This window comes from Pan troglodytes, chromosome 1 (genome assembly GCF_028858775.2).
Source record: "Pan troglodytes isolate AG18354 chromosome 1, NHGRI_mPanTro3-v2.0_pri, whole genome shotgun sequence".
Lineage (NCBI taxonomy): Eukaryota > Metazoa > Chordata > Mammalia > Primates > Hominidae > Pan > Pan troglodytes.
The window spans coordinates 111,761,687-112,050,044 of record NC_072398.2 but is presented as its reverse complement, the minus strand read 5'-3'; the positions used below and the strand labels follow the sequence as shown (position 1 = coordinate 112,050,044).

Below are 288,358 nucleotides of genomic sequence, written 5' to 3'. Positions count from 1 at the left end.
TTGGATGATTTGAACAACCAAAAGTGCCTTCTTTGATGACCTTGATCACAGCAGCTTTACTGGTGTGGCAAGAATGAAATCAGATTCTAAGGATTAATAAGAGTAATTGCGAGGTGAGGTAGTGAAACACAATGGGTAGAAATGTTTTCTATCTATCTGACCAGAAGTTTGTGAAAAAAATAAAGCAAAAAATCTCCCCGGACCCCACAACTCAATCTAGATAGCATTCCACTTCTCTGCCTCTCTTCACATGAAGCAGTAGGCTGTGTTCGTAAGATGATGGAAATTGTTTTGTAGTGAAGAGGGGGAAAGACTAATGATGCAGGGAGGCAAGAGAATGAAAAAGAAGACTCCAAATGGTTCATGCCTGTGGGTTTCAGCTTGTGATCCCTTCTTGACCACCAGCCTATGGACTTTTGACTTGCTTAAACAGCCTCCACAATTGCATAAGCCAATGCCTTGTAATAAATCTCTTAAAATCCCTGGTTTGGCTTCTCCAATTGATCCCTAACTGATAACAGAATTTGGTCCCTGAAAAGTCCTTGAAAAGGCAATAAAGTTATGTACTGTCTTCTATGAAAGCAGAGAAGAGGGACACTTGCCTATAGAGGTGAATGAAGGCTTCTGAAATGTAGTTTTATTTAAACTAAGTCTTAAAGAATTATTAAAAATGAGTAAGACAAGGAAGGAAGAGAAGCAGTGGTGTGCTGGCAAAACAGCTCACTGGAAAAAATCAAACTTTATCTGTAGCATTTGATAATTTCCTGGTATATGTACTCCCACCATGCCCAATTTCAAGCTACCAGTGTAATGTCACAGAATATAGAGTTGGAAAAAGGTGTACACCATCAGCTTTCATAACTGGTATGAGTTTGCATCACTGATTAGAAGGGCGTAGGGGGAACATCATGTACAATAGAAAAGTAAACACCAAACTTCTTTCTTCCACAATATGCTTTATCATGGAGAGAAAAATCTAGTGGACACCCTTCTTCACCCAGTTGTCATTGCAGTAAAAAGCAAAACTCAGAAGCATGCCTGAGGTTTTTGACAACATGTAATAATGAGCACCATGATGATTAATTCAAACAAGAAACTCCTAGACATTTTCTTATAAAGGCAGATATTACTGTTTGGCTGGGGTCAATGACTAGCAAACTCACAGATGTGATTCAAACCTAGGCATCCTAGAGAGAATGCTATTTCAACTATAGAATGCTTCTTCCCTACTGTATCCTATTATAAGAACAAAGTCAAGAGACCAAAATATGTATCTGGAAAATTCTTACACACCCCATTAATCTGGAGTCAAATTTTTGAGCATCTCTGTAGTAAGATTAAAATGTCCACTTGGTGTCAGGGCACATTGAATGCCCTGGATTACAGTGGATCTGTAATCCCAGGACTTTGGGAGGTCAAGATGGGAGGATCTCTTGAGGCCAGGAGGCCCAGAGCAGCCTGGGCAACATAGCAAGACCCTTCTCTAAAAACAAAACAAAACAAAAAAAGTCAACTTAGTTTTGCAATAATTTAAAAGTCAGATTCTAACTCATACATCTATGGCTAATTGATTTTAGGCAAGGGTACCAAGACCATTCAATCAGGAAAGAATAGTCTCAACAAATGGTGCTAGGACAAATAGATCTCTACATGCAAAGGAATGAAGTTGGACCCCTACCTCACACCATATGAAAAAAGTAAACTCAAAATGTGTCAATGAGAACTAAAATCATAAAACTCTTAGAAGAAAACATAGGGGTAAATCTTCAAGAGTTTGGATATGGGAATGGTTTCTTAGATATGATATTAAAAGAGCACAAGTAATACAAAAATAGATAAACTAGACTTCATCAATATTAAAAACTTTTGTGCATCAAAAAACATTACCAAGAAAGTAGAAAGATAATCTACAATCTACAATCTACAAAATGGGAAAAACATATTTGCAAATAATATATTTATAAGGGTCTAATGTCCAGAATACACAAAGAACTCTTATAACTCAACAACAAAAAGACTAAATTTAAAAATGGGTAAAGGACTTGTACAGACATTTCTCCAAAGATATACAGATAACCAAAAGCACATGAAAAGATGCTCAACATCATTAGCCATTAGGGAAATGCAAATCAAAACAATAATGAAGTACCACTTCACACCCACTAGCATGACTATAAAAAAAACAGAAAATAAGTACTGGTTAGCATGTAGAAAAGTTATAAACCTCACGCACTCCTGGTGGGAATGTAAAATGGTTCAATGCAGTAGAAACAAGTTTCGTGACTACTCAAAAAGTTAAATATAGAATTTACCATATGATCAAGCAATTCCACTCCCAGGTCCATAACGAAAAGAATTTAAAACAGGTATTCAAAGAAACACATGTTCATAGCAGCACTATTTACTATTGCCAAAAGACAGAAACAATAAAATGCCCATCAAGAAATGAATGGAGGCTGTCATGGCAGCTCACACCTGTAATCCCAGCACTTTGGGAAGCCGAGGAAGGCAGATCACTTGAGGTCAGGAGTTCGAGACCAGCCTTGCCAACATGATGAAACCCTGTCTCTACTAAAAATACAAAAATTAGGTGGGCCTGGTGGTGCATTCCTGTAATTCCAGTTACTCAGGAGGCCAAGGCACAAGAATCGCTTGAACCTGGGAGGCAGAGGTTGCAGAGAGCCAAGATCGAGCTACTGCACTCCAGCCTGGGTTATAGAGTGAGACTCTATCTCAAAAAAAAAAAGAAGAAGAAGAAAAGAAATTAATGGATAAATAAACTGTGATATATACATCAAATGGAATATTACTCAGCCATAAAAAGAAATGAAGTACTGATACATGTGGATGAACCTCACAAACGTTACGTTGAGTGAAAAAAGCGAGAAACAAAAGGATACATATTATATTATTCTATTTGTATGAAATATCCAGAATAGGTAAATCTATAGAGACATAACACACATTGGTAGTTGCCAGGACTTGAGGATGGGGAGTACGCAGCTTATTGGGTATGGGCTTTCCTGTTGGGGTGATGAAATGTTTAGGACTACATGGAGATGGTAATTGCATGGTATGGTGAATGTACTAAATGCTACTGAATTGTTCACTTTGAAATGGTTAAATCTATGTCATATGACTCTCACCCGATTTTTTTTAAGCCAGGCCCTACAGATGGAACTCATATTATGCAACCAGACATAATATCTCCTAAAGTACTGATTTTCACTTTATGTTTAGATCAAGTGAATTCTATTTCATATTTTGGAGTTATTTCACTGAATTTAAAAACTAAACTAGATATAGCTTTCAATCCCCCAAAAAAGCAGTATAAATTATAGTTACAAGATAGATGGTTGAGTGGTTTTTTTCTCAATGGTTTAAAACATATTTAAGGTTCATAACAGGAAAGGTAAATCATATTTAATACAGCTGAATTATTTCTACATAATTGGCTTTTCATTTGTGTTCTGGTTTGGGACTGTTTATTCCAGTTTAGTAATTAACCATTATCATCCTCATTAATGAAACAGAAACCACCTCTTCTAATCATTTATGAAACACTTGCCACACAAAGTCTAAACAAAAAACAGGATCTGGGCAAAGTGACCACCCTTTAAAAGCTACTGCCACTAATTATAAGATTATTCAAGTTATTTTGTTGTTGTTTTCCATTTATTATGATAAAATCCTAGAGACCTACAGCATTTCTCTTGGCATAGCTCTTCTAGAATCTATCTGAATTATTTTTTACAAGGGTGATTATTTTAATAGTACTTTTATCCACTAATGTGAAAAGGTGAGTTTTCGGCTGCTTATTTATGTCTATTAAGTTAGTTTTTAAAGTTTCCTATTAATCAAGACACCCTTAGAGACTTTTTTTTTCTATTCTACTTAATTTTTAGTTGACTGAGTGAAAAGGCATGGGAGAGAGTTTAAGATACTTTTCTCAGTTTAAGATATATCTCTTGCAGCCGGGTGCAGTGGCTCACACTTGTAATCCTAGCACTTTGGGAGGCCGAGGTGGGCGGATCACTTGAGGCCAAAAGTTCAAGACTAGCCTGGCCAACATGGTAAAACCCCATCTCTACTAAAAATACAAAAATTAGCTGGGCACGGTGGTGGGTGCCTGCAATCCCAGCTACTAGGGAGGCTGAGGCGGGAGAATCACTTGAACTGGGGAGGCGGAGGTTGCAGCGAGCCGAGATGGCACCACAGTACTCCAGCCTGGGCAACAGAGAGAGATTCTGTCTCAAAAATAAATAAATAAATAAATAAGATATATTTCTTTCCACACTACTGTGCCAGACACATGAAGTCCCAGCTACTCAAGCAACTAAGGCAGGAGGATTGTTTGAGCCCAGGAGTTCTAGTCGAGCCTGAGCAACACAGAAAAACTCCTGTCTTAAAAAAAAAAACACATGGTGTAAGATGATACAAGCAAAATTACCAATTTGTGTACCCCAAAAAAAATTAGATTTAAATTTCAAATTTTAAAAGATTATTTACTGAGATTTAATGAGAATGCCAGAAAGTTTTAAATGGTTTATAGAAAAATATATTGCACTGTTGTAATTCTTTCTTTCCAAAGTTTCACATTTTATTGAGTTGAAAATATTATTAATTTAGGAAGATTAGGCAAAAAAACTAGAATGCTAATCAGAATATAAGGAATAATCATGGGATGCCAGCTTCATATACATATGATACCAGTGACTGGTCATCAATTGAATATGTTCTTTGAGCTGCTTTTCTAGCACTTTTCACAATTCACAGCTGCACTTTGCTAGCTAAAGGGATCAATTTGTAGCTGTGAAACAGGAAAAGGCTCTAATCTGTGATTGATGATCCAATTCATGATCTTTTTTTCATTATCATTCCATTAGACTCTTGGTCTGTGACTATCTTCTTTACTGTTGTGTCTCCAGGGCCATCACAGGGCCTGGCTCACAATAGGTACTCAATAAGTATTTATTGTATAAGTGAATAAATGATCAAGAATGAATGGCTATGTTAATCAACTGAGATGCGTCTAGGATTCAAGAAAGTCAGAATACTCAAGGCGTTCTTTATCTTACACCTTCTATTTTGAATTCAAGACTTATTCTCATTTTGTAGAAGAAAAACTGAGCACTAGTAGTTGACAATTTGTTTATGCATCTATTAGTACTTTATCTTGCTGGGCTGTAATTGCTTTCATTCATATGTATCTAACCAATTGATTGTGTATAGCTTACAAGCAGTGGTCATTTTTACTTTTATTTCTCTGGTACTTAATATGGTGACTTGCATGTAAGAGACACTTAATAGATGTTTATTGAGTCCAAGGTTGATACTTTTTCTAAAATATTCTCTTCATTTTATGTTGTTTCTAGTACTGTAGTGTAGTACAGACTTCAGAATTCAGAAATCCATAGAAAATGACAGAGGCATTTCTACCCAGGTATAACTTTAATATATTTTCTAAATCTTATTGATTAGCACTACATTTTAAAAATCATATTAATAAAATCACCAATGAATAAAATCTCATGACAATCTCTATTTCAAGGGCAGGAAAATTTTCTAAAGTGTTCTAGTTACAGTTTTCCTATCTAGATAATTTAGAAAACAATACTGCCCAATATATTTCCATAATACCAGTCAAAATCTTCTGGGGAAATAGTACTTTTTCTCCAAAGTGTCAAGGTATATGAGCACCTGTTAAGGATCTTATTCTGGGAAATGGGGAGTAGGGAGAAGGAACACCTGGTCAAACAGCCAGGTGAATCACCCTTGTATGAATTAAAGAACTGAACAATATAAAGGAGAACTTGTGGTTTCACCCTTTATGACCCTGACAACCTTTACCTGGAAATTTCACCATTGATTTTGGACTGTCAGATATTTTGTATAAATGCACTTTAAAATGTAGAATTAAAAACTCTAAGACTTTTTTTCATTATATCCCCCTTTCTTCAAACAATCATATGTTTGATATAATATTATAGAAATACACATCATATGTGGAGACTGTTTCATTGTCGTTGCCAGCCTGTTTTGTGTAATGGGGCACTGACAGAACAGCTTGGGCTCTAATTGTAAGGGTAAAAATTATTCACATTTTTGATGCAGTGTTTATGACTATTTGGCACTTCTCTTTATATTAGTTCTAGAATTAGAATGGGTATTTTAAAGACTATCTATGGAGAAGGATGGTTGCTCTTTCTTGTTTTTTAATTAAATCAAGTAATTCTTTGTTAGGAATTCTTCTGGGTCCTGCCAAAATAAAATTGTATCATTTTGACAAGATGCAGAAGTGGCACCGATAGTTATTAAAAGCACCAAAGCATTAACCTTTAACAACCTCATTTTTCACTTGGAATACACATTTAAGTATTTTATCAAGCTGAAATCAAACACTAAAAATAGAGTGAAAAATTGACCCATTCTCTTTAGCCTAAAAAGAATAAATGTGATCAAGAGTAAGGGCATTAGTATAAAGAGGGTGTTCATAGTTGTTTTAGTGTCAATTAATGTTATCCTATTCACTTATGGTTGGTGTAACTTAAGTGTCAGGGAATTATTTTAGAAATATTCACTACAATTATCAGTTAGTCGTCAGTATTTCAAGATTATAAAACACAAAAAATGAGCCAGGCATGGTAGCATGCACCTGTGGTCTCAGCTACTCAAGAAGCTGAAGTAGGAGGGTCACTTGAGCTTGGGAGGCAGAGGCTGCAGTGAGCTGAGATCACGCCACTGCACTCCAACCTAGGTAACAGAGTGGCACCCCCATCTCAAAAAAAAAAAAGAAAGAAAGAAAATAAGAACAAAGTTTAAAGAATTTGTAGTACCAATAACTGATTTATTATGCATTACATAAGAACTCTAGATTCACGAATTTTCAGATCAGAGTATTGAGATAGCAGACCCCCAATGACAAATTTAATTTAGTTCAATTTACACCTATTCACAACACACCTCAATAGTAGATTCTCAACAACTACTACTGACTACCCCAAACCTCTTGCCACATGACTACACCCCAGGCACTTCACTGGCCACTAAAGGAACACAGAGATGAATGCAACATAAGTCCTTTCCAAGTGGGAAGACATGTATACAAGGAATACTACACAGGATAGAACATGATAATATGCGTGAGCCACCACACTGGCCTGCAACATGATTTTGAATGTTGCTCCTGGTTGCACAAGTGTAACCTGATTCTCCAGTCTTCCTAATAACTCTGTAGGAAACCCAATATCCTTAAAATAAATAATCCTTCACTCAAATCCACCAGAATTTATTTCTACAGCTAGCAACAAAACAATGTTGGAAGATGCAGCAACTAATAATTAATAAGTACTTGGCTTTTCTTCTGTCATATTTCCACATGTTGACCCAGCCCAGAGTATTAAGCAGGACCCTCTATCACATATCACAGCAATGATCCCCAAACCTGGCTGGACATCAGAATCAAATTTGGGAGCTTTCAAATTCAAAATAAGAGTATTTGACCAAGGGGCCCAAAGAGCACCATTCATTCATTCTATTTATTGAGTTCCTGCTTATTTTTAGGCACTCTGCAGGTGCTAGGGATCAATGGTAAAAAAAAAAAAAAAAAAAATTGTTGTCTCTACTGGAAATGACTGCCTTGTGGGAAAAGAGAAAGTAATCTTCCAAGCACCTTGATGAATATGTAATTATAAATGAAATAAATATTTTTTAAAAACACAACTAAAAATAAATATTTTAAAAACACAACTTTGTGTTTTTTTAATTAACAATTTGTGTAATTTTAATTAATAATCAACCTCTAGATCCACAAGAAACATTTTTCTACAATTGATCTTCCTGATAATATGCTTATATTCATAAAAGTCTTTCTCCTACTTTCCAAAATAAATGCATACCTCTCATCCAACCCAAACCTTAACATGCTACTTTCCCCTAGGTTATGCCTCCAGAGTATCAGACAAGAGCATACCTGAAAATACTGATTTGGAAGAAATCTCCCTTAACAATGAACCAAAGCACCTAATCCATAGGGCTTTCTATCTTTTTTATAAGGCTTGGCATTAGAGATTGGGCATTTTGGTCCACATTGCACACGAATTCAGAACAGATAAAGCAAGCATATTTGTCAGGATTATTCTTTTCAATATAAATGGAATATTTTGTGGGACTCCCAAATTTTTTCAGATGCACTGACTAAAATCTGTAAATACATGGTGTGCTTTATTCAATTAGGCATTAAAACCAAATTTATCAAATCATATAATTAAATGTTTATTCCAGTTAGTCAATTCTCATCTTATAAAATGTTTATTTTCTACTTAATATTAACGAAAATTAAAATTATTTAAATGTTTGCTGAAAAATCATTGAGGACAACTTAAAAATTATCAATAGATGTCAGGTACAGTGGCTAATGCCTGTAATCCCAGCACTTTGGGAGGCTGGGGTAGAAGGTTCACTTGAGGTCAGCAGTTCAAGAACAGGCTGGTCAACATAGTGAGATCTCGTCTCTACAAGAAAAATTTAAAAATTAGCCAGACATGGTGGCATATGTCTATACTCTCAACTACTCAGAAAGTTGAGGAGGGAGGATCACTTGAGCCCAGGAGGTTGAGGCTGCAATGAGCTATAATCACACCACTGCACTCCAGCCTGGGCAACACAGCGAGGCCCTTTCTAAAAAAACTATATACACATACACACACACACACACACACACACACACGTATATATACATATATATATACATATATATACATATATACACATATATACACATATATACACATATATATGTAGATATGTGTTTTTTCAAGATTCTTGTAGAGAGTACACAAATACAAATGTGTAAGGAAGCGGTCATGCTCATCACTGAGTGTGAACAGTGACAGTAGTTTTATTTGACAAGCACTATTATTTAAAGTTTGTTTAATCTAAATGTCTTCAGGAAATGGGGATAGGGAGGAGCATGCTTTCTTGAATTCATCTTCACCACAGAGCCTGCCACTCCCTATTATTAGCACTTAGCTCAATAAACTTATTTATAATACCTGTATGCACCCCACCCCTCACCTTGGTCCTTTGAGTTTACAATTCCCATAAGGGAATAGTGTGCCTTTGTAATAATACAGGAAGGTAATTGTTGAGAGACAATTCTCCAAGTGTCTTACACATTTCTGCACTTACTTCCCTTTATTCATACTACCTTTTCAAAGATGTTTGAATAGCAAACAGCCCTCAAAGATGACATAGTGTCTCCCTCCATACCAAAAGGGAGACATGCTCACTAGCCTTAGGAAAAAGATTCAGGTTTCCTAAGCTCTGGATTTCTCTCCTGTCACAAACCCACTACATGTGCTTGTGTCACCTAGCCCCACTTTACATCATCCTCTGGTAATTATGGATTGGGGAACCAGTGCAAAAGTGCTGATACTCTGGCTATTGCTACTGTAGAGGGTGTAAACCAAAAGTATCTAAGATGGGTCTCAATCAATTTAGGAAGTTCATTTTGCCAAGGTTAAGGACACACCCATGACAGCCTCAGGAGATCCTAACGACATGTGCCCAAGATGGTCAGGGTACAGCTTGGTTTTATATTTTTTAGAAATGCATGAGACATCAATAAATACATGTAAGATGTACATTGGTTTGGTCCAGAAAGGTGGAACAACTAGAAGCAGGGGCTTCCAGGTCACGGGTAGATTTAAAGATTTTCTGATTGGTTGAAAGAGTTATTATCAATAGAAAGGAATGCCTGGGTTATGCTAAGGGGTTCTGAAAACCAAGGTTTATCATGCAGATGAGGCATCCAGATAGCAGGCTTCAAAGAGAATAAACTGTAAATGTTTCTTATCAAACTTAAAGAGTGTGTTCTATCAGTAATTTCAAAAGGGAAAGGGGTATAATGAGGCATGTCTGGCTCCCTGTTACAATCATGGCCTGAACTAGTTTTTCAGGTTAACTTTGGAATACCCTTGCTAAGAGGAGGGTCCATTCAGATGGTGGGGGGCTTAGAATTTTATTTTTGGTTTACAAGAGTAATACATTTCCCTTAGTCTCTGCTTCAAGAGTTTCAAATATGGTTCCCTCCAATCTTTTTAAGTGGTCTTTGTCCAGCCTCATGCAGTTTTCTCACCTGCTTGTGCTCGAGCAAGTACCCAAATATGAGTGTCTCCTTACAGTTTGTTGTCTAAGTATCTCCCTTGCCTCATCCTAAACCCAGCTCTGTCCATATCTCCAGAGTTCACTCTCTCTCACTCATTCTTGCTTTCTGTCTTGGTCTCACTGAAGCTTTTTCCTCTCTGGTACTCTGACTTGTGAACTCTGGGATGCCTGGGCCTCCCTCAGACCCCCAGTTTCTTCTCAACTCAGGGAGACCACCAGGCTCTGCCTGTGTAGCTCCTCTCCGTGCCGTGCCCGGAATCTCTCTCTAGGTTGTCAATTGGGCAATCACAGGCCTCACCTTGTTTGTTTCCCCTCTCAGGATCACTTTCCAGTGCTACCTGATACACACTGTCTTGAAAATCATTGTTGCACATATATTTTGTGCAATTTTTTAGTTGGTTCAAAACAATTAAGCAGGCAGGAGGATAAATCAAGTCCTGGTTACCCCATTTTGGCTGAAGTTTGGAAGCAGAAGTCTTATGTTTTGATGGCATGTTTTGCTGTCCTTTTCTCTCTCTCTCACTCTCTCTCTTTTTCTGAGACAGGGTCTCACTCTGTCACCTAGGCTGGAGTGCAGTGGCAAGATCATAGCTCTGCAGTAGCAAACTCCTAGACTCAAGTGATCCTCCCTTCTCAGTCTCCTGAGTAGCTGGGACTACAAGTACTCACCACTGCACCTGGCTTACTGTCCATTTTAAGGCACAAAAGATGTTTAGTGGATGTTGGTACTTGGGCTGTCCAAAGCATAAGGCTCTAACAGTCTCAGACAGATGAACTGCCTTTAAGAGGTGCGGTTGCTACATGGCACTTTGGGCAGAGACTTCCCAGGAATCTGGACGGATACCTGTACAGAGTAAGGTGATATCTGTGGTAATGCCTGAAGAGTATCAGAGCAGGACTCATGCTTCCAGTACTATGGTCAGTTTTTCTACTTCTGCCTCACCATAGGATTGTTTTCATTGAGGTTTTTTGTTTTTTTGTTTTTATTTGAGACAGAGTCTCATTCCGTTGCCAAGGCTGGAATGCAGCGGCACGATCTCAGCTCACTGCAAACTGCCTCCTGGGTTCAAGTGATTCTCATGACTCAGCCTCCTGAGTAGCTGGGACTACAGGCATGCACCACCATGCCCAGCTAATTTTTGTATTTTTAGTAGAGACAGGGTTTTGCCATGTTGGCCAGGCTGGTCTTGAACTCCTGACCTCAAGTAATCTGCCCACCTCGGCCTCCTAAAGTGCCAGGATTACAGGCATGAGCCACTGTACCCGACTGAGTCATTTCCTTTTTTTTTGAGATGGAGGCTCGCTCTGTCACCCAGGCTAGAGTGCAGTGGTGTGATCTCAGCTCACTGCAACCTCCACCTCCAGGGTTCTATCGATTGTCCTGCCTCAGCCTCCCGAGTCACTGACACTACAGGCATGCACCACCATGCCTGGGTAATTTTTGTAGTTTTCATAGAGACAGGGTTTCACCATGTTGGTCAGGCTGGTCTTGAACTCCTGACCATAGATGATCCACCCTGCCTCAGCCTCCCAAAGTGCTGAGATTACAGGCATGAGCCACTGCACCCAGCCATCATTTCTTAATAAACTGACACGTTCCACAGCTTAATTTTCTGTACTGTTTAATTTTGCAATCATCCCAAACAGACTGGTACAATCTATTTATGGTCCAGGCACTATAATTGTTTTTTTCTACATATTGCCTCTTTAGTTTTCACAAGCACCACATTACACAGGTACTGTGTTATTCTCATTTTACAGATGAGGAAACTGAGGCTCAGAAAAGTTAAATGACTTTTCCATCATCACATAGCTGGTAGGTGTGTATACAATTAAAATGTATACACTTCTAAGCTCATGTAATGGTTCAAGAAGAAATAAATTTACACGGGAGATAAACTGGACTATTCTTCTCAAAACACTGATCACAATATGTATGGCCAGATGACCACAGGAAAGAAAGGGGCCTAACATAGAAATTATAATCCTCATGTTCTAGGAGTAACCTGTTGGGACTTCTTGACTTGTCCTTGAACATGGCCCATCTCATACAAGAGACCATCAAAAGAACTGGCAGAGTGAGTGCTACCAGGGGCAGAACAATGGCATAAATGTAAGACTAGCATTTAGGTCTCATCTACTGGGACATGCAACCATCCGTCAGGGAGAAGACCATGAAAATGGGCAAAAAGGAGTAGCTAGAGACAGAATTCCATGTGTATCTTGCAAATCCCAAAAGGCCAAGAAACTGCCCCATTAATTTTTAGCTCAATAAACCAAGTCAAGTTTCATAAAGGTATTCAAAACTACTAACTGAGTTAGAGGGGTTTAAACCTAGAATGAATCTCTGTTCCATGAGAGTGATAGAGTTTCAGAGGATACTTGCTTATCCAAGATATGCTAGAAAAAGCATTTCTTCAATAACTAAACATAGGAAGATAAAAGATCTTTAGACTCTGTGAAGAAATTCTCTGAGAGAGATCGCACTGAAGTCCCAAGGAAACACAAACATAAATAATCTCAGTAAATGGCTCAGTTGTGTTGTCTACAGCTTCAGCATACATTGTATTTCTTTCTCCTAGATAATTCAGAATTTTTTTTTCTTTTTTGAGACAGAGTCTTGCTCTATCACCCAGCCTGGAGTGATCACAGCTAACTGCAGCCCTGACCTCTAGGTCTCAAGCAATCCTCATCTCAGCCTCTGGAGTAGCTGGGGACCACAGGTGTGTGCCACCACGCCCAGCTTTTTTTTTCCCCCTTAGAGATGGGGGTCTTCCTACCTTGCCCAGACTGGTCTCAAACTCCTAGTCTCAAGTGATCCCCCCACTTGGCCTCCCAAAGTGTTAGGATTACTGGCGTGTGCCACTACACCTGGCCTAAAATAATTGTTTAACAATTGAATTGAATTTCCACTACTCTTCCATTGATTATATTATATATTATTCCTTGAGTGAATTTTAAATGGCTAAGAAAATCTGATTAAATATTCCATATGTCAATGGTCATTTAAATTTCAATGAATATACTAAACAACAATAATGTTGAATGAAATTAGTAATACTTTAAACTTTTAATAAAACTGTGTAAATTAATTACTTAAATGGTTAATGTTCTGAAAGTAAAGCTTAATGGGACATTTTTAAAAAGTAAATACCAGGGGAATCTTCTGGCAGGAAATCAAGAATAAAATCAATTCAAAGAAGTTCTGTTATTTTAATATGAGTAATATTACTGATAAGATGGCATAACAACAGATTTTTATCATATAGTTTTTCAGGAATATCTGAACTGAAAATTTGAATCTCTTTTGGTCAAGGATGCCTTCTCTGTTTTAAATTCATACTAATTTAATAGTTGATTAGTATGAGTGAACTTACGATTATCACATTTGAAGAACATTTTAGAAAGTTTTAAAACACACCAATACCCTTTACTAGTAGTCATTTCATAAAATATTGTGAAGAATAAATGAGCAAATACCTGTAAATGCTTATCAGATGCCTAAGACATATAAAGTGTTCAATAAATGTTCATTATTGTTGTGATTGTTATTATTTAAGACATTTTTGTGCTTTTTGGTTGGAGATAGTAGGTTTAAGTTTTGTTACTACTTACTACTTTCATCTTATTTAACAAAGACGTGTCATCAAATCAAATTCACCAAAGAATCCCTATAGCACATTTTATGTTTTATTTTATTTCCTTATTTTACAGAGAGAGTCTTGCTGTGTCACCCAGGTAAGCGTGCAGTGGTGCAGTCATAGCTCACTGCAACCTGGACCTCCTAGCCTCAAGCAATCCTCCTGCCTCAGCCTTCCCAGTAGCTACCACACCACCATGCCCAGTTACTCTTATGTATAGTTTTTTGCAGAGGCAGGGCCTTTGCTATATTGCCCAGGCTGATCTCAAATTCCTGGCCTCAAGCAATTCTTCTGACTTGGCTTACAGAGGCATATTGGGATTACAGGCATGAGCCACTGCACCTCGCCTTACGGCATGTTTTACAGGGAAAAAAAATGTCTAGTGATACTTGAAAAATGTTCACATTGTTTAGAAATTACATTACAATTATAAACCTTTATTAAAAACATATGCAACCTTGCAAATGGAAAAGCAGAAGCCTTGGCATCAGTCCAGTAGAGAAATTTGACTATACCACCACTATAAACCCATCCAGGAGTAACAAAGCTAACGTATAACCTTGCCAGTACTTCTCACACATACACAAACCACTCACAAATTTTTAAAAAGAAACGAAAAAAAATAAAGTAAGCATGCTTATCTAACCCAACTTTCCAATTTATTAAAAATTGAAGCCACTCTCTTCCTGGGAATTGTGGTTTATATTGTGTACAGAATTTTAAGATTTAGTGTATCTCTGGCTTTTGCCTTCACTCTCTCTTCAAGTCACCTGTCTTCCACACTCATATTTACAGATGTTCTAAGGAATGCATCACATGTGACAACAAAAATGACAGTCAAAAATTATCTGGAATTCTTGTTGTTTAGCCTCGTCTATCTCACTAAAATAGTGATCTCTACTCGCTACCTTCTACTGCATGGGACTGCCTTTGTTAAGCACCAGTGCCACATCAGGTGGGTATCACCCTATCCACGAAATACCATATCCCTAGGTCCACTGCCACCTTCTTTGAGTGGGTACCATGACTAATTCCCAAAGGTCTCACTCTCTTCCACCTCTAGTACCACAATCTGCCTTTAAGAAGCTGAGCCATGCTACAGAAAATGTAAAATCATAGGGATTGTGCTATGACAAAAGTATAATTTCTAATTTTAGTTAGACCCTTAACACCCCTCATTAATCTTTAACCATTGTTACCTCTCCTTCTATAGCAGATTGCAAAAATGGCCATGCATTGCTCCCCCTCCCCCCTCCCCCTCCCCCTCCCCCTCCCTCTCCCTCTCCCCACGGTCTCCCTCTCCCTCTCCCCACGGTCTCCCTCTCCCTCTCTTTCCACAGTCTCCCTCTGATGCTGAGCCAAAGCTGGACTGTACTGCTGCCATCTCCGCTCACTGCAACCTCCCTGCCTGCTTCTCCTGCATCAGCCTGCCGAGTGCCTGCGATTGCAGGTGCGCGCCGCCACGCCTGACTGGTTTTTGTATTTTTTTGGTGGAGACGGGGTTTCGCTGTGTTGGCCGGGCTGGTCTCCAGCTCCTAACCGCGAGTGATCTGCCAGCGTCCACCTCCTGAGGTGCCGGGATTGCAGACGGAGTCTCATTCACTCAGTGCTCAATGTTTCCCAGGCTGGAGTGCAGTGGTGTGATCTCAGCTTGCTACAACCTCCACCTCCCAGCCGCCTGCCCTGGCCTCCCAAAGTGCCAAGATTGCAGCCTCTGCCCGGCCGCCACCCCATCTGGGAAGTGAGGAGCATCTCTGCCTGGCCGCCCATCGTCTGGGATGCGAGGAGCCCCTCTGCCCGGCTGCCCAGTCTGGGAAGTGAGGAGCGCCTCTTCCCGGCTGCCATCCTGTCTAGGAAGTGAGGACCGTCTCTGCCCTGCCACCCATCGTCTGAGATGTGGGGAGCGCCTCTGCCCCTCCACCTCGTCTGGGATGTGAGGAGCGCCTCTGCCCGGCCACCCCATCTGAGAAGTGAGGAGCCCCTCCACCCCGCAGCCGCCCGGTCTGAGAAGTGAGTAGCCCCTCCGCCCAGCAGCCGCCCTCTCTGGGAAGTGAGGAGCGTCTCCGCCTGGCAGCCTCCCCGTCCGGGAGGTGGGGGGCAGCCCCCGCCCGGCCAGCCGCCCCTTCCGGGAGGGAGGCAGAGGGGAGGGGGGGCAGCCCGCGCCCAGCCAGCCGCCCCGTCCAGGAGGGAGGCGGGGGGGCAGCCCCCGCCCGGCCAGCCTCCCCGTCCAGGAGGTGGGGGGCGCCTCTGCCCAGCCGCCCCTTCTGGGAAGTGAGGAGCCCCTCTGCCCGGCCACCACCCCATCTGGGAGGTGTACCCAACAACTCATTGAGAACGGACCATGATGACGATGGCGGTTTTGTCGAATATAAAAGGGGGAAATGTGGGGAAAAGATAGAGAAATCAGATTGTTGCTGTGTCTGTGTAGAAAGAAGTAGACATAGGAGACTCCATTTTGTTCTGTACTAAGAAAAATTCTTCTGCCTTGGGATGCTGTTGATCTATGACCTTACCCCCAACCCGGTGCTCTCTGAAACATGTGCTGTGTCCACTCAGGGTTAAATGGATTAAGGGCGGTGCAAGATGTGCTTTGTTAAACAGATGCTTGAAGGCAGCATGCTCGTTAAGAGTCATCACCACTCCCTAATCTCAAGTACCCAGGGACACAAACACTGCGGAAGGCTGCAGGGTCCTCTGCCTAGGAAAACCAGAGACCTTTGTTCACTTGTTTATCTGCTGACCTTCCCTCCACTATTGTCCTATGACCCTGCCAAATCCCCCTCTGCGAGAAACACCCAAGAGTGATCAATAAAAATAAAAAAAAAAGACCTTGGGAAATACAATTCTAAGTCTTAACATTTTGCATATGTTGTTAAATGTCCATGATTCATAGCAAATGAGATCTATTTACTGGGAGTAATCTTCCCGATATGGCCATCTAAACTTGGTTCTCCATCAGATATATTCTTGGGAAATTACAATTGTTTTTCCCAACAAGTAGACACTTGTTTACCTTCTAGGTTTGTGGAAGGCATGAAGTCCTTTAATAGTACCATTTTTTTTTCTTATTTAATATTTACTGTCATATATGTTTGCATGATTAAAAGGAGGCATTAAAAAAAAAATGGCCATGCATTCTTTCCCTGCCCTAAAGAAGTGGGATTTATTTCTCCACACCATGCTTCTTAAAGTAGGGGATTTGAAATAATAATAATAATAATAAATATTTCACTACTTTTTGAATGCAGGTTGACCACAGGATTTGCTTTGGCCAATGAAACATTTTGGCATACATGAGCAAGCAGAGATTTAAAAAACACTTGCATGTTGGAACTTAGAATGATCTCGTAATCCTGTAGCCATGTGAACAAGCCGGGGCTAGCCTGATACAGGATGAGAGACACATGATTCAGTCACCCTCATCACCACAGTTGACAGCCAGCCTACCACCAGACAGACATGTGAGTGAATCCTTCCAGGACCAACTAGACTCAGCCAACCAACAAATCACAAACCAGAATCAGATGAACCTGACCCAGACCAAAACTATCCAGCAGGTTCATGAACAAAATAAATGGTTTTTGTTTCAAGCCACTACGTTTTGGAGTAGTTTATTATGCAACAATAGATTAATGATACACCCTCTGACTCCCTTCAGTAATTATTCTAAACATTTGCATCATTCAGTGACTGCTCCTACTCTCATCCTTAGCACCTAACTTTATCTCCTTTTTTGATGGGTAAAACAGACACACTAAACTTCCCACACTTTCCTAACAGCACACTATAGCATAGTGGTAAAGAGAACCGCTTTTGAAGCCAGATTCCCTGCTCTTCTCTTGGCTCTGAGCACATAGAAGCTGTAAGACCTAGAGAAAATTACACAAACTTCACTGCATCTCATGTTTCTTCTCTGTAAAAGTAGGGATAATGATAATATCTACCTCATAGAGCTGTTGCGAGAATTATAAATGAAGAGTTTAGATCATTATATTGTATACAGTGAATGCTATGTAAACTATTATTTTTATTGTGCACTGGCCAGTGATCCAGAGCTTAATGTTTTTAACAGTTTTACTTACATACCATACTTACATGTAAGTAAATACTTATATATAATATATATGTTATATATATAAAATATATATATGTAAATAAATACTTATATATTCACATATTATGAAATTCACACATTTAAACTATATGTTTCAGACCAGACGCAGTGGCTCATGCCTGTAATCCCAGCAATTTGGGAGGCCGAAGCAAGTGGATCATCTGAGATCAGGAGTTCGAGACCAGCCTGGCTAACATGGTGAAATTTCATCTCTACTAAAAATACAAAAAATTAGCCAGGCATGGCAGCAAGTGCCTGTAGTCCCAGCTACTTGGGAGGCTGAGCCAGGAGAATTGCTTGAACCCGGGAGGTGGAGGTTGCAGTGAGCCAAGATCACACCACTGCACTCCAGCCTGGGCAACAGAGTGAGAGGATCTCAAAATATATATATAAATAAATAAAATAAAGTACATAATAAAATATACGTTTCAGTGTTTTTGAGTATATTCAGAGTTGTACAACCATCACCACTATCTAATTTTAGAGAATTTTTATCAACCCAAACACACCTTGATTTTGAGACCTGAAGTCCTAAGGTGGATCTGAGACAACTCCTTGGGAAAAGGCCAAGAATACAACAGGGAAGATCAAATATGAATGCTGGTCCGATGAACAAGAGCAGAACTGTAAACAAGAGATGAAGCCAAGAATCAGAGTCAGATGGTAATATGGTTAGATATATTTTAACTAATAGTGAAAAGTGGAAGAGGATAGGACACAAGCAGCATCAGACCGTCTACAGCTAACATTATCATGTATGCCAGACTGACTTAAAGATGTGGAATCAGGGGAAGCTCCTCACTCCCCACATTCAGGTCTGCCCTGCCAAGGCTGGCAAATCAAGGGTTTGCCCCAGATCTTTGCCCTCTAAAAGGTCCTAACATATCTTGGTATGCCTTAGTCACGTTTCTTTGGGTTACAAGTATAACCTTCAAACATCCCCCAAGTTCAGAATCAAGGGGATTGCTTTTCTCTTTAATGTTCTATTAACATAGTCTTTTTTGTTGTTGTTTTGTTTTTTGAGTCAGGGTGTCACTCTAACACCCAGGCTAGAGTGCAGTGGCATGATCATAGTTCACTGCAGCTTCAATTTCCTGGGCTCAAGCAATCCTCCCACCTCAGGCTCCCTAGTAGCTGGGACCACAAGCACACACCACCACACCCAGCTAATTGTTAAATATTTTGTAGAGACAGAGTCTCTCTATGTTGCCCAGGTTCTGTTAACACAGTCTAAGCCCTCATCTTATGTAACTTCGGGGAGTTTTGTCTACTCCCCAAGCATTTCTAAGATTCCCTGGGAAATGTTTACATCTTCCACAAACATATGCTTACTGTTTCCTGCCATCTCTTACTCCAGACTACTTCTTTGTTTCTCACAATATCTCTTCCTACTCTCTCAAAGTCATTTCTCCATCCTGCCAGAGGTATCCCCTTAATACCTTACCCCAAGTATAGACATAGACATCTCCCTAAAATCCCAAAGTGCAGGAAATGTTAGGCTATACTGTTATAAATTTAACTGCTGACTTCAAGATAAAAGAACTACAATAACACAGGAAAGATGATTATTTAAAACAAAACACAGCTATCATTACTCTAGAATCTACTGGCCATACTTGACCCCAGAGGGTTTCTCAGCAGTCATCTTTCCCTTTACCCTTCAGTTGGTCACAGAATTATAGAATACAGCTTCCCTCTCAAGGTCAGGACTACAGCAGCAGAAGTCCCTTCAATGCTGTCTTTTCCTCCCCAAACCGTAGTTTATCTTTCTCACAGACCCAGCCAGAGAAAAGTCTGTCCTTCTCTACCTATGGGCCACATTTCTTCCTTGAGGATGATTGACAGTGGGAACATGCATTGTATTCAGGAAAGCACTCCTATTTCCTGCCATGCAAAGCATGATATGGACCCTGGCTCCAGGAAGCCAATACATTATAGTTGACAGTACAGTTCCCAAAGTCTGATTTATTCAGCCTTAACTAGGACCATGTTGTTCACTGACTGTCCTGCTTAGGCACTGCTATGACAGACACAGTATAGTTCCTTTTCACACACTGTCCTCCAGGTTACAGTGAAAAGGACTTCAGATCTGCATGCTTCTCTTCTGGTCTGTTCTTCCAATCTCTTTTGAGGGATTTTTTTGTTTGTTCGTTTCTTTTTAGACAAAGTCCCATTCTGTCACCCAGGCTAGAGTACAGTGGTGCAATCTTGGCTCACTCCGCCTCCCAGATTCAAGCAATTCGCCTGCCTCAGCCTCCCAAGTAGCTGGGACTACAGATGTGCGCCACCACGCCCGGATAATTTTTGTATTTTTGGTAGAGATGGGGTTTTGCCATGTTGGCCAGGCTGGTCTTGAACTCCTGGCCTCAAGTGATCTACCTGCCTCACTCAGCCTCCCAAAGTGCTGAGATTACAGGCATGAGCCACTGCGCCTGTCCTGAGCAAATATTTAAACCAAAAATACACACAACTCCCAAAGAAAATAATGATTATAGGCTGTCATACAGCAGCCTAAGTCTGGAATTTGAAGAAAACAATCAACTTTGTAGGCAGCCAGTTCTGTAAAAGATGAAATTGCAGGCAAAAGATGCACATAATTCATACTACTAACCCAAACATGTATCTAAAATGGAGGCATATTAATTTGTTTTCTATCACTGTGTCAGGGCCCTCCCCAAAACATTAAATAGTATTATTCTTCACTCAATGATATGGTTTGGATTTGCGTCCCCGCCCAAATCTCATGTCAAATTGTAATCCCCAGTGTTGGAGGAGGAGCCTGGTGGGAGGTGACTATATCATGGGGGCAGATTTTCTCCTTGCTGTTCTCATGCTAGTGAGTGAGTTCTCACAAAATCTCATTGTTCAAAAGTGTGTGACACCTTCCCGTTCTCTCCCTTCCTCCTGCTCCAGCCATGAAAGACGTGCCTCCTTCCTCTTTGCCTTCTGCCATGATTGTAAGTTTCCTGAGGCCCCCCCCACCAGCCATGCTTCCTGTACAGCCAGCAGAACCGTGAGCCAATTAAACCTCTTCTCTTTATAAATTACCCAGTCTCAGGTAGTTCTTTATAGCAATGTGAGAACAGACTAATACACTCAACATCTCCAAGACTAAAACAGGTGACTAAAATACCTATATACAATTCCAAGCATCATTATTCAATATAGATATAACCTACAGTCCTTAAAATGACAATCTTTCTAGCTCAGGTGATTTGTCCATGTCTACTTTGACCAGCTGTGACCAGAGGACAGGATAATACAAGCTCACAGTCCCTTAAATATACTTCCAAAATCCAAAAATATATTAAAATTCAAAGCTTTTTTATAACTCATTTGGCAGCAAACTGATTACCTCACATTATATACAAAAATTAACTCAAAATGGATAAGAAGCCTAAATGTACAAACTAAAACTATAAGACTCTGAGAAAGTAACATTTAGCCTAGGGGTTTTCAAATGGGGGCTTGTTTGCCCACTACAAAATATTTGGTAATTTTGTGAGACATGTTTATTGTCATGGCTGGAAGAAAATGCCACTAGCATCTAGTGAGTAGAGGGTAGAGATGGTGTTAAACATCTTTAGATGCACAAAACAGACTCCACAACATGGAATTGTTAGGTCTAAAGTGTCAGTATTGCTGGGGTTGAGAAATTCTACTTTAATCTCTAATATTTCTTCATTCACTCCACTGGTTCTCATCTATTTTGCTCCAAATCTTTCACAAGCATGCTGAAAAATTTTGATCAATATGTAAAAATGTGTGCAGTGGAGTCACAAATTTACTTTTAGCACATAGATGTGCAAAGAAATTTTAGCTGATTTTCTATAACAAATTTGCTTTTTCTTGTGAGCCCCCATACCCACTCCATTAGGTGATACGGGGAAAAAACCCCTAGCTTTTAATTGAGTCTGATAAATTTGGTCTGGTTAAGTAATTGAACAGTCTCTTAAGGTGAATAGGATTCTTATGTATGATTTAGTCTTTCAGATTTCGCTCTCTTTTCCCTGCTTTAATCTGTGATGGAGTGTGGATGTTTGGTGTTGGGGGTGAAGAGTGCCCCTCTGTCTCAACCCAACCCTAGCCTTGTGGAGGTGTTGCTGGTCAGAATCCATTCCTGGGCTAGTTTGCTCCATCCTCTCTAGGCTCACTGAGGATCTGGCAAACCTCCCTCATCATACTGGCGATGGTGGTGGTAAAGATCTCATACCTCCCCAGAGCTGTACCACCCACGTTGTTCCATGTTTAGACAATGCTCCTTGGAGTCCTCAGCTCCAGGACCACTTTGGCACCTCCTGAAGTTGCAGTGAACTCCTCTGGTAAGATCCCTAGCCAAATTCTCAGCTACCATTCTCATGTCTGTAGAGCCTGTGAGACCCTCTGGGTGTCTACCATGTTGGTATCACCATTTTTCCTTTTATGTGGTGGCAGCAGCAGTGATGGTCATGGGGGTAGCTGGCAAGGAGTCTTTCTCTTTTAATTAAAATTAGACACAGATAGCAGACTTTTTGTTTAAAAAGAAATCTAGCTGAGTTGTTGGTTTTAGTTTTCCCCCCAGGTATGTGAAAGAAGCAGGAAGAGCCAACAGTCTTCTTTTGGTTTGAAAAGGAAATGCTATAATACCCTTTTTGAGTAACAATTATATCATTTTTACTTAGGCAAATATAATGTTATTATGATTAAGCAATCAATGAAAGATGTAGATGACTTTTAACCATTAAAAAACTTTATTTTTTAAGAGAAGTTTTAAGTTCACAGCAAAACTGAGAAAGAATAGAAAGTTCCCATATACTCCCTGTCATTTCATTTACAGAAATCAACCTTATATGTATATATTAGTTTCCTAGGATTCCTATAACAAATTACCACTGTGTGGCTTAAAACAACAGAAATTTATTCTCTCACAGTTATAGAGACCAAAAGTCTGAAATCAGGGTGTCAGCAGGGTTGGTTACTTCGGAGTTTCTGATGGAATTCATTCCATGCCTCTCTCCTAGCTTCTGATGGCTAGAGGAAATCCTTCACATTCTTTGGCTTATAGACACCACTCCAGTCTCTGCCTCCATCTTTACATGACATTCTCTCCTGTGTGTCCCTGTGTGTCTTCTTCTTTTGTTTCATAAGAACATCTGTCATTGGATTTACAGCCCACTCTAATCCAGGATGAGTTCATTTCGAGATCCCTTCCTTAATTATATCTTCAAAGACCTTTTTTCCAAATAAGGCCACATTCACAGGTACTAGGAGTTATAGCTTGGACACATCTTTTAGGGAAACACAATTCAATCTACTACAATGTGTATTTAAACCTTTCAGAAAATAGGGAACTCAATTAAAATATTATTACCAGGACAAGAAATTATCAAGACAACCAACCAGAATTACAGAATTTTAGATATTAAAGGTTACTTTCAGAGGCCGCAGCAACAATCTCTGAAGTCATAGTGTCTTACAAGACTCTTAATTAAAATTAATGTTTACAAGGAGAATTTTATGATACAAACTAGTATCTATTTACTGACCTTCTTGGAGAAGACTAAACATTTCTCCTTATCTTGTTAGTATTTCTTTCACCATAATTATGAAGGCCTTTGGTTTTTCAAGCCTAAGTCCTAGAAAACCAGCCATTAATTGGCATCAATATGGGAAAAAACCAGCTCTGAGAGCTCAAAACTGACCACATGGGAAAGGAGAAAGGAGTAAAATAGGATACTTAGTAAATGCAGTATGGGACATGAAATGCTTTCCATCTATGCTTCCCACCATAGATTATAAGTTTCTATAAAGATTTGCATTTTGAATTATTGAAAATTTTTTCCAGAGGTGGCATTAACAGGCATGGTATGGATGTGTGGACATGACTCAAAGGAGCTGTGTGAGTGGTACTGGCCAGATAAAGTACAGTAGCTCTGCCCTTGCCTCTGTTATTGGACCAATGGGCTCACCTTCTACTTGCAGAGCCCTGTACTCCCATACTTCTGCAGCATTTCTCATGTTCAGTGACAAAAGTAAGCCTGTTATCCTGTCTGTGTGGTATGGCTATAGCAATGGGCATGGTATTGGAAGAGGAATTTGCACTAAAATGTACAAGTCCCTCCCTCACTAGAGTTCAGGTGTGGCAGGAACACTGCCTTGTGGGTCAGATTTGGCATTTCAATCCTCAAAGGATCTCTGGGGAAAGGTATATACCCAAAAAGAAGCAGAAGTGGAATTGTAAATAGGGTAGTCTGAGAGTTGAGCATAAAGTTAGGGAGACCCACAATTGCTTTCTGGCCCAAAGAGCAAGAGCGAAATCATAAGGAGCAAATGTAGCCAAGAAACAGGAGACAGACGGAAATTAGACCAGAATGAAAATAATTCAGAACAAGTAAAAGCGGTCTTGGGTAATTTGTATAATTTCCACAAAACAACACTAAAGATTGGTTTATTGATGGGTGAGGTGGAAGTGTTGGATTATCTTGAAATGTAGAACTCCTTTCAACTTCATGCCTCCCCAGTTATACTTCTGTGTATCTACCCAGAAGAACTGAAGGCAGGGACTTAAAGAATATTTGTACACTCATGGTCATAGTGTGACTGGCTTAAGTCCTACTGCTCAGCACTCAGAGGCCAAATACAGGAGAAGCAAGATGTGGTGAAAGAAGAACAACTTTAGCATTAGCGACTAATGCTAGCAGTTGGGGAATGGCCAAAGGGCATTCTGATTACAAATCTGGTGCCCCAGGTGAGGAACTGTGTATTTTGATCGACTCAACCTGTACACTTGGTTTCCAATGAGTGGAGCAATTGGCTGTGGTGTGCACCAGGGCTTACCCACCCATGCTACTGGGCAGGACAGAGTCCACTTGCAAACTCCAGCTTCTCATGGCTAGCTGACCTCACAGCTGAGACCTTAGGGAATTCCCAGCAATTGCCAAGACTGCTTTTGTCTTGGGGATTTTCCCTTCTCTCCCCTTCATGTCTCCCCTACATGGACCTGGTATAGGTCATCTGTGGTGCTGTGTAGGCCTCTGTGACATCTGGACTGAATGCAGGTCACTCTGTGGTGCCACCTGGGTTTCACACAAGATCTCAGGACTTTTCTCCAGTCTTCCCTCTTTAGGATCAATTTGGAATGCTGGGTCTACATCAGATCTGTTTGTGTTTGTGTCTCTGTTTACTGTTACCCCTCCATCCCAGAGTACTTTAGCACAGTCTCTGTCCCACCCAATAAGACCAGTCTCATCTGCTTGTCAGAAGGCAGCAAGATAGGCTGCTCCCGTCCTCCTTGGGGAGAAACAGTTTTCAATCTCCTGGCCCCTGATATTGTCATCCTTTTGGGGAATCCAGAGTATTTCCTGTAACTGTGTCAAGCTTTGGGGAATGTAGTGGGGAAGCATGTGAACTTTTTCCTAGACTATCTGGGACTCCAGCTGGTTATATATTATTGCCAGTTTTTGTGCACATTTTTAACTAATGGGCAAATTATACTAAGGAAAATTCACAGTTCAAATGGTTAGCCTGCAACTATAAAGTTAAGAAGTCTTCTAAAGCTATCAATTTATTTTCTTTTCTGCCTACTTTGAACCTGTTATTAAGCTACTGGTGTTGAAATAAAACTTACTGTTTCAAGGTTACTTGGAGATTTCATTTTTCTTATACACATCAGCCAGTTCTGGCTAAAATGGAAACATTAGAAACTTATTTGAAACTGACAGAAAAAAAAGAGGTAAAAGATGTTTTTAAAATCAAAACTGCCATGAAAACTGCTTTACCCAAATTCTGGTCCACAGCTTTCCTTAGATTACCTATCAGGTTTTAGCCATGTGAACAGGTTCCAATTTCATCAGAAAAATAATTTGGATTCAGCTATCTTTTGTAAAGTGGTGAGTTTGTATTGCTATCTTAAGGCTAGAGTTCTGAGGTAAAAGCTATTGGGCCTTTGTGCATGTATGTATACATGTTTTGATAAGCTTATGGGTATGTACATGTATTATGTTATACGTTGTGTCTAGCATGCTACAAAACTGGCTTAAAAGTAAATGGGTACTCATAAATTAAGTCCAAATGCTTTTCAAATTTACATGAATCTTTGGTAAATAAAACTGGCTCTAAAATTATTGACAAAAATAGGCCAGGCATGGTGGCTCACATCCATAATCCCAACACTTTGAGAGGTCAAGGCAGGAAGATAGCTTAAGCCCAGGAGTTTAGACAAGGCTGAGCAATGTAGCAAGACCCAGTCTCTGCAAAAAATAGAAAAATTAGCCAGGTGTGGTGGCACATGCCTGTAGTCCCAGCTATTCGGGAGGCTGAACTGGAAGGATTACCTGAGCCTGGGGAGGTCAAGGCTGCAGTGAGTTGTGATTGCGCCACTGCACTCCATACTGAGCAACAGTGAGACTCTGTCTCAAAAAAAAAAATTGGTAAAAATAGAAATGTCATCAGAATTGTCAGCATACATTTTTGTCTGAGTTTATTGAACAAATGATTTTATATTTGTCTCTGTCTCTATATTAAGATGTCAGGGTTTGTCACAAAGGTTGTGAGACTATAAACCCAGCCAAAAACAGAATAATCTTTGTGTGATTTTTTTTGTCAAATAAGACTAATTTAATATTGTTGGTTCAATGAAAATAGCTGAATCTTCTGAGTTAACAGCAAAAGGCATTTAACTTTAAGGTTCTTACTTAAGTGTTCACCTGCTATTCCGACTTTAAAAATGATTAACTGGGAAATAAATTCAAATAATAATTAGTTTTGTGTAATATCTCGGTTTTCACAAGTAATCTAGAGAAACTGTTAAAATGAAAAAATTGAGTACATGTAAGTAAGATAAATGCTTATAAGTGGACTTTATGTATAATTTTAAATTTTTTAATTATTTTGAATTAAGTAATAAATTCTCATTTAATGTCTGGGTAATTTCCAATTAAGAAAAGGTTATGATATAGAAAAACATATTTCTAAAACTGTGGAATGGTTTCATCTATAAAATGCTAACATCCATCAGACAGTTCAGGGTTTTCTGCACTAAAATTTAAGGTTTCAAAGGATAAGTATTCTAGCTGATATACACTTCTGTAAGTTGTGTTCTTATTGAAAAAAATTGTGTCATTTGGAGGTTACTTGAAAGTTATTTATTGAAGAAGGTTAAAAAATCAGTAAGTAGGGGAGCGAGATGTGAAAAAAGTTATGGCATATTTTTGGTAAGGAATGCTATAAAGAAAAGAGAATAGTTTTTATGAAAAAGGATCTTGTATGGTAAATTTTTGTCCTAAAGCAAAATGACTGATTATTTAGGAAAGAGGACAAATTAGGAACCCCAAGCATGTCGTAGTTACGTGTAAGTTATGACAAGATTAGTGAAGGAGAATTTATCAAAGGAATTTTGTGTGTGATTAAGTTAGCTATAATTTTTTTTTTTTTTTTTTTTGAGACAGAGTCTGGCTCTGTCACCCAGGCTGGAGTGCAGTGGCACAATCTCGGCTCACTGCAAGCTCCACCTCCCAGGTACACGCCATTCTCCTGCCTCAACCTCCCGAGTAGCTGGGACTATAGGTGCCCGCCACCACACCCAGCTAATTTTTTGTATTTTTAGTAGAGACAGGGTTTCACCATGTTAGCCAGGATGGTCTCAATCTCCTGACCTTGTGATCCACCTGTCTCAGCCTCCCAAATTGCTGGGATTACAGGTGTGAGCCACCACACCCAGCCGAGTTAGCTATAATTTAAAAGGAAGTGTTTACAATAGTCTTTCTAAAGAATGATCCCCAGAGATTGGCAAGATGGCCAAATAGGAAGAGTTACAGTCTGTAGCTCCCAGCAACACCAACACGGAAGGCGGGAGATTTCTGCATTTCCAACTGAGGTATATTGTTTGTCTCATTGGGACTCGTTAGGCAGTGGGGACAGCCCACAGAAGGCGAGCAAAAGTAGGGTGGGGCATCACCCCACCGGGGAAGTGCAAGCAGCCAGGGGCCTCTCCCTCCCTGAGCCATGGGAAGCCGTGAGGGACTGTGCTATCTGGCTCAGATACTATGCTTTTCCTACGGTTTTTGCAATCCAATCCCCAGACCAGGAGATTCCCTCGTGTGCCTACACCACCAGGGCCCTGGGTTTCAAGCACAAAACTGGGCGGCTGTTTGGGCAGACACCGAGCTAGCTGCAGGAGTTTTTTTTTTCTTACCCCAGTGGTGCCTGGAACCCCAGCGAGACAGAACCGTTCACTCACCTGGAAAGAGGGCGGAAGCCAGGGAGCCAAGTGTTCTCACTCAGCGGGTCCCACTCCCACAGAGCCCAGCAAGCTAAGAACCACTGGCTTGGAATTCTCACTGCCAGTCCAGCAGTCTGATGTCAACCTGGGATGATCAAGCTTGGTGTAGGGGGGGGTGTCCACCATTACTGAGGCTTGAGTAGGCGGTTTTCCCCTGACAGTGCTAAGGAGGCCGGGAAGTTCAGATTGGGCCAAACGCACCACAGTGTGGCAAAGCGGCTGTGGCCAGACTGCCTCTCTAGATTCCTCCTCACTGGGCAGGGAATCTCTGAAAGAAAGGCAGCAGCCCCATCAGGGGCTTATAGATAAAACTCCCATCTCCCTGGGACAGAGCACCTGGGGGAAGGGGAGGCTGTGGGCACAGCTTCAGCAGACTTAAATATTCCTGCCTGCCAGCTCTGAAGAGTGCAGCAGATCCTGACAAGGAGCATTCTCCCAGCACAGCGCTTGAGCTCTGCTAAGGGACAGACTGCCTCCTCAAGTGGGTCCCTGACCCCCGTGCCTCCTGACTGGGAGAGACCTCCCAACAGGGGTTGACAGACACCTCATACAGGAGAGCTCCAGCTGGCATCAGGCCAGTGCCCCTCTGGGATGAAGCTGCCAGAAGAAGGAGAGGCAGCAACCTTTGCTGTTCTGCAGCCTCCGCTGGTGATACACAGGCAAACAGGGTCTGGAGTGGACCTCCAGCAAACTGCAGCAGACCTGCAGAAGAGGGGCCTATTAGTAGAAAAACTAACAAACAGAAAGCAACAACATCAACATCAACAAAAGGACCTCCACACAAATACCCCATCCAAAGGTCATCAGCCTCAAAGATCAAAGGTAGATAAATCCATGGAGATGAGGAAAAAACAGCGCAAAAATGCTTAAAATTCCAAAAAACAGAATGCCTCTTCTCCTCCAAAAGATTGCAACTCCTCTCCAGCAAGGGTGAAAAACTGGATGGAGAATGAGTTTGATGAATTGACAGAAGTAGGCTTTAGAAGGTGAGTAATAACTCCTCTGAGCTAAAGGAGCAAGTTCTAACCCAATGCAAGGAAACTCAGAACCTTGATAAAAGGTTATAGAAACTGCTAACTAGAATGACTAGTTTAGAGAAGAACATAAATGACCTGATGGAGCTGAAAAACACAGCACAAGAACTTTGCGAAGCATACACAAGTATCAATAGCCGAATCAATCAAGCAGAAGAAAGGATATCAGAGATTAAAGATCAGCTACTGAAATAAGGCTTGAAGACAAGATTAGAAAAAAAAAAAAGAAAGAAAAGGAACAAACAGCTGGGCGTGGTGGTTCACGCCTGTAATCCCAGTACTTTGGGAGGCCAAGGCAGGCGGATCACCTGAGGTCAGGAGTTTGAAACCAGCCTGACCAACATGGAGAAACCCCATATCTACTGAAAATACAAAAATTATCTGGGTGTGGTGGCACATGCCTGTAATCCCAGCTACTCAGGAGGCTGAGGCAGGAGAATTGCTTAAACCCAGGAGGCAGAGGTTGTGGTGAGCCAAGATCATGCCATTGCACTCCAGCTTGGGCAACAAGAGCGAAACTCCATCTCAAAAAAAAAAAAGAAAGAAAGAAAGAAAAGGAGCAAAGCCTCCAGGAAATATGGGACTAGGTGAAAAGACCAAACCTACGATTGATTGGGGTACCTGAAAGTGACGGGGAGAATAAAGCCAAGTTGGAAAACACACTTCAGGATATTATCCAGGAGAACTTCCCCAACCTAGCAAGACAGGCCAATATGCCGATTCAGGAAATACAGAGAACATCACTAAGATACTCCTTGAGAAGAGCAACTCCAAGACACATAATCGTCAGATTCTCCAAGGTTGAAATGAAGGAAAAAATGCTAAGAGCAGCCAGAAAGAAAGGTCAGGTTACCTACAAGGGGAAGCCAATCAGACTAATAGCAGATCTCTCGGCAGAAACCCTACAAGCCAGAAGAGAGTGGAGGCCAGTATTCAACATTCTTAAAGAAAAGAATTTTCAACCCAGAATTTCATATGCAGCCAAACTAAGCTTCATAAGCGAACGACAAATAAAATCCTTTACAGACAAGCAAATGCTGAGATTTTGTCACCATCAGGCCTGCTTACAAGAGCTCCTGAAGGAAGCACTAAATATGGAAAGGAAAAACTGGTACCAGCCACTGCAAAAACACACCAAAATATAAAGACCAACAACACCATCAAGAAACTACATCAACTAATGTGCAAAATAACCAGCCAGCATCATGATTATAGGATCAAATTCACACATAAAAATAATAACCTTTAATGTAAATGGGCTAAATGACCCAATTAAAAGACACAGACTGGAAAATTGGAATAAGAGTCAAGACCTATCTGTGCTGTATTCAGAAGACCCATCCCACGTGCAAAGACACACGTAGGCTCAAAATAAAGGGATGGAGGAATATTTACCAAGCAAATGGAAAGCAAAAAAAAGCAGGGGTTGCAATCCTAGTTTCTGATAAAGCAGACTTTAAACCAACAAAGATCAAAAAGACAAAGAAGGGCATTACATAATGGCAAACGGATCAACACAACAACAAGAGCTAACTATCCTAAATATATATGCACCCAATACAAGAACACCCAGATTCATAAAAACTAGTTCCTAAAGACCTACAAAGAGACTTAGACTCCCACACAATAATAGTGGGAGACTTTAACACCCCACTGTCAATATTAGATAGATCAATGACACAGAAAATTAACAAAGATATTCAGGACTTGAACTCAGCTCTAGACCAAGCGGACCTAATAAACATCTACAGAACTCTCCACCCACCCCAAAGCAACAGAATATACATTCTTCACAGCACCACATAGCGCATATTCTAAAATCGACCACATAATTGGGAGTAAAACACTCCTCAGCAAATGCAAAAGAATGGAAATCATGACAACAGACTCTCAGACCACAGTGCAATCAAACTAGAACTCAGGATTAAGAAACTCACTCAAAACTGCACAACTACATGGAAACTGAACAATCTGTTCCTGAATGACTAATAGGTAAATAACGAAATTAAGGCAGAAATAAGTTCTTTGAAACCAAGGAGAATAAAGAGACAACATGCCAGAATCTCTGGGACAGAGCTAAAGCAGTGTTTAGAGGGAAATTTATATCACTAATTGCCCATATCAGAAAGCGGAAAAGATCTAAAATCGACACCCTAACATCACAATTAAAAGAACTAGAGAAGCAAAAGCAAAGAAACTCAAAAACTAGCAGAAGACAAGAAATAGATCAGAGCAAAAAAGGAGATTGAGACAAAAAAAAAACCCCCCGTCAAAAAATCAATGAATCCAGGAGCTGGTTTTTTGAAAAGATTAACAAAATAGATAGACGGCTAGCAAGACTAATAAAGGAGAAAAGAGAGAAGAATCAAACAGATGTAATAAAAAATGATAAAGGGGATATCACCACTGATCCCACAAAAATACAAACTACCATCAGAGAATACTATAAACACCTCTTTGCACATAAACTAGAAAATCTAGAAGAAATGGATAAATTCCTGGACACATACAACCTCCCAAGACTAAACCAGGAAGAAGTTGAATCCCTGAATAGACCAATAACAAGTTCTGAAATTGAGGCAGTAATTAATAGCCTACCAACCAAAAAAAGTCCAGGACAAGGTGGATTCACAGCCGAATTCTACCAGAGGTACAAAAAGCAGCTGATACCATTCCTTCTGAAACTATTCCAAACAATAGAAAAAGAGGGACTCATCCCTAACTCATTTTATAAGGCCAGGATCATCCTGATACCAAAACATGGCAGAGACACAACACAAAAAAAGAAAATTTCAGGCCAATATCCCTGATGAACATCAATGTGATAATTCTCAATAAAATATTGGCAAACCAAATCCAGCAGCACATCAAAAAGCTTATCCACCACAACCAAGTCAGCTTCATCCCAGGAATGCAAGGCTGGTTCAACATACACAAATCAATAAACATAATCCATCACATAAACAGAACCATGTAAAAATGACATGATTATCTCAATAGATGCAGAAAAGGCCTTTGATGAAATTCAACATCCCTTCATGCTAAAAACTCTCAATAAGCTAGGTATTGATGGAATGTATCTCAAAATAATAAGAGCTATTTATGACAAACCCATACTCAATATCGTACTGAATGGGCAAAGCTGGAAGCATTCCCCTTGAAAACCGGCACAAGACAAGGATGCCCTCTCTCACTACTCCTATTCAACATAGTATTGGAAGTTCAGGCAAGGGCAATCAGGCAAAAGAAAGAATACAGGGTATTCAAATAGGAAGAGAGGAAGTCAAATTTTCTGTGTCTGCAAAAGACATGATTGTATATCTACAAAACCCTATCGTCTCAGCTCAAAAACTCTTCAAGCTTATAAGCAACTTCAGCAAAGTCTCAGGATACAAAATCAATATGCAAAAATCACAAGCATTTCTATATACCAATAATAGACAAGCAGAGAGCCAAATCATGAGTGAACTCTCATTAACAATAGCTACAAAAAGAATAAAATACCTAGAAATACAACTTACAAGGGACGTGAAGGACCTCTTCAAGGAGAACTACAAACCACTGCTCAAGGAAATAAGGGAGGACACAAACAAATAGGAAAAAAAAATTCCATGCTCATGGATAGGAAGAATTGGTATCATGAAAATGGCCATACTATCCAAAGTAATTTATAGATTCAGTGCTATTCCCATCAAGCTACCATTGACTTTCTTCACAGAACTAGAAAAAACTACTTTAGATTTCATATGGAACCAAAAAAGAGCCCATATAGCCAAGACAATCCTAAGCAAAAGAACAAAGCTGGAGGCATCACACTACCTGATTTCAAACTATACTACAAGGCTACAGTAACCAAAACAGCATGGTACTGATAGCAACACAGATATATAGACCAATGGAACAGAACAGAGGCCTCAGAAATAACACCACACATCTACAACCATCTGATCTTCGGCAAACCTGACAAAAACAAGCAACGGGGAAAGGATTCCCTACTTAATAAATGGTGATGGGAAAACTGGCTAGCCATATGCAGAAAACAGGAACTGGGCCCCTTCCTTATGCCTTAAACAAAAATTAACTCAAGGTGGATTAAAGACTTAAACATAAAACCTAAAACCATAAAAACCCTAGAAGAAAACCTAAGTAATATCATTCAGGACATAGGCATGGGCAAAGACTTCATGTCTAAAACACCAAAAGCAATTTCAGCCGAAGCCAAAATTGACAAATGGGATCTAATTAAACTAAGAGCTTCTGCTCAGCAAAAGAAACTATCATCAGTGTGAACAGGCAACCTACAGAATGGGAGAAAATTTTTGCAATCTATCCGTCTGACAAAGGGCTAATCTCCAGAATCTAAAAGGAACTTAAACAAATTTACAAGAAAAAAAACAACCCAATCAAAAAGTGGCAAAGGATATGAACAGACACTTCTCAAAAGAAGACATTTATACCTGGTGTGATGGCTTACGCCTATAATCCCAGCACTTTGGGAGGCTGAGGCGGACGGATCATGAGGTCAGGAGATCAAGACCATCCTGGCTAACACTGTGAAACCTCATCTCTACTAAAAATACAAAAAAAAAAAAAAAAATTAGCCAGGCGTGGTTGTGAGCGCCTGCAGTCCCAGCTACTCTGGAGGCTGAAGGAGGAGAATGGCGTGAACCCGGGAGGCGGAGCTTGCAGTGAGCCGAGATCGTACCACTGCTCTCCAGCCTGGGGGACAGTGCAAGACTCTCTCTCATAAAAAAAAAAAAAAAAAAAAAAGAAGACATTTATGGGGCCAACAAACATATAAAAAAAACCTCATCATTACTGGTCATTAGAGAAATGCAAATCAAAACCACAATCAGATACCATTTTATGCCAGTTAGAATGGCAATCATTAAAAACTCAGGAAACAACAGATGCTGGTGAGGATGTGAAGAAATAGGAACGCTTTTACACTGTTGGTGGGAGTGTAAATTAGTTCAACCATTGTGGAAGACAGTATGGCGATTCCTCAAGGATCTAGAACCAGAAATTCCATCTGACCCAGCAATCCCATTACTGGGTATATACCCAAAGGATTATAAATCATTCCAAAGGATTATAAATCATGTATAATGCAAAAAATACGTATGTTTATTGCAGCACTATTTACAATAGCACAAATTTGGAACCAACCCAAATGCCCATCAACGATAGACTGGATAAAGAAAATGTGGCATATATACACTATGGAATACTATGGAGCCATAAAAAAGAATGAGTTCAGCCGGGCACAGTGGCTCACGCCTATAATCCTAGGACTTTGGGAGGCTGAGGCGGGCAGATCACCTGAGGTTGGGAGTTTGAGACAAGCCTGACTAACATGGAGACACCCCGTCTCTACTAAAAATATAAAATTAGCCAGGGTTGGTGGCGCATGCCTGTAATCCCAAATACTTGGGAGGCTGAGGCAGGAGAATCGCTTGAACCTAGGAGACAGTGGTTGCGGTGAGCCGAGATCGCACCATTGCACTCCAGCCTGGATAACAAGAGTGAAACTCTGTCTCAAAAAGAAAAAAAAAAAAAGAATGAGTTCATGTCCTTTGCAGGGACATGGATGAACCTGGAAACCATCACCCTCAGCAAACTAACACAAGAACAGAAAACCAAACACCAAATGTTCTCACTCATAAGTGGGAGTTGAACGATAAGAACGCATGGACAAAGGGAGGGGAACATCTCACACCCGGGCCTGTTGGGGGGTCGGGGGCAGGGGGAGGGAGAGCATTAGGACAAATACCTAGTGCATGTGGGGCTTAAAACCTAGATGATGGGTTGATAGGTACAGCAAACCACCATGGCACATGTATACCTATGTAACAAACCTACATGTTCTGCACATGTATCCCAGAACTTAAAGTAAAATAAAAATAAAAATAATGAATGATTCCCTAGGTTTAAATAAGGTTTTCCTAAGGTGTTGGTTTACTCTTAATGAAATTAAAGGAAATTTTGCTTTTTAATTCTATCACCTATTTTTTTTTAAAACTTCTCAGATTCATATCTCAGAAGTTCAGCTTTTGTTGTGTCTGGCTGTTTTCAGTTTTTTCCTCCCTTTGAAAAGGACACTCTCCTTCAACTTTTTCCATCAGCTCCTCTAATTTTTTTTCCTCTGATTCTAACCGTTGGGGCCTGATGCTGAAATGTTTTATCTTAGAAGTCTATAAAAGCAGTGTTTTCCTCCAATATAACTTGATTCTGTACTCCCGGCTTTTCTTGATATGTGTGATTTTCGTTGTAATCAGGAAACTTCTCACGCAATTGCTCAGAGAGATGTATTCCCTTGTTATACTCATAATCATGAATACACTCTTCTTGTGTCTGATTAAATTCAAGCACTTTTTTCAAGTATGACTTTCAGGTTACCTACATGGTCTTTCCATAAGGAGAAGCAGTCACACAGCAGAAGGGGTTTTTTGCCTGTGTAGTAACTTGCTTAAGAAACAAGATTTTAATGTTTTATCAAATAATTCCCATGCTCTCTTTAATGGGTTTTTAATTGCCTAGAAAAACTGAGATTTAAAAGGGTTCAGGTTTTTATGTCCTGGTAACCTTCTCAATTGCCTTTAAAGTCTTTAATTATCAGTTTGGTTAAATGAGTAACTATTATTTTTACAATGAATATTATCTTGTTTTGATCAAATGTTTTGAGGCTTTTAAAATCTTTGACCAATGTCCTCAAAATCAAAATCGTAAATTAAGTCTCTGACTTATTGCTGGGGTTTATCGAAGCTATAAAAATTAATCACTGCAAGGTTGTAAAATATTTTTACAGCTTCCAGTCAGGTCATAGACTCCGGTATCACACCTCCAGCTCCTTGAAAAGGTCCTTATCAGGTGATATTAACTAATCCTTGTGCTTTTAAGTTATAGGGACTTACACATATCTCATCCAAAGAAGGCATCAACTCCTGCCAGTATCTGACACTAAACTGCAATTAACCAAAGACTCATCGTTAGACTCAGGCAAAGGCGACAAAGTAAACTGCTTTCATGAGACACAGGGACAGTCTTGTGTTCAAAAATATTAAGATTCATTTAACAATTCTGCCTCTATCTGAATTAATATAATTTATTCTGTGCCTTGATACTAAATAATTTAAGTGTTTAGCTACCTATGAACTTCTTTTCCTGTTATTCTCAAAACTAGGCAGGGTTTATGACCTTTGTGTTTGAAATGTTGTTAATTCTTTCTGTTTTGTTTTACCTACAAAAGTTGAAACTCTTCAATCCCGCCATGCCTAGAGACTATAACGTAATGTTGTAAGGGCCAGTATTGAGAGCTAAAATTAGTTCAGACCCTACAAATCAAGGATGACACACAGATGCCAAAACAGCTAAACAAAATGCTTGCATTTTGTATAGCTAATTGCAACAAGCCAAGATTACAGCAGCTCAATGCATAGAATTTATAGATAAGTCAATTTTGTAACCCTTGCCTTTTGGTTTTTGCCTCTTAACATTGCTTAAGAGGGGTTTTAAGGTTAATGAGTGCCTGCCCACCTCCTTCCCATCTGACCTAGAACGTTTAATTGGCTGTAACTCTTTTGACTCTAAGTCAGTTGGCCGCAGGAGGGACATGATGGATTCAGGGCAGGTAGCACACCACCCTGGCATTGATATGGGACAAAATTAAAGTCTGGACACTGATACTGTCTCTGGGATACCTTGACCAAAAAAAAAAAAAAGTGGAATGCTGTTTTGAAGGCATGAGCCTAGCCATTCCCCATCTGCGAGCATTTGATTAGTAAAGCTTTCACCACAGGTCACTTCTCATGTTTTTGGCCTCTAGGCAGCAAGCAGCCAGACGTGAGCCAGTTGCAATAGCAGCATTATTGACAATAGCAAAAGGTGGAAGCAACCCAACTGTCCATCCACGGATGAATGGATAAACAAAACGTGGTATATATATATTATTCAGCCTTAAAAAGGAAGGAAATTCTAACATATGCAACTATATGGATGAAACTCGTGGACATTACACTAAGTGAAATAAGGCAGTTATATAAATACAAATGCTGTATGATTTCACTCATGTCAGGTACCCAGAATAGTCAGATTTGTAGAGACACAAAGTAGAATGGTGGTTGCCAGGAGCTGGGGATAAGGAAGAATGAGGAATTATTGTATAGAGTACAGAACTTCAGTACTGCAAGATGAAAAAGTTCTAGAGATGGATGCTGATGGTGGCTGTATAACAATATGAATGTACAACTGAACTGTACACTTATAAATGGCTGAGATATTAAATTTTATGTGTATTTTGCCACAATTAAAAAAAAATTAAATGAAAGTAGGCCAGGCGCAGGGGCTCACACCTGTAATCCCAGCACTTTGGGAGGCCGAGGCGGGCAGATCACTTGAGGTCAGGAGTTCGAAACCGGCCAGGCCAACATGTGAAACCCCGTTTCTACTAAAAATAGAAAAATTAGCCGGCGTGGTGGCGCATGCCTGTAATCCCAGCTACTCGGGAGGCTGAGGCAGGAGAATCGCTTGAACCCTGGAGGCAGAGGTTGCAATGAGCCAAGATCGCGCCACTGCACTCCAGCCTGGACGACAAGAGCAAGATTCCGTCTCAAAAAAGAAAAAAATAATGAAAATAAAAAGAAACTAACTGTGACTGAAGAACAACCCACATCAATGAAAACCAGTAGGGAAAGGAGACCTTCCCACTGCCCAGCTAATCATAGCCTGACCACCAGGCTGTGGTAACTGGAAACCAACGGCGTGGCAAGTGTAGGTCTGGGGCTCCGCGCAAGGAAGGACTGCAAGGAAGCCGCAGGTTAAAGTGGGTCAACCCGCAAAATAGGCTGCCACTGCGCAGGCGCCTATTGCGCCTACCAAGACACCTTTTAAACGTGCCCGGAAATGACGCCTGTAATGCTGAGACAGACTCCCAGAAGATCTGAGCGAGTCGCGTAGCTGAGCCCGGCAGGGGCTGGGGTGGTGCTGCTGCTATGAGCTGCACCATCGAGAAGATCCTGACAGACGCCAAGACGCTGCTGGAGAGGCTGCGGGAGCACGATGCGGCCGCCGAGTCGCTGGTGGATCAGTCGGCAGCGCTGCACCGGCGGGTAGCAGCTATGCGGGAGGCGGGGACAGCGCTTCCGGACCAGGTCAGGCAGAGGGTAGGAGTCCAGTGCTCTCGGATTCTGGGCACTGAAGGGTGGAGAGCGAGGTAAAGTGGGAACTCGGCCTGGAATTTATTCCCGGTCTCAGAGGGCGGCGGTGAGACCATTTTCCTGGGTCGGGGCTGAGAATCCTGCCCTGGAGCCCTAACTTCTGCCTCTTCAGTTGCATCTGCCGCTGTTCTCTTTAAGGCATGCTTAGTCTGTCTCTATTTGTCCAGTATCAAGAGGATGCATCCGATATGAAGGACATGTCCAAATACAAACCTCACATTCTGCTGTCCCAAGAGAACACACAGATTAGAGACTTGCAACAGGAAAACAGAGGTTAGTCAGGCTTTTTCATATCTGGTAATAGTTTAAAGTTATTGCAAAATTGCCCTAAACATTTACAAAAGTGTACATATATTTCCAGGTCAGTACTTTTAGTAGGAGAGTCCTCCTGATCTGGCCCAGTAACAATAAAGTTTGTTAGATTACCCTTTTCAAGGTCATCTGACTAATATTGCAGCAGCTTACCAAAGAGGTGCTGTGTAGAGTTGGAATTATTGCATGGTTTATTTTTAAGCATCCTCAGATGTGTAACAAAAGAGTTCATAGCCTCATGGACTTAAAATTTAATGTTTAAGTATTAATATAAACACTGAAGGTAAGATTTAAGGTTTTGTTTATGTTCTTGTTTGTGCAAGGTGAAGCAGCAGAATTTTATTCTAAGGGTATATATTCTTAGGCTTGATTAGTACATTATTAATGATTGTGGTATTAATAGTTGTTTACCAGAGGGGTTTCACATATATCATTCTACTGTATTCTCATATCTTCATTTTTATCTATCACAATGCAGTTAAGAAATAGGCTCAGAAGAAGCTAAATGATTTACTTATGAGTATTAACCAAGCAAGTTACAGAACTGAACTCAAACACATGTCTTATGATGATACATCCATTGTTGTTTCTGCAAGACTTTGCTTCTCTACCTAGAAAGTTACCTTTCACATAGACTTTAACTGTTCAGTTTTGTGGACTTAAACATTGATTTACAACTTTAGATTCATATTATCTATATAGTGTTACAAAATTCCAACTGTTAAGACTTTGGATTTGGGAACTGTCTCTCAGACATCACTGCCAAGTTCTTTTATTTTTTGACAGAGCTGTGGATTTCCTTGGAGGAACACCAGGATGCTTTGGAACTCATCATGAGCAAATATCGGAAACAGATGTTACAGTTAATGGTTGCTAAAAAAGCGGTGGATGCTGAACCAGTCCTGAAAGCTCACCAGTCTCACTCTGCAGTAAGAAACTTTGAATAAATTCGAAGTGAACCAAATTGAAATCTTGAGATTGTTTTAGATTGTGTGCTTGTTTTTTTGCTTTGTGAGATAGGGTCTGGCTCTTGTCGACCAGGCCGTGGTGTAATGGCACGATCTCGGCTCACTGCAACCTCTGCCTCCTGAGCTCAAGCCATCGTCTCACCTCTGCCTCCGGAGCAGCTGGGACTACAGGTGCACACCACCACACCCTGTTAATTTTTGTGGGGTTTTTTGTTTGTTTGTTTGTTTGTTTGTTTTTTGGTAGAGATAACATTTCGCCATGTTGCCCAGGCTGGTCTGAAACTCCTGGGCTCAAGCGATCCACCCACGTTAGCCTTCCAAAGTGCTGGGATTATAGGCATGAACCACTGCGCCTGGCCATGTGTGCTTGTTTTTGAAGAAAAGTAAGCTCATTTTCCTTTCATGTTTATCACATTTGTTGTTTATTTTGCCATGGCTTTGTAAAGATATGAATAGAAAGAAGGAGGATGGGGCTGCTCAGATCCTTTTATTTGAGTGGGACTAAGGTTCCCCCTCCCTCACCAAGATCTCTTTTGAAAATGTTCATTAATTCTTAGCGCTCCCACCAAACATAATGCCAGTTAGTGTTGAAGCTGCCTGGTAAACACTTGGTTGGTTATTACTTATACATTTAACTTAAGCTCCTTGCTTGTAAGGCGCATGAATTCACATTTTATTCCTAACATAGTACCTGACATATAGCAGGCAGTCAGTAAACCTTTTATAAACTGAACCACATAGTATCATACTATGTTGTTAGGGGAGAGAAGTATGGTTTTTTAAAAAAACAAACATGGCATAGTTTCTGTTCTTTGCTAATTTGGGAGGCTCAGTAATTGTCCTTATGTTTGTAGGTGCTTCATGGTTGTCATTGTACATTCTTGTGTACTGTATCATTTAATTCTAGATGTATAGGGTTGGAGCCTACTACTTCTGTGAGATGTAGTGAAATATAAGCTTCATCTTAAATTCCATTGAATGCATTTTACTGACTTAAAAGTTTTAGGAAACAGATATTTTAAATATTTGAATGGCTTTCATCTGGAAGAGAAAAATAGATTTTCTTCTCGTATGGAGGAAAAAACTTGAACCTTGAAAGAGACAGAGTTTACTCAGATAGATAAACTTTCTAAGTGATATGTCCAAAGATGGAATAAAGCACCTTGGAATGTAGTAAGCTTCCTGCCAGTAAAAGTATTCAAATTTAAGTTAAACAGCCACTTAGAGATAGTATCCAACATCCAATGGGTAGTTAAACTACAATTGATTTTTTTTTTTCCATTTCAAATCTTTTTATTGGAGTGTGGACCTACTGGGGGATTGATGCACTGGACATAGATAATTTTCAGAAATGAAAATAACATTGCTTGCATCGAATCAGATTTCACCCACAAAAATGACTAAGGCCTTACCAGAGTTGGCATTGGATGAAACCTTATTCCTTTATGGAAAGGGAATCATGTAGCCTTCTATTTCTGAAATAGACTAAAGATTACTCATTTATTCTCTGCAATTACAGCCATCAGATCCTTTGAAATCTTGGAAGGCATGAGATGATGACATGAGTGTAACACAAATCCATATTGAAGAGTCCAGTATTTTAAAATTCCCCATGTTCACATACCAAAGGGTTACTTATGAGCTGATGCATATCACAGATAACCATATGATTATCAACTTGATGTCTGGGCAAAGAGCGAAAACAGAAAATGCATTCTACTCTTCACTTCTTGGTTTTAAATATAAGAAACATTATATATATTTTAAAAAACTGTATTCCTTAGTAGTGGTATTAATAGAACATATACAACTGGAATGAGGATCCCCTTAAGGAGGCCTTTTTTTTGTTTTTTAAATAAGTTCTAGGGTACATGTGCAAAACGTGCAGGTTTGTTAACATATGTATACATGTGCCATGATGGTGTGCTGTACCCATTAACTCGTCCTTTACATTAGGTATTCCTCCTAATGCTATCCGTCCCCACTCCCCCAACCCTATGACAGGTCCCGGTGTGTGATGTTCCCCACCCTGTGTCCAAGTGTTCTCATTGTTCAATTCCCACCTATGAGTGAGAACATGCGGTGTTTGGTTTTCTGTCTTTGTGATAGTTTGCTCAGAATGATGGTTTCCAGCTTCATCCATGTCCCTACAAAGGACATGAACTCATCCTTTTTTATGGCTGCATAGTATTCCATGGTGTATATGTGCCACATTTTCTTAATCCAGTCTATCATTGATGGACATTTGGGTTGGTTCCAAGTCTTTGCTATTGTGAATAGTGCTGCAATAAACATGTGTGCGTGTGTCTTTATAGTAGCATGATTTACAATCCTTTGGGTATATACCCAATAATGGGATTGCTGGGTCAAATGGTATTTCTAGTTCTAGATCCTTGAGGAATCACCACACTGTCTTCCACAATTGATTTTTTGAAAAAAAATAAAAATAAAAAAATTATCCGTGAATACAAGGTCACTTTACTATGGCTTCATGTCTGAGGACTAAAATTGTAGGGAAACTCCATTGTAACTTCTGTATCATAGATTAAATGAACTTTTAAAAATCGTAATGCACATGCTTTTACGTTCTTTATATCTACAGAACAGGTGATTTTTCCACCTTTGTTTCCTTAATATCTTCACAGGAAATTGAGAGTCAGATTGACAGAATCTGTGAAATGGGAGAAGTGATGAGGAAAGCAGTTCAGGTGGATGATGACCAGTTTTGTAAGATTCAGGAAAAATTAGCCCAATTAGAGGTAAGATTGTAGCTAATTTAGGTTCACAGTATTTCATAGTTTTCCGAGTCTGGAAGATATGCCATCACTATCCCATCACTGTAATATATTGATGTTTTCTGTGTGCTCATGATTTAAAATTAAAACTCCTCCTTCATACCCTTTTATACCCTTTTGAAGAAAGGAAATATAGTAAACAGCAATCAATGGAAATACCAACTATGTATTGGCAAGAACTTGAGGTATTATCATATGGGAATGTAGAGGGAGTGGAGGGGAGAAGTTATATGTGAGATAAAATCCTTCATCTGCCATAATAAGAAGTGAAGTAGATAATGTCTAAAATTGATGATCAGGAAATAGCAGTATAAGCATATTATTTAGAATTACAGAATTAAATACCAAAAGAAATAGATAAAAGTGTTAAAAGTGGTTGCATTTGGGGTACAAAGCCAAAGAACTGCTTGTATAAGCCTTGTAGTCTTGATTTCTTAAAAGCTATGTTTATGTCATATTTTGATTAGAATAGGAATATGTTACAAAAAAAGTTCGGGGTATTAGTGTGCTCATAAAATTGTTAAGGAAAAACATTTCAACTTTGAGAGGCTGAGGTGAGTGAATTGCTTGAGCCCAAGAGTTCAAGAGCAGCCTGGGCAACATGGCGGAACCCTGTCTTTACAAAAAAATACAGAAAATTAGCCAGGTGTGGTGGTGCACACCTGTAATCCCAGGTACTCAGAGGCTGAGGTGTGAGGATCACCTGAACCTGGGAAGTCAAGGCTGCAGTGAGCCACGATCATGCATGCCACTGCACTCCAACCGAGTGACAGAGTGAGACCCTGTCTCAAAAAAAAAAAAAAAAAAAAGCAAAGCATTTCAGTGAATGGTTTGAATGCTGCTTATTACAAGGTGCTGTCCTGGGGCCTTTGAGAAATACCAGAGAGAAAAAAACAGATACCTGCCCAGAGTCTAGTGGAAGGGATAACCCTAGTATTATATGACATTAAATAGTATGTAAATGCTAGGAGACAGATACAAATACCGAAGGAAGCACTTCATGTGGTAGAAGATTCGTCGACCACAGGCTCTAATCTCTTAGTTACTCTAGCTGGGACTTCCGCACATCTTGGTGAAGCTAAAAATGCTTTGGTTTACCAGAGTTTTCTGCAGAGGATAAGGATGAAGAGCAGAAGCTACCCTCTCTAGAAATCAAAGGTAGTGACAGGTCCCAAGTAGGAATTAGGAGCTAGTGAAATGATAGCATGACCTTCTATTTATCCCCGATTTACCTCACTTACGGAAACAGCCCTAAGGAAATGTGGGGCAAATTCTACCTTAATACTTCAAGTAGAAAATACATGACCACCAGATTCAGACCCCAGCAATACCACATCCAAGTTGTCTGAATTTGGACAACTGTTAGGAATTTTGTGAGCCAGAGTATCCTCATCTGAAATATATGGATGTAGGCAATGATACCTACCCTACAGATTATTGTGAGATAACATATACAGGGCACCCAAGTAGTACCCAGCTACATGCTCAATAAGTAATTTCTTTCCCCCTTTCCTTCCATTTCTCTAGAACTGTAAGATATCCAGGAGAGGAGATTAATCAGAGTGAAACGATTATTAGGAATTTTTTAAATAAAAGAAATAATAGTAAAACTGTGGGAACCAAGAAGAATATAACAGTGAATTCCTCAAATGGAGAGGACCTTGTTTTTTGTTTCTCCTTTGTAATCCTAACACTTGGTATGTAGAAATTACTCAGTAAATTACTACTGCAAAAGAGTATCATTGCCTACATCCTACATGTAAATGTTTGTTAAATGAATAAATAAGTAGTATTTAAGGAAATTCTCAACTAGTGGATTTTTTGTTTCCATAAATTTTTTAAAATTAAAATAATGTTTTCTGCTCCTGGCTGAAAATAATGTGTTGTTGTAATGCAGTTTGACAGTAAAAATACCAGAAATAAACATGCCTTTTTTTTTCCAGCTTGAAAATAAGGAACTTCGAGAATTATTGTCCATCAGCAGTGAGTCTCTTCAAGCCAGAAAGGAAAACTCAATGGACACTGCTTCCCAAGCCATCAAATAACTGAACTCTGAATGATGGCTGGAGATTGTCTATCAAGGAAGGAAGTTACTGTCTTCCCATTCAAGTACTGTCCATTAAGTGTCTTGCCTCAGATTTGATTTAATCTTAATTAAAGGTATCAGGTGGCAATTTAGAATTCCAGTCAATATTGGCTGTCCACAGTTCTCAGATGTGTTAATGTGAATACTACATGCTGAATTTCACCATTCCTTTCTCAAAGAGACTACTTTTCATTTCTGGGACCTTGATTTATATAAACTATGTTTTCAGTTCTTTGTTATTTTTCACATCTCTGAAACTTTGAGCATTTTTTATAAGCCAGCAATTTATTTTACATAGCATTGTAAAATACACTTCTAGGAAATTTTAGGAAAGATTAACTTTTTAAATCTATTTGGCATAAACCTTGATTTTTTTTTCCATTTGACAAAAATAATACAATTCCACAGAACTAGATCAGCAGATTCTCTGATTTGTAATGTCATTCACCTGTGACATTTTAAGTCTCTCTGGTGCTAAGAATTGGCACTTTATAGCCTGGTGCCTTTACTTTTAATTTGAGAGAACCTACTGCTAGTCCCAGGAAACACACTTGGAAATAAGTCAGCTATTTTTTTTGCCCAGTGATGCTATAGTTGTCATATTGTCCAAAGTTCATATTGTTCAAAGCTGAGGAGCTTATCCTGTGTATGTGAATGCACACATGTGCACTTAGTTCAAATACTAAAAGTAGCTTTTATTAAATATAATCAGCCAAAAACACACAAAAAATAAAAAATATATATATAAGTAGTCAGTTTTTCAATGTTATCCTACTAGTTCTACATTCTATTTTAATTTTTATACAATTTCCATTTTATAGTTAAGAACCATCACTTACTTGGATTGGATGTCTTTCATTCCTAGCACTAATAGTTGGCTTTCTTTTTTTTTGTTTACATAGAAGCAGGGTTTTTTTTATCTTTTTTCTTTTTTTTTGTTTAAGCTATATAAAAAGGTGAGGAAGCAGTTTTGTTACCTAATGAAAATTATTACACTCATAATGCTGTGTAGGCAACATTGAGATTCAAATGCCCAGTGGTCAACTGGGTTCACTCATCAACTCATTCCCGTCCCAGTTTACTCACATTTCAAATTTATAAATTTCTTCATGTTATACTATTCTATTTAGATTTGCCCAGAATTAGTTGAAATAATGCTAAACCTGTCAATATTTTCCAGTAACATTAAGCACCATACTGCATGGGAGAGACACAGTACTAAAAAGAGTTGTTAGTGCTTTATGTGAGTGATATTTCTTTCATAATGCTATAAAGAACTATAGTTAAAATAACAAAATATTTTAAAGATGTCCTAAAAGCATCTGATCCCAGTAATAACTAATGGATGTCATCTAGAGCAGTGGGTGTTAATGCATAGGTATATGTCATTTAAGAATTTTTCAAATTTATGTTTGATATCCTGCATAGAATTTGACAAAAAAACACTTCCAAGTGTGAGCATTTTTTATTTCATTTCCCAAGAGTAAGTAAGTAACTATTAGCCCAGCCATCTGCCTCAAAGTATACCTTAAGTGACCCCATAAATCCATTCAAGAGGCAGGTACTCTATACCATTTGGCAGCCACGGCCAAACCTACCATGGCCAGATTTCAGTGAAAATGATGAAGTAATCAAATCAAGGTATAATATGGTGTCCCTTTATCTGCTTTATGTTCCTTTAGAGCTGTTTATAAAGTTCTTTATATCTCAAGTGTTAGGATAAATCGACATACTAACTTTTCCCCCTGCGAAATTAAAAGCCTGAGGTACAAGTCTAAGAAGCTTTTAGTGCTCTACATCATATAAATTCTGGCTGGTGTTAATGCTATGAAGATAATGTGTAGTTAGAAAATTGAGTCGGGGAGGAATGCTCTTCATTTTAAGTGGATTTTAAAGTTTCTCCTTCAGTGGATGAAGAACTTGCCTGGTTTGCAAAAATCTTAGTTCAAAATTATATTTTCTAACAACAACTGCATTTTGAGAAGATAAGCTAATTTTACTCAGTAGTAAGTCAAATTAGGAAGTGCAGAGGGTTTTTTTACATATATATAGCAACCTTGTCAAGTGGTCCTCACAAGAGTCATAAATACTTTGTAATTAGCACAGTATATTCAGCAGTGTATAACTCTACAAATAGTACCTTATATTAGTGTAGTATTATGTCAATATCTTATGTATAATTCTTATATTAATACCTTATGCATAATTGGATTCAAACATTGAAGGTCTATTTTAGTGTTCTTCAAAATGTGCTTCCCTGACCTACTGAAATAGAAATTTGGTGATGAAGTTCAAGAATTTGTATTCTAATCATCTCAAACAATTCCTAAAGACACTAATTTTAAAATATCTAGTCTAGGCCCCATTGTGTAATAGTTAGCACTCTAAAAGATGAAAAAGAAAATAGTCTATGTGCCAACCACTTCATTAATACTTATGAATTTAAAAATGAAAAAGTCTGGTACAGGAGACAAGTATATATATAAAATTATAATGCAGTGTGATAAATCCATTATAGTATGTATAAGATACAGAAGAGGGACTTGAAACTTGAGAATTCAATAGAGATAATAAATGGGTAGGAGGGAAATAGAAAACTTTGGTGCCACAAAAGCAAAGTATGTATGGTATTGCCAATAATAGCTACCATCTATTGAGTGCTTTACTACCTGTCAGGTACTGTATTATATAAACTCCATTTTAACTGTACCTCATTTTGCAGATACTCAGGCACAAGGAGGTGGTTATTTGTCCAAACTGGAACCAAGATTCAAACCCAGACAGAGTCTTAAGCACATTTTTAATCACTAACTAACTTGAGATGCCTAAATGCCAAATACTGTTGGGAGTTCAAGTGGTTCTTGATTAGCAAAATCTATTTTTATTAGTGCAAAAGAAACACCACAGCTTATAAAGTATTATGAATTCAATAAATGGAGTCTTAACTAATGAGATATTATTTTCTAGAATGGTGTAGCTGAGAGTATGTGTGATTCAACTGAAAGGAATAATGTATAATCAGTGACTCTTACTATATACAGGAAAAGGTGCAGTTCTGTCTTTCAAATCTGCCTCCTTACCATATTGGCTTACATCCCTCATGCTGTTTTCTTGTGTTTGCTAGAAAGTTATTGCCAAGCCAAATGTCATGGCCATGTTGAAGGCAAGGAAGAAAAAATGGAAATGGCCTGTGCCAGCTATATATATCGCCTTTTATGAGGGAAAGCAAAGCTTTCTCAGAAATCCCAAATGGATTTCCCCTTGACTTAATTGCCTGACCAGTTAAATGGCCACTGGTACCTGCAAAGAAAGCAGGGTACATAGCTGTCCCAAATAAAATCAGTATTAGCAAGAAGAAAGAATATTGAGAAAGCAACTAACAGTGTCTGTGACTGTGACATGTCTGTGACTTTATATTGTCAAGTCCTTTCCCCTTGAATATAGTTTTGGAAGAATTAGCTGAAGGAGTGTGTTGATATTGAATGGCCAAGAGAATGGGCTGTAGCAGACATCTGTCATTTCTCTTTTGGCTGCCCAATATCCTAACTCCTGTGTTTAAGGAATCCCTCACCTAATGAGGCAGAGCATTTCTTCCTCCTAAAGAATTTGAAAGTACCAGGTAATGTTTTCTCAGCCTCCTTTTGCAGCTAAGGAAGAAACATCTGCCTTCAATTTTAAAATTAGTGATACAAAGAAGGAGGGAACCATGCAGATTGCTTTGAAGATGGTGATTAACAACACTACTGCATTCATCTCCACAGAGGTACAGCAAAAGTGATTTAGTTAGCGATAACCTCTAATTCTATTTTTTTATTTTTATTTTTTTGAGACAGTCTTGCTCTGTCAACCAGGCTGGAGTGCAGTAGCACTGTCTTAACTCACTGCAACCTCCACCTCCTGGGTTCAAGCGATTCTCCTGCCTCAGCCTCCCAAGTCGCTGGGATTACAAGTGCCCACCACCATGCACAGCTAATTTTTGTGTTTTTAGTAGATGGGGTTTCTCCATGTTGGCCAGGCTGGTCTCGAACTTATGACTTCAGGTGATCCGCCCGCCTTGGCCTCCCAAAGTGCTGGGATTATAGGCGTGAGCCACTGTGCCTGGCCTGTAACCTCTAATTCTTGTTTGCTGGCTGTCCTAGAGATCCTGAGAATTACTTTTAATAAAATCATGTTTTTGCTGTTATTAAAATTAACCTGAATTGCCTAAAACCAAGAACTCTGCTTGATAAAATAAGCATAGTTTTAGGAACAGCCATGCAGATATAAATTTTATCAACACTTTATATATAATTTGGGACTTATATTTAAATGTAATATTTGATGCTTATAAAAGGGTAAATGTGGAATGCAAATAAATTATCAAGCATAATAACTCATCACCTAACTTAAGAATAACATTATGAGTGCTTGTATTTTATCTATTTGAGCTCTTCTCCTATCTTTGCCCACCCCCCCGCTCTCTTTTTAATAGTTTTGTTCACATGTAGAAAGACCTAAAATACATATGTATCCCTAAAGTGACTTATTTTATAGTTTTCTTTCTTTTTGAACTTCAAAAAAATTGTATCATACTCTATGTAGTCTAAGGATTTGGGTTTTTTCACTCAACATGTCTCTAGAATTCACAAGTTTTATTGTTTTATAGCTGTCATTTTCATTGATGTATATTTCATTGTTGGGTTATACAACATATTGTTAAGGAATACATACATATATAATAAATTATACATTTTTTTAAAAATCCTTGCTAATATTTTACTTACTAATTTTTAATTCTCCCTTCCTCTGCCTCATTTATATTAAACACATTTAACTATAAGATGACATATTTCACATTCTGCAGTTATTTCACTGATAATATCTCATGGCAACTTTCAGAGTGAATTAAGGGGTATTATCTGCTAATATAGGAAAAAGCAGATAATGCTTTTTGTTTTGTCACTCCTGTAATGCTAAAGAGGAGGCAGAACCTTCAGAGTTTCAGTTAGCTACAACTTCACTCAAAATTTCATCTAGGCTCGTAGAAATATGTGTGGAACTAATTGATGAATGTTTGTATGTTACTGATTGTAACATTCATTTCTATTTCTTATTTTAACATCTTTGATATTGGGATATGTCTTACACAGGTACAGGTTCCGATGTGGTTGATTGTAAGCATATACAAAATTGGTTTGCACTTACGGTGGATGACTGGACAAAGGCAATCTGAATATTTCAGTCAAACTCAGGACCATGTGAAAAAAGAACATGGGTTTTGGCCATTTTCTGTACTTTCCATTGACACCTTTTTATCAAGAGTGTGCCACCACACAAATTTGGAGTATGGCTGGCTGTATTAGTTTTCTACTGCTATATAACAAATTACCACAAATAACAGTTTAGAGCAACATCCACGTATTATCTCACAGTTCTGTAGGTCTGAAGTCCATGCAGGGCTCAAATGGGTTCTCCTCTCTTGCACTCACAAGGCTAAAATCAAGGTGTCAGCTGAAGCCAGCATCCCATATGAGGCTCCAGTCTCTCTCCCACGTTCACGTAATTATTGACAAAATCCATTTCAGTACAGCTCTACAACTAGAAGACTCTCTTCAAGGGCAACAGGAAATATCTCTGACTTCTTGTCTCCCACCTCTAGACTCCTTTTTTTTTTTTTTTTTTTTTTGAGACGGAGTTTCGCTCCCGTTGTCCTGTTGCCCAGGCTGGAGTGCAATGGCTCGATCTCAGTTCACTGCAACCTCCACCTCCCGGGTTCAAGCAATTCTCCTGCCTTAGCCTCCCGAGTAGCTGGGATTACAGGCATGTGCCACCATGCCCGGCAAATAGACTCCCTTTTAAGAATACACCTAAGTCAGGTCCAACCAGAATATCTCCCTCTTGATTAACCCAACTGATTAGAGATCTTAATTATATCTGCAGTAATCCCTTTGCCATAAAAGAGATATAAGTGATACAGCTTCTCCTATCCACGTTTCACCTATGCTTAAGATGGGATGATACAAGACACGTACGATGCCAGTGGGAATCTTGGTGGCCAGCTTGGAATTCTACCTACTCCAGTGGCTTTTAGCAGCTCAGAATAAAATCCTGGAAACCATGAAGCACTCTTTGAGGAAATGCTACATTATCAGTGTTCTTGGTGGGCTCAAAATAATTCTGTGTGGGAAAACCTGGATATCTATGAACCAGAAAGATTCAGCAAGATGCACCAATGAATAGTGGGCTAAAATTTAAGCAAAAACAGGATATTTATATACGTTTGCGTTAGTTCCTAGAGTTGCCATTACAAATGAACTCAAACTGGGTGGCTTAAAACAAATTTATTCTTTCATAGTCCTGGAGACTAGAAGTCTCAGGGAGAATGTGTTCCATGCCCCTCTCCTAGCTTCTGGGGTTGCTGGCAATTCCTGTTCCCTGATTTCTAGATGTATCACTTCAATCTCTTGTCTTCATATGGCATTCTCCCTGCATGTCTCTAGTCAGTGTGTAAAATTCTCTCTTCTAAGGACACTACTCATTGGATTCAGGCCCACTCTAATCCAGTATGACTTTATCTTAACTTGATTACCTCCACAAAGGCCCTATTTCTAAATAAGGTCATATTCTAAGGTTATGGGTGGGAATGAATTTAGGGGGGACACTATTCAATTCAGTACATTACCAAAGCATTGCCCTGCCCCCAAATACTCACTAATTACAAAGGGAAAAGTAGTAATTTTACAATGGAGAATCCTGGCAGACATCAACTGATTAAGGTAAACATCATTAATAATACACTTCAATGGCTGGGCAAGGTGGCTCACACCTGTAATCCCAGCACTTTGGGAGGCCGAGGTGGGTGGATCACCTGAGGTCAGGAGTTCAAGACCAGCCTGGTCAACATGGTGAAACCCCGTCTCTACTAAAAATGGAAAAATTAGCCGGGCGTGGTGGTGGGCGCCTATAATCCCAGCTACTTGGGAAGCTGAGGTGGGAAGATTGCTTGAACCCAGGAGGTGGATGCTGCAGTGAGCCGAGATCATGCCACTGTACTCCAACCTGAGCGACAAGCGTGACCTCATCTCAATAATAATAATTGTAATAATACACTTCAACATTATATACCCCTGATATTGAGCAATGATAGGCACATAACCTCTGTAGTGTTCCAAATAATGTATAACCTCAATCTAATCAAGAGAAAACATCAGACAAAACCAAATTGAGGGAAATCTGCAAAATAGCTGACTGATACTGTTTTAAAGTATGTATATATAGAGAGAGAGAGTCAGTGTCTCACTCTGTTGCCCAGGCTCACTGCAACCTCTACCTCCTGAGTTCACTCCGCTCACTGCAACCTCTACCTCCTGAGTTCAAGCAATTCTCAAGCCTCAGCCTCCAGAGTAGCTGAGATTGCAGGGGCCTGCCACCACGCCCAGCTAATTTTTGTATTTTTACTAGAGACGGGGTTTCACCATGTTGGCCAGGCTGGTCTCAAACTCCTGACATCAAGTGATCCGCCTGTCTCGGCCTCCCAAAGTGCTGGGATTACAGCCATGATCCGTCACACCCAGCCTGTTTCAGTGTTAAAGTTGTAAAAGACAAAGACTAAAGAACTGTCATAGAAGGGAGACAAAGGAGACATAAAAACTAAATGCAGTGTGGGATCCTAGATTTGATCCTGGAGGAGAAAATGGACATTGTTGGAATAACTGGTGCAGCCCACATTAATTTTGTATTTCAAGTCATATTATCATGTCAAAGTTGATTTCCTAGTTTTGAAAATTGTTCTATAGTTATGTAAGGTTAAAATAGGAGAAGCAAGTACAGAGTTTATGGAAACTTTCTGTACTATTTTTCTACCTCTTCTGTAAGTGTAAAAATCTAAAAAAAAAAAAATTCATCCCCCTGATTTCTAATGAGGCTGGGTATAATTTCAAGTATTTGCCTATACAGGTTTAAAAAAAAAAATTGACCTTCAAGTATTTTCTCCATTTTGCTTTTCTTTCCTTTTGGCTTTTTCTTATTAATGTATTATATATTCATGATACCAATACATTTTTTATATAATGCAAATATACTAGTCTGTTGATTTTTTAAACTTTTTTATGTTGCCTCATGATGAATGGAATTTTTAAAATATGGTCAAATTTATTACTGAAAAGAAAGAGATTCAGAAGAGTTAGACTTTGTGAAGAAGTTTTAGGAATACCTTAACAAATTTATTTTGCCATTTTTTTTTTTTACTTCATATACACACAAAAGGGAGACATGATTTAAACCTATGTCTAGGCAGGGCACAGGTGGCTCATTCCTGTAATCCCAGTACTTTGGAAGGCTGAGGCAGGAGGACTGCTTGAGCCCAAGAGTTCAAGACCAGCCTGGGCATCGCAAAACCCCATTTCTACAAAAAAATACAAAAATTAGCCAGGCGTGGTGGTGCATGCCTATAGTCCCAGCTACTCTGGTGGCTGAGGCAGGAGGATTGCTTGAGCCTGGGAGATGGAGGCTGCAGTGAGCTGAGATCATGCCACTGCAATCCACCCTGGACAACAGACTGAGACCCTGTCTCCAAAAAAAAAAAAAAAGTTTAAAATAGCCCTTTCAATAAATATAAAAATTCTAAGTAGTGAAAGTTTTATTTCATAATTGTATTAGTCAGTTCTCGTGCTGCTATAAGGACATACCCGAGACTGGGTAATTTATAAAGAAAAGAAGTTTAATTGACTTTCAGTTCTGCAAGGCTGGGGAGGCCTCAGGAAACTTACAATCATTGCAGAAGGGGAAACAAACACGTCCTTCACATGGTAGCAAGGAGAATGAGTGCTGAGAAAAGGGGGAAAAGCCCCTTATAAAACCATCAGATAGGTTGGGAGTGGTGGCTCATGCCTGTAATCTCAGCACTTTGGGAGGACGAGGTGGGTGGATCACTTGAGGGCAGGAGTTCAAAACCAGCCTGATCAACATGGTGAAATCCCATGTCTAGTAAAAAAAAAAAAAAAAAAAAAAAAACTCAAAATTAGCTGGGCGTGGTGGTACACGCCTGTAATCCCAGCTATTTGGGAGGCTGAGGCAGGAGAATTGCTTGAACCCAGGAGGCCGAAGTTGCAGTGAGCTGAGATCGTGCCATTGCACTCTAGCCTGGGCAACAAGAGCAGAACTCCGTCTCAAAAATAAATAAATAAATAAATACAAATAAAACCATTAGATATTGTGAGAACTCACTCACTATCATGAGAACAGTGGCACAGGGGTAACAGCCCCCATGATTCAATTACCTCCCATCAGGTTCCTCCCAAGACATGTGGACATTATGGGAACTACAATTCCAAGTGAGATTTGGGTGAGGACACAGCCAAACCACATCACTCCGCCTATGGCCCCTCCCGAATCTCATATCCTTATATTTCAAAACATGATCTTGCCTTTCCAACAGTCCTCCAAAGTCTTAGCTCATTCCAGCATTAACCCAAAAGTCCAAGTCCAAAGTCTCATCTGAGACAAGGCAAGACCCTTCCCTTATGAGCCTATAAAATCAAAAGCAAGTTAGTTACTTCCTAGATACAATGGCGGTACAGGCACTGGGTAAATATACCCTTTCCAAATGGGAGAAATTGGCCAAAACGAAGGGGCAATAGTCCCCATGCAAGCCTAAAATCCATTACACCAGTCATCAAACCTTAAAGTTCCAAAATGATTTCCTTCGACTGACTTGATGTCTCATATCTAGGTCACATTGATGCAAGAGGTGGGCTCCCACAACCTTGGGCAGCTCCACCCCTGTGGCTTTGCAGGGTACAGCCCCCCTCCCAGCTGCTTTCACAGCTGGCGTTAGGTATCTGCAGCTTATCCAGGCATACGGTGCAAGCTGTCAGTGGATCTACCATTCTGGGGTTTGGAGGATGATGGCCCTCTTCTCACAGCTCCATTACGCAGTGTCCAGTGGGGACTCTGCGTGGGGGCTCCAACCCCACATTTCCCTTCTTCACTCCCCTAGCAGAGGTTCCCCATGAGGGCTCCACCTCTACAGCCAACTAATGCCTGGACATCAAGGCATTTCCGTACATCCCCTGAAATCAAGGCGGAGGTCCCCAAACCCCAATCCTTGACTTCTGCACACTCGCAGGCCCAACACCATGTGTTAGCTGCCAAGGCTTGGGGCTTGCACCCTCTGAAATAATGGCCTGAGCTGTACCTTGGCCCCTTTTAGCCACAGCTGGAGTTGAAGTAGCTGGGACTTAGGACACCGTGTCCCAAGGCTGCACATATCCCAAGGCTGCACAGAGCAGGGGGTCCTGGGCCTGGCTCAGGAAACTATTTTTCCTTCCTTGGCCTCCAGGCCTGTGATGGAAGGGGCTGCCATGAAGGTCTCTGACATGCCCTGGAGACATTTTCCCCATTGTCTGGATGATTAGCATTTGTCTCCTCATTACTTACGCAAGTTTCTACAGCCAGCTTGAATTTCTCCCCAGAAAATGGGTTTTTCTTTTCTACTGCATCATCAGGCTGCAAATTTTCTAAACTTTTATGCTCTGCTTCCCTTTTAAATATAAGTTCCAATTCCAAACCATATATTTGTGAATGCATAAAACTGAATGCTTTTAAGAGCACCCAAGCCACCTCTTCAATGCTTTGCCACTTAGAAACCTCTTCCATTAGATACCCTAAATTATCTCTCTTAAGTTCAAAGTTCCACAGATCTCTAGGGTAGGGGCAATATGCTGCCAATCTCTTTGCTAAAGCATAGCAAGAATCACCTTTATTCCAGTTCCCAACAAGTTCCTCATCTCCATCTGAGACCACTTCAGTCTGGACTTCATTGTCCATATTATTATCAGCATTTTAGTTCCAAACTTTCCCACATCTTCCTGTCTTCTGAGTCCCCAATTCTCTAGGAATTTCCAAACCTTCCCACATTTTCTTCTTCTGAGCCCTCAAAACTGTTCCAGACTCTACCTGTTACCAGTTCCAAAGTCGCTTTCACATTTTCGGGTATCCTTATAGCAGTGACCCACTAACTCCTGGTACCAATTTGTTGTATTAATTCATTCTCATACTGCTATAAGGACACACCCAAGACTGGGTAATTTATAAAGGAAAGAAGTTAAACTGACTCACAGTTCAGCTTGGCTGGGAAGGCCTCAGGGAACTTATGATCATGGTGGAAGGGGAAGCAAACATATCCTTCTTCACTTGGTGGCAGGAAGGAGAATGAGTGCTGAGCAAAGGGGGGAAAGCCCCTTATAAAACCATCAGATCTTATGGGAACTCACTATCACAAGAAAAGGAGCATGAGGGTAACTGCCCACATGATTCAATTACCACCCATTGGATCCCTCCCATGACATGTGGGGATTATTCGAACTACAATTCAAGATGAGATTTAGGAGAGGACACAACCAAACCATATCAATAATGAAAATGGCTACATATTTTCTTTTAGAGCTTTAGGGTTATTTTATTTATTTATTTATTTTTAAATTATACTTTAAGTTCTAGGGTACATGTGCACAACATGCAGGTTTGTCACATATGTATACATGTGCCATGTTGGTGTCCTGCACCCATTAACTCGTCATTTACACTAGGTATATCTCCTAATGCTATCCTTCCCCCCCTCCCCCATCCCATGACAGGCCCTGGTGTGTCATGTTCCCCTTTCTGTGTCCAAGTGTTCTCATTGTTCAATTCCCACCTATGAGTAAGAACATGCGGTGTTTGGTTTTCTGTCTTTGTGATAGTTTGCTCAGAATGATGGTTTCCAGCTTCATCCATGTCCCTACAAAGGACATTAACTCATCTTTTTTTATGGCTGCATAGTATTCCATGGTGTATATGTGCCACATTTTCTTAATCCAGTCTATCATTGATGGACATCTGGACTGGTTCCAAGTCTTTGCTATTGTGAATAGTGCTGCAATAAACATACGTGTGCATGTGTCTTCATAGCAATGGCTACATATTTTCTTATTAGTAATCCATAAATGATGACCTACCATACAACCACTACTGCCCTGGATTCAATAAAATAAGTGTAATTTACTCATTCAATGAATACTGTTTAAGTATTTACTGTATACGTAAGTCACTGTGCCAGGTTTTGGGGATACAATGATGAACTAGAGAATTGAAGCCTATGCTGTAGTTCAGAGGGATGAGCAATAAACAAATGGAAACTGATAGTTTAGTGGGTACTTCTACTTTAGAAAAGGCCTTTGTAAGGTGGTAACATTTGACCTGAAATCTGAATGATGAGAAAGTGCCCAAAGATTTGGGCTAGAACATTCCAGGCAGAGACAACAGTAAATTCATGGGCCTTGAAGTAGGAACAAACTTACAATATAGGAAGAACCAGTTAACCAGGGGTTAGAGAATTTGGTGGGGACCATATCATTCAGGGCCTTGAAGAGCACAGTAAAAGAGTTTGGATTTATGTTAAATACAGTTGGATTTCATCAGGATTCAGTTTAAGTTAAATTATAAATATTCTGTTGCTCTACCCTTCCCTCTATTAACTGACTCCCAGAGCTACAATGTTAGATGGTTACTTTTGGTGCAGCATTTTAGCATGTCCACATAATTATCCTATTAAGTGCAATTTTAACATTTTAAAGGGAAGCATTATATAAAGCTTTTGCATTCTTATTTAAATTCTAATATTTTATTACATTAGTGGTATTATGTTATTCTTATTTATATAATGCCCTTTAACTGTTTAGAGGCTGGTTAAAGAATAAAAAGTTTTGGGTTGTAGGCCTGTAGGACCAAATCTTAATTATTTACATTAATTCTTATGGAAATAATTCTTCTTTATGAATGTTTTTGCTCTAGAAGTATTATTTCTGTTCTGAAACCTTGGATGTGGACCTCTTTACCATGCACTATTATCATAATTTTATCTTATTTAATGAAATATTTTTTAAGACCTTGTCTCATTCTGTTGCCCAGGCTGAAGTGCAATAGCACGATTATGGCTCACTGCAGCCATGACCTCCCAGGCTTAAGCAGTCTTCCCACCTCAGCCTGCTGAGTAGCTGGGACCACACATGCATCACCACGCCTGGCTAATTTTCAATTTTTTTGTAAAGACGGGGTTTCACTACATTGCCCAGTCTGGTCCGGAACTCCTGAGCTCAAGCGATCCTCCCACCTTGGCTTCTAAAGTCTGGGATTACAGTTGTGAGCCACCGTGCCCAGCCTATCATAATTTTATAAAAGAAGATCCTCTTTAGTTTCCCTAATCAGGGAGGACATGTCAGAATAAAAACAACTCTTAAAATCTGGAATAAATTTAGCCTTATTTAATTTTTTTAAAAAAGCTCTATATTGACCTAATTTTTCTCATTCGACAGAGAAATGACAAAAATCTCACCCACCGCTGCTCAAGAAAACCTTACAAACTGTAAGAAATGCTTACTTTTGATTCTAAAGTAGACTTCAGAGATAATGTGCTTATTGATGATTGTAGAGGGAAAAAAAGCACACAATCATTATCAATTTCATTGTCTAAGTTTTTCAGAGTAGAAAACTAAATATGATGAATAACTAAAAATAATTTCTCAAATTTTTTTCTGATGGTTCCTTAACAGACTATCTTCCCAAAATCCATGTCACCCTGTTGCATAGGAGATGGTTTTCCAAAGTGATTTAACAAGTTTCTGATTTAATTAAAAAAAAAAACATAAAAAGATAACCACATTTTTTCAGTTTTTGATTTGACTTCAAAATTCATCTGAAAAAAAATCATTATGTAGTGATCTAATAATGAAACCTACCTCTGTTTGTGGGTTTTACTTGTAGAAACAGTAAATCATTTTAACTTGTGATTTATATCAAATTGCTCCACCTGTTACTTTCTTTAATGCATTAGAAGCTAAAATGTATATTTCTCGGTTTATACAGATTGCATTTTGTGTTAAATGTAAATTGATATTAATTTTGGAACAAGGAGGAATTTAAAGGAATTTAAAGGCAATTGGGATATATTCAGAATGATGATGATGAAATGATTATATAATTAAAGAAGGTTTTCAGAAGCTATGTGTAATGGTAGAAATCAAGGCTTTATCCTTCCTTATTAATAGTAATTGTATTGATATAATTTAGTAAGACTTTTTTTTTTACATTTCCTATTGCTGTGATATTTGAGAATGTATACTAAAAGTAGAATTACCTAATTACCTAATTAGTTTCACATGACCTCATATCTAGCACAAGAGCCTGGTACAGTTTCTCTATAACATTAGATTAGAATACACAGACCAGCTGTATTGCAGGAAGGGGAGATCTCGATTTAAGAACTGGGTGAATTAAACAAAACAGCTGGTTTGAAATATTTACATTCTGGGCCAGGCGTGGTGGCTCATGCCTGCAATCCCAGCACTTTGGTAGGCCGAGGTGGGCGGATCACCTGAGGTAAGGACCAGCCTGACCAACATGGAGAAACTCTGTCTCTACTAAAAATACAAAATTAGGTCGGGTGCAGTGGCTCACGCCTGTAATCCCAGCACTTTGGGAGGCTAAGGCGGGTGGATCACGACATCTGGAGTTCGAGACCAGCCTGGCCAACATGGTGAAACCCCGTCTCTACCAAAAATACAAAAATTAGCCGGGTGTGGTGGTGCACGCCTGTAATCCCACCTACTCAGGAGGCTGAGGCAGGAGAATTGCTTGAACCCGGGAGGCGGAGGTTGCAGTGAGCTGAGATCATGCCATTGCACTCCAGCCTAGGCAACACGAGTGAAACTCCATCTGAAAAAAAAAAAATTTACATTCTGTACTTTCCCAGAAATATATTCCAATTTCTAACAACTTATCATACTGTTGTCCAGTGCTGTTTATTCAACAAGCTTTTGAGAGTTGTTGAGAGCGGGCACTGTCAACAACCAGGGATGCAAAGATGAATTTCATAAGCTCTGTGCTAGAGTATTACTACCTAGTAAAAACTAATAATTACAATAGAGTGAGCTATGAAAGCATTGAAAATGAAGCAAATATTTGTGCTTAGGAAAGCGTGGGAAGGCATCAAAGAGAGCAAAAAGGCAGTTTTGAGGTGTTATACATGGGACTGGACACCAGCAACAAAGGTGGTGAGGAAATTTTTGAACAGAAATGGGACACGGCCTCCTCTTAGAATTCAAGAGGTTGAATTGAAGGTTGTCTTTCCTTCATTGCACTTATTCCAATGTGTATGTTTAGATTTGTTTTTGTGATCATCAATGATGCTAGACTAAAAGTTCCTTGAGGACAAGTCTATATCCGATTTTCTTTACAACTGTATACTTCCCAGTGATTACACATACAACATGTCAAATAAATGTGTTGTAAGCAAAAAGTGGGTAGGAGAGTTCTCAGAAGACTGGCTGCTCATTATTTATCCAATACTGTCAAGTGAGAGAGCCAGTGAATCTGTGAAAACAGAAGCATTGAATCTGGGAAAAGCATTCCTCTCACCAGAGGAGCATGCTCTACTGTCTAACGGGATAATCCATTGAACTTCCTGTGGTCATAATTACCCATTTTTCTCCTTCCTTCTCCCCTCATTGGATGAATCATCTCTTTGCTCTTATTTCAACCTTTTAATTACTGATTCACCCTCTTTGATTACCTGACACAACAGGAATATCTTTCGTAACTTGAAAGGTCAGTTGACTGAATTTGTTTCATTTTGTTTAGTGATTATGCAGCCTTGCTCACTCTTGTGCATCTGTTGCAATGTTTTTCGTGGAAAACAAAGGTCTCATTTAGATTTCTAAATTACCTTCCTACAAAGCTGACTCTATACTAATGAAATTCGTCTAAAACAGTAGACGTAAGAAGGAATGCTTGCACTATAAGAAGAAACGAGTGTGAGGCCCTTCCGGATTTTTGCTGGGAAAAGATAAATCATTTTTTATGACTCCTGAATATGCCCTCAGAATTCTTCGCCTTCAAGGTTTACCCCATTATTGTGGGCTAAAACGTATTCAAACGCTCAAAGACTAGAGACGCCTAAAGCCACCCGCCACCCCTAGTGTCCAGGAGGAGTCAGTAAACACCGAGATTGCTTCCCGCAGCACACCCAAGAAGGAATGTAATGTAATGCAGCCACCATGTTGGTTGTGGTTAAGTGCAGCAAACTGCTTGGCGTCACTTAGCCCTGCTGCGCAAGCGTATTGAGAGTACGCTTCACTCCGCCCCTTCTCGTGCACGCGCCCGGAGCCCGCAACTCTCGCGAGAGAAGCGAGATTTATTCCTACGTACCGGGCCGTGCTGCTTATGGCGGCGCTGGAGAGGGGGCGCTGAGCTGTTGGGGTGAGTACGACCTCAGGGTCCAACTGGGGGTAGCAGAAACCCAGGGGCAGGGCTGAGGATAAGACCAAGGCTAACGAGAAAGCCTTCTGAGTCAAGATGGGCACTCGTAGAGCTCTAGGTGGGGAAGAATGCACCCCGATTCACTGCACTGGGCTTTTTCATACGTCTCCCGTTCAACTGCCTGGGCCTCATGTCAGGTCGCAGAGCTGAAACAAGGAGTTGAGGCCAGCCGGCTGCGCGTGGTGGTAGTGGTGGTGGTGACTAAAGTGGGGGGAGGGAGCGAAAATGGAGGCTCCGACCGCAGCCAAGATGGAGGCAGAGGGTGCGGGGCTCGGGCGCGGAGGCTGCTGGGATCTGTAGTCTGGCTGCTTCCCCATCTGCGGCTTGGCTGGGGAAACGGGAACTACATGTCCCGGCGGGCGGGGCGAGGGGGTGGTGGCGCGGTCCTTTGTGTGAGGTTGGAAGAGCCTGAGACCGAGAAGAGGGGCCTACTTTGACTCTGGACCCTGTAGTTTCCTGGCCGTTACCTGCTTGGGAGTCTGACTACCAGTACCAGAGCGCAGTGCGGCAGTGGCGCCTTCTTTGTGTATAGACTGAGACCCTGCTCCATCTAGATATCTTAGGGGAAGTGTTTAAAGACACCTTTCCCCAGCCACATCTGGCACAGTAGTGTGGCGGAATTGACATCATTACTCCAGTCACCTAGAGCAGGGTCTCAGCACCCAACCTTCCCCTCATTGTCTCCCCTTCGGCGTCTTGAGAAAAGGAACCAGTCCCTAATCTTTTAGGCACGTGGCTCCCACCCCTCTATCTTGGGGAATGGGCGTGCGCCCTGAAAGCTCAGTAGTGTCCTCCCTTCCACCTCCTGTAGTTCTCATGGTGCCAGCGCCTGGCCCACCCACATTGTGCAATGAACGGCCTGGCTTCGTCATTCTATGTAGAATTTTTTAGAGTTCCCCCGTCGGAGACAGCTTCAAATTTTTGCCATGCTATTTTATCAATACGAAATCTTAGTGCCAAGGTTCTTTTGCTTTAAGGTTTTCCCTTAGAAACACCCAGATGGCGGCCGTCTTGCTTAACTCACAGGTGAAGCAGAGAACGCTCCCTGAAACAGGCTTGAATCTGCAAAGAATATCTGAACGTTGTTGGGCAAGTTAATTTTCGTGTTTTGCACCTTAAATGAGTAAAAGAATATGGCGCTCTTTAAACAGTTGGGAGACAGGGCGGAGAGGGAGAATGCTCAAAGGCACTGTGGTAGTTAAATCTTTTTGAGAGGCTTAAATTTTCATCAGGCTGGTATGAACTGGCAGTTCTCAGCCACTGCTACTAACCTACTTTTTTAGAATGTAGGTTTCAAATTATAGCCCATAGATATAAGCTACTCTATACTAAAATGCTGAGTAATTTTCACTTTGAGTAACTAAAGGCAAACATTCTTGATATTGCATTGAGGAGCACTATAATACATACCTTGGTTTTCTTTTGGTACTAACCAATAATGGATATCCTTGGTGTGGGCAAGGAGGGGCTTTATATACTTCAGTAGGGATATACCTGAGTCATAAAACTTAGATAAATATTTGGCCTTCTTTTTGTTTCGTTTTAGCCCTGGGACTAAAATAAAAGAGAAGGTAATAGTTTGGTTTTGCAGCTGTTCTGGATGTTTACCATCGAGATGATTATTTATAGCAGCTGAGTTGAAAACTAAAGTATTTGAGGCACAGAAGATAGGTTTTCTTTTTTTGTAAGTACTGACTTAAGTGTGACCTTTAGCGAGTGTGGGTGAAAATCTGGTAAAGTCCTAGCAAATCAAAATTGAAAGCGTGAAAGCTGACGTGCAGTCTGGCTTTACCCTCTACCCTTATTTTCCCTTCTCCCCACCTGAAGACACATCGTGTAGGGCCATCGATTTTTGTTTTAAACAAACAAAATGCTAAAATATCAAATTATGCTGGAGCATTCATAACATGAAATTTAGTGTTCCAGTGTTTTTTATTGTACAGTTCAGTGGCACTAAGTCTATTGAAACTGTTGTGAGAGCCATACTTTCGACAAGGTAGTTAAAACATGGAAATTTTGGACCGATGTTCTTTTGGACAGATTTTTGAGGAGTTGAATTTCAGGACTGTATTGCAAAATGAGATAAAAATCTGGATCTTGTTAAGTAAACACAAAGAATTGATGTGCCTTCTTCTTAGCTTTGTCTTTGCAGAAAACAGAAGAGGAAGCACTTTGAGATCTATTTTGTAAGCTTTAATAGCTAGACTATTGTAAGTGGTGAAACTACTATGGTGAGAGTGACTTGCTGTTAAATCCCTTCTGCCCAGTCAGGATTTTAAAAATTCCTTTGTTTTGATATTAGAATGTTTTCCACTTGCATGTGTGGGTACCTAGTTAAAAACAACACAAAACTTTTTAATATTTTAATGTCCTTTTATGCTGAGGTAAAACAGTGTGTGGCTGAAAATTATCAGTTTCCCCTATGTTGCACATGTAAGCTATCCGTTGATTTGCAGCTACAGCCGGTACATAACCAGTTATTTGCACTTCTTTTTTTCCAATTTATTAACAACAAGCTTCTATGCTAGATACTGCCTACTTTTATTAGTGAAAATCTTTGCTCAAGACCCTTACATTTACTTCCTGTTGCTAATTGGCACAATAGTGCTTTTTTAGACCCCTGCTCAGTTTATACCTACTCTGTGGAACATGGTAGCCGCCAGCCACGTGTGGCTGTTGTGCACTTGAAGTGTGACTAGTTTGAATTGAAATGTGCTGTGATTGTATAATAACATTGGATTTCAAGGAATGTAACTGTCAATTTTTTTACATTGATTGCCTGTAGAGAATAACATTTTGGATATAATTGATTAAATAAGACGTTTAATTAAAATTCCTTCTGTTTCTTTTGACTGTAATATGGTTACTAGAATTATAATTACACCGTATTTCTGTTGGACACTGCTGGTCTGTGGTGTTTTCTGATGTGTCTAGAGTGTTTCTTCAGCATCTTCCCACACTGCCATTTGTCCTGCTTAAAACTATTAGACTTCTGGGTGTATATATAAGCAGTTAAGTGATAGATAATTTTAAATATCTCAGTAGCTGTTTAGATAATTAATCCAGCACAGTTGTTACTACACAGATACAAAAAAATAGTTGTGTCAGTTTGATTTTTTATTTTTACTCAACAGGTGACTTAGGTTGGTTAATTATCTAGAGTTTATCGTTTACCTTAGATCCTAAAGTAAAAATGAATTAAGACCTATTAAGCACTTCAGTTATAAAATGTGGTGCTCAATGAAATGTCAGGCAATAGAGAAACTTTTCAGTCCTATGCTACCTATTTCGGTCTTTGTTTTTTCCTGCCTAAAAGAAGATACTGCCTAAAGGAAGTGGGTTAGGTGAGCAGACTTTTGTAGACTGGCTTAGCCTTTCATTAACTTTTCCCGAAGTGAGTGCTGCACATACTTTCAAAATAATAAACTAGGTAGTGTGATACATTTTAGATGGATTACTTACCACATAAATGTGTTAGTTTAACCTCTTCATTTAGTGCCGACTATGTCATGGCTTATGCTAGGCCTTTGAGGTAAAACAGCCGAGGAAGACATGAAATAAAACAGGTGGTGGCCAGGTGCAGTGGCTCACGCCTGTAATCCCAGCACTTTGGGGGGCTGAGGCAGGTGGGTCACTTGAGGTCAGGGGTTCAAGACCAGCCTGACCAACATGGCGAAACCCCATCTGTGCTAAAAATACAAAAATTAGCCAGCCAGGCCTGGTGGTACACGCCTGTAGTCCCAGCTACTGGGGAGGCTGAGGCAGGAGAATCGCTTGAACCCGGGAGGTGGAGATTGCAATGATTAAGTAATAATACTATTTCCATACTGAGCAAAGGGAAAAGGAGTTGATTACTTAGCACACAGTGTGATTCTCAGATACACATTTAAATTGTTCCCTAGTATTTTTATTGGTACCCTATGGTGGGTTTGTGGGGGCGATTGTTTTGAGTCAGCGTCTTACTCTGTTGCCCAGGCAAGAGTGCGGTGGCACAGTCATAGCTCACTGCAGCCTCAAACTCCTGGACTCAAGTGATCCTCCTGCCTCAGCTTCCCGAGTAGCTGGGACTACAGGTGCATGCCACCACACCCAGTGAATTTATTTTTTATTTCTAAAATTTTTTGTAGAGACAGCATCTCACCATGTTGCCCAGGCTGGTCTCAGACAATCCTCCCACCTCGGCCTGCCACAGTGCTGGGGATTACAAGCGAGAGCCACCACCCCAGCCCAATACCCAGTGTTTCATGCGACTTAAGTTTCAAGCTTTTAGGGGGATGGAGGAGATGCACTTGTGTTCCTAGGGTTAAGGCAAAAGAGGTGGTTAGTAGCACCAATTAATGTTAATCCGGGCATGAGTGGATAGCTATTTATATTAAAATGCCTGACCAGTACCTTTAAGTTCTTCAGTAAGTGTTAATTTAATTGAAAAACATTTAGTTAACTATAGAAGCTGTGAAGATGTTAATTCGGCCAGTAAATTATTCATGACTGTTGGTGGGTTCGTTTGAGCTTTAATAGCTCCTAATAGACCTCATTAGTGCCTAAGAATGGCCCTGCAATACTCCAGAGTTTCAGTTCAGAAATCTCTTTTTTTGTGTTACTGAATCTTGGACTTGACAGTTCTTAATGTGATATGACAACCTGGACTGGGTTAATCCAGTTCAAGTGTTTCAAGATAACTTGCTTTCTCCATGTTGAGTTCTTTGGGTTCATTAATACACCTAAAGCGTTAAGATAAAACCAATATACACAGTCTGTATTTTTTAAAGAAGAGATTATTTCTTGATTGGATAATTAAAACTTTATATAATTAAAGGTGGTATAACTGTTTACACTTGAATTGTGGCGTCCTTTTGCTTATTAAGGATTAACTACCTTTTTCCTTTGGTTGTGTATGGCAGCACTGGATTAGGTGCGAAAGGAGGCTGTGATAAAGAAATTTGAGTTTACCTCTCAGAAATTTGAAGTAGAATTGGAGGAACAAGATACATAAAAACATGAAGTAAACAAAGTACAGAAATTGCTTGGTATCACTTGCTGCAAATTGCTTGATGCAGGCAGTGGATGTTACTGCCCCATTCATTAGTAGGAATTAATGAATGAGTCTGCTGGAATGGTCAAGAAAGGCTTTTTTGTCACCTTGAAGATCACAACATAGTATTTTTTTGTGGGAAGACCCATATAAGCAAAGGTGGCTAGAATTCAGGAATCTCCCAAGAGTTGTGTTTAAGAATTAGGCGAGGTAATGGACTTCTGGTAGAACTGGAACACAGTAGAGAGTAAGGATGGAAGGTAGAATAGAGACACCTGGAATAGTAGTTCTTAATCCTGGCTGGAAGTCAGAAACACTTGGAGCAGGGGTTGGGGGGAGATAACAAGGCCTGGCACCTAACCTAGTGTAGTTAAATTTAGAATCTTTGTACAGGACTCAGGCTTTGATTTTGTTGGTTTTTGTTTGTTTGTTTGTTTAAGGTTGCTGGGGGTGGGTGGATAGCCAGGATTAAAAACTTCCCATCTAGAATGGTGGAAAAATAACTGAAGATGTTTGACAGGGGAGATGAGAAATGAAATTGGAGAGTTTTTGTTTTGTTTTGTTTTTTGAGACAAGGTTCTGATCTGTCTCCCAGGCTGTAGTGCTGTGTCACTATCTTGTTCTCTGCAGCCTTGACTTCCCAGTCCTAAGTAGCTGAGGCTCCAGGCGTATACCACCATGCCTGGCTAATTTTTTGTAGTTTTAGTAGAGATGGGGTTTCTCCACGTTGCCCAGGCTGGTCTGGAGCTCCTGGGCTCAAGCAGACCTCCTGCCAAGGCCTCCCAAAGTGCTGGGATTACAGGCGTGAGCCAACTCACCTGGCCAAAATTCAAGTTTTTGATAGTCTGGTGGTGGTATGTGACAGAAAATGGAAAGTGTGCACACTGGAAGTTGGCGGATATATTAGACACCTGAGCTAAAATATGTCACTTAGTAGGACAAGAGATGAATACAAAAGATATAGTGAGGGAAATATTAACACAACTTGCAACATTGGCTATGGTGATGGAGAGGGGAAGAATCAAGATAGTTAAAGAAGTGGCCCTACCTCAAACCAGTTGTATTACTCTGAGTGGAGGCTGGGCATAGGTTTGTTTTTGTTTTTGTTTTTTTTAAAGCTTCCCAAGTATTTGAGCACCATTACCCTAAGACATATATCTAGTCTGGGTAATAGGAGAATGATCTAAATAAAGTTGAAAGATCAGACAAGTGTATGTAACATTTGATATTTGAAGGAACATGGGATGTTAGAGAATAGAAAATGGCCAGATCAGCTGTTATTGAGTTTTTATTTTACATGTGAGGAAAGTGAAACTTAGATTAAATAACTTGTTCATGGTATTTACTAGTACCAGTGATTGCGATTAGGCTCTTCTGGTCTGAGCTATTTAATCAGCTCTGACCTCTCACCTGATAATCACTCTTCTGATGTTTTCAAATATCCATTTCTCAGCATGTCCACCTTTTTCTTATCTCTGTAGAAATAATTTTCATTAACACCATTTTGTAACTTTGGAGTCAGTGCAAAATTGTTGTTTATTTTATAGCTAATATAAAGCAGAAATGTGATTTTTACTGATAAATAAATTTTATTTCTCTTCTATAGACATTTCTCATCTATTTACTGCAGCAGTGCAAATGAGATTTCTGTTTGCTTACTAAGTCATCTCCTTTAGGATTTCAAGACTTAATACCACTTTCATCAAAAACTAAGGCACTGTTTCCTGTTACATCACGTTGAAATGCTTCATAATCTGGCTCCGCTACACCTGTCACACTACATATCCTATTTCACTTCAGCCCAGCTCTCTGTTCTAGCCAGGCTAGCCTGTTGATTTTCCTCTGAAACAACAAGCCACACATGTTGCCACAGGCATTCATGCAGAAGACTTCACTTGATGCTGGGCTTAGAAAATCATAGAATGCATGGTCGCTGCTCTGAAGAAAGAATTTAGTGGCATATTCTCGCTTGACTTATGTGCTGTTTCATGCCTAGAATACTCAGCTATTTTCTTTCTCCTAGAATTCTGCCTGATTTTCCAGGTTCACTTCAAATTCCACTTATTTAAAAGCCTTGGTTGCTTTGATGGACGTGCAGTTGTGGATAAACAATAAATAATATTTCTAGATAGTCTGTGACATAATAGATACCTAGATACTAATTGAGCAAAATAATTTTTGGCATTTTTGTCCTATACTCTGTTTTTTTTTTCCATGTATACATCTTGTCTTTTCAGCAAGATTGTCTATGCTCTCATGGCAGGGACTTCTTTTATGTTTTCCACAGAGCTAGATCCTTATAAAATACTTGCACTAAATTAAACATTATGCCATGTAACTGAGCTTATTTGGGGGAAGAGGTCAATAAAGACTATGGAATAATTTGAGGTCTTGGGTATGAGATACCAAAGGAGGTAGTTGCTAGTACTTGAGAGATTGCTCCAAATAACATCAGATGAGCATGCTTCCAAGTTTCCTGCATTACTTGCATGACCCACGATTCTAAGTTAATGAAATGAGTTTGTCCCTCTTCTCACCCACTGTCCCTGATTATTTTATGTATGTTATACTTAATGTCTTCATTTTTTACCTTTAGTATGAAGTGTAACAGAACAGACTTTACCACCTGAAACTGCTGCTTCAAGTTCAGATCAGGCAAGGAACAAACCTCGTAACAACTAACAAGACCAAAGAAGAGTACACTTAAGTTGAAGACACAACACTTGATCTGAAACAAGAAGTTTGTGCCTACTCAACAGCTTTGAAAGAGCACTTCCCAACGCTGCTAGTAGTCTTTGTTTTCTTCAGTGCTGTACTGTGAGATTGCCCGGTACAGCAGCAGTTGTATTCTTTATTAGCTTGGTAGATCATTTTCTCTCGCTCTTTTTTTTAATACTAGCAACTTTCATCCTTTGAAACGTGTGCTGAAAAAGAAGAATCAGCAAATACTACTGAAAGTGCAATATTTGATTATCACTGCGAGGTAGGTTTGTAATTTCCTATTAAGAATCAGTTCCATAATTCTAGATTTCCTATTATTTGGTCAAATATAAAATCTTTATTTGTTCTTTTCTAAAGGTATTCAGAAGACAGTTTTTCTATTCTTGACTAGTATGAAATATCAACACTGTCTCTTGTTAGATAAGGACAGTATTTATGGTCAAACATTTTTCATACCAGATTATATTAATACATGCTGATCTCTCGACTTGCTGGTCTCTTAGAGAAGCTCTGTCTGTACTATTTAGAAGTTAGGATTTCAAATAAGAATGTGCATTGCAGTCTTTCTATGAGGGTCTGTGAAACTTTGGTGATATTTGCTACTGACGTCTGTTTCTTTCTCTCTACTGTCTTCAATGTTAGCTTCTTGAGGAAAGAACCTTACTTTATATCCATGCCTACATTTGCAGTGCATATTTGTGAATGGTATACAGTGCATATTTGTGAATGAATGGTTGACATGCCTACTGTATTGTTAGGCATTGCTAGTGCTGAAATATAACGAATGAATAAGATACTAATGGACTTAATGATTTAGAACAATTTGTTACACAATATCACAATATAGGCTAAAAGATACTGATAAAATATTAAGAATATAACTGAAGCTGTTCCCTTGGAGGTAAGGAGGAGGGTAAAGAAAGCCTACAGAAAAGGGATATTTGAAGGTGAGTAGTACCTTGTTAAGAGGTAGAAGAGACATTGGTAGAGGTATAGAGGTAACAGAATTAGCAGATTCAGGGCTACGTGAAAGCACATGGTATATATTAAGTTGTTCATTATGAACAGAGTAGAGAATATAATTTTGCGGGAGAGTTATGAAAGGGAAGTTTGCTGGAGGCTTGGCCCAATGCATTTGTCTTTATTCCGTAGGAGAGCCATCAGATGTCTATAAGCAAGGGCTTAAGGGTTTTTCCCCCAAAAGTAAGATAGCTTTATTGCTTCACATTTTAAAGTAATATTCAGAAGTGTACCTTTAAAAGACAAATGGTGACACTTTTGAGGGAAAGGCTGAGGATGGGAAGACCTGTCAAAAGCAGTGGATCAAGTATAAGGAAGATAAAAGCTAAGGTGTAGGTAGAGAAAAAGGTAGGTGCTAGGTGTTCTGATGATTTAGAAGTGAGGACTTGGGGACCAATTGAATCTGAAGATAAATGTGGAGAGAATGGCTTTATCAAATCCAGTTGTCCAAACTAGAAACCTTCATTGTTCATAGGAATAGGGAAGTTAGAGTAGTAACTTACTGATACTAAAATATGTTATGGAAATCTATTGTGTTCATTAGATAGCAATCTGAAGTTGAGGGAAATACACTAGTATGGAATATTGAACATTGGTTAACTTTGAGGGTAGGCTTATGAAGAGCAATTTTCCTTTTTAATCTTTAGTTTCCAGATTTTCTAAAGTTAGACATAAAGGAATTCAGAAAGGAGTCATCAGTGTATAGGTAATAAAAGGAAGAAGCACCAATGAAGAGAGCAAAGACATAGAAGTCAGGAAGAAGCACCAACGATAATTTCAGGAAGTCAATGGTAAACATTTTTTTAGGTGCTACAGAGGTCAAATAAAATGAAGAATGAAAATAAGTCATTCAGTTACAAAAGCTTCACTGCTATTTCAAGAAGCGCTTAGGACTTTATTTCCAATTTATTGAAGGATTATGTAATAGTGTCAGTGACCTTACTGTGCACTAGAATTATTCCTTAACAACTAAAAACTATAGTAAAATTATCTATGTCTCATAAACAGACACTGTTATTTAATTTTAAGGTAATTGTAGCATTTAGTTTTTCTATTTGTTTCTTCTTACCTTAGCTGATTTTTTAAAAATAATTTTAGACTAATTGTTATGGATTCTGTTGGATTAGATAGGGAAGATTAACACAAATTGAAACCACAATTTTATGTTCTGAAGCATAAAAGATTAGATTTTTTTTTTTCTCTCTCTGAGACAGAGTCTTGCTCTGTCGCCGAGGCTGGAGTGCAGTGGGGTGATCTTGGCAGCCTCTGCCTCCCAGGTTCAGGTGATTCTTCTGCCTCAGTCTCCTGAGTAGCTGGAATTACAGGCGCGCATCACCACGCCTGGCTTATTTTTGTATTTTTAGTAGAGATGGGGTTTCACCGTGTTGGCCAGTCTGGTTTTGAATTCCTGACCTTGTGATCCACCCGCCTCGGCCTCCCAAAGTGCTGGGATTACAGGCAGGAGCCACCGTGCCTGGCAAGATTAGATATTAAGGCTTTCATTTCATTGACATGATTTATAGAAATAGATTTAAAGAAGTGCTTTTTGTTTAGTGTAATCTTTGTATTCTGAATATTAGTTTACTACATGAACATTTTAATATATAAATGCATCCATAGCTGTCTAAAAATTACATGTTTACATATGTACAAAGAAACCACAATTGGGATGAAGATTATTGGCAGTAAAACATGGCTGTGGTTGTACAGTTGTGAAATAGTTCAGTTAAAGGGGGCACACAGCTAAGAAAACAGATTTGGTAATGCAATGGAACCCCCAGATTTTAAAGGGGGGTTTTGTAAAATCAGTAAAAATAGTACGTAATTAGGAACAAATGTATATAGAAGGGTAGAATTAGCCATAAAATGGCAAGAAAGAATAAGGCTTATAAAGCATTTGTTTGAGATGTGAAAATAGACCTGAATTGTTTGGTGAATGATTTGATCCAGGTAGTCTAAAGGTGACAGACAAGAGAAAAGCAAAACTAGAAAATTCCTGTCGTGCTCCTAGTTTTTTCTGCTGAATGCAATAATTTTCATACTTGAAACATAGCAAAGCAAGAGAAAACTGAGGCCCCAGATGAGTGAGAAAATAACAGGGTTACTTGGCGGTTGCTAGGGTGCTAGTTGCTAGGTGTGTGATAGTAGTCAAATAGAGACCTATGACAGGAACTGTAAATGTCCTGATTTTTCAGTCAGATGTGGGAACTATTGAGCTTACTTTTCATCCCTAGCAAAAACCCCAGAGCCAGTGAATAAATAACTTGGCAGAGTAGCTCATGATAGCATAATGGTCAATATGGAGAAATGTTGGATGGATAGCAGTTAGTAAGAGACTGATTTTAGAGAAGTCTCCAGGTGTATGCTGCCGGATGCTATCCTCGTCCTGCTTTTTTCAGAGACCTAATGAGTAGTTCTGTGAGTACCTATGTGCTACGTAAGCACTTACTTTAGGCTTTTTACGTGCAGCAACTCATTTAACCATCTCAACAACTCTGTGAGACAGGTGTTAAGGTAGGAGAATGAATGATTAAAAGATAAACTACAAAGAGTCTGATAATTTAAAATTAGTCACCAAATTGGAATACTAGATTAACCAACAGAAGGCATTTTAAAAGCATTAGGTTATAGTTTTTTTATTTGGGAACAAATGATCCATTACGGAGGAACTGAAAGAAAACCTGATTTCGCTAATGTGATTTGTGAAGAAATGATGGGGATGTGTTTTAGTTTTACAAAGTTATAAAACTTCAGTCTACAGAATCAAGGAGTGTAATCACTCAGTACTTTATATTGGTCGGGTACATTAAGAATAGTAGTGAAATGCACTTTAATGAATAATTACTTAGAACCTATCCAGAAGACAGCAATTAGTGTTAAAAATGGTTGTGTTCAGAAAATTGGAAGAAACTGGAAGTCAAGGGGAGGTATGTCGGAGAATACAGAGTAGTTTTCTAAAGATCTTATGGTGAAATAGGCTACCTTTTCCAAATTGATTGTCAATCAGTAGAAGCCAAGCAGACCAGATTAGGGGGGAAAAACAACTTAGATGTTGTAATAAATTACAAAGCATAGATTTCCACCCCCTCTCCCCAAAGGAGCTTGGAAACCAGTTAGGTGCTCCCACTTTACTTTTGAGGAAAAAATCCCAGAGATGTTAAAAGTACTTGAGAGTCAGGACTGAAAGCCAGTCTTTTGACTTTTATGTTCTTCAGGGAACTTTAATCAATTTCTTGAGTTACAAATGAAGTTTAAATTTGACCTGAGATTTGTTCCAGTTCTGCTTTTTTAAAGGAGGACTAATTTTGTCAATGACTTTTTCAGTTTAAAAGTAAATATGTAGAAAAGGGTAGAAGGTCTAAACTTTATGAGGCTGGAGATATTTGTCTGTTGTGTTACCTACTATATGAGTAGAACCTAAAATAATGCTGATGCATTGTATGAACTTAATTGTGGTTGAATGAATAAGGCAGTGGTTAAGAATGGAGTCAGAACTGGATTCTCTTCCCACATTTGCCATTTTTAGCGCTGTGCCCTTAAGATGGCTAAGTGTTTTCTCATCTGTGAACATTAGATTTTCTGGTCTTTAAATACATTTGAAATCATACTGTATAAATATCTTATGTCTCATTTCCTATTACAGAATAAGCATTTTCCACATATTGTTTCCAATGACCACATAGCATTACATAAGTTACAATGACGTCTTGAGCTATAAAGTGTGTTAGACTTTATATTATTTCCAGGAATTTGCTACAAAAATATATTTGTTAAAATACTTGTGCATAAAGCTTTTTTCACATTTCAGATTTCCCCAGGAGAGCTTTTCTGCAATGCAGTTATTAAGAAAAATATCTCCACATTTTGATACATGTTGCTAAATTGCATTTCTAAAAGGTTGTACCAATTTACTACCATAAAAGTGGTGTGTGTGTTGTTCTTAGCTCACTTTTTCATTATTTTAAAATCTTACGTCTTTGCTAGTTTGGTATATGAAAGTATTAATTTGCTTTATCTGGATTTTTTATTGCAAAAATTCAAGTTTTTTTAATGTTTAATGTTTTTAGCTTTTGTGTATAAAGTTTAATAGTTGATATTCAAGAATGATTTATTTGCTCACTTAATCAGTAATTCAACATATGAGTGCCTGCTCTGTGCCAGGCACTGTTTATCTAAAATCTAGGGATTTAGCTTTGAATAGAAAGTTCTGCCCCTCAAGAAGCTTATATTCTGGTAATTTAATTGTACTGATTTGCCCTATCTAGTCTGGTGTATTTACACTTTTCCCCCTAGGTTTGAGTATAAAAGCTTGTGCTTTTTGTATAATCAGATATCAGTCCCTTGTGATTTTTTTTTAATTGATTTCAAATCTAGAAAGTTACGCCCTTGCAAAGATTTTACAAATATACTCATCCATGGGGGTGTGTGTGAGTGTGTGTGTGTATGTTTTGGGGTTTTTGTTTGTTTTTGTTGTTTTGTTTTTGTTTTTGTTTTGAGACAGGGTCTCACTCTGTCACCCAGGCTGGAGTACGGTGTCAGGATCATGGCTTGACCTCCCAGACCCTGGTGATCCTCCCACCCCAGCCTCTTGAGTAGCTGGAACTATAGGCATCCAGCTAATTTTGGCTAATTTTTGTATTTTTTTGTAGAGACAGGGTTTTGCCATGTGCCTAGGCTGGTCTCAAATTCCTGGGCTCAGGTGATCTGCCACCTCGGCCTCTCAAAGTGCTAGGATTACAAACATGAACCACTGAGCCTGGCTGGTTTTTAAATATTTTTTAAGACATTAAACTCGGTTCATTTGAATACATTTTTCCATGCTGTTAGGCAAGCAACTAAATTGTGGATTTTTTTTTCCCCTATTTAAAAAAGAAGTCAAGTAACATTTACCTACTGGGTCCTTCCTACCACCACCTTTGTTAGCATCTTTAATTTTTTATAAACAAGGTTCTGTTAAATTATCTACTTCCATTTGTCTTCCACTTTCATGTAATTGTTTTTGTGATAACTTCCATTTTGCTTGTTTTTTGATGGTGCTGATTAAGAAATATTTGCAATGCCATTAAAATATAGTTTAGCCAAATTATTAGGAATTCTTTGAAAAGTATTAACATGTCACATGTCACATCAACTTATCTAAAGTTGTTTGAGTGGTGTGTTTCCCTTTGGAAAAATAAAATAAAGGCTTCCTCCAAATGGATAAAGGCTAGGGAAAGAGAGCTGTAGTCAGCAAAGATTCTGGGAGAAGGGGAAGGCTTTTTCAACTCTTTTGGTATGTGTCTAGGGATGAGACGAGACTCGAACAGTAGAGCCCAGATTCCAACATTCTTGTTGGGGAACAACTTAGAGTCTTAAAATGCTAGCTTTGATGCTTTCTAATTCTGGTTCAGTCTCCCTTTGGGTGAGAAAAAGAGGATTTCTATCTCCTACCTGCAGTGATGTGTGGCAGGATTGGAGACTTGAGAATGGGGATATTTTGCAGCTTTAAGGCATATATATTTCAGATCATATCATTGTGTTCTTGTTTAATAGTAATCAGAACTATAGTCTAAACATGAGGCCAAGTGCAGTGGCTCACGCCTGTAATCCCATCACTTTGGGAGGCCAGGGCGCAGTGCAGGGGCCGGATCACTTGAGGTCAGGAGTTCCAAGAACAGCCTGGCCAACATGGTGAAACCCCGTCTCTACTAAAAATACAAAATTTGGCTGGGTTTGGTGGCGCACACCTGTAGTCCCAGCTACTTGGGAGACTGAGGCAGAGGGATCACTTGAACCCAGGAGGCAGAGGTTGCAGTGAGCCAATATCGTACCACTGCACTCCAGGCTGGGTGACAGCGAGACTCCATCTCAAAAATAAATTAATTCAGCCTGGGTGACAGAGCAAGACTGTGTCTCAAAAATAAATAAATTAATTAAATAAAACAAACATAAAAGAAGCACAGCTTGAAAGTCCCTCAGTGATCTAGAATAATGGTTCTCAAGTTAATTTTATACTGCTTGTCAGTTAAAACATGTATTTTCGATATGTGTATATGTTTACAAATTGTGTAATTATAATTCTGTGTCTGCATTGTAAAACACAGTGGTACAAATAGGAAAAATGTGAAGTGAGGGATATTATAAAAAGTTTACTTGTGCAGAAATGTTCTGTTCTTGTTAGAAATACTATGTTCTGGATTGCTGGTTTTTAAGTGTTTAATTTTAAAAAGCTTTATAATATCATGAATTAGTATCAGGGAAATCTACATTTGTGTGTTGTATTGCAACTAATTTAAGTCCATATCATAGTCTTGATCTTAACTTTTTGGCATACTTACCATATCTCGTTAAATGGTTTCTTAATGTGGAGGTTGAAGAACTAGTACTAGGAATAGAAATGTCAGTTCCCTTGCTCTTTGCATGTGCTTGCCTTATCTTCCATCTGAGGTTCTTCTGTGGGAATCTTTCAACCATTTGTCTATTTGGGCTTTTTTGTTTTTCTAGGATGGAGTCTTGCTGTGTTGCCCAGGCTGGAGTGCAGTAGCACAATTTCAGCTCACTGCAACCTCCGCCTCCTGGGTTCAAGCAATTCTCATGCCTCCCCCTCCTGAGTAGCTGGGACTACAGACCCATGCCACCATGCCTGGCTAAATTTTGTATTTTTGGTAGAGACAGGCTTTCACCATGTTGGCCGTGCTTGTCCCAAACTCCTGACCTCAAGTGATCTGTCCACCCCGGCCTCCCTGTGCTGGGATTACAGGTGTGAGCCACTGCATCCGGCCTCATTTGTCTTATTTGTGAAGGTAGCTTAGTTACACTAGATAACTAAATTTATATATCTCCTTATCGGGCATACGGTAATATGGTAAGAGCAAATGAGTGAGGACTTCACTGTTGGCCTCTTTTGGAGTTCTCCACTCTTTCCTCAGAATACCTGAGTAATACATGATACTCATAGACCATCTGACATACCAACTCGGTGAAACCTAGACTATAAATACATAGTAAATATTTATAAAAGCTCATTTTTATCTCTGGGCAGAAAAATAGTCCCAGTTATTTTCTTCTGCACCCCATTGGGTTATCAGTGTGTACTCTAGGGAGACTAGTGACTAAAAATGATAGGTTCTATTTAAAGTTGATCGGCATTGAAAAGAAATTGGACTGAATAGTCTCATTCCAACAACCATCAAGAGTCTTTGTGGCATTTTCAGAATTGTTGATGTCATCGTATGTTTTAATGGCTTTAAAAAAAATACATTTCACCTTTTATAGTAATGTTAATTCTATGTATTTCCTATGTCAATAGAAATCTAATTTATATTTCGCTAAACCCAAGCTAAAAATATATATTGACTGTGAAATGTGCATTAAATTGTTATTGATCATAGTTATCAACATTATGCTATGTTATAACAGCTGTTTGAGATGGAGAACGTTTTTACTGTGTCATCAGATCCTCATCCCTCTCCTGCAGCCCCTCCTTCACTTTCTTTATCCTTATCTTCATCTTCTACCTCATCTGGGACTAAAAAACAAAAGAGGACCCCAACTTATCAGAGATCTGTAAGTCAGGAAAGCAGTCATCTCAGCTTACCTTGCTTTGTGTTAAGAGCATGACCTAGGATTGCCACTCATTCTGGTTGAAATATCTTGCAGACTCACCTTCTAACTTCCCGAATCATTTTTTTCACCTTCACTCTTGAAAACTTCAGTAGATTAGGGTCTTACTGCCCAAAGTATATCTAAGAATCAGAAGCATTATCATCACCTTGGATCTTAATAAAGATGGAAAATTTCAAATCCCCATACCTACTGAGTCTGATTTTATATTTTAACTTCTCATTTGAGAAGCCCTGGTTTACAGCCAGACCTTCTTGGTTTGAATCTTCTACTATTTGACTTTGGCAAGTCATTTAACTTCTCTGTGTCTGTTTTCTCATTGGTAAAATGAGGCGAATACAATACTTTCTTGTGGGCTTTTGTGAAAGTTAAATGAGTTAATATATGTTAAACACAGAACAGTGGCTAGTGTAGAAGAATTAGGACGTAACCACCTACAGGTGTGGTGGCTTTGATTTACGTGATTTGACCATCACACATATCGTTGACTCAAACTTTGGTTTATCTTTCTAGAATTTGTTACTCTTTTTTCCTAGTGAAAATATATCCTTTTTATTAATAATGCCCAACATTCCACTTAAATGGAAATACTTATAAATCAGATTTTCAGTGAAAGGGTCTAAAACATAATTGTAATGATTTAGAAATGTCATTACTGTGGTAAATTATAGACCTAGGCTTTGCTAAGGATTTCGTCCTGTTTTGTGCTTCACTTACAGTTTTTGTTGTTTTACTCAAAGACGGGAAAATGGAACATCCAATGTGATAGTATTTTATGACCTAGGCAGATTCCATTATATTGCTTTTAAATAGCTCCTATTTCACTAAAGAATGGGAAAGAAGTGATAGTTACAGATTTCATCAGTATGTAAAAAGTGAAGGGTTTCTTTCAGGTAAAGATTTCTTTAAATGTACCTGTGAAATGATTCAGCATTTTTAAAATGGAAATGCTTTTGCTGTCTTGGAGTTTTGTTGTCTCAGAAGTTTTCTACTGCACTATTTTGGATAGTCTTTCATTAAAGGACCTAAGCATGAATTACTCTGAAATTTTCTAGTTTAAGTATTGCATAGAAAGTTCATTTTATTGTGTTAATCTCTACTAACTTGAAATATGCCTTCCAAATGCATGACTTACTAAACAGTATTAAGGTATTGGCTGAAGTTTAAAAATAGTGTTACCAAATCTCTTAAGAGTCTTTGGTAGTTTGTGGTCGCTGTCTCTTAATATTAATTACCTTTGTTCTGAAATTGTTGTTTTAGTAATTTTCACTTCATGTAAAGGCAGCATTTGCTAATATAGTTGCTATACCTTAATATTAAACCCCAGAAATTCTATTTTTGTCTGATAAGTAGAAATTCTACCATAATTTGGGGCAATTCCCCAATATAATAAGTTGTTTCCTCTGAAATGTTTTATTAGCTAAATTAATGCTGCAGTAATAAAGTCCATAATCTTCCTTTCATTTTACTTTTTTTTGCCTTTTTATATGGAAGATTTAGTGACTTATTAACCAGACTTAATATGCTATGGAGATAATGTACAGATATGTATATATTCTTTTTCTTTTTAAAACAGATGAGCTTTGATCCAAACCTTCTCCACAACAATGGACATAATGGGTACCCTAATGGTACTTCAGCAGCACTGCGTGAAACTGGGGTTATTGAAAAACTGTTAACCTCTTACGGATTTATTCAGTGTTCAGAACGTCAAGCTAGACTTTTCTTCCACTGTTCACAGTATAATGGCAACCTGCAAGACTTAAAAGTAGGAGGTAATCTGTCAGTTCTCCTTTGTAAAAATGTAATCACAAAATTTGTCTTGCATATCAATTTGTTCATGAGTGTTTTTCAAAAAAAAGTTTTATGTAAATTAAAACATTTTGGACTTTTAGTTGTACTGTTTAGTGAAGAATATCTGTATAAACCAGCAGAATCCTTAAAAGATTATATTTGCATATATTTACAATAAATGCTTAGAAGATTTCATTGTTGTTCCCCATAATGATGACTGTTTACCCGTAAGATTTTAAGCCAGTAGGAATATTGAACTTTTGTAATGTTACTTATGATTATTCTGTCAGGTACTATTTTGGGTAGTACCTGAAAAAAGTAATCCTTAGAGTGTCACCTCTTAGAAACTGGGCGCGGTGGCTTACGCCTGTAATCCCAGCACTTTGGGAGGCCGAGGCGGGCAGATCACGAGGTCAGGAGATGAGACCATCCTGGCTAACACGGTGAAACCCCGTCTCTACTAAAAATACAAAAAATTAGCTGGGCGTGGTGGCAGGCACCTGTAGTCCCAGCTACTCGGGAGGCTGAAGCAGGAGAATGGTGTGAACCTGGGAGGCGGAGCTTGCAGTGAGCCAAGATGCCACCACTGCACTCCAGCCTGGGCGACAGAGCGAGACCCCGTCTCAAAAAAAAAAAAAAAAAAAAGTCACCTCTTAGATTATATGGAAATTCATTGTGGCTGACACCATACAAATTATTTCACAGGCCTGGCATGGTGGCTCATGCCTGTATTCCCAGCATTTTGGGAGGCCAGGGCAAGTGGATTGCTTGAGCTCAGGAATTCAAGACCAGCTTGCAGCCTGGGCAACATGGCAAAACCCCATCTCTACAAAAAATGCAAAAATTAGCTGAGGAAGGTGACATGTGCCTGTAGTCCCAGCTACTAAGTAGACTGAGGTGGGAGGATCGCTTGAGCCCGCAAGGTAGAGGTTGCAGTGAGCTTTGATCGTGCCGCTGCACTCCAGCTTGGGTGACAGGGAGACTGTCTCAAAAAAAAACGTTTTTATATGTGAAAGTGTTTGGCTTACTAAAGGACTGAAATTATGAGGCCTCTGTGCATTTTTAAAAAACGTTTGAGAAAAGAGTCAGTATAATAGCTAACAAGATGCATGCTGTAGGAACATTGTTTTGGTTAATCCTCATGGCAGTCCTGTTAGGAATTATTCTCCTTTTACAGGAGAAAACTGAGGTACAGAGGAGTTTAAAAAAAAAATCGCCAAAGGTTATGATTGTTAAGTCATCTCATTTGTAGTATGTGTAAATGCCATAAAAACTAAGATTAAGACATGGCTGTCTTAGCATAAGATGGTGGTTCTGAAACATTTGTGTGTATCAGAATTATGTGGAAGGCTTGTTAAAACACAGATTGCTATACTTGATCCCCAGAGTTTGTCTTTGGCTAGGACTAGAGTTAGGCCCAGTATTTCTTTTAAGCTCCCAGGTGATGTTAGTGCTGCTGGTCCAGGGACCACACTTTGAAAACCACTGGTCTAAGGCAATTCAAATGCTATGTTAAGTATAGCTTGGAAGCAATATATCGTTTCGCAAAAATCAGTTCAACAAACATAACACATTATTTATTTTTAGATGATGTTGAATTTGAAGTATCATCGGACCGACGGACTGGGAAACCCATTGCTGTTAAACTGGTGAAGATAAAACAAGAAATCCTCCCTGAAGAACGAATGAATGGACAAGTTAGTGACTTTGATGCTTTGTGTTTTTTTAGGGCCCTGCATTTGCATATCTTTCACATTAGAAAAGGAAGATTCTCCCCATCTCCTCAGTTTGCACGAAAGAGAGCTATAGTATATAAAGATTACTATTTTAAAATTAATCAAAAGCACTGGCATTTCTTGACCTGAAATAAAAATATGGTCAGGACTCAATTGGGTTTTTACATATAACCCTGAGTCAATGCTTACAGTCAATTTACATACTGTAAGTTTGAAACTTGGCAGCATGACATCCTCTTGTGGATCATATTAAAATGCATCCCTGTATATAGTATAGAGGATATTAAAATTCAGTTTATATTGCACAGTGCTGCTCCTGAAATGATTAGCAATGGAAATTTTTTTTTTTTTGACTGGTAGGTTGTGTGCGCTGTTCCTCACAACTTAGAGAGTAAATCTCCAGCTGCCCCGGGTCAGAGTCCAACAGGGAGTGTATGCTACGAACGTAATGGGGTAAACTTGTGTATTTTTCTTAAACCTTTGCCTGATCCACCATGTGATCTATAAGCGTACTTTAAAATTCAAAATAGAAAACGTAAGCTGCAATTGTTAAAATCAGTTTTAAATTTGGTTTCTAAGAGGCTTCAAATGCAGCATAATCAAAAAATTTAAAAAGAAAAATTCCATAGGACTTCCAAGTGTCTTAGTTTGCCCAAGTATGACCTTAGTTAGAACATTAAGGTAAAATGTTCCTTTTAATCACTTTTTTGGGGGTTGTGGGGGGGATCTTTTTCTGGTTTCTTTTAAGCACTAACACCAGCTTTTTTTGTTTGGAATGCCTTATATAAAATTGTTTTTTTGAAATGTAACTATAGTCTCTGGGCAAATGCTTCCACGTGTGTAAGCTTTTTGAAGTTGGATTGCTGCTCAGCTGTGGGCTCGCAGAAGTCATCAGCACCATGGAGGGGAAGTGTGTGTTTATATGAATAAAGTGACTTGTCATAAAGCATTTAATTTTAAGAAATTTGGCTTAAAATGCCAGTATAAGAGGTTTTTAAGTAAGTAAATCACAGTATACAGTGAATATGCATCCTGCCAAAATAGTAATAATGATTTATTAATTCACAGGAAGTGTTTTATCTGACTTACACCCCTGAAGATGTCGAAGGGAACGTTCAGCTGGAAACTGGAGATAAAATAAACTTTGTAATTGATAACAATAAACAGTAAGTTCTTTTTTAAAAAATTTTCTCACCTAAGCGGTTTTTTTTTCCCCCCCTCCATTAAGAAATTTGAATAGAGTTAAAAACCTAACTTGTAAGTCTGGATAGTTTTCATGAACTTTCAATTCATCAACTAATGCTTTGAGGTCTATGAATATTGTATTACAGCCATGATGCAGGGTCTCAGAGGAAGATGATAATTAAAACATTGTTAGGCATTTTAAGGACTTGTTCTAGAGATCATTGAAGGTTTTTCAAAAAATAGTGCTTTGAGGTAAGTTTTGAGGGAGGGGTATAGTCACTAGAGAGGTGAGAAAAAAGCATTATGATTAGAAGTATCATGACATGTTGGGGGAAAATGGCCAAAAGTTTGGTCGAACTGACCAGAAGGTAAAGTTTGAGCGTTCTTCTATGTAGGAATCTGCGGTGTTTAAAACAAGGAAGTGTGATTGGTTTAGATCTTTGGAGGTGGTGGAAGTGGTAGACTTTTGAAAGGTGGGGATGCTGTTGACCAGAGGCAGTGATGTGAGAGTTAACGTGAAAGATGACCGCCTGATATGGATAGACTAAGAGGATGGGGTGGAGGAGTCAAGTCATATTGAGAAGATAGAATCATCAATCTTAATTGATTTGATAAAGGTGGGGTTGGAATTAAAGGGAGTCCCAAATACTGTTTTTCTGGCCTGGCCTACTGGGCAGATGATGGTACCATAAACTGGGCTAAGGAGACATAAGGAGAATGTTCAAGGTGGGAAAAGAATCATACTTATCTTGGCAATTTTTGAGTGTGAGATGTTTGTGATATATCTGGGTAGAGATATCAAATCTACAGTTGCGTGTATAGGTCTGAGACTTAGACCTATAAGTCTAAGGTCTATTTCCTGCCTATAGGGGGAGTATATAGAGCTGTAGAATTCATCAGCATACACAGTTAAGGAAAATGTAGTTAAGAAAGCCCAGGGAGAATATTATTTTTATCTTGGCATAGGAGAGATGAGAGATGCAAGAGGAGAAGGAAATTAAAATAGAAAGTTGGAGAAAGTGCTAGTAATGTACCTTCCAGTAGCATGTGGAGGGAAAAGTCCTAAGAGCATGTCTGGGATTATCTGCCTTGAACCTTATCTCTTTCTTGGCAAGCCTTGAAGGAATCAGATTGTGTTGTAGGTGTGGTTATTATTAGTTACAGTCTGAAGGCCTCAATTTATATAGTTGTTAATCTCAGAACAGCCTTACTTGCTAAGTTTCTTCATCTGTAAAATGACGTATAAGTTCTCACAAAGTTACTTGTCGATGTTCATACTGCTTTTAAATAGCAGGCATTTAAATTCCCATCTGACTCTAAAGCCTTTTCACTGCAGTAAGTTACAAAAGCAGGTAGAATTTTTCTGGTGTCTTTGTTAGTCTGTAACATTTTTTTAAATAAAAAGCACATTTTGGGTTATTTGTCCGTGAAAAATTAAGGGAAGTAATTGCTTGGTGTATAGGTCTTTTCTTAAAACATTTAGACTAACAGTACCATTATGTCTTATACAGTCTATGTTATCTTAAAAACAAAATTGAATTTACATCGCTGCTACACAAATATGAGGGCATAAAAGCAACATGTGGTGTCTCTAACTTGTTTCCATTCTCCAATGGAGGTGGATATCATTACTTTTAAAAGCATAGCAAGTTCTCTTAAAATCACTTCATTTACTCAACTTTTATGGCTATTTACTCAGAAATAATTAATGAGATAGCTACTAAATTTAGCACTCACTGAAAATAGAGACCATCTCCTATTTATCTCTGCATCACCAGTACCTTACTTTGCCACAGATTATACCTACACAAATGTTTGTTCAATGAATAACCTTTATAAGACTTTAGTATTCCCCACCTTTGGTAGCATTCGCTTTGTGGCTTTATTTCAGTTATTTTGTTGAAATAGAAAAACAAAGTAGAACATCATGCACCCATGTGTAAGTTTGTAAAAAAGCAAATCTTCCAACAACAGTCCCAGAGAAAAATGACCTATATATATATTTGCCAAACGTAGAAGGCTAAGGAGTTAAAGTCCTTTGCATATAAAGCCATATGAAAATAATCAAATGTCATAAACCCTGTATTTATTCTTAGTGATGATAGAATTCTTGAAGCCCCAGGAAACTAGTTTCTTTAGACTCATATCTAAGCAGGCCAATACATTTTTAATCCCTGTTTCATTCCTCCTCCCTGCAATTATTTTTTTTCTAGTACTGGTGCTGTAAGTGCTCGCAACATTATGCTGTTGAAAAAGAAACAAGCCCGCTGTCAGGGAGTAGTTTGTGCCATGAAGGTAAGTGTTAAATTTGAGAAACTTGAGTTTTCTTTGGCCACTTGAAATGTTGTACTTCAAACTCCAGCCTTTGTTTTTTTTTTTCTTTTTTATCTTACCCTTTAAAAATATTTCACTGTTAACCTCAAAAGTAGTCTCTTAAAATTGGCTGTTTAATTGATAATATTAGGTTGTACCAAATTATATTATTGTGACTACAGTATAATTTTACAAAAATTACTGGTTTTAAGTTGTAATCATAAATTTGTACAGAGTGGTAATAATGTTCTTGGTTTTTTGTTTTGCTTCAGGAGGCATTTGGCTTTATTGAAAGAGGTGATGTTGTAAAAGAGATATTCTTTCACTATAGTGAATTTAAGGGTGACTTAGAAACCTTACAGCCTGGCGATGATGTGGAATTCACAATCAAGGACAGAAATGTAAGACAGTCAGTTAACTTGATCTTTGGCCTTTTAAGATCAGAGTTGGTTTATGTTTTTAAGAAACACTTAAAATTGTGTGATTCTTCCTTCCTCTGTCCCCCCACCACCTCCAACCCCTTCTGATTTAGGGTAAAGAAGTTGCAACAGATGTCAGACTATTGCCTCAAGGAACAGTCATTTTTGAAGATATCAGCATTGAACATTTTGAAGGAACTGTAACCAAAGTTATCCCAAAAGTACCCAGTAAAAACCAGGTAAATAATCTTTTTCAGGAGAGTCCTATTTCGCCTCAGTAGTAATAGAATAATATGGTGTGGTATACTGAGATTTTATCTTATTCAGTTAATATAATGTGGTAGTGGAACAACTAAGGACCTCTTCTTACGTATATTTAAACTAAAAGAGAAACCAGATTTATATATCCATAAATCTGGTGTGTGTTTTTTTTGTTTTTGTTTTTTTTTTCTTCTTTTTTTGTGACAGAGTCTCACTCTGTCGCCAGGCTGGAGTGCAGTGGCGCGATCTCGGCTCACTGCAACCTCCGCCTCCCGGGTTTAAGCGATTCTCCTGCCTCAGCCTCCCAAGTAGCTGGGACTACAAGGGCATGCCACCACACCCAGCTAATTTTTGTATTCTTAGTAAAGACGGGGTTTCACCCTGTTGGCAAGGATGGTCTCGATCTCTTGACCTTGCGATCTGTCCACCTTGGCCTCCCAAAGTGCTGGGATTACAGGTATGAGCCACCTCGCCCAGCCAAATATGTATTTTTTTTTACTGGGTGATGAAAAAAGGCCAAAGAAGAAAATGCTAATTAAATTGGAAAGCACCTGATTGGATTAGACTGCAGTTCAGGTGTACATTTGTTCCCTCCTCTGCCCCTGCCCTACCCCTCTAGTTTGTGGGGAAGGTGAGGACACAAGTGGTGTCATTCCTGGAAAAATTCCTTAAATAAAATCTTTTGGTACCAGAGTGCTGGGTCTTAATTGCATTGTTGTAAATTTATGGTTGACTCGTGTGACCATAGACCATGAAGCTTTCACATTGGACTTACGTTGTCAACACCTTTTTTCGCTTCAGGGAACTAAGTTAAAAATAACATGGGTTTACTATGTGTTCTTCTTGTTTGACTTAGAACTAGGAAGGATGAGAAATCTCCAGCTAAAATCGTTTTTCCTTCTCATCAGAATGACCCATTGCCAGGACGCATCAAAGTTGACTTTGTGATCCCTAAAGAACTTCCCTTTGGAGACAAAGATACGAAATCCAAGGTGACCCTGCTGGAAGGTGACCATGTTAGGTTTAATATTTCAACAGACCGACGTGACAAATTAGAACGAGCAACCAATATAGAAGTTCTGTCAAATACATTTCAGTTCACTAATGAAGCCCGAGAAATGGTAAGTGTTGGATATTACTGGATATGTATCTAATATGCGAAAGCCAATGTTATATTCAAGTTTATACTACTAAATTAAAATTTTTCTTAAGTTAAATGACCCTAATGGGCATTTACCTTGTTAAGGTGATTAAGAATCATACACATTTGAGTCAGTCTGGGTTATCTCTGGCAGTTATCTTGGAAATATATGTGAAAAAATTTTTGAATGGAAATCTGGACAGGATTACTAAGATATTTTTAGAGTCAGTGATTCTCAGGCCCTTAATATGAAAAGTAAGAAAATTTAAGTTCATCATTGTAGAAAGTATATTTTCCCAAACTATTTCCTAAGACATTTAATCAGTGGTTTCTGTTTTTAGGAAACACAATTCTTCCTCCAGTGTGGTCCAGGGAAGCCAAAAGATTGAACACCCATGATCTAGACACTAGATCACACATAAAATACACTAACAGCAATGATAGCTGATGAGCTTTTTTTTAAAAAAAAAATCATAGGCACGGTGGCTCACACCTGTAATCCCAGCACTTTGGGAGGCTGAGGCGGGTGATCACTTGAGGTCAGGAGTTCAAGACCAGCCTGGCCAACATGGTAAAACCCCGTCTCTACTAAAAATAGAAAAATTAGCCAGGTGTGATGGTGGGCGCCTGTAATCCTAACTACTCAGGAGGCTGAGACAGGAGAATCGCTTGAACCCAGGAGGCAGAGGTTGCAGTAAGCCAATACCATGCCGTTGCCCTGCAACCTGGGTGACAGAAGAAGACTGTCTCAAAAAAATAATCGCAAAAACATCTCATCATGTTTTAAGAAGGTTTAACAATTTGTTGTGTTGGGCCACATTCAGAGCTGTCCTAGGCCATGGTTTGGACAAGCTTGCAATTAAACCAGAGTCAAAAAGGTTTTGTTTTGGCAGAACTTCACAAATTGTTTTTTAAGAGTTTGTGTCTGGGAGTGGCATAAACCAACCAGATTTTTTCCCAAACATGTTTTATGAACTCATTTTCTCAGACATAATTTGCATTTAGTTATGTTTGGGATCATATCATCTACACTATAACTCAGTGTTGCCAGTGGAACTGGGTACATTGAATGAAAATTTAAGTTTCTTGAGTTTTTTTTAATCCTTTGCCTTTGAAGAACTGGTTGTATTTGACACAGTGTATTTAACTTTAAAAGTTTGTAAGTCTGAATGTGTGTTTTTTTTTTTTTTTTTTTTTTTTTTTTTACATTTTCAAAGGCAAGATCTGTTTTGCTTTACGGTATGGAAAATATAACTTGGCTACCGTCAGGACTTGGCAAGGATTAAATGTCAAAATATTGTTTAGGTCATATTTAAAACTTACAGAATCACTTCTGCAGTGAGCAGATATGTAGTATGTAATACAATAGCAGATTGATAATTTGTGTTCATTGTTTCATTAAACATGAGTATCTACCATGTTCCAGGTACTCTTGATACACTAGCCTTACAAAGCTGATAATTCAGTAAGAAGGAAAAAAAAAAAGAGAAAAGATTTCATATATTTTATTCTTCAGATGTAAATTTTAACTCTTTCCTGGGCCTAAACTCATGCAATTTTTGAGGTAGAGACTAGAGAAGTGCCTTTGTCTACTTTGGAATTATGGTCTGTAAATTAGTGAAGTTTCTGGAGATTATATTGTCATTAGACTTGGGCTTTTATGAAATACATTGTGTTCATGTGTTTACGTTCAAATGTGGTAATTTTTTCTAGTGCATATTTGCCAGGAAGTAGCAATTGGAGAGTCTTAGAAAATTGCTCAGGTTACGTTACTTTGTTGAAAGCAATGAGTTTGTACTTGAGAACAGTTCAAATGTGGATACAGTATTTGTGTCACATCAGAGAAAATTCCTGATGAATTTAACTTGATGGTGGTTGTAAAGTTGAATGTTGCCTTCTTGACAAGTTTCACAGCCAGTGAAAATATTATTTGGGTTTCAGGGTGTGATTGCTGCCATGAGAGATGGTTTTGGTTTCATCAAGTGTGTGGATCGTGATGTTCGTATGTTCTTCCACTTCAGTGAAATTCTGGATGGGAACCAGCTCCATATTGCAGATGAAGTAGAGTTTACTGTGGTTCCTGTGAGTTGTTTCTGAGAAAAGTTGGGAGGTGTTTCTTGATGCTTTCTTTTTCAATTGAGAGTTAATTTTGTTTTATCATTTTTAGGATATGCTCTCTGCTCAAAGAAATCATGCTATTAGGATTAAAAAACTTCCCAAGGGCACGGTTTCATTTCATTCCCATTCAGATCACCGTTTTCTGGGCACGGTAGAAAAAGAAGCCACTTTTTCCAATCCTAAAACCACTAGCCCAAATAAAGGCAAAGAGAAGGTAGGTTTTGCATAATCCAAATGATTTTTGTAGCTGTTTATTTCTCTTCTGCTTTAACAGCACATAGTAATAGAGTACATATAATCAGCGGAAGTTTGTCTCTTTCAGAATTTCTGTCATATTAACAGTGAACTAAACAAAGTAAGGTTCCTTAACCTTGGGATTATTGACATTTTGGGATGAATGATTCTTTACTATGGGGGATGGGATGTTTAGCAGCATTTCTGGCCTCTACCGACTGGAAGTTAGTATTCTGACCCCTTTTCCCTGCCTCCCATTGTGACAGCCAAAAATGTGTCCAGACATTGCCAAATGTCCCCTGGGAGGCAAACTCATTCCAAGTAGAGAACTAGTTATATAAAATGATAGTACTGTCTTCCAGGCAATTTAAAACTTTCAAAGTTGGGTGTATCCTCAGTTCACACATTTAAATTTCATTTATTGAAAAATCCACTAAATAGGAAATAGAAAGATGTCTGAGATGAATTCTCCTTTCAAGTTAATAACAAATTGAGAGTTTTATAGAAACAAGTAATTCATATAGAATATAAAATATTGCTATTGAAGGTCAGCGATAGTGCTCTGGTGAAAGTTAACTGGTAGGGTATGTGATGGTTTTACTAATGGAGACAGGAAAGAGCATTCTTCACAGAGTAAAAGTATAGATGAGAAAAATTCAGGGTTTCTTTAGGAAGCAATGAGTAACTAGTCTGACAGGAATTTTTTTTTTTTTTTTTTTTTTTTTTTTGGTTTTGTGTGTGGGTTTTTGTTGGTGAGGGAGGTTAGGAGAAATAAGGATGAAAAATCAGGATCCAGCTAGACTGGGAGGGTGTTGATTGCTGCGCTAAAGAATTTAGACCTTATTGTCAGGTGCGGTGGCTCACACCTGTAAACCCAGCACTTTGGGAGGCTGAGGCGGGCGGATCACGAGGTCAGGAGATTGAGACCATCCTGGCTAACATGGTGAAACCCCGTCTCTACAAAAAATACAAAAAAATTAGCCGGGCATAGTGGTGGGCACCTGTAATCTCAGCTACTCGGGAGGCTGAGGCAGGAGAATGGCGTGAACCCGGGAGGCGGAGCTTGCAGTGAGCTGAGATGGCGCCATTGCACTCCATCCTGGGCGACTGAGTGAGACTCCGTCTCCAAAAAAAAAATTTAGACCTTGTTCTGTACTTCAAGGAAAAGATTTCTTTTGGATAATGACATCAGGTATGTGCTTTGGGAGAGTAATGGCAGCAATATGAAGCCTAGATGGGATGGAGAAAGACAAAAGATGAAAAGGATTACTATGAAATTACTTGGATAGTTAAGGTAGTCCTTGAACTAGGCACACAGATAGTGACTATAGACAAGTGAAGGTACATGAGAGATACTGGAAAGTCATGTTATAATTTAATAATTGCTATTAGCCAGAAAGAGCAAGGCTAGTATCTTGCTTATCACTTACTGTAGCTTGGGAAATTATTTCACCTCTGAGCTTCAGTTTTTAAATTTCAAAAATGATTGTGTAATAGTTTAAAAAGCCCTCGAAGTACCTAGCTCATAATAGGAATCTCGCATGTGACAGATGATACTGTTAACAAAAATAAAAATACACTTCAGTTGGGCTTATTTTTAATAACTTTTAATTCTTGGAATGCTCTGCTTCCCAAATGTGTCTGGCAAAACTGGCTTGATGAAGAGAGCCTTTGTGTGAGACTTTCCCTGCCATTTTTTGTTTTTTTTTTCTTTCTTAGTCCAACAGTACCCTAGTAAATCCTCTGTCATCGTGCTTCTTACAGTATATAACATTTACCTGTTAATGAATCTGTCTCTGCTGCACTGGACTCCCTCAGGGCAGGGATTCTCCTATCTCTATTTAATATATTTGATGTATAGTATATTGTCAGCTGTTGATGTTGAAGTTGGTGAGTTAAGAGCAAAAAGTGAACAGTAAGCTTTTGAGTTTGGTTGTGGAAAAGTTGATGACATTGGAGTCAGACCTGAATTCACTGACATTGTTCTCAACCAAACTCAAATCCTCTGGATTATTTTGCGCTGGGTTTTGTAACCTTGGTAAGGTTTACTTAATTCCTCAGATTTCCCCAATTTGTAAAATGAGGGAAAAGAGAAACTATGGAGATGATTTTGTACAAGATTAATTTGATAATACATAATACCTGGTAATGTTGTAAGTGTTCAATAAATTATTATATAGCAGTTATGGAAGGAATGTGATTGGTAGAAGAGGAAAATGAATTGGTTTTGAATATATCATAGTTTGTAATGAGGACTGGAGTTTAGGAAGGAAGTCAGGGCTAGAGTAGGGATGTGGGCATTATCTTCATAGAAATGTTGAAACCATAAAATCAGTATAATTTATGTAGTTGCTGTACACTGTCATTACTTAACGGTGTGATTCAATACGACACACCTGAACTTTCTTAGACTTTTATTTTTTTAGTCAAGTGCAGTAATGAGAAGGGGGGAAAGAGGAGAACAAGGAAGTTCGATCTGTAGCTGACTGAACAATCGAGATAACCCACTACCTTCAGACCAGCCCTTAGATTTTTTAAGAGTTAATCATTCTTACACGTAAGATGGCTGAAATGTTGTTTCTCCTTGAAGTCTGGTATTAAAAAAAAATTGTTGAAATACTAGTATGTCATAATTTTTAATCATCTACTTTATGTCAAGTACTTGAACTGTGCTAGATCATACACCAGATTATCCTGCATTGTTAAGTATATTGATTGACATTATATATTAAATACTGTGCAAGGTGCTGTGTGCTACTAAAAGAGGATACTTCAGCAGCTTCTTTAGGAAATACTAAAGCTTCTTGCCCTTACAGAATTTCCACTTCCTTGGAAATAACATGCCCAGTTTAATTTCTGATTGGCTATGAGGAGCGCAGGTGTATTAAACATTTTCAGTAAGCTTTTTTCTCCTCAATAGCAAAAATTAGATTCTTAAGATTGAAAGACCAATTAAAAATTATAGCAGACTGAGCTAGTCTTAAGGCAAGACTACCTTTTATTCATATGAATAATCTTTTAGAAAATGCTGGAATAAGACATTTTTACAGCTGTACCAATCCTTTGGCACAAGAATATGTAAGAACTATAGTTGTTTTTATTGATTTTTGTTCTTGAGATTGTTTTCATTCTGTTTTTGACTGTATCTCTTTAGGAGGCTGAGGATGGCATTATTGCTTATGATGACTGTGGGGTGAAACTGACTATTGCTTTTCAAGCCAAGGATGTGGAAGGATCTACTTCTCCTCAAATAGGAGATAAGGCAAGATAATTCTGTTCATTCGAGAGAGGGTTAAGAGTTGTCATCTTAATCATAAATCCTGCAGGATGGGTTCTTCAAATTTTATGAAGTTTTGCTGAAATATATTTTGTGCTTAAGAGAAATACATGAATATCTTATATTTGAAAGCAGCTTATTAAAAGTGTCTGTCAAGCTCTTTGTTAATCAAAGCCTTGTTAATCTAGCTGTTTAAACATTAGATAAAACATGCTTAATAAAATCGTTATTGGTAAGAAAGTTAAAACAGTTACTACTGAAACATTATCAAAGTAAAAGCACACCAAAGATTTTACGTTGTTGTTCATTTTTTCTCATACTTAATATGTTTGGTTTTTGGATAGCCCTCTAGAGAAATTCAGAATCTATAAGGAATACAGACTGAAAGATAAAAGTTTGATCCTTTGTGAAAAGTGGGATGAGACATAAATGTTTTGGTGAAAATCAATTTCATTGAAGTAATAACAAAGGATATTTGGAATGAAAAGCATGCGCTGGGGGAGTTATAGGTCTTGTTTTCTGAGTTAAGGAGATTGGTGTGGAAGTGATATGGTGTTAATAAGCATCCTTAATTTTCACAGGTTGAATTTAGTATTAGTGACAAACAGAGGCCTGGACAGCAGGTTGCAACTTGTGTGCGACTTTTAGGTCGTAATTCTAACTCCAAGAGGCTCTTGGGTTATGTGGCAACTCTGAAGGATAATTTTGGATTTATTGAAACAGCCAATCATGATAAGGAAATCTTTTTCCATTACAGGTAAGGCGTGACTTTCAGGAACTTTACAGCTAACTTACCATCCATTCTTTGGTGTTGGAATAAAAAACATTTAGTATTGATTGATTATACTTGTTGAGGTCCAGATTTCATATTGGTAGAATTATGGCAAGGTATAAACTGAAGTTAATCACTGATCTTACTATATACAGAGCCTGTGGCCAAAAGAAATAGAAAGGCCTGTGCCGCCTTATTTTTTGTGTTGGTACCATAGAGTTGGCCATTTGGTGTATAATATAGTGGTTAAGAGTAAGGGGTCTGACTGGGTGTGGTGGCTCATGCCTATAATCCCAGCACTTTGGGGGCTGAGGCAGGTGGATCCCTTGAGCCCAGGAGTTCGAGGCCAGCCTGGGCAACACGGTGAAACTCCATCTCCACAAAAAATACCAAAATTAGCCTGACATGGTGGTGCATACCTGTAGTCTCACCAACTCAGGAGGCTGATGTGGGAGGACCACTTGATCCTGGGAGGCAGAGGTTGCAGTAAGCTGAGATCGCACCACTGTACTCCAGCCTAGCTGACAGAGTGAGACTCTGTCTCAAAAAAAAAAATAAAAAGTAAGGGTTCTTAGAACCAGACAGTTCAGTTTTTGAATCTAGGCCCTGCCACTTTATACCTGTGTAATTTTTACCAAATAACTTCTTGGTATCTTAGTTTCATTATCCTGAAGTTAGGGATAATGTTACCTCTTCATGGGGCATTCTCGAGGATTAAATGAGTCAATACATAGAAAGTACTTAAAATGGTGTCTAATGTAAATAAGCATGCCATGCCATGACTGTTACTGTAAAATAAAGACTGCCTGTTACTGTTGATGTTTATGGTAATGTTTAGTTAAATGTCATTTCCTTTCTCCTTAGTGAGTTCTCTGGTGATGTTGATAGCCTGGAACTGGGGGACATGGTCGAGTATAGCTTGTCCAAAGGCAAAGGCAACAAAGTCAGTGCAGAAAAAGTGAACAAAACACACTCAGGTAATAAATTGTGACTTCTTATTCAGCCTGTGCTTTTAAGTGGGAGATAAAGGATGGAGTAGTAGAGGGAGATGAGGCCTAATTATTCTACATCAGTCATTCTCATGTGCGATTCCATAGAACAGCAGCATCACCTGGTTGCTTGTTAGAAATATACGTTCTCTGACCCTATCCCATACCCACTGAAACTCTGTGAGTGGGCATTCTCTTTTAATAAATCCTTTAGGTGATTCTGGTATACACTGAAGTTTGAGAAGGATTGGCCTAGATATTTTAGGAAATTTGCTTTATATTTTCAATTCATTGTCTTCTTTTGAAAAATAACCCCGGGATAGCCAGCTGTGGTAGTGGATGCCTGTAGTCACAGTTACTTGGGAGGCTGAGGTGGGAGGGCCGCTTGTGCTGGTAGGTTGAGACTGCAGTGAGCCATGATGATCCTACCACTGCACTCCAACCTGGGTGACAGAGCAAGACTGTCTGAAAAAAACAAAAATAACCCCAAGATATGTATACATCACCATGGAGTAGGGAAGAGAGGCATTTCCCTAGAAGATTGTTTTGAAGAAGAATGAATCTAAATGTGAAAAATAATGGGAAGTTAAAAAAATTAATTGTAATTTAGGATCTTGGATCTCTGACTTTAAAAGACCTGCAATTTATTTTTGGCTCTCATCTGAACTCTTAAGTGTGTGTTATGTTTTAGACACTGGGGATACAGCAGTGAAGAAATCAGATACATCCCTGTATTCATTGACCTTATTTTTTGGTGGAAAATATGGGGCAGACTAGAGGAGTAAAATACTGTATATGATGTTTAGAAAGACAACAATACATGTAATAAAGATGAATCAGGACAGTATGTAAGTATTGTGATTTACATTTTAGAGACCAGGAAAGGCTTCTTAAAAAATGACATATGGTCACCTGGAAAAAGTAAGAGATCAAGGCATGTTTTATTTATGAATACTTATTAATTCCTTAAACAATTTTATTTAAACAATCCTATTTAGGAAAAGCAGGCATTTTGGTAGTTTAGAAGTATTTAAAGTCCAGCAGCTGTTCTAAAAATAGAAATTGGCTTCAGGTTCCCTACCCCATTTCAATAGCAGCCAGCCAACCTACCCTGTTAACATTTGTGCTGTTATTTTTTGCTTACTTGTCTTTCTATGTAGTAGAGATGAAATAAAATTGAAAGATGTACCTGCCTTTGTTTTGTAGTGAATGGCATTACTGAGGAAGCTGATCCCACCATTTACTCTGGCAAAGTAATTCGCCCTCTGAGGAGTGTTGATCCAACACAGACTGAGTACCAAGGAATGATTGAGATTGTGGAGGAGGGTAAGGATCATCACTATCAGGCTGTTTGAAATTTGCCATAACTTCAGATGAGCACCTATAAAGTTTTAAAATATGGTGCTTATTGCAGTTGTTTTTAGGTTTAAAACTGAATTAAGGAAAAGTGACCTCTCTCATGCTTGCTTTTTATTTTTATACCCCTTGAAAATGAGGTCAGTCTGGGTTTAAATAGTGAAAACATGACTGCTTTGTGAGCACATGACTGATACATGAGCAACTATGAGTTATATTGAGATAGACTTAACAACAAACTCTGATAACCAAAGCATTTAATGTTGAGTGTATGATAATCAAATATTCAGTTCCTTCACTAGTATTTAAATCAGTAAGCATTCAGTTCTGTATTTTTGCTTCCTGTAAAAGTTTACTGTTTTTTTTTTCCCCTACACTACACATATGTACGTAATCTGTTTCTTAATAGCTAGAGTTCTATGAGGATCCTCTTTCTCGTTTCTAGCTCAGGCTTCCTTTCATTCTCTACTTTCTTCTTCTTTTCTCCCCATCTATCTTCAAGAATTCCCAGAGTTCCAGTGCTGCTGTTCCCCCAACAGTCACCATCAGAAAGGCCAACTTTGTATGATCTGTATGCATAAAATAAATACATTATAGAAATAGGAGAGAACTCTGTAGATGATTCGGATAGCAGAATTACATGATGTGGAGTAGATGAGAGGGCTTGAGTATTCCAACCAAAGATGATGGCTTGGTAGGCCAGGCGTGGTGGTTCACGCCTGTAATCCCAGCACTTTGGGAGGCTGAGGCGGGCGGATCACGAGGCCAGGAGTTCGTGACCAGCCTGGCCAGCATGGTGAAACCCCGTCTCTACTATTAAAAAAACTAATAATAAAAAAATTTTAAAAAGAAAAGATGATGGCTTGGTTTACAAAGAGAATAAAGTCCTTGCATCATCTAAGAGTCAGCGAACATAAAGTGCTGAATAGCAGGTCATTTGGGAGAAGGAAGTGAACCTTGATAACCTATTCCTTTACCACATGGGATTCTTAGAATTTCTGTTCTACATAAAACCACTGTTCTCCCACCTCTAAATATGAATCTTTAAACAAATGCCATGACATCACACCCCTAAAAAGGCCATGGGAGTATGGACTACTAACTTTAACTCATAATATGATATCAAATTGCCCTTCCATCTCCTAACGTGCTGCTTTTACTTCCTTTTCCATCCCCACTTCCCAGTCCACTCATTCTTCAGCACTGGCTGTGGGATATAGTCCAAAGCAAGGGTTTTATTTAGGCATCTCTAAGCCTGGTGGGATATAGTCCAAAGCAAGGGTTTTGTTTAGGCATCTCTAAGCCCGGGACTAGACAGATTACATTTTCCCACTTGGTAAGAACTAGCTCTTTTATTCAGGAACACAACTGTAACTTATACTAAGACTTTGAAGTTGGGCAGACCTAGATCTGGACACCGTTCTAGCATATAATCTTGGACAAATAACTTAAATCTTTACTAGCTCAGTTTCTTCATCTTTAAAATGGTAATACCTTCAGCCTTAGATGGTTCTATAAAGTATGAATCAGTATGTGCATCATAAATGGTAATTATTGATATTGCATGAGGTCAGACCAGCTTCCTCTAATCACTCTTCCCATGACTTGATCTCTTTGGATTATCTCCTCAAAGTTTTCTGGTTCCTGTATTTAAAATTAAAAGTCAGCTGGGGTCGAGAGTAGGGGCTCACACCTGTAATCCCAGCACTTTGGGAAGCCAAGGCAGGCAGATCACCTGAAGGTCAGGAGTTCGAGACCAGCCTGGCCAACATGGCGAAACCCTGTCTCTCCTAAAAATACAAAAATTAGCCAGGTATCATGGTGGGTGCCTATAATCCCAGCTACTTCAGAGGCTGAGGCAGGAGAATCACTTGAACCTGGGAGGCGGAAGTTGCAGTGAGCTGAATCATGCCACTGAACTCCAGCCTGGTTAACAGAGCATGACTCCGTCTCAAAAAAAAAAAAAAAAGTCAGGTGTGGTGGCTCACACCTGTAAACCCAACACTTCGGGAGGCCAAGGTGGGCAGATCACTTGAGCCCAGGAGTTTGAGACCAGCCTGGGCAACATGGCAAAACCCTGTCTCTACAAAAAATGCAAAAATTAGCCAGTCATGGTGCGTGCCTGTAGTCCCAGCGACTCAGGAGCTGAGGTGGGAGGATCACCCGAGCCCAGGAAATCAAGGCTGCAGTGAGCCGTTGATCGCCACTGCACTCCAGCCTGGGTAGCAGAGCGAGACCCTGTCTCAACAATAACAATGACAAAAATTCTTCACTTACCCTGTAATCATCAAGAGGATGGTTAGAAGCTTCTGCTTCCCACCTGTTTTTCTCATGTTTTCCACTATTGTTGACTGAGTACATTTACCTGGATGCTGAAAATTGTTAGGCAGCTGAATTCTTTGGCATAGTTTTTATCTGTAGCCTGCACCGGGCTCCAGGCAACTTCATACTGTAGGGCAGGGCTCAGCATATATGGTGGCCTTTTTTTGTGATCACAGCCACAACCATTTGTTTACATATTGTTTTTCGTTGCTGTCTCACTACAACAGCAGAGTTGGTTAGACAGGATGACTTGCAAACCTAAAATAATACTCTCTGGCCCTTTAGGAAAATGGTTTTTGGTCTCTGATCTGGAAAAAGGAACCTATGTGAGGGAGCCAGAATTCAAACAAAAAAAAAGGAGATGGGGTGTCAAATTTATCTAAATTGTTTTTGCCTGTGCCCGCCTAGTTGTTTACTGGCTCATTGAGTATGGGACAAAAGTATTTTTGGTTGGCTCATATTGTGAACTTGGGAAGAAGATAGTCCTGTGAATATTGGCAACCCATAGTGCTTAAAATTTAGGCAATGGGATTGTAAATGACAGTATTTTTTGTTTTAATTTATAAATGCAGTTTAAAATTGTTCATCAGCTAATAAAGTACTGATGGGAGCTGTGACATTCTCATTTGGTTCCATGGTAGTAGTTAACATTTAGGATTTCATTTAAGCTTTAAGGTGAAACTTCTGAGTACTAAAAATGTATATGTATTTTAAGTAACATAACACATTTTTAGCAGCTATATAAACTTCCTAGGATCATCAGCAGAGGACTGTTGTGAAATACTAGCTTTTAGACTTTGTACCTGTTTTACAGGCGATATGAAAGGTGAGGTCTATCCATTTGGTATTGTTGGGATGGCCAACAAAGGGGATTGCCTGCAGAAAGGGGAGAGCGTCAAGTTCCAATTGTGTGTCCTGGGCCAAAATGCACAAACTATGGCTTACAACATCACACCCCTGCGCAGGGCCACAGTGGAATGTGTGAAAGATCAGGTAAGTTCCAGCATCTCTGTATCTGAATTTGATCCTTCTATGAGTTGGTAACCAAAACCTTCAAATATTTTCAGCCAAGGGGAAATCATCAACATTCATTCGTTTTTTATTTCTACTTCACCTTTTTTCAGTCATTTGAGGTAGCTTAATAAAAACAGAAAACTACACAAAAAGTGACTATATTAGCAATGAGAAAGTAAGATTGGTATTAGTAACTAATATTACGCAATGGGGAAAATAAGTTAGAGGTGAGATTTCCAGAATAGAAGGACTATATGGTTTTGTACACTTTTGCTTAGAGCTGCTTTTGCATATCACACAAACACAGAAACCATGTTCAAAAGTACTTAAAAAATAAGCTTAGGGCAAACAAACTTAGTCTTACTCCTGAGATCTCAGGGAAATCTGAGTCCTCAGAATGTTTTTCATCAGTACAGAGAATAATAACATTTTGTATGGCTGCTACTATAACCCAGCTTAATTCTAGAGGGGATCCAAACAATATATATGTTGAAGTAACAGCTTCCTGATGAGTTTGCTTAATTCAAAAAGCTTAGTTCATAATATACGAAGGAACAAGGCAAGTTTTATTTGTTTGGTTCAAGTTTGTGATATAGTGAATGGCACTTTCAGAGATACATTTCTTCCCTGACAGGTTTTGCCACAGGCAGCTGGACTGGAGTATCAACATTAATACCATGTTTTATACATCCTTTTAGATAGGGGCAGGCATTGTGCTTCATTCAGAGTGAGGTGTGGCATGCCCTCTCTTTTTTACCTACTTTTTTTTTTCAGTTTGGCTTCATTAACTATGAAGTAGGAGATAGCAAGAAGCTCTTTTTCCATGTGAAAGAAGTTCAGGATGGCATTGAGCTACAGGCAGGAGATGAGGTGGAGTTCTCAGTGATTCTTAATCAGCGCACTGGCAAGTGCAGCGCCTGTAATGTTTGGCGAGTCTGGTGAGTTTTCTTGTTGTGGTTTGATTAGTAACTACCCTGGAGTGTCTCAACTTTATAGTCTCTGTTTTGTCACATTACTTTTCTGTGCCTTGTCTTCTGCCACTTACTGTTTCTTGATACTTCCTACTTCTAGTTGAATACAAAAAGATTGTGTAGTACATGTTTTTTAAAATTTTTGCCAAATTCCTTTTCTTCCATTAAGTCATTTCTAGGTTATATGCTACTTAAAATTCTAATAGTTTAGCCATGCTGATTCATAATGCCGCTTTGCTTCCCCAGAGACAGTCTCACAGTCTGACTCGGTTACCCAGGCGCTATCACGACTCATTGCAGCCTCAACCCCCTGGGCCTAAGCAGTTCTCCCACGTCAGCTTCCCCAGTAGCTGGGACTACAAGCATGCGCCACCACATGCAGCCAATTTTATTTTTTGTAGAGACATGGTCCCACTGTTTTGCCCAGGCTGATCTCGAACTTCTGGGCTCAAGTGTTCCTCCTGCCCTGTCCTCTCAAAGTGCTGGGATTACAGGTGTTAGCTACCACATCTGCTACCTTGTTTTTTTATGCATCTGTGGAACTGGTCACTCTGATTGCATTCAAGTCTAGGGTCTGCAAATGATTCCTTCCATTCCTATTAAGTTGGGACCTTGAGTTGGGGATAATAATACATAAACAAACTTGTCTGTCTTGTCTTTCTAGCTAGGTATATGAGGCAAGAGTCCCATCATAAAAAGTGAGTCATTTGGGCAGTTAGGTGGAAAACACACTCCTTTGCAAGTGCTTGCTGTCTGCCCACCAAGTGTGGTTTCTTCTCATCTTTTGACTTAATTACAGTGAGGGCCCCAAGGCTGTTGCAGCTCCTCGACCTGATCGGTTGGTCAATCGCTTGAAGAATATCACTCTGGATGATGCCAGTGCTCCTCGCCTAATGGTTCTTCGTCAGCCAAGGGGACCAGATAACTCAATGGTATGAGGGCATACAAGGCTTGGGGGAGGCCAACTGATAGACCAACATAAAATATGTGGTCCTATTTAAACAATAGGTCAGGAAACTTAATGAAGCAGGGAGACTTCCATATTGCTTATAACTAGTTAGGACTTTCTACACATTGGTTCAGCCCCCTAACCTAATGGTTGCTTATAGTAAGAAGCACATTTCTTTTCTTGATGCTTTGAAGACAGTTTAGGTAATGAATGGGTCAGGAGTGCTTACTGTGGATTTTCTCCTCTAGGAAAGAATTAGTACTGCATAAGATGATTAAAAATAATGCTTTTGTAGTTTCATTTCGGAATAGTGAATGTACTATGATTGTTGTGCGCTCAAATCATTAACTGCAGGGTTTTTTTTTTTCTCCCCCCCACAGGGGTTTGGTGCAGAAAGAAAGATCCGTCAAGCTGGTGTCATTGACTAACCACATCCACAAAGCACACCATTAATCCACTATGATCAAGTTGGGGGGAATCTGGTGAAGGGTTCTGAGTATCTCCCTCTTCATCCCTCCCGAAATCTGGAATACTTATTCTATTGAGCTATTACACCAGTTTTAACACCTTCCTCGTGTTATGTTTAAAAAAATAAATAAATTTAAGAAAACCATTTTAAATAATGCACAGTTGCAGCCTGGAAAAACTTAAGGTGGCGCCTTATAGTATCAATTTTAGGAGCTTTATTTGGTGCATTTAACGCAACTGGTAATTGCAGAATCCACTTTGCCTGTGTAAGTGAAAAATATAGACTGTTATCTTGTTGGCCCTATGAAATTCTGCACTTTTCATTATATACTCTACCTTCATTAATTACTTCTGGCAAGATGTTCTGCCTTAGCACTCAGTTGCATTCTTTTCCTTTTTCTTCCTGTTCATTATGCTTTAATTCTGAGGACCATATGAGGGTAGAATATATTATCTTTTAAAAATTACAAAAATTTGTATAGGCAAACCATTTCTTAAAGTTGATGGCCAAATTTTAAAATGTTATTTTTCATATCATTTATAATCTTGTCACAATCCACTTAAAGAAGTTTGGTTATATTTCAGTGAAAATTATCTTCCAGAGTAGGTTTTTTTTCGTGGGTTGGGGGGTAACTTTACTACAATTAGTAGGTATGGTGCAGAATTTCATGCAAATGAGGAGTGCCAGCAGTGTGATAATTTAAACATATTTAAACAAAAACAAAAAAAATGAATGCACAAACTTGCTGCTGCTTAGATCACTGCAGCTTCTAGGACCCGGTTTCTTTTACTGATTTAAAAACAAAACAAAACAAAAAAAAAATAAAAAGGTTGTGCCTGAAATGAATCTTGTTTTTTTTATAAGTAGCCGCCTGGTTACTGTGTCCTGTAAAATACAGACACTTGACCCTTGGTGTAGCTTCTGTTCAACTTTATATCACGGGAATGGATGGGTCTGATTTCTTGGCCCTCTTCTTGAATTGGCCATATACAGGGTCCCTGGCCAGTGGACTGAAGGCTTTGTCTAAGATGACAAGGGTCAGCTCAGGGGATGTGGGGGAGGGCGGTTTTATCTTCCCCCTTGTCGTTTGAGGTTTTGATCTCTGGGTAAAGAGGCCGTTTATCTTTGTAAACACAAAACATTTTTGCTTTCTCCAGTTTTCTGTTAATGGCGAAAGAATGGAAGCGAATAAAGTTTTACTGATTTTTGAGACACTAGCACCTAGCGCTTTCATTATTGAAACGTCCCGTGTGGGAGGGGCGGGTCTGGGTGCGGCCTGCCGCATGACTCGTGGTTCGGAGGCCCACGTGGCCGGGGCGGGGACTCAGGCGCCTGGGGCGCCGACTGATTACGTAGCGGGCGGGGCCGGAAGTGCCGCTCCTTGGTGGGGGCTGTTCATGGCGGTTCCGGGGTCTCCAACATTTTTCCCGGCTGTGGTCCTAAATCTGTCCAAAGCAGAGGCAGTGGAGCTTGAGGTAAGTTTATCTCATGCATAGTGTTCGGCTTTGGGCTGTGGAATGTTCAGGCGTTTCACTGATGCCAGAAATCGAGCAGAATCTATCAGCTGGAGACAAAGGCCTTGGGCGGGGGTCCTTCCATTTGGTGCCTACGTGGGGAGATCTTTGGAGACAGGGAGAATGGGAAGGAGTTGCGGCCTGGAGGCTTCCTGCTAGAGCAGAGAAGCCTTCGGGGAGTAATAGGAAGGGGGATTTCCATTGCTTAGGCTGAGGGCGGGGCCCAAGGACTGTTGAAAAATAGCTAAGGATGGGGGTTGCTAGAAAACTACTCCAGAAGTGTGAGGCCGATATTAGTCCAGTGTTTTTGCGTTCTCTAGTCACTTTAAGAACCAAATGGAAGGTCACACTGGGGTTTTCATTTCTATTGATTATAGAAAGCTTTAAAGTACTGTAGATGTGGCTCGCCAATTAACCCTGATTACTGGTTTCCAACAGGTTCTTGCTGGTGTGAAATGACTGAGTACAAACTGGTGGTGGTTGGAGCAGGTGGTGTTGGGAAAAGCGCACTGACAATCCAGCTAATCCAGAACCACTTTGTAGATGAATATGATCCCACCATAGAGGTGAGGCCCAGTGGTAGCCCGCTGACCTGATCCTGTCTCTCACTTGTCGGATCATCTTTACCCATATTCTGTATTAAAGGAATAAGAGGAGAGAAAGTAAAAAGTTATTTTGGGTATACATTCAGTTATGCAATAAGCTTAACGTGTTTATAGAGAACAGTTCATTTTTATTAGCTGCTGAAGTTTCTAAAACCTGTCCAGTTTTTAACAGTTCTGTAAACTATTGCAAACTCAGTGTTGAGTTCATTCATGAGTTTCTTCATATATAACGGCTCTATTACATGAGAAACACAGGCCATAGTAGCGAGACTGTCTGATTGTATGGGAGATAATAGGATGGAGATAAAGGATTCAGAGATGAGTGTTCTTCAATATTTATTTATTAGCTAGTTGAAGCAGCTGAGACCAGATGATTGGAGTAGCAAGAACTTGAGATTTTTAGTCTTTATGCCTAGGATTTTGGTCCCTGTTTGCAGTTTATTTAGTTGTGTGATATTGAGCAACTGAATCTCTCCCAACCTCATTTTCCTCATGTTTTAAATTACCATAAACTTGTCCTGCCTACCACACAGGGATGTTATGGAAAGTTAAATAATATATTTAAGTTATTTATGAATGGTAAAGCACTATGTAATAGTACTTAGGGATTCTATTGTTATTATGAGAGTTCATGGTACAGATTGTCTTCAGTAAGTGGCACCTAAGGCTCTTTAAATAAAGGGTTTTGCCGGACACGGTGGCTCACGCCTGTAATCCCAGCACTTTGGGAGGCTGAGGCAGGCGGATCACAAGGTCAGGAGTTCAAGACCAGCCTGATCAACATGGTAAAACCCCGTCTTTACTAAAAATACAAAAATTAGCTGGGTGTGGTGGCACGCACCTGTAATCCCAGCTACTCAGGAGGCTGAGGTGGGAGAATCGCTTGAACTCAAGAGGCAGAGGGTGCAGTGAGCCGAGATCACACCACAGACCTCCAGCCTGGGCAACAGAGCAAGACTCCGTCTCAAAAAATAAATAAATAGATAAATAAATAAAGGGTTTTGTAATTTTGTTCAGTTTAGAAATGCCTAACTTTAGAGATTATTTTAATCAACACCTGGCCTCCCTACCATCTGGCTACTCGTGTTTAATTGATGCAAACTAACTCTAATATAGCCACTATAAAAAATTGGTTGCTAACCCTTGGCAAAATCTTTATTTTGAGCTTAACAGCTTTAATATTTTACATGAAATGTTTAATATTTTAATTAAATATTTTTAAATGTTTGATTTATTGAGCAATTTACATAAGTAAAATACATAAATTTTATGTCTACAGCCCAGTGCTTTTTGCGTTTCTATGTAGTCATGTAGCTACCACCCAGATAACAGTATAGAGCACTTCCAGTACTCCAGAGAGTTCTCCAAGTGTGATGACATTAAAATACAAGTAAAAGTCCTGTTGCCATAAAACCAAAATGAAAGTATTTTTTATATGATCTATGCATGTTTGTCTTCCTGAGAAATTAATCATAACTATACCTTGTTTGGAACCTTTAAGAATTTGATTCAGGAATATTTCCCAAAGGTACATCTGTCATGATAAAAAAAAACCTTCTCTGAAACAAAGGTATTTGTATATTTAGTCATAAACACAAATGATGTATATAGGGCCAGGTTATAATTGGTGGAGGTATGTTTAGATTTCTTTAAGTAAAATAAACAGCACAAATAAAACAGTCCAGTTCATAGCTTAGTGAAATACACTAGGTACTTAATCTGTAGCCTCCTGGCTGCAGTAGAGTTGTCATTTGAGTTACTGTGTTTTCTTAATCTTTTCCAGGAACAGAGTGACCATATTTCTTTTCTGCAGGCATATAGAATTTGGTGGGTTTTCTTTTATGTAGGGTGATATTGGATACTTTTTGTTTGTGATTATATATTAGCAATTTGAGGGACAAACCAGATAGGCAGAAATGGGCTTGAATAGTTAGATGCTTATTTAACCTTGGCAATAGCATTGTATTCCCTGTGGTTTTTAATAAAAATTGAACTTCCCTCCCTCCCTGCCCCCTTACCCTCCACACCCCCAGGATTCTTACAGAAAACAAGTGGTTATAGATGGTGAAACCTGTTTGTTGGACATACTGGATACAGCTGGACAAGAAGAGTACAGTGCCATGAGAGACCAATACATGAGGACAGGCGAAGGCTTCCTCTGTGTATTTGCCATCAATAATAGCAAGTCATTTGCAGATATTAACCTCTACAGGTACTAGGAGCATTATTTTCTCTGAAAGGATGATCTTTGTGTTCTGAATCTTTATGGGGAAATGAGGTTACCACACTAGGGAAGATAGAGCTTTTTAATTATGGGAAGAGTTGGTTTTAGGTTGTTTGACATTGAGAATCTAGGGTAATTACTGAAAGTTAATACTGGAATTTATTTTACATAATATACTGTTACTATAAAGTTTGATAATACATAAGTGAAGCTTGCTACTGGGAATGACTTGGAACCAGAGTTGTTGTAATTTGAGATCACAAAGGAATTTCAGAGAGGAAAACATCTCCAAGAAACATCTTTCAGTATGTAATGGAAAAGATAGGCCAGGCACAGTGGCTCACACCTGGAATGTCAGTGCTTTGGGAGGCCAAGGCGGGAGGATCACTTTCAGCCCAGGAGTTGGAGACCAGCCTGGGCAACAGAGCAAGACCCTGTCTCTACAAAAATAAAAATAAAAAAATTAGTCACACATGGTGGCAGCTACTCGAGAGGCGGAGGTGGGAGGATCACGTGAGCTCAGGAGGTCGAGGCATGCTTACTCCACTGCACTGCTGCACTCCAGCCTAATCAACAGAGCAAGATTCTGTCTCCAAAAAAAATAAAAAATAAAATGATAGGAGTAAGCAAATAGGAAGTCCATAAAGATGAAAACAAAGCAAGGGAACATAAAGATAGACTTTGTCCATAGAACCATAAAGTTTCAAAGCTAGATTGGACCATAAAAATTCTAGTACAATATTCTTATTTTGCAGAATCAGAAACAGAGTTCAGAATGTCGTTTGTTAGGTTTTGGAGTCAGGATTGTTATTAGTAGCAGAGCCAGGACCAAAAACCCAAAGCTCCTTTTTCTTAGCACAGTGTTCTTAAACAGAATAATATAATGGTTAAGAATGAGAACTCTGCCTGGATTGAAACCTAGCTCTGTTTATTAGCGACGTGACTCAGGGGCTATGTGGCTTTCCTAACCTATAATATGGAAATAATAATACCTACCTCATAGAGTTGTGAAGATTACAGTTTTAATAAATACGCAAATCACTCAGAATAGTGCCTGGCACACAGTAAATGCTACTTAAGTGTTCTGCCTAAAGGCTTGAGTCTTGGCTTATTTTCTATCCATGTGAAGATGTCTGCTCTCAAAAGCAGATTGGTCCAACACTGAATTCAAGTGTTCTTTTCCTAACCTGTTGTACTTCCCATTTTTTTTTTTGTCTAAAAGTAATAGCAGTACTTAATAAAATGCCCACACTTGGCATGCATCTAATAAATGTTTTTTGAATTTCTAGAAGTCATTTTTCTTCTTTCTTACAAGAAATTTATTCATTTTTCTATATGCCTTAGCTCAAACCAAAGAGTATTTAAAACATCTTATGAAAATGCATATAGTAGAGCAAGATAAAATTAATGAAAAATAGGCTTAAGTGAGACCAAAAAAATAAGGGTAAAATAAACAAATTTAGGAGTGAGCATATTCTGTGATTGTGCATGAAGTTCCAGTGACTTTCTAAAGGTGGACTACAAATTTGGTCACTGTTGTGAAAAGGAAAGTAGCCAGCTGAAAGATTCAGTATCTGTATGCTGAAAGCCGTTAAGTTGCTCAGACTAGAAGGAAATTTTCCCATGGATCCTCAAAGAGGCTTGTTTAATGTAAAAATCAGTAGTAACCTGACAGTGACATGGTCCAGGTACTTTAGGCTGTCTTATCCCTTAATGTAGGCTATTACCATCAAGCACAGTTTTGCAAATAGCCAGTGGAATGTAGTTCAGATACATGACTTTGTGGGTAATCCAGGGGTAGAGACTAAAACAGTACTGTGCAGTATGTGGTTATTTACAGTTAATTAAGATTAAATAAAATTTAAAAATTAGTTCCTTGACCACCAAATGCTCAATAGCTACTGGTAGGTACCATGTTGAACAGTACAGATATAGACCATTTCCATCATCACATAAAGTACTGTTGGATTGTGTTGGTCAAGACAATCTAAAGCAATTGTTTCCCAGGTGTGCTGTGTGGTGTGTCTTACATGTCATTGAAAGGGGTGCTGTCAGGAGTTCTAGATGCTTCAGCCTCCCTTTACTAAGAGCAGTTCTTATGTTTTCTATTTTGTCGCTTGGGCTTCCAGATACAATGTTTCGTTTTAGTTTTTTTTTTTTTTTTTTTTTTTTGAGACTGAGTTTCGCTCTGGTTGCCCAAGCTGGATGGAGTACGGTGGTGCGATCGCGGCTCACTGCAACCTCCGCCTCCCGGGTTCGAGAGATTCTCCTGCCTCAGCTTCCCGAGTAGCTGGAATTACAGGCGTCCACCACCATGCCCGACTAATTTTTTTTGTATTTTTAGTAGACATGGGGTTTCACCATGTTGGCCGGGCTGGTTTCAAACTCCTGACCTCAGGTGATCCACCCGCCTCGGCCTCCCAGAGGGCTGGGATTACAGGTGTGAACCACCGTGCCCGGCCTGTTTTAGTTTTTTAGAGATGGAGTCTCCCTCTGTTGCCCAAGCCAGAGTGCGGTGGCATGACACTCTCAGGGTTCAACCTCTCAGGGATCAAGGGATCCTCCCACCTCAGCTTCCTGAGTAGCTGGAACCACAGGCACATGTGCCACCATGCCCAGCTAATTTTTGTATTTTTTGTAGAAGCAAGGTTTCACCATGTTGCCCAGGCTGGTCTCGGACTCCTAGGTCAAGTGATCCTCCCACCTGAATCTCCCAGAGTGCTAAGACTATAGGCGGGAGTCACCATGCCCAGCTTCATCTACAATTTATTTGAAGAAAATGTTTGAGCACCACCCATCTTGAAAAGTGATAGACTGCCTTCCATTAAATACTGTCACACCTAGTTATTTAGCAACAGTGAGCTTCACTTTTTATACTTTAGACCTTAATCTAAAGGGTGATTTCTAGTTGCCAATTAAATCCAGAGCCAAGCTCTTTGGAGAATCCAGGAGCCTCACTAGGTCATGTGTCAGGATAAAATACCCATCCACTCCCATTAGAAGGTGAGCTTGTACTTATGGCTTCCTGATGGCTGCTGCAACAAGTCTAAAGCAGTCTCCTTAGTATACAATGTCTTCTCTAAGTGGTAGAAAAAAGCAAAAATACTAGAAGTTAATAGGGCTACATAAAATTTGCTAGTTTCTTTTTTGCCCTAGCCATTTATTCCTTCCTGAAATCTTGTCTTTCTCTCACTCTCTTTCTCTTTCTTTTCTCTTTTCTTTTCTTTCTTCCCTTTCTTTTCTTTCTTTTTTCCTGTTGCCCAGGCTGGAGTGCAGTGGAACAATTATGGCTCACTGCAGCCTTGACCTTTCTGGACCCAGGTGATCCTCCCACCTCAGTCTCCCAATTAGCTGGGACTACAGGCATGCGCCACCACACCCAGCTATAATATATATTGTATATATATTTTTTATTTATAAATATATATAAATATATAAATATATATTTATATGTGTAAATTATATATATTTATATATTATAAGTTATATATAAATATATATTTATATATTATATATATTTATTTTTATATATTATATATATTTATATATATATATATTTTGGGGGGGGTTGGGGGGGATGGAGTCTCACTCTGTCGCCCAGGCTAGAGTGTAGTGGCGTGATCTTGGCTCACTGCAATCTTCGCCTCCCAGGTTCAAGCGATTCTCCTGCCTCAGCTTCCCGAGTAGCTGGGACTATAGGCGCCTGCCACCACACCTGGCTAATTTTTGTATTTTTAGTAGAGATGGGGTTTCACCATATTGGCCAGGCTGGTCTTGAACTCCTGACCTTGTGATCTGCCCACCTCAACCTCCCAAAGTGCTGGGAATACAGGCATGAGCCACTGCACCCAGCCTAATTTTTATATTTTTTTGTAGAGACCGGGTTTTGCCATGTTGCCCAGGCTAATCTCAAACTCCTGGGTTCAAGCAGTCTGCCCTCCTCAGCCTCCCAAAGTGCTGAGATTGCAGGCATGAGCCACTGCACCCAGCCTAATCTTGTTTTTCTTATGTTCTGATAATATATTCCCGTTTTTAGGGAGCAGATTAAGCGAGTAAAAGACTCGGATGATGTACCTATGGTGCTAGTGGGAAACAAGTGTGATTTGCCAACAAGGACAGTTGATACAAAACAAGCCCACGAACTGGCCAAGAGTTACGGGATTCCATTCATTGAAACCTCAGCCAAGACCAGACAGGTATGGTACAGCTTTCAGCATTTGTGCAAGAGTTTGCATCAGTTGATTAACTCTGGTAGAGATGTGATCCATATTCATATTCTTTGTTGTTATGCATTTTTTTCATTTTTATTTTTTTATGTTTTTTTTTTTTTAGGCAGAGTCTCACTCTGTCTTCTAAGCTGGAGTGCAGTGGTGTGATCGATCTCAGCTCACTGCAGCCTCTGTCTCTTGGGTTCAAGTGATTCTCCTGCCTCAGCCTCCCAAGTAGCTGGGACTATGGGCGCATCATCATGCCCGGCTAATTTTTGTACTTTTAGTAGAGACGGGGTTTTACCATGTTGCCCAGGCTGGTCTCGAACTCCTGGCCTCAAGCAATCCTCCCACCTGGACCTCCCAGAGTGCTGGGATTACAGGCGTGAGCCACCACGCCCGGCCTGTTGTTAGGCATTTTTAGTAGTGTTCTTTTTCTTAACGCTTGTTTAAACCCAAAATGAACTTACTAATATTCTGTTATGGCATGTTTACTCCTGCATTAACATCCACAAATATTTCTTGGGAAGATCCTTGACTAAAAATATTTATAAACATTAGTTATTTCTCTGTCAACACCAGCCCGTTTAGGGCTTAAGCCTCCTGAATGGAGTCTTTAGTTTAATGTAGTTTTGTTCCGTGTTTCTCACATTACCCTTTTCCTTTGCATGAATGTTTATTTGGCAAAATGTGCCATTTTTATATCAGCCTGTTCTTGTGATTCAATAGGAATGTGAAATTTAGTGTTCTCTTCCTTAAATCACCATATTTTATTTTATCAGCTATTCGTTTAGTAATTGGAATCTTATGTCCACATAAAGAGATACAAATGCAAGAGAGCTTATAATTTGGATTGTGTCCGTTAAGCTAGCTCTCTCATTTTTTTTCATTTTTTCCTTTTATAGGGTGTTGAAGATGCTTTTTACACACTGGTAAGAGAAATACGCCAGTACCGAATGAAAAAACTCAACAGCAGTGATGATGGGACTCAGGGTTGTATGGGATTGCCATGTGTGGTGATGTAACAAGGTGAGCATATGGTTTCTTGGCATAATTACAAATCTTAGTATATAGTATTGGGCAATTTGGAGGAGTGCTGGTGTTATTGTCTATATGTTTTTTGAGTTTCTGCCTGTCCTCTTCTGCACATTTTCCATATGACACCCTTTCTGAAAGTACTGAGGTCTAAAGTGTTTAAAACATTTGATTATTCCACAGGTATCTTTATATTTTTGGTAACATTAGAAATTATAAGACATTATTTATGAAATGTAGGCATACCCTATTCCTGGCAATGACCAGGAATTTGAAGGATCACTACTTTGAAACTAGTTAATAAGGACATGGTTTCTGTTCTTTTTTTACAGATACTTTTAAAGTTTTGTCAGAAAAGAGCCACTTTCAAGGTAGGACAAGTTTGGAAATGTATTCTCATTCCTGTTAATTTTGTATACTTGTTTTTCTTATACTCCGAATGTGTCACTTATACAAATTCTGTTTCTATTTCAGCTGCACTGACACCCTGGTCCTGACTTCCCTGGAGGAGAAGTATTCCTGTTGCTATCTTCAGTCTCACAGAGAAGCTCCTGCTACTTCCCCAGCTCTCAGTAGTTTAGTACAATAATCTCTATTTGAGAAGTTCTCAGAATAACTACCTCCTCACTTGGCTGTCTGACCAGAGAATGCACCTCTTGTTACTCCCTGTTATTTTTCTGCCCTGGGTTCTTCCACAGCACAAACACACCTCTGCCACCCCAGGTTTTTCATCTGAAAAGCAGTTCATGTCTGAAACAGAGAACCAAACCGCAAACGTGAAATTCTATTGAAAATAGTGTCTTGAGCTCTAAAGTAGCAACTGCTGGTGATTTTTTTTTTCTTTTTACTGTTGAACTTAGAACTATGCTAATTTTTGGAGAAATGTCATAAATTACTGTTTTGCCAAGAATATAGTTATTATTGCTGTTTGGTTTGTTTATAATGTTATCGGCTCTATTCTCTAAACTGGCATCTGCTCTAGATTCATAAATACAAAAATGAATACTGAATTTTGAGTCTATCCTAGTCTTCACAACTTTGACGTAATTAAATCCAACTTTCACAGTGAAGTGCCTTTTTCCTAGAAGTGGTTTGTAGACTTCCTTTATAATATTTCAGTGGAATAGATGTCTCAAAAATCCTTATGCATGAAATGAATGTCTGAGATACGTCTGTGACTTATCTACCATTGAAGGAAAGCTATATCTATTTGAGAGCAGATGCCATTTTGTACATGTATGAAATTGGTTTTCCAGAAGCCTGTTTTGGGGCTTTCCCAGGAGAAAGATGAAACTGAAAGCATATGAATAATTTCACTTAATTTTTACCTAATCTCCACTTTTTTCATAGGTTACTGCCTATACAATGTATGTAATTTGTTTCCCCTAGCTTACTGATAAACCTAATATTCAATGAACTTCCATTTGTATTCAAATTTGTGTCATACCAGAAAGCTCTGCATTTGCAGATGTTCAAATATTGTAAAACTTTGGTGCATTGTTATTTAATAGCTGTGATCAGTGATTTTCAAACCTCAAATATAGTATATTAACAAATTACATTTTCACTGTATATCATGGTATCTTAATGATGTATATAATTGCCCTCAATCCCCTTCTCACCCCACCCTCTACAGCTTCCCCCACAGCAATAGGGGCTTGATTATTTCAGTTGAGTAAAGCATGGTGCTAATGGACCAGGGTCACAGTTTCAAAACTTGAACAATCCAGTTAGCATCACAGAGAAAGAAATTCTTCTGCATTTGCTCATTGCACCAGTAACTCCAGCTAGTAATTTTGCTAGGTAGCTGCAGTTAGCCCTGCAAGGAAAGAAGAGGTCAGTTAGCACAAACCCTTTACCATGACTGGAAAACTCAGTATCACGTATTTAAACATTTTTTTTTCTTTTAGCCATGTAGAAACTCTAAATTAAGCCAATATTCTCATTTGAGAATGAGGATGTCTCAGCTGAAAAACGTTTTAAATTCTTTTTATTCATAATGTTCTTTGAAGGGTTTAAAACAAGATGTTGATAAATCTAAGCTGATGAGTTTGCTCAAAACAGGAAGTTGAAATTGTTGAGACAGGAATGGAAAATATAATTAATTGATACCTATGAGGATTTGGAGGCTTGGCATTTTAATTTGCAGATAATACCCTGGTAATTCTCATGAAAAATAGACTTGGATAACTTTTGATAAAAGACTAATTCCAAAATGGCCACTTTGTTCCTGTCTTTAATATCTAAATACTTACTGAGGTCCTCCATCTTCTATATTATGAATTTTCATTTATTAAGCAAATGTCATATTACCTTGAAATTCAGAAGAGAAGAAACATATACTGTGTCCAGAGTATAATGAACCTGCAGAGTTGTGCTTCTTACTGCTAATTCTGGGAGCTTTCACAGTACTGTCATCATTTGTAAATGGAAATTCTGCTTTTCTGTTTCTGCTCCTTCTGGAGCAGTGTTACTCTGTAATTTTCCTGAGGCTTATCACCTCAGTCATTTTTTTTTAAATGTCTGTGATTGGCAGTGATTCTTTTTCTTAAAAATCTATTAAATTTGATGTCAAATTAGGGAGAAAGATAGTTACTCATCTTGGGCTCTTGTGCCAATAGCCCTTGTATGTATGTACTTAGAGTTTTCCAAGTATGTTCTAAGCACAGAAGTTTCTAAATGGGGCCAAAATTCAGACTTGAGTATGTTCTTTGAATACCTTAAGAAGTTACAATTAGCCGGGCATGGTGGCCCGTGCCTGTAGTCCCAGCTACTTGAGAGGCTGAGGCAGGAGAATCACTTCAACCCAGGAGGTGGAGGTTACAGTGAGCAGAGATCGTGCCACTGCACTCCAGCCTGGGTGACAAGAGAGACTTGTCTCCAAAAAAAAAGTTACACCTAGGTGTGAATTTTGGCACAAAGGAGTGACAAACTTATAGTTAAAAGCCGAATAACTTCAGTGTGGTATAAAACGTGGTTTTTAGGCTATGTTTGTGATTGCTGAAAAGAATTCTAGTTTACCTCAAAATCCTTCTCTTTCCCCAAATTAAGTGCCTGGCCAGCTCTCATAAATTACATATTCCTTTTGGTTTTTTTAAAGGTTACATGTTCAAGAGTGTGAAAATAAGATGTTCTGTCTGAAGGCTACCATGCCGGATCTGTAAATGAACCTGTTAAATGCTGTATTTGCTCCAACAGCTTACTATAGAATGTTACTTAATACAATATCATACTTATTACAATTTTTACTATAGGAGTGTAATAGGTAAAATCAATCTCTATTTTAGTGGGCCCATGTTTAGTCTTTCACCATCCTTTAAACTGCTGTGAATTTTTTTGTCATGACTTGAAAGCAAGGATAGAGAAACACTTTAGAGATATCTGGGTTTTTTAACCATTCCAGAACTTGTGAGCATAATCATATTTGCTTTATATTTATAGTCATGAACTCCTAAGCTGGCAGCTACAACCAAGAACCAAAAAATGGTGCGTTCTGCTTCTTGTAATTCATCTCTGCTAATAAATTATAAGAAGCGAGGAAAATTAGGGAAAATATTTTATTTGGATGGTTTCTATAAACAAGGGACTATAATTCTTGTACATTATTTTTCATCTTTGCTGTTTCTTTGAGCAGTCTAATGTGCCACACAATTATCTAAGGTATTTGTTTTCTATAAGAATTGTTTTAAAAGTATTCTTGTTACCAGAGTAGTTGTATTATATTTCAAAATGTAAGATGATTTTTTAAAGCCTGAGTACTGACCTAAGATGGAATTGTATGAACTCTGCTCTGGAGGGAGGGGAGGATGTCCGTGGAAGTTGTAAGACTTTTATTTTTTTGTGCCATCAAATATAGGTAAAAATAATTGTGCAATTCTGCTGTTTAAACAGGAACTATTGGCCTCCTTGGCCCTAAATGGAAGGGCCGATATTTTAAGTTGATTATTTTATTGTAAATTAATCCAACCTAGTTCTTTTTAATTTGGTTGAATGTTTTTCTTGTTAAATGATGTTTAAAAAATAAAAACTGGAAGTTCTTGGCTTAGTCATAATTCTTATATTCACTGAAGTGCCTTTATAGAATGCTAATATTAATTTCAAACTTTTGGATGTGACATTTGGAAGTGTTGGAATATCTGAGTTCCTCATTTCATCATAACATCAAATATATCAAAGCCTGCTTTAAAGTATTACCTTGGGGATGATTCATAGCTATTTGTCAGATTTGCATACATTAAGATGCCATTGGAGCTCTTTTGTCTCATTTTTGCATTACTGCACAATCTAGCAATCTTGGTGTAGGTGGAGGAGCATTGATGCTAGGGGCTGGAGAACTTGAGGCCCAATATAATTTTACTACGCCGGCCCAGTTTCTTCACTTGCAAAATAGAAGAGTTGAATTAGGATATATCAGATTTCCCAACCTTAAGGAGACTTTAAAAAGAATAATATCAAACCTAGGCATTTTCAACTAACACTGGAATACTAATTTTGGAGACCTTGGTTTACTCTACCAAAGACATCAAAATTTTTTTTCACTTTTTTTTCGGAAAAGGAGGCAGGGAAGGTAGGTCATTAACATGTGGCTGAAGTAAGCTTGGGAAAACCAATTTTAAATGACAATATTTTTTCTAGCTAGGACAACTAGAAAGAGTAAATATTTTAATTATAAAATGTATTTGAAAAAGAAATAGAATTAGGGAATTTGTATCTTTCAACCTATCACCTCATATAGAGACCTAGGTGATAGTTTGAGAGAGAAACATACAAAGTCCACAGTTCTATTTCTTTTTCATATACATTTTACAAAAATTTGTTCTAATGTTTGACCCTCTAATCACGGAAAAGAGGAAAGGATGTTTTCTGGTGAGAACTGCTGTTCTGTTCAGCAAAATAAAGCTACAGAAACAAATAATGAGAAGGTACCTAAAGAAGCTTGTTTATTTGGAATATGAGGGAACCTCCTGTGCATCTCTGTGCTATTAAGGTTTCTGTTCTCATAAGCAATATTTAAGGTCACTGAAAGGCCAACATAGTTGCATGAGTTATTTGATACCCATAAATACATGAGAAGAGGCCAAGGGGCCTTGCTAGTGATCATTTCACAAAACTGAGGATGTCCAGCTCCATGAGAGCACAGAGAGAATCAATGTCCAGTTTCCAAGTGGGAAGGGTATGCTTTGTAATGCTTTTAAAAGTAACTGGGCAGTGAAATGTGACCCTTTACCTTAATAAAAGACAGCTGGAACTTCAGGAACATACAAAATAGAGAGAAATATTCTTTCCAGTTGCAAAAGGAACATAAGAGAGTTCAGATTCATGAACCAAGAGTTGAGTTGACCATTCTTATTTGCAGTTGAATTCTACCATATGATTTACTTCACACTTGCACCGAAATAGTCTATTATAAACTACTGGTGTTGGGGGTGGGGCGGGAGTGGGAATGGGGAATGAAGGGGAGGAATGAACTTAGTCTCTTAACTAGTATAAATTCAGATTACCATCAACTCGTAGAAGCCATATGAAGTAAAAATGGGTAGCACCTGCAACACTGGGACTTAGCGTGCTATTAAATGTTTCTAAAGATAGAGGCATGTAGCTACATGTCTGATAGGGGAGGATGTGGTTGTAGCTAGCAGTTGCCTACTAGCAGGCTTCTTTATTTGCAGCAGCCTGAAATACCCAGGTTAGGAAAAGCAATCTTCCAGAATGGATGCTGTGGACATGGTACAATTGGCGCTATTGATACTTTCTATAGGAGCTTGAAATGTGTGGATTGTAATTAAGTCTGAAAGAAAACTTGCACTTGATTTTAAAACATTTTCTTATAAATCAATTCACATTTATAACTGAGACCCAACATTCCTGATAGGAATATTTTTGTAAATCAATGGTATGAAGTGTAAAGACATGTTGAAAGTTAGAAGAAGAGATCTTTTAAGTGTATGCTTGTTTTGGCTGTGAAGCTGAGGGGTTTGACATTTACTATTAAAGTTCAAAATAAAACTAGCATGGCATATGAAGTAGAATTACCAAGGCCTGTGTTTCTCTAAGAGAACCATATTTGGATCCCCTGTGAGGCATAGCCATAAGCCCTAACAAAATGTTTTTGTTACACTGGTTTGGTACATTTTCCTTAAGACTTTCCTACCTAATTTATTTATGTATCTAGCCCCTGTGCTGCTCTGGGCATACAGCAGTGAATCTGACAGATACTGGTTCCTTATGAATCTTTTATATTCTACTGAGTCTCCCCAGAAACCTCTAAAACAAAATTTCTTAATTGCAATTTTGTGATTATTTCAAAGGTGAAGGACGGGGTTTACTCTGATATAGCTCGTTTAACCTCAGTGTTCTGGCTGCTGACCTCTGGACACTGTCCATAGTCACCTTCCCTGATTTTCCTGCAAGTCCTCTTGGCTATCCAAGATGCAGCATATACTGACTCACAACTCACTGCTACTTGGGCCTCTCCTTTTCAAGTCAAGGCTATGTAGAAACAGAAACCAATATTTTTATATTGCTTCAAAAATGTCAAAGTGCTTTTGCATATCTTATTTTATCCTTCACATCCATATCAAGTAGGAATCATCTCCATTTTACTGATGAGAAAACTGAATCCCCTAAAAATGTATTGATTTTATCTAAAATTCAAACCCAGGTCTCCCGATTTCCAGAATCTGCTTTTTTTGATTCACTAGTAGGTTTTTTTTGTTTGTTTTGTTTTTGTTTTTGTTTTTGTTTTGAGACAGGGTCTGGCTCTGTCACCCGGGCTGGAGTGCAGTGGCTCCATCTCAGCTCACTACAACCTCCGCCTCCCAGGCTCAAGCAATTCTCCCACCTCAGCTTCCTGGTAGCTGGGACTACAGGTGCACCACCATGCCTAGCTGATTTTTTGTAGAGAAGGGGTTTTGCCATGTTGCCCCTGCTGGTCTCGAACTCCTGAGCTCAAGCAATCTGCTTGCCTCAGCCTCCCAAAGTGCTGGGATTACAGGCATGAGCCACCATGCCCAGCCACTAGTAGTTTTTAAACCATGCTGTTCAAAGTCCTTGGAGTGTAAAGGAGACTTTGCAGAGAGGCTGAACGGCTGTGGTTCTGCTCCTCCTCCCTTGTCCCCCAACTTCAAGGAAGGAGGAGGAGGTAGGGTGAAGAGCAGGTTGGAGAAAAGTGGGAGTTCCCAACAAGTTTCACACCAGATTAATTCCACGTTCATCTCTTTCATTTTAGGCTTTCATTCAAGATTTAGTTTGAGGCTGGGCATGGTGGCTCACACTTGGAATCTAGCACTTTGAGAGGCCAAGGTGGGAGGATCGCTTGAGGCCAGGAATTCAAGACCAGCCTGGGCAACATAGCAAGACCCTGTCTCTACAATGTTTTAAAACTTAGCTACCCCCACACCTGTTGTAGTCCTAGCTATTCAGGAAACTGAGGCAGGAGGGTCACTTGATCCCAGGAGTTTGAGGCTGCAGTAAGCTATGATAGCACCACTGCATTCCAGCTTGGCCCACAGAGTGAGACCCTGTCTCTAGTGGGGGGAAAAATCTTTAGTTTAAAAAAAAGATTTCATACGTAAAACTATGAAAACCACTTGACTTCACCAATCTACTTCTACAACCATCTATCAAACTGGGAATCACTAGATCACATCCTCATGTCTAGTCCAGATCCCAATATTCTATAGACACAATCATGTTCATTGCACTCTACATAATAGTGAGATGGTGTATAATACAGTGCTTAAGAGCCCCCACTCTGGAGCCAGAATACCTTGCCTTGAATGCCACTTCTACCACTTATTAGTTGTATGACCTTGAGCAAGTCAACCTCTCCATACCTGAAGTTTTTCAACTGTAACATGGAAGAAATAATAGTTCTTCAAAAGACTATTGTGAAAATTAAATAATATATATAGTATGAATATATATATAGTATAAATAATATATAGTACAAACAACATCAACAAGAAACAATAACTTAGAACACTATCTAACACTGTTTTTATTGCAGGGACCCCATAGTATGCCTCCCTCCCTCTCTCCTCTAACAGAACATAGTACACTGCTGAAGTACAGCTTGTTTTGTTTAAAGCAAATTGCTGAATTTCATTTCCATTCCAGAGACAGGAAATAGAGTCAGTTTGTCTCACGGAAAAGGATGTGTCTCAAAAATTTGACTTCTTTATTTTTAGGCGTGTGTGGGAAATTATTACTGACAGGAAAATTAGACTGAATGCAGTAAAGTAGCATAAAATTCCTCATCATTCCACAGGTTTGGTTATGCTCCAAACCAAAACGCATTCCTTAAGTATAAAGGAATTGTTACACACCTCTAAGAGGATGACAAAACCTATAGTTGCTGCTGGCAACTATGTTCCAGTTCTATTCCTAAACTGGAAGTTGTAATGAACTCAGAACTGCTCCCACTGAAGCAATGTAACAAAAAAAATGGAGCTGGCAGTTTACTGATGGTCACCCTCAGCCCCACAGAACTCTTGGGTATGCTGTCTTCTCAACCACAACTTACTGTGGGCATTGAGGCATTGAAGGATGTGGGGTGATGAACAGGTTGGAAAGAGGTGGGAGCCCCAGCAAGTTTCACAGCAAGGAGAGAGACCTGCTATAGCAGAATGGAGGTAAAGGCTTTCTGGACAACAAGGAGCCAGGCACAGTAATCTGTGTACAGTTAAGTCCTGTACAGCGTCATCTGCTTCCCGCAGAGCCTCAGGTATCTCCAACTCAATGAACTACAAGAAATCTCCTATTTAAAAAGTACCTTTGTAAATTTGATATTTGGATCTTAGAATGATTTCCACTAAAATAATGTTGTAAACCATGGTTAAGTCCCTAGGTTAGCTCCAACTGATGTGGTCCATGATATAGCTGAAATATTTGCACACCAATCATTTTAAAGGACATAAAAAACAGGTGGGGGGCTAGGGGAGGGATAACATTAGAACTACCTACTGTAGGTGACAGGTTGATGGGTGCAGCAAACCACCATAGCACATGTATACCTATGTAACAAAACTGCACGTTCTGCACATGTACCCCAGAACTTAAAGTATAATTTTAAAAAAAGACATAGAAAACAATATTTTTGCTAAAACTAAAACAAAAATAGAATTCAGTGAGGCTAGTTTATCTTATATGCTGGTGCCTGAAGAAAAGCATGCTTAATTAGAGAAAAAGAATGAGTAGATAGACTTTTCCCATTAGAGGGAATTTCTGGGCATTTTCCTTGAAGGCTGCGGATGATGATACAATTGAGATTTTTATTATTGTTTTCCTTTAAATTTAGAGTTTGTTTCCTGGTGATAGAAATAATACTTGTTCATGGCAGAAAATGTACATAAGCCAAAAGAATGGGGTAAAAATCACCATCATCACACTACCCAGAAAGAGTAAGAGTGTAAACTACACAAGCTGCTTTCAATGCCTAGAGTGATATGTAAATTAATACTTTTCTTTTTTTACAAAGACAAGATTATACTATATATACATTGTTGTAATATTATTTTCACTAATAACATTTTGTGAATGTTTTTCATGTTAATATGTATTCATCTACATCATTATTTTATTGTGTGGCATTTTATTTTATGGTTATACCATGCTTTATTCAATCTTTTATTGTAGACGTGTGGGTTTTTCCTACCTTTTGACTATTATAAAGGTTTAGCTACAATAAACATTCTTGAACTACATTTTTGATTACTTACATAAAAACTTTCTTAAGAAAGTCATAAAAATAAAGGCACGATGGCTCATGCCTATAATCCTAGCACTTCGGGAAGCCGAGGCGGGCAGATCACTTGAGGTCAGGAGTTCGAGACAAGCCTGGCCAACATGGTGAAACCCTGTCTCTACTAAAAATACAAAAATTAGCCAGGCGTGGTGGCATGCACCTGTAATTCCAGCTACTCAGGAGGCTGAGGCAGGAAAATCGCTTGAACCCAGGAGACAGAGGTTGCAGTGAGCCAAGATCACCCCACTGCACTCCAGACTGGGTGACAGAGCAGGACTCCATCTCAAAAAAAAAAAGAGTCACTGAATGTTTCCGAACTGAGAATATAATGATCAAGTGGTTTTTCAGAAGATTTAACCTGGTGGTATTATGCAATATGGATTGGAGGCAGGGGAAATAATTAGGAATCTATTGCAATTATCCAACTTTGAGGTAACTCATGACTTATCAGGTAGAATTACATTGGCTTCTAATAATAATAAAAAAAACTGACTAATCAGCGACTAAAACAAATTTACTTTTCCCTTTTTTTTTTTTTTTTTTTAAATGGAGTCTTGCTTTGTCACCAGGCTGGAGTGCAGTGGTGTGATCTCAGCTCATTGCAACCTCCACCTCCCGAGTTCAAGTGATTCTCCTGCCTCAGCCTCCCGAGTAGCTGGGACTACAAGCATGCGCCACCACACCCAGCTAATTTTTGTATTTTTAGTAGAGACGGGGTTTCACCATGTTGGCCAGGATGATCTCGATCTCTTGACATCATGATCTGCCTGCCTCGGCCTCCCAAAGTGCTGGGATTACAGGCATGAGCCACTGCGCCCAACCATTTTTCTTATGTATCAAGAAGTCTTGCTGGGTATGGTGATGCATGTTTGTACTCCCAGCTACTCAGGAGGCTTGGGTAGGAGGATCACTTGAGTCCAGGAGTTCTGGGCTATAGCAATCTATGCTGATCAAGTGTCCACACTAATTTCAACATCAACAGGGTGACCCTCCAGGAGCGGGGGACCACCAAGTTGCCTAAGGAGTGAACTAGCCCAGGTCTGAAACAGAGCAGGTCAAAACTCCTGTGCTGATTAGTAGTAGGATCACTCCTGTCAATAACCACTACACCCTGGCCTGAGCAACATAGTGAGACCCTGTCTCTTAAAAAAATTCCTTAATTAAACAAGAATTCTAAATATGGGAAGTCCTGGACTAATATGGTGGCTTTAGGATGCCATCAGGGACCCTAATTATTTGTTTCTGTTCAGATAGTCTTCATGTGGCTCTTGTCCTGCTCACCATTTGTGTTAAAACAATGGTTGGTTTGGAGGCCCCTATCCACATATTTCCTTTTTCAGGCAGGAAGAAGAGGAAGGGCAAAAGGCAAAACATATGCCAGCTGAGCTGGTCCCTTTTAAAAGAACTTTTGGAGACATCCCACCCAGCAATTCTGCTTACATCACTTTGGCCAGGCTGTGTCAAATGGCCGCTTCTAGCCACAAAGGAATCTAGCAAATGCTGTTTTTTGGCTGAGCACATTAATGCTCAAACCAAAGAAGTTTTTGTTTGTAAGAAAGGTAGGGAAAATGATCTTTGGGTAGGCAACAAGGGTATTTACACAATTGGAATGAGAAAATTGGAGTGTAACTTATATAAAGATAGGAATTACTGAAGGAGAAGCAGGTTCATGGAGGAAGATGCTTGGTTTGGATGTATCAATTTGTGGATACTGTTGGGAAATCCAGGTAAAAATGTAACAAAAAGGAGTTGGAAAGAAATGAACAAATATTTTGGTTCAGTAACACCTTTGTAATGTGTTGCAATATTGTTGATTGAGAGGTTGGCCATAAGGCTAAGCACTAAAACATTGTTAAGTTTTGCCAACAAAAAGGCTTGTCCCAATTTTCAAAAAGAAATAGTTAATAGTAAAAAGATCATTTGGTCTATGCCCATAATTCTGTTGCTAATCTGAAGTGCCAAGCTCATCTTCAATATAAGCTGTTATAATTTAAAATTTCTGCTGAGTCTAGCAGCGTACTTTCTTTACCTAGCAGTAACTATCAAATATTTAGTCATAACTGGCCGGGCGCAGTGGCTCACGCCTGTAATCCCAGCACTTTGGGAGGCCAAGGCAGGTGGATCATGAGGTCAGGAGGTCAAGACCATCCTGGCTAACACAGTGAAACCACATCTCTACTAAAAATACAAAAAATATTAGCTGGGCATGCTGGCAGGCGCCTGTAGTCCCAGCTACTCGGGAGGCTCAGGCAAGAGAATGGCATGAACCCGGGAGGCAGAGCTTGCAGTGAGCCGAGATCGCGCCACTGCACTCCAGCCCGGGCAACAGAGCGAGACTCTGTCTCGAAAAAAATATATGTATATACACATATATATATATACACATATATATACACACACATATATATAGTAATAACTAAGACTGTGTGTTATTATGGAAAGAGCATGAGATTTGGGTCCAGAGAGCCTTGGCTTTGCCATTTATGATGAACAGAATGACTTTGAGCAAGATACCTGTCAGAGCCCCAGTTTTCTTATTTGGGAAACAGGGATAAGGTATTACTTGCCTTACAGGATTGTAATTATTATCAAATAGATAATGTTTGCCAAATGTTTTACATACAATAAAATGTTATACAAAACAAAGCTATTGATCTTATTATAACAATAGGTAGACAAGTGGTAACTGAACACTCTGGAGGACAGTTGAGTTTCTGTAAGACTTGAAGTAAATTTAACACTTAATTCATTAAACTGTCAACTGAATTTCTGCTAAGTCAGACACATTACTAATAAAAACATGCATTCCTGAGTGTGTGTGCGTGTGTGTGTGTGTGTCTGTTGAGAGCTTGATGAATGTACCAGCATATTCACCAACCACAGAAAGCTGTTTGCGTGATGTGAAACCCTGAGGATCATAGCTTCAGAAACTGGAAAGACTTCACTGTATTTCACTAGGGTGGGATATCACCATCAATGGTCCTACACTTGCCAAAGATCCAGTCTGTAAGAAGATTTAGAGAGTATTGAAATGCAATTTTTGGCCCACCACAGATATCTTCTAATCCCAAAGTAAAGACTGAAAGCTTCACCTGTTTTTCACTATCAAATGCCTCAAGCTATAAATAGGTCCAAAGCTCATCTCTCTCCACTTAGCAGAGAAGAATCAAATTTCCGGGGGCAAAGCAAAATAATAAAATGAATGTCAGGATATTTTATAGTGTCAGTCAGTCACCCCACAGTCTCCTCTCTCTTCTTTTCTACTGTGCTATCCTAGAATCAAGGATTTCAGCAACAATGCCTCTGTTCAAACTCCCAGGTAGGTGTACAAAGTGTTTGGAGAGCTCAGTTGTTGCTTTTTTTTTTTTTTTTTTTGATAAGCAACTGTTCCTTTAGCTACCGTATCAGCTTTGATCATTCATTTAGGGTTCATGATAGCTTTAACATACATTTCAGGAAAACACAAAATATTTTCAAGGGTTTTTTGTTTGTTTTTAGTTTTGGGATGTGGGTAAGTTTCTAAAACTGTTATCATGTATATTGCATCTTTGATGATCCCAGTAGAAAACTCTGTGAAATATTTAATATCTATTCTGCTAGTCTAAACAAAACCTGTGCTGCCATAGCTCTGAGTCGGCTCCTACATAATGACTCTAGCTATGGTATTGGCTGAAAATCATGAACATGACAAAAATAACCCATGTGTGTATTCTGATGGGTCACGAGAATAGCTTTCTGTTGCCCAGGTTTGTACACAGAGTAATTTTTAAAATAATAATGTTATAATTTTTAAATGATAAAAGCAATACATGTTTCATGTGAAATAGAAATTGTGCTGAAAAAATAAAAGTAATAAACAAACATTCATTTTGAAAGTTGGGAAATTCAGTAAAAGTAATAATTTTATTTTTTACTTATTTATTTATTTTTTGAGACAGGGTGTCACTCTGTTGCCCAGGCTGGAGTGCAGTGGCACGATCACGATTCACTGCAGCCCCAATCTTCTGGGATCTGGTGATCCTCCCACCTCAGCCTCCCGAGTAGCTGGGACTACAGGCACTTGCCACCACGCCCAGCTAGTTTTTGTATTTTCTGTAGAGACAGGGTTTCGCTATGTTGCCCAGGCTCGTCTTAAACTCCTGAGCTCAAGCAATCTGCCTGCCTCAGCCTCCCAAAGTGCTGGGATTACAAGTGTTAGCCACTGCACCCAGCCAAAAGTAATAATTTTAAAAATCTGCACATCCATTATCCAAAGATATTCACTCTTAACGTTTTAGTGTTTTTTTTCTTTTCAATCTATTTTCTGTGTAAAATTAAAGAGTTTTTTTTAAAAAGGCACTGTTATTATATTGCACATGTAATTTTATATCCTGCTTTTGGCAGGATAATGTTTTGGCTTAACTTTACAACTTATCCTTTTACCATGGTATCCCAAACCTTTCCTAAAAACCATTTTAAAAGACTGCATATTCTATTTTCTTAATTAATCCCTTAGGTTCTTTATGGTTTGGGCAGTTTTTTTGTTTGTTTGTTTTTGTTTTTGTTTTTGTTTTTGTTTTTTTAGAGACAGAGTCTCGCTCTGTCACCCAGGCTGGAGTGCAGTGGTGCGATCTTGGCTCACTGCAAGCTCCGCCTCCCGGGTTCATGCCATTCTGCCTCAGTCTCCCGAGTAGCTGGGACTACAGGCGCCTGCCACCACGCCCGGCTAATTTTTATATTTTTAGTAGAGACGGTGTTTCACATATAACACAGTGAATATCTGTATTAGCCAGGATGGTCTCGATCTCCTGACCTCATGATCTGCCAGCCTCGGCCTCCCAAAGTACCAGGATTATAGGCGTGAGCCACTGCGCCCGGCCTCTTTATGGTTTTTTATAAGTATAAGTATGTTCTGATAACAATATTGACACCTAAAGCTTTTTCCATGTTTAAGGATGATTTCCGTAGGATAGCTTCTCAGAAATGGTTGTTTGGTAGGTGTTACTAAATTGTTTACCAAATGAGCTGTTTTAAGTTTACTACTACCAACATCATATGAGCATTCCCGTCTTTCTTCATCAGATATTTTTAAAAATCATATTTTATAGAGAGTGCCTTTTAAAAAGTATACTTATAAATGTTAAGAGACATATTAGAAAAGAAAAGAAAATGAAGAGCTGTATAATGACCATATTCCCAAGCTTTCTGATGGCAGAAAACTGTAGACAAGCTGGAAGACTGAGCTGAAATAACAGCAATCTACATGTGTCTACCCCAAAGCAGTGATTAATAGCCACCATGATTACAGAAAGTTGTTCACATATTTTATCTTGTTTTATTTTACTTCATACAGCTGAAGAGAAACGTGAGTATTGCATTACTTTTGCTGCCATTTGTCAGAGTATCAATTTAAAAAAATGATACTATTCTTTAATTCAGAAGCATGGCTATTTTTCAGCAGTGTTTATTAAATAATAGCCTTGAAAGTCAACAAAGATTCATAATGACCATAGATATCCCATAGCATAGCAAATAAGCTCATGGCTTTTCTGGATTCTAGTGTGTGTATATATATATATATATATTTATATATAATTTTTTAAAAGAAAACCTCGTGCAGTGCTTTTGCTTGCTTATTTATTTATTTATTTATTTATTTTGAGATGGATGGTCACCCAGGATGGAGTGCAGAGGTGTGAGCTCTGCTCATCGCAACCTTTGCCTCCCGGATTCAACTAATTATCTTGCCTCAGCCTCCCGAGTAGCTGAGATGACAGGTGCACACCACCACACCTGGTTAATTTTTAGTAGAGACAGGGTTTCACCATGTTGGCCAGGCTGGTCTCGAACTCCTGACCTCAAGTGATCTGCCCGCTTCAGCCTCACAAAGTGCTGGGATTACAGGTGTGGGCCACCACACCCAGCCTGTTTAATATTTTGAAATAAATGACATAGATTAGCCAAAGGGGCCTATTGAATCTTGCCTTAGTAAAGCAACTCCAGCGCAAAAAAAAAAAAAAAAATTGTTGTTCATTTTTGTGACCAGATAAAATAAAAACCTATTTTATTTATTTGTTTGTTTATTTATTTATTTTTTGAGATGGAGTCTTGCTGTGTTGCCCAGGCTGGAGTGCAGTGGTGCAATAGCTCACTGCAACCTCTGCCTCCTGGGTTCAAGTGATTCTCCTGCCTCAGCCTCCTGAGTAGCTGAGTTTACAGGTGCCCACCACCCATCTGACTAATTTTTGTATTTTTAGTAGAGACGAGGTTTCACCATTGGCCAGGTTGGTCTCGAACTCCTGACCTCAAGTGATCCACCCACCTCAGCCTCCCAAAGTGCTATGATTACAGGCGTGAGCCACCGTGCCCAGCCTTAAAAACCTATTTTAGATAAAACTGTAACTTTGGTTGTATATTCCCCTCAATCTCAAATTAGACTTGTCCTTTTGCTGACTGATAGTAGGTCTGCCTCTGAATTCCTTTGGGAGATGAAATGTGGCAGACGAAGGCCTACAACCTTGTCTTTCCTACACATTAATAAAGCACTGCTGAGAAACAAGCATGTTTTTCTGGACCTGTTAAGAAGCAAGCATGATATTCATCTTCTCAAGAGTCTTGCAGTTCCTGTGTTAATAATAGTAATCTCCAACTTCTGGACAGTACTGCATAGTTTTAAAGTATTTTTTGTTAAATCTTCATAACAATTCTCTGAAGTTGATGTTATTATTATTAACATTCCCCTTTATGATGATGAACACTGTGGCTCCCAGTTATTATGTGGTTTGCCCAAGGCCATCCAGCTGTTAATACACACATTTTCTTTTTTTAATTTTAATTTTAATTTTTATTTTTGAGACGGAGTCTTGCTCTGTCGCCCAGGCTGGAGTGCAGTAGCATAATCTCGGCTCATTGCAAGCTCCACCTCCCAAGTTCAAGCAATTCTCCTGCCTCAGCCTCTGGAGTAGCTGGGATTACAGGCACGTGCCACCACACCCAGCTAATTTGGTATTTTTAGTAGAGACGTGGTTTCACCATGTTGGCCAGGCTGGTCTCAAACTTCTGACCTCAGGTGATCCGCCCACCTCAGCCTCCCAAAGTGCTGGGATTAGAGGCATGAGAAATCGCACCCAGCCTATCTACTTATCTTTTGAAATATAAGTTTCACTCTTTCCTTTCTATAATCACCACCATTCCCTGAAATTTGTTTTATTTGTTTGTTTGTACTCTGTCGCCCATGCTGGAGTGCAATGGTGCAAATGTGGCTTACTGCAGCCTCAACCTTCTGGGCTCAAACGATCCTCCCACCTCAGTCTCCTGAGTAGCTGGGACTACATGCATATGCCACCATGCTTGGCTAATTTTTGAAAAAAAAAAAAAAAATTTGTGGAGGTGAGGTTCTCACTATGTTGCCCGGGCTCCAAAGTCTCGAACTCCTGGCCTCAAGCAATCCTCCCACCTCAGCCTCTCAAAGTGCTGGGATTACAGGTGTGAGTCACCATGCCAGGCCCACTCCCCGAGGTATTTTTGAAAGGCAGAACTCTTGAATTAAGAGTCAAATTTCAGCTGTGGTTACATGAAGTCAAAACAAGTGGTTGCTTCAGTGGAAGGAAATATCAACCATATAATTTCTGGTCATCATGTAAGCTGCTTCTTAAGAGTAGAGTTTCTAATTTTCAACTGTCTACAGTGGCTTAGAGAGATACAATCTTAGTAAAAACAGTACTGTTTTAAAATAGGAAACAAATAGAAATGTGCAGTCCCAGACAATGAATGCTTGTTCTGGAAGAGCCAGATACCAAGCAAGCAGGATTTGGTTTCTGGGCATCCATTTCCATACTGTCCTTCCTGAGGCCTCCAGCATTATTGCTGCAGACCCAGCATGACTGACCAGTTTCATCATCATCCTCATTCTCATCTTTATAACCAACTGTCCTGTTTCCATTTGCCCTTCATGGTACATGCAGCCTCTTCCAACTTCTGCTTGCCACTCTCCCTTGAGATGCATGTGCTCGCTCGTGATGCTTAGGAAGAAGTGACATTATTTCTGGGGATCAGTTGGCAGTAGGGTGTGGAGGCATTATCAGGCCATCGAATGCATTTACTTGGTGTTCCATTTGTTCCTTCATGGATCATGATGTTTGCCAAAGAACTACTTATAGCATCCAAAGATGCTTTTCGGTTTCAGTTGTTTGAGTTTAACAAGGCAAATAGATGCATGAAGTTTGGCCAACATAGTGGGCTTCTCTGTTAACTTTGCTGTAACAAACCAGGTTTTAAAAACTGGCTGACCTGAGTGTTATTGTTGGGGAAGTTATGAATCAATTCCTATCATCTCCAATGTACATTTCATCATGTACTAAGTCATATCATGTATTATCTCATTCATAGTCCAAAGCTAACCCCACACACCAAATGTCTGTTTGACCAATGCTACACATTACATCATTCAATTTAATTTGGTGCTTTATTTGTCTTAAGGCATTTCCACATACATTATCTCACTTAGTGTCACAACAGCCTTGCCAGCGAGGTTGGGTAGGTATTAGTATTCCCACTTTACAGATTAAGAAATGGAAATAGAGGAAGATGTAGGAGGTGTTAAGTGCAGAGCAGGGAGCTTGAACACATGACATCTACTTAATTTAGAATAGAAAATATGGACTTTTGCAGGCCTGTATAGACATTAATAGCTGGGGGCATCTTTCTCTATACATACAGTTTGCTCTGTCATCCTGTGGGGAATGTTTCTGTCTTCTACTGTTGCTCCAAATAGCTAGCTATTTGCCATTGTCATTATTGCTACCAGCTCTTTTCTGGAAATACCAGGAAAAGTATTAGAGGTAATGATTATTCAGACAGAAAACACTGAGGATCTGGAGAACACAGTGGAACTTAACAGAAAGGCAGATACTTGATGGCCATCACCATCCTATATGATGACACTGGTTTTCTTTTCTTTTTTGAGATAAGAGTTTTGCTCTGTCACCCAGGCTGGAGGGCAGTGGTGCAGTCTCAACTCACTGCAACCTCTGCCTCCGGGTTCAAATGATTCTCTTGCCTCAGCCTCCTGAGTAGCTGGGATTACAGGCATGCACTACCATGCACAACTAATTTTCATATTTTTAGTAGAGACAGGGTTTCGCCATGTTGGCCAGGCTGGTCTCAAACTCCTGCCATCAAGGGATCCACTCTCCTCACCCTCCCAAAGCGCTGGGATCACAGGGATGAGCCAGTGTGCCCAGAGACACTGGTTTTCTTATATCCTGAGGGTCTTGGGGTTATTCATTGCCAAACTAAGAAGCATCATTTCCCCCCATTTTAAGAATGGGAAAATTAGGGTATGTACAAGTAAAATTGGCCTTCCAAGGTTCATTCATTATTGAGGCCTATGTCCACAAGAAATGGGACTTCCAGCACTTGGTAGTAAATGTTAGTGGTCCCCTCCCTGCATACAGCAGCATATCACCAAGTTGTCTGGATTTGAAAAAACAAGGTTTGATGTGTGAGAGAAACACAGTATCTGTCTTAAGTAGAAGAAAGGCCCTACAGTACACATTTATTTCTCAGAACTACTTAGATCACTGGAATCACTGGTTCTCCTTAGCAAGAAAAACTCCAAGGACCAATAACTCTATCCACATATTTAACACCATCAGAAAAACTCCACCAACCTAATGGGAAGAACTGTGCTGCATGGTTCAAACTATGAAATCAAACTTAGCCTTGCCAGAAACAGGTGATCTTACTGAGGTGCTAGTCCTACAACAGCCCGGTCTCATCTTTAGGACCATCTTTAGGACTGTTCTGAAATGTGCTATGAGAATCTGACCCATGTTTCTGAGAGCATATTTTCAAGGTACCCACACAGAAACCCACTAAAAGGAGAGCAGGCACTGAGCTCTGTGGTGTTTCAGGGACCCTGGTTGGAAAGCAGGAGAGCCATGCACGCAGCACAGTCCTTGTCCCATGCCTTACACATAGCAGAAACTCTCAGCTGACTTTTGAAAAGGGGCTTGAACACTAATATGTGAAAACCTCTTTTAGAAATTGATGATGCAATGCGCAACTTTGCTGAAAAAGTGTTTGCCTCTGAAGTCAAAGATGAAGGAGGTCGTCAGGAGATTTCCCCCTTTGATGTGGATGAGATCTGTCCGATTTCTCATCATGAGATGCAAGCACACATATTCCATCTGGAGACTCTGTCCACCTCCACAGAAGCCAGGAGGTAAGTGGTGTAAGGGGAGTGCTTAGTATATTGGCACCTAAGGAGGGGTATCTGCCAGGGAAGATATGGTTCAATTTATCCAAATGATGGTTCAACTCAGAGGAAGAACTCTGCCAGAGTTAGCAATTCCTAAGACTGGGCACAGTGGCTCACAAATGTAATCCCAGCACTCTGGGAGGCCGAGGTGGGTGGATCACTTGAGGACAGGAATTTGAGACCAGCCTGGTCAACATGGTGAAACCCTGTCTCTACTAAAAATACAAAAATTAGCCAGGCACTGTGGTGCATGCCTGTAGTCCCAGCTACCTGGGAGGTTGAGGCAGGAGAATCGCTTGAACCTGGGAGGTGGAGGTTGCAGTATGCCAAGATCACCCCACTGCACTCCAGCCTGCGTGACAGAGCGAGAGTCTGTCTCAAAAAAAAAAAAAATTCCTTTTCCCCCCAACACTGTATATGCTAGAGTGAGTAGAGTGAGGGGCCAATGATGAAAAAAGAAGAAAGCAGTGGGCCTCCTATCTCGTCCACATCTCCCTTGATTGAAGCCTCCCTACCCATCTAAGCAAGAGGACTTCGAGATACCATAGAATTATTTCAAACCAAAGTGGGCAAATGGCTGCTGTGAACATATTCAATTTACACACAATGGTAATATAAACTGGGACTCAAGAGCCTTCATCTTCAGACTCTGTCCCTAGCCAACCTTAGTGTTATGCTCCCTGACATGAATCCTGCCCTCCAGTTAGTCTGACCACCTCCTGGCCTTAGGAATACTGTGCTCCAATTCTGCCCTCATGACCTGCCCATCCTATGTCTATGATGCATACTTGCTGCCTCCCCCGAGCAGTCTTTGAAAATCCCTCTCCACCAAGTCTATTTTCCTTTATTTGAACCACTCTAGGATTCACTACCGGCCACACTTTAGTCCCCAAACCTCAAACCTATACTAACTACTTTGCTGGAACCCCCTCCTTAGGTCCTCCCCCCATCCCACCAGCTTCATGGGGAAAAGACTATTCTGCTGTCTTTCTCTTGATTTTACATCTTTAAGGAAAGAACAGCAATCCATCTCCTTTGGTGCCCCCCATAGGTCTTAACACAGGACTTGAGTCAAAGCAATAAACTTGGGTCAAACTCAACAAATACTTGTTGATTTGAGAAAATAATATTAAATACCTTATAAGTTCCAGGTACTGTGCTAGGCATTTTATATACATTAAATCTCATAGAAATCCTATAAGGTAGTCATTTTTGCACCATTTGTTTTAGATGGGTACATGGGAGCTCCTTTATCCATGTTTAAGGAACATGAATAAAATGATACAGGTAGTAACTGACATAGCCTGTGTTTTCTGTAGTTCCTAGACTGCCTATTCTGCTGGGAGTGGACTGCCTGGGAAGAAGGGTGTCATGGTGAAGGTCTTCTAGTAGGATTGCTAAGGCCATTCCAAGGTAGACCAGGGAGAGGGGCACAAGGTCATGTGTCTTCAGTGATTTCTCCTCCCACTATGCTTGGATCCTGTTTCTGATACCCAACCACATTTTAATTTTTACTTTTTGTCCTCAGAATAAAATTGTATAGAGAAACATCTATCTATCACAATGAAACGCCTGATGAAGACAAAATTAACTCTTACTTTTAAATTTCGAACCCAGAAAAAAGCGTTTCCAAGGACGGAAGACTGTTAATTTGTCCATTCCACTAAGTGAAACATCTTCCACCAAACTGTCCCACATTGATGAATACATTTCCTCATCTCCAACCTACCAGACCGTGCCTGATTTTCAGAGAGTGCAGATTACTGGTGACTATGCCTCTGGGGTGAGTTGGTCCTTGCCACTCAGACTTAGCAACCAGGAAGCCATTCAGCTTGACAGTTCTAGCTCCTTGCCTTCTTCTCTTTCCTGTTGAGGGAGGTATTAGCTCACTCGTCCTTTGTTACACTTCATTATTGCATTTCAATACTAATATGGTGGTATGTCTTATGTTTCTGTTGTTTTTATCATCCCACATAATTTATCCTCTATCTCATTTGCTTGCACATGGAGAATATCGAGTAGAATGCAGTGTGTATGTTACAGAATACAATGGACAGATTTTGGCAAAAAGGACCAAAGAGAGCAGTAGAGTGGTCAAGTCTCACTGATGTTGTCATAAATCAGAAAAGGGAGCCTCTGGGGAGGCACGGAGTCTCTGGGGAAAAGAAAGACCCAAGCAGACCTAGGATAGTGAGAAGGGTTGCAGATAGCATAAACCAACCAAAGAAAACAGATCCAGAGAAAGAGAGAGGGAAGAGAAAAAAGAAGGAACCAGAGAAAAGAAGGAAGATGAGAGAGAGGTTAGAAAATCCTAACGAGGCTATTGTTTTTTTGACGATCTGAACTCTCCAATTTCATTACAGATGGTTACACAGTAGATCATTACTTGGAACAGACTCTAGGATGCCACAGGGATAGTAAAGTCATGTCACAAACAACTTGACCTGCTTGTCTCATCCAGAACAGTTGGTCAATTAATAAATCTCTGCCACATGGACTTGCAGAATCAGCATCATATTGGTGAAACTGCTGTGCAGCCGTCAGTCGATGCTCCAAATATAGTTTTAATGACCAGTGCTGGGTCCCCTTCTCATGTAACTGACCCACTTAGGGTCAGTCCTAAGATACTTAAAAGTGACAAGGCAATTAAATGCACCTCATTCTTGTTTATTCATTTTCTGTATAACATGGGTGCTCTCTAAATGGCAGGGGGTTTAGACAGTAAATAACTAAAAAGAAATGCCTAATAGAGATGAGTGCAGGGGAAACACAGTTTGGAGAACTCCAGAATTCAAAATAACATAAACATTTGGAGATAAACTTCATACCTGCATGCTTGATAGAAATGAAAACAAGAATAAAAACAAAGAAGTTAGGAGGACAAACAAAATGTACACAAGTCAAGGAGTACTTCTCCTCCTATGAAAGCTGGAGGGCACCTGAAACCTTGACCTGGAGACTGGGAAAAACGAAGTATGTTTCTGTACCAGTTGGCTGAATGTGGCTGGGCTGCTGAGCAACACTCTACGCTCTACCTGGTTGTAGTCTGTACCCAAATTAGTCTTCACCCTTGTAATTTAAACAGAGAGGCAAAGAGGAAATCAGGGCTCAGTTCTCAAGATTATTAATTCCTGGTAAACACTCGATTCAGTTTAATCAGTCTTATTGAGCATCTATTCTGTGCTAGGCATTGTGTGCTGAGAACATGAAGGTGAATAAGACCCAGCTCTCATTCTTGAGGACCTGATAGACTAGTGGCCTATTAGGTGGCAATGAGCTACGCATGCCATTGGAAGCAGGGAAGCAGACCCCCAGACCTAGCATCTGTGCCAGACGCTTTTGGCCAAGGACAGCAGGTCTTTAAAATAGTTAAACTAATTCAGGATCAATATCTGGACCTTAAACTACTGGGGACAAGCATATGGTAGTCCCACAGTAAAAGTCTTTGGGTTCTGATAATGAACATTCAGTGATTTCAAGTTATAACTACTTGGGCATGCCTGGCCCAACCAGGAGTTGGGAATGGGGGCAGGGGAAATTTCCAGCAGCTCTAATAAAGCTTTCCTCTAGAATCTCTCAATTTTTACCCAGAAATAAAATTCTCTTTAAAATCATCTAAACGACTAACTTCTCACAGAATGATGTTGTGATCCATCGTAGCTGAAGAAAGCCGTGCATGGGTTTGAGAGATTTGTGACCCCTTATTCATCCCAAAATATTTCCCTCACGGACCGAGTGGTTTGAATTCTCACAATTTGAGTCACATGGTCTTTCAGTTGAGGTATTGTCTTGTACTTAAAATGTTCACACGTACTTAGAAGGAAGAAAGTATATACCATGTTGGAATGGATTCTTTTAATCCTATTTGCTAGATAATCCCTGCTATGTAACAAAACCCAGAAACAAACAAATACAGGACTACAAGGGAAAGACTCGTAGGACAGGTAAGTTTGGTAGAAATAAAAAAAGCTAGAAAAGCTTCAGGACCTGCTCTGGGAGGGAGATCCAGGTCCCAAGTCAATTAAGAAGCAGCCAGGTGAGTGGTGAGTCTCAGAATGGGCTGCGATACACAGGAGAGCTGGGAGGTGCCAAGGATAAGCTTTACTCACTTCTCAGTTTTTCATGGGATTGACTCTGATATGCTGACTTTTTTTTTTTGGCAGGTTACAGTTGAAGATTTTGAAATTGTTTGCAAAGGTCTGTATCGGGCACTATGCATACGTGAGAAATACATGCAGAAGTCGTTTCAGAGGTTCCCTAAAACCCCTTCCAAATACTTGCGGAACATTGATGGTGAGGCTTGGGTAGCAAATGAGAGCTTCTATCCAGGTAACAATTCTCTTACATAATGTATGAAACATATTTTATTTAAACTACTAAATATTAAATTTAAAATATGCCTCTAGATTATAAGTAATCCAGTCTAAAAATATCATAGTCATAATCATCTTTGGCCCCATTTCCTCACGTGTCCAATCACTTGATTCAGTCTGCACAACATCTCTCTGAACTTTTTCTCTTCACCATTCCCTAAACCCCCATTCAGGCTTATCCTTCTCCTTGCCCAGATTATTGCAAGAGCTTCGTAACTACTCTGCAAAATTTCAGTCTCCCTCTCTTTTGGTTCATCTTTACTTTGGTGCTAATTTTTAAAACACAGATCTGAGCACATCCTTCTCCTGACAAGAACCTTTAGCTGCTCCTTGCTACCTACAAAGCAAAGTCCAGCCTTTAGCCTGGCATTTGAGGCCCACACCGTCTGGCCCCCTAACTACATTTTGTTTGTTTTCTGAGACAGGGTCTCATTCTATTGCCCAGGCTGGAGTGCAGCGGCACCCTCTCGGCTCACTGCAACCTCTGCCTCCTGGGTTCAAGCGATTCTCCTGCCTCAGCCTCCCAGGTAGCTGGGATTGCTGGTGTGTGTCACCATGCCTGTCTAATTTTTGTATTTTTTTGTAGAGATGGGGTTTTCCCATGTTGGCCAGGCTGGTCTTGAGCTCCTGGCCTCAAGCGATCTGCCTGCCTCAACTTCCCAAAGTTCTGGGGTTACAGGCATGAGGCACCACACCCGGCCTGTTTATTTTTGAACTTGCACACTCAACCTATTTCTGAACTTACTTTCTCTGCTCCATTTTTATACTGTTGGTTCTGGTTGGAAATATTTCTCGTTCCCTACATAGTTCAACACCTTCCTGCTCCTGGATTGCTGCTCTGCTTCCCTGTGCTCAGGCTGTCCTTCCCCTCACTTATTCACCACATGCCCAAGTCTCCAGAGCCAACCCAATCTTTCAAGAGGCAGCCCAAATACTATCATTTCTTGCCTTGTGGATAGATGTAAACTACATGTTCTGACTTTCCATAGCACTTTATTTACTTATCTCAGTTTTTACCTTCTGCCTTGTAGAAAGTTAAGTACGTATTTTTCAACAATCAGATTTTAATAATTTTACAGATTTCTATTGTATAACTGGAACATAATTGACTTAATTCCTATTTTTAGGCAATTAAATTTCTGACTTTTTAAAACTTGTTTCTAAAAAGGGTACAATAAGCATCTTTATATACACATCTTCCTGTAATTGTCTTACAATTTTAGGATTACACTCCTAGAACTAAAATTTCTGGGGAGGCAAATATTTAAGATTTTTGAGGCCAGGCGCGGCGGCTCACGCCTATAATCCCAGCACTTTGGGAGGCCAAGGCGGGCGGATCACGAGGTCAGGAGATCGAGACCATCTTGGCTAACACGGTGAAACCCCGTCTCTACTAAAAATACAAAAAATTAGCCAGGCGAGGTGGCAGGCGCCTGTAGTCCCAGCTACTCCGGAGGCTGAGGCAGGAGAATGGCGTGAACCCGGGAGGCGGAGCTTGCAGTGAGCTGAGATCGCGCCATTGCACTCCAGCCTGGGCGACAGAGGGAGACTCCGTCTCAAAAAAAAAAAAAAAAAAAAAAAAAAGATTTTTGAAGTTCCAAATTGTAATATTATTAAAGATCTCCAGTTCTACAACTCCCTGTCTGTAATTCCTTTTAATATTAAAATCATATTAAACATGTCTCCAGTTTGGTAACACATAACAGTGGTTTTCCCATCCTCTATAATATAGACATTTAGTTTGTCTTGTCTTTATTTCTCCTAAGTTACGCTTTAATAATAATTATATCATTAATAGTGAGTTATTAATCCTTAAGTATAAGGATTTCAAAATTAATATTTGATAGTAGTAACAAATATTGTAGTAACACGCTGTTTCACTTCTCTTATGCTCCTTATCTCCCAATTTTGAATAGGAAATGTGCAGACTGTTTTTTTTCCTATGCTATTTTTCTCACTTTGGCTGCTGTGGGCATCACTTGTGAACAGGAGGCTTTCTGATGCCTTCCTTGGGCACAGCAGTGAAGAGGCATAAATGACCATACTTGTTGAAAGTCAAAAGGATGAATTCTTAAAGGCTCTGACGGTGTGAAATGTGTTCATGGCTTCCTTAGGCTGAAATCGCTAGCAGTGGAAAGAAGGGAACACATCCACTTAATCTCTTCTCAATTCCTTTAGCAGAAATTGTATGTGCTTTAAAAGGTGGGAAAAATAATTCTCATAAGAATTATCACTCTTACAATAATAATTTATTTTATATCTCTTTTTTACATTAAAACCACTTTAGGTGGAGCACAGAGGATTCTTAGGGGAGTGAAACTATTCTGTATGATACTATAAGGGTGGATACATGTCATTATACATTTGCCAAAGCCCATAGGCTTTGAGTGAACCCTAATGTGCACTATGGACTTTGGGTGATTACAAGGTGTTAATGTATATTCATCTGTTATAACAAATGGACCCTCTGATGCAGGATGTCTAGAGTGGAGACTGGCTGTGCCTGTGTGGGTAATGGGCTGTGGGGAAATTGCATTTTCTTTTTCTTTTTCTCTTTTTTTTTTTTTTTTTTTTTTGAGATGGAGTCTCACTCTGTCACCCAGGCTGGAGTGCAGTGGCACAAACTCACTCACTGCAACCTCCACCTCCTAGGTTCAAGAGACTCTCCTACCTCAGCCTCCTGAGTAGCTGGGACTACAGGCGCACACCACCACACCCAACTAATTTTCGTATTTTTAGTGGAGATGAGGTTTCACCATGTTAGTCAGGCTGATTTTGAACTTCTGACCTCAAATGACCCACCCACCTTGGCCTCCCAAAGTGCTGGGATTACAGGCGTGAGTCACTGTGCCCAGCCTGGAAACGGCATTTTCTACTCAATTTTACTGGGAACCCAAGACTGATCTTTAAAAGCTTATTTCAAAAAACACTCTAAATTACGCCTAATAAAAAAGATTGGCTTAAATAAGGTAAAGATCTAAACTCTATTTTTTTAACTGTAGTTTGACTTTTATTCTTATGTTATTATCTAAGAGCTAATAATATGCTCTAAACAGAAAGCCTTTGATGACAAACTTCAGTAAATAATGAAGATTGTTTGTAAGTAGTATATCGATTACTTTATGTAAATAGTTCTTCCAAAGAACTTGAAAAATCATTCTTACACTAGACAACATATTATTTTATTTTTCTTTTTTTTGAGACAGGGTCTCCCTCTGTCGCCTAGGCTGGAGTGCAGTGGTGCTATCTCAGCTCACTGCAACGTATGCCTCCCGGATTCAAATGATTCTCTCGCCTCAGCCTCCTGAGTAGCTGAGGTAACAGGCACACGCCGCCACAGCCTGGCTAATTTGTGTATTTGTAGTAGAGACGGGGTTTCACCATATTGGTCAGGCTGGTCTCAAACTCCTGACCTCAGGTGATCTGCCTGCCTTGGCCTCCCAAAGTGCAGGGATTACAGGCACGAGCCACCGCGCCTGGCCAATATATTATTTTTATAGCTATTTTATACTATTATGTCACCTTTAAAAAATAATGCAAAAATAAAGGTTAGCTTAATTCCAGATAATTACAACTTAAGTACCGGATTCCAAGCTAATGAGATGTTGTAGTATTTCACATTTTGGTTATTTTTATGTGGTCGTTCATCCTATGTGCTAATATATTACTCTGTGTTTGATTGAAAAAGTCTTTACTCCTCCTGTGAAGAAGGGAGAGGACCCTTTCCGAACAGACAACCTTCCTGAAAACCTGGGCTATCACCTCAAAATGAAGGACGGTGTAGTTTACGTCTATCCTAATGAAGCAGCAGTCAGCAAAGATGAGCCTAAGCCACTTCCTTACCCAAATCTGGACACCTTCTTAGATGATATGAATTTTTTACTTGCTTTAATTGCTCAAGGACCTGTGTAAGTGTTTAGTGAGACCTAAACAACAACAACTAGTACTACTTCTACTGATAGTGAGACTAAGTATTTACTAAATGCTTACTATGTTCAAACACTGTATTAAGCCCTTCATGCACATTGTTCCTTTTATTGCTTACACTTTTCACTGTGAGGTGGTTATTTTCATAATTCCAGTTTTATGAGCTGAGACTTTGATGACTTAACTAACTTGCCTAAAGTGACACAGCTGGCTGAGCCAGGATTCACACTCGAATCTGCTGACCCCAAACTTTGAACAACACTCTCTCCATTGAGTTTTAAGATACCTTTCCAAGTTCTCCCTCATTCTTATGTCCAACATTATTGAAAAGATTAAGCCTTTGGAGCCCACTACTTCTCAGTGGGATTAACTGCAGAGTAAACTAAAAGGTTTGTTCCAATAATTATTTCCTATGAATGATAAAGGTCCTGATAGTTTTGAAATTGTGACTGTTTTTCTTGAATGCCTGAAACTTTTTGGAATTATGTAATTTTATTTTTCACAGTAAGACCTATACCCACCGGCGCCTGAAGTTCCTCTCCTCCAAGTTCCAGGTCCATCAGATGCTTAACGAGATGGACGAGTTAAAGGAGCTGAAAAACAACCCCCACCGAGATTTTTATAACTGCAGGAAGGTAAACATTTTAGTTGCTCAGGGGTAATTCCTGGGCAAAAACAATTCAATTATTTATTGAGAAGCACAAGAAAAGAGTGTGTTTCTGATTAATCTAAGATTTCTACAGGTTCAGTGGATTTTAGTAAAAACAGATAATAGATTATGTCCAATGGGTTAGGGTTAAGTGCCATTTCTATCGTTTTCCCCATAGAAAGGTTTGCCACATTTTTGGCACAAAAAATTATAGTTATCATCAACAACGAAAATAGCAACAACAACAACAACAAAACATCAAAAATGACCATTCTAGAATTTGAAAGATCTTCCTTCTAGTCCTTTTTCTTTGAATTCCTGACTGTAAGACCTTGGAGGAAGGGACGACATATTTTCATTTCAGTGTCTTCATTTGTCAAATTGGGAACTACACCTGCACAGTCCAGTTCACGTGAGGATTGTGAATATCAAATGAGCTAGCCTAGAGACTGTGAAATCCAATAAACTAGACACACTTCCAAGATGTATTCTGACCATTAAAATGATTACAAGGAAGTGGGAATAGGAAATATATGAGCAGAGATTCAGGCCCAAATCCTGGCTCAGCTGCCTATACAACTTTGGACTAATTACTTAATCTGCTGAAATTTCAGTGTATAAAATTTAGTTATAAGAATATCTACCTCATAAAAGCCATCACTGTGTCATGGCTTCATAATTTCAATCCTTTCTCCTTAGGGGCTGAAAGTTATGGTAGTTACTTCACTTCCAGCTGTGTTTTAGGAGTGAAGAATGGTCCAGAAGAATGCGTGGATCAGACGTAGGAAATAAACTGGATGTACAGATATACAGAAGAAGCAAGCATTCTTATTGCCTCTAGCCTAACCTTTCACATCCTTGCATGGGCACGCCACAGTTGTAATGGATTTTTTATTGCTGGACCACCTCCACCAACTGTCAGCTCACATCCTCATTATTCACTTTGTCCCAACGCAGTGGGATTTGCAGCACCATATCCTCTAAACAGAGTAGCATAACTAAGGCTGATTGATGTTTTCTTCTTTCTTTGAATATACATACAGGTGGACACCCATATCCATGCAGCCGCTTGCATGAACCAGAAACATCTGCTGCGTTTTATTAAGAAATCTTACCAAATTGATGCTGACAGAGTGGTCTATAGCACCAAAGAGAAGAATCTGACCCTAAAGGAACTTTTTGCTAAATTAAAAATGCATCCTTATGACCTGACTGTTGATTCTCTGGATGTTCATGCTGTAGGTTGAAACGGCAATGTCAGTTTCACTCTAATACTCAGAACCCCACATGTCTTTCTCCTACAAGCCCTCCCTTCTCAGAGGTCTCTTAACCATCTTGGCTTACCACGCTGCCTGAAAGCACCACAGACAATTTTGAAGTTTGCTCATTGTCACCTGTCCCAAATTCCATTCTTGGAGCCCAATGCGCTCCCCCACTACCAGACCCCAGTTCTGCTTGACTATTTCCTAGCTCTCTATGTCCAGACAGCTCTGGTAATAATACATCTCTGCTCTTTTTTCCTGATTCAGGGACGCCAGACCTTCCAGCGTTTTGATAAGTTCAATGACAAATATAATCCTGTAGGAGCAAGTGAGCTACGGGATCTCTACTTGAAGACAGACAATTACATTAATGGGGAATATTTTGCCACTATCATCAAGGTGAGGCGGAACCAATCACATCTATGGTATCTGGCATGGTTCTTGAGGAAAGGGAAGAAGGAAGGAAGGAAGGAAGGAAGGAGGGAAAGAAGGAAGGAAGGGAGGGAGGGAGGGAGGGAGCGATCCCTGGGGCCAAACACTACACAAATGAATATAAGGATTTCCTCTGACACATCCACTCTAATGATTTTTAAAGACCTCTATTGCTAAGGTAGAGAAATTAAGGGTGTGGTTTTGAGATTGATTAAGGACCTAGCCTTTTCAGATTCTGAAAGGAAGAGTTAGAAAGGGAATCTCCTCTCCCTAGAACCCCAGAGGAACTTGTGGGAATCCCTGGCTTGGACTTCTCTCTTGGCTTTGCAGGAGGTAGGTGCGGACCTGGTGGAGGCCAAGTACCAGCATGCTGAGCCCCGCCTGTCCATCTATGGCCGCAGTCCTGATGAGTGGAGCAAACTCTCCTCCTGGTTCGTCTGCAATCGCATCCACTGCCCCAACATGACATGGATGATCCAGGTTCCCAGGATCTAGTATGTACCTGCCCATCAGAAACTCTAGAGCCTGCCCTTGTCTCATCTGCTTCAAGTCCCCTGTATGAACAAGGAACGTGTTGCCCATCTAGAAATAAATCAGCTTTGTTAAAACAGCATTCACTATTGGGTCCTGCATGCTTGGTTTTGTCCACTCTGGGTACAGCACTCTTAACCACAGGCAGGAGTTAAGAAGATCATTTCGGATCAGTCCTCTAGCTTTATGAAGATCATAAATAACTTACTGAGAATGATTAAAACTAAGATAGAATAAGAACTATGTACAGTTTGGTATACATTTTCTTTCACCTGGTCTTCTCTGTGTCAAGTCCATTCCTTCCCATGCTCATCTCTACTGGGATGTGGCTTTCTTGTATCAGAACCTTTACTACTGTCTGTCAATTGTCCCACCTACAAGTGCTCAGGTTCTCCACAATCAATGAGTATTTATCAATGGTATTGCTGAGGATGTCATCTCCCTTTCATACCACCTTCAGGGATGGCTTCTCTTTCAGTTTGTTCAGTATCATTGATCTTTTATCTAACTTGGGTGTTTATATGTTTTCTGGCTACCTGTCTTTGTGTTCTGTGTGACCTACTGCAATGCAAGAGTTTCATCCTGTCTCTTTAACCAAAAAAAGTAATTTTTTGACTGGGATAATACTTCCTAATAGGCAGAGAGGCAGTAGGTTGGTTAGGAGTATAGATTCTGGACCCAGAGTGGTGATACTTGAATCCTGGCAATACTTGAATCAAGGTAACACAACCATTTAGCTGTGTTACCTTGGGTTAAGTTATATCACCCCATTGTGCCTTAGTTTCATCATCTCTAAAACAAGGTTAAAAATAATACCTAACTTATTGAGTTGTTATGAGGATTACATTAGCTAATATTTCTGGACACTTAGAAGAGTGCTTGGAATATATTAAATGCTATATCAGAGTTTGTTAAATTGCAGATCAGAGGTATTCTTGGTAATCATTTCCTGTTCACTGTCTTGTAGCTACACACATATATTGAAGCTTTTATGATGTAATTGCATATTCCTCTATGAGGACTTAGCTGTGAAGGTTTAGTTTTCTTATGACAAAGGTTTGTAAAAAAGATGGGGACATAGGGTCCACCAAAAAATTTTTATTTCCTATGTGCTTCCCAAACTGAATCCCTCTCTATAGGGGACCAAAAAGAATGTATGAGGAGCATGGACCTAGGATAGATATACCACGTCTTTTCCTGTGCATGACATTCGATTCTCTGGTTCCCTCATACTGGGGCTATCAGTCCTAAAAATCTTTTTTCTCCTAAATTCTCTTCATTCTTGCCTCTAGTGATGTGTTCCGTTCCAAGAATTTCCTTCCACATTTTGGAAAAATGCTGGAGAATATTTTCATGCCAGTGTTTGAGGCCACCATCAACCCCCAGGCTGACCCAGAACTCAGTGTCTTCCTCAAGCATGTAAGCATGACCCTTCAGGCCTTCATACTGCTGCTCATGAACCAGCCTTCCTACCTGGTCATGACTAATTCTTGGTGCTTATCTCTTTATGTTTGGTCTGTGCCTTTGGACCTGAAAGTTTGTGTGAGGACTGGGACCCTGAAGTTGGACTGAACCCATTGCATGGCTCACTTTTCCTAACAGATCACTGGCTTTGACAGTGTGGATGATGAGTCCAAACACAGTGGCCACATGTTCTCCTCCAAGAGTCCCAAGCCCCAGGAGTGGACATTGGAAAAGAATCCATCTTACACTTACTATGCCTACTACATGTATGCAAACATCATGGTGCTCAACAGCCTGAGAAAGTAAGTAGGAGAGAGCTGGAGCTAGGAGGGTCTATTTGACACAGCTCTTTCCACATATATTGGCAATTAAGGTGGTCAGGGGCCTCATGCATTACTGTGATGGTTCCAATTGGCCCAAATCAGAAATTTCTTTCTCTTAACTTTTTTCTCCAGTTTATTTATTTTGGGGCAGAAATCGATATTTCGATGCTTTCAATAACTTTCACAGTTCCTTGTTTTTGGGAAGTTTAGGAATTTATACTAATCATTGTGCAATTAATGATAAAACTTCATATATTTTGCCCTTCTTGATATATTTGGGTAAGGAATAAGTAGAGGAATATTATACTGGGGTTTTCTGGAAACATTTCTCCCTTAAAGTTTGAATAGAATAGAATAAATGATGAGATGTTGATATTGGTAAATTTCCTATTGAGACTGAAGGTATTTCCATCCAGGCAATCAACACTTTATTTGCTTCCTTACCCCCATATCCTCTGCTGCCTCTTTTTGGAAACTTTGTATTTAGCAAGAATTAAGATTATGATTTGGGACTGTTTTGCTGAATCCTTTGGATGGCTTACTTCCTTCCAGAGTGTTCACTTTTCTACTGAATTTTCTTGTGAATCACTCCATACCCAGAGCCTGCGATTCCAATAGCAGTTCTATTTCCCCAGGGAACGAGGCATGAATACGTTTCTGTTCCGACCTCACTGTGGAGAAGCTGGAGCCCTCACCCATCTCATGACAGCATTCATGATAGCAGATAATATCTCTCATGGCCTAAATTTAAAAAAGGTGAGTTGGAAGCTCTCTTCTTAACTTTTACATTGGAGCTAGAGGAATCTTTTTTCCCTTAACCAACCATACTGTCACAAGTCATTATCGACACTGGAATCATAATCAAGTAGAGCATAAAAGATTTTTTAGTTTAGTGCAGTTCATTCTACAGAAAGAAGTAAAGGGACTTGCTCAAGATTACCTTGCTAGTTGCTGTCAGATAAAAGTTAACGCAGATCTCCTGACTTCTAGCGTAGAATCCTGACAAGGGATAATTCAGAGATGGCCTGGCTTTCCTTAAGCTAGTTTTTGCCAGATTTCTTGTTATAGCATGCTTCAAGATGTTTTTTGTGAGAGTCAGAGCTTTCTTGTAGAGAGAGAGAAAAAAAATAATGTTTCAAGGCAGTCTTTTGCCTGAGACAGACCATCTAACGTAGGCCATTATAGATCAAATAAACAATCTGGTTTGACTCAATGTTTCTGAAAATTAATGTATCCTAAATACATTTATTCTAAATAGCATTTACATTGAAAAACTCCTAAATTCTCCTTACTAAGAGACTTGAAGAACAAGTGATAATTTTGTTGAAAGCTGAAGCTTAAGGCAGACCATGAGATTGTAGTGTTTCTAGTTTGTATTCCTTTTTCAATATCTTTAAATCTTTTTTTACTTTTCTTTTTCAGAGTCCCGTGCTACAGTACTTGTTTTTCTTAGCCCAAATTCCCATCGCCATGTCACCACTAAGTAACAATAGCCTATTTCTAGAGTATGCCAAAAATCCTTTTTTGGATTTCCTTCAGAAAGGGCTAATGATCTCACTGTCTACAGATGACCCAATGCAATTCCACTTTACCAAGGTATAGTATGGACTTGGGCAATACAAGCATATTTTGCTGGACTGTTGTTTCCCATCCAGAATTTGAAAGTCAAATAAAGGTTATTTCATTATTTTTTCATGCAGGATGCATATTATTTATTAATTCACTCCTCTTTTTTCCTCATTTAATATAACTGCAGGAGCCCCTAATGGAAGAATATGCTATTGCTGCACAAGTCTTCAAGCTGAGCACCTGTGATATGTGCGAAGTGGCAAGGAACAGTGTCTTGCAGTGTGGAATTTCTCATGAGGTAGACCTGTCTTCAAATGGCTTCCCTTCTGAGTATAGGGTCTGCTAACTTGAATACCGAAAAAGTAGTTGGGAAACACATGTAGAAAAATTGTTCCACGAATCATATGCAGTTACTATGGACAGGGACTAGAAGGGATTATTCTATCTCTTTGCCTGTGCCTTTTGGGCCAGGGAAGTAAAATACACTTGATTTCTCAGCAGACTGTGAACACTGAGGCACTAGATGGGTACTTTTAATGGTCTATTATTATTATTCTTTTGTCAGTGGCTAACATAAGGAAGGAATTTTTGTAAAGAATGCAATTATTGTCTATACCAGGGTGAAAAGAGACAACAATCATTCTGCCATCCTTTTCTCTTATAGGAGAAAGTAAAGTTTCTGGGCGACAATTACCTTGAGGAAGGCCCTGCTGGAAATGATATCCGGAGGACAAATGTAGCCCAAATCCGCATGGCCTATCGCTATGAAACCTGGTGTTATGAACTCAATTTAATTGCTGAGGGTCTTAAATCAACAGAATAAAAAAAAGTAAACCAAATAATAATATGAGTGAGAATTTCATTGTAGAGTTTGAATAATAATAGTTACCTGTTATTGAGTCCCTACTATAAACCAAGGAAAGTATTAGATGTTCCACTGATATTATTTCATTTAATCCTTCTCACAACCTTTATAAAGTAGATATTATTATCTCCATTTTGGGGGAAATTAGTACACTAAAGCTAATAAGGTTAATAACCTGCACAAGGATATACCTGGTGAAGGGTAGCAGTGGGAACGTGGGTTTCTCTGACTGCAGTCTCTATGACTTTCAGGCAAAATATCTATTAAAGCTGGGCAAAAATACAAGCAAATGACTTTTTGGGAGATAGGCTTCTGGTTTATAGAATGAAATTTGCTTAAGGCACTTAGAACCATTAAAAAGTTCTTTGACAAGGTATAAGTGAATAGTGGCTTTTTTAGACAAAACCAGAGGGCGTACCTCAATATAGAAAATCAGTATTTATGAGTTATTATATTGAGGGAGAATTTATCTTACAAAAGGATTCTTAGCTTTAAGGATGTAATTGACAATAAGATTATAGTGAGCTCAACTGGTACATTTTAAATGATTTTGCTTACCAAAGTAAAATGTACATATAACTTTTAAGAAGCATGCCTATTACTTAAGGTCAGGTGAAATTCCAAACGGGCAGATGATACTTCCACACATACAACTGTGTTGGCATCTAGTGGCTGGGCTGACATTTCATTCAACTTATTCAATAAACAATTATTGATCAAATAGCTAAATTATCAGGTACTATTCTAAACACCAAAGGTATACAGAATAAGATTTCATTCCTATCCTCTAGTTGTCCTCAGCATGAAGTTATAGTGTGGCTACAAGTAAAAAATAGAATTTTGTGAAATGTCTTCAAAAGTAATGAACTTTTTTCTTTTTTTTGAGACAGGGTCTTGCTCTGTCACCCAGGCTGGAGTGCAGTGCAGTGGTGTAATCACAGTTCACCGCGGCCTCGGCCTCCCAGGCTCAGGTGATCCTCTTACCTCAGACTTCCGAGTAGCCAGGACTACAGGCACATGCCACCACACCCAGCTACTTTTTTGAATCTTTTGTAGAGATGCGGTGTCACCATGTCACCCCAGCTGGTCTCAAACTCCTATGCTCAAGCGATCCATGTGCCTTGGCCTCCCAAAGTACTGGGATTACAGGTGTGAGCCACTGTGCCCAGCCTGAACTTTCAAATGGAAAAAAAATTGAAAGCAAATTTCTGCACGTTTCTATATTCTACACATGCAGCCATAAGCATAGGTGTAACCCTGATGGCATGTTTGTACTAGCTCTGGTGTAAGAATCTCTTCCTGATTTCTGAAGTTGAAGTTTTGTTTGTTGAGTATTTGTGAACCCTTTAAAGAACCAGATTTTATTTTACCTTGGCCTCCTCATCATCAAAATAGTACAAATTGCTACATTAAACACTGTATTCTCAGACTTCAAAGGGCATTAACTACCATTATGTATATCTCCATCTTACCCATGAGAGGGCAGTAGAATACATACATGTGAATTCATTTATTTATCTATAAATTTGGTTTCATACGTGATACTTGGAATTCAACCTGCCTTATTTTGCCAAATAATCTTCCTGAATGCAGGGGTCAAAAAATACATTTCTGGGCTGGGTGCAGTGGCTCATGTCTGTAATCCCAGCACTTTGGGAGGCTGAGGCAGGAGGACTGCTTGAGCTCGGGAGTTGGAGACCAGCCTGGGCAACATAGCGAGACCCTGTCTCTACAAAAAAATAAAAATAAAAATATTAGCCGGGGGTGGTGGTGCATGCTTATAATACTAGCTGCTTGGGAGGCCGAGGTGGGACGATTCTTTGAGCCTAGGAAGTTGAGACTTCAAGTGAGCTATCATTGGGCCACTGCACTCCAGTGTGAGTGACACAAAGAGACCCTGTCTCAATAAATAAATAGATAGACACATTATATAAGAATTATTTTTTTTGGTGGGGGAAGCCCATAATGATCAGTGTGCAAAATTTACTACAAACAATATCCACATTTATTTCCTCATTGGGACATGATTTTTTTTAAGTATGTCATTACTTTTTTTTCCCCCATCATAGAATGTAATTTCTGTTTTACTGTCTACAGGTGATAGTTTCACAACGGTTTGGGATATGCTACCTTTATTGTTTGGGTTAAGTTTGCTTGTGACAGTCATCCGTGATACGTAACTAAACACCTCTCTTTCTGGTAGTCTTCTATTTTGGTACCTCTGTGTGAACAAATGTAGGAAGAGTTTGGTCACCAGACCCAAGAGGCTCTGGCTGGGTGGGGTGGGGTGGGGTGGGGCGGGGCGAGGCGGGGTGGGGTGGTTAGCGAGTGCCTGGGAAACAGGCTCAACTGATCCTTGTCCCGCAGCCTCGGTGAAACTGGGTTACAGCTTGCAGTAGGCACAACACCATGCACATACCTAAGCAAGAGCGTGTTGCAGGCGGAGCGCTTAGGCATGTGTGTCTCAACAGGGCGTGGGGGCTGACCTCACGCACTGGGAGTATCAAGGCACCCCCGTTCTGAGATTCCAAGCCTGAGGTGCCGCGAGAGTTATTTGCTTCTCTTGACGTTTCAAGTTGGCACCGTAGTGCAACTGTTTGCTCACTGAAGTCAGCCTAGGAAACAGTGCTTGGATTCCCTGATTAAGCCAGGCTTTATCTTGTTGAGTAGTTGTGAAGAGTAAACCTTCACATGAAGCATAGGGCCGTCTCCGTGGGGCCGATGCGACGGCAGGCGAAGGCGATGGAGCTCTGGCTCGAGGGCTTGGCCGGACGACGGTGACACTGGTCGCCCGCCTGCTGGAACTGCAGTGACCGAGGTCCTGGCAAGGTTCTGGCCATACAGCGGACTTGAGGCGTGGTGGTTCCCCTCACCGCCGGCCGGGGCGGTGTCGGAGGCGGGCATAGCGTGAGGGGTGGGAATAGGAGCCAATAAGAACTGAGCCTTGCCAGGGAGGGCGGGGCTAGGGGGTGGGGCTGCAGCCGGGACGGGGCCTTCGGCTGGGCCTGCGGGGGCGGGACGGAGCGGACCCGAGTGAGACCCGGGAGACTAGCTTGGCCACAGGAGACAACGTTGAGGTACAGACAGGTAAGAGTCGGGGTGATTCGGCGCGGGGTTTCAAGCCGCAGGGGCTTCGGACTCTCGGGGCTGTCGGCATCACCCTTCTGGGCGTCGGGTGCGGGGCTGTGGCGCCGCGGCGTAGTCCGCGGACGGTGCGAGCCGAGCTGGCGGAGGTGGTGTCTCCGCGCCCCGCTGTCTCGGCACCTCCTCCGTCCGGAGGAGCAACCGGTTGTTGGGCCCAGCTTTGGGACGTCTCTCGTGGCCGCACGGGTTGTGGCGGAGCCTGGCTGAAGACCTCCTCGCTACCTCAGGGGCTTGGGGACCCCTAGGCTGGGCGCCGCTCTCTGCTGGGGAAGAGGGAGGGAGCGCCCGGCAGCCTGGGGAAACGCGGGCTTTCTCCAAAATTAGCCAGTGAGCTTGAACTTCGACATGCTGGGACGATGCACTTCCAAACAATATTTTGCTTTTTTTGGTGTTTTGATTCTTAACAGCATCTAATACGCACAATACCGAAAGTTGTCAAGTAGAATTTTAATTTAAAAGTCTGACAGTGGAACACCTAAGAGCTTTTGAGTAACTAGGGCTGTATAGCAGCTGATGATTAGATTATGAGTCAAAAGGCTCAAGTCTAGGGCCAGAACCCGCGGAACCAGATGTGATACCTCGGCCAAATTAACTTCCTGGGCCTCTCTTTCCGTAACTGTGAAACTGGCAAGTTCATGCCTATGGGTATTCTCAGGGTCAAATCAGATGAGTGACAGTATTCTACAAATGTCAGATATTTGAACGTGCGTGTGGAGCGTGTATATTCTGTGAAGCAACTACTACTTGCCTGGTACATAGTAGGCACTTTACAAACGTTTACCCTAAAGCTAGTGATTCTTCTGCAGTGTTTTAGATAAAGTGATAGATCCTTGCTTACTGTGTAGATAAGTTGTTTAAACTTTTCCCACAAAGTGACCCCCATTGTTTGAGTGTGTCCTATTTTTAAATGATTGATGAAATTTTCTAGAATAGCACAGTGGTGTTATCTGTACACTGTTGCTGAATCATTTACCACGAAGTCTGTAGCAATCAAATAATCTATTTCTTTGTCTTAGCTAAATAGTTGTAGTTTAAGATACCTGCTAAAGTAAGCTGGGAATATTGCTCCAAATCAAGACTTTCATTTGTTTTTGTGAATTGACGGGCTGCTTATAGGAAGATTTAAATCTTCCAAAATATTGTTAATATATAGCCATATTTTTTCATACAGCCTTTATTATAGACGTTTTTGTTCTTTACTATGGGTATGTGTGCGAGGGATTTTAGCGGGGAGATGGGAAATAAAAAAGAAAATGGCAGTTTTGTAACCTGTAGGCTTTTGCTGGGGATACTTGTAGGCCTGTTCTGAGTTTGCCAGGCAGAAACCAGGAAATGTAGTAATTATGTGTCTTGGTCTTTCATTAGTTGGGGTGTGTGTGTGTGTGTGTGTGTTGAATGTGGCAGTACGTTTTTTAAATGCAGCAATAAAGGAAGAATATTTATTTTTCTTAATGACAATAAGCAGTTTTCTAAAGCTGGAAATTATATTACTTTTAAATGGTCTGTAGTGAGTCTTAAGTTATAGGCAAGAATTTTAGACCACTGGATACCAAGATCAAATTAAATGAAGTAGTAGAGGGAAAGTTACTAGTGAATGTAATTTTTGTGTGTGTTGCTTTAGAAGTTTTACTTAAACATGTTTCAGCAATTCAGTGGAGGATGGGTCTTTTGAAGCTACTTTAAAACATGAGTTTTAAACGTACTCCATGTATAAATTTTTCTGTGATTTACAATTTCTTGATCTTGGAGGTCTGAAACCTTACATTCACATTGTTTTTTGAGGGCCTGCTACACAATAGGCACAAGATTATATTTATGTAAGAGCAGTATGTAATTCCTGTCATCTAGGAGATGCCATTCTACCAAGTGGGCTAAAATAAGTACTGAAAAAACAAAAGCTGTTTTTAAAGCGGATGGTAACAATAACAACATCAGCTATCATTCATTGGTACCTATTCTGTGCCAGGCAGTATTGTAAATTCTTTACATGTATTAGCTTACTTAATCCTCACAACAGCACCATGAGGGATGTTATTATGATTATCTCATTAAGAGGCATAGAGAGGCTGAGTAACTTTCCCATGATTAGACAACCTAGATAGCAAAAGTAGGATTCAAATCAGTCATTCTCCAAGGACCTGATTGTAACCTTTGCGCTATACTGAGTTTCAAATTCTGTGAGTGAGATACAAATGACATCTAATAGGTATTTTAAAAAGAGGTCTATAAAAAACTATTTCAAAAAGAAGGAAAGAAAGAGGAAAAAATAAACTGGTATTGCAATACCAGTTTTATTGCAATTAAAACGATGTAATTATAGTTTATCTGTAGGAACCCTTTTTTTGTTATTGTTGCCAGTGAATGACATGGGGTTGATTCTAAGCTCTCAGTCCCTCAGTAACAACAGTTATGGCATTATCTTAACAATATGAGGTGCTTATTTTTCATTAAAAAGCACCTCATAACTTCTTTCATTAAGAAGTTAAAAATATCTGTTCTCAGACTGTAAAGTAAGTATTAGATTCAAGAAGAGAAAATGCTTCCCTGTCTTTAAGAAGCTTATAACCCAACATGTAAATAAGTCTCTACAATTTCAGCATGATAAGAGCTGTAAAGAAGTATAGATTTAGGTACTTTTGAAGAGTTGCAAGAAAAAGAAAGAAGTATAGATAGAATTTAACCACTGATGAGGAAAAATCATTCTGCGTGTGGTAGGGAGGACGATTAGAGAGAAGATATTAAATTTGGCTTTGAAGGATGAATAGGAGTTTGCTGAAATTGGGTCAGGAAACAGGAGATATGAATGAAAACCAGGGATAAGTGTGCAAGTATATGGTATGTTTGAGGAATGTGTTGTAGTCCATTGTACTGAAGGCCAGGGTGTGTAGAAATGGGTGGTTTGGCTAAAGGAGATGGTGCCTAGAAATAAGATGAAAAAATAAAATTGCAAAGCTTCCTTGCTGATTGCATTAGGATCACTAAAATTGCTAGGTAATGTGGTATTTCACTTCCCTTCATTTGGAACAATGAAATGAGTAATTAGTTCAGTTTGGCAGAATGTTTCACTAAAAAATATGGTGTTAAAGGTACTTTTAATACTTTGAAGTACAAGATATAAGATAACATTACAGACTTAGGTAAGTAAAAAGTTAAGATTTAGGGCCAGGCGTGGTGGCTCATGCCTGTAATCCCAGCACTCTGGGAGGCCAAGGCAGGTGGATCAAGAGGTCAGGAGATCAGGAGCATCCTGGTCAACATGGCGAAACCCTGTCTCTACTAAAATTCAAAAATTATACTGGTGTGGTGGCATGTGCCTGTAATCCCAGCTACTTGGGAGGCTGAGGCAGGAGAATCATTTGAACCAGGGGGTCAGAGGTTGCGGTGAGCTGAGATCGTGCACCTGCACTCCAGCCTGGCAACAGAGTGAGACTCTGTCTTTAAAAAAAAAAAGTTATGATTCAGAAAAAGAGGGAAAAAAGTCTTCTGGTGCTAGGTCTTGAAGAGCTAGAGTATCGTGCTAAGGACTTTGGACTTGATTCTAAAGACAATGGAGAGCCAGTGAAGGATTTTAGATATAGGTGTTTAGGAAAGATAAGCTGAAAATGGTTTGGAGGCTGAATTGCATGAAGAGAGACAAAAGGTAGGGAGATAAGTTAGGAGGCTGTTGCTATTGAAATAGTCCAGATAAGGGAGGATAGGGGCCTGGAGTAGGAAAATAGTAATAGGGATGGAGAGGAGAGGATAGATAGTGAAGGTGTAGAATTTGACAGGGCTTTAAAATCAATTGGCTCAAAAGAGGAACAGAAAAGTAAATGACTTAGTTTTTTAGCTTGGAAAACTGTTTGGATGAAGGGTCTTGTTTTATTTTTTAATATTGGAGGAAGATAATTGTTTCCATTTTGAATTCATGTTGAGTTTGAATTGTCTTTGGAGCATTCAAGTGGAGATGTCGAGAGAGGATCTAGAGTCCAGAAGCCAGGCTAAAATTGGTGATTCAGATTTCAGAGGTAGCCAGTAAGTGTTAATTGAAGCCGTAAGAGCAGATGAAATTGCTCAAGGGAGCATGTAGAATTAGAAGAGAAGAGGGCCAAGAATAAATGATTTGCTTTATGTAAGTAGAAGGAATTATTTATCTATGCTAATTTTGTCCTACAAATTATTATTATAAAGCAATGAAATGGGTTTTAATTGAAAGTTGAACAACTTTTACATCCAAATGAGTCCTGTTCTTTTAAAATTTCATTTGGGAGTCACTCATTTATTCCAGAAGTACAGATGCTCCTCAATTTTCGATAGGGTTATGTCTGAATAAACCCATCATAAGTTGAAAATATTGTTAGTCAACATGTGATAAACTTACGAAGGGTTTATCCGAATGTAACCCCATCATAAGTTAAGGAGGGTACTGAGCACATACTGCTTTGGCACCATCATAAAGTTGAAAAATTGTTGATTTAAACCATCATTAAGTCAGGGACTGTCTGTATTGCCCAAAGTATTATTGGAGCTTCTCTTTGTAAAAAGCTTTATAGCAAATTCACAGCTACACAAGAACGTAGATCTTCTGGCTTTATTATGGAATTATTTTTCTGTCTCTTTATTTGCATGGCACATATAACTTATTTACTTTTTTTTTTTTTTTTCAAGAGACAGGGTCTTGCTCTGCTACCCTGGCTGGAATACAGTGATGCAATCATAGCTCACTGCAGCCTGGACCTCTTGGGCTCAAGGGATCCTCCTGCTTCAGTCTCCTGAGAAACTAGGACTACAGGCATGCACCACCACCCCCTGCTAATTTTTATTTTTTATTTTATTTTTCTTGAGACAGAGTCTCGCTCTGTTGCCCAGGCTGGAGTGCAGTGGTGTGATCTCAGCTCACTGCAACCTCTGCCTCCCAGGTCCAAGTGATTCTCCTGTCTCAGCCTCCCAAGTAGCTGGGACTACAGGCGCACACCACCATGCCTGGGTAATTTTTGTATTTTTGGTAGAGATGGGGTTTCACCATATTGATCAGGCTGGTCTCGAACTCCTGACCTCAGGTGATCCACCCGCCTTGGCCTCCCAAAGTGCTGGGATTACAGGCGTGAGCCACCACACCCGGCCTGACCCCCTGCTAATTAAAAAACAATTTTTTTTGCCCAGGCACAGTGACTCACACCTGTAATCCTAGCACTTTGGGAGGCCAAGGCGGTGGGTCACTTCAGTCAGGAGTTTGAGACCCACCTGGCCAACATGGTGAAACCCCATCTCTACTAAATACACAGAAATTAGCTGGATGTGGTGGCGCGTGTCTGTAGTCCCAGCTACTTGGGAGACTGAGGCAGGAGAATCACTTGAACCCAGGAGGTGGAGGTTGCAGTGAGCTGAGATTGTGCCATTGTACTCCAGCCTGAGAGATAAGAGCGAAACTCTCCGTCTCAAAAAAAAATTTAAATAAATAAATAAATACATAAATTTTTTTCTTTTGTAGAGATGGGGTTTCACTGTGTTGCCCATTCTGATCTTAAACTTCTGGGCCTAAGCACTCCTTCTGCCTCAGCCTATCCAAGTGTTAGGATTACAGGCATGAGCCACTGTGCCCAGCTTCTGTTTACAATCAATCAAAGCTTCGAAAGCATATTCCTATCCCATCACTGGATCTTTAGTTCTTGGAAGTCATAGACAAAGCTTAAAAAACAACAAAAGACTGTGTCCCCATGCCTATAATCAGCACGTTGGGAGGCCAAGATGGGAAGATCACTTGAGCCCAGGAGTTCTAGACCAGCCTGAGCAACATAAGGAGACCTCGTCTCTACAAAAAATTTTTAAAAATTCGCTGGCATGGTGGCACATGCCTGTGGTCCCAGCTGCTTGGGAGGCTGAGGTGGGAGAATTGCTAGAACCCGGGAGGCAGAGATTGCAGTTAGCCAAGATCGTGCCATTGCACTCCAGCTTGGGTGACAAGACAAAAAAAAAAAAAAAAAAAAAAAAGAATAGCAGTATGGTCTTCTAAGGCAGGGGTTAGCAAATATTCTGTAAAGGGCTGGATAGCAAATATTAATATTTTGTACTTTGTGTGCCATACGGTCTCTGTCATAACTACCCAATGCCAAAAAGCAGCCATAGACAACACTTCAATGAATAAGCGTGGACTGTGTTCCAATAAAACTTTATTTATGGACACTGAAATTTGAATTTCATATAATTTTCACATCACAAAATGTTATACTTATTTGATCTTTCCACCCAACCATTAAAAAATGTAAAAACCACTCTTAACTCAGAGGCCTTGCAAAAACAGGCAGTGGGCCAAATTTGGCCCACAGGTAGGCCATAGTCTGCCAACCTTAAGGGATCTTTGAAATATTTGAATTCGTAAGCTTGGTTTAGAAAAAAAAAATCATGGTTCTTCGAAATCATACCTCCTGTTTTTAAATTCTAGTACATTTCTTAAAATAATTAAAAACATTTTCATTCATCCCCCATTTCTCATTTAAATGGAAAATACTCCCTTTACTGGTTTGGAACTTTAGATACAGAGAAATAGATTAACTTGTACAGAGTCAGAATTAAAAAGTATGTTTGAAAAATGTTTTTTGATATTCAATGTTCTTTACTGAATCAATAAAACATTGATCTTTTCGCTTCAGTGAAAGTGGGGACATCGAAACCTGGGTGAAATAAAAGATAAATTTGAAGGGGTATTCTGCACTGGTTCCCAGAGGGTTGGACAGGATGGAATTTTATTCTCTTTTTCTTCTGCCCTGAATGAATAAGTTTTATCCTAAAGAAAAGAAAACATGACAATGTCTTCACTTTATAAGCAGTATAGCAAATTATAAGACTGAAGGATTAAGTAAATGATGATAAGAGAAAAAAATTTAAAGGACTGACTTTTTCACATCTATCTATTCCAGGTATTTACCCATTTTTTTCCTTCCTCCCTTTCCTTTTCCCTCTTCCTTCTTCCCTTTCCTTTTCTTTTCTTGGTCTTTCTCTGTCACCCAGGCTGGAGTGCAGTGGCACAATCATAGTTCACTGCAGCCTCCAACCCCTGGGCTCACGCGATCCCTCCACCTCAGCCTCCCAGTTAGCTCGCATTACAGGTGCACGCCACCAAGACTGGCTAATTTTTTAAAAAACTTTTTGTAGAGATGGGGTCTCAATACGTTGTCTAGGTTGGGCTTGAACTCCCGACCTCGGGATCCTCCCATCTCAGCCTCCCAAAGTGCTGGGATTACAGGTACGAAGCCATTATGCCTGGCCCCTATTTTTGAGGAATAAATTCAAGATTTATTTTTTTTCTTATGAATCTTAGACTTCTGGTTAGTGGCGTGAAAACAGAGTTTTTAGCATTTAGTTCAGGCAATATTAATCCATTTATATTATTTGAAGGTTATGCTGTACTTTTTAAAGTTAAATGTCTAACTTTCGTAGTTTTCATAGCAGTGATAAATATTTACAACAAAGGATATGGAGAGAAATTATTTTTTTTTCCTTCAAGTTTGAATTCATAGAAATGACATATTTGCGGATTTTTTGTTTGGATGTTAAAATTCAGGGACAGATTGGTGGGGGAGAGAGAGAGTTATTTTTGCTGCTACTTAAAAGGGATTTGCATTTTTCTCTGTCTTTTTTTCTGTTGGAGTAAAAAACAAAATCTCCCAGCTGTGTGGGATGTGTTTGAATTGGTTACTTAGCAGTGTAAAGCATAATTTTGTATTTAAATATTTATCTGTACTCTTTGATATTCTGATTAAATAAGGATCTATTAAGGCTATAATAATAGAGCGTTCTGTGAGGAAATGACATAGGCTGCTCCACAACAGTATTTACTGAAAATTTCCTTTTCCCTGGGCCCTATTTAAACTATAAGGGGTAATTGGAACAAAAGGGGAAAATTATGTGAATTAGAGTGATGGTCAATTTAATCATGAGTGTAATGTGATAGCTATCATTGTATAGTTATATTGACATAAATCAGGGTTGAGCAAAGAGTGGGAGAATTTTGTCTGCTGTTGTTAAAAATGGTGAGTCGTTAAACCAAATTTTATTTTTGAACTTTGCATTCGTCAAGTGTGATATTTTCAAGAGTCTAGTGATAATTGTATTTTTAAATCAAATTGGATCAATTTGCCTTTCAAATTTGTTGTTTCATTATTAGAAGAAAAAAACGAAGTAAAAAATACAGAGGTATGTGCAATGACTGGATCTGGAAGAACAAAAATATTGAGGGAAATGGTCACCTGAGAAAAACTATAAGACTTTCAATGAAGATTATTTAAAACATGGCTTTATCAAATGGGCAAAATCTGAGTAAAATGACAGACCCATGTCTTCATATAATGTTGCAAATGAAAATTAAAAACCTTTAAAGTTAAAAAGAATCTTGGAAACATAGCATACTGGACTTTTAAATAAGCCCTTTCAAATATTTTCAAAGAAAGAAAAAGAGATAAAGTTATCTCAGTTTCCTATTTATTCAAGAATCATTCCTGAGAAAGATTATTGTCTCATTTAGTTGTGTATCAGTGGCATAAGGGAAAAATGGCTACATATCTCTTGAAAAAAGTATTCATCTATAATTCATGGAAGTTGTGCTCATGATTTTTGATGCTAAATCAGCTGGAAATTAAAAATTATACTTCTTAGTGATGACATAGCTCTATTCTTTACCATTATTGGACATTTCAGCAGTGCTTGCAAGATGGGTAGAGTCTGGTGCAGATTTTGCAATCCAAATCGATGGGGTCGCTGATATTGTAAGTTGTACTGTGCTTTTAGGTAGTGAAGATAATAAGGAGGATTTTCTTTTTTTTTTTTTTGAGACGGAGTCTCGCTCTGTCGCCCAGGTGCACAGTGGCACAATACCGGCTCACTGCAGCCTCCGCCTCCCGGGTTCAAGCGATTCTCCTGCCTCAACCTCCTGAGTAACTGGGATTACAGATGCGAGCCACCATGCCCGGTTGATTTTTGTATTTTTAGTAGAGACAGGGTTTCACCATGTTGGTCAGGCTGGTCTGAAACTCCTGACCTTGTGATCTGCCTGCCTCGGCCTCCCAAAGTGCAGGGATTACAGGCATGAGACACCACGCCCAGCAGGATTTTCTTGTTGTTTAAATTTAACCACATCTGTGTGGGTATATTTACAGAATTTAAAAAAATAAATTGTTGATCCTCAGAAATTAAACTGGGAAAAAACTATTAAATAATTATGAGCAATTGAATAGCAAATGTGGTTAGAAAATATAAAGCAGTTATTTTAAGCATTGTTTGAAGCTGCTACTAACAGTGTTCCCTCCCCCTGTCCAGCCTCCCGTGCAAGTCTCACAGTGTGTTTTAATGAGTATCTCCTCAAAGCACCTTCCAACACTCAAGGGGAGGGAGGGAATTAGAGACAGGCAAACTTACAGCCAGTAGTCAAAACAATACAGCTGAAAGTATAGACATCCTCCTGCTTTCTTCTGAATGTCCAGGGCAGCAGGAAAGCTTGGAGCTTTCCCTCCAGCAAAAACAATAGGCTGGGTGTGGGTGAACATACTGTCCAGCAAGTCACTGCTGGGCTCTGTTTCTGTCCTGTTTGTTCTAAGGGCTAAGAATGGTGTTTGAAACTGCTGTTTTATATATTGCAAAGCTTTGGTATGCACAGAAAACTTTCTGAATCTCATGAATATATTGAAAGTTGTTAATTATATTAAAGGAAGCTTGCTGAGTAACCAACATTTTAAAATATTCAGAGTTAACTGTAGCTATTTACTATATCACATTGGAGTTTGATAGTTGAGATAAGGAGCTAAGCAGATTTTATGAATCCAGAATTTTTCTAGTTGAGAGGCAATCTCGGTCAGGCATGGTGGCTCATGCCTTTAATCCCAGCACTTGGAAGGCTGAGGCAGGAGTATCACTTGAGCCCATGAGTTTGAGACCAGCCTAGGCAACATGGCGAAACCCAGTCTTTACTAAAAATACAAAAAATTAGCCAGGCGTGGTGATGTGTTCCTGTGGTCTTAGCTATCCGGGCGATTGAGGTAGAAGGATCGCGTAAGCCCAAAGAGTGAGGCTACAGTGAGTTGCAATTATGCCAGTGCGCTGCATCCTGGGCAAGAGGATAAGACCTTGGAAAGGAAGGAAGCGAGGGAGGGAGGGAAGGAAGGAAGGGAGGGAGGGAGGGAAGGAAGGAAGGAAGACGGAGGGAGGGAAGGAAGAAAGGAAAGGAAAAAGGAAAGGAAAAAGGAAAGGAAAGGAATCTCTTGGGCAGTTATTTTTCAATATTTTAGAATAACAAAATTTGCAAAGTTGCTGCTTTTGGCGGTCTAGTGAACTACCTTTGAAGCTATATGCTGAAGGGTTCCAAAAGACATTGTTATGACAAATGACACTTGGTACTATTGTCTATATCTGGCTACTGTATCTTTCAAGCATCACTACTGCACTTTTTTTGTTTTGTTTTGTTTTGTTTGAGACAGAGTCTAGCTCTGTAGCTCAGGCTGGAGTGCAGTGGTGGGATCTCCGCTCACTGCAACCTCTGCCTCCTGGGTTCAAGTGATTCTCCTGCCTCAGCTTCCAAAGTAGCTGGGACTACAGGTGCCGGCCACCATGCCTGGCTAATTTTTTGTATTTTTAGTAGAGACAGGGTTTCGCTGTGTTGACCAGGCTGGTCTCGAACTCCTGACCGCAAGTGATCCACCCGCCTCTACCTCCCAAAGTGGTGGGGTTATAGGCGTGAGTCACCGCGCCTGGCCACTACTGCATCTTGAACATGGCATTATCAGTGAAGAAAGTTTGAACAAAATAAAATATAGAGAGATTGTTAGTTCTTATTACTATTACCAGACTTTCAGTTGTTATTTTCCTGAAGAGAAACCTGAAACATTAAAGAAAAATATTTGGCCAAGAGATTCATTTGTGCCCCATCACATCAATACACTTGATCTTAGCCAGAAGACTGAGAAGCGATGCATCACATCAGTAACTGAGTTTAATGTGCACTCCAAAAAGAGAATGAATTCTTGCAGCTTAGTTCTTCTTTTAGTTTGAAGAATGATTAAGTGACATTGCTTATCATCATTTGAAAAATTTTAAAAACAGAGACAGGGTCTCACTATGTTGCTCAGGCTGGTCTTGAACTTCTGGGCTCAAGCAGTCCTCCTCTGCCTAAGTTATCATTTTGTATTAAGACTAAAGAACTGTTGCAAAGCAGTACTGCCATTCTTTTGACCCTCTTGTGAGTCGTAGCACCTTTCTTCCATCAGACTTTCTCCTCCCTCTTCCATGTATTTATTATAGCTTTCATTATTTTTTGCTGCAGTTTTAAAAAATATCGATTTTCCCCAACTTTAAAATGTTTCATTTGAAGTTGCATCTTCTTTTTGTTTTTATTATCCCTCTTACTGAGTTTCAAATAAATGTTGTCTTCATACTTTGTCCATTTCCTCACTAATTTTCTTTTTAATTTTTGCTGTTATCTGCCTTCACCATCCTTTAGAAACCATTTATTTAATGCCCTCTTACCAAATGCAAGGATCCTTTCTCAGTTTTTATTCTCCTTACTTGTATGACACTGGTTTGCATCTTTCTTTTCTTTTTAGAATTTTTTCCTCTCATGATGTTATCCTGGTTTTGTTACCTCTCACCAGCCTTTCTCCCACTCTTTATCTGATGCTCTCTTTTCTTCTTATCTATGGTCCCTAATCATGATGAATGTTCTCAAAGGTTTTTTTCATAACTCTGAAAACTCTCTGCTTAGGGAACCTGTGTATTCTTGTACCTTTTCTCCCCTATTTTAAACCTTCTTCCTTCTCCTTAAACCTTTGGCTTTTCTGTCTCTCACTTTACTCTCAGCAGATAACTGTGACTGTTAAAATAGAAAATAGAAGCCATCAGATGGAAAGTTCATCAGTGTATAGCCCCTAAACCTGGAAATTTACCTGCACTCTTATCTTTCTTTTATCATTTACCTTCAGTTCCAGTGGAAGACCTGTCCCTCTTCCTGGCAGATGCTGACAATCTTTCCGGTCCCATTGGAGGCCCATGCTCTCTCTCCTTCTTGAGGTCTTTGCTTTATACCCTTGTTTCTTTTCTTCTCTCCTCTTTAGCGACTCCTTCCCACTGGTGTTTAAACAAGATTAAACTTGTATAAGAAACAAGTTTAGAAAGATTTCCTGGACTTCACGTTCCTGTCCAGCTCCACTCTATTGTCTATTCGTCTATTTGGATAAACTCCTTGAATGGATTGTCTACAGTTGATATTTGCATTCTTTTTTCTCATCCAATTCTCAATTCACTTATTTTCCTTCAGCCTCCATGCCACTGAACCTGCTCTTGTCCAAGTCCTAATGACCAACAGATACTGCAGTTTTTATCTTACTTGACCTTTTGACAATGTATCTGTCATTGTTGACCACTCTTTCCTTCTTGATAGAGTCTCTTCCTTTGGCTTCCATGATTCCACACATTGATAGTACTTCTACCATCTTTTGTCTGCTTTCGTGACTTAAACTGCCATCTGTGATACATGAGGACTTACCTAAAATGTCTGAGAACTGACTTACGCTTGATTACCAATGTTTTGGAGTTTATAAAGCTCAATTCCAACAGAACATGATGATGTATAAAAATAATCTTGAAAAATAAAATATGATGGTATAGTAATAAAGTAAAAATAAATATGGTATGATAAGAAACAAACAAACAAAAGAAAAAAATGAGTTTGAAAAGTTGACATGGAAACCACAGTGAGATGCTACTACATACCAGAATGGCTAAAATTAAAAAGACTAACAATTCCAGTATGACTGAGGAGTGACTGCAACCTCATATATTGCTGGTGGGAGTGTAAATTAGTACAGCCTCTTTGGAAAACTCTGGCAGTGTCCACTTACGTTAAACATATGCCTACTTGGCCAGGTGCGGTGGCTCAGGCCTGTAATCCCAGCACTTTGGGAGGCCAAGGTGGGCAGATCACCTGAGGTCAGGAGTTTGAGACCAGCCTGGCCAACATGGGGAAACCCCATCCCTAGTAAAATACAAAAGTTAGCCAGGTGTGGTGGCATGCACCTGTAGTCCCAGCTACTCAGGAGGCTGAGGCAGGAGAATTGCTTGAACCCAGGAGGTGGAGGTTGCAGTGAGCCAAGATTGCACCACTGCGTTCCAGCCCCAGAACATATGCCTATTCTATAACCCAGCAATTCTACTCCTAGATAATACCCAAAAGAAGTGTGATTGTGTCTATCAAAGATACATATAAGAATGTTTAGGCCGGGTGCGGCGGCTCATGCCTGTAATCCCAGCACTTTGGGAGGCCGAGGCAGGCAGATCACAAGGTCAGGAGATCGAGACCATCCTGGCCAACACGGTGAAACTACATCTCTACTAAAAATACAAAAAATGAGCTGGGTGTGGTGGTGCATGCCTGTAGTCCCAGCTACTTGAGAGGCTGAGGCAGGAGAATCGCTTGATCCCAGGAGGCAGAGGTTGCAGTGAGCCGAGATCGCACCACTGCACTCCAGCCTGGCAACTGAGCAAGACTCTGTCTCAAAAAAAAAAAAAAGAAAGAAAGAAAAAGAATGTTTATAACAGGCTGAACATAGTGGCTCTCTTCTGTAATCCCAGCACTTTGGGAGCCTGAAGCAGGAGGATCGCTTGAGGCCAGGAGTTTAAGACCAGCTTGGACAACATAGTAAGACCCCATTTCTACAAAAAAAGTTTTTAAACAATTAGCCAGGCATGGTGGCACACACCTGTGGTCCCAGATACTTGGGAAGCTGAGGTGGGAGGATCACTTTAAGCCCAGGTGGTTGAGTTGGCAGTGAGCCATGATTGTACCATTGCACTCCAGCCTGGATGACAGAGCAAGACCCCCATCTCCGAAAAAAAAGAAAAAAATTGTTTAGAACAGCTTTCTTCGTAATAACCAAAACCTGGAAACAGTCCACATATCAGTCAACAGGAGAATGGATAAATAAATATTGGCATTACCATTAAATGAAATAGTATACAGAAACGAAGAAAAACCGACTGCTATATGCAACAATATGACTGACATACATATTTTTTATATATATATATTTATACATATATATATAAAAGTTCTTTGAGCTGTACATATAAGATTAGTGGACTTTATGTGCTTTATGTATGTTACATTTTAAAACATTTACAGGCTTTGGGCTGGGCACAGTGGCTCATGCCTATAATCCCAGCACTTTGGGAGGCCGAGGTGGGTGGATCACCTGAGGTCAGGAGTTCAAGACCAGCCTAGCCAACATGGCAAAACCCCGTCTTTCCTGAAAATACAAAGATTAGCTGGGCATGGTGGTGGGCGCCTGTAATCCCAGCTACTCGGGAGGCTGAGGCAGAAGAATCACTTGAACCCGGGAGATGGAAGTTGCAGTAAGCCGAGATCACACCACTGCACTCCAGCCTGGGCAACAGAGCGAGACTCCATCTCAAACAACAACAAAAAAATTTTTTATAGGTTTTTGAAAACACTTGGTGCATCATAGGTGCTTCATAAATAATTTGTTGCTGATGTTCCATTTGCCAGGAATGCGCTCTTAGTTTTGTTCATTTTGTAGATGACTTCTCATCTATCAATAATCTCATTTAGTAATAAACTGCCTTTAATCATATATAAATGTCCTGTGAGTGTGCTTATATTTTATTTTGATGCATATAATTTTCTAATGGGACACAGAATGTGTAGTGAAAGGTACATAGACAGCTTTCAAATTATGCTCTGCCATTTAACCATTTGATTCTGTACCTCTGTTTTTTGTGTGCGAATGAGGATAATAATACCTGCTTGTGGCAGAGATTTTTTGTCTAATCTAATATCCATTCTTCTAAGTAATAGAACTCAGTAGTTTACCTGAGGCACATTGCAGGATAAAATGATTAAAGATTATATTTCCCAGCCTGGCTTGCAGTTTGTACATGTGACTTAAGTCCTGGTCAATAAGCCATAGCAAAAGTGTTATATGGGACTTCCAGGAAGGCTGCTTAAATAGAGCTTTTTTCCTTTTTGCTTCCTGGAATGTGGATGTAATAGCTGGAGCTCCGTGTGTGAACTATGAAGTGATCTTGAAGACAGAATCCATATGTTGAGGGTGGCATAGCAGAAATATAGGCACCTGAGGACCTGATGACATCTTAGACTGCCTACTTTGTCTTTTTTTTTTTTTTAGGTGGCAGAGAAACAAACATCGGTATTGCTTAAACCACTTGCTATTTCCAGTTCCGGTTGTATGTACCAAAACTTAATCTTATATAGTACCCCAAAGAGGTGCTATGAAAATTAATTGTGATAGTGTGATTGAAGTGATTGGCACATAGTATTTAACAAAATATTTAATGAAGTGTAATCACTGTTCTTGCTGTTTTAATTCTCACAATACTCTGTATGAAGTGGGTGTTCAATAAGTATTTGATGAATCTTTAAAAAGTAAGTTATCTCCTTTTGAAACAAATGCTATAAAAGTGATTTATGCTTATTTTTATTTATTTATTTTTTTGAGACGGCTGTCTCCCAGGCTGTCGCCCAGGCTGGAGTGCAGTGGCGTGATCTTGGCTCACTGCAAGCTCCGCCTCCCGGGTTCATGCCATTCCCCTGCCTCAGCCTCCTGAGTAGCTGGGACTACAGGTGCCCACCACCACGCCCGGCTAATTATTTGTATTTTTAGTAGAGACAGGGTTTCACCATGTTAGCCAGGATGGTCTTGATCTCCTGACCTCGTGATCCACCCACCTCAGCCTCCCAAAGTGCTGAGATTACAGGCATGAGCCACCGTGTCTGGCCTATTTTTTATAATTAGAAAATACAGATAAACCAAAAGAAAATTCAACCATAGTTACATCACCCAGAGATAATCATTGTTAGCTTTTCGGTGCGTATCCATATTAACTATAAATTCTATTTATTCTTACAGATTAAAGTTAATTTATATTACACAACCTTTTATAACATTCTTTTACTTAATAGATCTTGATCATGTTATAACTTCATCGTATTTCAGAGTATGGCTTTACCATGGTACATTTAATCATCACCTATTGGAAATTTATTCTCAGTTATATAATATTCTAAATCTCCTCTTGTACATATATCTTTGTCAATTTGTCTACTTAATTCATTAGGATAAATTATTGGAAGTGATATCTCTGCATCATCATATGTGTTCATTTTTAAAAAACATTTATTAGGGTTTTACTTAATATAGAAAAATACAACAAATACCACTTAAAAGGTCCATTATTCCACCATTCAGATCCTGTTTTAACATTTAAAAACAACAAAAAACACAAAACATTTAATCATTATAAAAAGTTATAAAATAAAAAGTAAATAACTTGTTTCCCTACCCCAAGTTCTCTCACTGGTACCATTGTTGACAATTTCTTGCGTAGCCACCATAATTTAATAAATGGGGACCAAAAAATTCAATCTTATAAAAATCTTGAGTCTTGTTATAAGGATAATGAAAAAACATTTTTAAAATATGGTTTGATATTAATAGTATGAAAAGTACTAATAGGAGGCTGGGCGCAGTGGCTTACACCTGTAATCCCAGCACTTGGGGAGGCTGAGGCAGGCGGATTGCTTGAGTTCAGGAGTTCAAGACCAGCCTGGGTAACATGATGAAACCCGATCTCTACTAAAAAAATACCAGAATTAGCCGTGTGGTGGTGCACACCTGTAATCCCAGTAACTCGGGTGGCTGAGGCAAGAGAATCGATTGAACCCAGGAGGCAGAGGCTGCAGTGAGCCAAGATTGCACCACTGCACTCCAGCCTGGTCGACAAAGTGAGACTCTGTCTCAAAAAAAAAAGTACCAATGTGAAGTTAAAAAAAACTTTATTGGTACAACTGATCATATACAGTCAGCTTTCTGTATCCATGGATTTTGCACCTGTGGATACAACCAATCATGGATCGAAAAGATTCAGAAAAAACTGGATGGTTGCATCTGTACTGAACACGTATGGACTTTTTTTTGCTTGTCACTGTTCCCTAAGCAATACAGTATAATAGTAATTTACATAGCATTTACGTTGCATTAGGTATTATAAGTAATCTTGAGATTATTTAAAGCATATGGGAGATAGAGCCAGGCATGGGGCCTGTAGTCCCAGCTACTTGGGAGGCTGAGGTGGGACAATCACTTGAGCCCGGGAGTTCAAGGCTGTAGTGCACCATGATTGTGTCTGTGAATAGCCACTACACTTCAGGTTGGGCAATGAGGAGACTCTGCCTCTTTAAAAAAAAAAAGTAAATGGAAGGCTATAAGTTGTAAGTAGGTTTTATGATGCAAATTCGACACCATTTTATATAAGAGACTTCAGCCTTTATGGGTTTTGGTATCCGAAGGAGGTCCTGGAACCAATCCCTACACATACCAAGGGATTACTATACTGAATTGAAAAAGTTCAAATGGTCAGAAAATGATTGCTTCCTAACTACCCATCTCCTACAATTTGAGGAAGAGAACTATAGCCTGCCCACCCCCCATTTGAGAAAAGGGGGCTGGACAGAGAATAAGAGTCAATTGTGTAACTTTCAAATTCACATTATTGCAGTGCATGTGTGAGGGGAGGGCTTGTATATAGATATATGTATAGCAGGTATATAGATATATGTATATCCTTTTTAAAAAGTGTATTGAAAATTGTTTTTCCACTTGCTTTTCCCCACTTTTATTTTGGACATCTTTGCATATCTGCGTACAGATCTCTACCTCATCCTTTTTAATAGTTGCATAGCATTCAGTCAGGGTGCTGTGTTTGATTGGGTAGTTTGTGCATTACACACAGGCATCCAGCCAAGGAGCTGAAATCAAGCCCAAGGTCCACTTGCCAATACTCTGTGCCAGTTGGCTCCCTCCTAGGATGCTTTCCTCACCTTGTCCTGACTCTGACAACCCCGCACCAGGCCATCTATCAGCCTGGATACCCTCCTCATTCTGCTGAAGCTCTAACATCCCATGCTGGGCTACCCCTCTGTGGGACTGCACTCCTTACCTTGTTTAGGCTCTGATACTTCCACAGTAGGCAGCCCTCCTACACAGATGCTCTCCTTACCTTGCTCCTTAGCATGAGGCAAGTGTGCCTGCCTTACTTACTCTGCTTTGCCTAATTAGGGCCAAATTGTTCAGGAAGAAGAGTTGGTAATAACTTTTCTTTTTTTTTTCTTTTTTGAGTCAAAATCTCACTCTGTCACCCAGGCTAGAGTGCAGTGGCGTGATCTCAGCTCTGCAGGATCCGCCTCCCAACTTCAAGTCATTCTCCTGCCTCAGCCTCCCAAGTAGCTGGGATTATAGGCACATGCCACCATGCCCAGCTAATTTTTGTATTTTTAGTAGAGATGGGGTTTCACCATGTTGGCCAGGCTGGTCTCGAACTCCTGACCTCAGGTGATCTGCCCACCTCAGCCTCCCAAAGTGCTGGGATTACAGGCACTTTTTACTTTTATTTTTTATTTTTAGAGACAGTCTTGCTCCATTGCCCAGGCTGGAGTGCAGTGGTGCAATCATGGCTCACTGTAGCCTCCAGCTCCTGGGCTCAAGTGATCCACCTGCCTTAGCCTCCTGAGTATCTGGGACTACAGGCACGTTTCATACTTGGCGTGTGTGTGTGTGTGTGTGTGTGTGTGTGTGTGTGTGTGTGTGTAGGGAAGGTCTCACTGTGTTGCCCAGGCTGGTCTCAAACTCTTAGCCTCAAGCGATCCTCCTGCCTTGGCCTCCCAAAGTGCTGGGTTTACAGGTATAAGCCACCATGCCTAGCCCTTACTATGTTTTGTTGTTGGTTTTGTTTTGTTTTGTTTTGTTTTGTTTTGTTTTGAGATGGAGTCTCGAGTCTCACTGTGTCGCCCAGGCTGGAGTGCAGCAGCACGATCTCGGCTCACTGCAACCTCCACCTCCCGAGTTCGAGTGATTCTCCTGCCTCAGCCTCCCAAGTAGCTGGGACTACAGGCGCTTGCCACCACACCCAGCTAATGCCCTTACTGTGTTTTAAATGGCACTGTGAGGGATACGAGATGTATTTAATGTCCATGTTACTGCAGTTTTACTTCTGTTGCTCTTTTATTGTCAAATGAGATAAAATATGCAAAGGATATATAATTTTGGAATGTCATTTGAAAATTTGAGAAATACATCTTCTGGATTTTAAGCTTTAGAATGAAATAGAAAGTTACATTGTACAATTGTTATGAATGTGTGTTTCTTAAGAAAGCCTGTTATGTCTGTAGTCTGAAATTCTTTTTTTTTTTTTTTTTTTTGAGACGGAGTCTCGCTCTGTCGCCCAGGCTGGAGTGCAGTGGCGCAATCTCAGCTCACTGCAAGCTCCGCCTCCCAGGTTCGCGCCATTCTCCTGCCTCAGCCTCCCGAGTAGCTGGGACTACAGGCGCCCGCCACTATGCCTGGCTAATTTTTTTTTTTGTATTTTTAGTAGAGACAGCATTTCACTGCATTAGCCAGGATGGTCTTGATCTCCTGACTTCGTGATCCATCCGCCTCGGCCTCCCAAAGTGCTAGGATTACAGGCGTGAGCCACTGCACCCAACCATAGTCTGAAATTCTTGAAAATTGCTGAAATTCTTGAAAATTGCATCTTTTTTTTTTTTTAAGACAGAATTTCGCTCTTATTGCCCAGGTTGGCGTGCAATGGCATGATCTCAGCCCACTGCAACCTCCGCCTCCTGGGTTCAAGCGATTCTCCTGCCTCAGCCTCCTGAGTAACTGGGATTACAGGCATGCAACACCACGCCTGGCTAATTTTTTATATTTTTAGTAGAAACAGGGTTTCACCACGTTAGCCAGGCTGGTCTTGAACTCCTCACCTCAGGTGATCCACCCACCTCGGCCTCCCAAAGTGCTGGGATTACAGGCATGAGCCACCGAGTCTGGCCAAAATTGCATCATTTTATATAACTCTGAATGAAAAAAAGCAGGATACAATTATGTATACACTGTAATTGCATCTGTATAAAAATGTGCTTAAAAAACAGAAGATACACCAAAATGTCCCAGTGACCATGTTGGAGGTAGTAGACTTACAGGTATTTTTCTCCTGTTTCCTCTATTTTCAAAATTTCTGAAAAGTAGTAGTATTACTTTGTGACTTTTAAAACTTTTTTTTATTGCTTCTTTTTAGCTTTTGGAAAATTTCTTCAACCTTTGAATACTTTAGTAATGATTTTGCTGCCTTTATTTTTCAGTGTCTTGCTAAGAATTTACCAAGTCTGAATTTGTGGTTTAAAAACTAGGTTTTATTGTCCAGGAGTATTGGCTCAAAATTTATAATACCAACACTTTGGAAAGCTGAGGTAGGAGGATTGAGCCCAAGAGTTCAAGACCAGCCCTGGCAACACAGCGAGACCCTGTCTCTATTTAAAAAAAAATTAAAAATTAGCCAGATGTGGTGGGATGCTCTGTATTCCCAGCTACTTGGGAGGCAGAGGCAGGAGAATTGCTTGAGCCCAGGGAGTCAAGGCTGCAGTAAACTATGATCACACCGTGCCTCTGGGCAACAGAGTGAGACCGATCTCAAAAACAAAACAAAAACACTAGGAAAACACTAGGTTACATTAAAGTTGTTTTGAAGCAATTTGTGTAGCTGAAAAGTTCTAGTTTGGGACAGTTATTTTTTACTTTGAAGGGGATTTTTAAAAGGATAATTAAGTGGAAAGTGCCGGGTGCAATGGTTCACACCTGTAATCCCAGCATTTTGGGAGGCCAAGGCGGGCTGATTACTTGAGGTCAGGAGTTTGAGATCAGCCTGGTCAACATGGTGAAACCCTGTCTCTACTAAAAATACAAAAATTAGTCAGGCATGGTGGCAGGCGCCTGTAATCCCAGCTACTCGGGAGGCTGAGGCAGGAGAATCATTTGAACCTGGGAGGTGGATGTTGCAGTGAGCCAAGATCACGTCACTGCACTCTAGCCTGGGCAACAAGAGTGAGACTCTGTCTCAAAAAAAAAAAAAAAAAAGGATAATTATGTGAAAAGAGACATTTTATTTAATTATATGGACAGTTAATAACATTGCATTAATATAATTAAATTCTAAAAGCTTAATGTTATTAAAGTTAGTTTTACGTGTCATTTTCCACACTGTGGCATTTTGTAGAACTTCTGCTGAAATTTCTCATTTGACTGTTGTGCCTGAGTGGTCTTTAAAATTTAGCTACATGTCAGCTCTTTTTATCCACCAGGTGGGAGTCAGATACCAGTCCCTGTGTCTCTGTACTTCCCTAAGTCTGGGGATATGCCTCAAGCACTTTGAGTGGTTGTCTTGAGGTTTCAGTCCCTGTCTTGAGGTAGGCAAGAGGTATATCCCTCTTTCCCTGTAGGAGGCAGGGAAACACACCACCTAGTTTCCTTAAAGAAGTCCTCTCTGTTGTCCCTTGTAATCCTCACAATTTAATAAATTGTAATTCTTCTCTTATACAGCCTTAAGGGTAGTGAACTAATGTCAGCAGAGCCAATTTTTGGCAACCTCACTTTCTAAGCCTTGCACTTTTCTTAGAATATGGGGGTATTCGACTCCTATTGTTTTGGTTTTGGCCTTTGAGGCCCTGCTGAAACTCGGAGAACACAGGAAAAGTTGCATTTGACATCCTGTTGCATTAGTTTATATTATTGTTATGTCTACCAACTAACAAGTAGTATAATATACAGTGGTTTAGTGCACAAACTTTGGAGTAAAGCAGAACTAGGTTTGTGTTAGTTTGGGTAATTAACCAGTTCAGCTTCAGCTTCCCCATTCACAAAATAATAAAACTTTCTACTATTGCAGGTAATAGTAACTATCTGTTAGGGTTGTTGTAAGAATTAAATGAAGGCCAGGCGCGGTGACTCACGCCTGTAATCCCAGCACTTTGGGAGGCCAAGGCGGGTGGATCACCTGAGGTCAGGAGTTTGAGACCAGCCTGGCCAACATGGTGAAACCATGCCTCTACTAAAAATACAAAAATTAGCTGCGCATGGCGGAGGGCACCTGTAATCTCAGCTACTCGGGTGGCTGAGGCGGGAGAATTGCTGGAACCTGGGAAGCAGAGTTTGCAGTGAGCCAAGATGGCGCCATTGCATTCTAGCCCTGGCGACAACAGTGAGACTGTCTCAAAAAAAAAAAGAGTTAAAAGTAGTAATGAAAGTAGATACATAGCATGGTGCCTGGAAAATGTAAACACTTAATAAGTAATAATTATTTAAAATATATGCTATACAGGTCAGGCGTAGTGGCTCACATCTGTAATCTCAGCACTTTGGGAGGCTGAGGCAGGCGAATCACTTGAGGTTAGGGGTCACAGACCAGCCTGGCCAACATGGCAAAACCCCGTCTCTACTAAAAATACAAAAATTAGCCAGACTTGGCAGTGCATTCCTTTCACAAACATTACCTAATGGTATAAAGAAGTGATTTAGAAGCCAACTAAATGGCTTGGGAAACCAGGAGAATATTAGAGACTTGTCACCAGGTTGTACAATAGTGGATTATTGAACCCGAGAGGCAGAGGTTGCAGGGAGTCGAGATCACGCACCCAGCCTCAGTGACAGAGCAAGACTCTGTCTAAAAAAAAAAAATCACATTGTACTCCATAAACATACACAATTGGAATTGATCAGTTAAAAATAAAAACTAAAAAAGAAATAATTCTTCCTTCTTCTGAGTAAACAAAGGAAAGGGTTGTTTACATTATATATTCATACAACTTTTGGCCACCTGGTTATTTTAGCAGACCCCTGAATATTCTCTCTCTCTCTCTCTCTTTTTTTTTTTTTGAGATAGAATCTCACTCTTTTGCCCAGGCTGGAGTTCAGTGGTGCAATCTTGGCCCACTGCAACCTGTGTGCCTCCAGGGTTTGAAGCAGTTCTCCTGCGTCAGCCCCCTGAGTAGCTGGGATTACAGGCATGTACCACCACGTCCAGCTTATTTTTGTATTTTTAGTAGAGACAGGGTTTCGCCATGTTGGCCAGGCTGGTCTCAAACTCCCGACCTCAGGTGATCCTCCCACCTCAGCCTCCCAAAGTGCTGGGATTACAGGCATGAGCTACTGTGCCCGCCCTAAATATTCTCTGTTTACCTAGGTGAAATGGTGAACATTAAAGCTAATGCATGTGTAAGTCAGAATACCTTATTATGGACTCATGATCTCCCAGAGGTACACAAGATGGTACATTAGGATGTGAAAAAAGCATTAGAAATGCTACTTGTATTCATTTTCATCTAAAAATAAATTAAGCTTTACTAAATATTTAATATACAGTTTGACACTGGTGCTTTCTCTGGATCAGACTTTATATAAGGAATGATCCCCAAGGGAAGAGTAGACATTCCCTCAAACAAAACGGAGTTGGCGGTGACATCCTCACTTGTTTGTTCACTTTTAGCTGTTGCAACATAGAGCAGTTCATATGTGTCCAAGTAGGTGGATTTACAGATTATATCTTAAATAATAGAATCATTATAATCCTTTGAAAATGAGAAGTGTCACAGTCATGAAAATATATCGCACACTAGTTTTTTGATTACGTTATGGAAAAGTATTTTTTAAAGTTGCAAAACTTAAAATGTCACACCATTTTCCTTTTCCAAAGAAAAGTGTTCTAAAATTGTTGATTTTCTGTAATGACAAGTGGTTGTCAGCAAAAAATTCTCTTAAACATGTTCAGTGTGTCCCTACGAGGTAAACATGATGTTTTAACAATGAATAACAGGCCGGGCGCAGTGGCTCACGCCTGTAATCCCAGCACTTTGGGAGGCTGAGGCAGGCGAATCACAAGGTCAGGAGATCGAGACCATCCTGGCTAACATGGTGAAACCCCGTCTCTACTAAAAATACAAAAAAATTAGCCGGGTGTGGTGGCCGGCGCCTGTAGTCCCAGCTATTCAGGAGGCTGAGGCAGGAGAATGGCGTGAACCCGGGAGGCAGAGCTTGCAGTGAGCCAAAATGGCGCCACTGCACTCCAGCCTGGGCGACAGAGCGAGACTCTGTCTCAAAAAAAAAAAAAGAATGAGAAATTGTTTTTCTAAAGAAACATGATTTGCAGACAAAATTTGATATTTCATAATATATCAATTATTACTTAATGTTGCCCAAAACAAAGAATGTGTTATCTGTAAAGCTCTCCTATCTACACACTTAGATTTTGAATCAGTTTGTTAAAAATTTTTTAATGTTCAGTTAGTTTGAAAGTACAGATGATAAACATTAGAGAAGATGAAAATTTACTAGTCAAATTTCAACAAAAATCCTTGCTTAATTTAAGGTGAATAGAATTGACAAGTAAGTATTCTGATTCAGTCAGTGAAGCTCTTCTTTCATTGTTTTCCATGTATTTGTGGTGAGTTATCTTTTTCTATTACTGTGGCCTTTTGTATTAGTTTGCTAGGGCTACCATAACCAAATACCGCAGATTGAGTGGTTCAAACACCAGAGATTGATATTCTCACAAGTCTGGAGGCTGTAGAAATCTAACATCAAGGTGCCGACAGGGTAAGTTTCTTGTGAGGCCTGTTTCCTTGGCTCGTAGATAGCAGTCTTCTCCCTGTGTCTTCACATGGTCTCCCCTCTGAATCTGTCTGTGTCTAGGTTTCCTCTTTTTTTCAAAGTACACCAGTCATTGGATTAAGGCCCACCCTACTGACCTCATTTTAACTTAATTACCTTTCAAGAGACCTGATCTCCAAATCCAGTCATATTCTGAGGTGCTGGGGGTTAGGACTTCAACATATGAATTTTCAGGGGACACGGTTCGATCTATAACACCCTTAGAACCAAGTATTGAAATAAACTGAGTTTTGGACTAAATCTTTGAATCACTGTATCAAAAAAAACCACGTTTAATCACATTGCTCTTACTCAAAATATTTGTAGTTAAACTTCAGTGAGAATGAAATGGTTACTATACCCTCCTTTTACATATTTAATTTTTACTAATTTAAACTAGTAAAATGATTTTTTAAATCTCATGCCTTTAAATTGTTAGTTTCAGTATGCTTTATAATGTTCATGATATTATTATAGTTTTATGTTTACAATTTATAAGTAAATACATATAAATCAATTATTTTCTTCATTGGAGACCCCTGACTTAGATATTGCCCCTTCTCAAAATGTCTTTCTATCCTGAAGGTAGTATGTTATGTGCTATTAAATTATGCTTTTCAAATTGTAACAATGTATATGACCTTAGAAAGCCATCTAAACTTGCTAAACCTCAGTTTCCTCATCTAGAAAATGAAGATATCTTCCTCTAAGGATTGTTATGAGGATAGAATGAGATTATGCATGTAGTGCTTGGCAAATAGTAAATATACAAAAAACATTCTTATTGTGGTGTGAATTATTTAAATAAGTTATTTTGGTGTTACTCGTATTCTTAAACTATTCTAAGAAGCTTCCCCATTCTACAAATGGGGCAGCTTCAAATCATTGGAGGCACTTAAAGTAATAGGCACTGCAGATTTTTCGTAAGCCTTTTCCTTTTAAGCATTCTTATATTTAGGATTTTGTCATTCATTCAACAAATACTTACTGAGGGATTACTGTATGGTGCATACTCTTCTGGGTGCTGGGGATACAGTAGTAAAAAAGCTTACATTCCAGTGAGGGAGAGAAGTAAACAAATAAATAACACAATTTCAGATAAATGATAAGTTCTATGGAGAAAATATAGCAGAGTGAAGACATAGAAAATCATGTTGGAAAAGGAGCTTTAGTTTAGATAGAATGAACACGGAAGGTGAAAATTGACTAGAAATAGAAAATGAGAGAGGAAGAAGTGATGGTGGCCTGGTTTGGTGTGTTAGCAGTAAAGATGATAAGTGGTGGGAATTTGATTTGTTTTAAAGGTGGAGCTAACAGGAATTACCATTGGATTAGTTATGGGGATAACACCTAGGGTCATGTAGCTGTGGCAAATAAACCCTCCAGTAGTACCCATTACAATCAGTAAACAGCAAAGAAAAGGAATTGTAGTCATTTGGAAGGTTTTATGAATAGTGCGGATAACCAGCCATGTAACACAATCATGAAATTAGCATTATTCTAAGTCTTTGGCTTATGCCTCAAAATTCTGAATATAATCTGCATTATGTCAGCTATCATTTTTCATTCTTTCATTTTAAAAAACCTGAAAAAATTTCCATGACAAATATCTCAACAGACTTGATGGAACTGTTAAAGAATTAAATTTATTTTTTAAAGATTCTTACATATTTCTTGATTTACCAATAGGCACAGTAATGGCTTGAGAAATTTATATTATGTGTTATAAGCAATATTAGGAGTTTATTTAAAGTTTCTTTGTTATTTTGGGAACCATTTTTAGTTACTTATAAGGCTGTTTCCTCTGATAGGAGTGAGATAAAAGGCTGGTATCCTGTATGTGCTTGCTTTGAAGATTTGTTATTCAAGGAACAGTCAACAAGATGATAGAGGTTTGAAAAGTAGAAGCCTGTTTGACACTTTTTTTCCCTATTAGTCTGGTCCTTTATTATTTGTTTTAAAATATTTTTAGCCACATTTAATGAAGAATCTTATGCAAGATATATTCCTGTGGGCTTTATTAAAAATGTATTGAGGCTTTCGATTAAATAATGTGTTAATGTAATAGAAATTTGAAAAACCAAATAATGTGAATAGTGCAAGTTCCCACCCAATTCTGCTCATAAATTCCTGAGCAGAATTTATGTTGTTCATTTTTTTCCCTGACACAAGCCTTAGCATCCTCTGCTGTAACAAGTTCAGGAGTGACATTCTGAGATTGAGGTTTACTTTAAGTCTTCTAAGACAGCATTGCAGAAGCATTTACTTGTCACTATTCATACTACCTCCCCTTCAGTCTTATCCCTGACTTTCCTCTTTTTCTAAGTGTCTCCAGCAAGAATGAGTGTTAAGAGTCTTGAGGTCATGGCAAAGACATACACAGGTATTTGCTGTAAGGCAAATTCAGAATTGGAAAAGTATAACAATATGCAAATAGGTGTGATAGAAGCACACAAAAGGAGTGATTAACTCTGGGGAAAGGGCTAAGGAAGCTTTCACGGAAAAACTTTCAACTGATCTTGAAAGTACATGGTGTATTCAGAGAGAAATTTATAGTACCTGTCATTTATTGAGCAGTTACTGTATTCCAGTCACTGTCTTAAACATTTTATTTACTTTATCTGATATTTAATCCTCACAACCTTATAAAATAAATATCTGTATCTGTTGTGCCAAAGGATGCTAAGACATGTATTTGTTACTTAACCTCTTGGTGCCTCATTGCCTTATCTGTAAAATGAGATTAACAGTAGTATCTACCTCATGGGGTTGTTACAAGAATTAGGTGAGTTAATATGGTTAAAGTTAGTAGAGCTATGCCTGGCTCATATTAAGTGCTCAGTAAGTATTATCTGTAAACATTGTGATCATTCTACAGATAAGAAAACAAGCTTAGAAGGGTTAATTGGACTAATGATTTACAACCAAGAACCAAATCTGTTAGTGTTTGAATTCTAACTCGAACATTCTAACTTTGGACTGCTAATAGTTCCAGATTATTTGGCATTATTGGAAAATATGTAGCTGGTGAGTAAGGCAAGTGGCAAGAGTCAGAGCTTGAATTAGAGGGTGAAAGACCTTATATGTCATATTAAGGAGTATAGACTTTATCTTATCTCTTGCACACCATGAAATATTTACCTGTTTAATTTTATTAGCTGGGCGCGGTGGCTCACACCTGTAATCCTAGCACTTTGGGAGAACGAGGCGGACGGATCACTTGAGGCCAGGAGTTTGAGACCAGCCTGCCCAACAGGGTGAAACCCGTCTCTACCAAAAATACAAAAATTAGCTGGGCGTGGTGGCATATGCCTGTAATCCCAGCTACTTGGGAGGCTAAGATAGGAGAACCACTTGAACCGGGAGGCGGAGGTTGCAGTGGGCTGAGATTGTGCCACTTCACTCCAGCCAAGGTGACAGAGCAAGACTCCATCTCAAAAAAATATATATATACACATATATTTGTGTATATATATGATATATATGATATATACCGGAAACTAGTTTAGTGGCAAAATTATGATCATATTTTTGTATGCATCATAAAAACACAAGTTTTGTGTACCTATGACATTTTAAAATAGGTTTAAAACTGTGCAGTTGGCTTTTCCCAATTGTTTCATAAGTATTTGTTGACTATTGTATTTGTCCATTGTGCGTTGCTATAAAGGATTACCTGAGGCTGGGTGATTTATAAAGAAAAGAGGTTTATTTGGCTTATGGTTCTTCAGGCTGGACAAGAAGCATGAACCTAGCATCTTCTTCTGGTAAGGCCTCAGGAAGGTTACAATCATGGTGGAAAGTGAAGGGGGAGGAGACGTGTCACATGGCAAGAGAGGGAGCAAGAGAGATGAGAGGAGGTGCCAGGCTCTTTCAAATAACCAGCTGTTGTGTTAACTAATAGAGCAAGAACTCACTTGTTACCTTAGGGAGGGCAGTTAGCCATTCATGAGGGATCCATCCCTGTGACACAAACACCTCCCACTCAACCCCACTTCCAACATTGGAGATCAGATTTCAGCATGAGATTTGGAGGGGACAAATATCCAAACTGTATCAGCTATATATTTGTTTTGCCATTATGTTAGTATTGCCTCTAATTGCTGAGTTCAAAGCGATTTTTTTTCTTTTTCTTTTCTTTTTTTTTTTTTTTTTGAGAAAGGATCTCGCTATGTTGCCCAGGCTGGTCTCTTGGGCTCAAGCAGTTCTCCCACCTTGACCTCCCAACAGGTACTGGGATTACAGGCATGAGCTACCATGCCCGGCCAAAGTGATTTATTCTGTTCACCTAGGAATGGCTTTCCTACCTTCAGAGAATCTTCTTATCTCTTTCCTGCTCTCTAAAAAACAGATTTTAGAAAGATTTTTTTTTAAGGAAGCCAAACATAACAGGAACATATTCTCTCTTCAGAATTTCTGTGCATTGTCAAGCTAATAATAGCAATCAGTAAGCAATAAATTGAGACAAATTGAGACTAGTACACAGGCACTCAAACTATTAAATAGCTTTAATAAAAAAATCAAAGGCTGTTTGTTATTAAAATATCTGCATGTGTTTTACTCTTTAACAGCAGTTATTTATTATGTTAAAATTGTGTTTTGTGTTAAATTGTGATAAAACTTAAAAAAAATTTATGTTTTTGTGTATTTTTCCAGAGACTGACTTTGTTCTGCGTTGATGTGTAAAAGCCTTCGGGTTTCCGAACAGTTTCAGTGCATGAAGTTGATCTAGCTGTAGACTATTTTCTTTAAAGATTCGTGTCCTTGCGTCTTTTCTCTGAACTCCTGCTTAGCACTGAAGTGAACCTTAATGTCTCTAGAACAGACGCTTTCCACAATTTTCTGACCATACCTCACCATGGTCACACACACATGCACACACCTCTGAAACAAACATTTCTGAAGCAATACTTACATGCAGTGTACTCTGATGTATTCTATTCTACACTATCTTATTTCATTGATTATTTCAAGACTTCCATTTAGGATGTAGAAGGACATAAAAATACCTTTGCTCTGATAGTAACAAGAACAGTCTAGACGAAATAAAAATCATATATTTCTCTCGGGCTAGTGACTAGCAGTGGGTGCAAATAAACTTTCATGAACTGATTTTCAAAGTAAAAATAGCCTCTCATAAATGAGCAGAGGGCCACAGGAACTTTTACACCTGGGACAAGCACATGATCTAGATTTAAGTAGCTCTGACATAGATGGTAAGACTTTATGGAGCCAAGGGAAAATCAGACAAGCCTTAGTTAATGGGGTAAATCGTTGAAATTGAAATGTAGATTGGAATCTGGAAGAATCTCAAATGGAAAAACAACTTTTAGCCCAGGAATTATCTGCTGTGTCCTCTTTCTCCCAGCTTTTGCTACAAAAGCAGCATTGAAGGAGGACAGGAGAGATACAAAGAAATTGTGTAGTCCCACATATTATGCAGTCCCACATATTATGCAGTAATGCCCTGCCAGAGTTGATTACAGAGGTGAACCAAAACTATGTGAAACTGCAGCCATGCTCTTTCCAGCTTAATATTGATAGAATTAAAAAGGCAGTGGTGGCCAGGTAGTTCATGCCTGTAATTTCAGCACTTCAGATTGCTTGAACCAGGAGGCCAAAGTTGCAGTGAGCCGAGATCACGCCATTGCACTCCAGCCTGGGCAACAAGAGCAAAACTCCATCTCAAAAAAAAAAAATTAATATAATGGATGAAGAGATGGAATATTTCAAAATACAGTTGGGAATATAAAGAAAAAAAGAACCAAATAGAAAATTAAGAGCTGATAAATACAATAACTGAAATAAAAAAAAAATTTTTTTTTTCAAGATGGAGTCTCCCTCCTGCTGCCCATGCTAGAGTGCAATGGCACAATCTCAGCTCACTGCAACCTCCACCTCATGGGTTCAAGCAATTCTCCTGCCTCAGCCTCCCAAATAGCTGGGATTACAGGCACCCACCACCATGTCTAGCTAATTTTTTGTATTTTTAGTAGAGGCGGGGTTTCACCATGTTGGCCAGGCTGGTCTCAAACTCCTGACCTCGTGATCTACCGGCCTCAGCCTCCCGAAGTGCTGAGATTACAAGCATGAGCCACTGCGCCTGGCCAAATGGCTTCATCATATAGCAATTATATGTTAAATTTTGTAAGAAACTGCTTTCCAAAGGGGTTGCACCATGTTACACTAGCAATATTTGAGAGTTGCAGGTGCTCCAATCTTTTGTATTGTCATTCTTTTAAATTTTAGCCATTCTAGTGGGTGTGTAATTTTAGAATCTTGTGTTTTAATTTGCATGTTCTTGGTGACTCAGGATGGTGTGCATCTTTTCATGTGCTTTATTGTGCTTATTGGCTACTCATAAATCTTTCGTAAAGTGTTCAAATCTTACTCATATTTTAGTTGTGTTGTTTGACTTTTTTGGTGTAATAATTTTTTATTCTGGATTTAAGTCCTCATCAGATATATGTATGGCAGATATTTTTTCCCAGTCTGTGGCTTGCCATTTATTTCTTTGTTTCTTGCCAATTAAGTCAAGTTGATTGATAGTGATATTCAAGTCTTTTATATATTTACTGATTTTCTGTCTATATATTCTTTCTTTTCTTTCTTTTTTTTTCTTTTTTCTCTTTTTTTTTTTTTGAGACAAGGTCTGGCTCTGTTGCCCAGGCTGGAGTGCAGTAGTGTAATCATCGCTCACTACATCCTTGACTTCCCAGGCTCAAGCGATCCTCCCACCTCAGCCTCCCAAGTAGCTGGGATTACAGACGCACGACACCATGCCCGCCTAATTTTTTAAAAAATTTTTTGTAGAGACGGGGTTTTACTATGTTGCTAGGGCTGGTCTCAGATTCCTGGGCTCAAATGATCCTCCCACCTGGGCCCCCCAAAGTGCTGGGATTACAGGTGTGAGCCACTGCACCCAGCTCCATTTAATTTTAAAGCCAATGTCTTAAGTGAGCAGAAGGTTTTAATTTTGATGAAGTCCAATGTATCCATTCTTTTTCTTTGTGGTTAATGTGTTTTGTGTCCTAAGACATCTTTTTCTTCCTCAAGGTCGTGAAGATTTTTTTCTTCCAGAAAGTTTGTGGTTTTAGCTCTTAGTAGTTAGGTTTATGATCTATTTCAACTTAAATTTTGTAAATGTTATGGGTAAAGGTTGAGGTTCATTTTTTTTACAGATAGATACCTATTTGTTCTGATGCCATTTATTGAAAAGATTATTCTTTCCCTAGCTTTGTGGAAATCAATTGACTATATATATATGTGGGTTCATTTCTGGACTCTGTGCTCTTCTGCTGATCCTTTTGTCTATCCTGTCAACTAATATACATTGTTGTGATTACTTCAGTTTTATAAGTCTTAAAATCAGGTAGTCTATGCCCTCCAGCTTTATTCTTCGTTTTGAAAATTATTTAGGCTAATCTAGATTCTTTGCCTTTCCTTATAAACTTGAAAATCAACTTGTCAATTTCTACAGCAAAGCCTGCGGTGATTTTGTTGAATCTACAGATTCAACAATCTGGAGATTGTGTTGAATCTGTAGATCAATTTTGAGATAATTTTTTATAGTAACAAAGTTGAATATTCCTAGCCAGGCCCAGTGGTTCACGCCTGTAATCCTAGCACTTTGGGAGGCCAAGGCAGGCGGATCACTTGAGGCCAGGAGTTCAAGACCAGCCTGGGCAACATGGCAAAACCACATTTTAGTCTCTTCTAAAGATATAAAAATTAGCCAGGTGTGGTGGCATACACCTGCAGTCTTGGGAGGCTGAAGCACAAGAATTGCTTGAACCCGAGAGGTTGAGACAGCAGTGAGCCGAGATCCCACCACTGCACTCCAACCTGGGCGACAGAGCAAGACTCTGTCTCAACAAAAAAAAAAATCTTGAATATTCCAGTACATTAATGTGTAATATCTGTGTATGTAGTTATTCTTTATTTTTTACTCCACATTAGCTTGTGGTTTTCAGTCTACACATCTTGAATCCCTAAGTATTTCTTTTTCTTTTTTTTTTTTGAGACAGAGTCTTGCTCTGTTGCCCAGTCTAGAGTTACAGTAGCATGATCTTGGCTCACTACAGCCTCCACCTCCTGGGTTCAAGCGATTCCTGTGCCTCAGCCTCCTGAGTAGCTGGGACTACAGCTACTCCTACCACTTTGGGAGGCTAAGACAGCGGATCACTTGAGGCCAGGAGTTCAAGACCAGCCTGGGCAACATGGCAAAACCACATTTTAGTCTCTTTTAGCGTGCACCACCACGCCTAGCTAAGGTTTTTTTTTTTTGTATTTTTTGTTTTGTTTTGTTTTAGTAAAGACAGGGTTTAACCATATTGCCCAGGCTGGTCTCGAACTCCTGACCTCAAGTGATCTGCCTGCCTTGACCTCCCAAAGTGCTGGGATTACAGGTGTGAGCCACCATACCTGGCCAATGTTTCATGTTTTTATGCTGTTGTACCTGTTATTTTGAATTTCATTTTCCAATCGTTTATTCTTAGTATATAGAGGCACAATTAATTCTTCTATACTGACCATGTGTTCTGAGACCTTGCTAAATTCTCTTATGAATTCTCATATCTTGTAACATAGATTTCTTAGGAATTCCTACATTTACAATCATATTGTTTGCAGGAAAAAAAAAAACAGCTTTACTTCTTTTACAATCTCTATGCCTTTTACTTAGTTTTTCTTGCCTTATTCATTATGTTTTTTTTGTTGCTGTTGTTTGAGACAGGGTTTCACTCTGTCACCCAGGCTGGAATGACAAGATCTGCTCACTGCAGCCTCGACCTCTCAGACTGAAGCAGTCCTCCCCCCATTCCCACCTTAATCTCCCAAGTAGCTGTGACTGCAGGCACGCACCACCATGCCTGGCTAATTTTGGTATTTTTTGTAGAGACTGGATTCACCACTTTGCCCACGATGGTCTTGAACTCCTGAGCTCAAGCCATCTGTCCTCCTTGGCCTCCCAAAGTGTTAGGATTACAGGCATTAGCCACTGCACCTGGCCTTTGTAAACTTCTTTTACAATGTTGAATAAAAGTGGTAAGAGGAGACATCCTTGCCTTTTTCCCATTCTTAAGGAAAAAGTATTTGGTCTTTACCACTTATTGTGATATCAGCAGTGGGTTTTTTTATTTATAGATACTTTATCAGATTGTGGAAATTCTCTTCTATTTCCGATTTGCTGAAAGTGTAAATTTTTTCAAATGCTTTTTCTTCATCTGTTAAGATAAATACATAGTTTTCTTTATCCCATAAACATGGTGACTTTTAATGTTAAAGCAACCTTGCATTCTGGTATCCTTTCTGTATATTTATTTATGAGTTTGATTTGCTTATATATATATTATATATTTTTATATATTTTATTTATTTATTTATTTTTGAGATGGAGTCTTGCTCTGTCGCCCAGGTTGGAGTGCAGAGGCGTGATCTTGGCTCAGTGCAACCTCCACCACCTGGGTTCAAGCAATCCTCCTACCTCAGTCTTTCAAGAAACTGGGATTATAGGTGCACGCCACTACGCCCGGCTACTTTTTATATTTTTAGTAGAGACCGGTTTCACCATGTTCCCTAGGCTGGTCTCGAACTCCTAACCTCAAGTGATCCGCCCTCCTCAGCCTCCCAAAGTGTTGGGATTACAGGTGTGAGTGATCGCGCCCAGTGGACTTACTAATATTTTAGAGGGACTTTTGCATTTATGTTCATGAGTTATATTATTCTGTATTTTTCTTTTCTAAGTTTTTTGCCCAGTTACCTGGTAAGGTAATGCTGGTCTCATAAAATGAGTTGAAATTGTTTCTACTTCCTCTGTTTTCTGAATGAGTTTGTATATGATTGGTATTATTTCTTTTTCTTCTCCTATTTTTTGTTAAGAGACGGTCTTGCTCTGTCACCCAGGCTGGAATGCAGTGGTGCAATCATAGCCCACTGCAGCCTCACACTCTTTTTTTGTTCACTTTGCCTAGAGGTCTGTCAATTTACTAATGTTTTCAAAGAAACAGTTTTTTGTTTCATTGATTTTTATCCTATGTTCATCTATTTCATTAATACTCATTTTTTATTTTCCTCCAGTTTCTTTGGGTTTATGCTTTTTTTCTTCTTAAGGGAGAACTTTAAATATTGATCTTTTTAAAGATATTATTAGGTGGAATGATGACACTCAAATTTCAGTATAGAATGTTGAAGACCATAATGTTGAAAAGGTTGGTACATTTTATGCAGGATTAGCAATGGGACAATTTAAGCAAATGTTAAGGTAGAGCACCTAACCTAGAGAGAAATTTAAAATAGTAATTTGAAACTTTTATGAGGTAAAGTGTGTTCCAGTTTTTTTCTTTTTCTCTTTTTTTCTTTTTTTTTTTAGACGGAGTCTCACTCTATCACTCAGGCTGGAGTGCAGTGGCATGATCTCGGCTCACTGCAACCTCCGCCTCCTAGGTTCAAGCGATTCTCGTGCCTCAGCCTCCCCAGTAGCTGGGATTACAGGCGCATGACACCTCGCCTGGCTAATTTTTGTATTTTTAGTAGAGGCGGGGTTTTGCCATGTTTGCCAGGCTGGTGTTGAACTCCTAACTTCAGATGATCTGCTCGCCTCGGCCTCCCAAAGTGCTGGGATTACAGGCTTGAGCCACCATGCCCGGCCGTGTTCCAGTTTCAAATATCAAGAAGTAGTATCCTCACTTATTGTTTTTAAACTTTTTTATTTTAAAAGATTTGTTTCCAAATCATTTGGGATTTTCCAGATATCTTTTTGTTACTGATTTCTCTTTCAGTTCCATTTTGGGCTAGAGAACATTCTCAGTATGATGTCAGTCTTTTAAAATTTATTGAGTCTTATTTTATGGCCCAACATATGGTCTATTGGTGAATGTTTCATGCACACTTGAAAAGAGTATTTTTGGTGGCACGCGTCTATAGTCCCAGCTACTCAGGAGGCTGAGGCAGGAGAATTGCTTGAACCCAGGAGGCGGAGGCTGCAGTGAGCCGAGATTGTGCCAGTGCACTCCAGCCTGGGCAACAGAGTGAGACTCTGTCTCAAAAAAAAAAAAAAAAAAGAAAGAAAAGAGTATGTACTTTATGTTTGTTGAGTAAAGTGTTCTAAAATGTCAATTAAGTCAAGTTGATTGATAGTGATATTGAAATCTTTTATATATTTACTGATTTTCTGTCTATATGTTTTATCAACTACTGTTGAAAAGTTAAAATCCCCAACTAAAATTGTGGATTTGTCCATTTGGCTTTTTAGTTCTGATATTTTCTTGCTTCTTACATTTTTGAAACTCTTATTAGGTGCATGAACATTAGGATTGCTAGGTATTCTTGATGAATTGCACCTATTATCTTTTTTGTAATGTCCTTGTTTATCACTGCTGTTATTTCTTGCTCAGGAGTCTACCTTGTCTGATATTAACATAGACAATCCAGCTTTCTTATGATAGTGTTTACTGTTTATGTCTCTTTAACAGATCTATCTCTTTGTATTCAAAGTGCATTTTTTTATGAACAGCATAGAGTTAGGTCTTGCTTTTTAAATTAAGTTTGATAATCTTTGCCTTGTACTTAGAGCTTAACCCATTTATATACAGTATAATTATTGATATAGTCAAATTTAAGTGTACCATCTTGCTATTCATTTTCTGTTTGTTCCATGTGAGTTTTTTACTATTGTTACCGTTCTTAGGGTTCCCCCTCCAACTCCCCTGCTTTTTTGGCATCAGTTATTTTTTTAGAATTCCATTTCATCTTTCTTTGTTGACTTCTTAGCCATTCCTTTTTTTTTCTTTTAATAGTTTCATTAGGGTTTATAACACAACTTTAACACATCACTTTCAAATTATGTATAAAGTACCACTTCATATCATATATAAAGTGATTTCTTTTTCCTTCCTTCCTTCCTTCCTTCCTTCCTTCCTTCCTTCTTTCTCTTTCTTTCTTTTTTTTTTTTTTTTTTTGAGATAGGGTCTCACTCTGTTGCCCAAGCTGGAGCACAGTGGTGCAATCTTGGCTTACTGCAACCTCGCTTGCTTCAAGCGATTCTAATGCTTTAGCCTCCTGAGTAGCTAGGATTACAGGCAGGCACCACCACGCCTGGCCAGTTTCTGTATTTTTAGTAGGGATGGGGCTTCACAATGTTGGCCAGGCTGATTTTGAACTCCTGACCTCAAGATCCACCTGCCTCTGCCTCCCAAAGTGCTGGGATTACAGGCATGAGCCACCGCGCCGGCATAAAGTGATTTTTAATTCAGTTCCATTGTGGGTTAGAGAAACTTACAACACCATACACAATTTTCCATCCCTACCTTTATGCCTTGTCTTACATTTATTTCCACATTGTTGTAAATTTCACAGTGTATTATTATGTTTACTTTAGTCAAGTCATCTTCTAAAGAGATTAATAAAAAATATGCCTTGTATATTTATCCACAAGTACCATTTTTTGTTCTCCTCATTCCTTTTTTAGATCCAGATATCTATCTAGTATCATTTTTTCTTCAACTTGAAGAACTTTAAAATTTTTACGTGATCCTGCATACGAGTTGAATGTGCTCATATTTGCATTTAAAATGGGCACTAAATACAGATAAGTGTAAAATTTCTGCTAATAGCATAATTTTCTTTGTTTACTTAAAACAATGTTAAATAGAAAATTTTTAAAAAACCCCACAAGTTGAAAGCAAGGCTGCAGAAGAAAAGAAAAAACTTTATGTGTACCTTTAAAGGCACTTTTACTGCCTTTTGAACAGGGATCTCACATTTTCAATTTGTACTTGGACTCATAAATTATGTCAGTGGCTCTGAATGCAGGCCTGCTGTTGACAAATTTTTACAGCTTATGTTTAACTGAAAGCATTTTTATTTCACCTTCATTTTGAAGATTGTATCTAGAATTCTAGATTTGCAGTTGTTGGTTTTTTTCCTAGCACTTTAAAAATGTTCCTTGTTTTCTGGCTTACCTTGTTTCCCCTGTATATATATATTTTTTCTCTGACTTCTTAAGAATTTTCTGCTTATCACTGGTTTTTAGCAACTTGGTTATGGTTTTCCTTGTGGCTTTCTTTGTGTTTATCCTGTTTGGGGTTTGTTGAGCCTCTTGGATCTTTGGGTTTAGAGTTTTCATCAAATTTAGAAAATTTTCATCTGTTATTACTTGAAATATTTGTCCCCACTCCCGACCCCTTCATTTCTGCGACTCCAGTTATATGTAGGGTAAAGCAAAACCACTTGATGTTGTCCCAGTGAAGCTCTGTTTTTCATCTTTGTTTTAGCTTTTTTTCTTCACTTTGTGCTTCAGGCTTTTTAAAAACAGTTTCTATTGCTACTTATTCACTTTATTGGTCATTCCTTCTAAAACAACTAAAATCTGCTATTCAACACATCCAGTGAATTTTTCATTTCAGATAGCATATTTTTAAGCTCCAGGAGTTTTATTTGTTGTCTTTTTTTAATATCTTCCATTACTCTACTTATGTTCATGTTTTCCTTCAAATTTATGAAAATATTTATAATAGCTGAATTGAAGTCCCTGTCTGCCAATTCCATCATGTCTGTTGTTTTGGTTCAATTTCTTTTATTTTGTATTATTTTGGTTCTACTTTTTTTTTCTCTTTTTTGAGACAGAATCTCGCTCTGTCGCCCAGGCTGGAGTGCAGTGTCACAATCTCGGCTCACTGCAAGCTCCGCCTCCCATGTTCTGGCCATTCTCCTGCCTCAGCCTCCCCAGTAGCTGGGACTACAGGCACCCGCCACCACACCCGGGGTATTTTTAGTAGAGATGGGGTTTCACCGTGTTAGCCAGGATGGTCTCGATCTCCTGACCTCATGATCCACCTGCCTTGGCCTCCCAAAGTGCTGGGATTACAGGCGTGAGCCACCACGCCCGGCCCAGTTCTACTTCTATTGATTGATTTTTCTCCTGGGTATAGGTCTCATTTTCAGGTTTCTTTGTATGTTTAGTAATTTTGATTAGATGACGGACATTTTATTTTATTTCATTTTATTTTTTTAAATTTATTTTTTGAGATGGAGTCTTGCTCTGTCGCCAAGGCTTGAGTGCTATCTTGACTCACTGCAACCTCCTCCTCCCGTGTACAAGCAGTTTCCCCTCCCTCAGCCACCCCAGTAGCTGGGATTACAGGCATGTGCCACTACATTCAGCTGATTTTTGTATTTTTAGTAGAGATGGGGTTTCACCATGTTTGCCAGACTGGTCTCAAACTTCTGACCTCAGGTGATCTACCCACCTTGGCCTCCCAAAGTGCTGGGATTACAGGCATCAGCCACAGTGCCCAGACATTTTAAATGTTACATTGCTGGGTGTCTGGATTTAGTTGTCTTCATGTAAAAATTATTGAATTTTGTTTTTGTGAGTACTTAAATTTCATAAGAATCAACTTAATCCTTGTTAGGGTGGCTCTAAGATAGTCTTTACTCTAGGGTTAATTTCATCCTACTGGTAAATCATGACCTCTTGTTTCTCTTCTGAATTACCTGGGCATTCAATGAGGTTGCTCCTCTGTTGTTGGACTTTGAAGGTTTCCCAGAGCTAGTGAACCCTGGGTTAGCTTAAAAATCTCCCATAGTTTTTCTTTCTCCACTAGTTGTTTGTTGTCTAGCCTCATGTAGTATTATCCTATGCATTAGCAACTTAGTATTCAACCAAAGATTCAAGGGGACTCTATGTAGATTTCTGGAGCTTTTTCTCTATGTTGCTCTCTTTTCTGATACTGTGCCCTGAAAATTCCATTTGCCTCAGTCTCCATATTCCAATCTTGTTATCCTCAACTCGGTAAGGTTGCCATGTCTGTTTGGGTTCTCCCTCCTGACCCTACTTTCTGGAGTTTCCAGGGAGAAAGCTGGGCCGTCATAGGACCTGCCTCATTTTCCTCTCTTCTTTCAGGGATCACAATCTTAAGCTGTCTGTTATCCAGTATCTGAAAGCACTTATTTTATATATTTTTCCAGTTTTATAGTTATTGATGTGGGAAAGGCAAGCCTAGTTCAGCTACTCCATCATGGCCAGAAGTGAAGTTTCCCTGGTCCCTTTCATAAATTTTCTTTCTTTTCTTTTTTTTTTTTGAACTAATCTCGCTCTGTCGCCAGACTGGAATGAAGTGGCGCGATCTCGGCTCACTGAAGCCTCTACCTCCCGGGTTCAAGCGATTCTCCTGCCTCAGCCTCCTGAGTAGTAGCTGGGATGACAGGCGTATGCCACCATGCCCAGCTAATTTTTAGTAGAGATGGGGTTTCACTGTGTTGGCCAGGATGGTCTCGATTTCTTGACCTCGTGATCCGCCCGCCTCAGCCTCCCAAAGTGCTGGGATTACAGGCGTGAGCCACCACGCCCAGCCAGTTTTCTTTTTAATTAAGGTAAAATTCACTATTTTTACAGTGTACCCCTTCATTATTTTGTAAATCAGGTTTTAGAATGTTCCAAATTCTTCCAAGTTATTTTTCCAGATGCTTATATCTAATCAAATAAAATATTTTAAAAGATTTGGAGTGAGAAACTTGCCCCATCCAAGACTTGAATTGGTAAAATAGAACATCAGTATCCTCTTTCCCAAAGAGAATTTAATTTACTGGAGTGAATTCAGATTGGTTTCTCTTAATATGTTAAAAACACAGAATTCTATATATGATAGGTTATGTTATAAATTATATTTTAAGCTGATAAACTACAGTTGGTATATTTCTTGGATGAAAATAAATACACAGAAGAGCAATAGAAAATAAAAAGAAAGGGACATGATTAAGAGTCATCTCCAAGTATGCTGTTTGATTATGCTTCTAAAAATCATGCTTGGCCAGGCACAGTGGCTCACGCTTGTAATCCCAGCACTTTGGGAGGCTAAGGCGGGTGGATCACCTGAGGTCAGGAGTTCGAAACCAGCCTGGCCAACATGGTGAAACCCTGTCTCTACTAAAAACATAAAAAATTAGCTGGGTGTGTTGATGGGCACCTGTAATCCCAGCTACTCAGGAGGCTGAGGCGGGAGAATTGTTTGAACCTGGGAGGCGGAGGTTGCAGTGAGCCGAGGTTGCACCATTGCACTCCAGCCTGGGCAACAAGAGCAAAACTTCATCTCATAAAAGAAAAAAATCATGCTTGAGTTTTTATGTTTATACTTCTGTTGTTCAGGTGAGGAACTGAATGACCGCTGTTGTTTCTTTTGTTGAGATTGTCCATTGTGGTTATGTGTGCTCTACCTTCTCTTTTTGTGAATCCTACCTGACTTCAATAGTTTTTAATAGCTGGAAAAGTCTCTGACTCATTTCATGCTGTTAAAAGAAAAGACAAAATGATTTTTAAAATTGTTGAAACTGTTAGATTTTCTCAACCTCTGTTTCTGTTAGAACTGTTAAAGCAAGCTTGAGAAAGCAGTCTCTAGGACAAGTATACAAATAAGTTGGCTTTAGGAAGTTTTCGAAAGACAAATCTTGGGAGAGATCTAGGATTTGAAAGTTGGGCCAGCACTTAGGAGTTAGGATGTCTACCAATAATGGAGGTTAAGGCAAGAAACTGGGAAGATGAGGAATGGGATGAATAAGATCTTGCAGGCTAGGAGAGCCATGGGAGAGGAGGCGCTGAGGAGCAAGGTGGCTCAGAATATAATTAGATTAAAGGGACAGATGTGAGGTTTCTGTAAGAAAACAACTGAAGTGAGCAACTCTTATTTTTACACGGGACAAAATCACAACCTGTATGTGAGAACACGCAAGCCACATTATAAAGGGTATAAGTTAATTTGGCAAAAATTGGGACTGTGAAATCAGCTCTAAGAAAGATTTTCTGTGTTATCAGTAACAGTCATAGATCTAGTTAAAATTCATTAAAGTGCTTTTATTTTTGAAATAGTTCATTTTTCGAAAGCTATCATGTATTAAAGCATACATTTAGGAGAAAGAAAATACCTACATATTTTAGGAGAGTCTTACCCTGCTGTGCTACTCTGTTCAACTGAAACACCATCAGTACACATCATTTATATTTGTGTGTGAATTCCGTAGATTTAGCCATTTGTTGCCAGTCATTTGACTTTTACCTTTTTTTTTTTTTTTTTGAGTTGGGGTCTCACTCCATCACCCAGGCTAAATTGCAATGCTGTGATCATAACTTACTGCAGCTTCCAACATCTGGGCTCAAGCAGTCCTCCTGCCTCAGCCTCCCAGCTTGTAGCTGGGACTACAGGTACATGCCACCATGCACAGCTAATTTTATTTATTTATTTATTTATTTATTTATTTAGTAGAGATGAAGTCTCACTATATTGCCCAGGCTGGTCACAAACTCCTGGCCTCAAGTGATGCTCCTGCCTCAGCATCCTAAAGTCCTGGGATGACAAGTATGAGCCACCACACCCAGCCATGTTGCTAGTAATTTTCAAGTTAAAATTTTTTTTTAGCCCTGACAATTTTCATTTTTTTTTCTCAATTTGAGCCATTCACACTTAAGACACATTAACCAGAGAAAAATAAAGAAAGGGTTAACCAGGACCACCAAAAACCTCTAGGGGCTTCCCAGGAGCTGGAGAAAAATGTCCTGTCTTGTCTATAGTGAAGAAAACCTGAGTCTCAAAGACACCCTAAAATCCTAGGAATTCCTTATAAATACCAGAAGCAAGAAAAGAATTTTCAGTTTTAATAATCAACAGTAGCAGATTAGATCTTTAAATTGTATGCATTAGTTTTTTATCAAGAGTTCTGTGCAACAGTTTTGGTGCTTTGGGCTTTGGGTATAGTTATTTTTTTTCATCCACATGAGCTTAATTTCTTAAAGTTTTTTGGATTTTTTTTTTTTTTTTTTTTTTTTGCGTCAGACTATCACCAAAGTTTATTTGCTGGCAAAGCTGGTTTTCCCAGAAATTTGTATGTAGGAATGGTTTAAATAAAAGTTGATGGAATTCTTAGTTAGCAGTTGCTCTGCCAAGAATAACACTTTTGTGTGCTTTCTGTATATAACAGTTTTGGTCAGCTATACTGACAGAGCTGGGCTAAGATATTTTCCTGCCTGTTAATCAAGGCCACACAGACAAAGCTCAAGGAAGGATGATCCCTGCCTCAGGAAGTTTTGAATCAACTGCTATTTTTAACAAGTATACAGTAAAACTTGAGATCAGGTCTTTACTCAGTTGGTAGGAAAAGTTTTCCGCTGAAGCTTACATATAAGGAAACGGTTTATGGGCCTGAATGAAGCCTCTGTGTGAAAGGAAGGAATGTGACAGTGGCTGTAAGTATTTGTATTGATTTGGGTCAAGGGTGTGGTAGCATAGATATGTGAAGTCCAGTCGTCAAATAGGTTATTACATTTTAAGGCAACTGATAGTTAATGGGCACCTTGAGTTGTCTTTAGTGTATATGGAATCCTGTGCTGCTAATAGTAAAGTTGAAATAGGCTATGTGATGGGCTGATATTATTAATCAACGTAGGACAGGAGGAGAAAGTTGGCTATTGGTGTGTTTCCATGCTAACTGGCTCTTGCTGTGGACATATATAAATTTTGGGGGGGTTTTGAGATGTAATTCTGTGTATATATATGCTCCTTGTTTCATTAAGAGAAGGTTTCATAAAGAATTAATTTATGCCTGGGTGCGGTACCTCATGCCTGTAATCCCAGCACTTTTGGAGGCCAAGGGGGTGGATTGCTTGAACTCAGGAAGTTCAAGACCAGCCTGGGCAACATGGAGAAACTCCGTCTCTACGAAAAATACAAAAACTTAGTTGGGTGTGGTGGCATGTACCTGTAGTCACAGCTACTCAGGAGGCTGAGGTGGAAGATCACTTGAACCCAGGAGGCAGAGGTTGCAGTGAGCCAAGATCACCACCACTGCACTCCAGACTTAGTGACAGAGTGAGACTCTGTCTCAAAAAAAAAAAGAATTAGTTTATTATAAAAATATTGTATACTGCTATGTATAATCTCTTCTAAAACCTCATTCTACCTAACTTTAGGAAATTAAATATGGCAGAACATTAAAGCTGACAATTTGAAAAATACCACAAATAATGTTTTGTTAGTATTATTATCTCACCATCTTAGGAGTGCCTTTATGTAGTTGAATTACTTAATAGATGACAGGTATGTTTTTACATATGCAATGTATATGAATTATGTAGGGATAGGTGGGCAATGTTTTAGTGGAGTTTTAAATTAGGAAATTATAAAATGTGTTAACATATTTTTGTGTCATTTTAACAGGATTATTCAAGATCAGGTTGTAGCCATTTTCAACAAGGATCACTGATCAAAATTTTCTTTTTACAAAGAGATTCACAAGTTAAACATGAAGGGAAAATACTGGAATCATTTGGATTCTGACAGGATAAAGAATACAATATTTCACATTTACTTGTAATGGAACCTTTGTAAGATTCATCACTTGTCATTCACCCAGTTGGGAACATGGATGTTGGTTTTTCTCGTACTACTGTTCAGACACTGTCAAGAAGCCACTGCAAAAACATCAAACAAAAAATTTCTCAATGGGAAGGAAGGGCTAATGGTATATCTAATCCAGAAAAGTGGTGTCCAAAGGACTTTGGAGTGAGATATAACTGTCACCAAGAGATCCGTCTTAAGAAAAATCCTATAGCTGAGAGAAAGAGCAAAAACTTGGTCGTAACCAGCCGTGAAAATGTGGGTCTAGATATAAATGAAAATACCAAAAGCCATGATCAAAGTGAGAATGAAAATAAGAAACATGAATATGACGATACACACTTCTTTAAAAATGAATCAGAATCCAACTGGGTATGTTCTCAGGTCAAAGAAATTGAAAGCTGTAAAGAAGATGTCTTAGATCCAGAGACTTCATTACCTCCAGGAAACTTCTATACCTCACAAATACTGTGGAAGAAAATAGAAGCACTTCCCCCAGATAAACTCTTAAATTTGGCTTTAGAACATTGTGACTCTTCAGAAAAAGAACTGAACTTCAGAGTTCTGGATAGTTCATATGGAATAACCAAGAGCTTAGAAAATATTTACTCTGAACCTGAGGGGCAAGAATGTGGACCTTCCATAAATCCTTTGCCAAAACCTCGTAGGACATTCAGATATTTATCCGAATCTGGTGTTACGCCGTATAAAGAAAGAAACTGTGACAAAAAATACTGTGAAAATAACTCTTGTGCACAATCTTCTTTGGCCTCTTCTCAGGAACCTGAACCAAAGAAATATGGTGGAAAAATCAGAGGAAGATCTAAAAGGTATGTTTTTATCCTACAGATAAAGACTTGTAGGTATTTTCCTTACAGGATTATTGAGCTGCTTTTTCCTTTTCAAACCAGTTTCCATTTCCCAGCTTAGGTGAAACCCCTGCTTTGAACATGCAGGTGTTGATTAATGTGGAAGGAAAATAAGAAGTGAAAAAAGTAGAAATGTAGTAATAGCTAAGATAATCTGTTGACATAAGAGCATCAGAACACCTTCCATTTTATTAATATATCTTTAAGAATCTGGGCCAGCGCCAGGCGCGGTAGCTCGCTCCTGTAATCCCAGCACTTTGGGAGGCTGAGGCTGGCAGATCACTTGAGGTCAGGAGTTCCAGACCAGCCTGGCCAACATGGTGAAACCCTGTCTCTACTAAAAATACAAAATTAGCTGGGCGTGGTGGTGTGCACCTGTAGTCCCAGCTATATGGGATGCTGAGGCAGAAGAAACGCTTGAACCTGGGAGGCTGAGCTTGCAGTGAGCTGAGATCATGACACTGCACTTCAGCCTGGCTGACAGAGCAAGACTCAGTCTCAAAAAAAAAAAAAAAAAAAAGAAAAGAAAAAAACAAAATTAATCTATAGGAGCTGGGTGTGGTGGCTCAGTCCCAGCACTTTGGGTGGCTGGGGCAGGAGGATCACTTGAGGCCAGGAGTTCAAGACCAGCCAAACACTAGACAGGGCAACATAGTGAGACCCTGTCTCTATAAAAAAAAAAGAAAAAAGAAAAAATTAGCCAGGTGTAGTGATGTGTTCCTGTCGTCCTACCTACTTGCGAGTATTACTTGAGCCCAAAAGCTCAGGCTACAGTGAGCCATGATCACTTCACTGCACTCCAGCCTGGGCAGCAGAATGAGACCCTGCCTCTAAAATAACATAAAATAAAAATTAAATTCAAAAAAATCTGTAGGGAAGCAGTAACATTCTTCCACTTCATTTAGGGCATGCTGGCCTCAGCCCCACTTTTCCTTACAAAGTGAACTTAATAAAGGAACCCAATGAAGAACATGAATGTGATTGGCTACAAGCATCCAATTTTCTCATGGTGTTCGTAAGGCACAGCCTACTTCATTATTCTTAGATCTCTGATAAAACACCTTTGTAATTTTGCACACTAGTTCTGTACTTATTTATTTCTGTCTCCCATACCAATTTAAAGAAGATTAGAATTTTCTGTAATCCTAGCACTTTGGGAGGCCGAGGCAGGCAGATCACCTGAAGTCAGGAGTTCAAGACCAGCCTGGTGGTCATGGTGAAACCTCATCTCTACTAAAACACAAAAAAGAGCTGGGCATGGTGGCACGCGCCTCTAATCCCAGGTGCAACATCCCTACAGCAATGTAGAATCGCTTGAACCTGGGAGGCAGAGGTTTCAGTGAGCTAAGATTGTGCCACTGAACTCTAGCCTATGCAACAGACTGAGATTCTGTCTCAAAAAATAATAATAAAACAAACAATCAAATAAATAAAAATTTTAAAAAATAAAGATTAGAGTTTTGAAAGATATAACTTTAAAATATATCTCCTTTTTTAAGGAAATCCTTTGAATTTGAGGATATTCAGCACTTTCGAAATCGGAACTCACAGACGATTCGTGAAGAACTTGGAAGAAATTCTGGGTCAGCACTTTATTACACACAGTCTGAGGACAATATCTATGAAGATATCATATGTAGGTGTTGACAACTTTGCAGTTAAATTTAATGATTATGTATTTGGTGAAGCCCTTAATTGTAGGATGGTATTTTCTTCTATAATCAAGCATATATTGCTCTAGGTTTTTCTCTTTAGCATGGAAACGTTTGGTGTATAAATTATTTTATTCTCTAATGAATTTTACAACTAATGTGATAGACTGCTCAGCTTATAAGTACATGTTTATAATATATTATTTTGAGAATTCTTTTAGCTCTGTTGAACCCATAAGCTTAAATTGCTGTTGATCTGGAAACCCACATCCCTACAGCAATGTAGAATAAGAAAGCTGAACATAGTTAGCTTTTTCTTTCTTTTGCCAGCTGTGGTTATCTTTGCATTTAATTATGTTCATGTAAACATTTTTAAATTATTTTTTAAGATCCCACCAAAGAAAATCCATATGAAGATATTCCAGTGCAGCCTTTACCTATGTGGAGATCCCCTTCAGCATGGAAGCTACCACCCGCTAAAAGTGCTTTTAAAGCACCCAAGGTATAACCAGATAATGAATTGAAGAAAACATTAGAATCTTATTCATGGTATCTACAAAAAGATTAAGGGGATTTAACTGGGTCCAGAACTAAGAGGCACTGAAATGTAAGTTTTAATGTTGGTGGTGGTTTTTTTTATTTTTGTTTTGTTTTTTGGGATAACATACAGCTTTTTTTTTTTTTTGGTTGTTGTTTTAACACTTCAAAAATAATTGAATATATATGCCTTTAGACAGCCATGAACTTTTCAGTTTACTATAGTTCCCACTCCCCCTATTAGTCTACATCAACCTATGGCCATTAAATCACCTTCCTAGTCCCTGAAAGTATGTGAGACGCCTAGAAGCAAAGGCTCCCTAGAGTTCATGAAAACTGTGAGCCATTGTTTTCTGGAAATTTGATTACCTTGTAGTGGAACTTTGGATTAGAAACCTGAGAAACTTCTTTACAAATGGTGAGAAAGAAATTATGTTATCTTCATTTGAAATGATTTTAAATGAAATATAGGATAAATACATTTCTGGAATAGCTTTGACTTTGTATGATAATACAGGCATTAACTAGATGATGCTGGCCAGGTGCAGTGGCTCACACCTGTAATCCCAGAACTTTGGGAGGCTGAGGTGGGAGGATTGCTTGAGCCCAGGAGTTTGAGACCAGCCTGGGCAACCTGGCAAAACCCCATCTCTACCAAAAAAAAGAAAAAATTAGCCGGATGTGGTGACACGTGCCTGTAGTCCCAGCTGCTCAAGGGGCTGAGGTAGGGGGATCACTTGAGCTCAGGAGATCAAGGCTGCAATAAGCCATGATCGTGCCACTGCATTCCAGCCTGGGCGACAGAGCAAGACCCCATCTCAAACAAACAAACAAGCAACAACAGCAAAACTAGGTGATCTTACCAGTACATCTTCTCCTGTTTTAGCTCCCTCCCAAACCTCAGTTCCTTCACCGGAAGACTATGGAAGTAAAGAACTCACAAGCTTATTTGCGGTCAAAGCTTACAAAAGATACAACTTTGCCGGTCACTTTAACGGAATGGAAGCTTTTCCGAGCTGGTGAAGTTGCAAACACGAAAAGGAAAAATCTTCCAAGGGTAAAGACTCCAGTGCTTTCATTCTTTGACTCTTACTTCAGCATTTCCATGAATGAGAATAAGTAAACTTTAGACCGAAATGAATAATAGGTTAGAACTGACCTACTGGGATTAGAAGACTTAGAAGGCAGCGTTATGTTTTAAATTTTTGCTCATGCTAGAGAAGTGCATGAATGGCCAGAGTTTCGTTGTGGATTTTTAAATTGATTTAGATGGGGACTTCACTTCAGTTACCTTAGCTCTCATTAAAATCGTCTGCCTATTTCAAGGAAGCACCAGAATCTTATATAAAAGGGCGTTCTCTCAGGATGGCTTCAGTGTTGTTCTAATTCACTCATTCATATGATTGCCAAAGTGAGTTCAGTTTTGTGCTTGAGTTTACAGATTTTCAGTAACGAAAAAGTATATGCCATTTATTTGGGGCAAAAATTTCCAAAGAAAAAAACAAATCTATTACTTGGGAATGGAAATTATCAGCAATCATAATAAATAAATGACTTCTCCCTCAAGGGAGAAAAGGCAGTAAGTCTGTACATCATCTCTACTAGAAGCATTGCAACCAAAATGAAGAAATTGAGATTACTTGCAGGCAGACATATATATTTTTTTTCTTATTTATTTACTTATTTTGTAGAGACAGAGTCTCGCTATATTGCCCAGGCTGGTCTTGAACTCCTGGCCTCAAGCAATCCTCTTGCCCTGGCCCCCAGAGTTCCGGGACTGCAGGTGTGAGCCACTACACCTGACTAATAGACATTTTCTTTTGGGAGAAACACTTAAGAAATTATATGAAAAAATTTTAAACTTTCTCTGTTACTTTGTTCTTCTGTAATGCAGGGTGTTTTCAGGATTGTCAAAATACTATGCACATACTCTGCTGTAATGAATAAATCAGATCACTTAAATATTATTCCTTCTTTAACCCCATCTGAATTAGCTATATGTGTTCATTTAACATGTAATTTGTACCTGATTTTAACATTAAACAAAAGTCACATCTGTTTCTTGGGTTAGTAACTGTTGATTTGTTCCTTGGGAAATATTCTATTCCACAGTTTTAATTCTTATCCGTTTTCTGCCCCTTCCTCTTTACTATGTGAAAAGTTAAAGACATAGAGGTTTTTTAAAGCTAAACTGATCTCTCAGTGAAAAAAAAAAATGTAACTGTTTATCTTTCTGTGCATCATGAGGAATATTTTTTTAAAAAGAGTCTTAAAGAACTGCCAGGCATCTTGCAGTAGCTGCGCCCTCTGGTAGATCATGTTGGCACAACAAAGCAGCCTCCCACATGGCCCAGCAACAACAAATTGTGTGTTAATAGGGAGAAGAATGCAAACACCTTAAGGGATTGCATTTAAGATGTGGTTCTTATAATGGCATTAACAAATATTTAGGAATTATGGATTATAGAGTTTAATGAGACCCAGGGAGGCTTTACAGTGCTTTCGATTTCATGCCTCAATGTTTTATGTATTATGGATCTCAAGTACTCAAAACTTGTTCTGTATCTGATTGTAGGTGATAGGATCTAACTTTTCCCTTTCTAATATTTTTTCTGAAGGTTTTTGGAGAAGTGAGGAGAAAAAAATGATTATGAATTCTTAATTGTCAGGCAGGAACAAGCCATGACAGCATTTCTACCTGTGACCCTCCTTGGATTGAATCTTTTTAGGATGTCCCTTATGCAATACAAATTTTGGCTTTGGAGTATCTTCTAGAACAACATTCTATAAGAAAGTCCATTTTCATTTATTTCCCCTTTAATGCCTCCAGCTGTCCCTGGAAGGGAAACTGCTTCACAGTTTCACCTCACTGATGTAGTCCATTTGCCTCTTCCCCACTCTTCCTTTCCTTCCCTGCTGTGGAAGCCTGTGTGGGATTGTTTGCTAGAGTACATTTCCTACTACCTTTATTGTTTGTGTTGTGTGTACAGCAGTATGATTTCCGTCATTTCTTAGGAAGAATATTCTACAGTATTTCTTGTAACTAGAAGGCTCTTCTTCCTAGCTCATGACAGAAATTTAAATTTATCACTTTATCGCATAGTTTTAGAACAGTTATCTTTCCTTTATACTTGAATATACTTTTGATTCTACTTTTCAAATGCAAATTAATAATTATGCTATTTTGGGTCATTATGTAACCCAAATATATATTTATTTCCATACATCTTTCCTATAGCCCTTAGTACTTTTTTATTTTAGATTCTCTTATTTGTTTTTTGTAATAGTAATATTTAAGAACATTGGCAATTTTTCACTTGAATTGCAGTGATAAAAATCTTTAAGAGCACAAACTCATCCAAAAATGTTGTAATAATCTGTGTTTTGGAAGCATATGTTTCTTGCATGTTTTTTGGGGGGTGAGTGGTTGGCAGGGGACAGTGGTTTGCACTGGACTGATTCACTGCCTGTCGATTGTCAGGATGGCTAGAGAAACAAGGACAAAAGAGAATACAAGAGCGTTTTTCTCGGGCAACTTTATTGGTTGTTATCATATATAATGTTCCTAACAATTGTAATTCTAGGCATTAAGTATGTTAAATCAGGACTAATACTTAAGAAAAGCTTGGAATTTTAAGAAAAAAAGAAAAGTATTTATAGAAAAACTGATCAATTCCTCCTTTTAAAAGTACCTGTTGATCAGCTCCGAATCTTTCCTCTTTTTTACAGCATTCTGTGTGTGTCTCCTGTCTGTTTCTCTTACACACAACACACATCTCTCCCAGTAGCAAAGAAAAATTTCTAATGAGTAATACTTATGAAATGGAGAGAAGCAATTATATAACAATTTAAAAATAAATAGTCTGGATTTTACTTGCTTGAGAAATAGATTGATGAGTGGAAGAAAAAACATAGTTTTTGTATTTGAGTATATTTGGCTCTCCTAATTTTATGACATATTTCTAAAATAAATTATAATGTTAGTACTCTTAGAATATTCCCTTGACAAAAGCTTTCTAAGTATGTTTATCTGCTCCTTGGGAAGAATTTCTGGGAGCAGAAATAACTATACCTCACCCTGCCTTTCAGATAAATGAGTGTTCCACTTCCTACTCCAGGCAAGTGAAAACTTGAGTTTAATAGTAAAGGCTTGATCACTACACAAAGGGCAATAGCCACATTTCCTGCATGTTGTGACATGGAGTGACAAGGAATCTAAAAGCCTGTGCTGGGTTCATCCAATATCCTTTCCTGCTTTCCTTCCCCATGTTATGTGAACTTGGTATTAGAACAACATATCATCTAATTAAAGATCATCATTTTAAATCCAAAATTCAAAAAGGCAAAGGTTTCTATTTATAAAATAGGTCTTTTCTCTGAATAAGAATCCCTAATAGATTAATGTCATCAAACTGTGAAACTTTTGAGTGTTGGTCTTAATTTGTATTTTTCTGGTCTTTTTTCAGCTTGTATTGAAAATAGATGACATATTTGAATCTAAAAGAGGGAAGAAGAAGGTAAAGTTACATTCTTACACTGGAAAGGAATTACCTCCGACAAAAGGTAAGAATTGTTTTTCGTTCCAGCTATCCTGTAGCTGTCAGGATATGAGAGGAGAATCACCATATAACTTAATGTTTGATGTGTATTAAAAATTTTGGGGCCGGGCGTGGTGGCTCACACCTGTAATCCCAGCACTTTGGGAGGCCAAGGCGGGTGGATCACAAGGTCAGGAGATCGAGACCATCCTGGCTAAAACGGTGAAACCCTGTCTCTACTAAAAATACAAAAAATTAGCCAGGTGTGGTGGCGGGCGCCTGTAGTCCCAGCTACTCAGGAGGCTGAGGCAGGAGAATGGCGTGAACCCGGGAGGCCGAGCTTGCAGTGAGCCGAAATCGCACCACTGCACTCCAGTCTGGACGACAGAGCAAGACTCCATCTCAAAAAAAAAAAAAAATTTGGTTTACTTTCCTGTTATCCCACTTAAGCATAAACTTCTTTAAGATAAGGGATTGTTTCTCAAATCCATTTTATTTTATTCTGTGCCAAGTAATAACTATTGGATGAACAAATAAATAAATGAAAAAATAATCATAAACCATTGAGACTAAATTTCATAGACAAATTGAATCACTATTACTTTGATTTATAATCATTTATCAGTATAAACTCTTTTGTTCTAGCTAGGAAAACATTAGTCTTTTTTTTTCTCTGAGGATATTTTAAAATTTTTCAATCTGTTCTTCAGACTGGATAATTTATATTGATTTATCTGTTTTTTTTTTTTTGACTGAAGGTATGTGGTACTCAACTTGTAGTCATTTAATAAGTATTATCCTGGGCAGGTGTGGTGGCTTACGCCTGTAATCCCAGCACTTGGGAGGCTGAGGCAGGCAGATCACAAGGTCAGGAGTTCGAGACCAGCCTGACCAACATAGAGAAACCTGTCTCTACTAAAAATACAAAAATTAGCCAGGCGTGGTGGCGTGTGCCCATAATCCCAGCTACTCAGGAGGCTGAGGCAGGAGAGTCACTTGAACCCAGGAGGCAGAGGTTGCAGTGAGGTGAGATCGCGCCACTGCACTCCAGCCTGGGTGACAGAGTGAGACTCCATCTCAAAAAAGAAAAAAAATAATAAGTTTTATCCTTCAGATGCCTAGATAAAACTTACATTGTTAATTAAGAAATTGTCAGCATTCATAATAAATCATTAGAACTTTCTTAAAAACTTATGCAAGATTCTTAACTTGGTTGTCTGGGGATATGGTTTGGCTGTGTCCCTACCAAAATCTCAACTTGAATCATATCTCCCAGAATTCCCATATGTTGTGGGAGGGACCCAGGGGGAAGTAATTGAATCATGGGGGCCGGTCTTTCCCATGCTATTCTCGTGAGAGTGAATAAGTCTCACGAGAACTGATGGGTTTATCAGGGGTTTCTGCATTTGCTTCGTCTGATTTTCTCTTGCTGCCACCATGTAAGAAGTGCCTTTTGCCTCCCACCATGATTCTGAGACCTCCCTAGCCATATGGAACTGTAAGTCGAGTTCAGCCTCTTTTGCTTCCCAGTCTCGGGTATGTCTTTTTTTTTGAGATGGAGTTTTGCTCTTGTTGCTGAGGCTGGAGTGCAATGGCATGATCTCGGCTCAGTGCAACCTCTATCTCCTGGGTTCAAGGGATTCTCCTGCCTCAGACTCCCAAGTAGCTGGGATTACAAGCGCCTGCCACCACACCCAGCTAATTTTTTGTATTTGTAGTAGAGACGGGGTTTCATCATGTTGGCCAGGCTGATCTCGAACTCCTGACCTCAGGTGATCCACCAGCTCAGCCTCTCAAAGTGCTGGGATTACAGACATGAGCCACCATGCCCAGCCTTGGGTATGTCTTTATCAGCAGTGTGAAAATGGACTAATGCATCTGGCAAATATGTAGAATTTAGCAGTTTTTGTTTATAAGTTCCTTAGTGAGAAACACCAGCTAAGTCATAGCAGAGGAGAATGTTTCTTCTTTTTGCAGACTTCTAAAGACAGAATTTTCTTTTTTTTTTTCTTTTTGATACAGAGTCTCACTCTGTCACCCAGGCTGGAGTGCAGTGGTGCAATTTCAGCTCACTGCAACCTCTGCCTTCTGGATTCAAGTGATTCTCCTGCCTCTTTCTCCTGAGGAGCTTGGGATTACAGGCGCACGGCACCACACCCAGCTAATTTTTTGTATTTTTAGTTGAGATGGGATTTCACCATATTGGCCAGGCTGATCTTGAACTCTTGACCTCAAATGATCCACCTGCCTGGGCCTCCCAGAGTGCTAGGATTACAGGCATGAGCCACCATACCTGGCCAGAATTTTCTTTTTTTTTTTCTTTTTCTTTTTCTTTTCTTTTCTTTTGAGACAGTCTTGCTCTGTCACCCAGGCTGGAGTCCAGTCGTGCGATCTCGGCTCACTGCAAGCTCCGCTTCCCGGGTTCATGCCGTTCTCCTGCCTCAGCCTCCCGAGTAGCTGGGATTACAGGTGCCCACCACCACACCCGGCTAATTTTTTGTATTTTTAGTAGAGACGGGGTTTCACCATGTTAGCCAGGATGGTCTCGATCTTCTGACCTCGTGATCCACCCGCCTCAGTCTCCCGAAGTGCTGGGATTACAGGCGTGAGCCACTGCGCCCGGCCCCCAGCCAGAATTTTCTTAATTACCCTTAAAAACCTATTTTATATTCTAACAACTTACTATATGAAAATAAAATCTTCTGGGTTACATCTTAAGTCTCTTTCCTGCTATGTACTGATTAAAATCAACTGGTCACTGTTTTTAACGTGAGTTTTCATAATTTGAGAGGCAATTACTAAAACATGTTTCAATCTTCTCTGGGGAAGAAATACTTTTGGTCATTGTTATTAATAGTAGCTACCATTTATGGAATGAAGTAATAGTTTCTTTACATATTTTATCTCATGTATAACGTATGACAACACTAGGAGGTAGGAACTATTATAATTTTACAAACAAAGAAGCTAAGACAGAGGAGGAAGCATAGATTTGAATCAAGGAGCATGGCTCCACGTAGCTTATCTTTTTCTATCATCAACGGTTAACTTTCTCATAAATCTTGATTTTTAGCAGTTTAATCATCTCTTTTCTGTGTATTTTTTTATCTTCAACAATGGTATTGTCAAAGGTATTTTTGTGTGTTATTTAAAACTAGACATAGAAAATGAAAACTGGTGCCAGGTATTGTGCTGCATCCTTTCTGATGCATTATTATTAATTTTCTAAATAACTCCGTGGCAGATAGTATTTTCATTATTTTACAGATAAGGAAATAAATTACACATTGCAAATCACATAAATTATCATACACTGGGGCCAGGACAAGTGCTTGTAAAACATTAACATTTTCTCAGATTAACAGCAGTCTATTCATAACTACTCTCTTCAGGTTTTTTTTTTTTTTTTTTTTTTTTGAGACGGAGTCTTGCTCTGTTGCCCAGGCTGGGGTGCAGTTGTGCGATCTCGGCTCACTGCAACCTCTGCCTCCTGGGTTTAAGCAATTCTCCTGCCTCAGCCTCCCGAGTAGCTGTGATTACAGGTGTGTGCCACCATGCCCAGCTAATTTTTGTATTTTTTTTAGAAGAGACAAGGTTTCACCACATTGGCCAGGATGGTCTCAATCTCTTGACCTCGTGATCCACCCGCCTCGGCCTCCCAAAGTACTGGGATTACAGGCATGAGCCACTGTGCCCAGGTATTTCTAAGTAGGTTATTACCAAGCCCTTAATTTATTTGTATGTCTATGCCTTATGGATTAGGAACATTGTAGTAAATTTGGTTCTAAGACAAGTTTTTGAAGAGCCAAAATTTTGTTTTAACTGTTTTAATGTTGAAAAGAAAAAAAAAATCCTCCAACTTCTAGCCAACTTCTGCTGTCCAAAACAAAAGTAAAGAAAAAAGGAGCAGCCTCTACATTGTAACACTTCACTTGTGGCTCAAATAAAATAAGCATTTACCTTTACCTGCCTCTGTGACCAACTCCTCCAATGCACCAGAGGAATTTCTCTCATGCCTGAGGATCTCCTGGCTTTGTCATCACAGTTCTCAGATTTTCATTTTCCTCCTTAAGCTTTTGTCTGTATATCAACAATGCCTAATACAATAGATAATTATATTTACCTACTGTGAAGTCCCTGCTAGAGTTTACTGAATATATTCCAACCTAAATATTTCTTCAGTTTTTTTTTTTTTTTCAAGACAGAGTCTCACTCTGTCACACAGGCTGGGGTGCAATGATGCAAACATGGCTCACTGCAGCCTCAACCTCCTGGGTTCAAGCGATCCTCCCACCAGAGCCTCCTGAGTAGCTGGGACCACAGGCTCATGCCCACCACACCCGGCTAATTTTTAATTTTTCGTAGAGACAAAATCTCACCATGTTGCCAGGCTGGTCTTGAATTCCTGGGCTCAAGCGATCCTTCTGCCTTGGCCTCCGAAAATGCTGGGATTATAGGTATGAGCCACCATACCTGGCCCTAAATATTTCTTAACTTTCAGTTTTCAGGTATTACAAAATGACTTATCAGCCTTCTTCAATTCTGTCATTATAATTTTGTGTGTTGAAGTCTCATATTAAAAGAGGACAATCTGGTACTTTTTCGATCCCTGTGGATTCTCAGTAGATTTTTCTCTTGGCTCATAATCCCACTAACCTTCATTCATTGTCTTAGAATACACGTCATCAAAACCCATAGATGTGAATATATTAAACCAATTAAGTGATCTTTTATAAGGGCTTTTCCAGTTATATTGCCTTTTCTCCCTTTCTTCTCTCTTTTCTTTCTTTCCAAACACTTCCTAAGTTTCTAAGAGATACCTGGTACTAAGACTATAGATAGGACCAGGAGCTCACAGTGTTTGTTTCTTTCTCTGAATAATATTTTATAGTCACGCTATACTTTTTGTCATGGTGGTTAATTTTGAGTTATAAAACATATGTAATATGCAATATTTAAATAAGCATTTTTTCTGTAACATCTCTTATGTGTCTTTCCCACCTATCTTAAGAATAGGCAGCATTTATTTTAATGTTCTCTTATTCCTTATTATAAAATGAAAAGCCAGAGTTTTCCAAACCTCCTCCTTGCACACCTAGAAAATTTCATGTGCACGCAAATACATTTTCTACACAAATACTCTTACACTATTCAGACTTTGTATGCCTTCCTTTTTTAAAAAGCTTAATTAATGTACTTCAGAGCTCTTTCAGTATCAACACATAGAGATCCACATAGCTGTACTGTATTTCATTGCATAGATGTAAAATTTTATTTAGCTAGTAGACAGTTTAGTTGTTTCTAACCTTTTATTTAACCTGTGGATATTTAAAAGTGTGTGTGTCTACATAAAAATCTTCAAACAATGCTGCAAATGCATCTTTTACTTATATTTCTATATAAGACTATTTTTGTAGAATAAGTTCCTAGCAGTGAGCTTAATCAAAGAACATATGGATTTAAAATGTTGGCCAGGCATGGTGGCTCACACCTGTAACTCCAGCACTTTGGGAGGCTGAGGCGGGTGGATCACTTGACCCCAGGAGTTTGAGACTAGCCTGGGCAACATGACGAAACCCCGTCTCTACAAAAAATACAAAAATTAGCTGGGTGGCTGGGTGCGGTGGCTCATGCCTATAATCCCAGCACTTTGGGAGGCCAAGATGGGCAGATCACGAGGTCAGGAATTCAAGACCAGCCTGACCAACACGGTGAAACCCTGTCTCTACTAAAAATACAAAAATTAGCCCAGTGTGGCGGCACACGCCTGTAATCCCAGCTACTCAGGAGGCTGAGGCAGGAGAACTGCTTGAACCCTGGAGGTGGAGGTTGTAGTGAGCCGAGATTGTGCCACTGCACTCCAGCCTGGGCGACAGAGTGAGACTCTGTCTCAAAAAAAAAAAAAAAATTAGCTGGGTGTGGTGGCACACGCCTGTAGTCCCAGCCTACTCTGGAAGCTGAGGTAGGGGGGATCAGTTGAGTCCGAGAGGCAGAGGTTGCAGTGAGCCAAGATTGTGCCACTGCACTGTAGCCTGTGCAGCAGAGTGAGACCCTGTCTCAAAAAAAAAAAAAAAAAAATTTATAACTGCTGCCAAATTGTCCCACAGATTGTAACAGCTTGTTTCTACAAACATCATTTGAAAATACCTCTTTCCCCATAATCTTCATCAATAAATACTATGCTTTATTAAAGCTTTTTATGGCAATATCATGGTTGAAAATGTATGTCTTGTTTATTGTTTTAATTTACATTTATTTCGTTATGAATTTGGGCAGTTTTCATGTTTATCAACAACTTATAAATCTTTTTCTATGAATTGCCTATTCCCACCCTTTATTCCTTTTTCTGTTGTGCTTTTTCTTCTTGATTTGTAACAGTTCTTTGAATATTAAGAAACTTATCCTTGTGTCTGCAATGTGTTTACAAATATTTTCCCAGTTTATCGTTCACTTTTTGAGTTTAATACTGATTTTTAAATTAGATACAAGTTTATATAATCAAATTTCACTTATGACTTCTAGGCCTTATTTTTTCCCTTTCTTTGTATTTCTATTTTGCTTTAACTTTTCAAACTTAATCTAGAAATGTTTCATTTATTTATTTTAAAAGCTGCTGTGTGTGTGTGTGTGTGTGTGTGTGTGTGTGTGTGTGTTGCCTGTGCTCTCAGAATTATACAAAACACTCCCTTGGGAAAACAAGATAGCCCCTTGTCCCCAAAATACTTAAAATCTGATTGGGGAAAGTAAGAATAGTTCAAAGCAGTATGAGTACTATGAGAATTTGGAGTAAAGATCCATATGGACTAGAAGTAGTTTAGAGGCACTTAGAGGCACCATAGAAGAGGTAGGCTGACTTGGTAATATCTCTCTCCTAGTTCTCATGTTTTCCTGTTATTCTAAATTTATAGTCTGGTTGGTGTTTAGATTCTTGTTTAGCCCTGTTGATGTTTGCCTTTGATACTCTATTTGGAATATACAAACAACTATGTGGATATAGAAATAGAATCCACTCTGAACTAGACTTCTTAAAACTGGTCTGAAATGCAATTAGTTTCTAGAATTAGGGATGAGAGGGGAGCCGAGGAGTGAAGTAGGGTGTGGGAAGAAGATGTAGTAGAGGAGTTTCCTCTTTGAGCTTTTTACTCTCTTTTGGTAACTATCCCAACTTGATACAACCAAGTGGTTTGGAGAAAGGCTCAGCAGCTTTATTATTCCCTACTCCAAGTCCCCAGGTTTGTGGGTTTACATTGTTCTCATCCTCATGTACTTCCTACTGTTGGACAATACAAATGGAAACTCCTTCTCTCTTTTCAGGTGAAACCAGTGGAAACGAAAGTGATGCCGAGTATCTGCCAAAGAGTGAGTGAGTCAATGGGGCTGCTCCCGTTCTTGTGATGATCATGGGTTAGGTGGAGTGGCACCTACCTTTGTGACTAAGCATGTTTTTCCCCACATGAAGTTCCATTTTGTAGATGATTTCCTTATTTTCAGAGCCTATTGAGGTTTGGAGAATTAAACAGTCAGAATTAAACACTGTCAGATGTTTGACAGCATTTAAAGTCTCCCATAGTGGAGTGAGGCAAAACAGTATGGTTCTTATGATGGAATATTCTTAGGGGAGCGGCAGAGAGCTGCATGTCCAGACATATATGCAGTAGTTTCCTGGCAGCCAAAACAGAGTGTGTGAATCATCCTCTGAGCAGTAAATATCTGATTTTTTTTTTTTTTTTTGAGACGGAGTCTCCCTCTGTCACTCAGGCTGGAGTGCAGTGGCGCAAGCTCGGCTCACTGCAACCTCTGCCTCCCAGGTTCAGGCAATTCTCCTGCCTCAGCCTCCTGAGTAGCTGGGATTATAGGCATGTGCCACCACGCCAAACTAATTTTTGTATTTTTAGTAGAGATGGGGTTTCACCATATTGGTCAAGCTGGTCTCGAACTCCTGACCTCGTTGATCTGCCTGCCTTGGCCTCCCAAAGTGCTGGGATTACAGGCATGAGCCACCGCACCCAGCCAAATGTCTGGTTTTTTTATAGCCACTCAAGTGTAATTATTTAAGTAACTTTGATATCTCTGACATTGAAAAAGGAAATATCTATTTGTTATTTATAGGCATTTATATTCCAGATTATTGTGCTGTTTACTTTCTAGTAGAATATAGAATGCACCATGCATTTCTGACTCTCTTTGTCCAAGCACTTCATGGTGCCTTCATCCTTCATCTAACGATGATGCTTTCTAGTTATCACAGCAAGTTATCTACTTCCTATTTAAGTGACTGTCATACTAAGCCATGGAAAAAGTAGAAGACATGCATTGTCAAAGCTGAGTACAGGGCAGTTCCAGTTCCTAATCTGACACCCTAATTTTATGATTAATAGTCTTGTGCTCCCTCCACTGGCCTGAATTGCTTTAGGTGTTTGATTCTGTAGCCTGACTGAAGGTGAAATTTAATAATCATCAGGTTCAGCCTAGATGTGTAAAGATGACTAATTTAGGGCTGTTACTACTGAGAAACAGGACCTAAAATTTTCTTGACTTGAACTCAGCCCTTTGAGGTAAGTAAAGCTTTGACTAGAGCACTGAATGTACTGGATAATTCCGGGGAGCCATTCCAGGATGCATTTTTTTTAAATGCTCTTAATATTTTGATCTATAGTATAACTTCTTTTGGGACAGAATGCATTATATCAAAAAGAAAGGAAAGACAATTAGAGGTTGAGTCTATCAGTGGCTCGGAATTACACATAAGCAAATCACTGGGACGTGTAGACTATTTTTTCTGCAAGTCCACAGTTTCCTTCAGTGGGGACCACCCCAGATTGCTCACAATTTAGAGATAAATGAGAATAGAGGATAGATGCTATCCAGTTTTAATTGGTATTGCTATGACTGTTTAAATAGTATGCTTCCATAATTTTATTCTTTTGAGAAAGTCAGCTAATGGATGTCTTCTTCCACTTAATTTTTTTCTCTTGTGTGTAGCACCATTTACTGATACAAGCATATATTCATTGTTAGTAATATGTGGCAAGGAGGGAAGGGAACTGGACAGTTTCTTCAATGTGAGGATAATTTTTATTTTAATTTATCAAACTCTCCCTTTCTGTACTTAGGACTGAATTATTTTATCAGATCTCTGCCCCCTGCCCCCTGCCACCTGGCACCCTGTGATTTCATGGCATTCCCAGCAGTAGCATCTGTTGTCAGTCTAGCGCTTTTTCGTGACATTTTCCATGTGTCCTGGTTTGATGCCATGAAAGATGGGATAGCATAGATTATTTGTTGGGACATACGTAAGTATTGGTTGGGACATGGAATGTCAGTCCCACTGCTGGCCAGAAGTGGAGTGAGGCCCCTGCACACTTGTGAGGGTCTGCACTTATTCCCCCTAGTATGTCACAGCCCTAACAGGTATGTCTATGTGGCAGATGCTGGTTATTCAACATTCATTCAGCAGTGACTGTGTGAAGATTAATCCTATGTGGGTCATGACCTCTGGATGCTGGAAGGAAGGTAGGGCTACAGAGAAAAAAACATTGCTCCATGATTTCATTACAGATCGCCATAAACGCTTAGCACAACTGCAACCGTCTTCCAAGAGGAATCCTCACTACCAGACCTTGGAGCGGGATCTTATTGAATTACAGGAGCAGCAGCTGTTTGAACTTTTTGTGGTGGTGTCTCTACAGAAGAAACCATCAGGAATAAGCTATATTCCCCAGGTCATACAACAATTCCCTGGCAAGGTAGGCACAAGGAGGCCAAGAGGCATTCAGGAATGTTCCTGTGTCTCTGTGTACGTGTGTTTCCTGTCCTCTTGGTTTTTGTTATCTCAACCAGTTTTTACCAATACTGTTCTTGTGGTAGGATCTGGTGGCTTTGAAAACATCTTATGTTAGGCATGAGCTGCAACCCAGCAAAACAAAGCAAAACAAAACAAGCTCATTTTCCCAGTTAGTTTTTTTAATTTTTGGCTCTGCCATTTAATAATCTTTAACAAGTTACAAAACCTTAGTTTTCTCATCCTTAAGGAGGGGAATAATAAATGTGACAGAATAGGGTAGTGGTTTAGAGCATGGACTCTGTGTGAAAGCTCTGCATTTCCCACTTACTAGTTCCGTGACTTTAAGCAGTTACTTTTCTTTTTCTTTCTTTTTTTTTTTTAGACGGAGTCTCGCTCTGTTGCCCAGGCTGGAGTGCAGTGGTGCAGTTTTGGCTCACTGCAACCCCTGCAACCTCCACCTCCCAGGTTCAAGCCTCTTGAGTAGCTGGGACTACAGGCATGTGCCACCATGCCCCGCTAATTTTTATATTTATAGTAGAGACAGGGTTTCACCATGTTGGCCAGGGTGATCTAGAACTCCTGACCTCAAGTGGTCTGCCCACATCAGCCTCCCAAAGTGCTGGGATTACAGGCGTGAGCCACCACGTTGTGTCTTAGTTGTTTAATTTGTAAAATGGGGGTAATCACAATAGTATCTACCCCTCTGAGTCATAGTGAGGATTAAATAAGCTAATTTATATAAGGCACTTAGAACAGTGTCTGGCATATAGTAAGCTGAATATGATGTTATCCATTATTAGTAAGGATTTAGTGAGGTAATGTATATAGTGCTAATGCCATCCCTGGCACATAGTATGTACTCAATAAATGGTAGGTCTTAATTTTTGGTAGCCATTATTATTAACAATAATATTTGGTTTCTCTACCTTTTTTAAAAAAATTGTTCATTCTTTTAATCAAATATTTTAAAAATACCTAATATTTGCCAGGATTACATGATGGGAGTACTACTGAAAAAGATCTTCTTAGTCTCTGTTTCACAGAGCTTATTGAGCCTGTGAACCAGTTAAGCCCACAGACATGGTTGGGTTTCTTTTGCTTTGCATAGTGTTTGTGTAAAAGAACAACAATAATTTTTGTTGCCAACATTTAACAATCAAATTTCACATACAAATCTGTATTTCTGCCTTTTCCTGAGAAACTGGAAAGACTGCCAACACAGCCTGCATTCCTAAGTGTCAGGAATGGGTTGAAGCTTAATAAGGAGCAGGACTTCAGAGCAGGTGACCAGTGTAGTTACATAAGGCCCTCACTCAGAAGGGCCCTGCGTGTAGGGTTTAATGATCTGCAGTCACCATCTTGAAATGCTAAATAATTTTATCTTTGAATTTGTGTTTTGTAAATGAAGTCTGGTAGGAAAACTGGGCATGTGCCAAGGTCTTAAAGCCTGGGTTCATGCATGGTGTCACCTTCTGCTGCTTCCCTAGGATGAGTTCTCTTGTTGTCCTGTTCTCCACTGCCTGATTCCCTGGGCCCTAGTAAGTGCCCTTTCCACCCCTACTCAGTGACTACTGCCACTTTCTCCCCCTGGCTGGGCACAGGCATTGGGAGGGTTAGGATCAGACCAGCATTGCCCTGCAACATCTCCAGGCAAGGCATGGGGCAGCTTTCCCTGGCCTGGGCTGGTGGTGCCACTTGTGGGTGACTATTTGGGGATTGCTCAACTGCTGTGGGTTGGAATGGTGGCCCCCATGGGAAGGGGAGATGCCTGGCTTAACTTCCCAACCCCTAGTCGAAACACAGAGTCTCAATTCTGCAGCTACCCAGAGAGGAAACCCAGCACCTTGTGGGCCACTTGTGTACCGGATTGCAGACTGCAGCACCTGGGTGTCTGGGAGAGTCTACACTCATCCCCCAGGATCCTCGTGTCTGAGGGAGTGTGACATTAAATAGCAAATAAAAACTCCATTACAGAGGCCACAGAAGAAAAAAGATGTTTTATATTTAATTTGTTCTGCTTTTTGAACAAGGGGCTCCACATTTTCATTTTGCATTATGCTATCTGAATTATGTAGTTTTCCTTAGTAAGGAGTGATCCCTTTAATAGGGACATTTAGTCACTCTCCTGCTTATTACTTGGACCACTTCTTTCATTTCAGTTATCTGCTTGGCCACTTTAGGACTGTTGGGTTTATAACCCTGAGTTACATGTTTCACTAAAAAAGCTGGTGAAGTACAACTGTACTGGAATCTAAGAGACATTTCCTGCATGGATTCTCATTTTCAAAAAGTCCTCAAAAATATCCCTGCAGTAAATAATCAGTAAGTTTAATTTCTCATAAAATTTCTCAATGTAGCCTGAAAGTACAATGTCACAGCACTGTTAAGTGACCCAGAATGGCTACATAGTTTGTTTTTTTTAAGAAATTAAAAGAGCTGTGCACAGTGGCACATAATTGTAATCCCAGCTAGTTGGCCAGCTGAGACACGAGGATCACTGGAGCACAGGAGTTTGAGGCCAGCCTGGGCAACATAGCAAGACCTCCTTCTCAACAACAACAAAAAAGAAATTAAAAGGGAGATCATTGTTATTAGTTATCTGAAGGCAATATGGTAATTAGACTTAAGGGCTTGTTTTTATAGAGGACAGGTCATACTAATTTCTAAATGTCTGGTTTACTGAAATTTAGACTGTCATATAAGTACAGTACCAGATTTATGCAAAAGGATCTTCTATGCTAAAATTTTACAAGAAGTTCCAAACCAGCAATTAGGTAGCAAAGATTCTATGCTAAAGGAAATGATTATATATGGGGTGGATTCTCAAAATAGTATCTTTTATTTTTTCTTTTTTTGAGACAGGTTTCTCTCTGTCACCCAGGCTCGAGTGCAAGGCGCAATCATGCCTCACTGCAGCCTCGTCCTCCCAGGCTCAAGAAATCCTCTCACTTCTCAGCCTCCTGAGTAGCTGGGACTACAGGCATGTGCCACCACACCCAGCTAACTTTTGTATTTTTTGTAGAGATGGGGTTTCACCATGTTGCCCAGGCTGGTCTCCAACTCCTGGGCTCAAGTGATGCGCCCACCTTGGGCTCCCAAAGTGCTGGGATTACAGGCCAGTGCATCTGGCCGTATCTTTTCTAAATAACATTCATCTACCATTTCAAAGCTTCTTTGATTATTGTTTGGAAAGTGTCTTGAGCCGACTAGGTTTTTGTTCTCAGTACATTGAAGAATGGATTTTTATCTTATATCCCACAGTTCATAAAAATACTGGGTTCCCATTTAGTGTGTGAATCCTGAATTAAGATTTTACCTCTTGATAGGAAACTTTTCACTAATCTCTCTTACAGTAGATGCTGAGATATCCACAGATACCATTTCTAAGTAAAAACAGGATTCTTTTTTCTTAGTAACTCTGTTCTCAGTGCATCCTCAGTGATTTCCAGAATTGACTTTTTAATTTAGTTAAGCAGTACAAAACCATGCTGAGGCTTATCAGCAACTACTCAGGCTTATCAGAGACCTTTTCTCCTGAGACAAGGCTGAGTTTTTTCTTTCTATTCCCCACTTACATAGTATAATTTAAATCACCTATGGTGTTATCTTTTTCAGGATGATCATGGCTATAAGCAGTCCAAAGACATGGAAGAGAGGCTTAAAGTTATTCCAAAATTTTGTTTTCCTGATTCAAAGGACTGGATGCCAACCTCAGAACTCAAGAGGTAAATGGGCTAATTTATCTGATTTCTATTCATTAGACCTGCAAAAATAAATCAGAGTATTTGAGAAATGGGTACAGCCATTAGTGAAGCTATGTGAATACTGTGGCAAGTCAAGGATGTGGTAGGAGGAAAGGAAGAAGGAGAACTAGAACATTTCCTATGTGGGGCTTAAAAAAATAAAAACGTGGAATAATTTCAGTGTCAAAAGGAAAACAAATTTGAGAGTCTCTTCAGTTTGCCAGTTCTACAAAAAAAAAAAAAAAAAGTTCTATTTTACATACAATCAGAAATGCTCCCAAGTGGACAGAAAATGAAAAAAGACTTGGATTTTGAGACTCAACCTAGAAACAGAGATAAAACAGAGCAGTGTCTTCATCTTTATCTTCTTTCTTCTTCAAATTAACAGAATAATCCACAGCCCAGCTTTTACGTTCCTCTGTGGAACCTGTACAAAGGGAGGCTCCAGTTTGGGAAGTGTAGTATATTAAGAAAGGAAGTTATTAAAGAATTTCTTCCAGGTATCTAGAGGAAATTACTACTTTTAATTAATAAACTATCATAATCTCTGAATTCTGCTTGTAAATATTAATAGATGCCTGCTTTGTTCAAAACTATAATTATTGATGATGCCATTTAGTTTGAAAAGCTTGATTCATTGAACCGTATCACATGGTAATGACCTTCTGGATAATAGCCTCAGCTGTTGCTTAAATATCTCTGCACTTCAACTTCGTGTTGCTTCCAGACTAAGCTACTATCTCTCATAAGCAGTTTAGCCTGATTGACACTCTCATCTCTCAGCCATCACTGTTGATGCTCTTGTGTTGTCAGTTGCACTGCTACCTTTATAAACAGCGCCTTTCATAGTGGCCTGGCTGCTCTGTGGCTGGCTTTTCCCCACAACAAGTTATATGTGTTTATTCTAGAGTATTTGGGAAACACAGAAGAGTAAATAAAAAGCAGAAATTACAGATCACTGGCAGTCTGGTTACTCAAAAGTAATCACTGTAAATATTTTGCATATTCCCTTCCAATCTTTATTTTTAGCCAAATACAGACATGTATATATTGTTCAAGTTTGGATTTAGGCCAGGTGCAGTGGCTCACACCTGTAATCCTAGCACTTTGAGGCTAAGGTGGGAGGATCATTTGAGGCCAGGTTTGAGACCATCCTGGGCAACATAGCAAGTCCCTGTCTCTACAAAAAATACCAAAAGAACTAGCCAGACACGGTGGTGTGCAGTAGCTACTCAGGAGGCTGAGGCAGGAGGATCACTTGAGCCCAGGAGTTCAAGGTTGCAGTGAGCTATGATTGTGCCACAGTACTCCAGCCTGGGCAACAGAGCAAGACCCTGTCCAAAAATAATAATAATAATAATAAAAGGAAGGAAGGGAGGGAGGGAGGAAAGAAGGTAGATAATAAATATGTCTTCAGAAAATTAAGTTCTGTTCAGTGAGACCCAGTCTCTTAAAAAAAAAAAAATTGGACTTGGCCAGGTGCTGTGGCTCACGCCTGTAATCCCAGGCCGAGGCGGGTGGATCACCTGAGGTCAGGAGTTCGAGAACAGCCTGGCCAACATAGTTAAACCCCGTCTCTACTAAAAATAAAAAATCAGCTGGGTGTGATGGCACATGCCTGTAGTCCCACTACTCGGGAGGCTGAGGCAGGAGCATTGCTTGAACCCAGGAGGTGGAGGTTGCAGTGAGCAGAGATCGCGCCACTGCACTCCAGCCTGGGCGACAGAGTGAGACTCCGTCTCAGAAAAAAAAAAAAAAAGGACTTATTTGATTATTGAGTCTGAGTTTCTTTCTTGGGTATATTTAGGTTTTCATTTTGTAAATTATCAACACATATCTTTTGCCCATGTTTCTAATGAGTTGATATTTTTCTTCATAATTTTTACATATTAAGGATATAATCCTTTGCCTATCGCTGCTCTGTACAGCCTCTCAGAACTAAAGAGAAGAATTTGGAACTGAGAAATAACGTATCAAAAGTCTTTGTAGCTTACCTATCTGTTTGACTAAATTGGGCATTCAACAAAAGGAAAATAAGGCCAGGCACAGTGGCTCATGTCTATAATCCCAGCACTTTGGGAGGCTGAGACAGAAGGATTATTTGAACCCAGGTGTTTAAGACCAGGCCTGTCAAGATAGTGAGACCTTATCTCTACACAAAATTAAAAGATTAGTGGGGCATGGTGGCACACATCTGTAGTTCCAGCTACTTGGGAGGCTGAGGTGGGAGGATCACTTGAGCCCCAGGAGGTCAAGGCTGCAGTGAGATCTGTTTGCACCACTGCACTCCAGCCTGGGCAACAGAGTGAGACTGTCTTAAAAAATAAAAATAAAATTTAAATGAAAATAACCCGATTAATACCTAGAGTGGATGAATAAGAAAACAAAAGGAACCAACATCAACAGCTTATCTCATACCTATTCTCTCACTCCAGTACAAGGCAAGATATTCTTAAGGCCTGGACATTCCTTAGGAGGAGTGTAACTTGCAATGAATGTAATATTATGCCTCCTCTTAGATCACTTGAAAACCTGGACTCTAGTTTTCAATTGTTTTTTCCATGGAGAATGCCGTAAGTGGTTGTTTGGATCCTAACTAGATCACAAAATGACTACTGTTGGACTCTAGTTTTCAATTGTTTGTTCCATGAAGAATGCCATAAGTAATTGTTTGGATCCTAAACTAACTATTGGCTCTTTTTTCAGTGAAACATTCTCCTTTGTCTTGACTGGTGAAGATGGAAGCCGGTGGTTTGGTTACTGTAAGAAGCTCTTGGTAAGTATCAGATTTGTGTTACAGACAGGGTTGGTCAAGGAACAATTGAGTCAGAGTAGGAACTTCAGAAACACTATCTCTAGATGAGTTTGAGGGATGCTCAATGATCTGTGTATTAAGGAAGCTGTATTAGCTTTAAACAGCAAGAGGAAGGTGGGGGTTAACCATGGAGTGTTCTAGAAGAGAAGGGGTATGGATTTATTTTATTTGTTTATAATAGAGGAAGTAACTGATGACATAGTGGCTGAATCTCAGTCTGGATATATTTGAAATAGAGTACAATGAGCTACTCGAAGGAGCTCTGAGTTACTCACCAACCATATTAGGGCTTTTTTCTTGCTTGGGTGGCTTCACTAAACCTAGAATAAAACATGCTATCATTTTTAGCACTTTTCACATCTTTCAGTGTTCACTGAAGATGAGAGCCTTGGTTACTGCTCCGTACTAAAGAGTAGTAAAAGATAATTAATAGTCCAAATTAGTATTAATAAAAACGTATGCGGCTTGATTTTTTTGTTGTTGTTGTTTTTATCTTTTAGCCAGTAGGCAAAGGAAAGCGACTCCCTGAAGTATACTGCATGGTTAGTCGCCTAGGCTGCTTCAATCTTTTTTCAAAGGTGAGTGGAGAATGAGCTGTATGAAAAATGGTGTCCTTTTTGAGCTCTTAATATTAAGTGGCATAGAGTTTAACATGTTACTTCAGAAAGGTTCCCTATTAGTAAACTAGGAACCACGTGCCTGAAGGCTTAAACTTACATCTCTAATCCATTTGCTGTTGCTATATCATCTTCATTTTGGTTTGCTAGAACTTTCAGCTTAAGGGAGAACATAGTCCAAAGCCTATCTTGTCTCGTGTCTTTCTTAGACCAAATTGCAGGATATCATTGTCACTGTCACCTTCTTTGCCCCTCCGTTAGTGAGATGAAAAGGGGCTTCTCCTTTAAAAATAAGTTGATTTATGTTAGTAACTTTTCTTCAGGGTATAATGATACCTCCCAAGAGATATGATGCTTATTTAACTTTTATTGATTGCAGAAGCTTATCTGTCTTAAATTTTATTTGGGTTATTTTAAAGTTTGTACACCAGGTTTGGCAGTTCCTGTAATAGCATTCTTTTATATTTTTTAACTTAGTCCATAATAAAATAACACTTTGTGTATATAGATTCTGGATGAAGTAGAGAAGAGAAGAGAAATGTCTCCAGCCCTTGTTTACCCATTCATGCGAAGTGTCATGGAAGCTCCTTTCCCAGCTCCTGGACGCACCATCACAGTTAAGAGTTACCTCCCTGGGGCTGGAGACGAGGTAAGTTAGCTCATTTTGAAAAGATTTGATAGCACTAAAAAGCAGGACTTACACTAGTAGGCAGTTTCCAGAGCCCAAGGGGATAGATTTCCCTTTTCCATAAACTGTAAAGAATATGTTTTATTTCCATAAAGCACTGGAGAAATATCCAGTTGATCTGTGACGTAGTTCTTCCTAGACCCAGGACCCAGAGATTTTCTACCATACATAGACTGAGTCCCTTTGTAATGACAATTTCATGTGATAAATGAAGACTGTATATACTATTGTCAGAAGGAATACAGGATCTTGATTTACCCCACAAAAATAAGCTGTTGGGTCCTGGCATTAGTATAGGAAGCTTCACAGACCCCGTGTAGCAGACCTTTCTTGAATTTAACTTATATAAGAATAACAGGATCCATAGCGTTGGCACTAGGGATTGTTTTCCAACATTAGCTCACCTGATTCAACTTCTTGCATTTCAGTCCATTGAACTCTGCCGACCACTAGATTCCCGATTGGAACATGTTGATTTTAAATGTCTCTTTAAGTGCCTGAGTGTGTGTCATCTCATCCGGGTCTGTGCCTCTCTCCTTTTGGAGCGTAGGGTAATCTTTGTTGCCAACAGCCTAAGGTAAGAAATAAGTGAAATATGTTACTTCACACTGGTGTTTTATTTGTTCCAAATTTTAAAATTGGGGCATTTTTTTTTTATTTTACTATTATACTTTAAGTTCTAGGATACATGTGCACAACGTGCAGGTTCATTACATATGTATACATGTGCCATGTTGGTGTGCTGCACCCATTAACTCATCATTTACATTAGGTATTTCTCCTAATGCTAGCCCTCCCCCTATCCCCCCACCCCACGACAGGCCCCGGTGTGTGATGTTCCCTACCCTGTGTCCAAGTGTTCTCATTGTTCAATTCCCACCTATGAGTGAGAACAAAAATGTGGGCATATTTTTGAAATGTAGGATCAGTCTCTCAGTTATCTAGTGGTATATAGTGGCATGGATGATTTCAAATGGTAAATCATCAAAAAGCCACTTGCGTTAGGCTATACCGATGACTTTTTTGGGTTGTAATAAATTTCCCTTTTAAATGCATTTTGCTTACCCTATTGTCAAAAGTTGGTAATACTTTTCTAAGTACACTAATTTTTCGCATGAGAAATTGTGGAAATGAGCTGGATTAAGATCGAACATTTTCAGTAAAGTAAGTTTAAATTTTAAGTAAAATGTTAAAAAAATTAATGACTGTTTGCATAGTTTTTAATCTATGATCACTAACCAGCATCAATTTTTAATTCTTTAACATAATAACTGAAATGTCCTCCTTATGTTACTCTATATATGACACCATTTGTTTTCTCCTCTGGCTAGCACCCTGTCAAAATGTGGCCATGCTGTGGTAGCTACACTGTATCCGTTCACCTGGCAGCATACCTATATCCCAGTCCTGCCAGCATCTATGATTGACATCGTGTGCTCACCTACACCATTCCTTATTGGAATCCTGTCTTGCTCCTTACCACAGCTCCAGGACCTACCCATTGAAGAGGTGAGATAGAAGAATGGAACCTAATATTGGAGCATTGAGAAGTAAAAATAAGTGATCTTAAGAGTGGTGGAATTGTTATTAATTTAGTTATTACTATTTTATGCTATTTATAATATTTCTATTAAATTATTATAATATTGCTGTTTATAATACTTCTAGTAATAAGATGGGAAAATTCGATAGTACACATAAATCCAAAGCTGTATCTTATTTACAGTAGTAACCTTGGGCTCATTCTTGTGTTATTCTGAAGGGTACACTACTCTGGATTAACTTTAAAAATTATTTCAAGGCCGGGCATGGTGGCTTATGCCTGTAATCCCAGCACTTTGGGAGGCTGAGGCAGGTGGATCACTTGAAGTCAAGGAGTTTGAAACCAGCCTGGCCAACATGGTAAAACCCCATCTCTACTGAAAAGACAAAAATTAGCGAGGCGTGGTGGTACATGCCTGTAATCCCAGCTACTTGGGAGGCTGAGGCAGGAGAATTGCTTGAATCTGGGAGGTGGAGGTTGCAGTGAGCCGAGATCATGCCACTGCACTCCAACCTGGGCGACAGAGGGAGACGCTGTCTCAAAACAAAAACCCAAAAAACCTTATTTCAAATATAACACACATATAGATAAGTGGTTAAAGCAAAATGTACAGATACATAACGAGCATTAGAATGGAATGGAAATATTACCACAATGGAATCAGTGCCAGCCCCCTAGAAGTCCCCATCATGCCTCTTTCTGTTTCCATCCCCATCCCCCACCAAAGGTACTCATTATCTTGACTTTTATGGTATTCATTTACTTGTTTTTGCTTTATAGTTTTACCCCTCGGCATTCCTCCCTAAGCAATGTAATTCAGCTTTGTCTGGTTTTAAGCTTGATATAAATAGATTCATATGGTATATATATTTTTGCCTGGCTTCCTTTTCTCAACATTATATCTGTAAGATTCATCTATGTTGATGAGGTCAACAATAGTCTGATCATTCTAATTGTATATAGGATTCCATTGTGTGAATGTACCACAATTTTCTTATCCATTCTACAGTTGAACATTTGAGTTGTTTCCAGTTTGAGGTTGTTATGAATAATGTTGCTATAAATATACATGACCCTCAGTGCATACACACATGCAGTTCAATGGGTATATACTTGGAAATTGAATTGCTGAGTCATAGGGTAAACATATCTCCAACTTTAATAAATAAAGTTAAATTGTTTTCCAAAGTAGTTGTGCCAATTTAAATTCCCTTCAACAGTGTATGAGAGTTCCTGTTGCTCCACGTCTTCACCATCACTTTTTATCATCAGTTGTATAATTTAGCCTATCTGGTGGGTGCGTAGTGTTATTCATATTGCGGTTTAATTTGCATTCCTTGATTCCTGTTGAGGTTGAGCATCCTTCTATTTATTGGTCTCTTGAATATCATCTTTTATAAAAATCTTTGTCTCTTTCCACTACATTGTTTACTCTCTTACTGTTTTGTTTTGTTTTTGAGATGGAGTCTCAATCTGTTGCCCAGGCTGGAGTGCAGTGGCGTGATCTCAGCTCACTGCAACTTCTGCCTCCCAGGTTCAAGCAATTATCGTGCCTCAGCCTCCCAAGTAGCTGGGACTACAGGTGCACACCACCATGCCCAGCTAATTTTTTGTATTTTTAGTAGAGACGGGGTTTCACGATGTTGGCCAGGCTGGTCTCAAACTACTGACCTCAAGTGATCTGCCTTCTTCGGCCTCCCAAAGTGCTGGGATTACAGGTGTGAGCCACTGCACCCAGCCCCTACTCTCTTATTGTTCAAGATGCCTTTTTTTCCTTTTCTTTTCTTTTCTTTTTGAGACGAAGTCTCACTCTTGTCCCCCAGGCTGGAGTGCAGTGGTGTGATCTCGGCTCACTGCAACCTCCGCCTCCTGGATTCAAGCGATTCTCCTGTCTCAGCCTCCCAGGGAGCTGGGATTACAGGTGCCTGCTACCACGCCCGGCTAATTTTTGTATTTTTAGTAGAGACGGGGTTTCACCATGTTGGCCAGGCTGGTCTTGAACTCCTGATCCCAGGTGATCCGCCTGCCTCAGCCTCCCAAAGTGCTGGGATTACTGGAGTGAGCCACTGCGCCTGGCGTTAAGATGTCTTTTTATATTCTGGGTACTGGCCCCTTTGTCTGTGGCTTGCCTTTTCATTTTCAAAAATGATGTTTTTTAATGCACAGAAATTCTTAATTTTAATGTGGTTAAAATTATCAATCTTTTTCGTTATAGATGGTGTTTTTAGTGAGCTGCTTAAGTTACTTTATATTAACTTCATGAAAATATCCTCCTATATCATCTCTTGGGCCTTTCATTATTTTGCCTTTAACTTTTGATTATGAATCCTCCTGGAACTTGATTTTTGTGTGTATAATGTGAAGTAGGGGTTGCTTCATTTGTTTTTATATGGATAACCATCTGTGTCGATACCACTTACTGAAAAGACTGTTCCCCATTACTCCGCTGCCTTGTCCTTCTTTTAAAAAATAAAAAATTTTAAAAAAAACTTTTTATTTTGGAAACTTTAAACATATGTAAAAGTAAACAGAAGAGTGAAATGAATCCTTGTGTACCAGTCACCCCACTTCAGTACTTATCAAGTCATGGCCTGTCTTTACCCTTACCCATTCCTCTTTCCCATAATATTTTGAAGGATATCCTGACACAATTTCATCTCTAAATATTACAGTGTGAATCTCTATAACATAAGGGCATATTTAAACATAAACTCAATACCATTATCACACCTAAAATATCCAACAATTCCTTTTTTTTTTTTTTTTTTTTTTTTTTGAGACGGAGTCTCGCTCTGTCGCCCAGGCTGGAGTGCAGTGGCGCAATCTCGGCTCACTGCAAGCTCCGCCTCCCGGGTTCACGCCATTCTCCTGCCTCAGCCTCCCGAGTAGCTGGGACTACAGGCGCCCGCTACCACGCCCGGCTAATTTTTTGTATTTTTAGTAGAGACGGGGTTTCACCGTGTTAGCCAGGATGGTCTCGATCTCCTGTCCTCGTGATCCGCCCGCCTCGGCCTCCCAAAGTGCTGGGATTACAGGCGTGAGCCACAGCGCCCGGCCAAACAATTCCTTGATATCAGCAAAATCCAGTGTTTAAATCTCTAGTTGTCTCATAAACTTTTAATAATTTGTTTAAATCAGGTTCCAAACAGAGTCCACACATTGTACTTATTTATTTATTCATTTATTTGTTTATTTAGAGACAGGGTCTCACTCTGTCACCCAGGCTGGAGTGCATTGGCGCAATCACAGTCACTGCAGCCTTGACCTCCCAGACTCAAATGATCCTCTCAGATCAGCCTCCCGAGTAGCTGGGACTACAGGTGTGTACTACACGCCCAGCTAAATGTGTAGAGACAGGGTCTCACTGTGTTGCCAGGGCTGGTCTCCAACTCCTGGGCTGAAGAGATCCTCCTGCCTCGGCTTTCCAAAGTGCTGGGATTACAGGTGTGAGCCACCGTGCCTGGCCCCACACACTGTATTTAGTTGACGTATTTTTAGTCTCTTTTAATCTATAGGTGTGCATGTCATCATTCTTTTACTTGCAATTTATTTTTTGTTGTGTTGATTGGCTAACTTTTAAATGGGCTGAAACTTTGAGTAAATTTTGTTTAAAACTATTCTCATTGCCTGTATTTGTCTGTGAATGTCTCTGGTTGAAGTTGCCTGGCTCCTTTATTTCATAGGTGCTGATAGTTGATCTCTGTGCAGACAAGTTCTTACAGGAGGTGAGTGCCAAAGGAGGTAATTACTTATGTTTTAGGATAAATGTCTACTGTAGATAATTGGACAGACAATATGTGAAAGTACTTAGAGAATGTGACTCAGGCAAAACTTTTAGTTCCTACACATACTTGAATTGACACCATGGCCAATCATGCAAGATTGACCTGAAAAATTTGGCTTCAGTTTATAGCTGCCTATCCCAAAGGAGGAAGGAGGAAACATAAATGTCTCATTCTCAAAAGAGGTAAAACCACCCTTCAACTCCAGGTGGGTCGACACATAAGCCTCTAATTTAATTACATTTTAAAAGCATTTATTAAGCACTGATTATTTCTTTTTTTTTTTTTTCTTTGAGATGGAGTCTCGCTCTGTCGCCCAGGCTGGAGTGCAGTGGCGCAATCTCGGCTCACTGCAAGCTCCGCCGCCTCCTGGGTTCACGCCATTCTCCTGCCTCAGCCTCCCGAGTAGCTGGGACTACAGGTGCCCGTCACCACACCCGGCTAACTTTTTGTATTTTTAGTAGAGACAGGGTTTCACCGTGTTAGCCAGGATGGTCTCGATCTCCTGACCTCGTGATCCGCCCGCCTCTGCCTCCCAAAGTGCTGGGATTACAGGCGTGAGCCACCACGCCCGGCCAAGCACTGATTATTTCTAGATATTCTGTTAGAATGTAAAAATGAGTAAGACACAGTTTGAACCCTCAGGTCTTACAGTCTAATGGGGAGAAACAGACATACATAAAGTTTTAGAAATTGTATAATAGAAATTTGTACAAGGTACAGTAGGAGCAAAAATGAAGTGACCATTTATTCTGAATATTGAAGTGGAAAGGAAGAGTTCATAAAGCCTCCTCAGAGCAGCCCTCCGGATATAACCTGTATGTAGGAGTGTGAGCTCTGAAACACAGGGTGAAAAGAAGAGTGTTTCCCAGGACATTTTCAGAATCAATTAGCTCATGATGTTTGAAACACTATTCGTGGATGATCTTCATAATATAACAGAAGACTTGTAGATGAGAGAGATCTGGTGGAAAAGTGCCAGAAAATTTTACAAAGTATATATATTTTTAATATAGTTAAAATATACACCATAAACATGAAAGATTCTTCATGTAGGGAAGGAGACTTCAGACTGACTCTTTAGCCAAAATATATACAGTCACTTGTGGAATTTTGGAGAAATAACTAGGGCATATTTGAGACTTAATCCCTCAAATCTCAAACAAAGAAAAATCTCCATTTTTTTTTCTTCTTAAGGTATCCGATGAGGATGAAATTCTACCACCAAAACTTCAAGCTGCCCTGATGCAGATTTTGGAAGAACGAAATGAAATCTTGACTCAGGAGCAGAATTTTTCACAAGGTATGAGACAAGTGAGCCAAGGACTTAAGGTTAAGATAGTAAATATTTACTGAATGCCCAGCACTATGTTAAAGGATATACCAAAGTAGCATTAGATTGCCTGTGCGTTGAAAATCCTATAATCAGCTTCCTTGCTTATCCTCAGTATGCCAGGTCCTCTTCTATTTCAGGACCTTTGCACTTGCTCAGTTACATTTATAGAATGCTATTCCCGCAGATATCCACATGACTCCTGCCCTTTCTTCCTGTAGGTCCATGCTCACATCATCTTCTCACTGAGGCCCTTCCTGACTGTCCTATATTAAATTGTACCCATTCCCCTAGTGCTCCTTATCCTCTTCCCTTTGCTTTAATTTTATTCAAGGCTCTTAGCACTATCTCATATTCTACAGCATAAGTTCCGTGAGAACAGTGGTTTTATTTTGTTCTCTATCTCCAGTACTTTAAACAGTATTCGGTAAATAGGTACTCAATAAATACTTGTTAAATAAATGGGCAAATAATATTTATTGGGTGTTTATACTGTATCAGGCATATGCTAAGCACTTGACATACATTTTGTTTTATCTTTATGAAGCAGGTATCATTATTTAATCCTCATTTTACAGATGAGAAAAGGCTATGTACTGACAGGGAACATTAGGGAAGGAGCAGCGTTTTTTGTTTGTTTTGGGTTTTTTCTTTTTCTGTTTTTTGTTTCTTGCTCTGTCACCCAGGCTGGAGTGCAATGATGCAATTATAGCTCACTGCAGCCTCAACCTCCTGGGCTCAAGCAATCCTCCTGCCTCAACTGGGACTACAGGCATGCACCACCACACCTAGCTAATCTTTTTATTTTTTGTAGAGACAGGGTCTCACCACGTTGCCTAGGTTGATTTCAAACTCCTGGTCTCAAGCAATCCTTCCACCTTAGCCTCACAAAGCACTGGAATTACAGTTGTGAGCCACCACACCTGGCCTAGAAGGAGCAGATTTAGAGGAGTAATAAAAAGTTTAGTTTTGGATGTTACAGTTTGAGATACCTATTAGAAGTTTAATACTTAAGCAGACATCCAACTGGAAATGTTTTAGAAGAAAGATTTGGGCTAAAAGCAAACATTTAGAAATTGCTGTTTTAAAGCTGTGGGACCAGATGAGATGAGATGTATAGAGTGAGTATTGTTAGAAAATAACAAAGGTTTAAGGATTGAGCCCTGTGTTGGTTGTAAATGGCGTGGTTAGATTTCCAACACTTGGAGGTTGGAAGGAGGAGAACTATCCAGCAACAGAGGAGCAGCCAGTAAAGAAGGAGAAAAACCAGGAAAGTATGTGTGTAAACTGCCAGGAGTGTGGGCAGGTACAGTGGCTCACACCTGTAATCCCAGCACTTTGGGGGGCCAAGGCAGGAGGATTGCTTGAAGCTCGGAATTCCAAACTAGCCTGGGCAACATAATGAGACCTCATCTCTATGAAAAGTGAAAAGAAAAATAAAAAACAAACAGGAGTGTGACATTGCAAAAGTTGAGCAAAGAGAATACTTCATGAAAAGAAGAGTAATCAATTATGCCAACAGCTGCAAAGAGACCAAGTATGGCGACGATTAAGATTTGACCAGTGGATTTGACAATATGAAGACCTTGATAACAGCGGATTCAGTGGAATGAGGGGAAGAAAGTGAGATGGGAGAGGGTTCAAGACAGAATTAGAATTCCATTCAGCCAATTGATTGTAAAATTTATTATTTATTATTTTTATTTTTATTTTTGAGACAGGGTCTCGCTTTGTCACCCAGGTTGGAGTGCAGTGGTGCGATCATAGCTCACTGCAGCTTTGACCTCCTGAGCACAAGCAATCCTCCCACCTCAGCCAGCCATGTAGCTGGGCCTACAGGCGTGCACCCTCACACCTGGCTGGTTTTTTTGTATTTTTTGTAGAGACGGGCTTTCACGATGTTGCCCAGGCTGATCTTGAACTCCTGGGCTCAAGCAATTCACCCACCTCAGCCTCTCAAAGCCGTGGGATTACATGGGTGAGCCATTGCGCCCAACCATAAAATTTAATTGTATGTACAAAGGGCCAAGAATAGCCAAGGCACTCAAAAAAGAACAAGACTGGAAGGCTTGCACTACTAGACATCAAAAATTATTATAAAGATAGTAATTAAGATAGTTTGGTTTTGGTGCAGAAATAGAGCAATAGAATACAGAGTGCATATACATAAGGAAACTTGATTTGTGTCAGTGCCAGCGTTGTGTATCAGTGGAAAAAGGATGGACCATTTAATAAATGATACTAGGGCCGGGCACGGTGGCTCACATCTATAATCCCAGCACTTTGGGAGGTGGAGGTGGGCAGATCACTTGAGGTCAGCAGTTTGAGACCAGCCTGGCCAACATGGTGAAACCCCATCTCTACTAAAAATACAAAAATTAGCTGGGTGTGGTGGTACGCGCCTGTAATTCCAGCTACTCAGTATGCTGAGGCAGGAGAATCGCTTGAACCCGGGAGGTGGAGGTTGCAGTGAGCCAAGATTGTGCCACTGCACTCCTGCCTGAGTGAGAGAGTAAGACCCTGTCTAAAATAATAATAATAAAAATAATAATAATAATAAATGATACTAGGACAATTGGTCTCTATATGAAAAAAATGAATATGGATCTACACCTCACACTATACAGAAAATTAATTCCAGTGAATTTAAAGACTTAAATGTTAAAAGCAAAGCTTTTGAAAATATTTTTAAAAGAATAGAAGAAAATATTTTATGTCAATAAATCAGTGGTGGGGTTCTTAAAAATACGGCACAAAGAGCAGAGACCATAAAGGAAAAGACAGGTTAATTTGACTGTGTTAAATCTTTACATTTTCTTTTCGTCAAGGGACACCATGGAAAAGAGATTTTTAAAACTAGTTACAGACTAGGTGAAGATATCTTGAATATATATAACTATCAAATGAATAGTGTCTAGAATTTATTTTTTTAAAAAACACCTGCAAATCAGTAAGAAAGAGATAAACAATCCAATAGAAAAATGAGGAAAAGATAGGAACAAACATTCAAAGAAGAAGAAACATGATAAGCCCATAAATAATTAAAGAGACGTGCAACCTCACTACATCATTTACATTCAGGGAAGTGTAAATGTAAGCCACAATGCAATACCATTTTTTATACCCACCATATTCACAAAAACTAAAAAATCTGTCCAGGCACTGTGGTTCATACCTGTAATCCTAGCACTTCGGGAGGTCAAGGTGGGAGAATCACTTGAGCCCAGGAGTTCAAGACGAGCCTGTGTAACACAGCAAGACCCAGTGTCTACAAACAAAATTAAAACATTAGCCAGGAGTGTTGATGTGTGCCTGTAGTCTCGCTACTCAGGAGGCTTGGGTGGAAGGATCACTTGCGCCCAGGAATTTGAGGCTGCAGTGAGCTGTGATGGTGCCACTGCACTCTAGCCTGGGCAATAGAGCAAGACCCTGTCTCAAAAAAAAAATTAAGTCTGACAATATCAAGTGTTGGTAACAATGTGTCAAGTAGTTCAACCACTTTGAAGTTGGCATTATCTAGTAAAATTAAAGGTGTTCATATCCTACAACCCAACAGTGTAGTTTGTAAATACATACCCTAGTGAATCTCTTGCACGTGATCACTAGGAAACAAGTTCAATAATTTTTTTTTTTTTTTTTTTTTTTGAGACGGAGTCTCGCTCTGTCACCCAGGCTGGAGTGCAGTGGCGCAATCTTGGCTCACTGCAGGCTCCACCCCCTGGGGTTCACACCATTCTCCTGCCTCAGCCTTCCGCATAGCTGGGATTACAGGCGCCTGCCACCTCGCCCGGCTAATTTTTTGTATTTTTAGTAGAGATGGGGTTTCACCATGTTAGCCAGGATGGTCTCGATCTCCTGACCTCGTGATCCGCCCGCCTCAGCCTCCCAAAGTGCTGGGATTACAGGCGTGAGCCACCGCGCCCGGCCAAGTTCAATAATTTTTATAGTGCCATTATATGTGATAGCAAAAACTAAAAGCAGGGTGAATATCCATTTTCAGGAGAATAAAGCCTTAAGAATGAATTTTTTTTTTGAGATAAGGTTTCATTCTGTCAACCAGGCTGGAGTGCAAGTGGTGTGATCATGGCCCACTGCAGCCTTTATCCCCAATGCTCAAGCAATCCTCCTTCCTCAGCCTCTTGAGTAGCTGGGACCACACTTCTGTGCCACCACGCTCAGCTAATTCTTTAATTTTTTGTAGAGATGGAGTCTATGTTGCCCAGCCTTGTCCTAAGCTCTTGGGCTCAGGTGAGCTGCCTGCTTCAGTCTCCTGAAGTGTTGGGATTACAGGCATGAGCCATTTTAGCTGCACCCAGCTAAAAATGAATCTTAAAAACATATATTGAATAAAACAGTAAGTTGCAGAAGAATACAATATTTTGTATACCGTTCAAAGACATACAAAAACCTACTAATATGCTGTTGGGGTTTTATATGTGTATAGTGAAACTATAATGCAGGGCAAGGGAATAACAAATACAAAATTCCATGGTCACTCTGTTGGAAAGTAGAAGAAGAATGCCATTGGAGTCGCACAGGAAACTTCAAAGACATTAGTAATGTTCTGTTTCTAAGCTTTGTTTGTGGTAGAGAATTTATTCATTTCACTTGTGATGTTATAAAATATTCATACATATCAAAGAATATGTAAAGTATATACATTAAAAAGGAAAGAATAAAGAAATTATAGAAAAACATAATTTTTAAAAGAAAGAAATTAAGATGTAGCAGTGAGGCAAAAGTGTTGAAGATAAATGCAGTGTTGGGGCTGGGTGTGGTGGCTCATACCTGTGATCTCAAGCACTTTGGGAGGTCAAGGCAGGATAAGTTCAATACCAGCCTGAGCAACATAGCAAGACCCCATCTCTACAAAGAAAAATTAATTAAAAAAAAGAAAAAAGATAAATGCAGTGATGAACATGGATTCTCAGCTGCAGAAGTAAAGAGATGAGAAGGAAGGGTGTTGGACAAAATATAACAAAAACCTAGATTACAGTCAAAATGTAATTCAGAAAGAGACCTTGGAAATCACCTGGTCAGCCCTGCTAGCTGCATAGATATGGACAGGCCAACTGAGAAAAGTGAGCCACCCACTATTATGCAACTGCTTTATGGTAGAACTCTGACTAAATTTAGGTTCCTGATTCCCATCCTGGGTGGATCCCTGGGAAAAGAGCAAGAGACAGTGTGAAGGGGGGTGGGGGGAAAGACGATTTGGATATGGAAGAAAAAGAGGGAGTGTAAGTCGAATCTGAAGTTTGAGCCTGGGACCTGGAAGGCAATATAATGTAGTATATTATAGGGATTAAAAATCACCTGACTTGTGAGTCCAGCATCTTCACTTACTAGGTGAGATGACTCTGGAGAATTTATTTAATCATTTGGCATCTCAGTTTCCTCTGTAAAAGAAAAATAAAAATAATAGATTATTATGTTTGTAGAAGCACTTAATACAGTACAACATACCTTTAGCACTCAAATCACTATTTTTATGGAATAATTATAGTGCAGTATGAAATGGCAATGTCAGCCAGGCATGGTGGCTCACATCTGTAATGCCAGCACTTTGGAATGCTGAGGTGGGAGAATTGCTTGAGCCCAGGAGTTTGAGACAAGCGCCTGGGCAACATAGCAAGACCTCGTCTGTATTTTGGGGAAAAAAATCTTTATTTAAAAAAATGGGAATATTGAGAGGGAAACTTATTTGGTGGGGAAATATAATGGGTTTAGCTTTAGATATGTATTGTTTGTTTAATTGATTCATAGTCCAAGTTCCAAAAAGAACCTGATATAGTGACCTTTAGACAGATGGAACTTATGTGCTAATGGGACAGCCAAATAATAACCACCCGTAGGTAGCCTGAAAATGTAGAAGATGAGATAACAGGGCTGGAAAACTAAGGTTTGGAATTACAGTATTATCATAGCCAGCTCTATCTCTGTGCCAGTTAGCCCTTTACGGAAGGGAATGTTGAAGAGGAGTGTCTGAGCACCATGCTCAGGAAGAGAAAGAAAGGACAAGAGAAAAATAACTGCTTTGTCATCAAGTCAGGAAAGGAATCAGGAAATCAGAAGAGCATAGAGTTGTAGGGGACAAGAGAAATGAGGAGGTAGTTAGCACAAATGCAGCATGGAGCTTAAAGGAGATAAAAATAGAAGAGCAGATTAAATTTGGCTGGCTCTCACCAGTGGCCTTTGAAAGAGCAGTTAAAATGAAATCAACAGATGTGCAAGCCAGGTTGCAAGATATAGAAGGAGTATGTATGGGAAGAAAATGAAGGGAAGGGTAGAAGCAATTAGCCTTTTCTAGGTCGTGCAGAAAGAAAGTGAAGAATGAACACTCCTAGATTTATTCTCAGTCCTTTAATCTATAACTTCTTAGGCACGACTTCCATAACCAGAGCCAGTGTTTCCAGATACAGATAACTGAGGAGATTTTTTTCTTTTTTTCTTTTTCATGTTGCAGCAGATGTGACACTCAACTCTCTGGTGTCCGAAGCATTTGTCAGGTTTTTTGTGGAGTTGGTAGGACATTATTCTTTGAACATGACTGTCACTGAGCGTGGGGAGCGTGTTTTCCAAAGGGAACCATTCCGTAAGTCCCACACCTCCCGAAGTGTACGCCACTTCCTGGATCTCTTCATGGAGACTCAGATGTTTGCAGGATTCATCCAGGACCGAGAGCTTCGGAAAAGTGGAGTTAAAGGTCGGTTTCATTATAAAGTTCTCCCTCTCTATTTAGTGAATACCTTGAAAGATTTTACTATATTATGAATAAAAAGTATTGTAAAGCAACAAGGGCTTAAAATCTGAGTTGTTTATTATGAGAATTATTTTGTAATATTGTTTTAGCCCTGGAAATAATACACTGGTTATAAGCACAGAATTTTATGTAATTCCCAGTCTGGAGTGTTACACAGTTTCACCAACATGAGTTTTTCCTTGTAGGTTTGTTTGAGGTCCGGGCCATCCAGTATTTGGAAACAATTCCTGAGTCGGAGCCCAGTGGGATGAATAGAATTTTGCGGAGTCTTGGTTAGTTGCTGTGTTTTCCTGTTAGATAAATGTGGCTGAAGACCAGGCGCGGTGGCTCATGCCTGTAATTCCAGCACTTTGCGAGGTCAAGTAAGGAGGTTTGCTTGAGGCCAGGAGTTTGAGACCAGCGTGGGCAACATAGTGAGACCCCATCCCTACACAAAATTTTAAAATTAGCTGGGCATGGTTGGGCATGGTGGCTTATGCCTGTAATCCCAGCACTTTGGGAGGCTGAGGCAGGTTGATCACCTGAGGTTAGGAGTTCGAGACTAGCTAGCCTGTCCAACATGGTGAAACCCCATCTCTGCTAAAAATACAAAAATTAGCCTGGTTTAGTGGCAGGCACCTGTAATCCCAGCTACTTGGGAGGCTGAGGCAGAAGAATTGCTTGAACCCAGGAGATGGAGGTTACGGTGAGCAGAGATCACACCATTGCACTCCAGCCTGGGCAACAAGAGCAAAATTCTGTCTCAAAAAAAAAAAAAAAAAAATTAGCTAGGCATGCTGGCACATTCCTGTAGTTCTAGCTACGCAGGAGGCTGAGAGGCCCGAGGGGGATCGCTGGAGCCCGGGAGTTTGAGGCCTCAGTAAGATGATCTTGCCACAGATGACAGAGTGAGATTCTTGTCTCTAAAAAAATAAATAAATAAAAATTAAAAAAATAAATAAAAATAAATAAAAAATAAATAAAAATAAAAAATAAATGTGGCTGAAAAAGCTTTGCAGTAAGTGGGCCTCATCACAAAAGCTTTATAATCAGATCAGCAATATAGCCTTAAATAGGCTGACCATAAACCATGATGCTAGTTTCAAAGTGTTTTGGAGAAAAAGCAGCATTTTTCTCAAAATTTGGGATCCCTCATCAGAGTGGTCTGTGGGGCCATTTCCCAGAGATGAACTTCCCTGATATAAGTTTATTTATTTCATGATATGTTTGCATATCATCATTATTAATCTTTTCTAGGACACATTCCTTGGAGAATCTTATAAAAACTGTGGTCCTTTTTCCCAGAAAAATGTATTTACAGCATATAAATAAATTTTGCATATAATTTTAGGCTGCTCATATACCCCATGAAGTCTATCTTTGGTACTCCAGATTAAAAACACTTGGTTTAGAGGTACTTCTGAGGCAAAAGAGGATTTCTTACAAGTCTCTAATTTTCTACTTCATACAGAAACACATTTATGATTTTTCAGTAATAGTTAATTAGTATGATACAAGAGAACAGGGGTGTGGCTAGCCTAAAATAATGAATAACCTATATTCTACGATATTTATATTTTGTCTTTGAAATATGCCCCCTAATTAGGCCCTGTCCTTCACTAGCTGACAGACCATGGACAAATTAGGCCTTAGGCTGTTATTTCATCTTTATACAATGGGGTTAGATTAGATCAGTGGTTCCCAGCTCTGACTACATTTTATAATTTCCAGAGAACTTTAAAAAAATTTTCCCCTGGGCTCCAGGAAATCTCTGGGGAGAAGCCAGGTGATTTTAACCTGTAGTCAAGGTTGAAAACCACTGGATTACATGATGTCTGAGTTCTTTTCTGCCGCTACAATTAATTAGACATATGGGGTTTGGGGTTCATTTTTGTTTTTGTTTTGGGGGTTAAACACATCAACTGAGTTTGAGATGTCAGCTTAACTCTTGGGCTGTTCTGAATGACTGACCTGTTAATCCCTTACCTTAAATAATGTACAATAAATAAAAATGAATTGAGCATTCACTGTACTTTTCTTTCCCTTTAGGAAGCAAAATGAAATTTCTGCAAAAGAAATGAAATCTCTGATTGTCTCCATCCTGAATATACAACAGAAAGTGCCAAAGAAAATATTTTTCTAAGGGTCAGGATCCCATGAAGTATTCTACAAAATTCTTGAAATTTTAAAAGGTTAAAGAGCGAGTCAGGCTGTCAGAGGAGGATTCTCCTGTTGCTGCTGTAGTAATCACTGGAGAATTGTTGGGAATGGTCTGGAACCATGCCATCTTTACTCTGTCTCCATTTTTTTTTTATAGCAGCCTTTTCTATGTGATTCTTGGGCTCATTCTCTGTTTTGTGCTTTGTCTGTGAAAGTAGTTGTGTTTCACAAGGAAAAGCCTTGTTGTTGTTACATTTAAAAAATAGCTCAAAAATGAGAATAATGAGAGAAATGCTGAGTTTAAGGTAGTAGAGAGACATGATGGAAATGGAGAACACTAGCCTTATACACATAATTCTCATCACTGAACTATCATGGCCCCTTTAAACCCATGGGCTGTTTGACCTGGGCTAAGGAATAGACTCATCACATATCTCCATTGTTTTGCCTTATATTATATCTAGGGGAATCTCACTTAGGAGGAAGCCCTACTTGTAATATTATAAGGTACTGTTATTAAGTACCTTATAAAATTAGACATCTTGCAACTCCTCCTCCAAATTATGTGGCATTTGAGTAGTTTGCTTGTCCCTCACATGTCAACATTAAACTTTGTGGAGGCTGGATGCAGTGGCTCACACCTGTAATCTCCACCACTTTGGGAGGCTAAGGCAGGAGTTTGAGGGTGGGAGTTTGAGACTAGCCTGGGCAACATAGCAAGATCCCATCTCTACAAAAACATTTTAAAAATAAGTAAATAAATTTAAACTTTGTGAAATTATAGCTAATATGAAAATGTCCTTTCAAGGGCATGGGAGCCACCTTTTTTAGTGTCCACCATGTGCCATGCACTGTGGTATATGTATGCATATCATCTCAACCAATCCTTAAATCAACCTTATGAGATAGATATTTGCATCTCCATTTTACTAATAAACTGAGGCTGGGTGCTATGGCTCACGTCTGTAATCCCAGCACTATGGGAGTCCAAGGCGAGTGGATCATTTGAGGTCAGGAGTTCGAGACCAGCCTGGCAACATGGTGAAACTCTGTCTCTACTAAAAATACACACAAAAAATTAGCTGGGTGTGGTGGCAGGTGCCTGTAATCCTGGCTGCTCGGGAGGCTGAGCCATGAGAATCGCTTGAGCCCAGGAGGCGGAGGTTGCAGTGAGCTGAGATCGCGCCACTGCATTCCAGCCAGGGTGACAGAGCGAGACTGCATCTCAAAAAAAAGAAAAAAGGAAAAGAAAAAAGAAAAAAACAAATTCAAAGAAGTTAAATACGTTGCCCAAAGTTGTACAACACAGAACTGAAACCAAGACTTTTATGGACACAGAAAAAGTTGGTTAGTCCTACAGATGGAAATTTCATCTCAGTAGGATTATATAGCTATTTCTTTTATTAATAAAAATTTTCTATTAAGTGTACCAGAGCCACTTGTCAGCTCTGAGGATAAAGAACTTTATAGGTGCCTAGCTGAGACTCTTTTTATTCCCCTAGAAATGTTGAAATTTTTGCTCTAATTAAATTAGACTCAAAATATGAACATTCCTTGAACATATACCACTTAGTCATCCAGACCTTTAATATCTGAAGTAGTAGTAGTAGTGATTGGAAAGAGAAAGTTTTCAGTGATGCTGCAGTGTTTTTTGTGTGTGTGTGTATGTGTGTGTGTGTGTGTTTTGTTTCGGTTTTTTTTTTTTTTTTTGAGATGGAGTTTCGCTCTTTTTGCCCAGGCTGGAGTGCAATGGTGTGATCTCGGCTCACTGCAACCTCCGCCTCCCGGCTTCAAGCAATTCTCCTGCCTCAGCCTCCTGAGTAGCTGGAATTATAGGCACCCGCCACCACACCTGGCTAATTTTGTACTTTTAGTGGAGACGGGGGTTTCACCATGTTGGCCAGGCTGGTCTCGAACTCCTGACCTCAGGTGATCCACCCACCTTGGCCTCCCAAAGTGCTGGGATTACAGGCATGAGTCACTGCACCCGGCCTGTGTGTGTGTGTGTGTGTGTGTGTGTGTGTGTGTGTGTGTGTTTTCAAACTCATGGGCAAATTCAAGTTCAGATGGTGCACTTTTCATTGATTAATGTTATAGCAAATGTCAGTTTGTTTTCTTCAGTTTCTGCTGATGGTTTTAACTGGCACAGAAAGTATTTCTTCAACCTTACAAAACTGTGTAAGTTGTATTGTGATACAGTTTATTGACTTGTACAGTATTGTCATTACAACCCATTCAGGTATGCATGAATCTGAAGCAGAACACCATTTAAGACTGGTGCTGTATAATATAATTCCTACAGATGTGGGTCCAGGGAATAGAACTGAGCCTGTCTTTTTTTTAATGTTAAGCAGGTTACCCCCAGTGGGGCTTCTACTAGACATCTCTCCATTTGGTCTCTTCTTACACTCCAACCCAGCAGGAACAGTTAATAATTGGATGTTTATAAAATGGGGGTAAAAGGGTTTACTGTGATGGATCCTGGCTATCCCTCTAGGAGGAGACCTTTGCTTCAGCAATGGTGTCTTCATCCTCGCAGCCTGAAGCTGCTTCATTTCCTTAGGTCTGTTGTGTTTTCTGTAAAGTGTTAGGAATTCTGGATATTTTTGTAAAAGAATCAAGATTTGTATAAAATGTTTACAGATCTTTTAATGAATAAATACATAAAAACCCCACAGATCCCTTGGAGAATTCTTTAAGATCTTTTATGTCACTTAAATCTATAGCTAGCACATTTACCTAATGGTACTTCGGTAATAAGAATTAGTCTTAGACTGACCAGGCTTAATAACGGAGGTCAACATTTCCAGGCTCTTGGCAGACAAAGTCTGGGTCTAGACTGCACACCGGGCAGGGCATATAGTCTGACAACTTTATTTGGTTTTTACCTGCTTAATCAAAGGGAGGCTGCTTAGTCCAGGAGCCATGCAGAAGAGAAAGTGCATGGGCAGCAGCTTGAGTGGTTCGGAGGCAGTGAGGAATGCCATTCTATTACCGTTACGTCCTAAAGGCAAAATGACAGGATTTTTAAGGAACTGAGGTTCCTTTTGATACGCAGACCATAAAGCTTCACAATTTTAATTGGAGACTGGCGCCCAATTCTAGAGTCTCTTTAAAAAATGTACTTATCCAATGCAAAGGTTTTAAGGGTGCCGAGGGGGAAGGATAGTTGGGGTACAGCAAGGAAGTAAAAGAGGAATGACCCGGGGTGCAGTGGCTCACGCCTGTATTCCCCACATTTTGGGAGGCCCGGAGTTCGAGGCTAGGCTTGGCAACATAGAAAGGCTCCATCTCTACAAAAAAAAATTAAAAATTAGCCAGGCACGGTGGTGTGCACCTCTAGGCCCAGCTACTAGGGAGGCTGAGGTGGAAGGATCGCTTGGGCCCGGGGGGTTGAGGCTGCAGTGAGCTATGATCACGCCACTGCACTCCAACCTGGGCAGCAGAACAAAGACCCTGTGTCTACAATAAAAAAGGAAAAAAGTCTCGCACAGAGGAAGAGAAGATTAAGGGGAGAAGGTGGGAGTAAGCAGAGGTGGGAAACCAGTTTATCTCTCCCCGCCAAATGCTGCAGCCAGTTCCCTCCAAAAGTGTTAAGGGGCTCCCCTTCCAGATATCAATGTTTTGGAGGAAACGAAAAGCCCCAACTTCAAATCGCCGCCATTCGCAGGCAAAAAAAAGGGCAGTAAGCAGAGGACAGGAAATTGAGGCCTTTCGCTGACGCAGACAAGCCAAGACGTTACGTCACGTCCGCCCAAAACAAACCAGCCTGGCAATTTCTAGATACCGGGCGGACCCGCCTTCAAAATTAGCAACTGAGCATGCACTAACGTCAATACGGAGGGAACGTGATTACATCAGTGTCAGGCGCCGGCGTAATTAAATATAACTGAGTTTACGCAGACGCAGAAGACGCAGGCAAACCTGAGGTCCTCAGAATGGCGGGCACAGGTTTGGTGGCCGGAGAGGTTGTGGTGGATGCGCTGCCGTATTTTGATCAAGGTTATGAAGCCCCTGGTGTGCGGGAAGCGGTGAGTGCGGGGTGTCTTTGTAGCTGACTCACTGCTAGCTGGCTCGGTACTGAAAGAAACATGTTACAATTTGCCACTTCTACCCTGGTCCCTATTCTCTTTCTTAGGCTGCAGCGCTGGTGGAGGAGGAAACTCGCAGATACCGACCTACTAAGAACTACCTGAGCTACCTGACAGCCCCGGATTATTCTGCCTTTGAAGTAAGTATGTCTTGAGCCCAGGTGTGAACGAGAATTCCTGTGAACCTTTACTTTGGATTGAGAGCTTTAAATTCCAGTTTTAACCATTGCCTGCATAGCTACTACTTACCTACTGTATAGGTGTCAGTCTATTGAAAACAACTAGATAGATAAGTCTTCTCCGAGGTTCTTATTCTAAGATCCATAGGAAGACTTTCTGGGGCTCCACAACTCACTTAATGCAAAAATTTGTGGCTACCATTCTTTGAGATAGGATCCATGCGTAAATTCTCAAAGGGACCCTCTCCTGCCAAGATTCACTCTACAGCAAGTGATCTAGGGTTTTTTAATATGTATAAGCCTAATTACCTAAGCTCTTTAGAACCACTGGAGAGTGGCATATTAAAGTCTAGTTATTTACCAAATGTATGTGATACGACTGAAAGGACAAACCATATCCAAGTGTATACTACTTTTTTCTCAGCCTTCTCCTTTTTTCTGTAATCTATCCGATGTTTTTATTAACACATTTCTGATTAATGTAGGCAAGAATTTTCACTGATACGAATACTTTACAAGTGCTAGGTGCCATTCTAGATTCTGAGATCATAGAGATATATGGGGTTTTAAAAAATATATTTTGTTTTCTTTTAATTTTTCTTTTCTTTATTTAAGACAAACATCCTCTCCAAAAAAGATAGGGTTTCTGAATACAGAAAAATACAATACAGTGAGGAGCTAGATATATAAAACAAAAAGTTCACAATAGTATGTATAAATGTGTAATAATATGTAAAGGACCTATAGCGGAGGGTATGTATAAGGACAAGAGGATTAGAGAAGGGAGTGTCCATGATTGCCTAAGGAGTCAGATGCTGTTCTACTCCACACATTGAGTATGATACTATTTTAAATGTATAACCTTGAAGTACACCCAGGATTCTAGTTAGGGTCTAGTTAGCTAAATGAAATGTAAGATATCATTTCTAAATTATTGGACTCAAGTATTTCAGTATGTACAGCTTGGAGGATTTTTTCCCATTATACCTAATCGTTTATTTATGAAAGGATTGTATTATTAAAAGGCAGTATTTAGCTGGGTGTGGTGGCTCACACCTGTAATCCCAGCACTTTAGGAGGCTGAGGTGTGAGGATCACTTGAGACCAGCCTGGGCAACATAGTGAGACCCTTTCTCTACAAAAGAAAAATTAAAAAGTTAGCCAGGCATGATGGTATGCACCTGTAGTCCCAGCTACTCAGGAGGCCAAGGTGGGAGGATCACTTGAGCCTGGGAGTTCAAGACTGCTACAGTGAGCCATGATAATGCCATTGCATTCCAGCCTGGCAATAGAGTGAGACCCTGTCTCAAAGGGAAAAAAAAAAAAAAGATATTATTTACATTAAAGTAACATGAAAAAATTGTTAGTTAAGTTTGTTGTTGTTTTTGTTTGAGACGGAGTCTCATTACGTCACCTATGCTGGAGTGCAGTGGTGCCATCTCTGCTCACTGCAACCTCCACCTTCCGGGCTCAAGTGATTCTCCTGCCTCAGCCTCCCGAGTAGCTGGGATTGCAGGTGCCTGCCACCATGCCTGGGTAATTTTTATATTTTCAGTAGAGACGGGATTTTACCATGTTGGCCAGGCTGGTCTTGAACTCCTGGCCTCAAGTGATCCACCCACCTCAGCCTCCCAAAGTGTTGGGATACAGGTGTAAGCCACCATGCCCAGCCTTGGCTGAGTTTTAAGTAGAAGACGTATGTTCCTATGAACGTGTTTTCCTATGCTTTTTCTAAATATTTGTACCTAGGTGTAGATGTTAACCACATTAAGAACTAAGTACAGTAATGCTTCCTTATTGGACTGATTTCTGAAGGTTTCAGATAACTGCATTCAATCACAGACTTTTTAAAATACTTTTGCCAGTTTTTTTCCTTCTCTCTTAAATACCTTTGTAATTAGTTTACTGATTATTTAATTAGTAAACTCCCAGGTTCAAGTGATTCTCCTGTAATTAGTTTACTGATTATTTAATCCTTTCTTTTTTTGAGACAGAGTCTTGCTCTGGTGCCCAGGCTGGAGTGCAACTCCTCGGCTCACTGCAACCTCTGCCTCGTGGGTTCAAGCCATTCTCCTGCCTCAGCCTCCCAAGTAGTTGGGATTACAGGCACGCACTACCATGCCCAACTAATTTTTGTATTTTTAGTAGAAACGTGGTTTCACCATTGTGGCCAGGCTGGTCTCGAACTCCTGACCTCAAGTGAATCACCTGCCTTGGCCTCCCAAAGTGCTGAGATTACAGGTGTGAGCCACCACACCTGGCATCCTTTCTTAGTAATAGTTGGTAATATTTACTGGGTTCACTGTCTTACTTGGTGCACATAACAGCTCTATAAACTATATAACTATGTTTGCTATCCCCATTTTTTAGCTGGGAAAACTGCAGCTTAGAGAGGCTAATTGACTAAGACCTTAACTGTTCTTCAAACTGCCTCTGAAATTACTCTTTCATTAATTCATTTAACAACTATTTACGAAGGTCTGTTCCATTCTGGGTATTGGAGAACAGTATCGGCAGGGTCCATACTCATGAACCTTAAAATCTAGAGTGTTGAGACAGACAATAAATAGATCAGAAAAATTGTTGATAAATTCTGCACAGAGAATGATAGTGATAAAGTGACTGGGCGACTCCAGGTTGGGTGGTTGAGGAAGGCCTCTCAAAGCTAAGATGAGACTACTCCATGAGCAGGGATTGCCCCCGCCGCTCCATGAACACTGGCTTAGTCTTTGGAGAGAGATGAGCTAAAATTCCAGATTTATCACTTACTGAGCATGTGAGTTAGTTAAGGGTTCCTCCTATGCTACATGGCTCAAGACTACTTATACTGCATTTTTATACTGCCTCTTGTTTAATTGGCTGTTACTCCTTGTCTGTCACTGCAGAATTTTCTAGCTAGAATGCCCTGGTTTTTTTTTTTTTTTTTTTGCGGGAAACTAGGTAACTACATTTTCTTAAAATTGTGTGTAATTTAGCAGTAGCCCCTGCAAAATACTGTCTGCAGAAAGAAATGCTTAATACGAAATTTTTTGTTTTTTGTTTTTTGTTTTTTTGTTTTTTTGTGTTTTTTTTTGAGATGGAGTCTCACTCTGTTGCCAGGCTGGAGTGCAGTGGTGTGATCTCAGCTCACTGCAACCTCCACCTCCCAGGTTCAAGCGATTCTCCTGCCCCAGCCTCCGAGTAGCTGGGATTACAGGCGCGTGCCATCACGCCCGGCTAATTTTTGTATTTTTAGTAGAGATGAGGTTTCAACTTGTTGGCCAGGATGGTCTTGATCTCTTGATCTCGTGATCCACCCACCTCGGCCTCCCAAAGTGCTGGGATTACAGGCGTGAGCCACCTCGCCCGGCCTAATAAAAACTTTTAAACATTCATGCAGGCTTCTGTAAGGCCTTTGATACTTATTTAGTCTAATTGTTAAGATAGTCGAAACCCTCAGAAAATTAAAATTACATGGAATAACCAAAGTATTACTACAAAGAAATATTTTAAGCAGTTCTTTATCCTCAGGGTAGGAAATGTGCAGAATGGAAGTGGGTTAGGACGTTGGCACTAAAGAGGAACAGCTATACTACATTTACTTGCGAACAGTAAAATTGCTAGAGAAGATAGTGAATATAAAGAAAAGACACTTTGGGAGGCTGAGGCAGGCAGATCACCTGAGGTCAGGAGTTCGAGACCAGCCTGGCCAACATGGTGAAACCCTGTCTCTACTAAAAATACAAAAATTAGCCAGGCATAGTGGCAGATGCCTGTAATCCCAGCTACTCGGGAGGCTGAGGCAAGAGAATCGCTTGAACCCAGGAGGCAGAGATGAGCCAAGATCGCGCCATTGCGCTCCAGCCTGGGGGACAAGAGCGAGACTTCGTCTCACAAAAAAAAAAAAAAAAAATTATTTCTTGGATTTCTGGAGGCTGGAAAGTGTACGGTTCACAGGCTGCATCTGGTGAGGGCCTTCTTGCTGGTGTGGACTTGGTGTACAGTCCTGAAGCAGCACAGGGCATTACATGGCAAGGTAGGAGCACACAAGAGAAAGACAAACTGGCTTTTATAACATACCCACTCTGGTGATAACTCATTAATCCATGAACGGATTGAGCCTTCATAACCCAATCACCTCTTAAAGACCCCACCTCTTAATACTATTACATTGGGGATTAAGTTTCTGTATGAATTTCAGAGGGGACAAACCTTCAAACCATAGCACTGTCAAACTGATTCTGATATGCTTCTGGAATTGAGAACCACTGGTTTAGGATTAATCCTTTTCTCTGTGGGCTCCTTAATACATGCCACTTTTCCTGAATGTGAAGTGAGTGAGTGAGTGTGTGTGTGTGTGCTTCAGATTCTAGAGAGCATTTAACTCAGAGAAGAATTAGGGAAAGGTAAACAATTCATTATAATGGGTAGTGTAGCTTAAATCTGTTCTTTGGTGATTGTTAATTTCAGTTGTCAACATGATCTTAGAAATCTTTTTTCTGATTTACACATCAGACTGACATAATGAGAAATGAATTTGAAAGACTGGCTGCTCGACAACCAATTGAATTGCTCAGTATGAAACGGTAAGAATATTAAAATGGAAATTAAAATTTAGTTTGTAGTAACTCAGTAATGAGCTGAGATTTGTGAAGAATGTATTTGCTGGCTAATATTGGCAGTGTTGGCCGGGTGTGGTGGCTCACACCTGTAATTCCAGCACTTTGGGAGGCCGAGGCTGGTGGATTGCTTGAATCCAGGAGTTTGAGACCAGCCTGGGCAACATGGCAAAACCCCATCTCTACCAAAAATAATTAATAATAATAATAATAATAAACGTACCTGGATGTGGTGGCATGCACCCGTGGACCCAGCTACTTGGAAAGCTGAGGTAGGTGGATCGCTTGACACCCCCCAGGAGATGGAGGTTGCAGCAAGCCGAGATTGTGCCACTGCACTCCAGCGTTGGGGACAGAGGGAGACCCAGTCTTGAAAAAAAACCTATATATATATATATAGAGAGAGAGAGAGAGAGAGAGAGGCAGTGTTGAAGGACTGACTGGGTAGTATGAAGAGAGAATAGAAGGAGTCATATCGCTTCTCATTTTTTTCTCTACCGGTGCATGGGTATGTTAGTGGATGGGTGGGTGTGAGTATTTTACAAAAATGGTAGCAAACTTTTTTGTCTACTGCTTTTTCCCCTTAATATATTACTGACATCTTAATATATTAAATATTCTTCAGTAACATTTAATAGCTAATGTAACAATCTTTTATGTGAATGTAATGTTGCTTGTTTAACCAGTTCACATTGAAGTGAACATAATGGTGCTAAATCATATTTGTAAATTGATTGTTAGCATATATCGGTTTCTTATTATTGCAAGGTTTACATCCTCAGTCTTCTGTAGTTTTTATACTATATGGAGACTCATGGGACATTCTACTGAGAAGAGATGTAAAGGCTTGGCAGTATAGATGGTTTTATTTTATTTTGTTGTTTAATTTCAGATATGAGCTTCCAGCCCCCTCCTCTGGTCAAAAAAATGACATTACTGCATGGCAAGAATGTGTAAACAATTCTATGGCCCAGTTAGAGCATCAAGCAGTTAGAATTGAGAATCTGGAACTAATGTCACAGCATGGATGTAATGCCTGGAAAGTATACAATGAGTAAGAACCTTTTTCTTCATCTTCTGTTTTTTTTGTTTTTTCTCTTTTCTTTCCATCTCACCCAAAGTTTTAGTACGTTTTAAAAGTATGGGAGGTGCTGGGTGCAGTGGCTCATGCCAGTAATCCCAGCCCTTTGGGAGGCAGAGGTGGGTGGATTGCTTGAGGTCAGGAGTTCGAGACCAGCCTGGCCAACATGGTGAAACCCCATTTCTGCAAAAAAAAAAAAAATACAAAAAATTAGCTGGGCATGGTAACGTGTGCCTGTAATCCCAGCTACTCTGGAGGCTGAGGCATGACAATTGCTTCAGCCTGGGAGGCAGAGGTTGTAGTGAGCCAAGATTTTGCCACTGCACTCCAGCCTAGGCGACAGAGTGAGACTCTATCTCAAAAAAAAAAAAAAAAAGAAAAGAAAAAGAAAAGCCGGGCGCGGTGGTTTACACCTGTAATCCCAGCACTTCAGGAGACCGAGGCGGGTGGATCACCTGAGGTCAGGAGTTTGAAACCAGCCTGGCCAACATGGTAAAACCGCATCTCTACTAAAAAAAAAAAAAAAAGATTAGCCGGCCATGGTGGCGCTTCTGTAGTCACAGCTACTCAGGAGACTGGGGTAGGAGAATTGCTTGAACCTGGGAGGCAGAGGTTGCAGTGAGCTGAGATTGCGCCACTGCACTCCAGCCACGGTGACAGAGCGAGACTCCGTCTCAAAAAACAAACAAAAAAACCCCACAAAGTATGGGTAGGGGAAGTGTGATAAAAATAATATAGCTAGACTTTGTCTTGGGATTATGTTCTAGAACTGCAACCCATATGAAAGGCCACTATTTTGAAACCCACCTCAAAGTTCAAGAGTACTAACAGGACCTAAACCAAACTACCACATTTATTGTATAATATTGTAACAAAACTAGTTCTGAGGTCCCATTTGCAGAGCACCACTTGATAGAATGTTATCAAGCGTTGCTTAAACAGTTGATTCTCATTAGTCATGGGTTATGTTCTTTAAGTCCTATGAACACTGAATTAGCAAATACTGTACCATTTCTCCTAGGGGAAATATATACATATTCATGTGCACACATATACATATCTCTCAAATAGATTATAATCTTAAATCCTAAAATAAACTCATCCTGGTAGACTTCTTTATTTTATAAAAGAGAAAACAAAGTTGAGAAATGTAAAGTAACTTTCTTGAAACTGCCCCACTAACAGATCCCAGACTTGGAACTTGAACTTCATCCTCTGGTTATTTCTGTATGAGAGCTAAAACAAGAAGGCAAAGTACCTCCTTGTTCATCCTCAGCTGAGAATGTGCATGCTCAGCTGCTCAGATTTTTCACCACTGTGCACATGTCCATGAATGACTGCAAAACACTACAAGTAGTAATTTTGGGATTACAAATAAATTTGAGCAAGTATTTGTTGTCAAAACAAGCCACTGACATCCTGTTTCTGTTCCATGTAACTAGCTCTAGCTTTAGTATTTATTGTGTATCTAGAATTCAGATTCCTTGCTTGCAAAATTCAGTGGTTAGATTATCTGCATGGCCCCTTTGTGCCCTAAAATTTCCTGAGTGTCTATTCACAATTTAAGAGAAAAAGGCCACTGAACTTCATAACAGTATGTACAACTTTCGTTAGAGTATGTTTCCTGAAACATAGCTATATAAAATAAAGCAAAACCATGAAATGATAATACTGTTTCTCAAATCTTCAGAATTATGCATTTAATATTTGTAGCCACATAAAAATGATCCAGTGGACAAAATCCAGAATTTGGGAAACTCTACAAAGCCAACAACTAACTTTCTTTATATATCTATATATTGCAAGGGGGGAAAAAGAAGAAAGAATGGGATTAGGGTGATTAAGAAATGTAAGCGACATCAATAAATCTGTTTCACAAAATGGAAAAATGTGATTCTTCTCAAGAAGCTTTATCTAATGGAAGAGATAATAAGTTTTATGCCAAGTAACCAATAGTCCATTTTTGGCAATATGGGGGCAAGTGCTACATTGTGTGCTGTGGTCTGTAAACTAAGCGTTAAGAGATGGGGCATTGCCAGGCGTGGTGGTTCACGCTTGTAATCCTAGTGCTTTGGGAGGCTGAGACAGGAGGATCACTTGAGGCCAAGAGTTTGAGACCAGCCTGGGCAACGTAGTGAAACCCTGTCTCTATAGAAAACAATAAAAAAAAATAGCCAGGTATGGTGGTACACACTTGTAGTCTGTTTCAAAAAAAGAAAAAAAAAGATGGGGCATTAAGTTGAAGGTTGTTGAAGAAAGGTGAAATTGGGATGTTTAGAAGGAAACAAGGAAAACATTCCAGGAATGGAGAGCATAGATGCAGAGGAAAAAATATGACATTGAAAAGAACACTGCTGTCAACTTACCTGAAAACCTTTAATAATTCCCTATTACCTGCAAGGTAGAGGCCAAGTTTTTTTTTTTTTTTGGAGGTGGGGGCGGGGGGCGGGACAGAATCTTGCTCTGTCGCCCAAGCTAGATTGCAGTGCCACAATCTCAGCTCACTGCAACCCTCCCAGGTTCAAGCAACTCTTCTGCCTCAGCCTCCAGAGTGGGTGGGATTATAGACACCACCACGCCTGGCTAATTTTTGTATTTTTTGTGGAGATGGGGTTTCACCACGTTGGCCAGGCTGGTCTTGAGCTCCTGGCCTCAAGTGATCCTCCAGCATCAACCTCTCAAAGTGCTGGGATTACAGGTGTGAGCACCCGGCTGGGCCAGGCTTTTTACCATGGTATTCAAGGGCTTTTCCTTACTACCTCAACTGTAGACTTTTAACTCAACCCAAACTAGTCCCTTCTCTGGTGATTATTGCAAATCCTGCCTCTGGGCCTTTACTTGCCCTTGTCTTTACCTGTTATACCCAAATTCAGCTTGTTTAGGGCTCAGCTCTAGTTTGCTTACTTGCCTTCTTCCCTGATTGAAATTCTGCTTCTAGTATTGTCTCCTTCTTCTGAGTAACTATACACAGAATTATTGTGCACATCACTTGTTTTCCATTTAATCACAAAGTGCTCTATAGTGCTTCACATTCCCCTGAGCATATTTTGTCTCCTCCAAATTCAGTGGACACTTCTCCAGAGGAGATGTACTATATTTTATCAAAGTATATTTAAGAGGAAGGGTGGGAGAAGGGAGAAGACAAACTGAACTTTCAGGGAGAGCCAATTCAAAGGAAAGCTCCCTGTTAGTGGTCAGAAGTCTGGAATAGAGCACTAAAATCAATAGTGCTCAGCATGGAGTGATTGTCGAAGTCAAGGAAAGGGGGATGACCTGAGGGAAAGCCTAGAGAGGCACAGCTGTTTAAAGACTGAATCTTGAGAGAATTGCAGCTAATGCAAGGAAACCAGTCAGTAGAGGTAGGAGAATAACTCAGGTGAGCAACAGAAAATTTGAGTCACAAAAGCCAGGAAACAATATTAGATTTAGAGCAAGAACACATTAGGGCCAGATGTGGTAAAAAATGGACCCTGTAGGTGATTGATCCACTGCCTTAAGAGGAAATTGATATGATGTGGAATTACATCTTAATAAAGTTGTTATTTAAACTTAAAAAGATTAAAATCTGTTTTATTACTTCTCTAAAATAATTATATGGTACTCTGTATTATTGAACTTTTCCCCTGTGCTAGTTACAGCTGACCTGGACTGGTATCTATTTTTTATTTTGCTATGCATATGTTACATGCAAATATGGACTGATATCTCATTCTACAACAGTTTTCTTTTTCTCACCTCTCTCTAGTTAGCAGTAGACAGGAGGAGAGAATGACAAGATGAATGTATATGCAGAAATATAGAGATAAAAGGGGGTTGAGAAATAAAATAAGTGGGTACTCAGATATATTCCATCTTTTCTATGACAAGAAGTCATGACAGTTTAAGAAGTGACAAAAGGCCGTGTGGCTCACACATGTAATTCCAACACTTTGGAGGCTGAGGTGGGGAGATTGCTTGAGCCCAGGAGTTCAAGACCAGCCTGGACAACGTGGTGAAACCCTGTCTCTACAAAAAAGTAATGAAAATTAGCCGGGCATGGTGGCTTATGCCTGTAATCCAAGCTGCTTTGAAGGCCTGAAGTGGGAGGTTCAATTGAGCCCAGGAGGTCGAGGCTGCCATGATTGCACCACTACACTCCAGCTTGAGCAACAGGAGAGCAAGACTCTGTCCCTCCCCTCCGCGAAAAAAAGCCGGGTACAGTGGCTCACGCCTGTTATCTCAGCACTTTGGGAGGCCGAGGCAGATGGATCACTTGAGGTCAGGAGTTCGAGACCAGCCTGGCCGACATAGTGAAACCCCATCTCTACTAAAAAAAAAAAAATACAAAAATTAGCAAGGCATGGCAGTACATGCCTATAATCCCAGCTACTTGGGAGGCTGAGGCAGGAGAATCTCTTGAACCAGGAAGCAGAGGCTGCAGTGAGCTGAGATCTCACCACTTCGCTCCAGCCTGGGCAACAGAACGAGATTGTCTCAAAAAAAAAAAAGTAACCTAAGTACTCCAAGTATCAGGCAGGGCATGGTAATCCCAGCAGTTTGGGAGGCCAAGGTGGGAGGATTGCAGCTCCTTGGGAGGCTGAGGCAGGAAGATTACTTGATCATGGGAGGTGAAGGCTGCAGTGAGCCATGATCACACCACTGCATTCCAGCATGGGTGACAGTCCTCGATTATGGAGTGTCCAACTTAGTTCTTGGCACAGAGCTCCATAAATACGATTTTTGGCAGAAAAACTTGAAAAAGTTCACTTTTAATTGGTACTATTTTAATGTATTTTAATCTGATTTTCCTCTTTTCCTTCAGAAATCTAGTTCATATGATTGAACACGCACAGAAGGAACTTCAGAAGTTAAGGTAAATTGTTTTTTCCTATTACAGAATGAAGTTTAAGTGAACCTTTAGTAAATAGAAAATAGGAGGAAAAAGAAAGCAAAGAGACTGCAGCCAGATGAAAGTAAACAATTGATCCACTCTCTTTGTTCAACATCTGACACTGGGTTTGCCCTACCTAAGTAGAGGAGAAATAGGCCTGAGGTCTGAAAACATCTCTGCCACTTGCAGCTTGCAAGTCTGCAAACATAGAAAGGCACTTTTAGAGTGGGAAAAGTTGCAGAATAACACATATAATCTGATTTTTAAAACCAATTTCTACACACACATATAGGAAAGCCTGGAAGGACACCCAGCAAAAACTCAACAGGAGTTATCAGGAAAAAGGAGACATGCATGAGAGGGGGGACTTGAGACTTGTAATCTTTGTGTGCTTTGTGTGTGTGTGTGTGTGTGTGTGTGTGTGTGAGTGTGTGATTTCTCACAATGAGCATGTTTTATGAAACTTGTAATCAAAAAATAATTAGAAGAAAGGTAATTTCTACAGTTAGCCTATAACTGTACATAATATTGTTCTCATGGGATTAAGATATTCTCTTGTGTTATAGAGTTTTCTGTTGACTTAGGTCTTACATTAAAATGTAATTGGGTTGTATAAATAATTTTTTACAGAAAACATATTCAAGATTTAAACTGGCAGAGAAAGAACATGCAACTCACAGCTGGATCTAAATTGAGAGAAATGGAGTCAAAGTGAGTATCTATAATTCCATCATCTTTTAAATTGTTCAGCCCTTTCTAAGGTCGATTCAATAATATGATTCAAATAGCATTCAAATGGGATGCCACAGGTAACAAAGAAATGCTATTTTCTGAATTCACCCTTCCCCGTCTCTGCCTCTTTATAAGGTGTTAAAGAGAACTATAAACGAGAATTGAACCATTGGTGAAGGATCCTTTGCTAAATTGAACCATTGCTAAAGGATTCTGGTCTTAGAATACCCTGTTTTTAGTCTAGTATTTTTGGCCTTGAATAGAACTCTACCTTTATTCTCCTTTTAAACGGAAAAAAAAAAAAAAATAGCCAGGCACGGTGGCACATGTCTGTAGTCCCAGCTACTCTGGAGGCTGAGGCAGGAGGATTGCTTAACCTGGAAGGTTGAAGCTGCAGTGAGTCATAATCACACCACTGCACTCCAGCCTGGGCAACAGAGCAAGTCCTAGTCTTTAAAAAAAAAAAAAGGAAAAAAATTATTTTATAAAATCTTGTAGGGAGGGAGATTTCATACTTGATAATTTTTTTGTACCTCAGGTTTATGCATTTGTAAAAATGTTCTTTTACATACACACATGTATACCTTTATACAATATAATCTTGAATATTTGTGTCATTTCTCTCTTCCTTTTTGCTTGGCCATTCCCTTTCTCCCTTCATTACTCAAGTCATTCTTGTTCCACCATCTCCATGTATGTGTTATCAGTCTCGTTGGTACCCTTTCACGCTTTTTCCTCAATTTAATAAACTATTGCCTCTTTCCTTTTTGTTGATTAAATTAAATACTATCTTCATCACTCTTTCCTCTTTCTTCTGGTTTGCAAGTTCTCTCATCTGTTTCTAATTTGCTTTTTTATTAATTAAACTTTTATTTTTAGATAATTATAGATTCACATGCAATTGTAAGAAATAATACAGAGAGCCAGGTGTGGTGACTCACATTGTAATCCTAGTGCCTTGGTAGGCCAAGGTAGGAGGATTGCTTGAAGCCAGGAGTTCAAGACCAGCCTGGGCAACATAATGAGACCCTGTCTCTACAAAAAAATGCTTTTAAATGAGCCAGGCATAATGGCATGCACCTGTAGTCTAAGCTCTTCAGGAGGCTGAGGTTGGAGGATTGCTTGAGCTCAGGAGTTCCAGGCTACAGTGAGTTGTGATCACACCACTGCATTTCAGCCTAGGCAACAGAGCAAGACCCTGTCTCTGAAAAAAAAAAAAAAAAAAAAAAAAAAGAATACAGAGAGATTCCATGTACCCTTTACCTACTTTTCCACAATTGTGCCTTGATTTGTTTTAATGGAAAGTTGAAAGTGAAGGTTAGGCCAGGCATGGTAGCTCATGCCTGTAATCCCAGCACATTAGGAGGCCGAGGTGGGTGGATCACCTGGGGTCAGGAGTTTGAGACCAGCCTGGCCAACGTGGTGAAACCCCATCTCTACTAAAAATACAAAAAAAGTAGCCAGCTGTGGTGGCGTGTGCCTGTAATCCAGCTACTCGGGAGGCTGAGTCCGGAGAATCCCTTGAACCCGGGAGGCGGAGGTTGCAGTGAGCTGAGGTTGCGCCATTGTTCTCCAGCCTGGGCAACAAGAGCGAGACTCCGTCTCAAAAAAAAAAAAAAAAGTGAAGGTTAGTGTTATAGCTCTGGGTGAACATGTGTATACATTTAAAATAAAATCTTCTAAGAGAAGTTTTACATTGAGTAATTTTTTTCTTTTCTTCCCCCCCATTCTAGTTGGGTATCCCTGGTCAGTAAGAATTATGAGATTGAACGGACTATTGTTCAGCTAGAAAATGAAATCTATCAAATTAAGCAGCAACATGGAGAGGCAAACAAAGAAAACATCCGGCAAGACTTCTGAAAAGACAATTTAGCAGGTAGAAGAAAAGTTGGGCTTTCACAAAAGGCATCTGAACTTTTAATGAACTGTGAAGGACAACAGCATCTTCCCAAAACCGTTGATGTTTAAGTGTATAGAAATCATAGAAGGTGTAGGCTGCTGTGGTAATTCTATTTGTATATCTCAACAGAATTAAAATGTCTAGCTTGGTGGTATTTTTATAGCCATAAAAGAAAATCTTTAGGCTTTCAAAATAAGGATGACTTTAGAATAATATTGTGTCATAGAATTAATTTTCAGCCATGTGGACCATATTTTGTATCCAAGGATCCTTATTTAAAGCTTTCAACATGTACAGGAAGTTGGAAATTTTTGGTTTATGACTTTGTCTAATAAAGAGATAATTCTAAACACATTCTTGATCACCAAACGACTTCAGAAAGACAGTGACTGTACAGTTATCATTATCATCATCATTGTCATCATCATAGGTAACAGTTATATCAAGCTTAATATGTGCTGAACATTGTTCTGAACACTTTAGGTAGATGAACTAGATGTATGTGAATAAAAATTATTTGGTCCTCACAAAAACCTCAGGAGGCGGTTACTGTTTTTCTCATATGTGGACATGTAACAGACACCAGTTAAATAACATAACTTGCCAGAGTTTTATAGCTGAAAGTGTCAGCTTTTTTATAGAAAGTTGTCAGTCAGGTTTTGAACCCAATAGTCCAGCTCCAGAGTTAATGTTCTTACTTCTCTACTTGTAAGGAATTAAATTGTGTAAAAGATTCCTGCCCAATTCAGAAAAAATATTTGCAACATATCAAAAGGTAGTGTTGCTAGGTGTGGTGGCTCACGTCTGTAATCCCAGTGCTTTGAGAGGCTGAGGCAGGAGGATCACTTGTGTCCAGGAGTTCAAGGCCACCATAAGCTATGATTGTGACACTGCACGCCAGCCTGGGTGACGGAGCAAGACCCTGTCTCAAACGAAGCAAGGTAGTCTTAATGTATAAAGACTGACTGAAAATTATTGCAAGGTCAGTGGCTCACACCTGTAATCCCAGCACTTTGGGAAGCTGAGGTGGGCAGATCACGAGGTCTAGAGATCAAGACCATCCTGGCCAACATGGTGAAACGTCATCTCTACTGAAAATACAAAAATTAGCTGGGCATGGTGGCATGCGCCTGTAGTCCCAGCTACTTGGGAGGCTGAGGCAGGAGAATCGCTTACACCCAAGAGGCAGAGGTTGCAGTGAGCCGAGATTGCACCACTGCACTCCAGCCTGGCGACAGAGTTAGACTCCGTCTCAAAAAAAAAAAAAAAATTATTGAGAGGTGTTCATCTCAACTGATAAATATAAACTTGAAAAATCTAAAAATTATTTTTCAATTTTGAAAAAATAAAAGGAAGTTCATTATAATACAAAATAAACCTAGAACTTTTTGATCTGTGATATTGATAAATGGTTAGTACTTTCGAAAGTACCTTAAGACAATTGAGAGCCCCATTTCTTTTTGTTTGTTTGTTTTGTTTTGTTTTGCACTTGTTGCCCAGGCTGGAGTTCAATGGTCTGATCTTGGCTCACCGCAACCTCCACCTCCTGGGTTCAAACAATTCTCCTGCCTCAGCCTCCTAAGTAGCTGGGATTACAGGCATGTGCCACTACGCCCGGCTGATTTTGTATTTTTAGTAGAGACGGGATTGCTCCATGTTGGTCAGGCTGGTCTCAAACTCCCGACCTCAGGTGATCTGCCCAAGTCAGCCTCCCAAAGTGCTGAGATTACAGGTGTAAGCCACCACGCCTAGCGAGAGCCACATTTCTGTGTTGAAGATAGGGATTGTGGGAATGAATGCATATGGAGTGTTGTCATCCATCTCTTCATTGCCCACCCTCGGACTTCTCTCAGAAGGAAATCGGAAGAGTTGTGGAGTATCTGACCAGCCTAAGAGAAAAGACCTACTACAGTTGTTGAAATTGAGAGTTTCCCAACAAATGACCAAGCCAGGACACAGAGCAGAGAGGCTCAACAAACCACCCCCCAACCAACACAGCTTCTAAACCGTGCTTTAGCTCCCGACTTTTAAACATGAATAGACAGTTGAGGATCACCAGATAAGGCAGTTCTACATTGTGAAAGACAAGGAGTAAAACAAATCTGGGAAAGACTATGGAGAAATAGATGATGCAAGAAGAAAAAAATTATTTTTAAGAAATATATCCTCAGGTTGGGTGTGATGGCTCATGTCTGTAAATCCCAGCACTTTGGGAGGCCAAGGTGGGAGGATAACTTGAGCCCAGAAATTTGAGACTAGCCTGGGCAACGTAGTGAGACCCCCATCTTTACAAAAAATAAAAGAATTAGCCAGACATGGTGTTGTGCGCCTATAGTCTCAGCTACTTGGGGGGCTGAGGGAGGAGGATTGCTTGAGTCCAGGAATTCAAGCCTTTAATGAACTATGATTGTGACACTGCACTCCAGCCTGAGTGACAGAGCCAGACCGTGTCTCAAAAAAAAAAAAAATCCTCAGAGGAGATATTGCAGCCATAATAATATATAAGATGTTATTAAGAAACAGAACAAAACAGCTTGTCGAAATTAAAAAATATGGTAGCAGGAATTAAAATTCAATGGGAAAGTTAGGAATTAAAGTTGACACACTCAAAGAAAGTGGAGGCAACAAAGACAAACATGGAAAACAGAGAAGAGAAAATAGGAGGACTGGTCTGGAAAGTCAGTAGCCAAATAACCTGAGAAAACAGGAGGGAAGAAGTCATCAAAATAATTCAGAATTTTCCAGAACTGATTGATTGATAGAATTTCCAGAGTCAAAAGGTCACTGCACAATGGATGAAAATAGACCAACTCCGGAGCATGTTACTTGTGAGATATGAGAACACCCAAGCACACGAAGATTCTGCAGGCGTGTAGGGGGGACGGAGGGGCGGATTGTTACATATAAAGGATCAAGAATCAAAACGTCTTCAAGCTTCTCAACAACATCTTTGGAAGCTAGAAAGAAGATAATGTAGAAGTGCCTTTGGAATTCTTACAAAAAATTATTTCCAACCTAGAACTCTTTACATAGCCAAATTATAAGCCAAGGGTTATGGTAGAATGAAGACACTTGGAGATATATGAGATCTCAAAAGCATTTACTTCCTGAATATCATTTCTCAAGGGGCTGCTGAAGGATGTGTGCTCTTCCAGCCAAACACAGGGAAGCAGTGACGGGACTCTTCCAAAGAGCTTGGTGAAGGGCTGGCTGGCAGGATTATATATGTACACTCTGTAGAAGGCAACTGGTTCAGATTGGAACACTGTGGCTCATGAGAGCTGTCATCACAAAGATGCCTGCTATCGTTGTACCATCATTTTACACTGAGAAACAGCCCAGGGGAAAACTGGCCCACAATCTGACCGTGTTCTTCCCCACCACACGCAGGTTATTGGGATGCAAGTGGTGGTTGGTTACATGAGTAAGTTATTTAGTGGTGATTTGTAAGATTTTGGTGCATCCATCACCCAAGCAGTATATGCTGCACCCCATTTGTAGTCTTTTATCCATTGCCCCACTCCCACCCTTTCTCCCGAGTCCCCAAGACTGTGTTCTGTGTTCTAATGAAGTTCCTGTTCCTTCTTTGACCTGCTGGAAATGTTCTACTATGTACCTACTCTTGGAGAGCTTGCAAGTAGAAAATTCATAGGAGTTCATCCCTGAATTTATGCCTGCCAAATGCATGTTCCAGCCTGGCCAGAAACCCCAACAATATTAAGCCCTTTGTTTCCAAGAAATCACTTAAAGCTTTGTTCCCTCACTTCCCCAGAATAGGCTTTGTGACTGTCAGGGAAGCTGAAGCCAGACCAGCTTGTTTTTCCCTGGGAGCTTTCATCCAACCATTGAAATTGTGCCTTTTATTTACAAAGGTAGGCTGTGCTTACTTCACAGTTTTTATATTAATTACCTTTCATATTCATTTACATGTAGATAGTTGTGGAAGGCTGCAAAATGGCCCCTAAAGATGTCCAGATCTTAATCCCTGGAACCTGTTAATGTGTTACTTTCCATGGCAAAAGAACTTTGCACATGTGATTAAGGCTCTTAAAGTGAGATTATCCTGGATTATTTGGGTAGATCCAATGTAATCCCAAGGGTCTTTTTTTTTTTTTTTTTCAGGATCTCATAGTAAAGTTTAAGGAAAATGGTGCATGCCAAATTTGGATACATATCAAGTTTTTGGGTTTTTTTTAATATATATTTTTTATTATACTTTAAGTTCTAGGGTACATATGCACAACGTGCAGGTTTGTTACGTATGTATACATGTGCCATGTTGGTGTGCTGCACCCATTAACTCGTCATTTACATTAGTTATATCTCCTAATGCTATCCCTCCCCGCTCCCCCTACCCCACAACAGGCCCCGGTGTGTGATGTTCCCCTTCCTGTGTCCATGTGTTCTCATTGTTCAATTCCCACCTATGAGTGAGAACATGCGGTGTTTGGTTTTTTGTCCTTGCGATAGTTTGCTGAGAATGATAGTTTCCAGCTTCATCCATGTCCCTACAAAGACATGAACTCATCATTTTTTATGGCTGCGTGGTATTCTATGGTGTATATATGCCACATTTTCTTAATTCAGTCTATCGTTGAACATTTGGGTTGGTTCCAAGTCTTTGCTATTGTGAATGGTGCCACAATAAACATGTGTGCGTGTGTCTTTATAGCAGTATGACTTACAATCCTTTGGGTATATACCCAGTAGTGGGATGGCTGGGTCAAATGGTATTTCTAGTTCTAGGTCCCTGAGGAGTCGCCACACTGTCTTCCGCAATGGTTGAACTAATTTACAGTCCCACCAACATGTGTTCCTATTTCTCCACATCCTCTCCAGCACCTGTTGTTTTCCTGACTTTTTAATAATGGCCCTTCTAACTGGTGTGAGATGGTATCTCATTGTGGTTTTGATTTGCATTTCTCTGATGGCCAGTGATGATGAGCATTTTTTCATGTGTCTTTTGGCTGCATAAATGTCTTCTTTTGAGAAGTGTCTGTTCATATCCTTTGCCCACTTGTTGATGGGGTTGTTTTTCTCTTGTAAATTTGTTTGAGTTCTTTGTAGATTCTGGATATTAGCCCTTTGTCAGACGAGTAGGTTGCAAAAATATTGTCCCATTCTGTAGGTTGCCTGTTCACTCCGATGGTAGTTTCTTTTGCTGTGCAGAAGCTCTTTAGTTTAATTAGATCCCATTTGTCAATTTTGACTTTTGTTGCCATTGCTTTTGGTGTTTTAGACATGAAGTCCTTGCCCATTCCTATGTCCTGAATGGTATTGCCTTGGTTTTCTTCTAGGGTTTTTATGGGTTTAGGTCTAACATTTAAGTCTTTAATCCATCTTGAATTAATTTTTGCATAAGGTGTAAGGAAGGGATCCAGTTTCAGCTTTCTACATATGGCTAGCCAGTTTTCCCAGCACCGTTTGTTAAATAGGGAATCCTTTCCCCATTTCTTTTTTTTTTTGGTCAGGTTTGTCAAAGATCAGATGGTTGTAGATGTGTGGTATTATTTTTGAGGGCTCTGTTCTGTTCCATTGGTCTATATCTCTGTTTTGGTACCAGTACCATGCTGTTTTGGTTACTGTAGACTTCGGGGGCAGGGCATAGCCAAACAAAAGGCAGCAGAAACCTCTGCAGACTTAAATGTCCCTGTCTGACAGCTTTGAAGAGAGTAGTGGTTCTCCCAGCACAGAGTTTGAGATCTGAGAACGGACAGACTGCCTCCTCAAGTGGGTCCCTGACCCCTGAGTAGCCTAACTGGGAGGCACCCCCTAGTAGGGGCAGACTGACACCTCGCACAGCCAGGTACCCCTCTGAGACGAAACTTCCAGAGGAATGATCAGGCAGCACCATTTGCTGTTCTGCAGCCTCTGCTGCTGATACCCAGGCAAACAGGGTCTGGAGTGGACCTCCAAGGGTCTTTTTAAGAGGGAGGTAGAAGGTGGAAGGTTAGAGAGGAGAAAGGATGCTAACCTGCAGGCCTTAAAGATGAAGGAAGGGGGCCATGAGCTGAGGAATGCAGGTGGTGTCTAGAAACTAGAAAAGGCAAGGAAACAAATCTCCCATCAGAGTGTTGGCCAGGAGAAACTGCTTTGCGGACCCACTTTATTCTGACTTTCAGAATTGTAAGATGATAAATATGTTTTGCTTGAAACCACCCACTTTATAGCAATTTGCTACGGCACTGATAGGAAACTAATACAATAGTTGGTAAAGAGTGATGATAAATGTTGAGGAAACTAATACAATAGTTGATAAAGAATAATGATAAATGTTTGATTTAACATGGTGAAAAATCTACATATGTTTATTATAGGCAAATCAGAAAATGCAGATAAAAAGAAAATGAAAATTATTCATAAGACTGCCACTCAAGGTACTATGTTTATTTAGTGCCAGAAGAACACAGAAACCACATTTCATTTAATTTCAATACAAATTTGTTGGATACCATAGAATCAAAAATAAGTTGGACTAATGGGACACTCTGTAAACCTATTCATGAACAGAAGTTTCTATTTCTGTTTCACCCTGCTTTCTACCCTGAGAACTAACATTTATTACATTAGACCCACTTCACTTCCTCTATCCTTCGAAGTCTATTTCTGGATATTAGAAGTCTGTTTGCAAGTGACAGAAAGCTAACTAAAACTACCTTAAGCAGTAAAGGGGGATTTATTGGTTCATTTAATTTGTAAGCACAGAGGTGGAACTAGCTGCATCGTCAACTAAATCCAGGGATTCCAGTTGGGCATGGTGGCTCATGCCTGTAATCCTAGCACTTTGGGGAGGTTCAGGCAGGAGTTTCAGGCTGCAGTGAGCTATGATCACACAGCTGACTCCAACCTGGGTGACAAAGTGAGACCCTGTCTCAAAAAAAATTTTTTTTTCAATAAATAAAATATAAAAAATAATTCCAGAGATCCCATGTCGTCCTGTTTTTCATCTCTCTGTTTCTCTTTCTGGCCATATTGTCTCCTACAAATAGGCTTCCTCTATACGACAGAGGCCAAAGCCACAGGCAGCTCCAGACTTACATCATCTCAGTTTAGCAGCCTTAGAAGGAAGCAAATATATCAGTATATATTATTTCAGAGGATTTTGATTGATGTGCTCTAAATTTCACGTTCAGTCCTTAGAGTCAGAAGTATAGCTAGGACTTGGGGGCACTGTGATTGGCCAGATATCGATCATATACCTGTAGAATTGAGGGTAGAGTACTATGCTTGGCAGTTGATTGGATTGGAGTAATAGCTCCCCAAAGTAAGATAGGATGGCGCTTCTATCAGGAGAGGAAGTAGTTGGGCAGATAATGACAACATGTCTGTTACACCCTGGATCTTACCTGAGTTAAGAGGCAACCCCTTGGCCAGGAGCAGTGGCTCGCGCCTGTAATCCTAGCACTTTGGGAGGTGGAGGGGAAAAGATCACTTGAGGCCAGCAGTTCAAGACCAACTTGGCCAACATAGTAAGACCTCGTCTCTATAAAATAGAGAGAGAGAGATAACCCCTTTCACTTAGCTGGCCCAGTATGATAAGCAGTTCACCCAACTACTCCCTAGGATTTTTTTCTTTCTAAAGAAAAATATAATAGGTTATATTTATTATGGCATAATTTTAGTAGTGGAGAACTGGGATGGTCTGTCTGTTTCATAGTTTGTGCTGGGAAATAGCCATAAAAGTCAATAAGCTGGCTATTGTGGTTTGTTGAGAGATGTGGGCCAAGTAATTTGTTATTCACTGTAACTTAAGATCTGCAGTTCTTAGCTGGGCACGGTGGATCACACCTATAATCCCAGCACTTTGGGAGGCTCAGGTGAGAGGATCGCTGAAACCCAGGAGTTTGAGACCAGCTTGTGACCTACATAGTAAGACCCCTATCTTAAAAAAAAAAAAATTAAATGAATAAATAAATAACCTGCAGTTTCGTTTTTGTGTTTTGAGACAAGGTCTCTCTCTGTCACTCAGACTGGAGTGCAATGGTGCAATCCTGGCTCACTGCAACCTCTGCCTCCCAGGTTCAAGTAATTCTCCTGCCTCAGCCTCCGGAGTAGCTGGGGTTACAGGCACATGCCACCACGGCTGGCTAATTTTTGTGTTTTTAGTAGAGATGGGGTTTTGCCATGTTGGCCAGGCTGGTCTGAAATTCCTGTCCTCAAGTATTCCACCCGCCTCGGCCTCCCAAAGTGCTGGGATTACAGGCGTGAACCACACCCAGCCAAAACCTGCAGTTTTTAATAACTTTCTTTCTAAATATATCATACAGATTCAAGATGATCCCTATGCATATCTCACTTGGTTGTATTTTTACATGTCTTTGAGAAGGAAAGGGGTAAACCCAGAGCTTGTTGTCTCAGTGACTTACTGTAGCAGGGACTACATACTTGCCCCTCTGATATATGTTATCCTCTCCTATAATAATAGAAGTTTTAGCTGGGCATATGGATGCTCAACTAAAAACTTAACTGCCAGCTTCCCATCCAACCATGTACATATGCTGTGTGACTAGGTTGTGTCCAATGAGATAGGAACTGAAGTGATGTGTGCAACTTTCAAGTTCTGCTTTTAGTTACCACATTTTACCAACCAGAAATCTTTTTTTTTTTTTCTTGAGACGGGGTCTCACTCTGTTGCACAGTCTAGAGTGTGGTGGCACAATCTCAGCTCACTGCAGCCTCAATCTCCTGGGCTCAAGTGATTCTCCCTCCTCAGCCACCCGAGTAGCTGGGATTACAAGCAGACGCCACCATGCCCAGCTAATATTTCTGGTTTTTGTAGAGATGGGGTTTCATCATGTTGCCCAGGCTGGTCTCAAACACCTGGGCACGAGTGACCCACCCACCTTGGTCTCCCAAAGTGCTGGGATTCCAAGTGTGAGCCACCACACTCAGCCAACAGTTTCTCTAACATATCTTTTTTTCTCTAGATCTTAAAAACATTTGGTCAAGGAATTTGGATATGGACTTTAAGGGTACATAATTTAGGATAATAAAAAGCTCAGCTTCATCTTAGCTCAGTGTTCCCTTCTTCCTCCACACTTTACAACTAAATGCATTCAAAGGAATACGCTATTGATGTGTGTACAACAAAGTGGTCTTAAACTGAATTCTGTCAATGGCCATATATATTAGACTTTTGCTTATAATTACAATTAAATTTTACCACTCACTAAAACTAGCCCTAAGAACATCTTCTTAGTCACACTTAAATGTTATTTGGCTTATTTTCTATTTTGGGCTTTTCACTAAGTTTCAAGATCTTCTTTTCAGTCTGCTATCTATTATGCTCTCCTACTTTTAAAAGAGGGCCTGCTTATTTCCTGTAGTATTCTTGTTTGACCATAGAGGGCACAAGGTCATTAAAAAGTGAAATAAATTACCCATGCAGCAGCAATTTATACCTGCCTGCTTTCCATTACATGACTTGAGAAAATTGAGATAATTAAATTTACTCTGATGTTTCATATATTGAAGGATCCTTGCATTTTTTTCAGAGTTTAAATTTAATCCCACATAGACTTCACTTTTATTGTTAAAATTATGAAGTGCATCCAACTCACCAGAAGTCTAAAATAATTAGTCCTGCTAAATTGTTAAATTCACACTTTGGAGATTTGTAAAGAAACAGAGCTCTACTTTATATAGAGTAGCAATTACCTTGCCACCTTAAATCTCAATTTCTAACAAAAAATAAACAATAGTGGATATTTATGAGTTCCAGTTATTACAATTCTTTTGGATTACTTTGTTCCATTTTTTTAAATGCAGTGCTAGTATACCAATAACACAGGAAAAACAGATTAGAAAATTAGAAACTACAGTAGCATAAAACAATGAAAATTGTAGCATAATAAATTTTTATCATGAGTAATTATACAAATTCCCAGTTTCCTTCCAAACTCACTGAGTTTAGTCAATTATAAAAAGGGACTTTATAAAGAAATCAACTATCTTTAATACATCAGAGCCTTTTGTGACATAATAGAGTATAACACAATGAGCACATCTTTTTATGTTAATACCAACTAATCAATTGTAATTGGTATAATTACTACTTTGCTATTTTCTCCTAGTATTCATTATTGCTGAATACATAATTACAGCACAGGATATAATTTATTCTTTGGCAATCTGTCAATTACAGACCCAGCATTTTCAATATATTTCCCTTTACAGAATTTGTTGTATTATAAAGAATGCCATATAAACCCATCTATTTCCATATTAAAAATTTGATAATTTCAGTGAGCACTGAATGTTATTTGTCTCTAAAACTGTATCTCTTAATCGTGTTGAGGAAAGTACATTTTACTTTATTTTTTATTATGGTTTTATTTTTGCCCTTTGCAAACAGAGGAAAGGACATTTTTAAAAACAGATGTCATAAGGACAAAAAAGTGATGTAGGAGCCAGGCAGGGTGGCTCATGCCTATAATCCCAGCTACTAGGGAGACTGAGGTGGGAGGATTGCTTGAGCCCAGGAGTTCAAGGCTACAGTGAGCCATGATCATGCCACTGTACTCCAGCCTGTGCAACAGAGCAAGATCCTGTCTTTAAAAAAAATTAATTAATTAAAAATTTTAAAAGGACATAGACCATTGGAAATATAGACGGACAATTTCTCGTTTTTCACCCTTCATCTTTCCCTCTTAAGAGCTACCAGACTGGCCGGGCACAGTGGCTCACGCCTGTAATCCCAGCACTTTGGGAGGCCAAGGCAGGTGGATCACGATGTCAGAAGTTCAAGACCAGCCTGGCCAACACGGTGAAACCCCATCTCTACTAAAAATACAAAAATTAGCTGGGCATGGTGGCCAGCACCTGTAATCCCAGCTACTCAGGAGGCTGAGGCAGGAGAATCGTTTGAACCTGGGAGGCGGAGGTTGCAGTGAGCCGAGATCACGCCATTGCACTCCAACCTGGGCAACAAGATCAAAACTCCATCCCCCCCGCCCCCCAAAAAAGCTGCAAGACCAATTATCTCAGCAAGATGTTTTGCAGGGGTACTTTGATGTTCTGAACACTCTGAGGTAACCATTCTAACAATGCTGATCACTTTATTACCACCAACTTTACAATTTTTTTTGCCCATTTTTATTCCAAGTTTTAAATTTCTGAACTTTGTTCTAAAGCTTTTAAACTAAAGGAGAGTAATGTGCTTAGCTGAGAGCTGCCTGATAGTGTCATAGTTGGTGATTTTTTTTTTAAGTAGTGCTAAGTGCCAAGTATATAGATTAAGATATTTTGGATAAACGCAAAAAAAAAAAAAAAAATCAAATGGTGTCACAGTTTCTTTGTGATCCAAAACAACACTCTGTAAAATTTCCAGTTGTGGACTACCTCCGTGGAGTACCTGGTGTCTCCAAGAGTATTACTATACAAGACACTGAGCAATGCACTCCATCAACCTATGGTATATCCTGCTAAGACATAGTTACCACCAATTCATTATTTCCTTTTGATTGATATTCCTAACATATGCTTAGCTATTTGTATCTACTACTGTCTCCACAAAAACTGAACTGAATGTATAGTGCCAAAATGGGTGTGCGATTTTAGAGAGTGCAGGTTTTATAAAAGGTAGATCTTGGTGTTCTAAACTACAAATGTCAAAATTGTTAAAGAACATTCCTCACGCCAAAATCTGGGCTCACAAAATGTTTCTACAGTTTAATTGTTAAGTAGCATAGATGAAAAGTTGAGTACCACAGATGAAAAAGTTGAGTAGCATAGATGAAAAGTTGAGTGAAAAGTTGAGTGAACGTAATTATCATGTATGTTTCAGTTTGATTCCCCAGAAAACAGATGGAAATTAGAATGTAGGAAGTTTATTAGGAAGTATTCTTGGGATCAACACCTGCTGAGAGCAAAGGAAGCAGGATTGAGCAGGAGATGAACTGTGCTACACTTGCAACAAAGGCCTCAGCCAGGAGGCTCTGAAGCTAGGGGGAGGACACTTCAAGGTTTTTCTGAACTGGGGTGGGGAGGCTGGGCCTTTGTAAAGCTCATCAACCAGTCATTAATGTGCACTGCTCCTGGTAAGGTGGTGGGACATTAGGCAAAGTGGTTCTGTTCAGCTGAGTGCAAGTCCTAGAGAAGGACTTAGTTGAGAGTTGCCAGCCGTCTACTCTCCCAGAAGGTGGGGGCATGCATGCATGCATCAGACCTGGAGCGAGGTGATCTGGGCAGCACACCACAGCAGCCACTGTAGTGTGAAATTGGCGATGGGAAAACGTATCATAGCGATAGACATTTTGTGCAATAAAAATAGCTATCAATATATCCCGTACAATAAACATCACAAACCTGCCCAACAACCTACAGTAGCTCGCCACTGCTTCCATGTCTATTCTAAGTACCAACTAAGTTATATAAGTTGATTAGTAAGGTAGGCCTTGTGCTACCTATCTAAAACCTTACTTCCCATGAATTCCCAACCGAGGTCTTCAAGTTGTCAGGTAAGTGAACCCATACCTTTATTTCTGCCCACATTATTCTTCTCTATCTGAATCCAGCCCAAGTCCACTCTCTTCCTCCACGAAGCTTCTATACACATATTATTACACCTTCCTTCTCTGGATTGCAGCCCACAGGCTATGCCACAAAATTCAACCCTTAATTATAAATGATCTCCATCTCCAGTGGGTTTTGTTTGTCCAGTTTTTTTGTTTTGTTTTGTTTCAGTAGCTGTGTAGAGACTAAGCTCCCCAGTAAACTGAAAATTCTTCTAACCAGGCATGGTTGTGCGTGTGTGTAACCCCAGCTACTTGGGAGGCTGAAGTGGGAGGATCGCTTGAGCTCAGGAGTTCAAGGCTGCAGTGAGCTAGGATTGCGCTACTGCACTCCAGCCTAGGTGACAGAGCAAGACTCCATCTCTAAAAACAAACAAAAAACTAAATTAAGAAAGCTCTTCTAGAGTAGGGGTTGTGCCTTTCTTTCCATAGCATCTATCATGTTAATGGGCACATGGTAGACACTGAATAGATTCAAAGGTTTAGAGACAAAAGTGATTTCAGAGATCCTTAGTCCAACCTGATTTTACAGGTGAGTTAACAGAGACTCAGAAAGATTAAGTTGTAATCCTACTTTGAACTCCCACATTACTTTGTTTGTACCTCTTTTATGGTATTTATTGCTTTCTGTTTAGTATTTTAATTATCTTCCTACCTGTTTTACCCATCTTTCTCTGTATTTTCATGGGCTATTTCTCTTCTTCTGCCCATTGCTTGAATGCTGGTGTTCCCTAAGGCTCTGTTTTGGATCAGCTAACCTGAGCAATCCATTCCCATAGACTTTAATTACCACCAGTGAAGTGGATGACTCACTAATCTGTATCTTTAGGCATATCTCTCTCCCCAGCAGTATTGCAACTGACAGCTCCACCTGGATGCTCTGCAAGATTCTCGAACTTGACTTGTTGTCCTTGACTCCTCCCTAATCCTTATATCCAACTGGGCACCAAATCCTATTCATTTACTTTGGAAATGGCACACTAATCCTGATCTGTGTATTCACTGCCACCTGTCATGAATTCAGGTCCTCCTCATCTCTGAATCATAGGAATAGTCTCTTCCTTGTTCTCCTTGTAACCTTTCTTGTTCTACTAGTTAACCCTCAAAGCTGGTACCAAAGTAATCTTCCCCCAAAATTAATCTAATAAAGCCATTCCTTTGCTTAAAAATCATTGGCTCTTTGTTCCAATTTTTTTTTTTTCTTTTGAGACAGAGTATCGTTCTGTTTCCCAGGATGGAGTGCAGTGGCACAATCTCAGCTCACTGCAACCTCTGCCTCCTGGGTTCAAGTGATTCTCCTGCCCCAGCCTCCTGAGTAGCTGAGATTAGAGGCACCTGCCACCAAGCCTGGCTAATTTTTGTATTTTTAGCCTAGACAGGGTTTTGCCATGTGGGCCAAGCTGGTCTCGAACTCCTGACCTCAAGTGATCTGCCTGCCTCAGCCACCCAAAGTGCTGGGATTACATGTGTGAGCCACTGCGCCCAGCCTGTTACCTAAAATTAAAATCTAAACTTCTTACCATGGCATACAAAGTTTTTAAGAGAAAGGCAGATAGTGGCCAGGCATGGTGGCTCACACCTGTAATCCCAACACTTTGAGAGGCCAAGGCAGGAGGATCACTTATGCCCAGGAGTTTGAGACCAGCCTGGGCAATATAGTGAGACCCTGTCTCTATTTTAAAAAAATTAAATAAATAAAAGAAAGGCAGATAGTGAACCTAGCAGTGAAGTCAAACTGCCAGGAGTCAAACTGTCATTTAATAGCTATGTGATATCAGACAAGTTTATTTACTTCTCTGTGTCTGTTTTCCAGGTGGAAAATTAGCACAATAATTCTACTGTATCTGATAGGGTTGTTGTAAGAATTACATAAATTATTACACATTAAATGCATAGAACAGTGCCTGGCACATGTTAGATGCTGCTATTATTTCCAAATCTTGTAAATCTCGTCTGCCTGAACCCCTTCCTCAAACCATATTTAAATTTTCAGCCAGATGTGCTCATGCCTGTAATCTCAGGCATTAGAGATTTACACACCTGTAATCTCAACACTTTGGGAGGCCAAGGCAGGCAGATCACTTGAGGTCAGGAGTTTAAAGCTAGCCTGGGCAACGTAGCAAGATCCCGTCTCTACAAAAAAATAAAGTTATCTGGATGTGGGCACGTGCCCGTAGTCCCAGCTACTCAGGAGGCTGAGGCAGGAGGCCAGCTTCAGCCCAGGAGATCAAGGCTGCAGCGAGCTATGATCATGCCACTGCACTCCAGCATGGGCAACAGAGCAAGAATCCACATCTAAAAAAAGAAAAAGAAAAGAAAAAATTTCCTATTTCTCTACACCCACCATGATGCATCCTTCCATTTTTTACCCATTTTCATGTGCTTTTTTCTTTCCTTGGAATACCTTCCCCACTTTGTTTCTTGATGAATTTATGTTTATCCTTCAAGGAAGAGGTTAAGGATAGTAGGCTCTCTGCAGTCTTCTCCATGATGCAGAGGTATATTCATCTTTATACAAATTTTTTAAGTTGCAGACATTTATCTCAAAATAGAGTAGGCTGGGCATAGTTGCTCACACCTGTAATCACAATACTGTATGGGAGGCCAAGGCAGGTGGATTGCTTGAGTCCAGGAGTTCAAGAACAGCCTGGGCAACATGGCGAGATCCTGTCTCTACAAAAAATAGAAATATTAGCCAGGCCTGGTGGCATGTGCTGGTAGTCTCACTTACTTGGGAAGCTGAGCTAGGAGGATCACTTAAGCCTGGCAGGTTGGGGCTGCAGTGAGCTGTGAGTGTGCCGCTGTACTCCAGAGACCCTCTCTCAAAAAAAAAAAAAAAAAAAAAAAAAAAAAAAAAAAAAAAAAGAGTAACTATTACCAAAAAAAAAAGGATGAAGTTGAGATATATGCTGGTAACAGAAAGATATTTGTGGTAGGCAGTTTCTACAGTGGCTCCCAATTCCTGCCTCCAATATTAACACCCTTGTATCATCTTTTGTGTGTGTGGGCTGGACCTAGTGACTTGCGTCTAACAAGTAGAATATGGCAAAAGTGATAGAGAGTCACTTCTGAGATTAGATGATAAGAGACTGACTTTCACTCTACTCTCACTCTCTGACTCTTGTGTTCCTTCTGATGAAGCAAGCTGCCATGTTGTGAACTGCCCTGTGGAGAAGTCCATGTGCCAAGGAACTGAGGGTGGCCTCCAGCAGACAGCCAGAGCAAAACTGCACTCCGTGGTCCAATGGCCTGGGAGAAGGTGAATTCTGCCAACAACATGAGCAAGCCTGAGTCTACTGCAGTCCCAGGCGACACTTTTTCTTTTCTTTTCCTTTTCTTTTTTTTTTTTTTTTTTTTTTTTTTTGAGACAGTTTCACTCTGTCACCCAGGCTGGAGTAAAGTGGCACAATCTCTGCTCACTGCAATGTACGCCTCCTGGGTTTCAAGCGATTCTCCTGCCTCAGCCTCCTGAATAGCTGGGATTACAGGCACCTGCCACCATGCCTGGCTAATTTTTATTTTTATTTTATTTATTTATTTTTTTTGAGACTGAGTCCCGCTCTGTCGCCCAGGCTGGAGTGCAGTGGCGCGATCTCAGCTCACTGCAACCTCCACCTCCCAGGTTCAAGTGATTCTCATGCCTCAGCCTCCCGAGTAGCTGGGATTCCAGGTGTATGCCACCACGTCCTGCTAATATTTGTATTTTTAGTAGAGACTGGGTTTCACCATGTTGGCCAGGCTGATCTCAAACTCCTGACCTCAAGTGATCCACCCACCTCAGCCTCCCAAAGTGCTGAGATTACAGGCATAAGCTACCGTGCCTGGCCTAATTTTTGTATTTTTAGTAGAGACAGGGTTTCTCCATGTTGGCCAGGGTGGTCTCGAAATCCTGGCCTCAAGTGATCTGCCCACCTCAGCCTCCCCAAAGTGTTGGAATTACAGGCGTGAGCCACCGGCCTGTTTTTTTTTTTTTTTTTTTTTTTTTTTTTGAGCTGGGCTTTCACTCTATCACCCAAGCTGGAATGCAGTGGTGTGATCATAGTTCACTGCAGCCTTAAATTCCTGGGCTCAAGCAATCCTCCTGCTGGGCAACATTTTGACTTGCAGCCTTTTGAGAGATCCTGAAACAGGAGCCCCAACAAAGCCACATCCAGATTCCTGATCCATAGAAACTGTGAGATAATAAATGTTGTTTTAAGCCACCAAGGTTTGGAGTAATTTGTTATGCAGCATTAGATAACAAATAACAATACTATATTGCTAAGTGAAGAAAGTTGCAAAATAGCATATATATATACACACACACACACACAGTGTCGTCGCATTTGCACATAAAAACACAATTACATGTTTTTTCTATATAGTCACATCTCTTTTTACTAATTTTCACGTTAACTAAGAGGTTATTTGCATTTATGTAAGGTACATAGGGTAGACAAACTCATAGAGATAGAAAATGGAATGAGAGTTTCCAGGGGCTGGGGAAATGGGAAATGAGGAGTTGTTTAACAGGTACAGAAGAGTTTTAATTAGAGACGATGAAAGTTCTTTGGATGGATGGTGCTGATGGTTGCACAACAATATGAATGTATTTAATGCCAGTGAACTGTACACCTAAAAATGTAGAAAATGGTAAATTTTACGTTACGTATATTTTACCATAATTTTTAAAAACCACAAAATGGGGAAAACATTTAAAATGAGACAATCTAATAATTTAAAAGGTTTTTATATATTACATTTTTTTAAAAAAGGTCCTATTCACCCTTTTTGAACAAATTCTAGTGTCTACATTGCAAAGGTTATCCTCTGGCCAACTTAAAATTTAGGGTTTTAAGAGGGATGGTACGCCTGAAAAATCAGCCTTCTTTTCTCAAGTTCACATTCAGCAATGGGCTGGAGTTATCACCAATTACTTGCACTTAGTGAACAGGCAGACACATAGCTACCATTTCCAGTGCTAGAGGGGAACCAAGGCTTTAAAAAAAACTCTAAGAGAATGGCAAGAGAGCTTCTTGAAAGATCTGATGGTATCTCAACCCTCATCAGGTAAATTCAGCAAAAGTCATCTGACCTCAGGGGGGAACCTGCAGAGCAGGGAAGCTGACCTCTCTATCTGAGTATGCGGCTGTGTCCTCTATGTTTTCAAGCTGTTAAAATTCTTGTGTGTTTACCTACATTAAAGGAACTTGTATTGTTGGCTTGGCTCTGTTGGTGTCTTTTAGTTAATCATACCATCATTGCTTTTTTTTTTTTTTTAAGAAATGGTCTCGCTCTGTCGCCCAGGCTGGAGTGCAGTGGCACAATCTTGGCTCATTGCAACTTCTACTTCCCAGCTCAAGCGATCCTCCAGCCTCAGCCTCCCAAGTAGCTGAGACTACAGGTGCAAGCCACCACATCCGGCTCATTTTTTCAGTTTTTGTAGAGACAGGGTTTTGCCATGTTGCCCAGGCTGGTCTCCAACTCCTGAGCTCAAAGTGATTGGCCAGCCTTGGCCTTTCAAAGTGCTAGGATTACAGGTGAGCCACCATGCCCAGGCCATCATTACTTTTTTACATCTATACAGACTGGTATCAGAAGTGAAATTGGCTCAAAGTCCTAGCTCCTAAAGTAATTTGGGGGAATTTTTATGAAATGCAAGCAGAGATAAATGCTGCAAGATTTCTAGGATGGTTCTCAGATCATCCTTAGAGCAGGAACCCCAAAATGTTGTGACTTTTTATAGTAGAGAGGTATCAATTCACTGTCCACTCACATCTTGACTTCAAGTGGTTTGGCACAGTAAATTGAAAACATATAAACATTTGATGAGGCCAAAAACATAATCTATGGGTGCTTCTATCAGTTTTTGCTAGAGTAGCCCAGGTTCCTGGGGTTTTCTTCAGGTCCCCAAGGTTTTCTAGACAAGTTAACTAAGCTTATAAGAGAAGGAAATTATTAGCTGGGAGTGGTGGCACCTGCCTGTAATCCCAGTTACTTGGGAGACTGAGGCAGGAGAATTGCTTGAGTCCCGGAGGTGGAGGTTGCAGTGAGCCAAGATCACGCCATTGCACTCCTGGGCAACAGAGCAAGCCTGGGCAACAGAGCAAGACTCCATCTCAAAAAAAAAAATAGAACGAAATTTAAACCAGTAGACACTGATATCTGGGATAAAAATACCTGGGTTAAAAAACTAGTGATTTGAAGAAAGACTGAGGACTCATTCAAGCCACAACTAACACTAGATTGAGCAACTTCTCAAGCAGAAACTGGGTAACCGCTGAGGCTGTGGAATTGAGAGGGGATGAGAGTGGTGCCAAAGTATGCTGACTCTCACTGGCCCCACCTTTCCTGGCAGTACCGAGAAAACCAAGGAGGAAGGGAGGTGAGCAAGTCATAGCTAAGGGGAAAATATCAAGTTAGAACAGCAATAGGACATTTTGGGGACACACTTGGGTATTATATATTTACATAATATTGCATCAATTTTTTATTTCATGGGTAAGATAAAGGTATTGTGGTCTTCAAAGATACGTGCTGGAGTGTTTTAAGGATGAAGAGTTATGATGTTTAGGACTTACTTTCAATGGTTTCAGCAAGAAAAAAAGACATGCATAAATAGGAAGATAGATAATAGATGATAAACATATATATATATATAACACAAATATAGCACAATACTAGCAACTGGATAAATCCAAGTGAAAAGTATGTGGGTGTTTATTATACTATCCTTTCATCTTTTCTGTAGGTTTAAAATTGTTCAAAATTAAAGTTTTTTTAAAATAATTTAAACTGCTGTGAATAGCTTTGTTTCAATATGTGTGAACTACTTTGCTACTCTCAGAGACAAGGCTGAAATACATTATGACCTTGGAGCTCTGTCGTTTGTGAAAACTAACTGAAATTAAAAAAAATAATATATATATATATATATATATAGTAGAGGCCGGATGCAGTGGCTCATGCCTATAATCCCAGCACTTTGGGAGGCCAAGGCAGCACAATCACTTGAGCTCAGGAGTTCAAGAACAGCCTGACTAACATGGTGAAACCCCATCTCTACTAAAAATACAAAAATTAGCCAGGCCTGCTGGTGCTCACCTGTAGTCCCAGCTACTCAGGAGGCTGAAGCAGGAGAATCACTTGAACCTAGGAGGTGGAAGTTGCAGTGAGCTGAGATTGCGCCATCGCGCAATTTGCATCGCACAATTTGCACAATCGCCATCGCACAAGTTGCAGTGAGCTGAGATTGCGCCAGCCTGGCCGACAAAGTGAGACTCTGTCTCCAAAAATAAAAAATAAAAAAATGGTGGAAAGCTTCAAGCTAAAGAAAGTGAAGTGAATGTTTACATTTATTTCTACTACCTCCCAAAATCACACTACAACATTTAGTAAAAGTTTTTTGTTCTTTGTTTTGTTTCAAGGCATAAATCCACAAAGACAAAGAAAATGAGAAATGAGACAACAGCAAGAAATTGGAGAAGATGGAATGCAAATGGAAGAGGGGTAACTGATTCAACAGATGCAAAGAAGCTAAACCCTAAACCAACAGTGAGAAAGCAAAATATGAAAGTTAAAAAGCAGTTTTGTTTATCCACACAACCTTCTGGACCCAGGATTTGGTAGCACCAGTGACCTCTGGGAGTGGGGGTGAATGTGAGGTAAAAAGTGAAATTGGGCCAGGTGCGGTGGCTCACACCTGTAATCCTAGCACTTTGGGAGGCCAACATAGGCTGATCATTTGAGGTCAGGAGTTCGAGACCAACCTGGCCAACATGGCGAAGCCCTGTCTCTACTAAAAATACAAAAATTAGCGTGCTTCTGTAGTCCCAGCTACTCTGGAGGTTGAGGCAGGAGAATTCAAGCAATTCTCCTGCCTCAACTCCCAAGTAGCAAAGGCGGAGGCTGCAGTGAGCCGAGATCGTGCCACTGCATTCCAGCCTGAGTGACAGAGTGAGACTCTGTCTCAAAATAAATAAATAAAATAAACACAGATATAATAATATTATTTAAATGTACAGTCTCAATGTCCCCCAGATGTCTTTATGGCTCTTCGAATTTAACTTTAAGAAGGAGTTAGACCCTGTTCTACCTTAACTTTAAAGAAGCAGTGAAAGGCTCAAATCCCCATCTTCAATACAAGCTGGCTGGGCAGACAGAAGGCAGAAAGCATGTTTTCCAAAAAGGGGGAAAATAGAGAATTGCTTGACTGGGAACACCTAGTACTGTCAAGGGCAAGGATTCAATCTTGAAAGAAGAAAGATTAAGTGAGAGCTTATATACTTAGGAAGAATCCCTCAGCCCTCTTTCCCCACTCTGCTAGCAGCCTCCTTCTGGAAGGAGATTATAAGGGTCTTTGCTGGCAAAATCTGGTCTGGCCGAGAGAAAAGATCTAAAGATCTAAAGACATCATTGAAATGAACCAGCTAGATTACTCTACAGTGAAGGGCAGAGTTGACAGGCCCCATCTACATGCACAGGGTTTTCTAGAAAATTTTTTGTGCTCCCTCTGTAAAAGTTGAATAAAGAATATGTATTAGATGGCCAGGAACAGTGTCTCATTCCTGTAATCCCAGCACTTTGGGAGGCCTAGGTGGGAGGCCAGGAGTTTGAGACCAGCCTAGGCAAAATAGCAAGATCTTGTCTCTCAAAATAAATAAATAATAATATGTACTATATATAGTATTGTATCAATGTTAAATTATCAGAATGTGAAGTTATATTGTGTTTGCATCAATTCCTAGCCAACTAGGAAGTCAGGGGGAATAGTATCTATAAAAGACCACTCTCACTTATGACACCAACTGCAAGTCTGAGAGTTCCCCAAACCATCCTCAGGTTGATAATCCTCTACAAGGACTCACAGAACTCACTGAAAACTACTATATTCATGGTAATAGTTTATACAGGAAAAACATACAGATTAAATTTAGCTAAGGGAAGAAGCGCATAGGGCCAAGTCAGGGACGTACCAAATGTGGAGCTTCCCTCGTCCTCTCTTCATAGAGTCAGAACACATTACTCCGTGAATGAATAAGATAATGAACACCCACGTACTTTTCACTGAGATTCATCCAATTGCTAGTATTGTGCTACGTTTACAATGTCTCTTTCTCTCTCTCTATATATATTTATATATATTATCTATCACCTACCTATTATTTATCTATCTTCCTATGTATGCATGTCTTATTTTTTTCTTGCTGAAACTGTCTTCCAATGTTGATGTGTACAATATGCCCAAGTATTCCTAACCAGGGAAGCTCACCCAGGCCTAAGTGTTGAGAGTTTTACTGGGACTTCATTACATAGGCATGATTGACTAATTGTCCATGTGGTTGATCTCAAACTCCAGGTCAACTGATACTACATCAACCAGAGCCCCCACCCTTCCGATGAGAACATGGCCTAGAGAAAAAATAAAAATATAAGGAAAAAAAGAAAACAAACCCTAAAAACCAAAGCGCTTTCACCCTAAATAACATGTGAGTCTTTCTGGTGTGGCCAGCCCCAGCCCTAAATCACATTGTTAGAATATCCAGTCTGACACAAGGTGCCCTGACAAAGACTGTCCCGTCAGGCATAACATTCCAAGTACCCAGAGATTACATCCATGAAGCCTAGGGCAAAGGCCAGAACTTCCACTTGGGCAAAGCCAAATTCTTTACTACATAGTGTTTATATAAGGTAACATCCTTATTATTGGAAGTGTGCTAAAGTTTTTCAGGTGAAGCACCATATTGTCTACAGCTAACTTCTAAATGCTTGAGCAAAAATGTGTGAGTGTGTGTTTATGCATGCGCATGGGTTGACAGAGAAAACGTGTCAAACTGTGAACAATTCAAGGATTTAGGTCAAGGGTATATGGATATTTATTGTACCATTACAACTTTTCTGTAGGTTTTTTATTTTTTCAAATGAATATTGGGGAGGGATTTTAGTAGGCTTTTCAGTTTAATGGAGGGTACCTTTATCAGAATAAGAGATAGAAAGGTCTCACCTTTAATCTGATCTCTGCTCTGAAGGCTTTATTCAAATGACAGGTTTTACTGGCATTATACCTTTGATCTGAATTTGCCCTGAGGCACGTTAAAGCACTAAGGAGTTTTAATAATAGGTATGAAACCACCTCCTTAATGTGATCTTTGCCTGGAGAATTTTAATCAAATAATAGGTTTTATAGGGTATTTTTTCACTCAAAACTTTTATAAACTCTCATCTTTTTCTATTTAGGATCTAGAAGCTCAAATGCTGATGAGGATATGGAGCAAAAGAAATTCTCATTCATTGATGGAAGGAATGCAAAATGGTACAGCCACTGTGGAAGACAGTTTCTTACAAAACTAAACCTACTCTTATAATAGCATCCAGCAATTGTACTCCTTGGTATTTACCTAAATAAGTTGAAAACTTACATCCTCACAGAAACCTGCATACAGATGTTTATAGCAGCTTTAATTATGATTGACAGAACTTTAAAGCAACCAAGCTGTACTTCAACAGGTGAATGGATAAATTAACTCTGATATATCCAAAAAATGGAACATTATTCCATGCTGAAGAGAAATGAGTTACCATGTTCTAAAAAGACATGGAGGAAACTTAAATATCTATTACTAAGTAAAAAAACAACCTGTAAAGGCTCTATACATATTGTACCATATGATTCCAACTATATGACATTCTGGAAAAGGAAGAACTATGAAGACAGTAAAAAATTAGCAATTTCCAGGGTTTGAGAGGAGGAAGAGATGAATAGGTACAGAACAGAGGATTTTTAGAGCAGTGAAACCATTCTGTACAATACTATCATGGTGGACACATGTCCTTATACATTTGTAAAAACCCATGAAATGTACACCAAAGTGAACTCTAATGTAAACTTTTGACTTTAGGTGATAATAAGGAGTCAGTGTAGGTTCATTGATTTTCACAAATATACCACTCTGGTGTGGCATGGCGATAGAGGGGGATGCTGTTCATATTTAGGGGTAAGGGGCATATGGAAACTCTCTGTACTTTCCACTCAATTCCTCGGTAAACCTAAAACTGCTCTAAAAAATAAAGTCTAAGAAAAAATTTTGGGGTCAGGCATGGTGGTGGCTCGTGCCTGTAATCCCAGCACTTTGAGAGGCCGAGTTGGAAGAATCACTTGATCCCAGGAGTTCAAGACCAGCCTGGACAACATAATGAGACCCTGTCTCAAGAAAGAGAGAAAGAGAGAGGGAGAGAGAGAGAGGCAGAGAGAGAGAGAGAAAGAGAGAAAGAAGGGAAGAAGGAAATAAATTTTCTGGGTCGGGTGTGGTGGCTCATGTCTGTAATCCTAGCACTTTGGGAGGCCGAGGTAGGCGGATCACTTGAGGTCAGGAGTTTGAAACCAGCCTGGCCACCATGTTGAAACCTCATCTCTACTAAAAATACAAAAAAATTAGCCATGTGTGGTGGCGGTCGCCTGTAATCCCAGCTACTCAGGAGGCTGAGGCAGGAGAATTGCTTGAACCTGGGAGATGGAGACTGTGGTGAGCTGAGATCGCACCACTGCACTCCAGCCTGGGCGACAGAGTGAGACTCTGTCTCAAAAAAAAAAAAAAAAAAAAAGAAAGAATTTTTTGAATGCTAAACCCTTTAATGGGAAAGCATACTGTACTCTCTGTACTCTATTCCAAGGCAAATTGAATTTGAGAAGTCAAGGTATTTTCAGCTTCTCACTCTGGGAGACAATCCAGACCTTTTAGGAGTGGTGTCTTCGTTGTGGGCTAAGGTAATGCAGAAGCTAATTAAGTCTCTACTGTCCATCCTGGTGGCCACTAATCCTATGTGGCTACTGAATATTTGAAATATGGCTAGTATGAATTGAGATGTGGTGCAACTGTAATACACATTGGATTTTGAAGGCTTAGTACAAAAAAGGAATGTAAAATACCTCATTAATACATTTTTATATTAATTACATAGCAGAATGATATTTTGGGTATATTGAATTGAATATACCCAATTGAACAAAATACATAATTACAATTAATTAATTGATCTCACCTTTTTTTTTTTTTTAATCAAGATGGAGTCTCACTCTCTCACCCAGGCTGGAGTCCAATGGCATGATCTCAGCTCACTGCAGCATCTGCCTCCCAGGTTCAAGCGATTCTTGTGCCTCAGCCTTCCAAGTAGCTGGGATTACAGGTGCCCACCACCACACCTGGCTAATTTTTGTATTTTAGTAGAGATGGGGTTTCGCCATTTTGGCCAGGCTTGTCTCGAACTCCTGACCTCAAGTGATCTGCCTGCCTCAGCCTTATAGGCGTGAGCCACCGCACCCAGCGTGATCTCACCTCTTTAAAAACTTTTTATATGTGGCAACTAGAAAATTTTAAACTATAGATGTAGTGCACATCATATTCTATCGGACAGTGCTGCTCTAAGCAGAAAATTCCTGCTGATTACTTTGGCAAGAGCAATTCACTAACAAACTTTGGCAGCTAAAAATGTGTTACTACAAATAAAAAGGTGTTACTAGTCTTGGCTAAGCAAAGGTTCTGGAGGATAGCCATTATTTGGTGCCCTACTTACATTTTGGAAAAACAATATTGCACCCGGGGGAATCTTCTTGGACCCTTTCCATCAAGTTATTCAGAAGAAAATGTAATTGTTTTTCTTTTTTTCTATTCTAGTGACAATTACACTGTCACTGGCAGTGTAGTTGCCCCAAATAATAAAAGAGCATGTATTTAATCCATGCAAGGATGGATGTTTTATGAAGGGATAAAAATCTCTGGAAGTTACTTCAAAAAAAAGTCTGGAAACTACTTATAAATATATTGAGACTACTTATAAAGAATATCTACATCTAATGTGAAATGAAATTGTAACTTAAATATACTGTAATCTATAAATGCTGTGGCTTTTACAAGCTGATTTTTCAGAACCTAGACAACATTATAAAAATATAAATCTAGGCTGGGTGTGGTTGCAGTGAGCGGAGATTGCACCACTGCACTCCAGTCTGGGCCACAGAATGAGACTCCATCTCAAGAAAAAAAATTTATATATATATATATATATATATATATATATATATATATTTAAATCTACATACAGTTTTAAAGGACTATGATGATTCTTTTATCATGGTGGTAGATTGTATTTTCTAAATTCACAAAGAGATTTCAAACATTGAACTATATAATTATATAATAATAAATAATATATGTATTAGTAAGATGCTGTTTATCCAAACACTTATAATAAAGAAATTGGATTGCAAAAGAAAGGTGTTTGGGATAAAATATAAGTAGAGACACTAGTGCCAAGAAAAACAAAGACTTTAAACACAGTTTTTTTTTTCTTTTGGAGATAGAGTCTCACTCTGTTGCCCAGGCTGGAGTGCAGTGATGCAGTCCTGCTCACTGCCACCCCTGCCTCCCAGGGTCAAGGGATCCTCCTACCTCAGTTTCCCAAGTAGCTGGGATTACAGGCACATGCCACTATGCCCAGCCAATTTTTGTATTTTCAGTAGAGACAGGTTTCTCCATGTTGGCCAGGCTGGTCTTGAACTCCTGACTTCAGGTGATCTGCCTGCCTCGACCTCCCAAAGTGCTGGGATTACAGGCATGAGCCATCACAGCTGGCCTGTTTTTTTTTTTTTTTTTTTTTTTTAATTCATGTTGCTGCCTAACAAAGGTCTTTAAAATAGAGTTAACAGGGGCAGGATTATTTTGAATCAGGGTGATTCTCCTGCCTCAGCCTCCCAAGTATTATAGGTGTGCCCCTCAGCCTCCCTGGGATTACAGGTGTGCACCACCACACGTGGCTAATTTTTTATATTTTTGGTAGAGATGGTGTTTCACCATGTTGGCCAGGCTGTTCTCGAACTCCTGACCTCAAGTGATCTGCCCGCCTTGGCCTGCCAAAGTGCTGAGATTACAGGCATGAGCCACCGCACCCGGCCTAAGATGAGTCCTTTAAAACGGAAAGAAATTCAGATTGGCATAGGTTTCCCAACAGTGAAATTGAATACCAGAACACAGAAGAGTAATACCTTCACTGTACTCAAGGAAAGAAACTGATGGAAAGACTTTTTATTCAGACAAACTGTCCTTCAAACATAAAGGTTACAGACAAACACCTTTTTTAAATTTATTTTTATTTATTTATTTATTTATTTGAGACAGAGTCTCAGTCTGTCACCCAGGCTGGAGTGCAGTGGCGTGATCTCGGCTCACCGCAACCTCCACGTCCCAGGTTCAAGCAATTCCCTGCCTCAGTTTCCCGACTAGTTGGGATTACAGGTGCCTGCCACCCACGTGCGGCTAATTTTTTGTAGTTTTAGTAGAGATGGGGTTTCACCATGTTGGCCAGGCTGGTCTTGAACTCCTGACCTCGTGATCTACCTGCCTCGGACTCCCAAAGTGCTGGGATTACAGGCGTGAGGCACTGCGCCTGGCTGACAAACACTTTTAAGCTAGCAAGAACCCACAGAATATTGACTATATAAACAATACTCTTGAGGAAACTACCAGCAAACTACAGCCAGCCAAGAGAAAATGAGCAAACTTTAGCTACAGGACTGAGAGTAAGAATCAAATGTTTTTAACTCCAGATCTAAAACAAACAAAAATAAGGCTAGGAATAGGAAAAATAAAGGTGCGAATGAGGATGACAGAATGTTACATACTATGACAATGTAGGAAAACTTGAACTGCCAAAAATAAATGAGAGAAAGGAGAGATAATTTGGAAGTAGCATAAGTCTTGAAAGCTTCCTCTGTAATTGCTCAGAATCTAAAGGTATCTTTAAGGGTGGCAAGTCAAGTAGAAGGATAAATGTATAAAGGTAAGCCCTGAGTCAGGTAATGTTATTTACTAAAATTGAATGGAGAAAGAGAAGGAGGTTAGGCAGGAGGAAGAGGTTACAGCTCATGTTGTGCATGGCAGGGAAGCAATAAATATTGCTTAAGAGGAAAGGTAATATATAAAGGTGTCATTATAAAAATAACTATGAGAAAAATAAAACAGCATTTAAATAGCAGAAGAATGACAGAAACAACAGCAACGAAAAGCAGAATTAAACTTCTTAATTATTAACTACAACAGACATACAGAAAAACACATAAAATACGAATTACAGAATAATCAATAATGATAAAGCACATACGTATTAAGTACTACCCAAGTCAGGAAATGCAACATTACTAGCATTCCTTCCTGATCATAATCTCTTCCCCTATACAGATAGCCACTATCCTGACTTTTATAGTAATTACATGCTTTTTTTTGTTTACAGTTTTACAATCTATGTATGCATTTCTAGTTTTGCCTATTTTTGGACTTTATATAATATAATCATACTGTATTTATTCTTTTGTATGTCCTTTGTTTTATTTAAAAATGTGTTTCAAGATTCATTCACTATATTGCATGTATTTTTAGTTCCTTTTCTTGGAAGGATAGTATTCTGTTGTTTGGATATAACAACAATTTATAAGACTATACTTTCAGGGATCATTTCTTTTTATTTTATTTTATTTTATTTTACTTTACTTTATTTTATTTTATTTTGAGGCAGAGTCTCACTGTGTCGCCCAGGCTGGAGTGCACTAGTGTGATCTCAGCTCCCTGAAGCCTCCGCCTCCCAGGTTCAAGTGATTCTCGCGCCTCAGCCTCCCAAATAGCTAGGACTACAGGCACACACCACCAAGCCTGGCTAATTTTTGTATTTTTGGTAGAGACAGGGTTTCGCCACGTTGGCCAGGCTGGTCTCAAACTCCTCACCTCAAGTGATCCACCTGACTTGGCCTCCCAAAGTGCTGGGATTACAGGCATGAGCCACCACGCCAAAGTGCTGGGATTACAGGCATGAGCCACCACGCCTGGCCTGTACTCTTTTAATGATGTTTTCAGATAAACAAAAGTTCTTATATTTAATGTAAACTAATTTATCTTTTTTTCTTTATAACTAATGCTTTTTGAAACTAGATTAAGAAATCTTTCTCCATCCTGAGGTCATAAAGGTTTTGTTTTTTATTATCTCCTAAAAGTTTTGTAGCTTTCTCTTGCATGGTAGATTCATATCCTCTGGAGTTATTCTTGTGAGTAGCACCGGTTACTTTAAAAGGTGAGAACAAGGATCTAGGTTTTAAGCAAGGAAAATTGTTGAAAGTGTATTTACAAAGCAGTTAGACTCATCAGGTCCCTTTTCCAGCTGGGCATAACTGGGCAACAACCTCTCCAGATAAAGGATCCGGGAAGGGCTCCAGACTTAGGTACGTCAGGTGCATCAGATAACAGGGGTTTGTACAGGGGCTAAAAAGAAGAGAACGCGTGAAAATTTGGTTCTTTTCTCCAGCTCTGGACCCTGAACTCATGCAGCCAGGCGTATGCTGCCCGGGAGATTGGAAAGTTCTTTTCTGAAGAAATTGAACCACTCTAGAAAATAAAGACCTCCAGATAAAAACATTTGTGGATATCCAATACATAGGTCTACCAGATCACCTTATATTGTAGCCCAGTGCATGACAAATTACCCAAAATATAGTAGCCTAAAACAACAAACATTTATTATCTTACAGTTTGTCCAGGTCGAGAATCAGGGCATGGTTTAGCTGGGCACTTCTGGCTCAAGGTCTCTCATGAGATTACAGTCAAGTTATCAGCCAGGGCTGCAGTCTCATGTGAAGATTCAACTGGGGTAAGGATCCGCTTCCAACCTCAATTATGTGTGGTTATTGGTCACAGGATGAGTGGGCGTCTCCACAGGGCCACCTCAGGACATGAATGCTGTCATCTCCCAGGGCAAGCAACACAAAAGAGAGCACCCACAATGGAAGACTAATCTTATTTATAAACTAATCTTAAAATGGACATCCTGTCACTTCTGTCATATTTTATTTGATAGAAGCAAGTCCCTAAGTCCAGCCCATACTAAAGGAGACATGACTACATAAAGATATTACAAATGTAGGGAATCCCCAAGAGCACCATGATTTCCAACCCCAACTGCAAGCTTGGGGTCCCTGAGACACTGTCATGTTTGACAATTTGTTAGAAGGACTCACAGGACTCACTGAAGAGGCACATAGGACAGTGTCCAGGAGAGTTTTTGGTTTTGTTTTTTTTTAACTTCAGCTGTTGTTTATTGATATATAGGTAGGCTCTATAGCAACAGGCCCGGAGGTGCTGCAGTAGTGGGGGAAAATGGAAGGTGGAGGGTGGAGTGTTTGCCACAGGACAGCTGAGTGGAGGGTGGGGACAGGCGCAAATTGGGGAGGCCCAGGGGTTTGGGGAAGCAAGTAAGGGCCAGGGCCAGAGTACTTAAATGGAAGAACTGCCCTGTGCCCTAAGGCCCCTAACTCTCGCTGGCTGTTTCCTGACCCCAGACCAGGGTTGGGAGTCCTCTGGGCATCTGTTTTCTAAAGGAACTGAACAGAGTACACACAGGAAAAGAAGCTGTCACCCTCTTGCCATCTGGCTTTTGGGGCCTCCAGTCCAGCATTCCTCCTTCTTCCCTTGATTGGGTGGGGCCACATGATGGGCAGCCAGGCTCTGGGCTGTCCCACCAGAGCAGGCTATAAACACAGCCATGTTTCAGCAAGGCATTTATCTTATTCCCTGGTGTCCCAGCCCACCAGTGCCACATTACAGCCCAGACTGAGCTCTACAAGCGTTGTTGGCCTAATGGATGGTTTGGGGAAAGGAGGTGGGACAGGCGCTGGAGCAGGGGCTTTGGGGTCCATCACCGCACAGGAACAACACGCATGGTGTTGGTGAAGCCAGAGCCAGGGCGCCACCCGGTCAGCACAATGACCACATCTCCCTTCTTTTTATTTTTATTTTTATTTTTATTTTTTTGAGACAGAGACTCGCTCTGTCGCCCAGACTGGAGTGCAGCGGTGCGATCTCAGCTCACTGCAAGCTCCGCCTCCTGGGTTCACACCATTCTCCTGCCTCAGCCTCCCGAGTAGCTGGGACTACAGGCACGCGCTGCCACGCCCGGCTAATTTTTTTGTATTTTTAGTAGAGACAGGATTTCACCGTGTTAGCCAGGATGGTCTCGATCTCCTGACCTCGTGATCTGCACGCCTAGGCCTCCCAAAGTGCTGGGATTACAGGCGTGAGCCACCGAGCTCGGCCCACGTCTCCCTTCTTAAAGAAGCCTCGGGCCTTGCCAACATTCAGGGCCAAGTTCACCCAGCGGTCCACATCCTCAGCCCTGGCCTCCTGGACTGGGTCCTTGCACAGCACAGGGAAGATGCCACAGTACAGGTGGGCCTGACTAGCTGTCTGGGGATTCCGTGTCACAGCAATGATGGGGGCACGTGGGCGGTATCTAGCCACCTGGTGAGCAGACCTGCCAGACTTGGTGAGGACGATTATGGCGCCACTGCAGCACTTGAAGGAGGCCTCGTTGGCACCCACGGCGGTGGCTTTCGTGGGGTCGCTAGTAATGGGCTCCAGGGGGCGGGAGTTCCTCAAATAATTGCAAGTGATAGATGGTGGCCTCTGCCTCATGGGCAATCAGGTGCTGCATGCGCCCAGCCTCCAGATAGTCCGCTTTGGCTGTTTCTCCAGACAGCATGATGCAGTCGGCTCCATTCAGTACTGCACTGGCCACATCACTGTCACAGATAGGCTTCCCAGCTCAGCTGCAACGCCCAATCATCATCCTCTGAGCAAGGAAGACCTTCTCTGCAGGAATCTCAATGCCTGGATTACCACGAGCCACCATGATCCCATCACTGGCCTCTAGGATTTCATCAAACCTCCGAACCCCCACATGATTCTCGATTGTGTTGATTATCTTGATGTTCTTTCGCTTCTCTCCCAGGGCCTCCCTAACTTCATGGACGTCAGATGCCTTGCGGATGAACGACGCAAACACCATATCGACATCCTGCTCGACCCCAAAATTCAGGTCCTGGATGTCCTCTGACACAGCAGGCAAGTCCACAGCAGCCCCAGGAAGGTTCACACCCTTCTTGCTGCCCGAGGAACCACCAGTTTCCACCTCCGTCACCAGGAAGTCAGCACCTTTCTGCTTTACCTGGAGAGAAATAAGCCCATCATCCACATAGATCTTGCTGCCCACTTCCATCACCTTGCAGATGTTCTTGTAGTCCAGCCACAGGATGTTCTCGTCACACTTTTTCATGTAGGTGTTATCCAGCATGATTTTGAGAGTGGCTCCCATCTTCAGCCCCACCTCCATGGTGCTGCTGCCCTTGATGAGCCCAGTTCGGATCTCAGGTCCTTTAGTATCCAGAGCCAAAGCAACAGGCCGGTAGAGGATGGGGTCAGCAGCAAAGCTTTCCGTGGCTGTGCACATGTTCTTGATGGTCTCCACGTGGTACTCATGAGTTCCATGAGAGAAGTTCAGACAAGCCACATTCGTTCCAGACTTAATCATCTCCTTCAACATCTCCACCGATTGGGAAGCTGGGCTAATGGTACAGATGATGCCAGTGTTCCAGGCTGAGATGGGTGGTGTGTGAATGTCCAGGTGGCACATGTGCTCCAGGAATGTGTCAGCCATGGCTGCATGTAGCTGCTGGGTCTGAATGAAGGCAGTCCCGGCTTCACTATGGGGCTTCAACATGGCTGCTGAGGTCCTCCAGTGCTGACCGATTTGGGCTACAATGCAAACGCAAAGAGGTCAGGAGCCCCGGGACGTGCAGCTGCTGTGCCCCAGGAGAGTTTTAAATGCAGAGCATCTAGTTGTCCTCTCCCAGTGGAGCTATTCTTCTCACAGTAACAATGTGTGATAATACACATGCAATATTCCCAGCCAGGGAAGCACCTCCAAGCCTTGGTGTCCAGAATTTTTATTGGTCATGTAGACGTGGCTGACTGCTTGTGTGGCTGACCTTCATGTCCAACCCCCTCCTGAGGTTGAGCTGACAATGCATGGTTCAGAGCCCCTACCATATATCACATTGTTAGCATAGACCATCTGGCATGGCCCAAGGCCCCCAGGTAAACAAAGAACATTCCAAGAGTTTAGAGATTACCTCCCAGAAAGTGAGAGTAAAGGCCAGATACTTCTTGGGGCAAGGTTAATCCTTTTGTTGCACAGGCATGAATACCAGGAGGTGAGGATCACTGGGTGCCACCTTTCAGGTTTCCTACCACACTCACCATTTAGAAAACTCCCCAACCTGAGCTTCTGATTAGCTTTTAAGTGCCTCATTCTTATTTTTAAATTATTTTATTTTATTACTTTTTTTTTAGAGACAGGATCTCGCTCTGTCGCTGGAATGCAGTGGTGTAATCATAGCTTGCTGCAGCCTCCAACTCCTGAGCTCAAGCGATCCTCCCACCTCAGTCTCTCAAGTAGCTAGAACTACAGGCATGCACCACTATGTCCAGCTTTGGTGCCTCATTCTTAAATATGGTTGGATGACCACCCATTTTAGGAAAGTCTCCAATATAAGAGAGAGGCCAAAACAAACCATGAGGGAAAAGGAACTTAAAAGGAAACAGACAATTGAGAAAATAAAACTAAACTAAAAAACTAACCAACCAACAAACAAAATAAGACAACCCCTACAATATTGCTGGAGAGATCGAATATTGGATCCATAAGACAAAGAACAGGCTAATGTAGAAAAGATAACAAGAAAGGGCCCTTAGAGGCTAAAACATGATAAATGAACTAAAAATTAATAGCTTGACTACATTTTGGGAAACCGGGAAGGGGAAATGTTTGTGTATTGATGTGTGTTGCAAGGGCTACGATCTAAGTTAGCTAAACCCTCATCATCCAAAGTAGTTAGTAAATCAAGGGTGGATTCAGGGCTTATGGGGCCGGGGGCATACATGATTTGGAGGATGCTTTTAAGATAATTTTTTTTTTTTTTGAGACGGAGTCTCGCTCTGTCTCCCAAGCTGGAGTGCAGTGGCCTGATCTTGGCTCACTGCAACCTCTGCCTCCTGGGTTCAAGCGATTCTCCTGCCTCAGCTTCCTGAGTAGCTGGGACTACAAGCGCGTGCCACCATGCTTGGCTAATTTTTTGTATTTTTAGTAGAGACTGGGTTTTACCATGTTAGCCAGGATGGTCTTGATCTCCTGATCTCATGATCCACCTGCCTCAGCCTCCCAGAGTGTTGGGATTACAGGTGTGAGCCACTGTGCCCGGCCAAATTTTTAAAAAAAATTATTTTTTAAGACAGAGTCTCACTCTGTCACCCAGGTTGGAGTGCAATGGCATAATTCTCCTGCCTCAGCCTCCTGAGCTGGGACCACAGACACACACCACCATGCCTGGCTAATATTTTTTTTTTTTTTATTTTTAGTAGAGACAGGGCTCTCAATATATTCCCCAAGCTGGTCTTGAATTCCTGGGCTAAAGGGATCCTCCTGCCTTGGCCTCTCAAAGTGCTGGGATTGCAGGCATGAGCCACAGCACCCAGCTGAATGCTCTGTAAGAAAATAAAATTCCAAATTCAATGGCTAAGAATAGGGCCTTGGAGAGGGCCCATGAAAATGAGGGACTCTGAAACTTAACCTTTATTAGCTTCACAATAAATCTCCCTCTCTAGCCAACAGAAAACATCTAAAATTGAAAAATCAGGAAATAAGAGTTTCAAAACTTTGTTTAGAAATACAAAGCAAGTTCCAAAAGAAAAATCTGAATGAGTTGAATGTTAGGGGTTCTGGGAATTGTGGTAGAATGTGATAGGCCAAAGAATTGCTCTTTCTTTTTCTTTTTTTTTTTTTTTTTAATTTGAGATGGAGTCTTGCTCTGTTGCCCAGGCTGGAGTGCAGTGGTGCAATCTCGGCTCACTGCAAGCTCTGCCTCCCAGGTTCATGCCATTCTCCTACCTCAGCCTCCCAAGTAGCTGGGACTACAGGCACCCGCCACCACACCCAGATAATTTTTTGTATTTTTAATAGAGACGGGATTTCACTGTGTTAGCCAGGATGGTCTTGATCTCCTGACCTCGTGATCCGCCCACCTCGGCCTCCCAAAGTGCTGGGGTTACAGGCGTGAGCCACTGCATCTGGCCAGAATTGCTCTTTGTTATAATAAGCCCTGAACACTATTTGACTTTTTGCCCTGTGCAAGGGCACTCCTGTTTAATTCATTTATTCATTTATTCTCTTTTAACCCATGCCCCAGTCCTTTGTTATAGCACTGTTGTAATGTGTTTAACGGTATTTAAAAAAAAATTTTTTTTTAATTTTTTGTAGAGACCAGATCTTGCTATATTGCTCAGGCTAGTTTTGAACTCCTGGCCTCACGCAATTCTCCTGTCTCCGCCTCCCAAATTGTGTTGGGATTACAAGCCTGAGCCACTAAGCCCAGTCTTAACGGCATTTTTTGATGAATATGGTGAAAGAGATTGACTGCTGACTCCTTCCCCTAAGATCAAACTTAAAGAAACTACAGGAATCCAGGAAATAACAAGCAAACTGTAAGAAGCTCCTGGATAGATAAAGGATTGTTTTGAACTAGTGTGTACGTGCATATTGGGGAAATTGAGGTGTAGTGGTTGCATCCTAGGACAGAGAGCATTGTCTAGGCTATGAGAGGGCAACTTGGACAAAAAGCTTTCTTTCCTCTCACCTGTGCAGCTCCCTGGCTTTGGAACAATCATCACCAGTTTGTTTTTTTGTTTTTTGAGACAGAGTCTTGCTCTGTTGCCCAGGCTGGAGTGCAGTGGCGTGATCTTGGCTCAATGCAACCTCTGTCTTCCAGGGTTCAAGCAATTTTCATGCCTCAGCCTCCCGAGTAGCAGGGGTTACAGGCATGTGCCACCATGCCCGGCTACTTTTTGTATCTTTAGTGGAGATGTGGTTTTACCATGTTGGCCAGGCTCGTCTCGAACTCCTCATCACCGGCTTTTACAACAGAAATTTCTACTGTCCAGATGGGGTAACTTCAACTTACAATGTCTCAACATTTTATGAGGATAACATGATCAGGTAATCATGTAATAAATAAATACATATATTTTCCTACATCACTTGGACTGTGCAGATGTCAATAAATACAGTTTTAGGAAAAAGAATGCATGGTCATGTCATGAGGACTTAAGGAACTGATGCCTTAAGAAGACATATTGCTTTCTAACAAGTTAAAAGAAGATGACTAGATTACTCCTGAATAGCAGAGAAAGTGAAGTTGAAGTTGGACAAAATGAATCTGCCCTGAAGTGGGTCTGAGAAGGAACCATGAAACTGGTAATCATGAAACGACAGGATTGATTGACTTATGAAGAAGAAACTGTTATTTAGGTAAGAATTCTACACAAAGAATTCTTAGAAATAATTACAAATAGCAGGGCGCAGTGGCTCACGCCTGTAATCCCAGCACTTTGGGAGGCCGAGGTGGGTGGATCGCCTAAGGTCAGGAGTTTGAGACCAGCCTGGCCAACATGGTGAAGCCCTGTCTCTACTAAAAATACAAAAACTAGCCAGGTTTGGTGGCGGGTGCCTGTAATCCCCAGCTACTTGGAAGGCTGAACAAGGGAGAATTGCTTGAGCCCAGAAGGTGGAGGTTGCAGTGAGCTGAGATCGTGCCACTGCACTCCAGCATGGGCGACAGAGAGAGACTCCATCCCCTCCCCCTGAAAAAAAGAATGAATTACAAATATTCTAAGTAAATAAGGATGTGTATGAAATTAAAACACAAAGTATATTCATAATATTGAAATATTAGAAATAACCTAATGTCTTTTAGAGGGAATGTTTAAGGCTTAGAACGAGCTTTGAGGAGAGTAATGTTAGCAACATGGTCTATTAGAAGTCCCTAGCACTCACCTTCCTCACAAAGACAGCCAGAACAACTAATAAGCAACTATATTTTCACAAAAATAACAGGGAGAGTTCTAGAGTGTATCAGAGGACTAATAGAAACCCTGGTGAGCACAGAAACTCGAGATGCCACTTGGAGAACAGAGAATGAGAGGAAATGCCAGGCCTCCACCACTGTATCCCCCAGCCGGCATCAACTAGGAAGGAGAACTTCCCCTTATGGTGAGGTGGTAAGTAAGGGGATTCCAGCAACCCCCATCAACACCTTGGACAGGTACAGACCTCACCACTGGGGCCCCTGCAGTCCTCATAGGCACTAAACCCAGCTGAGGGAGCTGCCTGGAATCCACATAACTGTGCTCCCCCCAGAGAAGGATCCAATACTGTGCCCCACTCACTGTTGCCCACATGAGGGACAGTTTCAGCCAAGGTCCTACATGATAATGGAATTAGAACTACTGCTGGAGTGTTTCTTGCTTCAGGGGTAAGCAGCCACTTCTCCCCATCATCTCTGAGGCTAAGCCACCACAAAACCACCCCAGCCTAGTGACCTGACAAGGTGGTGACTAGATCTTTCCACTGAGCAGGTATATCTCCTTGTAATCATTAAGTAATCTGTGGGTTAATACTTTGAGACCATGTGAATATCTTGTTCCCCATTAACCTTTCACTCAATGATTTTAGCATAAATTAATGGCCCTTGCCAAAATCAACTTTCACATTGGGGTTGTAAAACGGCAATCTTCCTAATTCTCTCATTTCTTTTTACATATTAGTTAGCATTTTTCTATAAGAGGTGTTTAGCCTTTCTTCTTTTCTCTATGCTCTTTAACTTTTTCAGTTTTGATGTCCCCTCCAAAGCAAACTCTGACACAAGAAACCTGGGCATGGGTAGGTTATGTGGGAGATGATACCAGAAAACACAGAGTTAGCAGGGCGAGTGACACAGGGCAGGGAGAAGAGCCAATAAGGGATATATTGAACATTTTGCTGTTGGCAACTGGGACTCAGTCTCAATGAAGCCGCGCTGAGAAACCACATGAAATGGTTCCGAATCTTCCCGATTCCATCATCCCTTGGTTGACTGCTTCTCCCAGGGATACCTATCCTCCAGCTTTCAAACTATGTCACCCAGCAGCCATGCACTGTAGGTGGTTCTTGAGAAAGACCCCAGACAGAGGAGAGAAACATAGGCCTTCAGGTCTGGGTGTTAGTAACTGTTGACA

The 288,358-nt window shown here is 39.8% G+C and overlaps 6 protein-coding genes and 1 pseudogene across 23 annotated transcripts; 6 read left to right on the top strand and 1 right to left on the bottom strand.

Moving 5' to 3' along the window:
* The first annotated feature begins 37,668 nt into the window (after positions 1-37,668).
* Positions 37,669-44,695, top strand: SIKE1 (suppressor of IKBKE 1). 4 transcript variants are annotated; one of them, XM_513673.8, is made up of 5 exons: positions 37,669-38,363; positions 38,597-38,702; positions 39,528-39,670; positions 42,355-42,468; positions 44,448-44,695. In XM_513673.8, exons 1-5 carry the CDS (start codon positions 38,205-38,207, stop codon positions 44,547-44,549), a joined length of 624 nt encoding a protein of 207 aa, XP_513673.2. In that variant the 5' UTR covers positions 37,669-38,204; the 3' UTR covers positions 44,550-44,695. The 4 variants fall into 4 exon arrangements, with proteins under 4 accessions (XP_513673.2, XP_009426920.1, XP_009426937.1 ...); XM_009428645.3 differs by having other exon boundaries at positions 38,102-38,375; XM_009428662.5 differs by lacking the exon at positions 44,448-44,695 and adding an exon at positions 44,032-44,201 and having other exon boundaries at positions 38,121-38,375.
* Positions 44,696-60,580: 15,885 nt separating this feature from the next.
* On the top strand, positions 60,581-101,834 carry CSDE1 (cold shock domain containing E1). 12 transcript variants are annotated; one of them, XM_009428665.5, is made up of 22 exons: positions 60,750-60,862; positions 68,551-68,937; positions 73,504-73,592; positions 77,094-77,240; positions 78,874-79,072; positions 80,679-80,788; positions 81,188-81,280; positions 81,896-81,993; positions 84,226-84,307; positions 84,598-84,726; positions 84,858-84,983; positions 85,914-86,126; positions 88,088-88,228; positions 88,314-88,478; positions 91,653-91,760; positions 92,357-92,532; positions 93,412-93,524; positions 94,743-94,862; positions 98,029-98,207; positions 99,003-99,166; positions 99,999-100,131; positions 100,529-101,834. In XM_009428665.5, exons 4-22 carry the CDS (start codon positions 77,103-77,105, stop codon positions 100,574-100,576), a joined length of 2,535 nt encoding a protein of 844 aa, XP_009426940.1. In that variant the 5' UTR covers positions 60,750-60,862; positions 68,551-68,937; positions 73,504-73,592; positions 77,094-77,102; the 3' UTR covers positions 100,577-101,834. The 12 variants fall into 12 exon arrangements, with proteins under 12 accessions (XP_001160588.2, XP_003308346.1, XP_009426940.1 ...); XM_003949509.6 differs by lacking the exon at positions 73,504-73,592; XM_054686082.2 differs by lacking the exon at positions 81,188-81,280.
* Positions 101,835-101,937: 103 nt separating this feature from the next.
* NRAS (NRAS proto-oncogene, GTPase) lies at positions 101,938-114,255 on the top strand. Its single transcript, XM_001149822.6, has 7 exons — positions 101,938-102,092; positions 102,570-102,697; positions 104,770-104,948; positions 108,997-109,156; positions 110,074-110,197; positions 110,536-110,574; positions 110,678-114,255. The coding sequence occupies exons 2-5, from the start codon at positions 102,587-102,589 to the stop codon at positions 110,191-110,193; spliced, it is 570 nt and encodes a 189-aa protein (XP_001149822.1). The 5' UTR covers positions 101,938-102,092; positions 102,570-102,586; the 3' UTR covers positions 110,194-110,197; positions 110,536-110,574; positions 110,678-114,255.
* Positions 114,256-123,147: 8,892 nt separating this feature from the next.
* AMPD1 (adenosine monophosphate deaminase 1) lies at positions 123,148-145,575 on the top strand. Of its 2 annotated transcripts, XM_513671.7 has the most exons (16): positions 123,148-123,267; positions 125,281-125,292; positions 129,972-130,152; positions 131,806-131,971; positions 134,352-134,517; positions 138,250-138,469; positions 138,994-139,123; positions 140,181-140,375; positions 140,667-140,798; positions 141,162-141,325; positions 142,655-142,781; positions 142,965-143,128; positions 143,785-143,905; positions 144,572-144,745; positions 144,906-145,016; positions 145,383-145,575. In XM_513671.7, the coding sequence occupies exons 1-16, from the start codon at positions 123,246-123,248 to the stop codon at positions 145,539-145,541; spliced, it is 2,244 nt and encodes a 747-aa protein (XP_513671.5). In that variant the 5' UTR covers positions 123,148-123,245; the 3' UTR covers positions 145,542-145,575. The 2 variants fall into 2 exon arrangements, with proteins under 2 accessions (XP_513671.5, XP_054542115.2); XM_054686140.2 differs by lacking the exon at positions 125,281-125,292 and having other exon boundaries at positions 145,383-145,574.
* A 2,966-nt stretch (positions 145,576-148,541) lies between these two features.
* DENND2C (DENN domain containing 2C) lies at positions 148,542-233,879 on the top strand. Of its 2 annotated transcripts, none has more exons than XM_009428709.4 (19): positions 148,542-148,670; positions 192,457-193,466; positions 195,005-195,141; positions 195,547-195,659; positions 196,581-196,751; positions 200,161-200,257; positions 207,547-207,591; positions 209,791-209,978; positions 213,632-213,741; positions 216,466-216,535; positions 217,075-217,152; positions 217,700-217,840; positions 218,308-218,456; positions 219,211-219,388; positions 223,106-223,147; positions 224,402-224,507; positions 231,007-231,243; positions 231,486-231,572; positions 233,329-233,879. In XM_009428709.4, exons 2-19 carry the CDS (start codon positions 192,661-192,663, stop codon positions 233,358-233,360), a joined length of 2,787 nt encoding a protein of 928 aa, XP_009426984.3. In that variant the 5' UTR covers positions 148,542-148,670; positions 192,457-192,660; the 3' UTR covers positions 233,361-233,879. The 2 variants fall into 2 exon arrangements, with proteins under 2 accessions (XP_009426984.3, XP_009426979.3); XM_009428704.4 differs by having other exon boundaries at positions 231,004-231,243.
* Positions 233,880-236,880: 3,001 nt separating this feature from the next.
* Positions 236,881-251,423, top strand: BCAS2 (BCAS2 pre-mRNA processing factor). Of its 2 annotated transcripts, none has more exons than XM_513670.6 (7): positions 236,881-237,470; positions 237,578-237,670; positions 242,204-242,274; positions 243,200-243,361; positions 248,190-248,240; positions 248,889-248,969; positions 250,724-251,423. In XM_513670.6, the coding sequence occupies exons 1-7, from the start codon at positions 237,378-237,380 to the stop codon at positions 250,848-250,850; spliced, it is 678 nt and encodes a 225-aa protein (XP_513670.1). In that variant the 5' UTR covers positions 236,881-237,377; the 3' UTR covers positions 250,851-251,423. The 2 variants fall into 2 exon arrangements, with proteins under 2 accessions (XP_513670.1, XP_054542121.1); XM_054686146.2 differs by lacking the exon at positions 250,724-251,423 and adding an exon at positions 250,448-250,666 and having other exon boundaries at positions 237,201-237,470.
* A 29,678-nt stretch (positions 251,424-281,101) lies between these two features.
* Positions 281,102-282,994, bottom strand: LOC104002294 (pyruvate kinase PKM-like; annotated as a pseudogene).
* Between the last annotated feature and the right edge of the window lie 5,364 nt (positions 282,995-288,358).

Excerpts from the sequence above, each read along its gene's own strand:
- SIKE1 (XM_009428645.3), top strand. The coding sequence starts at position 38,205 with ATGAGCTGCACCATCGAGAAGATCCTGACAGACGCCAAGACGCTGCTG. Across the intron at positions 38,376-38,596 it reads CGGACCAGGTCAGGCAGAGG|TATCAAGAGGATGCATCCGA; the intron begins GTAGGAGTCCAG and ends CTATTTGTCCAG. Across the intron at positions 39,671-42,354 it reads CTCACCAGTCTCACTCTGCA|GAAATTGAGAGTCAGATTGA; the intron begins GTAAGAAACTTT and ends ATATCTTCACAG.
- BCAS2 (XM_054686146.2), top strand. The coding sequence starts at position 237,378 with ATGGCGGGCACAGGTTTGGTGGCCGGAGAGGTTGTGGTGGATGCGCTG. Across the intron at positions 237,471-237,577 it reads CCCCTGGTGTGCGGGAAGCG|GCTGCAGCGCTGGTGGAGGA; the intron begins GTGAGTGCGGGG and ends TCTCTTTCTTAG. Across the intron at positions 248,241-248,888 it reads AAGGAACTTCAGAAGTTAAG|AAAACATATTCAAGATTTAA; the intron begins GTAAATTGTTTT and ends AATTTTTTACAG.
- DENND2C (XM_009428704.4), top strand. The coding sequence starts at position 192,661 with ATGGATGTTGGTTTTTCTCGTACTACTGTTCAGACACTGTCAAGAAGC. Across the intron at positions 195,142-195,546 it reads TATCTATGAAGATATCATAT|ATCCCACCAAAGAAAATCCA; the intron begins GTAGGTGTTGAC and ends TTATTTTTTAAG. Across the intron at positions 231,573-233,328 it reads TAGAATTTTGCGGAGTCTTG|GAAGCAAAATGAAATTTCTG; the intron begins GTTAGTTGCTGT and ends CTTTCCCTTTAG.
- AMPD1 (XM_513671.7), top strand. The coding sequence starts at position 123,246 with ATGCCTCTGTTCAAACTCCCAG. Across the intron at positions 134,518-138,249 it reads AAATGAGAGCTTCTATCCAG|TCTTTACTCCTCCTGTGAAG; the intron begins GTAACAATTCTC and ends TGATTGAAAAAG. Across the intron at positions 141,326-142,654 it reads ATCCAGGTTCCCAGGATCTA|TGATGTGTTCCGTTCCAAGA; the intron begins GTATGTACCTGC and ends TCTTGCCTCTAG.
- CSDE1 (XM_003949509.6), top strand. The coding sequence starts at position 77,103 with ATGGAGAACGTTTTTACTGTGTCATCAGATCCTCATCCCTCTCCTGCA. Across the intron at positions 84,984-85,913 it reads AAGTACCCAGTAAAAACCAG|AATGACCCATTGCCAGGACG; the intron begins GTAAATAATCTT and ends CCTTCTCATCAG. Across the intron at positions 93,525-94,742 it reads AGTGAACAAAACACACTCAG|TGAATGGCATTACTGAGGAA; the intron begins GTAATAAATTGT and ends TTTGTTTTGTAG.
- NRAS (XM_001149822.6), top strand. The coding sequence starts at position 102,587 with ATGACTGAGTACAAACTGGTGGTGGTTGGAGCAGGTGGTGTTGGGAAA. Across the intron at positions 104,949-108,996 it reads GCAGATATTAACCTCTACAG|GGAGCAGATTAAGCGAGTAA; the intron begins GTACTAGGAGCA and ends TCCCGTTTTTAG. Across the intron at positions 109,157-110,073 it reads CCTCAGCCAAGACCAGACAG|GGTGTTGAAGATGCTTTTTA; the intron begins GTATGGTACAGC and ends TTCCTTTTATAG.